The sequence below is a fragment of the Candoia aspera genome, chromosome 1, assembly GCF_035149785.1.
Source record: "Candoia aspera isolate rCanAsp1 chromosome 1, rCanAsp1.hap2, whole genome shotgun sequence".
Taxonomy (NCBI): domain Eukaryota; kingdom Metazoa; phylum Chordata; class Lepidosauria; order Squamata; family Boidae; genus Candoia; species Candoia aspera.
Window position 1 is genome coordinate 110,035,988 of NC_086153.1, and position 288,358 is coordinate 110,324,345.

The 288,358-nt window shown below is 39.8% G+C and overlaps 7 protein-coding genes and 2 long non-coding RNA genes across 14 annotated transcripts; 6 read left to right on the forward strand and 3 right to left on the reverse strand.

Annotated features, from left to right (window-relative positions):
• Nucleotides 1–19,579: 19,579 nt before the first annotated feature.
• PRDM13 (PR/SET domain 13) lies at nucleotides 19,580–33,160 on the reverse strand. Its single transcript, XM_063296951.1, has 4 exons — nucleotides 32,645–33,160; nucleotides 29,770–29,901; nucleotides 29,527–29,647; nucleotides 19,580–21,133 (listed from the first exon to the last, which is right to left on the reverse strand). Exons 1-4 carry the CDS (start codon nucleotides 33,158–33,160, stop codon nucleotides 19,590–19,592), a joined length of 2,313 nt encoding a protein of 770 aa, XP_063153021.1. The 3' UTR covers nucleotides 19,580–19,589.
• A 39,040-nt stretch (nucleotides 33,161–72,200) lies between these two features.
• On the forward strand, nucleotides 72,201–94,538 carry CCNC (cyclin C). The gene is made up of 12 exons (XM_063311736.1): nucleotides 72,201–72,415; nucleotides 74,459–74,565; nucleotides 80,726–80,810; nucleotides 80,946–81,015; nucleotides 82,331–82,382; nucleotides 82,926–82,981; nucleotides 83,635–83,670; nucleotides 85,698–85,789; nucleotides 86,331–86,398; nucleotides 86,792–86,871; nucleotides 90,517–90,635; nucleotides 92,779–94,538. The coding sequence occupies exons 1-12, from the start codon at nucleotides 72,384–72,386 to the stop codon at nucleotides 92,831–92,833; spliced, it is 852 nt and encodes a 283-aa protein (XP_063167806.1). The 5' UTR covers nucleotides 72,201–72,383; the 3' UTR covers nucleotides 92,834–94,538.
• TSTD3 (thiosulfate sulfurtransferase like domain containing 3) lies at nucleotides 94,445–100,702 on the reverse strand. The gene is made up of 4 exons (XM_063311748.1): nucleotides 100,469–100,702; nucleotides 96,978–97,151; nucleotides 96,385–96,544; nucleotides 94,445–95,476 (listed from the first exon to the last, which is right to left on the reverse strand). The coding sequence occupies exons 1-4, from the start codon at nucleotides 100,647–100,649 to the stop codon at nucleotides 95,413–95,415; spliced, it is 579 nt and encodes a 192-aa protein (XP_063167818.1). The 5' UTR covers nucleotides 100,650–100,702; the 3' UTR covers nucleotides 94,445–95,412.
• Nucleotides 100,703–104,572: 3,870 nt separating this feature from the next.
• Nucleotides 104,573–159,840, forward strand: USP45 (ubiquitin specific peptidase 45). Of its 4 annotated transcripts, none has more exons than XM_063311758.1 (18): nucleotides 104,585–104,886; nucleotides 113,764–113,873; nucleotides 114,572–114,741; nucleotides 115,908–116,011; nucleotides 116,952–117,052; nucleotides 127,757–127,908; nucleotides 128,476–128,571; nucleotides 129,633–129,763; nucleotides 139,439–139,526; nucleotides 144,706–144,787; nucleotides 145,494–145,585; nucleotides 151,880–151,936; nucleotides 152,252–152,398; nucleotides 154,029–154,698; nucleotides 155,543–155,640; nucleotides 156,528–156,614; nucleotides 156,975–157,128; nucleotides 157,896–159,840. In XM_063311758.1, exons 2-18 carry the CDS (start codon nucleotides 113,774–113,776, stop codon nucleotides 158,024–158,026), a joined length of 2,460 nt encoding a protein of 819 aa, XP_063167828.1. In that variant the 5' UTR covers nucleotides 104,585–104,886; nucleotides 113,764–113,773; the 3' UTR covers nucleotides 158,027–159,840. The 4 variants fall into 4 exon arrangements, with proteins under 4 accessions (XP_063167851.1, XP_063167828.1, XP_063167834.1 ...); XM_063311764.1 differs by lacking the exon at nucleotides 104,585–104,886 and adding an exon at nucleotides 106,094–106,676; XM_063311772.1 differs by lacking the exon at nucleotides 104,585–104,886 and adding an exon at nucleotides 114,254–114,449 and having other exon boundaries at nucleotides 113,796–113,873.
• An 8,962-nt stretch (nucleotides 159,841–168,802) lies between these two features.
• PNISR (PNN interacting serine and arginine rich protein) lies at nucleotides 168,803–187,858 on the forward strand. Of its 3 annotated transcripts, none has more exons than XM_063311820.1 (12): nucleotides 168,803–168,917; nucleotides 172,865–172,973; nucleotides 175,185–175,370; nucleotides 177,199–177,425; nucleotides 180,135–180,321; nucleotides 180,607–180,797; nucleotides 181,056–181,193; nucleotides 181,907–182,006; nucleotides 182,674–182,727; nucleotides 183,903–184,073; nucleotides 186,136–187,246; nucleotides 187,493–187,858. In XM_063311820.1, the coding sequence occupies exons 2-12, from the start codon at nucleotides 172,886–172,888 to the stop codon at nucleotides 187,518–187,520; spliced, it is 2,481 nt and encodes an 826-aa protein (XP_063167890.1). In that variant the 5' UTR covers nucleotides 168,803–168,917; nucleotides 172,865–172,885; the 3' UTR covers nucleotides 187,521–187,858. The 3 variants fall into 3 exon arrangements, with proteins under 3 accessions (XP_063167890.1, XP_063167907.1, XP_063167900.1); XM_063311830.1 differs by having other exon boundaries at nucleotides 168,833–168,913; XM_063311837.1 differs by having other exon boundaries at nucleotides 186,136–187,858.
• LOC134503184 (uncharacterized) lies at nucleotides 177,432–178,948 on the forward strand. The gene is made up of 2 exons (XR_010068511.1): nucleotides 177,432–177,969; nucleotides 178,906–178,948. It is a non-coding gene; the product is annotated as an uncharacterized LOC134503184 (long non-coding RNA).
• Nucleotides 187,859–192,679: 4,821 nt separating the features above from the next.
• Nucleotides 192,680–204,808, forward strand: COQ3 (coenzyme Q3, methyltransferase). Its single transcript, XM_063311847.1, has 7 exons — nucleotides 192,680–192,850; nucleotides 194,623–194,728; nucleotides 200,533–200,676; nucleotides 201,201–201,300; nucleotides 202,371–202,613; nucleotides 203,203–203,362; nucleotides 204,441–204,808. The coding sequence occupies exons 1-7, from the start codon at nucleotides 192,733–192,735 to the stop codon at nucleotides 204,629–204,631; spliced, it is 1,062 nt and encodes a 353-aa protein (XP_063167917.1). The 5' UTR covers nucleotides 192,680–192,732; the 3' UTR covers nucleotides 204,632–204,808.
• Nucleotides 204,809–208,547: 3,739 nt separating this feature from the next.
• On the reverse strand, nucleotides 208,548–209,053 carry LOC134488545 (uncharacterized). Its single transcript, XR_010066979.1, has 2 exons — nucleotides 208,794–209,053; nucleotides 208,548–208,645 (listed from the first exon to the last, which is right to left on the reverse strand). It is a non-coding gene; the product is annotated as an uncharacterized LOC134488545 (long non-coding RNA).
• Nucleotides 209,054–209,191: 138 nt separating this feature from the next.
• On the forward strand, nucleotides 209,192–238,441 carry FAXC (failed axon connections homolog, metaxin like GST domain containing). Its single transcript, XM_063291016.1, has 6 exons — nucleotides 209,192–209,445; nucleotides 220,469–220,604; nucleotides 222,929–223,125; nucleotides 226,328–226,545; nucleotides 228,515–228,631; nucleotides 237,749–238,441. Exons 1-6 carry the CDS (start codon nucleotides 209,192–209,194, stop codon nucleotides 238,033–238,035), a joined length of 1,209 nt encoding a protein of 402 aa, XP_063147086.1. The 3' UTR covers nucleotides 238,036–238,441.
• The last annotated feature ends 49,917 nt before the right edge of the window (nucleotides 238,442–288,358 follow it).

The window sequence follows — 288,358 nt, forward strand, 5'->3', positions numbered from 1 at the left end:
TCAATACAAGGATAATATGCTTCCAGTATCACATACTAGTTAGAACTTGCCTGCTGCATTTTGCACCTAACGGATAAAATATTAAACTATGTAGCTATACAGATCACATAATTATATAAATCATTACACTGGCATGTTATTCCATAATTGCTACACTTGTTGAAACGTCTCAGCTATAATTCTATAATTCTATGACAGCAATGCACAAACTTTGGAGAGCCACTTTTGATACGTAAATGTCACAGAAGCCAATAACATAGAAGAAAAGGGAGCAGCTGCTGTTCTAGTCTTCACTTCCTGGAGCAATGTGGAAAGTGGTGTGGAAGCTGCAGTAGAGCTGATATAATTGATCTAAACATAACAAAGAAACAAGCATCAACTGCAAAGGACTTTTTACAACACACACCTCAGATGAGAGCAGTGGAGTTCTGAGGGACAGCTCCCCCAGGTTATTACATCGAGAGCAAGGGAGGGTTTCTGAGAAGGTTTGAAGGAGACCATTTGTGCGATTGGGGTGAAGAGGAGGTAGGGTTAGAAACAAAGTAGATAGGTAGGATATTGAGCATTATAAGAGGGTTTTGTACCTGTTGTCAGTGTGGTTAGTTTTGTGTGTGGATGCCAGACTAAACCTGCAGGAGTTTCCTGCACATGGCTGCTGATGTTAGTGAGATGGCTGAATGACAGAAGCATGTAAGACAAAAGACGAATGAAGGCCACTGTGGTGGAATTCCAAGAAAGTTATTGTGGAAGTTCAAATGGAGACCATGATGGGCACATACAGCTATAGTTGGGGGTGCTGGTTACTGCAGGAGAAGGGGGACATGCACATTGGTGCAGGGCCCTTCTTCTAAGTCAGGTGCTCCAGATCTGGGCCAGGTGGCTGAACTGTTGGGCAAATCTGTATAAAATAAGACTATATCTGTCCATGACATAGTAATACATGAGAACACAGACCTGGCATGTATTATTGAAACCTGGTTTAGCAGCTACAAGGATGTAGCCTAGTTAAAACTATGTCCTCTGGATTCCAGATCTTTTCCAGCTGCAGCACCAATGCCTGGGAGGAAAGATTGCTGTGAATTTGCATGGGACTCTCATAGTGATTGGGAGCTTTGCCCTAATGATGATTGGTTGTAAGTGTCAGTGGGTGAAGGCGGGCTATAGAGGCAAGTTAGGGCTTCTCCCTAGCTGCCTGGCAGCAGCCCTCCATAAGCTTCTGGGTGTCATCTGTGGGTTGGTGTTGGGTGACTTCAACTTTCATGCCCTGATAGATTCATGAGTTCATGGCTTCCATGATGATTATAGATTTACAGGTAATTATGGCCCCAACACACCTGAGCAGGCATGGATCTGGTCTTCACTTCAGAACAGATAAGACATGACCAGAGGTCAGGGACACTGACATTTGCCAGATTATTTCCTGGTCAAACTGCAGATCTGAGCTCTGGACTTCTACAAGGGTGGAAGCTCCATTAAAGTGATCCATTCCAGGCACCTAATAGATCTGGTTTTCAGAGGGCACTTCAAGACTTTCCCAAAGATTTGGCAGGCAGTTCTTCCTTGTACCTGGTTGACACTGAAACTCAACTGTAGCCAGAGTACTGGATAAGATTGCTTCTGCAAAGCTTCTGCCTCATGGCCAATATCAAGCAATAGCTTGATTTACCAATTACCTCAGGGAAATGAAGTGATTGAAATGACAAGGACAGTGGTGCAAAACCAAGCAGCTGAGCAGTAGTATGATCTCATGTTCATGCCTACACAATGGCAATAAGAGTGATGAAGCATAAGTCTTCTTTGCAGTTATTGTTCCCATTGATTACCACACAACAGCTCTGTTAGAGTGACCTGGACACTTTCAGAGAAGGACAGACAGGACAATACACCTATAGGCCATCTGTCATGTTCCCGTTCCGATGTTTATGGTTCCTCGTAACGTTTCACATGTCATATCTGCAGTTGCGTGCCTGCCTGGCCACGCTGGTAAATTTCCTTTGTGCTGACTTGTGATCTTCTGGAATGTATGTTTGGGTTATCTCTGCTGTTCAAGGTTACTTTCTCAGGCCGATTCTAACGGTTGCTAGCATCTGGGGTGGGTGGTTGCTATGCTAGCCTGAGGGGAGGGTTCGCAACGGGAGCAAGGCTTTTTAAGTTTGTAATTGGCGCGCTTTTGCTCATTCTCAGCTTTCTTCGTACTTTGCATACTATTCATTCAATAAATTAGTTTTCTCTAGTAATTACTGATGAGACTCCTTTTATTGGAATAGACAATCATTACACCATCCAGATAAGTTTGCTGATTTGCTTGCAGATAAAATCACCTATTTTGCTCTGATCTTGATGCCAATTGGACAGAGCCTATCGATGCCAGAATCATCTTGTGAGATTACCTGGGATTCTTTTGAGTTTGTAGACTGTGAAAAAGTGGATAGGATTGTCTATAGCATGAGTCATATGTAGAAGTGTTTGTGTGTGAGTATGTGTAGACAGACATCTGGGTTCAAATGGTAAATGCTTAGGAAGGCATTATGCCACCTACCTTGATACAACCATATTTAGTGATAGTAACTAATACCCTGCCTGAGTGATCATTACTCATTTGGATTACTGTAACACAGTCTACATGGGGCTGTGTTCCAGACAACCTAGAAACCACAGCCTGCACAGAATGCAGCAGCCAGACTATTAGTAGAACCATCTCCCCTACAGTAGAGTAAAATCAGTGTTTAGGTTCCTGCATTCAATGCTACTAGACTTCTAGGCCTAGGTCAAAGTGCTGTTAACCACCTAAAGCCCTATCTAGCATAGCATCAATATATATGAGGAACTGTCTTGACCAATATGACTCTGCTGGTCTAATCTGAATGTCTAGGGAGGGCCTCCTGAGGGTCCCACACCCACAAGAGTTACATGAAGTACAGGTCAGGAGGCAGGCGTTCTCAGTCATAGACCCCTTGCTTTGGAACATAGTTCCTCTGGAGACAGCTTGGGCCTCAACCCTCCTTGCATTTCACAAAGGTCTAAAGAGTATCCTGTTCAAGCAAGTCTTTGATCTGGGATAACTGTAGGCAGACATTATTAATTTAATGTACTCTTATATAGATTTTGTGCTATTTACATTCTGTTGATAAACTTCCCAGAGCCTATACTGATGGGGCAGGTTACAATTACTGTAACATAAATAAATATTTAATCCTTAATTAAGCACTGCATTTATCCTCATGTGTGCTTTACTTTTACCATATACTGTTCTTATTGTTTTCAGCACCCTAACTCTTCATTTCTACAAATCAATTCATAATCCAAACCATTTCATTTTATTATACGCTTTCACTAAATCAACTAACTTTCTTTCTCACATTCATACCTTGCTAAATGACATTCTGAAGAGTAATGATCTAATGTGCCCACCCCAACCCAACATAAAGCTATACTACCCTTCCCATATTTTGTCCACATTCTACCCTTCAAGCAAAAATCTGCCAAATGCTTCCCCAAGCACTCTGAACAAATTAATCCCTCTGCAGTTTTTACATTTAGTGTTGTCGTCTTTCCTTTATACAGGGGAATGATAAGGACTTTCTAATTGCCAGGCATAAATATGGTCTTTGCACACAATAAAAAGTTGCACAGCCACTCCATATGCAGACCACATAAATATTTTGGCACTTCTTCAGCTGTTCAGTCTACACATGCAGCCTCACAATTTTTCAACATTCTCACAGTATTTATGACTTCCTTTTCATCAATGCTTGTCTTGTACAAACTTCAGAATGTGCCTACTGGCCCAAAAGACCTGGGAACCACTATTCTGATGATTTCATATGAATGTTAGAACATCTGAAAATAGCTATATGTCTCTCTCTATCTTTCAGAGATGGAGAGAGAGAGGGAGATGCAAAATGTTAGATATGAACCCATGAAGTATGTTGCTGCTGGCCTTAAATTGGAGAGATCCAGATTCAAATCTCCTTCCAGCAACAAAACGTCATTATCCAGATAATCTTGGACCAGACAGTCTGTTTCATCCTAATTTATCTAATAGAACTGGTATTAACTATAATAGAGCCAGTTTGGTCTAGTGGTTAAGGCAATGGGCTAGAAACCAGGAGAGTATGAGTTCTAGTCCTGCCTTAGGCATGAAAGCCGGCTGGGTGACCTTGGGCCAGTCACTCTCAGCCCAACTCACCTCACATGGTGGTGGTTGTGGGGAAAATAGGAGGAAGGAGTATGAGGTATGTTCGCCACCTTGGGTTATTTATGAAAATAATAAAGGTGGGATAGAAAAAAATAAAATAAAGTAAATAAAGTAAAATATGGATAGAAAGAACAACCCAAGCTTCCTTGAGCCTCTTGGAGGGAAAATATAGATGTTGTAAAATGAATGGATTTTCTGAAGGTACGTAACAGGGCAGAGGTCAAGGGGTATATTTCTCTCCTGTCATTGTAAACCAAGAAGTATCCCCATGCTTTTCAGAAGCACAACAGCAACCCCAATTTCATACCATACAAGTGAATCTCCTTTTTTACTTGTAGGAGTCAAGGATTTGACATCAGATATTATTTCTTTAGAAGAGAATCAGACTGAGATGACAAGCAATTGCTGATTTTAAAAAAAAAGGCAAAGAAGGCAGGGGACCCTTAGAAGAGAAAAGAAGCCAAGAACCGATTGATACAAGGCCTTGAGAAGCATGAGAACAAAGTGTTTGTGTATTCTTTCAAGAACAAAATGCCAGCAGCATTTAAGACAGACATTTACAATAAGCAAGCCATTGTGCAGATGCCTTGATATAAATGTTGATTAAATGCCCCATATCCTGCTGAGAGGTTTATTCCAGAATGTTAACCCCTCAATTCTTATTTTCAGTTTGTTTTCTTATCCTTGTACTTACTCAACAAAGCTATGACCTTGTTATGACAAACCCCTCCTTTGTTCATTCCAACACGAAACGCTTCAGAAAGTATGTGCTGACTGTCTGAGAGACAGATGCTGAATTCAGCAGGTCTGTCCTGGCTGATGCAGAAGTATCCCAGCTCAGGTGTACAAAGCAATCTAATAGCTGCTGGAGGCCAACTTAACATTTGGAAGAGAGGAGCTTGAGGACCTCAGTAGAGGGATGATGATGCCAATGAGCAGAACCAAGGTTTTTGTTTTCCTGGATTTGGGGAGGAGTTCTGAGATCCCTCTTTAGATCTTTGAAGCTACTTTAAGATTATGATGCAGAGAGCCAGTGTGGTGTAGTGGTTAAGGCACTGGGCTAGAAACTGGGAGACCGTGAGTTCTAATCCCACCTTGGTCACAAAGCCAGCTGGGTGACCTTGGGCTAGTCACTTTCTCTCAGCCCTAGGAAGGAGGCAATGGCAAACCACTTCTGAAAAACCTTGCCAAGAAAACTACAGGGACTTGCCCAGGCAGTCTCCAAGAATCAGACATGATTAAATGGATTTTTTTTAAAAAAAGCTTATGATTGAGTTTATTGCTACAGAGCTCATGTTTCTGCCTTAAAATGGCACAAAATCATTTCTCCAATTTTCAGCAATTACAATCCAAGGGGAGACTACAGATTCCAAGAAAGTAGCTCAGGGTCACCTGCAGCCTTGCAGGCTACACAGCCCAGCTCACATAGCATGTGATTTCAGTTTGCCATTTCCTTACTCATCTCCAATGGTTACACTGTGTCTCTTTGGACCATTCTGATACATAACGTTATGCCAAAATCCGACTAGCAATTTCTCAGAAGTTCTCTTCCCCTGTGAAAGAAGCTTCTCAATGTCTACTTCCTTCACCAGATGCTTTTAAATCATTTATGGTGCTGAGCTTCCTTTACTGTTGGGGGCAGAGGAGAGAGCTACTGCTTTCTATTACCCTGAATCCTCCCTGGATACCTATCTTTTCCAAGCTGCAAAGGCCCAGTGGGAAGACTTCCCTCATGCTATCTTCGCTTTGAATGTAATTGAAATGTAGGAAGACAGGGACTGCGCAAGAAAAGAGTAGATGCTCAGCCACATCCTGTAGTCATCCCATAAATACGTTCAAGAACACTGTATTTTACCCATGAGAATTTTATCAAAATGCTCTCCTCCTTTGAAAGAAATTTCAAAAGCACAAGCTCCTTCCCTTGCCACACTTAGCTAAGTATAACTTCTAGGCTAGAATACAGTTTGAAATTCAGAGCCCCATAGACTACACCTGCCATCCTCAGCTCCACTTCTTTCTTGGCTCCCTTCAGCCACCACATGTGTCTGTGAGAAGCCAGAGATGTACCAAAAAATAGCGTTCTCTCTTCACCACATGCACACTAGAATGGAAGGCATGCAGGCATTAAGAATTAGCTTGGCCAATGCATGATGATTTATGAAATTTGGTCCTGACTTCAAATTAATGTTAACTCTATTTCTCAGTTCTCCTTGAATCTTCACTTTTATCACTTGAGATACCTGAGGTTTTTTTTTTTTATCAACCTTACTATATTGTTTTACTGTAGGTGGCTACATCCATTGGAGCATGATTTTTGCTGCTATTATGTTATACTGAATTTGGAATCTGCCAGATGCCTACTAGAATGTAGGAAAAGTCATATTGCATACATCCCAAGCCATTCAAGACAAGTATAGTTAGGTTTGTGAGTCTGTTGCCACTAGAGACAGTCACATCAAATCAGGGCCTCAGCATCAGAGTTTCAGAGGGTTCATAATGCTAATGTCCCCATTGTACAGGAGAAGATGCTAACTCTCTATTTAAGAGCATTGGTTATCAGGGTTACCCTTCTGCTATTTCCCACATAATTTATAGGTAATGGGTTATATGGGCAAAAAAGGAGAATAACAGCTGTCATATATCCATAGCATTTTACATCTCTCAGATTTTCCAGAAAGGATAGGCTATTTTGCAGAAGATGTATTTATTTATTTATTTAGCACATTTTTCCACTGCACATCTCAAACACGATTCTGGGCAGCTCTGGGCAGTATATAAGCTGCTGAGGAGGAATAATCTGAAAATTTTAAAAAATGAAGTTCTAATGACAGCTATATTACAAAATATTTGCAAGGGCACATGCCGTGCTTCCCATCATATATCATATATCCTTCTGCACAGAGGTAAGTCAAATTGCATATTACACAATAAAGTACCAGTTGCTGCAGAAAACTGCAAGGTATTTTAAAATAACATATAAGTTCCATCTTTTCACTCTGTCACTACATTTTTATTCTGGAATGTTTATTTTCTCCATACCCATCATTTTTAATTTTTCAAACTTCTATAATTTGCTGTCTTGCTTAAAAAGTAAACATAACTACTTTGGAGCATCAACTGATACTGATTAACAATCCAGCCAACCTGAAGTGCTGTGATGTGGTCAGATTTTATTCAGTTGGTTCAGTTGGTTCAAAACTCAAATGCTTATAGGAAAAGGATGACCACCGGCCTTTAGTGGATTATAAAAGCTGTGAAATATGCTTAAAAATTACACTTTGATAACTGGAGTCTTTATCTTTTCTCTTTTATGATCCAGGCCACAATGTCATTCAAATGTTGGTATTTACCCTTTTATCTTTCTTCTAATACTGCAGTAAAGACTGTTAAAAGTACTGAAAGGAATAGATGAAAGTTATTGATAAGGTCTAGAAACCATTTCATTTAGCCATTGTCACACTTCCTTTTGCCTATCTCAGCCTTTTCTAACCTAGGTCATCTAGACTGCACAAGATTCTAGAAGCTAATGGCCATATCTCTGGAAGAAACTGGGTTGGAAAACAATGGGGTATGTAGGGTGAATTAAAGACCCCCTCAAATTGAGTTCAACCTCTGATACTATTGGATACATCCACATAGAGTTTTCGGCTACTGACTCATTTCTGAATGTTTGTTTGGTTTCCAAATGCAGCTTGTCCTAGGATTTCCTGGTATTTCTGCATCCAAGTATGGACTTTGGTTTAAGCACTATTACATATCCATACTCTCAGATACAGTGTAAGGCAACAATTAGCTATAATGTTAGGCAGGTGAGTAAAGTTGTGTGATATTCTTATGGGAAGCAAACTGCCAAGTATCAAACTTGTTATAATATTTCACTGCTATGGTTCCCTTCAACATATTTGATTTCCTGCTTCCAGCCCCAAAATATGCATGTGCGTGTGTGCGTGTGTGTGTGTGTGTGAGAGAGAGAGAGAATAGCAAATGCATCAAATCAGTTCTTTTTCCTGACAGATAATCTGTGACATATTGTATCAATTATAAAACATATTGAATAGCACTAATAATCCCCACCAAGAATGTAGGCCTATCTTGTTGGCAGAATGCTGGGAAAGCCTTTAGCCCAGGAGAGATCAGAAAAGTCACACACACCAGGCATATCTATAAAAATAATTTATTTACAAAAAGCAAAACATATTTAAAGGACTTAGCTCTCCTGGCTTGCTACATATCGGCAGAGAGAAAAAAAGAGGAAGTAAGAAACAAGTCCGGGCAGGATCCTCCCCCCAGGCGATTTGCATGAAGCACATGAAAGGAGACAATCAAACACAACCTCTTCACCCGGCCAAAATGATTAGGTACAATAGCAGTCTTAATCGTTAGTAGGAAAACATCAACATATCTATCAACCTCCCCCATGAAGTATACTCATTTCAAAATGTATAGTTATATATTTTCATAATGTTAATGCAACTCCTTTCTTATGTCACCCCATTGGCAAGACTCTCATTTCTGCAATTCTTGCGAAGAACAGATAAATACACAAAATCCAGGATGGTGCAGGGAACAGTATTTCATTGGATTGATTCTGAACATACCTGAAAGCATTTTGCTGCTGCTAAAATTTATTTGGTATGCTCCAGTGAACTCAAATGCGGTTCAACCTGATTTTGACATGTTACTGTTTACCTTCAGGTGATAGCACAGAAATTGTTCTGACTCATGTTTGACATCATCCTTAATGCTCTTTTTCTTTTTCTCTGGAAGCAGAAGGATTCAGAACTCTCTTTGATCATTGCTGTTTCTTGCCCTAAAACAGATGACTGTTGGATTTAATTCATATTCAGAGATTGTTTCATCAATTCCAGGTTTCTAATAGAGTTTTCAGATACTTTTTCTTCTCCCTATGCTTAACTCTTGTGCATCCCAGTTTCAACTTCAACCTTAGCCATGTTTACTTACAAACACCTCAGATTTCTTTCACAGGGGCCTGTTTCCCAATAAATTATTAGAAATGTCATGTTCATTTGTTTTTCATTCCAGGAAGCAGTAAATATTACTAGCATTAAAGTGTTGTGTGACTTCACACCCAAATGTGTAGAACGTTGAGTGCTTCAGCAGGGTTTCAGAAACTAGGTTATGTTAAGATAACAGTTTAGGAGGACCCTGTTTTTTTCCACATGAGTGTGGAAACTGACTCTCCCTTATCTAATAAAGTCAATGGATTGTCTTGGTTCTTCCATCTTACAAAACTGCATTTTACAAATATATAATATTAATAGGAAGAAAATGATCTTCCTTTCACATAGTATGGTTCTCTGTTTATAATCTTATTTTCACTTATTTTACAAACTGAAAAGAATTAATGCATTTTGTAATACAGTTGTTATGAAAAACAAATAAATAGGTTTTTCTCTCTGCCTGAAGTGTCCCAGCTCTGTCCAGCTGAACACCACAATTAGCCTCTTGCCCAAAGGCAGTATTTATTCTTCATTTAAATAAGCAGTTTGCAAACATTATTTAAGAATAACAGGCGCACTGCTAATGCTTGCTGCAGCACTTAATTCATCAGGGAGCTTCACAAAGCTGGAAGCTGTAGCTGCCTATCACTTGTGTAAAAGGTAATCTTTTGGATCCTGAACGAACTGGATTTAGGATCTGAATCTGAATTTAAGACCTGAATTTTATTAGTAAGGGGTTTTTTTTCCTTATTGAAATTCACAAAAGCTGTTTCTAAATGCATATGCTTAGATCTGCTGTACATATGAATTTTCCCCTGCATAATATACAAATATGAGAGTTGAGATCTTGATGTTCACTGAGCTTGTTTTTCTTTTTGTAAACATTTCATTACCAAAATAGGTAACATCATCAGGACAAACTGCCACAGCTAAAACCCAGCAAACCCTTCTCCCTTCCATCAAAGCACTGACAATGTTACCTAGTTTGGTAATGAAATGTTTGCAAGAAAAAAACCAAGCTAAGCAAATGCTAAGATTCTGACATTTCAGCCCTGAGCTACACATATTCTTCACTATCGCTAGTCCTGTGTGAAAATAGCATATGTATATAACTAGGTTAACTGGCTATAATTTCTCAGTCCATTTTGAGTGACTGTTATTCTTGCACTCTGCTCTTCCATGGAACTGTTCCAAGTGGCTCCCACACATCTACCATCTAGGTTATTTTTGGAAGACCAGGTCTGATTAGCTTCAGCAGAATTGGTCAGTGTACTATCAGAGATTATATAGCAAAACACTTGTCATTTTCTTCTTCTGTGCTCTTCTAAGCACATAAAATGGTGGTACCACCTGACTCCCATCTCCTCCTACCAGATTAGCATCAGCACTGTTGATGATCCTCAGGTGACATTCCAAAGTACAAATGGGGTGATTCTGAGTGTTTTCTATCCATGGAAACACTCTAGGGCAACAGGGAAAGCCTGCCTGTGCCCCCAAAAAGACTCCCACGCTGCCAGGTCTGCCTGCTGAGCTCGCGGGCAGTCTGTTCAGTCAGCCATCTTCCCAGCTCTCCCGTAGATTTTCCCATCTTAACAAATCTTTTTTCACATTATTCCAAATTTCAACATAATTATTCTGAAACAACATACTATTCCTGGTTGATAAAATCACCCCCAAATATCTAGCCTTTTTTTCAATCTTGAAACCAGTCTTACCCATCAACGATTCTTGATTGGACAAGGTCATATTTTTGGTTAACATTTTTGTTTTTTGTTTATTTACTTTAACACCTGCCAATGCCCCAAATTCTTTCGATTTCTTCATCAGATGTTCCGCAGTATCCAACGGATCCTGTAGTATCAAAACTAAATCATCAGCGAAAGCCCTCAGCTTAAAGAACTCTTTTTAAATCTTTGGGCCCTTTATTTGTTTGTCTCTTCTAATGTCTCTGTTAAAAGCTTCCAACACCAAGATAAAGAGCAAAGGCGACAAAGGGCATCCGTGTCTCGTTCCTTTTTGCATACGACGTGGGTCAGTCAACGCATCGTTCACAAAGATATTTGCCCTTTCAGGTGTACAGATTGGCTTGATTCCCTGAATAAAATACTCTCCAAAGTCCATGTTTTCCAAGACTTTACACACAAAGCTCCAGTTCAAATTATCGAGGGCTTTCTCTGCGTCAAGGAAAATAAGAGCCGCTTGACACTCATCATGATATTGTAAATATTCTATAATATCCAAGACAATTCTTACATTATCTTTTAACTGTCTTTTGGGTAAGAACCCACACTGATCGTGGTGAATACAGTCCTGTAAAATGTTCTTCATTCTTTCCACCAGTATTGAAGCAAATATTTTATAATCATTATTCAACAATGAAATTGGTCTGCAATTCTTAATTAAAGAAGGGTCTTGACCTTCCTTTGGTAGAAGTGCAGTGTTAGCTTCTTCCCATGAATCTGGCACTGAGGAGCCCAACCAGACAGAGTTCATCCATCTTTTAAAAGGCTGAAGAATCTGATCCTCAACACATCTATAACATAATGCAGACAAACCATCAGGGCCTGGTGCTTTTCCCACTTTAGTTCTTTTTATGGCTTTGACTATTTCAAGCTCCACTAAACTTCTGTAAAACAGATAAGTAGAGCAGCAAGGTGAAAAACATTAAGTAGGACTCAAAATTTAACTAGTATATCTTAGTCAGCAAAAGTAATAACTAGCATTTGGTTTTGAAGGATATTTGCACAGCAGAAAATAATCCAAATAAATTCTTGTTCATAGTATGCATTCATGTGTTTGTAACAAAATCAAGCACAACGTAGCATTGCTTAATGTTGTGATTTGACAGAAGTAAGTTAAGTTTGAAAAGTGTGGGTGCTTTATCATTTGTGTTTATAGAACAAGCCTATGCCAAAATCTACTGAGAGAAATAATAAGAGCACTTGTACAAGTTTCAGAATATTTATTTGTTTGTTTATTTATTTATCAAATTTAGCCATGGCCCATCTACCCCTGAAAGAGGGACTCTGGGCAGTTTAGAACATAGCTAAAAAAAATAAAATATAATAAAACCCCAATTAATACATAAAATATAAATACAAAATATAAATGCAAAATATAAATATAAAATCCAGATGGCAGTAAAAGTTCTAAGTCAATTCATGTGTATATGAGGACTGCTTTAAGGTGCCAGCCATCCCCAAGAACGACTACTCCCCTTTCTGCCCCAAGCAAGATGGCAGAGCCAGGTTTTTAACCTTTTCCGGAAGGTTAGGAGAGAGGGAGCTTGCCTCACCTCCGGGGGAAGAATGTTCCAAAGGGTGGGAGACACTGCAGAGAAAGCCCGCTTCCTGGGCCCTGCCAAACGGCATTCTCTTATAGACAGGGTCCGTAACATGCCCTCTCTGCATGACCGGGTGGGACGGGTTGATGTAATGGGGATGAGACGGTCCCTCAGGTAACCTGGACCCATGCCATGTATGCATTTTAACTATTTACTGCTGTGCAGATCTATAAGTTTGGGGTGAAAACTAATTTCAGGGAAAGGAAGAAAATTAATCATTTCTTCTTGCAAATTGCCTCCTCCAGTTCTGTTAGCTAAAAACATTGAAACTATGGAGGTCATAGTTAACTGATTTTTTTTCCTCCTTACTTTCTGGGGTTGAGAGAGAAAGAAAAGGAGAAACATTGCAAAATAGCTTCTACAGCTTTAAGCCTGAGAATCTTATACTCCTATTGCAATTACTAAAACAAACGTTCATAAAAGGAAAGCAAAAAATATCAGGGGAAGAAGAAGCAACAAGAATCCTTTGGAGATAACCAATAACTGTCTGAATCTACCTCAGCAGTGACTCCAGCAGGTCCAAGTCTCCATTTCTTGAGATCTCTTGTTCTCATTACAGTACAAGATGTTACACATCTCCTCCTAAGCAAGTATTACTGTGTTTAATGTGATCTACTTCTGGGTAAATGAGTGTAAAATGAGTTTGAAGTCCATGTTGTCTTGCTCTTCCCAGGTAGTGTTAGAAGTACAGAGGACAGCTATGCATATTGTCAAAACCGTTAGGACTAATTAAAAGGATAGTGGGTAACAGTCCACCAGTCCAAGCTACCAGGCAATCAGGAAGGAAGGAAGGAGCCCATCTTGCACCCTCCAAGTGTTATTGATTAATAAGATGCTGCAGACTAAAGATTGATAGACAGACAGACAGACAGACAGACATGCTGGATTAGAAGTGGAGAGACCCAGGTTCTAGTCCTCCTTTGGTACTGAAGCTGGCTGAATGACTTTGGGCCAGTCGCTCTCTCTCAGTTTTGTTAGGCAACAGCTGCAGACATCTCCATTTAGCACTGCTGGCTCAAACTGCATTGGCAGAAAGTGTAGAAAGTGGAAAATCCACATCTAAATCAAATCCTCATCAAACGTCTTAGGGCTGTTACAAATATTACTAATTTGTCATAGGATTGGCAAGTGAAATCAGAAGTGTATCCTGTGCAATTTAGGTTTCAAATTCATATTGCAAGTTGTTTAAATTGGGGATATGAGAAGGGGAAGATGCTCTGAGCCTTGCAGTTCTAAATTCGTCTGCCTCTATCCCATAGTTTCTGCCCATCTCACACAATCTGACAGAGTCAGCATGCCCAGGTCCCATTGATGAAACAATGTCACCTGGTGAGACCCAGGAAGTGGGTCTTCTCTGTCATGGCACCTGCCCTCTGGAACACCATTCCACCTAAGCTTATTACTTTCACCCACCTTGGCTCTACTTAAATGACCTTTTAAAAACTGACTCTATCACCAAGCCTAAATCACAGCTGATGGTGGACCCCTTGTAAGATATTTTGTTCTTTTAGATAATTGTTGATCCCCCCCCCCCGCCTTTGTTGTTATTGTTATATTCTGTAAGCCACCCAGACTCATAACAGACTGGGGCAGCCAAAAATCTCATAAATAAATAAATAAATCTGTAAATAGCATAAATCCACTTCTGGCCAGCAGAAATTTTTTCTGAATATAAGCAGATCACGAGTTGCAGCAGAAGAAGTCAGAGAGATGCAAGAAGATGTGTGACTCAGGTGTGAAAGCCAGTGCTCAAATCCAACTTAATGATTCACTATTATATGCATTTGGTTTGCATTCCTTCCTTTTTAATATAAAGCACTTTTTTTAGTGTAAAGGGCTATTCGGGGTTGTGACAGGCATGAAAGACTGGGGTAAGGTCAGTGTCACTCACTTTGGCTTGTTGTAATGCAAAGTTGACTTCGATGTCAAGTTGTCTAAGCCAGTGTTTCTCAACCTTAGCTGCTTTAAGATGTGTGGACTTCAACTCCCAGAATTCCCCTGCCAGCATTCTGGGAGTTGAAGTCCATACATCTTAAAGTTGCTACGATTGAGAAACATTGGGCTAAGCACTCATGGAAGGTAAAAGCCCAACACCAGGTGCGTGATACCTCCGGGTGTCAGGATCGCGCTAGCGAGGATGCCCCCACATATTAAAGATCCCGAGCGATTTAAACCTGCCCGCCGACTAGACCGATGGCTTGAATTGCGCGGGCGGAGAGCTCCATTCGTTGCAGCGTGGCGACCGGCGGAGGCGTGATTCCAGTCGCGACACTTGGCTTGGAAATTCGCCCTTCACTCGGAAGAAACTTGGCCGCTGGCCCGCGGAATGTCCTGGAGCGTCTCCAGCGGCCGTTACCCGAGTCGCCAGCTCTCAGTATCTTTCGAACTAGGGCTGCTCCTCGCCTCCTTGTTGGGGTAAACGCGACATTCTGCCCCTTGGAGTGGCCGGTCCCTTGGCAGGTGATCCTGCCTGAGGACCAGCTGCGTCGGATCCTGCTTCCCGCCTCTGTGGGCCCGCGCTTTCGTTGACGGCGGTTGACTTCCTCCGATGCAGCGGCTGTTCATTTCTTTCCTCCACATCTCTTAAGCCTTTTCTTGAGCATCACGGACAGCTGAGGAAGTCGTCTGAATGCTTAAGCCGTAATAATAAACGCGCTGCTCCAGGACCTTTCCTTGTTTTCGTGCAACGGATTAAGGAGGAGGAGGCGACTCCTCTGCAAACTGCCTGAATCCTACCTTCCGCCGTTCAAACCGAGCCCCAGATTTCTGACGGGCGTCGGGAGAAACGGCGAAGTCGAGGGAAAGGCGCAAGTGCTGAAGTTGCGGCGGCTTCTCTTTCAACGCCCCCTCCTGTCTCTGGGCTGGAACCGGGCGTGGATTCGCCTGGTCGGCTGGGAATCAGGAGAGAGAGCTGGAGCCGGGAACGGAGCTTTCCGACCACAAGCGTTTGCGTTTCGCTCCCCATAAAACAGTTCGAGGTTGACTTGACTAGCCGCGATTTGCCCGCTCCCGGCTCACGAGAAGAACCCTTTTCGAGGCCTCCAGACTCTCCAGAAGCATCGTGATTTCTGGTCAGGTCCTTAAAGGAGTTGGGCATGGTTTCTATAATTGCTCCTCGCCCACCGAAAGAGAGACCAAAAGGAAAGGAGAAATACCAAGTGATTGGAAACCCTGGGCACGGATAGGATTTCGCCTCGGATTGCCATGTTTAGATTGGACACCTGACTCCCTCCAGATGTGTTGGACTGGACTTGTCACAGGGTTAGCCAAGCTGGCTGGGGGTGATGGCAGCTGTGCCTTAAGGAATGTAATGGGCCTCAGGGTGCTGAAGGCCGGGTTACAGCCATGAAGTCAGGAGAAGTTAACTACGCTTCATGACTGCCCACCTCCAAACATTCAAAATATCTGCTGCAAATAGTGGCAATATTTCGGCTGTAATTTTTTTAAAAAAAGGATTCACCAGGCTGCAGCCTACAAAGAGTATAAATTATCATATTTTAATAACAATAATAATAGTAATAATAATAATAATATAGCATTAGTTGGCATTTGTGATTCTGAAGAGCCATGAATGAGGCTGAAAAAGAAAAGAGCACTTTCTCACTTTACCAGAAGCTTCAAAGCTCACTACTCATGCCCTGAACCACTTTCCTTTGATCAATGTGCTTTCAAACTGGAACATGAAATTTGACCCCCATTTAAGTGCAGATATTTTGCAGACTGGCAACTATAGTCCAAAATCAACTACTTTGTCCAGAAAATCCCTTCCCCCCCCCAATGGGTTGTTAAAACATTTTTGCCCTTCACGTGACTTTCCTACTTCTAAGGTTTGAATCTCTTATTTTCTGATGACTTTAATTCCAGGGAGAGTGACTGATCAGTCATTGTTTCAGGAGGGTAGCTAGAACTGTCCCATGTGCCCAACTCCAGTGTCATAATGGTGTTACCATTTAAACTAATTTAAAATGAAAAACTGGAAACTCACGAAGTCTGCTGACAACAGCTTTGTTTGCCTGCTTACTGTTAACTTGTCAAGAACTTAGGTCTGAGAGTGGAGAGAATCAGAGAGAAGACTTAAAAGTGGCTAAGCAATCACCACAGTTATCAAAAAGGCGGGAGGCTTATGTCATTAAGTCTGAGATCTAAATATATCCAAATGAATTTTGTCACTGTGGATATCATGAACTATTGCAGACTACAGTCCACTGTGCCAGGTGCATCTGAAAAAAAAATCTGATGAATATGATTTCTGAAATAGGATAACGGTACACATTTATTAGAAGAATCTGCCTAAAAAGAATGCAAGATCTGTACCAAAACTCTTTAATTCCTTGGCACTTGCTCAGAACTGGAAGCTGCAAGCAAAGGGTCTAAGGATTCAACCTTTGGTTCCAATTCAGTACTTTTAGCCTCCCCATACCTTCCATTGGCATCACTGACATTTCTTCAGTGTAATTTTGTTATGACACTACTCAGCTGGGATTTGAACTTTAGAAGCGTCAACCAAGCAGTCTTGATCAGCCTACAATATTTCCATTCCAATTCCTGAAACATTATTACTGACTTCCTCAAACAACTCACTTAACCTGTCTAATGAATTAATCCACTTTCTGAGCACAATATATTCAACCATAAACTAACCAGATTGGAGTGGTTGGCATAATAGATAAACCAGAAATAAACTAAGCAAGGTTAGTGTATTTTGCAAACAGAAGTTGCTAGATTGTTATTTGACCTGGTTAGGGTGTTATGTGAACACAGCCATTATGTTTCCTTCATTTGAAAGAAGTGAGCAGGATAAAAGTGCCAGGCAATATGAATCAAACGCATTTGTTTAATGAAACTTTTGTTGATGCTATATTGTACTGAAGAGTTTCAAAAGGCTTTTCTTTTTACAAAGAAGACTGAAAATCTTTTTAAAAAGTTAAACAAAGAATAGTTTGTCAATAACTTTATTGTCTTAAAAAATGACAACCTGTAACTGAGACCAAAATACTTTCCACTGTACACCATTCATTATAAAGCATGAACCACATATGTAATCTACGAAATTTAAAACGAAGTATATTCTTGAAAACGATATGCAGCGTGCTTCAAGAGCCATGCTTTCATGTATTTATTTTACAAGTGTTACCCAAATATTATTCTGTTATAAATAAGTTGTAATGGGAGAGCTGGTCAGGCTGCTGGCATCCTACCCCCTACCTCCACTGTGTGGTCTTAAAAAACGTTCCATCAATGTAAACCCACATGTTTCAGCCGAGACCGGAGCTGTACTTAAAAGGCAGCACTACTGAAATCGGAAGGCTTTTTAACGGCGCTGCTGAAGAAGCCATTCTGATGAAAACATAAAAGGACTTACTTTTAAGTAAACATGATTAAATAAGCAAACCAAAAGTGTGTTTTAGGTGGAAAAGGGCCACTGTGGTTAGCAATGCTTTTGATATTTAATGCAGATTATACATTTTAAAAATGCAGGTTTTCCACCAAGATACATACCTTGGTGCTGGCCAGAACAAATGAGGGTGAAGCGCCGCGTTTTTTTCTGCAGACAATCTCCCAAATACCCCACAAAAAAAGGCACATTTTAAAGATGCTGTAGCAAGAAACAGACGGGCTGTTCCAAGATTCCCAGTGCATTGTAGTAATACTCTGGTAACTAATGGCATTTGAAGCCGTTTCTTCCCTCAGGAAACGACTCGTCCTTCTGGACACACCCTAATGCCTATTTCCAAATAGCAGTTGGACTGCAGACATTTCCACCCTGAGTTCATTCACCCACTTTCACACAAACACCCCTTTCCTGAAGACTTTTATTCAAGGGCTGGCTCATTTCAGTGAAAGTGAGGCCATGATAGGATAAGATAAACCCGGGGCAGGAACCAGCAGCCCACAAGATATTGTTGAGTTGCTGGCGAGTGCAGCATACAGCAATCCCATGGGAGTCGTAATAGGCTTGGGTGTTTTACTACTGGAATGGGACTATTCCAGGTAACACTTTTAAGATTTGATAGAAATATGCTTAGAGCTCAGCCAAACATTTGTCCCAAAGCATTGTAAAAGTAACCCTCAATCCATAATTGTATGACGGTGATAATCCAAACAACCCTCTCTGTAGACAGGGGAGCGTGGACATTCCTGTAGCAAGGTAAACCCCCTTCAAACCAGTAAAACAGAACTGGCTAGATGACACAGCAATTGCTAGCGTGGAAACCACATTCCTTTCCTCACCAGTGATTTATAATGGCATCCAAACTCCTGCCAGTACAACACTAATCATCTCAGGCTTTATCCTGCTACAAAGATGATTTCAAGACGGCCTAAGAATCATCCAGTCCATTATGACCTGTCATAAACAGCTGAGGAGGAGAGAACGTATTTCACCAGAGAAACCTAGGGGATGAAAATAGCAACAGGTCAATCTTACACACATTTACTCAGAAGTCAGTCCACCGTGTTCAGTGGGATTTAGGTTAAAACCTAAGTGAAAGTTACTTGCAAAGGCAACCTGCATCTCTTGGCACGATCGTCAGGTGGTAAAGTACAGCTATTGGCACAACACACTGAATCACAAACTCACCAACCACATTTTAGCAGAGCTTGTTCTGCAAACCCAGCCTACTTACTGATCAATCCTGCAGGGAACCCAGAAAATTGGATGGAATCGCACCATGATTAGGTTCTCCGTGGTGCAATTCCATCCCGCAAACAAAACCTCTGTACTGGAGGGGCCAAAAGCCTCCTGTCCTTCAGAGGGTTTGGTCAACTCTGAAAACTTTTGCCATTGCCCCCTCGGCGGAGGCTGACTGAGACCACCCTGAGGGGAGGGACTGGGAAAAGCAGATGCCCAACCGACATTTCTTAAGGGGAGACCTTAAAATACCCCCGAACTCAACCAGCTGGGTGAACAGTTTCCCCTTTCCAGCTCTGGGGTATGTTGATTTTATTGGGTATTGTGCTCAGCAGCTCCTCCGAGCGAGTGAACGGAAGGAAAGAGTTCCTTTCGAGGAGACTAGCAGCTTCGGTCACCCCCGTGTCCGACCCGTCCCCCACCCTATGGCACCCCCCCCGCCGGCTCCGCTTCTTTTTATTGCTGCTCTTTGGACCGGCAGCCGTCGCCGCCCCCGCCGCCGCTACTGCCGGTGTCCTGATCGCTCTGATCGTCCGTGAAGCAGACGTCGACGTCGCTCTCGTTGTCAGTCTTTGGCTCCTGGAGCTCCTCGGCGCCGCCCTTGGGCAAGCTCTGGCCCGGATGCCGGGACTTGACGTGCCGTTCCAGGTCTCGGCGCCTGACTAGGACCTTTCCGCAGAACTCACACCGATAGGGGGTGTTGCCTTCGGCGTGGAGACGGATGTGCTTGTTCAAGTTGCTGGGGTCGCCAAAAGGCCGCAGGCAGACCTTGCACTTGAGCGGCTTGTAGCCGGTGTGAGTCCGCATGTGGATCTTCAGACCGTACTTGCGCGAGTAGAGCTTGCCGCAGTACAGGCACAGGTGGCCCGTCTTGGGCTTGCCGCCGGCCGGGCCCGCCGGCGTGGCCGGCAAGCTCTCCAGGCGGCCGCGGCTCTTCTCGGCCGCCGCGATCTCCGAGAGCTGATGCGTGTGCAGGGCCATCTCGCGGTCGACGCCGGCCAAAGAGCCCAGCTCGGCCGGATGGAGCCCTGCCGCGGCGGCCCCACTGAAATAGGACGCCGACTCCGGATACTTGAGGAAGTTGCCGAAGTGGAGGTTAAGTGGATAGTACGGGGCGCTGTAGAGCAGCTCGCCGTTATAGACGGCGAAAGAAGGCAGGAGAGGCGGAAGCGGGCAGTCCCCGGGGGACGAGTAGGGCGTGAGCCCTTCCAGGGGCGGCAGGGCGGCGAAGCGCTCCAAGTGGAGTCCGGCTCCGCCCGCGAGCCGCGGATAGCGGCTGGCGGGAGGAGAAAGGTTGGCCGAGAAGCCGCGCTCCACGTGCTTGAAGGCAGAGTTTTCTTCGAAGGGCGTCAGGAGTGGGAAGCCCCGGACGGCGCCGGAGTAGGCCAGCCCTGCGGCGGAGGCGGGCGGCGGAGCGGGCGGCGGGTGGCATTTGGCGTGGGGAGGCTGAGGGGGCTGGCGAGAGGCGCCGGCCTGGCTGCAGACACGGCTGGGCTTGAGGCTCCCCAAGGCCTTGCTGAAGCCGCCGCCTTTGCCCTCTTCCCGAAAAGCAGGGGAGTCCTCTTTAGCCAGGCCGGTGGGCTTGAAGGCCGACCTCACTCCGGGGTAGAAAGACAGGCCGTTGCTTCCCCCGGAGGTGCTGCCCAGCAGACCCCAAAACTGCCCTGGGCCCCGTCCCGAGCCAACGCTCATGTCCAGGGCGCACTCTTGCTCGGCCTTGGCGGTTTTGCGCCCGCTTCCGCTCACTTTGGGTAAGGACGCCGAGCCGGCGGATTCCCGCTTGACAGCGTCTCGGGACGCGGCCGGGCAAGGGAGCCTCAGAGGCGGTGCGGCTGCAAGCTTCAGAGCTGTACTGAAGAGCTCTCCAGGCCTGTGGTGCTCCGGCGCTCCCGCGAAGCCGCGGCCGTGGTTCAACACGCAATGGAAGTGGACGTGGGCCTTGAGGCTGTTGGGATACTTGTAGGTTCGCCAGCAGTACCAGCAAATGTAGCGCTCCTCGCCTAGCAAGGAAAAACAAACCGGGAGATCTGTTACGAGAACCCGAAATGCGTCAAGCGTGACTTGACAAATACTTCTGAAACGCGCCTTCGGTTTCGGATTTGAAGATAGGGGGATGCTGGGGGGGCGGTTATAGGGGGCGGCGGAGAATCTATCCTTTGTGCTCCCACTTTCATAGTCCCAGCAATTTTCCAACAATCTCTGGACTGCTACGTCTTGGTTCAAACCGTACTTATATATTAGAGTTTGGTCTCCATCGGGTCGATAGACAAGATTATGCAGGTGGATGAGTTTGGCCTAAAGCACGTTTGCGGATCGTAGTGAAAGAGAGCAAGCGTCAACCTGTATGAGTGCTGTATAAATATGGTTTCAAGGAAGCAACTAATTGCAGTTGATTCTTTCTCTTGTTACAAAATGAGAACAAACTCTATAAAGCCCATTCTGACATAGCTTCATGACTTCCCCATTTCTTATTTTTAAGCAGTTATAATCACATAGCTGCTGTGGGAATGGTAGAAGTAATGGAAATAAAACTTTAAAAATACTTTAAATATTATATCAGAATCAGAATCATTCTTTATTACAGTCATAGACCAGTACAAAATATTATATCTCTGCAGTCCCTAGAGAGACAAGTTTAATATATTATGGTTGGTCGCACAGTCAGTATTATTACCACATTATTATTATTATTATTATTATTATTATTATTATTATTATTATTATTTCTAAACTTCTTTAAGTTCATGGGGCTTGATTTTAATTTATTTACTTTAAGATTGTCCCTTTTTTAACATTGGAGATCAAGAGTCATTAAAAAGTTTTATGTTGGTTCTACAGTAAGACCTCTGCAATTATACTAGAAACTGAAAAGGCAACACAAAGGAGATTTGTCCAGTTTTATTACATTCAGAATAATTCATATGGAGGAGTCATTTAACAATTATAGCAAGCCTGACTCACCCCTAGAGTGACGAGAGCTAAACCACCATTTTTTGGCCAAGTTTGGTGTCCTCCAAATCCCATTTGTCAGTCTCAAAAGATGCCCTATCCATTGTGCACATCTATATTTTGGAAGACTCTGGGTGCTCACTGGAACTCCCTTTAATTATTTTACCAATATTGCTAGTCCTGCTCTGATCAGTTTATAGATGCCAGCATCTCAGGTCATTAATTTACTACTTTAACTGGGTTAGTATGAAGCAGACAGATCACACAATGTGCAGCTATGGGGGAAGCTCAGTTACTTTCCTCTTACCTGGAAGGCCATGATTACACTGCAGAATTGAGCTCTTGTGGTGAATGCTTTTGGCATCTGATTAACTGGGCAGGCAAGGCTGACATAATCAGCTAACTTGAATTTAAGTCAGGTCAGTAATAAAACACAAGGTCTTTAATAAAGTGAATCATCATGCTTCAGTGACATCTCTTTGCCTTCTGTCCAAATTAGTTTGTCCCACTGCATATGTTAATTAGCTCCTATGCATATTTTTATATGGTCAGGAATACTGCTTTGTTAATAACCACTGCAACTTTTGGATTTTATGGACTATTTTTGAATTTCATTTGATAGGTTAATCTTTGTGAATGCCATTTCCTTCTGATTTAATTCCTCTCCATTTCTTCTCCCTACTCTTTATCAGCAACAAAAAACCACTAGCAGGGCTACAGATAGACAAATCATATCTTGTTACAAAGTGAGATGCCTATATTATCCCTCTTTACCTATTCTGGAAAACCTCAGGGGTTTCCATAGCCACTCGTCTTCCAATGATGCCTATGTTATCTTTGGCAACAAGAGCGTTTTGTCTGCTATCCAGGATAAATAGCCAATATTTATATAAACAAATACATGGACACAAATCTAATATTTAAAATGTAAAGATTCATAAAACAGTAGCAAGACTCTTCAACCACCCAGGACACTCTGTCACTGCCTTATGGTAGCCATTCTTGAACAAAGAAACTTCATAGGCAGATTAAATTCAAGATTTGCCTCCTGGGAAAACAGTTGTATTTTTTAAAGAAAAATTCGTAATGTGTGTGTTAATCAATTCACCAGCGCAATAAATGTATATTTTATCTCCCGACACATATTTTTGGAATGCCCATGGTTAGTAAGGTTAGGGTTATCTCCCAGCACCTCTTTACAAATTGCCCTTATCCAAATCAAGGATGCATATATCCTTAGAACCTGTTTAATGATATATTTGTTACTCCTTAGGAGTGCCACAGAATGTTTTGATATTTTTCTGCAAGTTTAGATTTGCCCTTCAGGCATCACATTAAAAGGTATTTTGTATAAACCAACTTATGTCACAGAAAATCAGTTAATCTTTTAAGGTCCCATTCTTAATAAGAAAGCATGAGATTAACCAGAAAGAAGTTGCCTATTATTAATTTATCTGATGCCAAATATTACGCTTCTTTACTCAGGAATATGGCCCAGTAAATACAAGCAGAGCTGTCATGTTTAAGAGTGCAGTCTCAAAAGAACCTTGTAACTGGATCTTTGGAATTCAAACTTTAAAATGGCTTCATGATCCCTCAATTACTTATGTAATTTCTATCCTAATTTTCTATCCAGAAGACAGGTACACAAATGCAGTGGAATGACCAAAGCAGTTTACAAGTCTTTGGGGCAGTGTTTCTCAACTTTGGCAACTTTAAAGTTGGCCAGCATGGGGAATTCTGGGAGTTGAAGTCCACACAACTTAAAGTTGTCAAGATTGAGAAACACTGCTTTGGAAAATGTGAATCAGGCTGCAATTGCCAGTCCGCAGTTGACTTGATTGAGAAAAGTGGAAAAACTGGATAATACAGATGAAACTGAATTGCGGACACCTTTCTCCACTGAGGACTTTTCTCCCTTTTGGGGGTGGGGGGGTGGGGGGGGGAAGAGACTGGAGCAAAAGCAGTCGAGCTGGAGAGGGCCGCTAGCGCTGCAACGGGGCTGCTTGTGGACTCCAGGAGGCGGCCAGCGCCAGCAGCTGCCGCCTTCACGCTCGGGTCCGGCGGCCCATCTGTTGACGCTGACAGAATAGGTAGCGTATGTCAGGGAACGGACTCGGGGAACAAAGGGCAATCTAATGCTCATGAACCTTTCGTTACCAGGCAAGACAATGTCCTAGATGGATGGGCCATAAGGAATCGGCTGATTCAAAAGGCAATGCCCTTTGGGCTCCCCTCCTGAAACGTTTAGCGTGCCCCGAAGTGGGTCAAGGCGACTGGGCTCAGGGCGGACGGGGTTCTGGGCGTTGCTAAGCCGTCCACGTTGGCTTCTTTCTGTGGCTCGTGGGTGGAGAAGAGTGAAGATTGCGCCGGAGCGCTGGCCAGCGATATTAATCTTCTGTTAACGAGCAGCATCCAGAAGGACTGAAAATGTCGCAAAAGATATACCATTTTCCAGCCCGGTGGCAGCTGGTGTGGAGGAGGCCTCACTAAACTAAACTTCGGATTTGAAGAGAAAACCGTTAACCTCGACGCTTGACAGGGTTGTGAAATGGCAGATAATAAAAAGATCTGGAAGGGGTTGCAAAACCTCTGGAAGTCGAAATATAACGTGAATTAAAAAATAAGACCGAGTTACTGCGCTATATTGTTCACCCAAGAACGATCTCTGCCACCACCCTGAAGACACAACTTTTTTCGGATCACGAGCTTGTAGTGGGGGAAGGGAGGAACTGACAAGGAAGTGCTATGTCCGCTGTCCTGACCACCTAAAGGAAATGCTGGATGAAATATAAATCTCACAAATAAACAAACAGTTGTACTCCTATAATAATCGTGGACCCATGGGGTTTTCCGTTCTGAGAAAAATGGGGCAGACTTCGCCCTAAGTTATTCTTAAATTATTCAAGCTAAGACTTCAGTTATTCAAGCTTTGCAAATACACTCTGTGACTGCCTACATTAGTTGGCTGCTTCAGGAAAATACCTGGATCCATTTGAACGTGTTTAAAAGAAACGGAGATGGGCTTTCGTTTCAGTTTGCCGATGATTTAAAAAAAAAACTTGGAGAGATTAAGATTACCTCCCTTCCGCTGGAAAAAGAAACGTTTATTTATTTATTTATTTATTTGATCGATTTATATGGCTGCCCATCTCGCAAAAGGGACCCTGGGCAGAGAACAAAACTGAAAAACCTTAGAACCAGCAAAACAAAATTGCTTTTTGGAGGGCCAAGGGAAACGGTTTTAGTTTATTGATTGGGATGTATATTTCCGGAACAAGGGGATCTCCAAAGCCCAATTTGCAGGCTTGGAAGCTCCCTTTCACTCCACCTAAGCACAATCTGGTATAAACATAGTACACATTTTCTGCTGGGTTCCCTTCCCCGGCTTGCCTAAAGAGTTATTGGAAATTTGGAAGCTTGCAACTACTTTATAAAACTTCTGGAATCTAATGAAGTGTTGCCTCTATAAATTGGGATTTCTTTCTTTTGCTTGTTCTCTCGCCTGGCCAGCGAGGCTAAGAACGCGGCGGTTCTTGCCAGCTTCGAATTTTCTGTCGGTAAATGAGCGGAGTCCTAGTCCAACACGCTGTAAGGAGAGCAGGTTGGAAAAAGACGCTCAAGCACAGCCTTTGTCCCCAAATATAACGGGGCTGCAATTCCGCCATCCTTGATCATCAGCCACCCTTGCTGAGAACTCTAACAAACTCAGAAGCATTTGGATTCCCTATTTCTCTCTCCCTCCCACTGGCTCTCTCCAGACTCCGCTCACCGCCACCCCTTATCAGCTTCTTTATCAGCGTCTTCTACCTGGCTGTCCTTCGGAGCGATAAAGTGCAGGGGCGGGGGGGTGGGGGGATGTGGGAAAGAAAGGAAGAGTCATGATCTCGCTAGTCTTCAAGTGCGTTAGGAATTCTTTCTCAGCCCGACGCGATGATCCGTTTACTTTGCACGGGTGGAAAAAAATACACAGGCAAACCTCTTGTAGGAGTGAAAGAGTAGATACTAGAAAATGTGACCGACTTATAAGTTTCAAGTGACAGTGACACTTCTCTGGGCAAACGATCCTGGCAAGGCTGCTTCTTGGCTTGGAAACAGTAGCAAGCCTAATTAGAAAGTTTCTTGGCTTGCCCGGTTCCTGTCCTCATCTCCACACGCACGCGCACACGCACACGCACACACGCACAGACAGACGCACACCCGCTTTCGGTCTGCTCTAAGAGCCTCGTTTACTCGATCTGCGCCGGCTGAATGGAGCGGATCAAACGCTTCTACTCGGCAAGGCCACCCTTTCCGAGCCGCTGGCTTTGCCGTGTCTCCCTGTCGACATGTTCTATAGGACGGGGCACTTCCCCCAGGGCTATATAGTATGAGAACCTCTGCGAGTGAGAAAGGATCGCTCACCACCGCCTTTAAAGGTTTCCTAAGGTCATTTAAAGCGAGGTGCAGCCGGAGTTTATGCATCTGAGACCCGCCGCATACAGTAGAAAGAATGGAGGCCGAGGAATGGGGCTAAATAAATAAAGAATAACTGGGGGGAGAGTCTCACCGCTTGCCAAGGGTTTTGCACATTACAGCACATTCACCCGGGAACCAGTCCTACTTGGTTCTAGTTGGATTAGCTTTACATAAAAATCCTCGAGTCAGGCTCAGCTCCCGGGGACGGTACAGGCAGTCCGTGAGGTTTTCCTGGCAACAGCAGGGATCTCATTGCCAAGTGCGGGTGTTTAAAAGGACAGCTTTAAAAAGGCTCTTGTATTATTAGTGTTCATATTCGTTTCGTTGACCGCCCTCCCCCATTAACTATACTGGGGCTGACTTCCACCAAAGAGCTTTGGAACGGCTGAGGTCGGAATTCGCCTAATGAAGCGAAGATCCCATCGCCATCAGGGAAGGACTGCACCTCCGCGGGAACCGAGAGAGCACCTTGCTTGCTTGCTTGCTTACACAGCAGCTCAGTTACCATTACCTTCCTACCCAGCCGGCACTCTGACAGTGGGTGATGAGAGTTATAGTCCAAAGGACCACCATAGCACACAAGAGGAGGCTGCTGCCCATTCCCAGTGAGACAACAGTTGAAAGCAGGACAAAAGCCTTCCTCCTCCTCCTCCCCCCTCTTCAGAAGAGGAGAGCATCTTCTCACCTTGCTGAAACTGCAGAGTAACTGACAGTGCAACTATGTCGATGGGTGTAATTGGACTTTCTCCCAAGGAAGGGGAGAAGGAGAGCAACCTTAATGGAATCGTGCAGGATTGCGAGAGGGTTTGTTCGCAGCAAGGGGCAGCATCTTGGCTGACCTCAAAGAAAGCTTAGAGGGGAGACCACTAGGAAATTTCAGGACTGTAAACTAGACTAGGAAGTTAGAGAAAGCCTTACACTTCCTGCACAGTTGCCCAGAAAACCACCTGTTATTTGCTTGATTGCTTTCCAGCTCCTTATCCTATAAAGGGTTGAGGACTTTGTCATAAAATTGCTCTAACCAACAGGGAGGAATCACTCAAAGAAATGTGACCCCAGTGTTAGAAAAAATAATAAAGCAATAAATCCCTTAAGGGGATGTGGAAGGTTTTAAAACAATGACTGTATGACTGAAAATATCGAAGTATAATGTGCTAGAATAGGTGCTGTGCAAGAAAGTATGCACTATAGTCCTGTATATCTTTATTCAGAAATTTGGTCCCATCACAATCTAGAACTGTTCTCTATCTGAAGTTGATTTTGACTTCTTTAAACTCAGGATGGAAAGCATGTGCTTTTTGCATCCAAATTTTAAAATGCCGGGCTGAAATCTCTCTGCCTGAAACTTTGGAAAGCCATCACTGACATCAGGCGTAGACCTTCAGCAGAGGCTTTTGCAATTCTAACAGTTTGACTGGAAGCATTTGTGTTACAGCGCAGGACATCTAGACAGGCCGTCAGAGTCCTACCAGATTGGGGCAGCCTATAAATCAGATAAATAAATTCCAGAAGGATGGAATAGGCAGTTGTGGGCTAGGTAGGTAAAAAATTTGACCAACATGCTAGAAGGCTTCTTGATAGCAGCTATTGCTAAGAAACGCTTCTGAAATAAAGGACTTAGGCATTGCTGGTTCATGAGACACTTTTTTCACACCCCCAAGACTCTGCCCTGACCCCCGTTTCTCACCAATTTGAGGCAGGGAATATATTTTTACCGCAGAGCAAGCTCTACAATAGGCTTAACAAGAGTTTAGGAAACTAAAAACTCCAGCCCCTCCCCCCTGCAAAATTCCCCCAACCACAGGAAATTTGCCTCCACCCCTTTTGTGCCATTGCCCCGCCCACTCCAGCCCTCAGGTTCCCCCAAAAGTTGTGTCTGGCTTCTAACCATCAAAGGCGGCCCACTTCTTCCTTAGTTCTGTGCCATTTCTCTCTGCAGTAGAGGGTGACTCCGGAGGCAGTGCTTCCAACAGGCGAAGAAAAAGTCCCAGCATTTCGAATAAGAAATGGCATTGCTAGCGCCGAGTTTAATTAAGAACATGGAGGCACTCATGATGCTACCCAGTTGGGTAGTGAAACGTCTGCAAGCAAACAACCAGCTCAGAGAGCACCGAGGACTCCACAGTTCAACCCCGAGCTACAGATACTCTCTTCTATTGGGTCCATTTTATTCCATCATCCTTCTTTTACCCACTTACTTCCCCCTCCCTTCCTTCTTGCAGATCAACCTAAACCTGCCATCTTTTACACGAGTAATTTGAGGCCCAAGTCCGTTAACTCCCGGGGATCCTTTTTCGGAGTAAGACCCAGTGGGATTCGGCACTTTGCCTTTGCAAGTAAATACCTTGATGTCAAGAAATCACCCCACCGCCTCTGTGGCTCCGTAGGATTTACTGCCAAGCGGAGGGTTAAGAACCCGATGGTTAAAGGCTCTCTAGAAACCGTGTTTAAAATGGTTAGGGCTTGTTAACTGCTAACCCGTATTTCAAGAACCTTGGCTTGCCATCTAAGCCAGTGGGGACGGAGTTTGTGCTTCCCCTGGCTATACGAGGTAAGACGCGAGGGGCCGGTACGAAGACTGGTGTGGCTTCACAGCTTCCTATCGCCTCCTTTTGCGTCCTTATCAGTGGAGCTGAAAACGCGGCGCAATGAGAGGGAAGACGCCGTCTTTTGGTGAGGCTGCGCCCGAGTTGCGTGCCTGCCCGCCCTTGCAGGAAATCCAGATCCGCAATCGGGGCAAATCCCATTGGGCTCAACGGGGCCAAATTCCTCCGAACTGAAGCCATTTAGGACTGAGCTGGACGGGGGCGATTCTGCCTGGGTGAAAGTCAGCCGCAAGACGCCCCGGGATTGGAAGCGACCTGGGTCACGACTGCGACGCCCAGGGGCCGGAAGCGCCCTCCGGCAGTGCTTCCTGGCGGTGTCAGGCTCTCCCGGAGCCGAGACGCTCGCTCGCTCGCTCGCTCGCTCTCACGCAGGCGCCTACCTTTCTCGTCGTGCGTCGGAGTCGCCGTGGCCGGGATATCAAACCACTCAGCCAAAGCGTTGGAATACCACACGGTCAGCTCCTCTCCCGGCTGGACGTCTCGCAACGCCCTGTAGAAAATCTAAGGAGAAACGAGAGAGGAGACCCTCAGCGGCTCAGAGGGACAAGGCTTGCCGCCTCCAGACCCAGATGGCGCCCCTTTCCGCCTCTCCAGCTACCGGGAGCAAGCTCGGAGGCCAGTACCTGTCCCCCTGGCAGATCTGCCATCGCTTCCAGCGTCTGCTCTTGCGCATGTCGGGCAGCCCGGATTAGCCCGATCCATTCCACGGCCGAGGCTCCGGCTTCGTCCACCAGCTCCCCTCTCACCATCCTCACCTGGAAGACAAGAAGGCCGGTCAGTTCTAGGACCAGGTAGGACCATTCTTGGCAATTGGCTTGCGCTGCCTTGCAGGGCGCGCGTTTGAAGCCAACCTTCCGATCGGGATGGGGGCGAATGAGTTCCGTTTCCCTGGACCTTCCTGTCCGCTAGAAAGGGCTCCTGCCATCTGCAAAGAAATGGGACCCGTCGATGGGCTTAGCTTCCTTAGCCAACAGCTGCAGCCAGGAGGCATTACCGGCAACCCCGGGAGCATCCACTCCCCAGTAAGTTCCACCGAGGCTTACCTCAAGGTCAGTGCTCAGTGGGTGGCTTCCTTAGAGAAGCAACCACGGCCACTACAGCCACCGCTGCAGACCAGAATCTGGCAAGGCAATTGTTTTAGGCGGTTGAGTGCGATGAATGGTTTGCTTTGTTTTTTTTAACGGACTGTGGATTTAGAGCGCTGAATTGGAAAACGCCTGTTTACTCGGTAGTAAATTTGGATTGCCTGTAAGGAATGGTGTCTTTGGAGGAGACACTATTAAGCCTACTGCTTTCTTCAGTTTTCGTTCATTTCCTAAAAGGCTCTCCAAATGAGTTTGCCTAGGCACCCTGAGGGAAAAAAGTAAGGGCCCGATCCGCCTAAATCGAAGGGCTGGGATTTCAGGTGACATGGCTGATGCTGGTGCCTGTCTGGTTTCAGGAGCTCTAAATTTTGGCTCTGGCATCAGAGTGGCAATCAAGGTAACAATAGCCAGTTTCCTTGGGTATGACCGGAGCTGAGAATCATGCTTGACTGCTTAAGTTTGAATTCAAGTGTCTCCGCGCCCTCCATCTATGTACTGCGGCCACAGAGGGAGGGACACTCACTATGCCTCTTCCTCAAAGTAAGTCCTTCTGAGTTTAGTAAGCCCTACTTCCAAGGACTGAGACTTTAAACTGGGTTGTGCTGTCCTATTTTCCCACAACCAGCAGAAAGAACAGATCTCCTTCAGGTTGCTTCAAAACAATTCCTGGCAAGCGAGAAAGCAGGGTTTGGGGGTGGCGGGGGAAACACTTCCATTTCCTTTCACTGTCTCTGGCCTGTCTCTACTGCCGCATCTTGAAATGCTTACTTTCAGCCACTTTTCAGAATGCTCTATTAATATTTCTCAGCCAGCCTAGCAAATCCCTGCACCAATTCCCAATTGCAATCCCCTTCAGCGCAATGAATTAATGAATCACCTAATCAGGCTTGTTTCAGGAAGGGGGCAGGAGAAGGAAGGATGAGTGACTCGGCGCAAAATCGCTCTCATCTTTCATAATCTGCTTTCATAATCTGCTCGATCATAGATGGGGAGAGAAGGGGGGAGACAGAGAGAGAGAGAGAGAGTGCGTGACTGAGGAGCTACCTCGTTGAAAGACTGGGCAATAAAGATCATTTTAACAAAGGCAGGCTAAAGGGAGCAACCAAGGGAGCCAGATGAGAAATAAATTTGAAGGGCCTGGCAGAGCGTTTAAAAACAATTAAAGGCCATTCAGAATCCATCTGAAACTTGTGACAGATCTCTGCGCTCGGGGACCAAGTTGCCTCCTGCTAAATTCATGCAGAGAAGGTCTGTATCCCTGAAACCATTTCTACTTTGGAACCCATTTATAGATTTGGGGTGCATAAATACCACCAATGGCTGACAGAGTTGCTATTTGGGAAATCATCCCAATTCATTATTGCTAAAAAAATATTTCATCTGGATTGAAACGTTCCTATTATTATTATTATTATTATTATTATTATTATTATTACCCAGCATTAAAAGATGAGGATAGGATATTTCAGCAACGGCTTGGAGGCATCTCTTCAACATGGCCCAATGGCTTCATGACAAAACTCTCCCAGTTATTCCTTCCTTCATATTTGACCTTGGCAGAGACCCGTGAAAAATCTGCCTCTTACATTAGGCGGATCTATGAATCCACAGCTCACAAACTTTTTCGCTTCTGTAGTGCGTGCGTGTGCTACCTCTAGAATAAGACAACTGGTGCCATTTAAGTGTCTGTGGGGTGGCGGTCGCACAAGATGGTTGATTTTGCTCAAACAGGCTACCCCTCCACCTTTTTCCTGGAGGACCGATTCTGCAAGCTTTTGTTGCCGCCTCCCGAGCCCCACCCCGAGCCCCGAGCCCCGTGAAAAAGGCCAAGCTCACCTGGGCCTGGAGATGTCTACTTTTAGTCCTATTTTCGCTGAAAACTTTTTCTTCTGCCCTCTTCCCCTTGCCAAAAGTAAAACACAAAATCAGGAGGGGGGTCGCAAAAATTTATCATGGGGCACCTCTTGATCATTTAATGACTTCTTAATTATGAACCCTGCGTTTTGGTTGTTTGGGAAGAGAGATCAAGAGGGGGGAAACGTATTCTGAATGTCAAAGGACACTCGGGATGGAGAAAGAAAAACCACGCGCTGCCAGCAAATTGGTAGACTGCCCTCCCTTGGAACGTGTGCGTGTCGGGGGGCGGGGGGGGGGCATAACAAGCACCCAAAGCCAGCCTCCTCCTCAAATCTAAAAGTCTGAACGGCGTCAGAACGAAGGGTCGCCCATCGCAGAAACCTCAGAGACCCAAACCCTGCCCTGTCTTTCTGCTCCGCGCGGGTGGGGTGAGGGAGGAAAAGTAGGGCTTCCCTGTGCTCTGTTCCCTCGAAAGGACCCGCTCCCCTTCCGCCCCTTTCCCGCCTGGGCTTTCCGGTCTCCCCTTGTGCTTTCCGCCCAGGTACGGGAGCAATACCTTTTTCCTAGGTCCCGGCTCCCTGCGATCGGACAGGTACTTGCCCAGTTTGAAGGTGCCGGGCACAGGACCCAGGCGCAGGCCGGCCGGGATGCTGCTCTCTGCGGTGATGCCGAGGGCTGGCGGGGGCCGGCTGCTTAGCATCGCTGCCTCTGGGCAAAGACGCGGCGCTGAGAAGCTGGCCCGACTCTGGGCGGACTGGAGTGAGCGAGAGCAGAGGCGAGGGTTGAGCCACCCCGGCGTTCTCTCCGCCCGCATAGTGACGCGGCCGGGGGTGCGCGCCGCCTTTTCAATTGCTGCACGACGAGGGCTCTCCCCTTGGCACGGGGGTGCTCCGGGGCGCCCGGTTGGGGCGGCGAGAGAGTTGAGCTCTCGGAGCAGCTGCCGAGCTCCATCCGAGAGAGTCACATGGCGCTTTTCCCTATCCCTGCCCTCCTCCTCTCCCCCACTCCGCAGCGCATAATCAAGGGCTTTTTTGAATGGGGCTGCCAACAATGGCCCAGGCGACCTTCCCATTCCTAAAAATCCAATTTGTCAAGGGCAAAGAAAAGACGCTGGTGAATCAAAGGTCTGGAGGGACTATTAATCCTCAGCATGGGGGATTGTCCCCAAGACAGTTACGATATTTTAAGTGACAAATCCACTGTATAATTTCTCCATAAATTTTACTTCCTCCAATTGTTCCTCGACAAACCAGTTTTGGAAAAGAAGGGAGTGTTTTAAGTCTACTTGGCTGAGCCTTTTGTAAACCAGAGGACTTCAAAGATTTTTAATTCTCTTCCCTTTGGCTGGATTGTAAAGGCGATTAAACAAAGAGATGTTGGGGTGGAGGGAAAATGTTTGGAGGCCTTGTTAACTTCTATTGATTCCTGGCGTGTGCCATACAGAAATTGGGCAGGTACTTGATGGGAAAACACCAGAAAATACCTACACTTTTAAAAGGAAAAAGGAACATTGCTCTATCGCCAACTTCGTGGCTCAGTTTAAGCTCAGAGTTGGGCCAAGAGACGGACTTGGTTACTTAACTCCCCTTTTCTTCTGGACTCACCTGCACAAAAGCCAGGATTCTTCCCCGTTTCTTAGAAGCATTTAAAAACACTGCATAAATAGTTTTATTTGAGTTTCAGAGGGTCGCGCTGGAATTCAAATAAGGAAGAGAAAGATAACAAGACACAAGATTAGGAAACTTGTGTGTCTTCCTTCTCCTTTGGTCTGTATTGCCCATACCTTGATTCAGGCAGCACAAAATATATTTTCCTCCAAGTGTGTTATTCTATTTATTTAGAACAATAAATTGAAAACCTACAAGTCAAGTTCTCTTCGTAGCAGAACCAAAGGCTCTGCCAAATTATTCTTATTTAAGAAACTTGCACAAAAAGCAGCCGTATGCAAGACCTAGGGGGGAAAATGGTAAGGGGATGGGGAGAAATAATACGGGATATATATGCTGATCCATGTGTATTATTGAAAGCCATAAAATACTCCAGCAGAACTGTAGGGAGAGAGGGGGCCAACCCACATTTTAAACAAGCTTATTTGCAGGTCAGGCCTGTTGAATTAACTGCGTCTTTCTCTGTAGGAATAGTTTTATTATCTTAATCCTACACAACGTTTTTTTGAGAGGAAATGCCGATGAACTCTGAACTCCACTCTGGGGGAATTAGGAGTGCACCTCAGGGTTTCGGTATAGGGTGGGAAATAAGCATTAGATTCTAGCCCCATGGTTGGGAGCTAATACTCCTAGAAGTGGTTGGAAGAAAGCTCAGTTGGAATCTCTGGGTCTTATTTCCTAGGAAAGATGAGGCTATCTATCACAAAAGGATGCCTCTCTCCTTCACATGGCAGTGACAGATGCGTCCTGGTCGCTTTTCCTGGAGAATTTCAGGCAGCTCTTAACTGTCCAAAAGCTTCCTGTTTCACCCCGTACCTCCCCTTCCTTGCAGATGCCATTGTCTCAAAATACCAGGCCTGCCCTCCGATCAGGGGTGGAGATTTATATCCAAGACATCTTAGCACTGCGGAAGGAAAAGGGGACTTCTTACTCTACTTCTGTAAACATTTAAAGCGATTGATTGACCTAGGGCTACTTCTAGGATCAGGCACAAGAGTCACACCTGAGGAAGAGATCATTCTCGCTTCCTCAAGTCTTAGGGCCGAAGGTATTAACTGCCTTCTGCGTTAAGGAAAACTGTTCAACATCGGTCCTCAAAACTTTGAGTAGCTGCCCGGCCTTAGCGTGACCAGTAGCCACGTGACCTGGCTTAAATTTATGCTTCTCTACCAGGCTGTAGGAGCCCCTGTTCAGCCCAACGAAGGTTTACTCCCCAATTCATTTGCACCAGATCGAAGGCTAACCCTGGAAGGTTTTATTGGCAGTCTAGGCTCCACTACAGGATTGCAGGACTGACCACCTTTTTTCTGTTTACAAGACGAAAAACGGTTTCTTGCAAAAGCCAGAAGTTGGCTTGCTGTTTTTCCGTCGCACGGGTGAGATTGGCAGACTGTCAGCGAAGAAGACCTTCGCCGCCTCGTTTCTTGAGAGGTGCACTTTATGTTGAGAGAAGACGTCTCCGAGGGCGGCTGCATTGTGCGATCTCTCGCTGGCTCGCTGGCTCCCAGAGTTTCGACAAGCTGTGCTAGGAGGCAGCAGTTCCACAACCGGTGAACATACCGGAACGAATCATTTGGAGTCAAGCCAAGGAGAGCCCAAATAAAACCCATCTGCTTGAAAGGGATTTACTTCCCACTAGTTATGCAAAGGCTTCACGGCCTGGCAGGGCGGGATAAGCCCGTCCCTTGGAAGTTACATTCAAAGGAGTGGGGTAGGACTGACTTTCACATAACCTTTGGGACTGGGCCTCAGAAACTCTGAATTCAGAGTACACGATCCGGCTGAATCCGGTGATTTCAGTAAAAGCCTTGAGAGGGATTCATTTCTTTCTTTTCCTCTGTCCGGATTTTGGGGATCTAAAATTGTTGAACGTTTAGTCACCGGGAGCGAACTATCTCGTGCGCAATTAAAGCTTAGATCTGAGTAAGCTATCGTAGACTTAGTTATCAAACAGTAAGCCAAGACACTTTAACTTGGCAAGGAAGAGAAGAAGTCCCTGCGCTCTTTAAAAATTTTGCTGAAATGGTGGGGTTCGACTTTTCTATGTGGCTCTCCGATGTGGATCGGTCGCCTCTAACAGCATTATCCTGGACAGGTCTATTCCATAGCCTGCAGCTTATTCCAGTTGAATATGAACCCCTTCAGTTAATGAAAACACGAAGTAGTATTTGACTGAGCAAGTCTCAGACTGATTTCCTTCAGCTCTGATGCACAAAGTGTGGGAGAATGAGCTGATTTTCACACAAATAGGAGTGTTTTGACCTGCAAACTCACATCCACTTAATGTTTTGATCTTTGTCCTATAATCTGCTGAACTGTGGTTTACTTCACCATGGTTCACTGAATAAACAACAATTGGATGGGTTCACAAAACATGCTCAGCTATAACATAATTTCTTTGGTTCTGGTTTAGTTTGTTATTTGAGCCCAGTCACAGATCAAGATTAAAAAACAAAAAGGTCGATCTGTTAGAAACTTACCAGGACCTGAGATTCTTGCTTAATTAGGTCACAGAGTGGTGGTGTTGGCATCTATTAGCTGCAGGATCACCCACTCTGAAATTGGCAGGACTTATTTTGATGTTTTGAGGGTCCCAGCAAAAATACAGAAAAGATTTTTTACCCTATTTACATCCTGTACTTCTGGAAAAAAAAACATTTTGGTCATGAAGCAGTTTGGGACTGAACTTCAATGTAGGTGAAGCGGAATACATGGTTACTTGTACAGTTGGTGTGAGCACAACTGAACACAGTGGGACTTCTCTGTAAACAACCATCAACTTCTCAGACATTTAAATGCCTGGTGGCAGAGGCCTTTGTGAGTTAGAAATAGCATCTGTTGAACTCAAGGATTTACTCCAAGTAAGAGGGCATCTAGTTACAACTTTAAAAAAAAAAAAGCAAACAACCAAGAAAGGAAAGGGAGATAGCATCCGGAACCTGCATGAAAACACGTTCGACTCCCTCAGGCGTGTGTTTGGGCACTTAACTTAGAAGTGTGAAATTGCTGTGCTGCAGAAATCAACAAAGGTTTCTCATGTCTCTTTGCTGCCATCTAGTGGTGGTCCAGATTGTTGCAGCTCAGACATGTTAGCCCGAAGTAAGTTCTGATAGAGCCAGCCAGCTTCCTTCCAAATCACTATGCTTGAGTTTTAAACTGGGTGTCGAATCAGGACTCCTTCAGTGGCTTGTGGATTGAGGGTTTAAAAACACCTTTTCTTCTCCGAGGCTGCTCTCTAACACTGAGGTCCAAGCCTTTGGGAGCCTGGCAATTTTATTATCCTCCAGGCCATATTCTGGTGGGTTAGAGACCTTTCTAATCTTGGCTGCAGTTCCAAATTGCTTGTTGTGCAGGAGCTTTTGCAGCTAAGTGCTTCTGAAGACTGCAGTGTGCTAAGCTGGACTCTTGCAGCATGGTTAGGAAACACTGATTTATGTTATTTATGTACCACGCCAATTAATATACAGCCCAATTCCCAAGACTCTTGAAACAGAATTTGTTTTACATCTTTTAAATGGAAGTCAGTTGTCCACCAGACACACACGCGCACACACAGAGAGGCAGGGAGGTCACATTCCAAGTATTGTCCAGAATCTGAGCTGATGGGCTAGAGCAATGCTTTTCATTCAAACTGGTAGACCAAGTTTGTGTAGTTATGTAACTATTGGGGGTTTCTTCATTCATTTCCCTTTTTTAGGCCCTTAATTTCAATGGACAAAGAGTGAGTAAGAAAGCAAGAACTACACTAAGATGGGTGCGCTCGGAAGTGATGAAGGGTGGAGGTCACATGAATATTTGGACACAGGCATTGGTCACCGCCCCGACTTTTTTCTAGGGTAAATCCCGTTTCCTTTAGGACTTTTCCTACAGGCTAAATCCCTGCGTTCCCATCCGTGGAACCTGCTTCGTACCACCGGCTCGGAGCTGCCGCTTCCACTGGGAATCTCCGCCGGTTTCAGAGGGACCCGGACTCGAGGCAGGTTTGAGTTACCTTCCAATGGCTGGGGATGGGAGATAGCGGGGGCTTTGGGTTGGGGATCCAAGGCCGGAACCCTCTGTTTCAATTCTAGGTCAGGTGGACCCGGAAAGGCCGTTCCCCGGAAAGGGCTAATTTGAGTTGGTTTACCAAATGACCCGCTCCCCCTTCTTAAGGCCGATTGAAGATGACCTAGTGATCCACGCCCTGAATGGGGGGTTACAGGCTCAGCGAAAAGCGTGGGGGGGGGGGGATAAATTCTGGCCGAGGACAAGATGGGAAACCTCTGCCCTGCCGGCTTTCTGATGACACCCGGCAGAATATACCACCGCTCTCCGCAAGCGGACGGATCGCCGGGGGTGGGGAAGAATCTCCGGCATGGCTTAGAGTAGGATCCTCGCCATCCCGGTTCAAGTCAAAGAGCAAGAACGCCACGCGAACCGCCGGATCAAAACCGTCCTGAAAACAGCGGCTGGAAGGAAAAAGGGCTTGCGGGCCGAGCGTGTAAATGAAAGCTAGCCAATCGGGTCTGCATCCTATTCCTGTCAGGGGAGAAAAAAAAGGGGGGGGGCACGAAGAAATATATTTCATGAGCCCATTTTTATTTTATTTTCTTGCGTTCTTAGAGCTGCATTGCTTGGGAACTGCTTTCCGTAGTAGTAATTGTCTCCTCCACAAAAAAAAGAAAAGAAAAAGTAATTATATGTATTATATATATATGGTCGTTCCTTCCTTTAAAAAAGAGAGTCTAAAATCAACTTAATGTGTCCACTGGAGCAAGCCACACCATGAAAGCTTGGGTGTTTACCAAAAAAAAAAAGTGGGGGGAGGAGGGGAGGAGGAGGAGAAGGAGACTTGGGAGCAAATGGGATGGAAAATTAAATGAAATTAAATAGCTTGAACGGTTTTATTGTCCCTTATTAAAAGGACACATTAATTACATGCTTCTAGCTTTATTCTGAGACAATGTGGGACTCACAACATTCCACTAGTCCCTTTTGAGACACTTCAACTGGGCCGCTGGAAAGACCAGTTAAAAGGGGGAAATCACTTTTGCCCGGGGACCAAAAGATTTTCCCCCTCCTTAGTGAGCTTTCTCTCCCTTTCTCCCTCTCTGTCTCTCTAGCGTTGAACTGCCAACGCCCCCAAGGGAAAGCTTTGGCTCAGAGCTGGCTCTCTTTTGGCTTGAACAGGTTGCCCCATAATGAGGCATGAATGTTAAGGAACAACAGCCGTCCAAAGAAGCACAGTTGCGCCTAGCAATGTCCCACCAGGGAGCTCCATTCAGACCATCAAACTGCTTCAGCAGTGAGAAGATTCAACATTACATTCAAACCAGCATGAATGCCTGTATACAGGGCCAGCGCCATTATGTTGGGGGGAAAGAAACACAGTGGATGCTTAAACAAAAAAAGGGGGAGAAGAAAGAAAGAAAGAAAGAAAGAAAGAAAGAAAGAAAGAAAGAAAGAAAGAAAGAAAGAAAGAAAGAAAGAAAGAAAGAAAGTTTATTCAGTGGCTCAGATTGTTCCAGCATAAACAGAACGGAGCAAGCAATGTCAGTCCTGTTGGGCTTCAAAGAAAGGTGCATTTCAGCCACAATTTCTCCCTTCCCTTTCTCACGCACACACACCCAACTCTAATGCTCAGTTTCGAGTTTGTTCTATTCAACCCCACTTCACCCCCTCATCCCCATCACCAAAATCCAAGAAAGTCAATCAGATTATTGTGACTGGTGGTACGAACAAATTGTATAGCTCAATGGGCATTTGATGTAGCAGTTAATCCGAGTCGATAAACCGTGTGTAAGGATCTCAAACCATTTGTACCTGAAGACTTTTTTTCATCCCTACTATTTATTGTCCACTATGAGGATGAACTAGGAAGTATGGATTTATTTACTCCTAACTCATATTTTCCCCCACAAATGTAGGTTTACACAGCTAAAACTCTTTGGGGTTATATTTTTAAAGCGGTAGGGGACAAATAATGTTTTTCTTAATCCGAATGGGGGAGGAGAGTGGTGTAGTTTTAAACGAACCTTGCTCTCGAGAAAGCATAACTTATTTGATATATCTGTCCCCACGGAGTGCCAACTAGTGCTTGGTGTACAGTTTGCTGCGGCTTAGGACCATTGTGTTTATTCGCCTGTCCAGAGACAGAGAACTGACTCACGGAGGAGGACGAAGGGGTAGAGCCATTAGCCAACTTCAAGCTCTGATTGTGGGAACCATATTTCGGAGGTTCCTCCTCTACCTAACACAGAAAAAGAAGCCCACGCGTCCCTGAGGGTAGAAAATGAAGACAGACTTCTTTTTGCGGATCGGGGAAGGATTCATCAGCGACCAACAAACTGACAGTCTCAGGATTCTTCATTCCCGTTTTGCCACACGGGTAAAGCAGGCCTAAGCGTTGCCAATCCTCATTAGTACGTCTGGACTAGAACTCCCATCTTCTCGCTCTTGCATACCCATAGTCCATGCCTGGAAAACATTGGATTGGAAGAACATTTGTCTAAACTATCCCTTGATTTTTATCGGAGCCGGTGTCCACCCCTCGACTCCACCGTCCGCCCCAACGGATCTCTGTTCCGTTTACTTTCCTGGGCGAATCCGAGCGAGGTGCTCCCTGGCTCGTTTCCCACGCGAGAGGTGCGTAGAGCCAAAGAAAGGCGATCGGGCACTGGGCGGGTTTGGTGGCAGGTCTCCCCAAGCACCTGTGCGGGAGAGACAAGAGGCGAGTGGGATATTGGAGCACCTTTTGAACAGTAATTGGGCTTCTATGGCAGATGACACGACCACCTCGGCTTGGACAGCCTTGCCGACTTCCTTCGCGTCCGGGTTCCTCGAGGCGCCTGGCTCCCCCGGGCGCGGGGGGGGGGGGGAGTCGGCGGAGAGTCCACTTTTTTCCTCCGCTCCCTGCGCGCGCACGCTTCTTCGCGCGGCCCCGCTGCTCTGTCGAAGGGCCGCGGCTGTATCTAAAAGCGCTCACAATCGGGCGCTTTCAAGCAGGGGGCCGGGCGGGCGGGCACTTGCCGCATCACGTATTCAAAGTCTGTCGAGAGTCGCCTCCTTTCAGCGTCCCCCTCTCCCGGCTCCCGCCCCCGTTCCCTCGGCCCACTTATCTCCCGGTTGACAGGGTGCGAAGAAAAGTCGGCCGCCTTGGGGGTGAATGGCGATGTTTCGGTGTCGCCCTTATAAATTCATATCTTTTCTCCGACCCTCGCCTTCCGAGGCGGCCGGGCCTCAATTCGATTTTCCTTGCTGTTGGGCACATTTAGCGGCGCCTCTATGGGCGAAGTTCATTTCTAGGCAAATGTATTCAAGAGCGGAGGGCCGTGAATAGGACCGTGTGTCAGCCGCCCCTAATTGGGATTAAAGCACTTCGGACCAGATGCGGAGAGTGACAGAAATTCTCAGGTCGCTTTGTGTGCAGCCGTCCACCCGCCTGGGCGCGCCTCCGAGAGAGGAGGAGGTTCAACCAGCCGGGCCCGCCCCAGCGCCACACATAAAAGGGACGGGGCGGCCAAAGAAGAAGGTTCGCCTCGTCCTCCCTCTCTGTCGGCCTCTCCCGGGCCGTGCCAGAGCACCAACGGCCACCGTCAGCTTCTGGGAAGAACGGGGCCGGGAGGGCGGGCGGCGGGAGCCGAGGGAGCGTCTTTAAAAAGCGCGCCCCAAACGACGCGACCGCACTAGACGCGGGGCGGGTGGCGAGCGGCGGTTGACCTGAATCCATCCGGCCTGGAAAGCGCTGTTCCTGCCCTCCCCCTCGGGATTCTTCCGCGGGAAATTGGGCAAGGCCGGAGAGGCGGTGGACTAGGAACTCCCAGGCGATCCAGGGAGGAGAGAAGAGAGTGGCGGGTCGCAGCAGTTTGGCTCCCAATTACTGAAGAATTACAGCACCAAGGGAAGAACAAGACAGCTAAGCTTGGCTAGGAGCGGGAGCGGGCAGTCCTTGAAAATATTTGCCATCCCGAGTTTCTCTCCCAGCTTTCAGTCATATTGTATTATTTACGCCCCTCTTTATTGGTGAGATCTAAATCCTGAGTTTTCCGCAGGAAAGCTCCATGTAGCTACCCAGGCTGATCTCAGAAAGCCTACGCAGGGACGAACCTGGAAGACCACCAGGAACTGGAGAACTGCAACTTAGGCTGGGAAGTTTAAAAATAAACAAACAAAACGCACAATAAACAAAGTCAATGGCAAACCAATTTTGTATTGTGTCAAGAAAACAATACAATATGGACATTTCTATGCAGACATCAGAGGTCATCTGACTTCAGGAGAGACATACTTTTTTTTCTCTCCAAGAGCTCAAGGTTGTATATATATTTTTATTTTTTTATTTTCTATCCCACCTTTATTATTTTTATAAATAACTCAAGGCAGCGAACATACCTAACACTCCTTCCTCCTCCTATTTTCCCCACAACAGCAACCCTGTGAGGTGAGTTGGGCTGAGAGAGAGGGACTGACCCAAGGTCACCCAGCCGGCTTTCGTGCCTAAGGCGGGACTAGAACTCTCCTACCACACCTGACTGGCTCTTGGGCTGAGAGAGAGGGACTGGCCCAAGGTCACCCAGCCGGCTTTCATGCCATATACAGGACTCCTTCTTCCGATTTATGCAGGCCACAGATATTGCAGAAGCCTTGCTACCCTAATCATGGTCTAAAACAGTACTGTTTTTTCTATAGCTGCCTAGGATAACCAAGAAGTCTGTGACTATATGAGCCTTAAACAAATTTCTGAGCATCAGTCTTGGAGTAGATTTTGCTGCATACTTAAATTGTCTGATCTCATAAGCTAAGCAGGATCATAGTACATGGATGGGAGACCACCAGGAATATCAGACCTGTAGGCTGGACTTCTAGGTCAAAAGTCCTAGAAGAAAGCAATGACAAGTTACATCCTATCACTGCCATTTTTTTTTTTAAACCCTCTTCACAGATGTCCCTGATGTCACCAGGAATTGAGTTTGACTGGAAGGAGACTTTTGTGTGATAGCTAATGACCGAGTTTATGAAAAAGCCTACAATAGTTGGAAAGGCATCTCTGCCATAAACTCACTACCAGACCTAGTTGGGGGCAGGGAGAAGGGGGAAAAGCCTGATCCCCTAATTTTTCTGGTTAAATGATATATCCTGGGCTGGCTCAAATAAGTAGCTTCCCCAAGATTTGGGGGTTAGCTGTGGGTCTGCTCATTAGTTGGCCTAGGGGAACCATTCTTTCTCAGCTTCAAGATATTTACTTACTAGGAACTGATAGCATCTTGAGAAAGCTATCTATTGTCTAACCATTCCTGTGCTATTAATAATAAAGACTTGCTTAATACCCACACAGAAATAGCAGGGTGATACTCTGAGATGCTATGGGTTATTACTGGGGAAATGGTCAGTCTCCCTGTGTGCCATTCAGAGTATATCAAAACTGACATAATTTACCTTACCTGGAGTTATAAGATAGTCATTGGAAAATACATCTGAAAGCAGTATATAAATACGAGGACTATCGCTGTGCAAATGCTGTTGCTATTATTATTAATTTGTACATATAGAAAAGAAGGATTTATTCCTGTTTTCCAGTATCTGAAAGTAGGGATAAATATATTGGAGTCAGTCAGTGGAAGTGACCGTCAAGAGACTGAAAAGAAAGTGCTTCTTCACACAATGCGTAATTGATTTGTCAGAATAGCCGTCCCAGCAGGGCCTTAGAGACAGCCACCCAGGATAGGTCTGCCCACAAGTTCATTGCTGAGTGACCTAAATGAATCTTCTACACGAAGAACTACTGTAATGCACCTCAGATGACCAGTTGCTGGGAAGAAAACAATTGGGGAAGGACTGCTCAGTCTGTGGGCTGCTTTTACAATATGTCTAAGAGAATCACACTGGCAACTGCTGAAAAAAGGGTGCTGGACTTGAGCTGTTTGCCTGGTCAAGCAGGGTTCTTCGCCTTAAACGTTGTCATCTGTTTTGCTTCGTCTTTTTTTCAGTGGGAAAAGTATTTGAGGGTACTTTCCATTGTAGATAAGTCTGTGTGAGGGGGCACTGATTGCCATGAAAAGATATTTATAGGCTGGGCAGATTCAGTGGGACCTATAAGTATGCTTAGATGTATCACATTTATTCTCCCCCCGCCCCCAGCCATCACAATTTTGTTGTAAACTAAAAATATGAAGTATGCTAAAATCAACACAAAACAGCTAAGATATACATAAGTATCAATACTGTTTAATAACTTTCCCTATCATCTACATTGAAAATAAGATTCTGAAACACTATAAATAGCATATTAGCAATAGGATTTTTAAAAAGTGCCTGTAAAACTGCACAGACAAGATTATTCCAGAGTGAAATATTTCATTTGTTCCTACTTGGAAGTTAAGAAAGTATGGAAGCACACATACACACACAAATAGGGAATTACTGTTTTGGTTTTCCAGATTTGTATGAAAAGCTGTGCTGGATCATGTCCTTTAATGTCCTAGATGTCCTATAATACTAAATCTTGTTCTAAAAAATCAGGCATCTATGCTGAAATCCACAATGCATTCAATAATTTTTTCCATACTGTATCAGTCTCTTATATTCTTGCACTTTTGACAAACCCACAGCATTTTTTTTTCACCATTTAACTTTTTTTCACCAAATCTCTTTGTGTTTTTACAAGACATAGCCTTTGGTGAAATATGCATTTGAAAAGACTGTGAAATGTTTTAGACTACAAAGTGCACAATGCAGTGAGTTACTACAAAACAAACGGGGCATGAAATTAACTGCATATAAAAGGCTTAAGAGTACAATTTATGCATTGCATTCCTCACTCAAAACATACCAGCAAAAAATCCCAGGCCTTAACTGAAGAAAACAACTAACAAATACAAGTAGAAGCACAGAATGAACCAAATGAAATTTGAATAGTTCGATGTAATTTCTGTGGGAAACATTTATTTAGGATTCCATCTAATATCAGTTTCATGTTCAGACCCCAGTTCCACAGTTTCTGTGCTCTGCTGGTGCTTCTTTACTATTTGCAAAACTAAATAACTGTAATATACTGTACACCTGTGTTGTTTTATAGAGGTAACATTTAAAATACTTTCATGGACCTTTTCTAAGTCCTTTATTGGATATGTTTTCAAGGAGTAAAATAATATTTACAAAGTAGCTTTTCACAGCTTTCTGCTATTGGTTTGGAGTTGGGAAGTACCTAATCAAATAAATAAACTCCCAGAATTTCCAACATCACCAAAGGGAATTCTGATTGTGGAAGACCAGAAGAATACCATCTGGGGTAGATTCTTAACTTTGTGCATCATCAGTATCTTCTCCCTTATCACTGGCTATCATTCTTGTCCCTGACCACACATTTAATATACATTTTTAAAAAGTCTCAATTACCTTGCAATTAACTTTTTGCAACGGAACCTCTAAGCTCCCAAGATTTCATTTTCTGCATACTTGTGGGTAGAAGAAAAGAGGTCAGAGTATGGTGGCAGCCAGTCTTCATGACATGCCAGTAAATTCTGTTTCTAAATGTCTCTTCAGTGAACTCTACTTGCTTCAGCATTGGCTTCCAGGATTTGGATTTTATCCATCTTGAAGAAGGACCCAGTGCAGCTGTGGATGAAAGGATGCTAGCTGCATGGTCACTGAAGCAAACACATTGCCAGAAGGGGGCTAAAATGGCATATGTATGCATCTGGGGCCCAAAGCTGATCAACTTGTTTATGCAATAAAGGAAGCGGAATCAAATAAGTATCATGAAGCCTTAATCAAAGTTTATTCTCCATCTTTAGATTAAACAGATGACCTTTTGCCCTTCATCTATTTGTGTGTTCCAACACCTAAGAATTTCTAGCAAACTAGTTGTCAATATGGTCAAAATGCTACTGGGGAGGAACAGAGGATGAGTTCAACTAGCCCCAGACGTGATGACGCAGCTAGCTCAAAGCCGAAAGGACAGCTAGCGGCCAACGGTGCTGGTGGTGAATGGTGAATCCGATGTTTTAAGGATCAACGCACCATTGGAACCTGGAATGTAAGATCTATGAGCCAGGGCAAATTGGATGTGGTTATTGGTGAGATGTCAAGATTAAAGATAGACATTCTGGGCGTCAGTGAACTGAAATGGACTGGAATGGGCCACTTCACATCAAACGACCACCAGATCTACTACTGTGGACAAGAAGACCACAGAAGAAATGGAGTAGCCTTCATAATTAATAGTAAAGTGGCTAAAGCAGTGCTTGGATACAATCCAAAAAACGACAGAATGATCTCAATTCGAATTCAGGGCGAGCCATCTAACATCACAGTGATCCAAATATACGCCCCAACCACAGATGCTGAAGAAGCTGAAGTAGAGCAGTTCTATGAGGATCTGCAGCACCTACTGGACAACACGCCTAAAAGAGATGTTATTTTCATCACGGGAGACTGGAATGCTAAGGTGGGCAGTCAAATGACACCTGGAATTACAGGTAAGCATGGCCTGGGTGAACAAAACGAAGCAGGACATAGGCTGATAGAATTTAGCCAAGACAACTCACTCTGCATAACAAACACTCTCTTCCAACAACCTAAGAGACGGCTTTATACATGGACTTCACCAGATGGACAACACCGAAATCAGATTGACTACATCCTTTGCAGCCAAAGGTGGCGGACATCTGTACAGTCGGTAAAAACAAGACCTGGAGCTGACTGTAGTTCCAATCACGAACTTCTTCTTGCACAATTTAGGATCAGACTAAAGAGATTAGGGAAGACCCACAGATCAGCTAGATATGAGCTCACTAATATTCCTAAGGAATATGCAGTGGAGGTGAAGAATCGATTTAAGGGACTAGACTTAGTAGATAGGGTCCCAGAAGAACTATGGACAGAAGTTCTCAACATTGTTCAGCAGGTGGCAACAAAATACATCCCAAAGAAAGAGAAAACCAAGAAGGCAAAATGGCTGTCTGCTGAGACACTAGAAGTAGCCCAAGAAAGAAGGAAAGCAAAAGGCAACAGTGATAGGGGGAGATACACCCAATTAAATGCAAAATTCCAGAGGTTAGCCAGAAGAGATAAGGAATTATTTTTAAACAAGCAATCCGTGGAAGTGGAAGAAGATAATAGAATAGGAAGGACAAGAGACCTCTTCCAGAAAATTAGAAACATCGGAGGTAAATTCCAGGCAAAAATGGGTATGATCAAAAACAAAGATGGCAAGGACCTAACAGAAGAAGAAGAGATCAAGAAAAGGTGGCAAGAATATACAGAAGACCTGTATAGGAAGGATAACAATATCGGGGATAGATTTGACGGTGTGGTCAGTGAGCTAGAGCCAGACATCCTGAAGGGTGAGGTTGAATGGGCCTTAAGAAGCATTGCTAATAACAAGGCAGCAGGAGATGACGGCATCCCAGCTGAACTGTTCAAAATCTTGCAAGATGATGCTGTCAAGGTAATGCATGCTATATGCCAGCAAATTTGGAAAACACAAGAATGGCCATCAGACTGGAAAAAATCAACTTATATCCCCATACCGAAAAAGGGAAACACTAAAGAATGTTCAAACTATCGAACAGTGGCACTCATCTCACATGCCAGTAAGGTAATGCTCAAGATCCTGCAAGGTAGACTTCAGCAATTCATGGAGCGAGAATTGCCAGATGTACAAGCTGGGTTTAGAAAAGGCAGAGGAACTAGGGGCCAAATTGCCAATATCCAATGGATAATGGAAAAAGCCAGGGAGTTTCAGAAAAACATCTATTTCTGTTTGATTGACTATTCTAAAGCCTTTGACTGTGTGGACCATAACAAACTGTGGCAAGTTCTTAGTGGTATGGGGATACCAAGTCATCTTGTATGCCTCCTGAAGAATCTGTATAACGACCAAGTAGCAACAGTAAGAACAGACCACGGAACAATGGACTGGTTTAAGATTGGGAAAGGAGTACAGCAGGGCTGTATACCCTCACCCTACCTATTCAACTTGTACTCAGAACACATCATGCAACATGCTGGGCTTGAGGAATCCAAGGCTGGAGTTAAAATTGCTGGAAGAAACATTAACAATCTCAGATATGCAGATGATACCACTTGGATGGCTGAAAGCGAAGAGGAACTGAGGAGCCTTATGATGAAGGTGAAAGAAGAAAGTGCAAAAGCTGGCTTGCAGCTAAACCTCAAAAAAACCAAGATTATGGGAACCAGCTTGATTGATAACTGGCAAATAGAGGGAGAAAATGTAGAAGCAGTGAAAGACTTTGTATTTCTAGGTGTGAAGATTACTGCAGATGCTGACTGCAGTCAGGAAATCAGAAGACACTTAATCCTTGGGAGAAGAGCAATGACAAATCTCGATAAAATAGTTAAGAGCAGAGACATCACACTGACAACAAAGGTCCGCATAGTTAAAGCAATGGTGTTCCCCGTAGTAACATATGCCTGCGAGAGCTGGACCATAAGGAAGGCTGAGAGAAGGAAGATAGATGCATTGGGACTGTGGTGTTGGAGGAAAATTCTGAGAGTGCCTTGGACTGCAAGAAGATCAAACCAGTCCATCCTCCAGGAAATAAAGCCAGACTGCTCACTTGAGGGAATGGTATTAAAGGCAAAAATGAAATACTGTGGCCACATAATGAGAAGACAGGACACCCTGGAGAAGATGCTGATGCTAGGGAGAGTGGAAGGCAAAAGGAAGAGGGGCCGACCAAGGGCAAGGTGGATGGATGATATTCTAGAGGTGACGGACTCGTCCCTGGGGGAGCTGGGGGTGTTGACGACCGACAGGAAGCTCTGGCGTGGGCTGGTCCATGAAGTCACGAAGAGTCGGAAGCGACTAAACAAATAAACAACAAAGCTGTCCATATACTCATAAAAATGTAGAAGCAGAATACAGGTGTTTGAAGCCTATACAGTATATTGTGCAAATCCATGTCCTACTACTGAGGTCCACTACTAGATTCAGAATTTAGCAGCAAACCTAAACATTTTGTCATATACTCTGCAAAATGAACCATAAATGGCCAGACTCACAAAATGCATAGAAAGATGACAAAACTGGTACATTCACACACACTCTCACTGGGGTAGAGGGAATACTGTCAAGTATGACAATCCAGTGCTCCTTCTGGCTGCTCTGAGGGAGGGATGATTCTGGGCAGAGATCAACAAAGTAGCTGTTGAGTGGTTGGTTGTTGGAATGGAGGGTGACAGAAGAGATAGGAAGCCAGAGTATGTGTATGGGAGTTGTGGGGTTTTGCCTGAGCCAAGGTTTAGAGCACTTCTGTTTCTGTTTCTCTCTTTCTCTCTCCTGGGCCTTTCACATCCACCACTGCTTGCCTGACTAAAGGGGAAGGGGCTGGTAATGCTATGAAGCCTTACCAGTACTGTCCTGATGCAAAATCTCATACCCGCCACTTCCTGGAGAGTGTGTGGTGACCCTGCATTCTCAGAATGGTAACTTTTGACCCAGTTAATGTGATCATGTGCTGTTGGAACCTCAACCAAAAAGATTTGACTGAATTAGTGATTGATTGTGTCAGCTGGGACAATAGCCAATGTACCCAACTTCCTATCTCTTGAGCATTCACAAACTGCATCCAGTAGCTGCAGACAAGCTTCCTTACAGCCTTTGCTAAATATGTCCTTGCTCCCACTTAATCACAGCAAAATACCCCTAACCCTAGAGCCTTTTGACATGGATAGAAGAGGGCAAGAAGATTTGTAAGGTATGTGTATACTGTGTGTGTGTGTGTGTATTCTTATTCAACTACAATTAATCAAAAAAGCATGGATAGAAAAAATAGTGATACTGAATAAAAAGGACATGGAATAAATAGCATAGCAAGACTAAATAAAAGAACAGTATTTGTTTTGTAGTTTAGAGATAAGTTGTTACTTTCTTGGATATCATCAATGTTTGGATGATATCCCACTCTGTTTTATGTAATATTAAACTAAAGGGCCCATCAATCCATTTGGTAAAAGACAATTTCATACATTCCACCTTCTTCTTACACACCACTCAAAAGTTCAGGAGACCAGTTCTTGAACAGACTGTTCGGTTTAGCCCATGCTTTCCATTGCCATGACTAAATATGGTGCAGTTTTCAGCCCCAAGACAAGCAGAAAAGAGAATAAGACAATAAGTTGGCTTATTTCCTTAGTAATTAAAGTTTTAGAATGACAAAATATGTACATTAAAAATATCATGTCCAGGTATAGTTTATCCAGAGCTGAGAACAGATATGGAGAAAAGTGATATAGCTACCACAAAAACACACACTTGATGGGGAAAAAGAGCTTCTGGACCAATCATAGCAGCTGTATTATTATTTAATAAAACTGGTCATACACAAGACCTTGAGAAAGCATCTTTTGGTCTCCTCTATATACAGCATTTTCTGTCTGTCCTCCAACATGTCTATAATATGGTATATGGGCCAGAGGTTCCAGATGAACACTGTATATGCCATTTAAATCATTTATTTCTTCAAAATGCATTTCAGAGTATTGAAAAAAAAAACCTACAATCTAGTTTGTGCCTATATGTTCAGCAAGACCTCCAACTGATGACTCTATCATTGTGTGTGGTGGATCAGAGAGGAGTTGCCGTTCCTCCCCATGTAGTGATGCTGATGCTTTCCAAACTATTTCAATCCTTCTGAGAAGACACCCAGTCCACAACTGAGCTCAGCTTCTGAACCAGCTCTTAAACTGTGTCTTTCTTCCCCATCACTGAACATTCATTTCGGTGAGGGTAGGTACAATTAAAAGATCAATCATCATCTGTGACGTCTCAAATTCTTCTTTTGCATTTTACCTTAATCAAACTGACAATCTTTCTCTCTTTGCCTAAAATATCCTGTCCAGTTTGGCTTGTTTCTATGTCACTTTCTATTTACTTTCACACCCTCTTGCCCTATTAGCTTGGTTGAGGGTGCTGGTTTAATTGCTTTCTTTGTGACTTCTGTGAAGCTGCCATTATTTATAAACCCTTTCTTGACCTCGTTCTACGCCTCAAGCTCTCGTTTCAACATACACTTGCCCTGCATGTTCTTACTAAACTGACACAAATTCCCACAAGTGCACCAACACTCCTCCCTGCTCACTAAAGACTAGCATAAATGATAGAAAAGTACTTTGCTTAAAGGTTTTCTGAGAAGGAGAACCAGAACTGAGACTGATAGGAGGTGATATTCTACCAGCTTCATCTGAACCCAGGCGGAGTTGCCATAAAATATGGATATACTAGAGAAAACTGGTGAGACCCAGGATGGTACAGTAGTTAAAGCATTGGACTAGGAATGGCAAGACTCAAGTTTTCACAGACTGAGTTTAGCTCAGTCACTCTTTTTCAGTCCAACTTTCTTCACAGGCTTAGTGTGGTGGGGAAATTAAGTCTTGTACCGCACTTAGACATAGGTAGATGCTAAACAAAAATGCTAAATACTATTAAAACCTATAACTGGGGAGGGGAATCTGAGTTAAATGCAGCAACAATTGAACAGCTCCAGCAATTAGAATCTTTGGCAAACTTTCTATGAAGCCAAATTCAATTGCAAATAGGATGGCTTGAGGCCCTTCCCTATTGCTTACTTGAAATGCTAAACGTTCACCCTTCCGTTGGCAGAAAACTATACTGAAATGAAACTTGCTCTTCCATTACTAATCTCTATCCCTGTGCTGTTACTTCATGAAGGAACCTTCCTTCTAAAGCAGTGTTTCTCAACCTTGGCCACTTGAAGACTTCAACTCCAAGAATTCCCCAGCCAGCACGCAGTCTCTGGTGGAAGTGAAGTAGTTCTTCTGAAGCCCTGAGAATAACTGGCAATGCTAATGAAGCAGGAAAATCCGTGCTCAGGTATTGCCCATCAAGTTGAGCTCTTTCAGGGTTAAATTATCCAATCTCTTCCTTCGTCCTACCCAACGATTTCCTGGCAGTTTCAGCCTACCGGCAGATTCTCCAAAAGCCAATTTTTTTGTCGTCCATTGCTTCCTTGAAAAGGTCCGGAGGAGCAAAAATTGCGGGACGAAAAACGCGCGCAAAATGCCTTGCGCCATGGAGCAGCTTCTTCTAAACACCCCCCCCCCCAAAAAAAACATGGAAAAAACTGCCGAGGCAGGAAAGGTGCTCATAGCAGCTCCCTTCGATGCCCCATCGCAACGAAAACGTGGAAACTGGGACCGACTAAGCTGGGCCGCGAGACTCATCTCACTCCAGCCCCCAGAAGGGCGTCTCGAACGCAGCTTTTCCTCGTCCCGCAGCCGCGTCAGCAGCGCCAGTTAGCGGAGGCCTCCTTCTCTCCCCTGACCCTGCGCTCCTCCTTCCGGATAACTTTGGACATTTAAGCTTTGTCTGAAGGAGAAAGAAAAAGGGACCTCGTGTTAATGAGGGAGCGGCAGGAAGGGGCAGGCCAGTCGGGGGAGGTCGGTGATGGCCTGTATTGAGATGGCTCAGGACCTCCCACTCGGGTCTTGGGGCCTGCGGAAGGCAAAGAGCTTTTGGCATACCCGGAACAGCCATCTTAGGGCGCATTTTGATTCTTCCCACCCCTACAGAAGTTCGAAAATAAGTTTTGCAGAGGGACTGGGGGCCGCACCTGCCTATCAGCAGGATAACTGAAAATTGAACAGGAAGGTACGAAATTTGGCAAGGTGAATAAAACTGGCACAAGAAGGACTGGAGATGAAAATGGGCCATATCTGTCTGGGGACCGTGGAGAAAAAAACCCCAGAACAAATCTAATAGTAACCAGTTCGGTGTTGCCGACTGCTTCATTCTAAGTTCCTCTTCCTTCTACCTCAGAGCCATATACTGTTCTCTACTCTGCACTTCCCCAAGCACATTGTTCTGCTCCCAGTGTGTCTCAGCCTGCATGCTAGGAAGCCACTTTCTCTTCTCTTCTGGAACATATTTCCTTGTTCAGGAATTGGCAGTAGCAGCCTCAGTTTAGTGACTGCTGCTGACTTTGCATACCCACCAGGAGATTGTAACCATATTTATTCCAAAGCAGTTCTCTTGTTTTTATTTAGCCTTCTCATGCAACATCCAGAAGTGTTTTTTACTAGAACATGAGAGGAGACAGGAACAAACATTTACAAATAAAGGTACCGTGCAATGCAGTCTTTTGTGGAAAGGAATACCCTTAATCTGGCTAACCTATAGTACTGAAAGTTTGTTTAACCATCAGTAAACCACAATTAGCCAGGCTGATACAACAAGCTAAGCCAAGGACAGCAAGCCAACATTGACTTAACACAATGGCTGAATGCATTGCATTCAGTCTTTGTGGAATAAAGGTTCGTAACAGCAGGTCAGACATGTATAACTTAAAGGAAAAAGAAGGTAAAGAAAAGCAGAACTCAGAAAAACTCAGAACTCATTGGATGGTTTCTGGTGGAGGTGAGCAATGAGGAATAACGGGGTAAATTTCAATTGTTATTTGATTTTATTAATTACATTTATATCCAGCATTTCCTCTGGCATCTCAAGGCAGATTATATAGGGGACAAAATTAAGAACTGTATATAGTAAGTGAGAGCCAGTTTGGTGTAGTAGTAAAAGCATCAGGCTAGAAACTGGGAGACTGTGAGTTCTAGTCCTACACACACCCACACCCCTAAAGTCACCCAGTAAGCCTCTGAACTTGAACCTCAGTCTCCACAGCCTAGTTCAACAGCTCAATCTCTATACCACCCTAGCTTCATGTTCCCTAGAAATCATATTGCATAGCAACTATGGCATATTGTAACTGCATCTACTTCTACCATGCAGTCCTATACTATACATGTTTAGTCAGAAGTAAGCATTGAGTTAACATGCTGTCCCATATGTACGTAAACATAATATTTCCCAAGCTCTCCTCCAGCTGGAGTGCAGCTCCCATAATTCCCAATGAAGTCCAGTAGCGGAACGGGAACAACAGCAGCAGCAGCTTGATGGAGGACGTGTAGTGCAGGTTTATGGAACCTATGGCCATGGAGGCTTACAGACCCTGCTCCCTCTTTCCAGGGTCTGGGCCGGGCAACACTGATCAGAAATAAGATGTTCTGCCTAGTTGATCATAGAATTACTGTAGGTTTTAAGCAGCTTCCCTGGAGACCAATGGAGGGCTACTTAGCAACAATAACAACAATTAACTCTTGCTCATTTTAGGGGGATTTGTATCTTGCTCTGGGATCAGGCCTTCTGAACAGCTTCCTGGTTGGCTCCATTGGATTGTGGCTCGTCTTAAGCTTCAGCCCACGACTGGAGTCTCCTGCATCCGATGCATCTCAAGGGCTGCATCATATTTGGATTCTTTTTGAGAAGGAGGCACTGGAGGTTTTTCGTGGCCTTTGCCCAGATCTGAGGCAATGGGAGATGGAACATTGTTTTTCCTGCCTGGCTATTTCCACTGGCATTTCAGCAGCATTTGGACACTGTTGTCTCCTGAGCCTTGTCTCAAGCCAGCCTCACTTCTAGCCACATTTCTAGCCACAGACTGGCTGCAGGAATGGCCCATCAGTGGGGATCGACATGTGCACGTAAGTGAGGATGGGTGTGCAGACTACTGTCAAATCAAGGGAGGCATGCAGCCAGAAAAACCAACCCCAGTGTCAGACTGAGAACCTGGCAGCTGCTTGGAGGGATGGGCAGGCAATAAAACATAGAATCGCAGCCGAGAACCTGCAGGTAAAATTAGACTTCAGTGGAACCGTAACGTGAACCCAGCTGTCACTTTTGGCTTAGCCAAAAAAGGAGCCCTGATCTTGACAAGCATCTTGAGGAGGTACATATGCAGTGCATCTTCGGAAACTCCTGATTTAATGTCTGGATTTGTAGAAAACAAATGACGGACCAATGGATGAGCAAACTTTCTGATCTGAGAAGCAAAGCAGCTAGAAAAAATGGCCAGGAAATAAAGAGTGAAAGAGGCGATGTCTGCATTGGTTGATGGCTGAATGTCCCACCCAATTAAAATAGCCTGGTTGGTGACACCTCACTTTAACTTAGTTGGACCTCTTTTTTTCTCCTTATGACACACATGCAAATCTGCCAAGGGTAGATGATGTTTAGCCAGCGCATGTTTAGATAGCTTTCTCCTTCTCCTGCTTCCTAAATCTGACAATAAGATTGATATTGGCGGTATCCTGTCTAATCTTCCCCCTGCGGGAAACAAACACATTGTGGAAGATGAGTCTTTTGATGTCCTCCTCTCCCCCCTCTCCCCAGCCCCAAACATGAGACATGTAAAGGAGATCAGGGACTGTGAAAGAAGTGTAAGTGGATCTGAAAAGCCTTCCAGCTCCCAGTCTGTCATTCTCATGGAACCATTCACTGAGCTTTCACTAACTTAGGTAGTATGACAGATAGCTGAGATGTTTCTAGTAATGGTGGCCTTTTCTTCTGGGCTGTATACTGATGCTGGGGAGGGTGCGGAGGGCAATATGCATTGAAATAACAACTTTTGGTCATCATGTGTTTCAAACTAGGGGTCAGCTGGGTGGAATAGCAGTCTTGAGACAATTGAAAGAAAGAAAACTTTGGCTACTCATCAGTGGCTTAATCTAAAGGGGATGTTGATTTGTTCAAAAAACAAAATTCTCTGTATTTTACAGAGAAGTATCTTGATACATCTAAAGGAAGCTTCAGCTTGAGATTCACAGGAGGACTGCCTGTTTCAGCATTCTGTAAGCTTGAGCACATCAGATGGGATCTTATCTTCACGGTGACATGACATTGGCAGTGCTTGCTGCAGACTACAGAAAAGATAGCACAAACCACGGGAATGGGGGTGTATGCCAGGATGAGAAGGCTAGCGTTGCAACTTTGAACTGCAGCAAGAATTGAAATAACTCAGTGGGATTTAGTAAAAAAGCACTTGATTGTGCTTATCGCTCTAAGAATCTCAGAACTGTGCATCTCCTTGAAAACAATAGGATTTAAACATGCTTAATTATGGCTGGTTGGTGGCCAATATTTTTTATAACCAAGTCTCCAAATAAATAGCAGAGACTTTTCTGGCTAAAATAGCTGGTGATGGTGATGAACCACACTGAAATTTATTTTAAAGGGTGGCACAAGAAATGTTAAAACACATATATAAATACCCTGCAGAACAGTGGCTTTGAGAATCTCTTGAAGGTTAAAGCATAAAGTTGTTTAAACAAACTATCAGTTAAGATCATCCTCACTCAAAATGTGTTGAAACCAATTTTCTGCTTGTATACTTGAAAGTGTAACTTACGTGCAGTGAGAGTTCCTCTCATAAATGTGTGTGTGTGCGTGTGTGTGGATGTATGTGTGTGCGTGTATATATTATATATATGTGTGTGTGTGTGTATATATATATATTATATGTGTATATATTATATTTATATATTTATATATTTATATATTTATATATATAGTAACACTCCCCAGTCAGAAATTCTCCAGGTTAGTTGAACTGCAGCCCTCTTCATCCTCAACTGGCAAGGCTATTGAAATGATCCTGCTAGCTAGGAGTAACAGGAGTTGTAGTCCAAGACATCTGGAGAGCCTCTGCTTATAGAAATGATACAGACTGAGCTGCATATTCTTCTTCTTTTTGAATATGCTCAGCCAATATCTTTTACCCTCGAAAAATCCAGTCAGAGTTATGATCTTGTAATAAATCAAACAATCCAGGGACAAAGTCTCGTTGAACTCAGTGGGATTTTATTTTGTTTCTGAATAAATGTAGATAGAAAATTGAAGTCCATGACTAAAAACTCCCCAGGACAGGCTTCATTTGTTTTTGGCAAGAGCCATGGATTTTTTCTTTCACAGCTGATTAAGCATCAGTCTCATTCACAGGAATCTGACTGTTGCAGCCAGTCAGATGCAGTCCCAACCTCTTGCAAAAGTAATCCTTCAGATATATCCTAACTGTTATTCCTAGATTTCTTCTTCTAGAATAGATCTATCGATGATTTGGTGAGTGTTCTATGCTGCCTTAGCAATCCTGAACAGAAATGGCTTTTCTACCATAAAGGAAAAAAGTAGAGGCTTGCAACCAGGTAAACCCTTAGACATTGGCTCAAATCAAATCAAATCAAATCAAATCAAACCTTTATTACGGTCAAAGACCAGCATAAGGAGGGTGGGGTACAGTCAGTTAAAAGCATAGAAAATACATTAAAATCTAAAGAATAATATAAAATCTAGTATATGCATATGCATATGTATATAAAACACAAAAGTCAAAGAAGAGGAAAATCTAAAAGAGGTGGTAGGAGCATTAGATGGGTGTAGGAGAGCATAAAGGTTAGTATGTCTATCAGTATAGAACACTGTAGCGTGATGAATTAGATGCTCATTAAAACTAGTTTATGGCACAGGTCATCATCTGACGAATTTTAAGCGCTGCTACACAGAACCTGGCAACATTGTATGTTGCAGCAGGGTTGGAATCTGACAACAGCAGGGAGGTGTAAAATTGTCCTGAGCACTCTGGGTATTTATACAATAGCAGTGTCATGAGTAAGGATGGCGAGCAGCATTTCTTGGTTTTCTGAAGACATTTCCAAATGTCTCTCCTTAATTTCTTGTTCCTCCCTCTTTCAATGGGAGTAGGAGTTTGTTAGGATTGATGTCCTAACAGCCAGGAACCACGCTGAGACAAGGAACTGGTCTCTAATGTTTTATTGCTTGTACATAACAGGAATCCTAACAAACTGAAGAAGCGTGGGAAAAACCCAGCCATATAAACCCCAAAGGTTAAGGCGGTCCCGATCTGTGTCTCTTTGAATGGCTGCCCAATTCCTCAGTGCTACGCATGCGCTTGACAGTCTGGATGGGAGCCCCCTGCTCGCCATCCTTACTCATGACAAGCAGTAAGATAAGGCTACTATGAATGTCTCTATAATATAGGCACTGGAGAAGCACATGCTCTGTTGTTTCTATGTGACCAGAGTCACAGGGGCATTGTGTCCCCAGGTAAGGAATCTTCCTGTAGCAGCCTTCAAGGACAGCTGAGGGGAGGGCGTGACATCGTGCCAGAGTAAAGGCTCTCTGATGGTTAGCTACCTCGTGTTTAGTTAAGTATGTCATAGGGAATACCTGTGGGATTCACTGGCAATAAAGGTCGGGGACCTGGCTAAATCCAATTGGCACTCTATGTCTGCTACACACTGCTTAATGAGTGCTTTGACCTGGTCATATCCCATGCTGAGTAGAAGACCTGGGGAGAAGCCCAAGGATGAGATTTTAGTTGCCACTGCCTGTTTCCAGTGTGGACTGGAAATCACCCCTCATAGTTAATGAGGCAAGGCCAAGGGGAAAAAGGTATAATCTGAGCCAATAGTTGGGTATGATCACCCACACCCTAGCCTCCACTTTCACGAGCCCTGTCTCTAGTCTCAGGGTGGCATTAGAGACACATTTGGGGACTTGAAGGGCCGATCTTAGACATTTGGATTGCACAAGTTCTAATGGTGCAAAATTGGAGAAGGGGCCAAGCTGGGCACCATAAAGGAGTTGGCTTGGCTTTGAATAATTTGAGTGCTGCATGTATAGTATATAGTGGCCACCTCTTGACTGGAGAAATTTAAGAATAGCAGATGAGCTTCTCTGTGCAATTTCAGCAACATGGTCCCCATGGGCTTTCCTACTGCTGGCAGAATGGAGGACTATTCCCAGGTATTTGAAAGATGAGACCTGCTCAACCTTGTGGCCACCTATGCTCCAGGAGTTGCTCTTGGTCCTTTTGGCAAATGCCATGATTTTTGTTTTCTGATAACTGAGTTCTAGCTGGTCTTCCTTGCAGTACTGTGTTAGTGCTCTCTGTGCTAGACATTGGCTGTATCGCATGACACACTCATTAAATTCAAAGTTCTGTGTTAGCATGACCACTAAACTACATATTAACATACAATCTGGGTTCACATAACTAGCTGAACTAAACACTTGGCTAGTATATGGTTCAGTATATTGAAGGATCACAAAGTTCTTGTTCTCAGTTTACTAAGAGTACTTCCTCCCTTTTTAACAAGTAGATCAAATATTTAAGAATAAATTTAGAATTTGGAATAAATTGAAGAACAAAAACAGCTTTCTGTACTAGAGCTTTCAGACCTGAGCTGCAGAAATCCGGACAGCCACTAGCAAACTCTTTAATAAACTTTTAAAATCAACTCTCTGATTGAGTTATTAACTTGACTTTGGTTTGTAATAGCTTATTGAATAAACAGTTTGGATTTTGCTGCGTATGAAGGTGCTTAAAAAAAATTGATGTCACAATTTAATATATGGCAACTGAACCCAAGCATTATGTTCTGTGCAACCTGCACACCTTGAAATCATGACATCAATCATGACACATTTGAACATTTTCTTTGGCAAGATTTTTAATTGTTCCTTTTAAAACACACACATAGAAACACACATACTTTGCATATGCAATTATTTTGTTTGAGATAATAAACTTGAGTACTTTAAAAAGCAATTCCCTTTGAATGACTGCCATCCAGTCCAAAGGGGACAAAGGGACTCTCTTCCTCCTCCTCTTCCATACAGTGGTCTGGTAGTTGGGATGGTTTGCTGCTGCTTGGGGCCAGAGTTCCTATCCCAAGCGCCCTCCTAACTGCGAGGGCGATTTCACACAGGAAGCAGCCTTCTAGCACAACGATGGAAAGATCCACAAATATCTATGGTTGAAGACTGGATTGATAAATTAATGGATTTGGCTCAAATGCTAAATTAACAGCACTAATAAGAGAACATTCTGTTTCTGGATTTATATCTGCTTGGCAACCACTTTTAGAGTAATTGCTTGTGGTAGAAAAAATGAAGTTTTGATCTTGGGTTTTAGTGATTAAATGGTTTGTTTTAATAGAAATAATGTTACTATGGTTTAATGGTAAGAGACTATACACACACACACACAGTACAATACAATACAATACATACATACATACATACATACATACATATCTGTATTTGTATTGGAGGAAGTCAGAAGTCACTTTCTGGCTTTGCTTTCTATCTTCTTGCACTTTTATATATTTTTTCTTTAGTTCTATTTTCTATCTTTACTATATCTTCTATTTTGTATTTTAAATATACTTTGGAAAATAATAAAGTTCTTACCAAAAAAAAAAGAAGGAAGCAGCCTTCTACCCCTTCTGGAAAAGGGGCTTGGGGCAGTTTGAGCCCAGCACAGCAGAAGGTAATCCCTGAAGGTATTTCTGGGGCAATATAAATTGCAGGCGTATCTGAAACAAAGGCAAGAGGGACAACCCCACACACTTTCCCACCACTCCCACAGATCTTGAAGAATGGCCCTGAAGTGCTTCTATAAAACATCACTGAACTGCATCTGGACTAGCAGTTCAGTTTAGGTACAGGATGCTGCCAAGCAGGATGGCATACCTCTGAATCAGCCCAAATATGTCAGAAGGAATAAGGAGCCAAATGCAAGTGCTTTACAATAAGCCACCACAGATCATGCAAGCAGGCCTTCAAAAGGTTTGGGTGCAGAACTGGAGATGGCCCGAAGCTTATTGTGAGGCACACACTTTCATTCCCATCATTACATGTTAATAAGTGTTATGTACAATCAAGTGAGCCACATGAAGCCTCCCAAAACCTTGTGGATGAGCATCTAAGGAGGCCTTCGAAACCAGGCTTTGATCGTGGGCTGCAAGGTCCGGTTCCTCATTCTTTTCCACTAGTGTTGACCAAGGATGTTTGCCACACTGACAATGCTTTGCAGCTGTGGAAAACTTTTAACTGGACTTGATTCAATTCCATCACATCATCAAAGTAATAAGAGTCACTTTTTCTTTATAGAGAGCCAGTTTGGTGTAGTGGTTAAAGCCCATCTCAGCAAGTGACTCTGGGTGGCTTACAACAATAAAACTATAGAACAATTAAAACAATTACAATTAAACAATTAAAATATAAAATAAGTATAGATGGCTGCTAAGTAAGCAATGTATGGATGTTAATATAACCAAGAAACAGGACCATTCACACACTCGGGGCCCCAGGCCGGGGTACTTAGCCAGGTCTTCATGGCCTTACAAAAGGCCAACAGGGTCAGGGACATCCTAGTTTCTGGAGGGAGAATGCATAATGAATTATAGCTACTGTATATCTAATCTATCTAATCTAGTATCTAGTATCTAATCTATCTAATTATAGCTATATATAATCATAGCTATATCCAATTTACTATACCTCTCCATACCTTTCTGTCTTTGCAAATCATCCTCACTTCTACCATGTTCATATATTGCTTTATACATAACCATTTGTCCTTCAAATGAATCACCTATCCCTTTTTCAGAACCTCATGAACTCTATCCAACCATGATTTTCTCAGTCTTTCCCTATTCCTTTCCTTCTCTCTTTTTTAAGAAAATAGAACCTTTATTATAAACTGATGGTCACTTTACCTTCTTCAAGCTAATAGCAAAAAATAAAGAGTGTACTGTAGATACCAGAAACAAAGTAAAACATTAAAAAACCTTGAGGAACTTGCAGTAGCCCTTTTTCACCTTTCCTTTCATTGTTCCTAGCTAGTAATCACTACTTAAGTATTTATACTTTTCTTGAAATATTGGAGATTATTGCTTCTATTTATTTAAATTATTTCATCTGATATTTTCCTCTTCAATCCATCCATTCTTCATATCTTTGTCCTATGACTTGAACTTCATTTAATCTCTTTATGTGACCAAACCACCTCAATGTATTTCTTTTCATGCTGATCACTCACTTTTGTATTCAGTCCACATTGATTCAGCACCCAGTCATTCTTGACCCTACCTCATATTTCTTAACCCATTCCCACTGCATTCAGCTTCCTTTTCTGTTTCTCCTAATGTACTTCCATATAACAAAGCAGGCAGAAGAGTACCCTTATGCATAGGCAATTCCATTTTTTCCAGTAAACACTCATTCTTCACAACAAATCATATACTACTCTCTACCAGCATTTGCATATATTAGCATTTCTTCATCCATTTTCCCACCTTTAAGGTACACACATTAATCTATTTGTTCTGTGTTTTTAACCATTTATGTATAACTTGTAGTCACTCAGTCCATTTCCCTGTCACAACAACTCCTTGGTTTTTAATATATTAATTTTCAGCATTACACTCTTCGTTGCATCATACAACTCGCCTGACATTTACTGAAATAATTTGCACTCATAGCCAACAATGGAGCCCCTCACAGGGTTGCTGTTGTGGGGAAAGTAGGAGGAGGAAGGAGTATTAGGTATGTTCGCTGCCTTGAATTATTTATAAAAATAATAAAGGCGGGATAAAAATAAATAAATAAATAAATAAGTATATTTACATATATGTCCCCAACAAACACACTTCTAACATCCACAGCAAACATTCCTTATTCATTTATCCTTGAATAAGTTAAACAACCAAGGGAACATCACACATCATTGTCATACACTCTGATCAATGTTTAGCATTCCATTAAGCATTCCATTTATTCTCAGAATGAGTTATTTCCACATATATTGCTCTTATCCCATTCAGCAACAACCTTTCAACTCTACTGTATATTCATATAAAACTTTCCATAATTCAATTCAATTCATACTATATTATGTTTTTTCTATGTTGTTGTTGGCTATTGTTGTTGTTCATTGTCACATCTTGCAACCTTTCAATCAGAATTCTGCCAAATACCTTCCCAGGAACACTTAAGTTGTTATTGCCCCTGTAAATTTTACATCCACTTTTACTATCTTTCTTTTTATGTTACAGAGGAACAGTGATGGCATTCTTCCATTTGTCATGCAGAAATGCAAACTTCACACACATGCTGAAGATGTTGCATAAGCTTAATACATCTGTATTTTAACATTTCTCCAGTTACACCTTCTACACACTTGTAGTCCCACTATTTGTCAGTATTGTCACGGCACTTAGGACTTCCATTTCATCCATTTTTCTTGGACACTACTATTTTCATTTCCAGTCTTCAGCATAACACTCAACACTCCTATGTAAATCTCTAAAATACTTCTGTCTCCCCTCACTTCAGTTTCACCCTGAATTATGTAATCATTTTTTAAAATTCCAGTCACTCTGCTGGAGCCCCTTGTTTAGCCCATTTTAATCAGTTCCCACACAATTCTGTATTTCTTTCAAAATCATTGTGCATTTTCTTAACCATTCTGACTATTTTCCTTGCAACGTTTTCCTTTTATACACATTATACAATACATAGTTTCGTACCAATCACACTCTTAGATGATAACATCATACTTTATGACATACATTTTAGCTCTTTCTTTTATAATTATGCCTATACCTTCATTGAAGCCTTGTGTGGCGCAGAGTGGTAGGCAGCAGTATTGCAACCGAAACTCTCCCCTCAACCCAAGTTCGATGCCAGCGGAAGCTGGATTCTCGGGTAGCAGCTCAGGTCGACTCAGCCTTCCATCCTTCCTGTCATGAGTAAGGATGGCGAGCAGGGGGCTCCCTTCCAGACTGTTAAGCACATGCGTAGCACTGAGGAATTGGTGAGCCATTCCAAGAGGCACAGATTGGGACCGCCTTAACCTGCGGGGTTTATATGGCTGGGTTTTCCCACGTTTGTTCAGTTTGTTAGGATTACTGTTATGTATCAGCAATAAAACATTAGAGACCAGTTCCCTGTCTCAGAGTGTTTCCTGGGAGTCAGGACACTTCCAAGGTCAATAAAATGAGTACCCAGCTTGCTGGGGAAGGTGACGACTGGGGAAGGCAATGGCAAACCACCCTGCTCTATAGTCTGCCAAGAAAATGTTGCAAAAGCAGCATCCCCCCAAAGGATCAGACACGACTCGGTGCTTGCCCAGGGGACCTTTCACCTCATACCTTCATTTCCCTGCATGTATTCATTGGCTCTTCTGCACAAGGTCAAAGCACTTTTAGCCAAATCAGTTACACATCCTTCCCCTTTGTCTTAGTTTCACTGACATACAATGTACCTATTTTTCTCTCTTCCTTTCATATCTTTTGTTATTCATGCTCTTTGCCACTTACTTCTCTCACAGTGTTACAAAACAGGATGAGTGAGAGGGGTGTCAGCAAAAAACATCATAAGAGTAGAGGTGAAGCAGACCTCAAACCTTCTAGTGATTTAGACTGGCCAGGACTGAGTACACATAGTGAAAGGGCCCTTAGAAAGCCCATTTACACATACCATTTACACATTACTTCTTGAATAAAATCTCCATTCTAAAAGGAAATGGCAGTAACTACTATGATCTAATTTCAGATAGAAAAAAAATACATCCTTCTCATAATTACATAACACGTCTTCCCAGGATAACTCAAATATATCCCGTTTCATAACGGGCGGTCTAGAAAGCCCAGTATATTATTGTAAGACAATGGATAGATGGAGGAAAAGAGGATATAGGGGGAAAGATGCTAGGGAAAACATATAAAGGGAATGGATATAGGTGTATAGGCTGAAATACATATGGAATAGGATTTTTGTACTCATTCCTCTATAGATGTTTCTTGAACTGCTGAAGGGTTTGTAGAATACAGCTGTTTAATATCTTCTAGCTCTTACAGTAGAAAAATATACTATGTTTATATATAAAGAGAGTACATATTTGCAAGGTACATTATTTGGGATGCCATATAAGACATCAAGAAATATCATTGTATAATCACATGTAAATAAAGTGAAAGAGCCAGTGGGGTGTAGCAGTTAAGGCATCAGGCTAGAAACCAGGAGACTGTGAGTTCTATTCCCACCTTGGGCACAAAGCCAGCTGGGTGGCCTTGGGCCAGTCACTTTCTCTCAGCCTTAGGAAGGAGGCAATAGCAAACTGTTTATGAAATCTTGCCATGAAAACTGCAGGGACTAATCCAGGCAGTTGCCAGGAGTCAAAAACTGACTCCAAGGCACACACATACATACATACATAAATCTTATGATTTGATCCTAAACGCATGAATTATGTGTACATTAGAAATTAGTAAAAGTTAACTTTTAGAATTAAGACTGTCCACCCAGGCTTCTATTTATTCCTAAATATGTTCTGTTTGGCACTGGGTTCTTGTTTGGTTTTGTTATCATAGAAATGATAAAGACCCAATAAAACAGATAAAGTGGCGTTTTCTGTGCCAGTCAACTGCTTTAAAGTGGGGTATTCTAGAAGCAGGTGGTTTTAAGAATTCCAGCATACTGTAATTCTGTCTCTTAATTCAAACACAAATTGCGCGATATTCTGTGGAGTTCCATGCCCCTGTGAAGCCCACCCTATTTAGCACTAATTTATCTTGTAACATCGGAAATAAAAATTAAAAGAATGGCCTTCTGTGGTAACAAAGAAGGAAATGCAACGTTCCTCTTTGCTCTAACGCTTGTGATTGAAGGTTAATTTATTTTATTGTTTATTTTAGGAAAGGACTATTGCTTTCCGCTCAAAAGTGGTCCGGACAGTCGTAGTATCTTTTATCCGACGCACCCGTGGATCTTGTGCCTATTGAACTCTCCTGATTCCTTCTAAGCCAGCTCGGCCTGACCAGGTCTCTTTAACATCAGTCGACCGATTTCTCGGACGAAGGAAACCTTTTGAGATCGGAATACAAATGTAGCCGAGGACGCGGCAGAAATCTGCATTCCGTGCGTGGGCTTCGCCTGACCGTGGCCGCTTTCTTCCGGAGCCTTGCAATCGGCAGGCTCGTTCTGCTCTTCGCGGGTGCCCTTAGTTAAGGGGGCCGAGCGCTTTTCTCGTTACCGAAAGCTAGAAAGCTGCCAAGCAAGCAACAAACTGAACTAAGTCTTATGATTTGATCCTGAACACATGAATTATCTCTCTGAGCCTCCTCCCGTCTCATATTTACAGGTCAGCGCGAAGCTATCGGGTGGCTGAGTCGGTCCTGCTGCCCGCCAGTTGATGAAGTTGCCGCTGCTGCTCGCTCGCTCGATGCCGCCGAACGGATGAAGGGGACTGCACACCCGCCGCGTCACCTCTGACACCATCCTCCTCCTCCTCCTCCTCCTTTTCTCTACTGTTGCAGCCCGGGCTAAGGGGGCGGGGGCGGGGGCGGGGGCGGGGGCGGGGGGTGGGGAATGGAAAGTCCTGTTCCAGATGCGATTCCCACTGCCGGCTTTGTCTGGGATTGCAGCCGCCTGGAAAGGTTGACTCGGCGGCAATAGGGCAGGAAGTCCCAATGGAGACAGGCCAATACAGTACCAGCAGGATTTGGGGAAGGTGTGAATGAGAGCGGAACGATGCCAGGAGGGCTGCATTCCCATGCAGACCTGAGCACGTGGGTCTTATTTCCAAGCGGCGGTGGGTAGGATTGGCCCTGAGGCCGTAGGTCTAGGCTTCTTTAACTAGGAATGAGCCCCACAGAATTTAGTGTAACTTCTAAAACTATCCAGGTAGATGGCAGCAGTTAGCTACCCTTGGATGATTTGAACAAGTTGAGCAAGAAGAGTTTTTATTGACCCCCGAAGTTGATACTTATTAAGGACACAGTAAAAGTTAGATTTATAGAGAGCCAGTTGGGTGCAGTGGTTAAGGCACTAGACTAGAAACCAGAGACAGGGAGTTCTAGTCCTGCCTTAGGCACAAAGCCAGCTGGGTGACCTTGGGCCAGTCACTCTCTCTCAGCCCTAGGAAGCAAGCAATGGCAAACTGCTTCTGAAAAATCTGCCAAGAAAACTGCAGGGACTATTTCAGGCATTCTTTGGGAATTGGACATGATTGAAAAAAATGGATTTACAGTCCTAATGTGTATGCATTGGAATGTTAAATGGGGGGTTAGGATTCTTAGTGAACATATGAATAGAAGCCAACTTAAGGGGAAAAGGCTGCATGGAATACAGAAATGATGGATTTGCTTCAAAGGCTTATTGATGTTTGAAGAATAAGTAAACCTTTAGCTAGGGATTATACATATCAGCAAAATATAAAATGTATTAAAAATAGATAGAAATTTAATATATTTTCAGTTGAATTCATAAGTACACCATAGGTCAAGTATCTGAAGCAGGATGTGATATTGGTGTGTTGAAGCTTTGTAATCCAACATTATCATCTCACCATAAATGGAAATGGAAATTGTGTCCCATATAACAAAACACTTGGCTTAAAGAGATTTTTAAATAGATTCAAAAGTGCACTTACAATAAAACAGCAACTCATTTTGTGGCCAAATGCTTTGCAGTATAAAACATTGCTATTGGAAATAGAATTTAGCTACCAGTTTGTTTCTGTGACTGAGCTATATACAGTATGCCAGTACTGTACATACGAATGGATGACACATCCATTCTTTGTTAATGGGACAATTTTTTTCCATATTAACAGGCATAAAGCAAGGATGCCTCCCTACACCAACTGTATTTATTTTGATTATAGAGATTATAGTTTTTGCCCAAAGTGTTAGGAGCCACAAAAATATTCAGAGTCTTAAGATAACTACAGACTATAACGTAGTTAATTTGTTTGCAGATGGTATGTATATTTTTCTTAAGAAGCTGGATAGAAAGATACTTCAGTAGCAGTCAGTGGATAAATTTATGAAGTTATGGCACTTTCAGTAAGTACTGAAAAATCACTTGTCATATTAACTAACAGGAGCAACATCAAGAAAATAGTGCATTGCATATTAATCCTGTGGATTAATAGTGGATAGCATATTAAATATCTAGGAATAATATTACAAAGGGTTGAAAACAATTACAGAAATGCAGTTATGTACTTTTATATGGATTTATTGATTCCATTTTACTATTCAAATGGAATTAAACACATGGCAACATCATTCAATATCATCATTAGGAATGATAGCAATGATTAAGTGACAGTCCTTCCAGAATGTTTATTTCCTTTTCAAACACTGCTAGAATTAATGCCCATTTACTGGTTTAACAGAGTACAAGAAATTATTGTCTTTCATATCTAAGTCAGACTAGAATCAGACAAGTTGTCCAATATAAACACAAGTAAAAGGGAGGTCTATGAATGTGAACTCTGAACTATTATTTGGATGCAATTCCACTGAGAGAATCCAGATTATAAAATCTTAAAATGGTAAGAACTAATGCAAGCCAATCCTAACCCATATTTAAAATTGTCCTTAGAAGTTTGGATAACATAGAAACATATTTTGGCCTCCAATCTGATTCCTTTTATCCCATTTCTTGACTATGTACTATTTAAGTATGAAGATACATTTGCTCAGTTCAAGGAATGGGAAGACAGAGGATTTTATTGAGTTAGTGACCTAATTAAAAAGAATCAACCTGTCACCACTGAATATATATTGCAGGGGGAATGAAAACAAGCCCCAAGCTGATTCCAAATAAAGCCAGTATTATTCTTTCTTCACAGAACATACAGGTCATACCAGTTAAGTTCACTGAAGTATTGGAGAAGTGGTGCTTCTTGGATTTTTTAAATAGTAAAGGAATCTTGCTTTTTATATCATTTTTTAATGTCAGTACAAATTCTTTAACTTTGGGAAGAGTATTTAGATTTTGAACTTGATGAAACTCAGTGAAACTTTGTGATGTAGAACTTCTTTTAAATCCATTTGAGCACATCATCAAGAAACTGCAAGCTAATTCATCAGTGGCATTATATACCATTAAAATTACATGAAATTAATCACAACATTAGGGACGCGGTGGCGCTGCGGGTTAAACCGCTGAGCTGCCGATCGGAAGGTCGGCGGTTCGAAACCGCGCGGCGGGGTGAGCTCCCATTGCTCGTCCCAGCTCCTGCACACCAAGCAGTTCGAAAACATGCAAATGTGAGTAGATTAATTGGTACCGCTTCGGCGGGAAGGTAACTGCGTTCCGTGAGTCATGCTGGCCACATGACCCGGAAGTGTCCTATGGACAACGCCGGCTCCAAGGCTTTGAAACGGAGATGAGCACCGCCCCCTAGAGTCGGGCACGACTGGACTTTACGTCAAGGGAAACCTTTACCTTTACCTAATCACAACATTACTAGATTGTGTTGACAAGGCTGTGAACAAATTGGCATGTATTTCAACTTCGGTGGCAATGACCAATTAGCTAAAGTTTTTGGTCAAAAGGTTTTCACATAACTGAGAAAATCATACACCCACCTTTTAAAAGGAATTGTGCAGTAAGATTGTTGTCTATATTTTGTACAATAGGAAAGATGTTGCAAAAATAATTAATTCAATATGTTGTTAGCAACTAGGTATGTAAATGTACAAGACTGGAAGTTGAAAACATGATTGTCATTAGATACATGGTATTGTAAAGTGTGGGAAGTTGCATTGGCAGAAAAACTATCACAGCAAACTTTTTTTTCAAAATCTCAGAATGAACAATAGATTAGTAATATTTGGACACCATTTATTAATTGTACTGCATTGATAAAGTGTTTCTTGTCAGAGTGTACCTGTTAGTACAGAAACATGCTATTTTAGACAAATGTATTAAATATTGATAATTAATCTTATTTATTTTTTTAGTTATTCTTATTTATTTTCATTAGTTATATCCCCCCAAAGTATAAGCATTAGCTAACTTTTTTCTTCTCTGTTTTGAAATTTTGTTTATTTTCAGTTCAGCTGCTGGATTTTTTTTTCTAGAAAATGTTTTGTAATTCATGATTAGCTATTGCATTTGCTCCATAAAAATGAATCTATCAATCGCCTGTCTGTCATAAAGAAAATGTTAATCAAGATCAAACTTGTTTTAGTATTTGGATGGAAGACTACCAGAAAATTCCAGGGTTGCAAACTAGGCTGAGAAATCAGAAAACACCATGGAAGAAAACAGAAGCAAAATACCATTTATTTATTTATTTATTTATCATATTTCTTCACCGCCCATCTGGTATTGCGCTGACTCTGGGCAGTTTACAAATGAATAAAAGAATAAAAGGTTCATTGTAAAATATAAATATATATAAATATACAAATATAAAATATAAAATATAAAATCCAAGACAGTCTTATTAAAATTTTCCAGGGCCACTTCAAGGAACCAACCACCCCCCTTTTGTATTGTTGTCAAGAAAATAACACAGACATCCTGAGGTAGTAATGACCTCAGCTAGAAGACTTCACTTGTTATGAGTGGGTTGGTATAAGAATGGGGAACTGGGAAAGGATGGATACGATGTTGGAGAGAAAGGGAAAAGACATAGCTGGTAGCATCTGGATGAAGGGCGGGATACTAAACTTTCATAGACTGCACTGCCCTTTGCCTGGTACGTCAAGAGACTCACTCCAAAAGAGGGTGCAGCTAGTACCTATTTTGTGTATGGGATTCAGGAATTTTAGGAGGTGAAATGGGTACCTTAAGCACCTGAAAGCTTAAAGTACCCATTTGCCCCCTAAAACGCCCATCCAAATGCAAACAACATTTTTGTCCCCATCCACTTGGAGGGCTATAAAACAGATGTGATATTTTTGCACCCCTGAAATAAAACATACTGCCATTCCCTCCCTCTAGTGCCACCCCACAAAGACCAGGATAAGGAGTATATGCCATGATTAGAAACCACAGAGGGGAATTATGATTTCTTCCTCTCAGCACTTCCAAAAATGTGAAGTACTGCAACAACAGTAGCTTTACAGAATAGTGAAGCTGAACTAATGTTGGACTGGGATGTTGAACACATAAAGACTAAATATGCTTTCAGATGCATAGGAAGAAATAACAGTCAGCAAGACATAATGCAAGTCTATACTCCATTAGTTTCAGGTGTGGCATTTGCTATGTGGCCATGGAAGGTGGTGATTGTCATGAAGGAAGCTCTGCATGCAACCAGAGACAGTGTTCTGCAGATAATCAGGCCTTCTTTCTGAGATTGTGTTCTAAGGATAATTGGGATGGGTGCTATTGTATTATCCTCTATGCTGCAGAGCTCCATCCTTGCCTGAGCTGCTAAATTTCCCTTCCAGGTTGGTGTTAGTTTCCCAGGGTTTATGGTAGAGAGGAGGGGTCAGAGGCAGTTCTTGAGTACATGGCCACCATGACAAGCACAGGCTTATCCCAGGTCATAATGCACCCAACTCACATGGAAGGCCATCATGTTAGTTTGATCTAGTGTTTTGTCTTGGAAGAGATGAAATGTCATCTGAGAATGAAGGACATTAACATCAGTGTCTTGTCATGATCAAACCACTCCCTGGTTTCCACGGACCTGACTGGTGACATTCAGTTGGTCTACCTCAGACATCTGATGGATCTGCTTGATTTCCAAAAGGCACTTGGGGCATTTCCAAAGGCTTTGGTATGCAGCTCTGTCAAGGCTCTAGCGGACTTCTGGAATATGGAAGTAGCTGCAGATCTTGACATGATTGCACCCGAGACCCTCTCCCTGAACATTGATCTGGGAGGCTCCTTGGTATACTGAAGAATTCTGGGAGATGAAGAGATGCCTGGAATGACACTGGCAAACAGCAAAGAGCAAATATGATCAAACCTGGTTACAAACTTGGGGTCAAGCTTCTATTGTGGCAGTAAGAGCAGTGAGGTGTCAATACTTCTCTGGGCTTATCACATCCACAGCCTGTTATCTAGCAGCCCTATTTAAGCCAACCCAAACCTTTCTTGAGAAAGTTGGGGTAGAAGATCAGTCGTGCGTCCACGGCTATGTGTTTGCAAGGCATCTGGAAGGTAAAATCATTTACAGTTGCTTACAGTTGGCTGGTGGTTCAGTAAACCCATGTGAGATTATCTGGGAGCAGTTTGAGTCTGTTAATTCTGAGGGAATAGACAGGGTTCTCTGTGACTTCAGTTGTGTCACCTATGGATTGCATCTCTGTTTTTCTATGTATAGATCTTTAAGAAAGTTCCAAAACAGAGGCAAGGATTAGTGCCACAAATAAACATTTGTAAGAGGATAATAAAGAAAAGGTATGAATGAAATAAAGGTAGTGCAAAATGTTGTCTGGATTCTTGAGAATAATGAAAATCTCAGCAGACAGCAGTACCTGGGTGCCCTTGGCTGATATCAAAAATACTTAACAGGTCAGATGGGGTTAGTACTTGGATGGGAGACTTAGGAAATCCCAGGGCTGAAGTCTAGAGAAGTTTTAAAAAATGGCCTAGAAGGCAGCAATGGCAATACAATGCTATACAACTATCAAGAAAACAACACAGATATATTTATATAGTCATCAGTTCGACCTGAGGGAGACTTCGATCTTTTTTTATGGAGAAAAGAGCTAGACAACAGTTTCCATTTTAGGATTAAGTTTAGTATAGCAAACACAAGGGGTTTTTTATTTATTTTTTATTGAGAGAAAGATAAATGAATTATCCTGTTCAGTGAGTAGGTGTTTATAGGGCAGCATGCCCTCATTTAGAATAAAAAATTATAAAGCAAGAGCGCACGTAACACCCAACCCCAGTTCATAAGCAAAAAGACAGTGGTGGGCTACTTTTTCTTTTCCCCGCAGGCGGAACTTGTCTGCCGCGGAACTGAACGGCTAGCAAGAGGCGAGCCGCCGGACGATGCGAGAACGCACAGAAGAGGGAGTGAGGTCGCCGCTCGAATGGGTGCTGCTGTTTTTGCAGACTCCTTCCTGCTGCTAAAGTTGTTCCTGTTCCTGTTCCTGGAAGGTGGGGGTGGGGGGAAGAAGAAGAAAAAGAAGGAGGAGGAGGAGGGTTTGCCCTGGCTACCGGCAAGCAGGAAAGAAAAAGCGTTCCCACCTTGACCCCTCTACATGGCAGGGAATTTCTGGCAGAGTTCGCATTAGTGAGTTGACCTGGCAGTCTGAATGTTCTGGGGAGGGAAGAAGGAAAAGGTGGTGCGGAACACAGGCGCGCGGGGCCGGGCAGTTGCGGGGGTATGAGAGGCTTCCTCTGTAGCAGGGGTTTTTCTTAGTGCAGAGGGTGGGACGGGTTTCGGTGTAGAGAGATATTGCTGTATGCCTGGGAGAGAGGTGTCTCTGCAGGTTGGGGCTTTCAAAATATTATTTATAGCTGCAATATTTTAGAACATGGTTTATTTCCAACAAGATGACTTTCTCTTTTTATCGATTCTGAGAAATAACTGGACAACGTGTGTGATTGTGCATGTATAAAGAAAAGAGGGTGGATTTTTTTCCAGCTGAACCTGCTTTATTCATGCTAAACGTCCTGTGATGCTTGTAAAGGGACACCTTCTTAAGAGCAAGTACTTTCGACAGAGTAAAAGTACATACTATATGCTGTATTAGTAAAAGTTTGCTGCAGAATCTCTACTCACCACTTCAAGGGTTTTGGGTTACCAGAAAAAGTGGTGTCTCCCTGATTGTAGCAGTCTAGTTCAAATAACCACACCTTGCCTATTTTTACATACTACCTTTAACATTTTCGTTTCTATTTTAACTTTTGTACAAAACTGAGGGCAGTGTTCCTTGTTAAACTCATATGGAAGCAGATGAGGTGAAAAATAAATATTCTGATAATAACACTGGGTTTATCATGAGGAAATAACCTACTTGAATGTGTATGCTTCTTTCTAAAATAGTTTATGCTTATTTACATATTTTTGCACAAATGAATATTTTTCTAATTTCTAGGAATCAGATTGTATTTTCCATCCATTTACATACATACTGAAACATTTTAAGGTGACTAAATTATATTAGTGTGAAATTAAAGAATGTCATGATTGGCATAGATGTAACCACATTAAATAACATGATTCAAGTTCAAATATTTTTGATATTATGTTATTTCAGAGTAACATAACTTAGAGCCTTATCGTAGGGGGAAGAATCTCTAGTGATATTTGCTATAACTTCAGGATTCTGTTTAATTTCTTTTGCTACTTCTTGAGTGTAATTTACAACCACTATTTATTTCTAAAGAAATCAAGATTCCAAGGAGAACTTCTTAATGTGTTATATCTAAATGTAACTCAAATATGTGGTTTGAGTAATAGCTTTTTAATTAGCACCCCAGATTTTCTGTACTAGGAAGACAAATGCCTAAGATGAATAATATCTAAAAAGTATGCAGCCATATAACTGGAAATCATGTTATTACAGAAATGCTATTTGTAGAAGAGTTAGAAGCAGAAAGTGGGGTTAAATGTTTAGAAGTAATAGAACATTTAGAACTATCTGAAATTCCTGAGGCAACTTAAAATAATTATTGTTATATATCACTCTTATATGCTGCCTTTACTTCAGGAGGTCAAGACAATTTACACAGGGTTCTCCTTTCATTTTATCCCCACAACTATCCTGAACTGTCTGTATGTGTGAGAGTGTGCGTGCATGCATGCAAATGGTTCAGTCTTCCAGTGCATATCCTTGATTGAGGGCGGACTTGAATTCTACTTGGCCACCTATTATATTACCTTAGTTTTCACATAATATATTTAAATACAATTACATCAATACAAGTTATTAGAAAAGGGCAAAAATTACTAGAACAAATTTTCCTCCAAGTTTTCAGATGCTTCACTACTGACATCTTGCATATGAATCTTTGGATTATAGAAGGTCTCATCTGAAATATTTCTAGTTTGAAATGATTGCCAAAGTCAGATGGTAGTTTCTTACTGGCCAGGATTTTGTTGCTGGCCTGTAATTGGAGCTCTCAAATTCTGGTGGCAGTGAACATTGGAAAAATACAAGAGGCATTGGAAGAATAAATTAGTTCTGAATACTCTTGACTGAATTTTCAGGAGACTATGTACCTTTGGGACCAGGCCATATAACACAGGATAAAAGGTGATTTGTTTCTTCTTTTAGTTGATATAAGTACTGAAGTTCTAAAAGCGGTTTCTTCTCCTTTTTCTCTGTAGCTTACAATGGATTTTGGATAAACAAGATCTGTTGAAGGAACGCCAAAAAGACTTAAAATTTTTAACAGAAGAAGAATATTGGAAACTACAGATATTTTTTACAAATGGTAAAAATAGTATCAATTTTAAATCACTTCATTGATACACTCTGCATGAGAGAGGGGGAGAGAGAGATGGATGAGTGAGATTTGTGTTTATTTCTTAGAATGCAGTGATTTATCTTTAACTGATTTTTAGAAGAAGCACACTTTGCCAGGCCCTTGAGCATACTCCCATTAGAACCTTACTTAGTTTAAATATAACATTGGTCAACATAGATTTTTTTTCTAAAGTTACACATCTTTTCTTTTCTTTTTTTTAATCCTGCCTTTATTATTTTTATAAATAACTCAAGGCAGCGAACATAGCTAGCACTCCTTCCTCCTCCTATTTTCCCCACAACCACCCTGTGAGGTGAGTTGGGCTGAGAGAGAGTGACTGGCCCAAGGTCACCCAGCCGGTTTTCATACCTAAGGCGGGACTAGAACTCTCAGTCTCCTGGTTTCTAGCCCAGCACCTTAACCACTAGACCCGACTGGCTCTACATTGTGTTTCTAAAACATGTGTGATACCATTGATATGTGGACCTATACTGTGGTACTGCAAGTCCTGACTTGGTCTGTATCTAATGCGTATCCAGGATGAAAAAGTGGGGTTTCAAGTAAGCAGGAGTGGAAGATGAGCACTTTCATGAGGAATGCTGAAACCCTTTCATTAATAATTATATAATAAAATTATCAGATAAATTATGTGAGGTCAATTCTGCAGGATAGTGGTGATTGGGGCCCAGAGACAGTAAATATTTGGTCAATGGAGGCTTATAAAAATTTGGGCAGAGCAGCAAAAGAAGCAATGGATGGGATGATGATTCAAATTGAGGTGGGCTTTGTTACACCATGGATAGGGCAAGGATTCCCCCCCCCTTTTCGTTTTGGAGAGGGTTCTAAGTTGCTTATAATGGTGTTAGGCCTAGCATTTATACTAAGCTTTTGGTATCCTTTCTCAAAATGGTGGGAAACCAAAATGGCAGTTGAGGTTTTGGAATGGCAAAATAACTGTCTAAAATGACTAATTTTGGTAGTTTTTTTGTATTGAAAGTCAAGCATGTTGTTACTTTTCAGTCAGAGCCAATAGTAGCAGGGATTGATAAATAAAATTTAAGCCTGCTTCTTAATACATTTCTTGGGTATAATTGAAACTATTCTAGGTGAATCTTATGTATAAGATTCATGTGCAGAGAGGCTTTGGTTTTAATTTTGGTAAGGGATGAAAGCATGTTTAAATATTTAAAGCTGAGGACATAGGAATATAATTTGGCTCAATTTAATAGCTGAAGCACAGCTTTCATATCTATAAATCCCGGTACTAAGATTCTATAAAACTTGATAATAAAGGATTTGCTAAGATTAAGTGTGCATAAATTACAACTCAAGCTGTAAATCTGTCTTAATATAGAGCTACTGAACAATCTTGCATTCATCAAGTAATGCATGTACAAACTATGTGTATACCTTATTTCCTTACAGGGATTATGGCAGTAATATTTTAGAATGTGCATATATATTCACAATTGGACTTTTCATAATGTGTCTGAAAAGTCAAAGTAACTTGTTACAGTCAGAATCAGTATCCTCTGTGTTGGAGCTGACAAGGTGAGGTAGAGGGAAATGTCATTAATAGTTGCTTTCTTAAAATTATTTAAATTAAATAATACAGTTGCTTTGTAATTAACACATTAGACATTTTGAAAATTATTATTATTATAAAAGTAAGCAAGGAAAGAGGTACTGATATATGGACAATGCTGTTAGAATGCTATTGATAGTTGCATCAGCATTATACTTGGTGTTCTAAATGTTCCATACTTTAAATCAATATCCTGCCTTCACTGATAATTTCAGATTTATCACAAATTGTTTAGCTAGTCACCTACAAAGGACTTGCTTGGCTGTCGGCCTTTAAAATGAGCATTGATGTGTGAATTATTTTGGAAATGGCAGGAATATGACAAAACACTGCCATGTTCAAATTATGAATGGATGGAGGGGATTTTGGAAAAATATCAAGTAACCATCTTATGTTTTGTTTTATCATTTTGTCCCTCTACCTCTGCTTGGTATTTTGGATGGATGCTTCCAACATGCTTGGAACATATCCTTTGCTTGGAAAGCCAAATGAGCTACCTGTACAGCTGACACCATGGTGGCTTTTTAGCCAACTGGCAGATAGAGCTTGTGATGGAGCAGCTGACAAATTTTTTCTGCTCTAGCTTCCCCTGGCACCCTATTCCCTTTCACAGATTAAATATGTTATACTTCAAGCACCTGCTGCCTTTGCCAACTCCATAACTATGCTGATATTGGCAGCCTAATTCATTGGACAAATTAAATTCCTCTTTTGCAATGTGTTTAAATGCTGTATATGAATGATAATATAACTGAAGGCTTTGGGTTTCACACAGAATAAAGTTTTTAAACCTCTGGATGAGAGTGAGTTGAAAATTGCATGAAGTTGCAGATAGTAGAATAAATGGTTTTCTTTAGGTGTAGTTTACACCTCAATATGCCTTGCATCTGTTTTGTCATTTTTGGAGAAAAACATTTCCAACAAACATTCATTACACCATTATACATTTTGACAACTTATCGGGTTAAATACCAGCGATACATCATTATGTAAAAATTCTCTTTTAAGTTGTAATTCAAAGTAAATTTCAAACCTTTGTTCCACATATTTTCCCATTGCTCCAGCATAATATTATATCCAAAGTTCTTAGCCCATTTAATCATACATTCTTTAAGATGTTCATCTTCTAAATTCATCTGTAACAACAGTTTATACATCTTTGTAATAACATGTTCATCATTTGTACAGAGTTCCATTTCAAATTGAGTTGTTTCATTAGCAAATTTAAAGTTCTTTTTATGCACTTCAATACGTTCTAACAGTTGCATATATGTAAACCAGTGGCATGTAAAACCTTCCAATTCTAACTTTTCCCTTGTTTTAAGTTTCGGTTCATCCTCTTCAAAGTTTAACAAATCTTTGTAATTGAGTCAACTTGTTTCTTCCACATTTTCTCGCCTAACAAATGCTTCTTGAGGTGATAGCCATAATGGTACATTGGGAGATAATCTTACCTTGTATTTGTTCCAAACCTTCAGTATGGCACTCCTGACAAAATGATTTTTAAATTTTATTTATTTATTAGTTAAATTTATATTACCGCCCATCTCCCCCAATGGGGGACTCTGAGCAGTTTACAATAAAAGCTATTTACCTAACAATAAAGTTAAAATCCTTATTAACTTTAACATACCAGAAGTAGGCGTGCCACCCAAACCTCAATTCATGTCCTTTGAATTGTAATTTCCTGTTCTTCAAAATTATGCATTCCTTCATCCAAAACAAACAACAGGCATCAAAATACAATTTTAGATCAGGCAAACCCCAACCCCCTCGTTCTTTGACATCTTGTAACAATTTATATTTAATTCTTGGTTTCTTGCCTTGCCAAATGAACTTCGAAATATCTCTCTGCCATTGTTTAAATGGTAAATCTGTCATCAAAATCGTTATAGTCTGAAAAAGAAACACCATCCTAGGCAAAACATTCATCTTAATCACAGATATTCTCCCCATGAGAGACAATTGTAATTTTTCCCATCTTAACAAATCCTTTTTTATATCATTCCAAATTTTAACATAATTATTCTGAAACAACATACTATTCTTAGTTGATAAAATCACCCCCAAATATCTAGCCTTTTTTTCAATCTTGAAACCAGTCTTACCCATCAACGATTCTTGATTGGACAAGGTCATATTTTTGGTTAACATTTTTGTTTTTTGTTTATTTACTTTTACACCTGCCAATATCCCAAATTTTTTCAGTTTCTTCATCAGCTGTTCCACAGTATCCAAAAGGTCCTGTAATATCAGAATTAAATCATCAGCAAAAGCCCTCAGTTTAAACATTTCTTTTTTTATATTTAAGCCCTTTATTTGTTTGTCTCTTCTAATGTCTCTCTTAAAAACTTCCAGCACCAAAGTAAAGAGCAAAAGTGACAGAAGGCATCCGTGTCTTGTTCCTTTTTTGTATACGACATGGTTCAGTCAACTCATCATTCACAATGATATTTGCCTTTTGCAGTATATAAATTGACTTAATTCCCTGAATGAGATGTTCTCCAAAGTCCATAATTTCCAAGACTTTAAACATAAAACTCCAGTTCAAATTATCAAAGGCTTTCTCTGCATCTAAGAAGATAAGAGCCGCCTGGCACTCATTATGGTATTGTAGATATTCTATAATGTCCAAAACAACTCTTACATTATCTTTTAACTGTCTTTGGGTAAGAACCCAAACTGGTCATGGTGAATAAAGTCCTGTAAAATTTTCTTCATTATTTCAGCCAATATGAAAGTGAATATTTTATAGTCACTGTTCAGCAATGAAATTGGTCTACGGTTCTTAATTAAAGAAGGGTCTTGTCCTTCTTTTGGTAGAAGTGCAGTGTTAGCTTCTTTCTATGAGTCTGGCATTGCAGAACCTAACAAAGTAGAATTCATCAGTCTTTTAAAAAGTTGAAGAACCTGGTCCTCAAAACATTTATAATTTGATGCCAATAGACCATCAGGTCCTGGTGCTTTTCCCAATTTAGATGGATCGATCTATCATATTTTTATTACTGCCCATCTCCCCCACAAGGACCCCTTTTTATGGCTTCAACAATTTCAAAAGTTATAGGATTATTCAATATTAGTTTCTGTGACTGATAATTTTGGTAAATTTTGTTTATTCAAATATTCATCTATCTTATCCAAGGAGACTTCTTGTTTTTTAATATAAATTAGAGAAAAATCTGTGAAATGCTTTCTTAATCTTCTCATTATCCAGTAATTCCACATTTCCTTCTTGAATCTTTAAAATCATTTTCTTCTCTCTTTCCTACCTTAATTTATATGCTAACCATCGTCTTGGTTTATTGGCAAATTCAAAATGTCTCTGTTTAGCATATTTTTATTTCTATTTTTTTCACAGTCAACACTGACACTTGCTGATGTAATAACTTAAGTCGATACACAATATTGTTATCTGATGTTTTTTTCTGTAACTCAATTTCTTTCAACCTAATCTGGTCCAAAACCGTTTGTAGCTTTTGTTGAGATTTTTTCTCAAGACTACAGTTATGATAAATAAAATGTCCCCTCAGAACCGCTTTACTAGTATCCCACACATTTTTAAGTCTATTTCATTATCCAAGTTAATATAAAAAAAATCATTTAATTTCCTCTTACAATCTTCCACAACCTTTTCTTTCTGTAGAACGGATTCATTCAATCTCCATCTATATGACCTAAACGTTTTCTTTATTGTCATACTTACAGGATTATGATCAGAAAAGGTCTTTGGTAAAATATCCACTTTAAAAATTTTATTCACCAAATCTCTTGAAATCCAAATCATATCAATTCTTGAAAAAGATTTATGTCTTTCTGAATAAAAAGTATAGTCCTTTGCCAGTCCATTTTTATATCTCCAAGAGTCCACTAATGTCAAATTATCCATCAGATCAAAAAAATATTTTGGTAATTTCCCTTGTTTAATTTTAATTTGTTTCTCAGATGTTCTGTCAATCAATGTGGAAATAACTCCATTCCAATACCCCATTAGACACCAGCTTTAATATGAAAAAGATGACAATTCATTCAAAAGTTGCATAAAAATTTTACTTTTATCTTCATTTGGTATATATACTCCCACAATTATAGATTTAAGTCCATGAAATTCCATTTCAACTGCTACATATCTACCACGAAAAATTACTGGACTGTTCAGAAATATATTTCATAGCTTACTGCACAATATTTTAGGGATCAAGTTCAATAATCCCAACTATGCATTCTACTTTGAATTGTTCTTTGTATCAGGAATATCAAGCAGTGATTTAATGTCAGTTTTTCTAACTACAGTTTCAATGCTTTATGATATAGTCTACTGTGTCATAGTCTCAGTTTAAATCTTCACCTATAAAAAAAGTAAAGTAACATTGTTTCATCTTGTGGGAATCCTATGAATGGGCTTTTAGTACAAAAAGAAGTATAGGATCATATTGTAATAATACTACAGAAATGATTTGCAACTCTGTGGGGTTCAGTATTCATTGCAGAATACAAAATTGTACTTTGAAGATTTAACTCATTTTTTAAAAATTTTATTTTAAGTTATCCAAGCATTAGGTGAACATTTGAAGTTAAGACAACAAGTTATTGCCACTGCTACTGTCTATTTCAAGAGGTTCTATGCCAGGTAAGACCATGAGCTCTATTATTGTTTCATTTTTCCTATGTGAATCTTTGTGATTATAGGTTCTTTTTTAAAAGTGGTGTGACTGGTAAATCCCCCTTTTCTGCCTGTTTAAAATTATATATTATAACTTTTCAGGTATTCCCTAAAAAGTATTGATCCAGTGCTAATGGCTCCCACGTGTGTATTTTTGGCCTCCAAAGTAGAGGTAAGTAGGCAGCTTGCTACATAGTGAACTTTGGACAGGCTGGAGAGAGAGTATTTTAACTTTTAGCATATGATTTGCTCACTTTAATTTTTCCATGTTCTTTTGGAATAAATAGAAAGCCAATGCAGCCAATTAGTAGTAATTCATTAACAGTATAATGAGTTGACATGCTGATTGAGTGATTAGCTTTTCTTCTGTCGGCCCAGTAAGTACACCCTCTCATTTAGCAACTACAGTTCGTTCAACGATTTTGTCATTAAGTGAAATGGTCACTAAGTGAACACACGACTGAGAGAGAGAGAGAAAGACTGCGAAGATCACTGGTTGCTGCTGCCTCATTCAGATAAAGTTCTCTTTTACAGTGTCCTCTGCCTGATCTGCTTTTTCCCCCTTCTTTTGTCCCCTCTCAGGGTGGAGAGATTGCTTAAATAAGCCATCTGTTCCTGAGTTGCTTTTCTCTTCAGTGCAGTGGGTCCCTAAAAAGTGCTAAGGGCAAGTTAACAAGTTCAGTTCTGTGACATTACTTAGTTGATTAGAACCCTCAGGCCCCCTTGCACTGCTGCCTGAAACTGACAAGACCTTAATCAGTTTCACACTGAAGGCTTTTGTAGCCAGGTTCAGGAAACTTGGTTGCACATCCATGCATAGGTTGGAAAATGAATTTTTTATTACCGTTTATTATGGTCATATTTGCGAATGGTCACTAACTGAGGTAGTTGCTAAATGAGTGGCTGTGTAGGTAATTAGCAGATTAACTAGTGCTGCTAGGGTTTTCTGCTATGCCTTCCCCTGCCACAGTGGTGGGCATTTTGCTGGTCATACATATCAGCCAGTTGGCGTTTTCTGTCTCTTGATCAGTTGGGCTTTCAGTGCTTGCTTTGCAGGTTGTTTTTCCTGCCTTGTGGCTATAAGGGATTAGCATCAAAGTGGCTTCTTGTCAACAGTATAGCAGCCAGTGGAAATTGATGAAAGGAAAGAACATAGCTATCTTCTCAGACACGAAGAAATTTGTTTATTGCAATGTAATTCTCAAATCTGCAAGATACTGTGATTTTGACAAAACAAGAAGGATTGGCAGAAAGACAGAGAAGCTTTTTACATCAGCTCACATGGGGTGTTGTGAAATTGGGCATAGTGGTGTTTGGATGGTTCTACAATGCTGCCAACCGAGAACAAAAAGTGCCCTTGCTTTCTTTTTTCCCACACATCAAGAGCACCCCTGTAATCCCACATAATAGCCAAAGTTTGACCTTTTGTTAGTGAGTGCTTCTGAAATTGTGTACTTTCCTCTGTTGTTTTATTTTTGATGTTCTAGGAATTTGGTGTGGTTTCAAATACAAGGTTGATATCTGCTGCTACTTCTGTATGTAAGTTGAACTATCCTCTTGTAGATAAATAGCTGTCATCTTTCAGAGGGATTTTTAAATCAGATATCACTTATAGTATGCAGACATATGGAATACGAAATACATGTTTGTGTACATGACAGACTCAAAAATTGTTCTGTCTTATTCTGATATTTGATTGGGTAGTATTGTATTGGTATGGTATTTAATTTTTCTAACCTAATGAGTACTTCTTCCCCATTTGATAATGTTTGAAACTTGCAGAAGCTGATAAACATTTTTAAAACTAATTCTAATATATATTCCAAGATATTGTAACAGAAATATTTGTTTTGTCACTATTTTTTATTACTCATTTCTGTAAAATGTTGCTATCCAGTATAAAAAAATACATATGCTTCAATAGATATTAACTCCTGTTCTGTTGTGCTTTCAAATGTAAATCCCTGCATTCAGCATCTAGTTTTCTAAATAAATTAAGGTGTTGAGAGAGAACCAAGTATGTTAAATGAATTTTTATTGCTTTTATTTTAAAAAGCATTCTTGGCTTTTTCTTCATTGCAGTGAAAACTAGGTTTTCGTATGCCTTTCCAAAAGAATTTCCTTATAGGATGAACCATGTAAGTATACTGTAAGAAAACACTGCTTGCTTTAATACTCCCTTACCTCCACAAATGATTTTAAAAAGCATTTTACATTTTTATGTGGAAGAGTGGGAATGCTGAGAGTACTGCAAAGCATTGATTTCCATTATCATCTTCATTTCCCTAGGACTGAGGAAATGAAGCTGACAGTGACAGGAAGATTGAGTTTTGCTATATCCCCAGCTGTTTTAGATTTTTTTAAAAAGCAGAAAACTGAAGTAAAAAGAAAAGGGTCTTGCCATTGTGTCATCAGCTGTGGCTGAGCAACTCCAGGAGTGGGGCTTGAGGAAGAGAAAAACTTAAGGTAGTGAACTGGTTTGCAGAGAGAAAGAAATATGAGATAAATCAGTTGACCTCTGTAAAAAGGCTACTTGTTGGAATAAAAAACGTATTTTCAAAGGAGTTGCCTTATGTTTTTTGTTATTGAAATAGCAATAGCAAATGTTATTGCTGCTGACAAAGCAGCCTGTATGTTTCCATTCCCATGGTTTTTCAAGTTTGGAATCTTTGTAGTTTTAGAATCGGCTGATCATAGAACAGGATAAACTATGGCCATCAACCTGCGGCTTCAGTCAAATGGTGCTCATGTTATTTGAGTTATGTATTAATGCATTTTTATGTCTATGCAGATACTAGAATGTGAATTTTATCTGTTAGAGTTAATGGTAAGTTCATCATTTACTTTGTACATTCTCTTTAATTTCTTATATGTATTTAATACTTAGTAAAAATATAATTCCTCTGCATAGTTATATGCTGATCATGACTGGATTATTCCAATGTCTCCTAAAATGTTCCCACTTTCCACATGTCTGAACTGCTCCAGAATGTTTGGATAAGTCAATACTGGGAGAAAAGAAAACCCAATACATTCCAGGGTTGAGCTGCTCCTACATTGGATGTCATGACAAGATGTAATGGGCTGTGAGAATAACCCTGAAAGGCAGGAGGAAGAGCTGCTGCCTAGACAACAGTCTGATAAGAGAAATTTGAGTCCAAAGCAGGAATGGGGATGGAGAAGGCATCTTAGAAGGGACCCTCTTACGTTCTCTGGAACATAAAGGCAGGGTGGGGGGGAGTGCTTTCAGACTTGCAAGGTTCTGTTACTGTAACCTTACAATAAAGGTAGTATTAATATGCTTGGTTTTGGTTTCCTGGTCTGGACTACCTTGAAGGGCTGACACGAGCTCCCTTCCAGGGAGTAGCCTTTCACACTCAAATTTTGTAGGAGCCCATGTGCACTCACCACAATTTTAGTGGCTGCACAGGGACATAATAAGTTCATGGTCACTCTCTGCCAGTACTGGAGGGTTTTCAGCTACAGCCCTGTTTCTTCTCAAGCATTCACTGAATGTGTGGGTCCTGGGAGGGAGGATCTAAAGAACTCTAGACTGTATTTTAAATTGTGAATGGATTGTAAACAAACAATCAAAAGCAAACAAAAAAACATTCCTATTTTTTACATAAATCCCACACATGAAGTTAGAGTTAAAAAGAACTGATGCTAGTTTTTTGGCATGAGAAGTAACCTTTAGATCTTACACAGATTGCATGAGAGAAAAATGTGTAGCGTATCAACTGAATTAGCTGGCTTGAGAGCCTACCAGTAAACAGATTTGTTTATGAGGAAGTGCCCTGCCTTTTATTTTAAATAGGAAAGCTCTTAGGAATGATACTTCACTGTCTTTTCAGACTGTGTGGAAAACATTGTAAGGAAGTGACTGCCTCTGTTAAGATGAACTTAGCTGCAAAAATACTCAGAAGGAAGCTATTATCTGGATTAGATCTAGCTTCTGCATGCACTTTATTTCATTCTCATAGTTTTTATTCACGATACTTGTTTAATTTGTTAGGAGAACTATAAATATTATATTTCATAATCTATAAAGATTATGTTAAACACTTAAAGGTGTTATGTTTATTGGAAGGCATTCAAATGAACAGAAACACCTCTTCTAGTTTGGTATCTGCTGTCCCACATTTCATGGGCTACTTATCTATTTCAAACATGGTATGGGTAGACACTATAGCCCTGGTTGTAGGTGATATCTATGCAAGGTGTAAGATATAATCTCTGTACAATAGGTATTTGGAATTAAAGAGTTTCCAGTGGGATTCTACTGTGGGACTCTCTTCTGTACAAGCTACAACCACATGCACATGTTAATTCAGATTTAACCAGAGCTATGCAACTTTCCATTTGAAAACCTTAGGGCTAGCAATACAGTTTGTATGAAAAAGTATTCACTCCCTTTCAAATATTCTGAATTTCTGCGTGTCTTTGCTGCTGAATGTTATCTGAGCTAGACCTCTTATCTACAAAATAAATGAAACCACCAAAAGTTATTTTTTCACTCAGATTCTCTTTATATATCAATAGGATCCCCACAAAGCTTCTTGTATATCATTCTTCTGTAACGGAATATACTCTGCCAGTGTTTATTTCCAGTGCGGGTTTTGTAGGCAAATAAGGTTTCTGTGTGCTGCAAATGTGTCAGCATTTGTATCTCGGGGGAAGATAGATGTTAATAAGCTGCCAGTCAGTCTAGGAGGAATTATTTCTATGAAGACAACTACTGTCTTTGTAATAAATGGCAATAAAAACATCAAAGAAGCACTTACCATGATGTTGAGTATTGTGAATGGACGATGATAATGCTTTTAACATTTTTTTTAAATGCAATCTTTCTAGGACTGCTGTTTGATAGTATATCATCCCTATAGACCTCTGCTTCAATATGTACAAGATATGGGCCAAGAAGACATGCTGCTGCCCCTTGCTTGGTAATGAAGATAGACTATTTAAAAAGTCCTTTAACCTAAGTAGAAAAACTAGGAAAACTATTGACCTGAGTAAGATTGTTGCCTAGGGGTTTGTTTAATCCACTTTGGAAAATGCATGAAGCCTAAGGTTGGTTTATTTATTTATTTATTTGGAAAGGGAGGGTTGACCATAATACGATTTTTTATGAATGAGGTAATCTAACAAATGTCCTACTATCTCTTATAAATAGTCTGACTCTGTTATAACTGAAAACCTCATGATTGAGCTTGCCTTGCTGCACGGAAGATGAGTTCACCTAATATCTCCGTGCAGAGTTCTGTTATTTGGGGAAAAATATACCAATGCTCCAAACAGAAAAAGATGTAGAAACAATATGTATTAAAATATGTCCTCCTGCTCAGATTATACCCAATATATCATACACTGTGTAAATGTTTAAAGGAAAAGTAAACTCGTATTACTGTGTCATATTATTTTGACTCCATCATGTGGAGTCATGAATGACGATTTGCTGATCTGTTGCTTGCTGATCTGTTGCAGGAGGATAGTGAATGACACATATAGAACTGATCTTTGTCTGCTGTACCCTCCTTTCATGATAGCTCTAGGTAGGTAACATGTTGTGTGCTGTATCACTATTTGAATGGAATGGTTCAAGATAAAGTTCCATCCATGGCCATTTTCATAGAAATTCTGGTGTTATTATGAAAGCCTCAACCATTTCATTTCTCAGTTAATAACTGAATTGCTCTTCATAGTCCATACATAAAAATAAAAGAAAATAATGATAAACTGGGAAACTATTCTTCAACTGTACATTTTAAGTGAGCATTAATAATTAAATTTGTAGAATGGCATAATGGAAAATCCACCTTTGAGAGGGAGACAGTAGCACAGAGAACATGTTCTGACAATGTGCTTTACGTTTAATAATGTAATAGCTCTTGTACCACAAATTTTGTATCTTAATTCTACCTATCAACCATATGCTTGCTTTACAGCTTGCCTACATGTAGCTTGTGTTGTCCAGCAAAAGGATGCTAGACAGTGGTTTGCTGAACTCTCTGTTGATATGGAGAAGGTAGTTACAATTTATTTAATAATTACAGATTTATTAAGCCACAGGATATGGAAAAAATAAACTTGTGTAGATTGGTACAATGTCAGCCAAAGTACTGAATAAAATTGGTAAGGTGAAAACTACTTATTGGCCCAGCATCCCTTGCTGATGGCTTCAAATTGAAAAACGTATAGAGATCTCATAAGATGGAATTTAAAAAGATAAATTGTTTAATTTGTTAATATCTCTATATCAATATCAACAGGATATCACATAGTAATTTTTTAAAAAGAATGTTATTTTATTGAATGCATACTCTATGTTTCTGCTAAAAAGAGAACCAGAACCTGAAAATCAATAAGAACTAACCTAAAGTCATTATAAAAACATGTACAAAACAAAGGTTAATTCAGAGCTTAGAAGCAAAATCAGTTAGTGTCTCTATATGTCTGCCTAATTTGTACATTAGTTTTTTTTAAAGACTTTTATTAAGTTTCAAGACAAGGATTAAATCTATGAAAAAACAAAAAACTACAAAAAAAGAACTAAAAACATGTGAAAACACAAGAGAACTTTTTTTTTTTTCAGAATTACAGAAAGATGTGACTTTTGACTTTTAGCAGCAAGGATATACAAAAATTTCCATAATCAATCTCTTATTCAATGTTAAACCAAAACCACATTATTTCTATAAATCATTCCACTTTAGCACATTATAAAAATCACTAAGTACAGTTACTCCCCCCCTTATATTAAAATAAAGAAAAAAATTCATATAGACCTCCTAAACAACTTCCCCCGAAAATAACACTTGTTTAATTATTCCCTTCCTACTACTATTCTATACATTTATGTCTATTGTAAGAATCAAGCTAAAAAGCACATAAATTGTCTGCCATTATACTTAATAGCACAACAGTTTAAATAATCTTAATAAACCCAAAAAACAAAAACAGTTCAAAACAGTGGCCTTAAATCCTTAAAACCATCCAAATAAACATTTTTCATACCTAATAATCTTAATCCAAATCCTCAAGCAAATAACATCAGTTGAACCCTTAAAGCAATCCAGATAAACATTCTTTAACCCTTACCTCACTTCAAAATAAACCATAGCATTTACATATCCCCACAATGTGCACAGAGCTTTTCTTTTCTCTTGAAAAAATCAAACAGCCCAACTGCCCCCTCAAAAATTCCAGCTTCTCTTCAGAAAACCTCCCATACATAATGACCCCTTCTTTTTTGTGGCATTCCACCAGAAAGTCAACTTTACTTACTGCTTGCAGATCTCTCTCCATTAAATTTCTCCAACTCCACTATCCAATCTTCATCCAGCATCTCAATAGAAATCCCAATTTCACTGTTAGAAGAAACATTTCTATCACCATTGAATGCCTCAATTTCATCCACCACATCCCCAACCAGATGGCACATTTTAGACCTCATATTTTCCACAATGTCCTGAATATCTTGCATAAAAGCTTTATAGAAGTCAGAAGAAATCTGTTTAAAATCTTGGTGGAAGTCAGAAAAAATCTGTTTAAAATCTTCCATATCTCATGCAGTAGATTATAATGCCCCCTAAGAGCTTAACCAGCAAAAGTTGAAGATATGGAAAAGTTCCGAAATGTATTTACACAAATGAGAATAAGATAGGCAGACAGTTTTCATGGGAAAATAGAAACAGAAAGCTGAAGGTTCAAATCAGCGATTCAGCGTGTAGGAAAATACTAATATCTTCAAATTTAATACAAAAATAATAACAGGAACACAATTGTTTACTCTCAATCCTCCTTTATATTTAGAAGGAAAACAAAGTCCAAAACTTAAAAAAAATTTTTTTTAAAGTAATCCCAAAAATAAAGATAAGCACCAAGAGAGCCAGCTTCTCCTCGCTGTAGAAAGCCTCTCTTAGGTTACGCATACTTTAAAAAGTCCCATAAATTTAGTGATTTAGAAATGGGGTGGCCAGTCTTAGTGTCCCTTTAAGGCTACAGCGCGGCTTGGAAAATGATGACAGCCCCGCCTCCCAGCTAGCTCTTAGCAGTCGAACACAAAATGCTGTTTGTGATCTTCTGGCTGCAAGCAGCCATCCAGAGGGCAGATGGAATGGTTCCAGGTATTCTCCTTTATATGGAGAATGTTTCTGGGCTTCAGGAAAACCTGCCTCAGCCTGAAAAAAATTGCTGCGTTGTCAGCTCCACCCACTAAACCCAAGGGCCCAGCTGCTCAGTCCACCATTTCCCCATCGGAAGTCCCTAATTAGTATATTAGTTTTGTTAATTGTTACAAAGTATATGTAGTTGTGAGAAACTGTCAGGAAAAAAGTGCTAGAGCAAACCTCTTCAGCACTTCAAAAAATTTTAAGTTCATATTGAAGAAAAAGATGACTGTGTGTGTACTACTGTAACGGTTGCCTATTCTAAAACACTATCAGACTCATGAGCAGGAATTCAAAGATATCTGATTTATTAAAGAATAGTATTCAGGATCACAGAGAAAGCTGAGAATGATAAAAGCGTGCCAAATGCAAACTAAAAACCCTCGGTGTAAATGAGATCCCTCCCCCCATAGAATCTTCTCAAGTCCACAATCCCAGGTGCTCCTAACGGCTTCTGATGGTCTGCGGGAAAAGTCCTTGAACAGAGAACATACCCCAAACACATTCCATTGTAATGAACACAGATACAGAGCTTGGTACAAGGTTTCACAGCAGCTCCCTCCCAAATAGAAACGCACATCAGCGCCATGGCATGTGAAACGTTACGATGTATACTGTACATTGAAACAGTGGACATGACAACTACTCAGTTTTCTGCCTCAAGCTGGATGATCAGTTTTATCTGGCTAAGATCAAGTACAGTGTATGCTGTAGGATGAGAAAACAGTAGTATAAGTGTCATAGCCACTAATGCATTTGTGTGGGCACTAGGAGATGGAGGCACAGATATGCTGTAATCCTAAAGGGATAGTATATAAATATTCTAAATGGATGATCATGTGATCTTTCCATTAAAGTATTTAAGACTTCTTGACATTGTAATAAGTATGTTAAGAGTTTCCAAATTATTTTATTTGGTAAAGGTTTACAAATATGAGAAAATGTGGGTGTCTACATTATTTAAGCCTAACAATTAAATCCAGGCAATTAAAGTAATCCTGAAATTATCAAGTAATAACTTTTTTTGATTGTTACCTCTGCACACACATAAGCCTGCAAGAAACACACACAAGATCTACATAAAAAATGAGATCCTTTTATCTTTTATCTTACAACTCTTCAATTCTAGGATATATCCTCCAAAAGAGCAACTGAGTCCTTCAGAAACAAAAAGAGCAAGATTAGCTAGTAGAATATTTTGACATATATGCCTTGCTGTTCCATTCATTTAAATGTCTTGATATGTCTCAGTTTCTCAGCAATATTGTGTATACTAATTAATCATTTAGACCATGTTAGTCCAGATGTAGACTTCCCAGCAGCAGCTGTTTGTATCTGTGGTGCTTTATATAAGAGTGTTCTGATCAAATCAAATCTAATGTTACTTCCAGGATAAACTCCCTGAGCCCAGAATATTTTCAAATCATTCTTTCCTATATGAAGTGTTATGCAATTACCCATAAATCTACGTGCAACTTTTTTTCATCTATATTTCTTTTTAGATCTTAGAAATAATCAGGGTCATTTTGAAACTGTATGAACAATGGAAAAACTTTGATGAAAGGAAAGAAATGGCTACAATTCTAAGTAAGATGCCTAAACCAAAACCACCTCCAAATAGGTAAGTTTTCAAAAGATGTTCATTTGAACAGATGATCAACTGTAAAACATTTTAAGAAAATTCCATTTGTAGAGAAAATAATTTTAGACTTGGACGTATCCTTGGTTTTTAATACTGAAAATGTGTCTCAGTGTGTAATTGACCCATTTATTCATTCCATACTTACCTCTTTATTTAGTGATCTAATATGAATTAGTTAATTCTAAAATGATGTTTCAGCCAGAAGGTACAGCTATAAAGATGATTTAAGTTGTGGTTAAGTGAAATGATTACACTCCTGATTTTCTGACAAGAAGTTTGAAACAGAAGCAAGTTGGATGCTTGCCATGCTTCATTCTTATAAAAATAAATAATACTTCACTGTCCAACCTCCAAAGAGGGCTGTTGGTAGATTTGATAGTCACATGCAATTTGATTGCTTCCCATTGTATGCTTGAGTTCTTTGGGTTTACGCAGATAAAGCAGAAGGCAGCTGCATTTTTACTGGTCTCATAGTCCCCAAGGTTTGTTTCACTGAAATTTGGTAGAAAATACTATTTTTCAACAATGTGATTTGGTTTTGCATTTTCTTGAAGAGGGGAGTATAAATAACAATAAATGGGCTAATTGTTGGTTAGGCTGATTGCACCTATTCTGTGTTTACACACACACACACACACACACACACACACACTGTTCGCATTGTGTAATTCTCTGGTTGCAGGCTGGACTTGCATGGGCTTGCTTTTAAGAGGCTAGCCATTAGATTGCTGTGATGTTGGTTAAGTTCTACATAATATTTGTGGGTGTTGTGTGTGTGTGTATAATACACACATATTTTATATGTAAATGTGTTTTTCATTTTAGTAACTGCAGGAGCAAATTTATGGGCAGACAGTTGCATTTGTTTGTACGTAGGCAATGAGCGAAAGCAAGATCAGAGAGATGAGAGCCCAAAGATGAGCTTTTCCATTCTTAGAGTTATGATTTAAGCAGGTTTCACAGTATGAAGAATTTGTAGACTTTGAGTGAAATTTTCCATATACTGTGTATGCCAACCACTATTTATTAATTTACTATCCCACCTTTATTATTGTTATAAATATCCAATTATTCTTCCACATAAGTAACAATAGGGCAGCCAACATCAGAACAGTGTTTAAATGGGCTATGCTTGCTTTAGAAATGATGTGGAATAAGTACTTTGGAACTCACGTGAGCACAGCACCTCTCCACAGTTAATTTAAGCAGCCAGTGTTTTTCCAGGGGTTCATGGGAGTCAGATAAAAATGAGGCTGCTTTAAGAGTTAAATTAATTTTAATTAGTCACCTCTATAAAGCAATGGCATATTTATTTATGTGGAAACTTTTTTAAAAATAGGCCACTTTAGTAAATACACAGAAGCTCTATAGCATACTTCCAAATCATTTTTGAAGCATACATAGCCTGTTAGAGAATAAGTTACTAATATTGCAGTTAAAAGTAGCACCCAGGCCAAACGGGGATAGATGTCACCCCAAAGATTATCTTGAAGGCCATTTTCAGCTTTCTCTAGATCACATTGCAACTAAACTATCAAAGTAAAAATCTGTGCTACCCTCTTTTAAGGGATCTGAAAGCAAATTTGATGAACATATATTGGCTAATATTTAAGCAAGTAATGCCCTAAGGTAAGAGAGAGATCTCCTGTGCAACTGTTAACTTGGGAAACATTAAAGGTAAAGGTAAAGGTTTCCCTTGACGTAAAGTCCAGTCGTGTCCGACTCTAGGGGGCGGTGCTCATCTCCGTTTCAAAGCCTTGGAGCCGGCGTTGTCATAGACACTTCCGGGTCATGTGGCCAGCACGACTCACGGAACGCCGTTACCTTCCCGCCGAAGCGGTACCAATTAATCTACTCACATTTGCATGTTTTCGAACTGCTTGGTGTGCAGGAGCTGGGACGAGCAACGAGCGCTCACCCCGCCGCGCGGTTTCGAACCGCCGACCTTCCGATCGACAGCTCAGCGGTTTAACCCGCAGCGCCACCGCGTCCCTATGGGAAACATTAGGATGGAGTTTAATCGGCAAGGTTGAAATCTGCTTGCACATTAACCATCAAATGTGTTCATAGTCATTTTAATAATAAATGTATAATTTGTTATTTCCTGCTTTATTTCAAACAGTGAAAGTGACCAGGGTCCAAATGGAAGTCAGAATTCTAGCTACAGCCAGTCTTAAGACATTCCAAAGAAATGAATTGCGGACCACTTGGGATTAAGACACATTGGGATCTTTTCATATGTGGAAGTATGGACAGAAGGTTTCAATAATGTCTTTTCAGATAGAACACAAAGAATGTTTCTATCAAGTGTACAAAAGCTTTTCCTTAAATACACACCCATTTGAATTGTGATACAACAAAAATCAAAAACGTTGGATAAAGTAAAAAATAATGATGTAATTCAGGATGGACAGAGTATAGTACATTTTGTTAACTGAAAGAAATGGTGAGTTAAACAAACCAAGTTAACGTGAAGATGGATAACTGTGACTGGATCTTTCTTGCAACTATACTTGTTTAACTACAGAATACAGGAGGTAACTTGAGAAGTTGGTTTTGAAATCCTAACTTTCTAGGTATATACTTGCCAATGGATGTTTTAAGAGAAGAATGCACTGCTGTAGCAAATGCCTTAGGGAAAAGAAAAGCTTCCTTAAAAAGTATAAAATGTTGCATTCCTCACCAGAAGTTTAAGGAGATGCTCTACAATACCTGTAGTTTGCTAGAGGAACTTAAAAACCAGGATACCCCCAAAGTGCAATATATATATAATGCAAACTGTGGTTGTTATAGGGAAGAATGTGCTAACTATTAAGTCCTTGACATATTTTGCAATCCAATCAAGTAAAGAATCTAACCTATTTGAGGTTGTAATGGTGGATGTGTTGTGTGCTAGAAGTTAGTCTTCTGCTTTCATTGTTATTAGGAATGGTTTATCTCTTGAGAAAGCAGAAACATTTGAGACTATGATTCCATAATAAAATATTACAATTACTGTACAAATTTACACAATAATCAAACATTCAAAGACAGGCTCAGTTCCCCTTTTTAACTCAAGGGCCATATGCTGTGTTCTTAGACTTCCCTACTTAAAAAGGGATTTGGTCCAAAGCCCTGAAACCTTTGCGGACAGACTACTTGTTTTGGATCCTAAAACAGGTTAAAAGTAGCCTTTCTTTCAATCTAAAGTAGCTTTCCCAACATAATGCCCTCTAGTTGTATGAGATTACCGTTGCCTTCAGGCCAGCCAGCATGGCCATGGTAGTGGAGGATTATGGAGATTAAAGTAAAACACATAGGGAAGGTACCAGGTTGGGAAAGGCTGCTTTAAGATGCTTTTCACCCAAGGGAACATTATTCTGCCATGATATAAACAAAGGAACATTGGTTGAAAGAGTATTGTCAAATGGTGCTTGTTCTAAAACTTGATCTAAAAGCAGCTGTGCCTGCCTCTACTTGACATGTCACTGAATTAAGGGTAACCAAAGTGTTTTTGTATGCAAATGCTTGGGCTGTCTGCACTTAAGTGTTGGAAGTTATTTTTTTACAGAGTGTTTGGATACTGACTTACAAAAACATTTCTGTGAGGTTCTTTCCTTTTAGCTTTTTCATGTTCCCCTTTTGGTTTTGCCAATTTTGTTGATGCTTGTCATGTTGTTCCACACCCTTGCTAACAGAATTGGTTGAGGCACCACATCTGTCGTGTTTTGGAAATTACTTTGTTATCTTGAGGATTTCAACTTTATTTGTAATATGAACTAGCTGGATAGGAATAAAAACAACGTAAATTAACAATGTTGACTATTTTATTTCAGAACTATAAGCAATAATTCTTATAAGTGCTGCATCAGACCCCATGGATACATTATGCATTTTTAAAAAGTTTTCTCTGGAGTGCCTTATCACAGTGTTGCAAGTAATGCGTTTGCGTCTTTCCTCTGTGGGTATGAAAAGAGAAACACCCACCAGAGGTTGGAGAGCTATTTCTATATTCAAATGAATTACAAAATTTACCAGTTTTGTTATCTTAAAGTGGGACATAATGGTCCTGATACCATAGGCACTGCACTGAAAATTCAGTGTTTTCATGTAACACAATCTCTCAGTGAGGAATGGAATTTTATAGAAGTTGTTTATGTAAAAATAGATTGTGTCCCTAACCTTAAATGTAGCAAAACCTTATCACAGATAACAATACATATCTGATCTAATCAGTTTCCTCTGTGTGGACAGAAGTGTGTTTCTCAATACTATTTCTGCAAATATTTAATGTCTAGAGATACTTGAAGGTCAAGAGCAACAAGCAGGATTATAGCTTAATTTCTGAATCTAAAGTTGAAGAAAATAAGGGCAGGTCACACCTATAAAATGTGGCTAAATATTTTAGTGCCATTTTTTCTCCCAGCTTTGAGTTTAACATTTTAATAGTACATTTGTCTTTGATTCGTGCCCAGAGATATACATAACTTAATTCTAACTAATTTTAGTTACGTTTATATCATTATTTATTGCTAAATTTATCACAATGATTAGTTGTACATTTCTTAAATCTGTTTAAATTAATTTTTAAAATTTAAACAGAAAGATTTCCATTATGTTAACCAGACTAAACATTTGAAGCATATCTCAAATCTTTTTTTTTTTTGCTGGCAAAATAACCATGTCTTAATATGCCTAGATTCTTAACTTTTATTAAATAGCATTAGCTATAGCCCTCTGCACTTTCAGGGTATGTAGAATTTCTGTATTCTAGACATCATTTCTTCCTTGAAGATTCATACTCCAGCCATTCACTGAAGCCGCCAGGGTACTGCTGAACTCTGAAAGCACACAAAAAGCTTCTGTAACACTTCTTATTGCACCAACCACTTTCAGAAACAGTATCCTCTTAAGAGCATGGTGATCAGATGCAGGAGAAATACTCTTGGTACAGCAGTTTTCTTTTATACCAGATAAAGGAACAAAAAAACCATGCATGATATCTTCCTCAAAGAGTAAACAATTTTCAGTAGAGATAAAGTGTTATTGACTAATTTTGAATCGCACTAGTTAAACACTTTTGGACATCAGCCAAATAGTAAAATAAAAAGTAATTTTGAGTAATGGCAAATGTAAGGATGTTGAATAAAATATTTCTTTAGTTTTTCTCAAATGAGACATGCTCAGTGCTTGGTCATTCTACTGGATTTTGGTTTGTATGTTGTTGTTTTTTTAAGAGACTGGCTTAGAATACTTGAACCCAAAAACTGAATTTCACAGGGTTACAAACAACATTTTCTCACAGTACTTCCAAATTCGTTCTTTTTCCAATCAGCTGAGTAAAAGGCTGAATAATTACAGTCTTTGAACTGTAGGAGTTGTCTAGAAGCAGTGTATTTCTGCTCAAAAATGGACTGATATTCCTTAAAAAATACATTCAACCCAACTGGGAAAGGGGATGACTATATTAGGAAATAAAATAGTGATGTAAATGAGACTCTTGCTACAAGGTTTTAAACACTAAATTACCTTTGTCCTGAACCAACTATACAACAGCATTGTCTTCCTCCTAAAAGCATCATGTTTTCTGGGCGATTCAGGAAAATTTCTGTTTGAATCAAATGACTTAAATGCAGTTTTATTTTTGTTGGGGCAATTTTTAGCTCTGTCCATTTTTCTTAGGCCTAGGTCTTCAGGTGTGTTATTCAGAAACTGACAGACTATATTTGTTGGATCATTTTATACTTACCTGCTGAAACCCAGTGATTTTGAAGCAGCTAGAGCCTGGCGGCTTCTCACCCCAGCCAGACAGGAAAACACTACATGATCTGAGTTAGAAGGCTTATCTTGATTGTATTTCTCTTTAAAATCTACTGGGTCCATCTGTAAAGCTTCCACAACTTCTCCGACTGTAAAAAAATAAACATTCTCCATGGATTTAATTGGTCTCTTTTGTGATGAACCATTGGCTGGGTTCCCACTTTCACCCTAAGCCATAAAGTGATTTACTGCATAAGCATCCAGTTTGCCACAATGGCAAAAAAACAAAACAAAACAAAAAGCATAGTGACATCAGAGTACAAACTCTGCCCTTCTGTACTTGCATCCCAATGCTGCACATAAGTACATACATGATGGGGCCTGTGCAGTGATGTATGTTTTGCTGCTTATACCCCCTTGTCTGACCTCTCTGGATGACTATGATAAGGGTTAGCATGTTGTGCAAATCCAGGCATGAAGTACAGAAAGTACCACACATAAGAGAATTATATGCCTTTCCCTTTGTCTACAATGAACTGGACTTTTGTTTTTTTTCTTTCTCTACATCAAGCAGCAACTTACCTGGAATATTGATTGATCCAGGAATTTTTCCATGCTCTGCAATTTCCCATTTTTCTCTGACATCAATAAGCCAGATGGCCTTTGATTCCAACAAATCTTTGAGTTGTTGGTAGGAGACATCATGATCCTCAGCTGTGCAAAAGTGGCAAACTATCTGTCTCCTGTTTTTTAGAACTGTACAGTAAAGAAAAAAGTTATCAACAGCAATAGTAGTACAGATTCTGACATGATCATCAAAGCACTAATTTACTTCTAAGTGCTGCTGGGTAACACCACCATGCATTGGTGGGGAATCAGTGCATTGACCATTTAAGCAGAATCCAGAATCGCTGTCTGTATATTTATTCACAGCAGTGCTCCACACGAATTTCATGTTCTCTGCTCAAAGGAGGCAGCTTAGGCTGTGTTTTACAATACAAAAGCTGTGTTAAAGGTAAAGGTAAAGGTTTCCCTTGACGTAAAGTCCAGTCGTGTCCGACTCTAGGGGGCGGTGCTCATCTCCGTTTCAAAGCCTTGGAGCCGGCGTTGTCCATAGGACACTTCCGGGTCATGTGGCCAGCATGACTCACGGAACGCCGTTACCTTCCCGCCGAAGCGGTACCAATTAATCTACTCACATTTGCATGTTTTCGAACTGCTTGGTGATTTGTAAACCATGGTTTGTGCTTTAGCATATTAGGTGAATATAGTGGAGCCATAAGCCAAAGGAAATCATTCTAATTCTCTAGGAAGAGTCCTTGCCATGACTCTTTATGAAAGGAAGAATGCCAACTTTTACGCTTTCTTGCACTATTTGGGGAGCTAAATACATTGATCTGTGGCTTATTCAGCATTCCATGGCTTAGCAATGTGAAAACCAGGTTACACTTACTTCTGTGAAACACTACCGTTTTGATGTAATACTCAAAACACCTCCTACCATAAGACTGCTAGTCAGAAAAAGATACGAGGAAAAGTAAATAAGGTTAGGAAAGACCATCGTTTCCTAAATGTTTTACTACCTATTTACCTAATCAGTGGCCACAAAAGGTGTATTTTCTTCCGCATATTAAAATAACATACTGGGTTGTGTGTGTATGCACTATTTCCCCAGGACTAAGATGTGTGCATATATCTACATATTGCCTCTGTGGGTATGCATATGTCTTGCCTCTGTTTTCTGCTCTCCCCTTGTGTTGATGTGTGCTTTTATTATTTATTTATTATTTTTTCAGTGCATAGGGCCACCTACTACTCATGTAACTTTGGATGGCTAACAACCAGTTAAAAAACAAGAAAATGTTGTCTACTGATTGATTTGATTTGTATGGCTGCTCATCTTTCCTAAGTGACTCTGGGCAGCTCAAAACAACAATAAAATAATTTTATAATAAAAAAGCATGAAAATGACACATTGTGCTTGAGGTGGCTCATAATCCACACAATTGTTTACTTGAATATGGGCTCACCCAGCATCCTGGCTCACTGCCTGAGGAAATAACCAGGTCTTCAACACTTTAAGGAAGGCTGGTGGCGTCTTCTGTATGCACATGTATGTTCTGAGAAGCAGAGAGCAGGCTTCAGACATTCTGGGTCACAGAGGAGAAAGTGGAGGCTTAGAAATGAAGGAGCTGCCAACATTCTGAGCCAGCGAATGTTTTCCTCTGCAGTTCCTACTCTGATCTGGCCCATTTTCAAACTCAATCTTTCTTTTGCTGGCCTTTTGCCTCCTACCAAATCTGTTCATTTTAATAAGAATTCTCCTGTTGGCAAACACATGGACTCCTGAACCTGTTTACATAATCTGTTTAAAACTTCCCATTGGTTTGGAAAGAACAGTTAGTACCCAGCAGGACTTCAGGAATTCTTTCGAACCCCTTAAAAACAACTTTGCTCTGTGTCACATGACTGGGGAGGAAAATGGGGGGTGGGGCTTCAAATGAAGGTGTCCAGAACATTATAAGCCTCTCCCATAGGAATGCATTATGGAAATTATTTCTGGAATGTCTTTCTCTGCTGCCCGATTGGATCCAGCCCATTTTCAAACTCAGCATTTCTTTCGTTGGCTTCTCCCACACATCACATTTGGTCTCATTCTGTTCAGTTTTCAGAGAGTTATTTTGTTAATGGACAGATTACTCCCAAGCTAATTTATAGGATTTCTTTCCAACATTTCACTGAGCTGGAAAGAATAAAAAGCATGCAACAAGTATCAAAGCACACTACAGAAGGAATATGCATTGTCATGGGCAACCAGTACAAGCCACAATGGTGTCACATGTGGTATCATCACACATGATGCAACATACATAATTCACCCTTCATGATGACATCTTGGTGCACATGACGTCAACTGCTCCCTCTTACTCCCCCTGCAGAAGCCCACATACACTATGTACCGCTATAATTTCCATACTTTTACATACAGCATTGGCCACTATGGGTACAGAGGAAATGAGATGCAATAAATACTTCCTTGCAAATGAATTCTGGCTGACACAAACCTGTGAGAGTATTAGGAGTGCCTCCACATGAAGCTTTCCATGTGCAATTGGTTTGCCTCACCATTGGAAGTTTACAGAGGGTCCAGATCAGTGTTTCTCAACCTTGGCCATTTTAAGATGTGTGGACTTCAACTCCCAAAATTTCCCAGCCAACAGTGTTGAAAAACACTGGTTCAGATGAACCATCTTCCTCCTGTATTTTTCCACTGCATCTTGTCTCTTTTTTTTCTTACCATACAAAGATCAGAATAATTGCAGACTGTCTTTGTAGAAAACTCTCTACCTAAAACTCCTCCATGACCTGAGAGCAGTTCAACAGAAACCAGATATACCCTATCTGGGCTGGAAATATCCTGACAACCACTGAGGATGACAACTAGGTGCCACCTAATGGTTGTGGACAACCGTTAGGTGACACCAAAGAGCTCAAATATTTTTTATTTTTTATTCAGATATGGTCATACTGTCATTTTATGTAAATACAGTCACACACAGAGAGAGAGATTGAGAGAGCTCTCAAGAGCTGTTCTAATTCTCCTTTCACAGAAAGCTCAATTATTATTTAATTCAGGGAATGAGACAACCTTTTTCCATTTTCTCTTGCAAGCGCCTTTCTACATTTTTTATCCAGCCGGTTTCTGTTCTTGTAACTGGATTGGTTATACAGTTGATTCCTCTTTTACAAATGAGGAAGCCAGGCTGAAAAACAGCAGAGAATGTCTGCCAAACCCACTAACAGAAATTGGGATTTGAATCGGAATGCAGGGGACACTTCCCAAGAAGCTGCACGGGACTTCACTCCCAATCCTCATTCTGTTTACTTTCCACCGATGAAGTTGCTATTAAAGTAATCGAATTCTTTAAAAGCTCAGTATTTGTTCAGGATCAGGGTACAACGAAGCCAAAGCGTTTCCCATCACTTCGCATTGCACTTAGCCACCAGGAAATAAGGGAACGCCCTTAACCTTCGCGTCTCTCCGATTTTCCCAACCCAGCCGTAGCACTTACAACCTGAATGGCAGAAAGGACCAATGCCCGCCACCGATTCAGATCGCTGCAGGACACTCTCACGGTGGCTCCATGCCAGCTGCCTTATCCTTCGCCCACCGCAGTCGCTTAGTCTTCTTGCAGCCGGCTGCGTAATTAAACCAAAAGTTAATCGACCCAACCGCCTGCAGCACCCCCACATGTTTCCTACCGATGCGGAAAGCTCTGCCTAGCTTAGCAGGCCGCCGCCCAATTTGGCCGGGCTTCCAGCACATAGTAGGCCGCGCGGTTCGCCTGTTTCCTTGGCTGCGCTTTCGCAGGGAACAGCATCTCAGCTGGAACAAGAAATACCGTACCAATTTAAAAATCAGCTGTACTTTTACTTTCATAGGTAAATCATGCCTCTGACTGGAATCCGATTGCTCATCCAAGAAGCTATTGGTTGTTGCAGTGGGAATAAGAGTAATCCTGTTTCAGAAAGTTGAAGATTCTCTGGCTAGATTCATAAAAGAAGCTAAGCCAAATGTGATTTGCAGTGTGGTTTGTTAAACATGATATGTAATGGAGTTTAGTTGGTGTGATGGCTACTAAATCTGGGTTGCAAAAATCTGGGTGACCAGGGGATGGCAGCAAGGAGACAGAATACTCTAGCTCTGTGCCCAGATCTGATAATCCCTACTTTAACAGAAAAATAAATATGACTTGGGAAACAATAAAGTACAAGAACTAATGGCTGAGTTCACATGAGGCCATAAAGTGGCTTGTTTAGATTTGTGTGATTCCAGCCATCTTGCAATGCAACATTCCCCGCCCCCCCCGCCAGTTCTTACAAATTCGTAAAGATGCTTGTTTTTTACTAAGTATATTTAAGAAAGCATCCCATGTAATTTGACATACTATTCTCTGTGCAGATTAAATGCTAGGTGACCTAAATAAAGTTCCTAAGATATCAATAGTATTATCTGAGTTATTTTCTTTTATAAACAGAACTGTGACCATATGCTTTTATGGAAGGATTTTGGTACTAGGGACAGAATGACTATCCCTAATGTGCCTTGGGAAAATATCACCCACATGCATACAATTTGTATCTAGAACTGCATTGTTCTAGCAGAAAGATACATTTTCATAATGAGGAGGGGATTAATTCATATTGACCATCAGGTTCTTTACTAAGAAATCATGACCACAATTTTTTAAACAGTATTGTTCCTCTCTCTCTCTCTGTATGTTGTTTATCCGTTTAGTCGCTTCCGACCCTTCGTGACTTCATGGACCAGCCCACGCCAGAGCTTCCTGTCGGTCATCAACACCCCCAGCTCCCCCAGGGACGAGTCCGTCACCTCTAGAATATCATCCATCCATCTTGCCCTTGGTCGGCCCCTCTTCCTTTTGCCTTCCAATCTCCCTAGCATCAGCATCTTCTCCAGGGTGTCCTGTCTTCTCATTATGTGGCCAAAGTATTTCAGTGTTGCCTTTAATATCATTCCCTCAAGTGAGCAGTCTGGCTTTATTTCCTGGAGGATGGACTGGTTTGATCTTCTTGCAGTCCAAGGCACTCTCAGAATTTTCCTCCAACACCACAGTTCAAAAGCATTGATCTTCCTTCTCTCAGCCTTCCTTATGATCCAGCTCTCGCAGCCATATGTTACTACAGGGAACACCATTGCTTTAACTATGCGGGCCTTTGTTTTCGATCCATTTAGTTTTCACGGCAAGAATACTGGGGTGGGTTGCCATTACCTTCCCCAGGGATCGCATTTAGTCTGACCTCTCTGTCATGACCTTCCCATCTTCGGTGGCCCTTCACGGTTTAGCTCATGGCATCACTGAGGTGCTCAAGCTTCAGCACCACAACAAGGTAACGATCCTTTGCTGAAGTCTCTCTGTATACATATAAATATATATTCATATATATATAGAGAGAGAGAGCCAGTTTGGTGTAGTGGTGAAGGCATCAGGCTAGAAACAGGATACTGTGAGTTCTAGTCCTACCTTGGTCACAAAGCCAGTTGGGGGACCTTGGGCCAGTCACTTCTCTCAGCCCTAGGAAGAAGGCAATGGCAAACCACTTCCAAAAAACCTTGCAGAGAAAGGGGACTTGTCCAAGTAGTCTCCAAGAATTGGACATAATTGAATGGATTAAAATATATCTATATATATCTATATATATTCACAATACTATGAAAGGCTTTTAACAGCTATCTTGGTGCATATGTTGACTTTAGATTTCTACATGCAAGACCTATCACTGTTTCAAACCAGTCATGTCATACGATAGCTAACCAGTACAATAAGCATTTCATAAGCTGCTGAGCACTAGTGGATGAAACAGAAGGTATCATATTTAAAGCAAACATAGATAATTAAGAATCTTATGCTGGAATTTCCAGTATTCTTGCTCCAAAATGTTCCATATGTTTTCACTGGGAACCAAATATAGCACCAAGCTATGAAGATGATGTCATTCACCAATTTTGCAAGTGAATATATTATTATTCTAGGACATTTTGTCTGACTTAGAAATTGTTTTTGTGGCTGAGTCATCACAGTTAGCTTTTGAGTGGAATAAGGTAAGTAGCTACTAGAATGGGTCATTGTGTCCATTGAAATCAAAGACAATTGGCCTGATCCATCAAGGGACTTGTTGTACGGCACTCTATTGTGTCCATATTGCTTTCACAGGTGCACAATTTTCCCATGGACATTACAATTATCTGTTTCAGGCACTTACTCCTTTGCATCAGAAAAGTCCATTTTGGGCTTGGATTCCATAACATTTTGCACACCCTTTTATTTATTCATTTATTTGATTTTTAAACCACTGCGATACTGTGACTCACAGTGGTTTACAGATACAAAAACGTCAACAATATAATCTGAATCAGTGAACCTGTACAACCATTATTAATTTAAATTAAAACAATATCCCAGTAACAGTTAACACTTCAGTGGCTCTTACTGTATATCTGAGCATACCTCCAGATCTGTATATAAGGATTGGTGCCAAGCATTTCCTCTTTTTAATATAGACTGACGTATTTCAACAGTGGCTTTTTTCATTCCAAAAAGTGCATTAAACCCCCCCCCCCCAATAAGGCTGATTTTTACCATTGCTTTAAGGCAACAGGCTAGAAAGTGGAAGACTAGAGTTCTAGTCCAGCCTTCGGCATGAAAGCCGGCTGGGTGACCTTGGGCCAGTCCCTCTCTCTCAGCCCAACTCACCTCACAGGGTTGCTGTTGTGGGGAAAAGAGGAGGAGGAAGGAGTATTAGGTATGTTCCCCACCTTGAGTTATTTATGAAAATAATAAAGGCGGGATAGAAAATAAATATTTATAAATGGAAAAGTATGATAAATTTAAGCTGGCATACAAACTGGTTCTCTAGTTGCTGGCTGTCAGCCTGGCCATATGGCATCCTTTTTCTATACAGCAGTTTCAGAATGGTAATATATTCATAGAAGATATGGTTATCCTGTAAATGTCACTTAGTCATGATGATGGTTCTTCCAGGGTCAGAGGCAGGATCCACCTGAATGCCAATCACAAGTGATGGGCTTTGGACTTAGGGGCATCCGACTGGTCACTGTATCAAATGGCACAATAAATTAAGACAGGTGTGCGATTTAACCTAGGATAGCCCTTAAGTTCTCATAGACGGCGATTCTCTGTTCAATGCATTCCTCCGGTCCTCAGTTTTGTTACTCTGGAAGAGGGATCTTGAGGAGGTATCATGACTTCTTTCCCCCTTTACAAGCCGAACGGAGAGGAAAAAGAAGGGGAAACAGAAAGAGAAGAAAGGTTGGCTTCCCCCATTTTCACCTGTAAGCCCCCCTCCCACACTGCCTGCTGTATGAAAAAAAAAGGGGGATTTGCCCTCCCTGAGCCAGATAAGCAACCTGACCTCGCACAGAGCAGCTTCCTACATTTCTCTTGGTAGTTCTCGCGGGGTGGGCGGGTGGGGAGGGTGAGGTTGAAAGCCATGCCTTTGAACCAAAATCAAACTTGTGGGAGCGTGGAGGGGGCTGGGATCCCCAACACAGATTAATGGGACGTCTCTCTTCTCCTCTGGAAGCCCACTTCGGCATGAAAGTTGGGGCGACGCACTGCGTCGCCTGCGCCCGAAGGTCGGACTCCTGCTAGAGCCGACGGAGGCCTCGCTTGGAAACACCCGTCCGTGGGAGCTTGAATTGCAGATAGCTAGTCCCCTAATCGTTACGCGCCTAATAGCTGCAGCCACTGTTTAGCCAAGCCCCGAGCCCCCGGCGGACCGCAGCTCTCAGTGTACGAAACGGGGGCGGGACGAGACAGGACGGGACAGCACCCTGCAGGGCGGCAAGGGAAAGTGTCCTGCTGGCAGAAGGTCCGCTTCCTGCTCCTCCTCTTTCGGCTGTCGCTTTAGCCGGCTGCCTCTCCGGGCGAAGCAGAAGCCCAGCGCGGTGAGTTAGGGAAAACGGGCTGAGAGGCAGGGGGCCGGCGGGGCTCGACTGAGCCCGGGAATCCCCCGGAATCCCGCCTGCCTGCGGGTGCTGCTGCTGCGGACGGGGGAGTCGGAGGGCAGGTCGCGCTTGCTCGAGGAAGAGCGCCAGACTTTTCCGGAAAGAGGGGGGTGGCTTCTTGCGGGCCTTCCTAGCAGCTTTTTCTGACCTCGAGCAGCACATCTTCTGCTCCGCCGTCTTCGGAGCTGGGCAGAGATGGATTGCAGAATGACCGAGTCGCCCCCGAGACTTCTTCCTTTACGTTTAGATGTGCTAATGGTTTGGAGTTCTGTGCGTCCCCTCCCCCCCTCCCCCCGTCCCTTCGTGACGCTTTCTGGAGCTTCTGCCGGGCTCTCTATTGTTAGCTTCGAGGTGCTGCGGAGGAAGCCCAGATAGTTTGCTCAGCCCTTTCGGTCCGCCGTAGCCCCTCCCCCTTTAGGTCGAGGTTTGTAAGCGCTTCTGAGACTTGTTTTGAAGGCTGGGTGTAGAAGTGCTTCTGGAAAGCTGGAAGACTCGGAGCTACAGTGTTTCCTACCAAAAAATATGCCTTATGGAGCGTCATTGGGTTGACTTCTCAGTGATCATGTGCAGATCTGTGCAGCTTAAGGAATTGTGTTCTGGCCTCTGAGAGTGTGGAAACGTGAAAACCAAGAGGTGTCTCCCCGCACTGTTTACCCAGGCACTACAAGGCCCTGACAATCCGGTGCCCTGGCTCTTATTCCCAGCTGCTATATTAAACAGCGTCGGTGGTCCTTTGAGTTCAGCAAATAGCTTTTCTTAGGCGTTTTGAGACAGAGACAAAGTGTGCAAACTTTATTCTGTTTTCCCTTTTCTTTAGGGAATATACAATTATGTGAACAATCTGCTGGGAAGGGAGGGAGGCAGGGAATGCATGCTGTTCCATTGGCTGTTCATCAGCCAATCAGGGTCTTCAGAATATTTTCTCATTCTTACTATTAAACACTCACCTGGTGCGTGAGTGCAATATTATTTTGATAGGACAGGCTTATTTCATCCTAGCGATGGCTGCTACTGCTAGAAGATGCTGTAAGTCAGTGGTGGAGAAATGGCCTTCCAGAGAAAGGGTGATTCACCAATAAGAGTAACTTTGATTTAGAAAGCTTTTATTATGGTATATTGGTAAGCTGAGTTCTCTGATGATGTGGCCTGCTGCTGCTGCTATAGGTGAATTCTTGTTATAGAAGTTATAGAGAGCTCTTATTTATTTGACAGGCTGCCAACCGATAAAAGGTTAAAGAGGGTGTATATAAAAAAGAACTTAAAACTTATCAGGTCAAGTAGCTCCAGAATGTGCCTATCAGCATTTTCCATTTCTTTTTGAGTCATTGGTTTTAAGAGTATCTGTCCATCCAGCATTTCAGCTGTGATTCTTGTAGTTAATTATTAAATGAGAGGTTTGTCCCTGTAATTCATGGAAGGCATTGCGTTCCATTAAAAACTGCAGTGTATATAGCTAAACATTCATTTTGGGGACATTTCTCTTCTGTGTGATAAAACTGTCCTGTCATTTCATATTTTTCTTTGTAAACCACTGAGAGTTGTGTGATTGTAGCAGTGGTTTAAAAATCAAATAAATATTTTATAAATGTAATTTGTGCTAGTGTTTTTGCTAGGCCAGCTAGGTGACAGTACTTACAGTAGCTGACCTTGGCTGAGCTCAGAAAGCTAAGCAGAATTAGATTTTATGAGCATTTGGATGGGAGACCACCAGGAAACATTGGCTAGACCAGGTAGGAAAAAACATCCTGTAAACATTTGTGGAAACTCACTTCTTTACTGTTGCCATGAAAACTGCATGGAGGTGTCCATGATGCAATTTAGGAGTTGAGCTCAACCTGAAGGAAGCTTTATCTTATCTTTTGTTCTAATGGTATACCCTCAGGAAAATTTGTCCCTGTGATTTTAGATTCCATAATTCACAATAACTGTAATTCTATTATTCTTGCTATGGCCATTTATAATTGGAAGCCCATATATGATATGTGCCAGAATAGTGGAAGAGGGGGAAATCTTAGTTTTTCTACTATATACGTACTTTAATGATTTCATTTCTTAATATATGGCTAGAATGTCTTATATAATACACTTAAAATAAAAACGGTTCTTAAAATGTGGATCATTCGTTGTGATCTGTGTTAAGTAATGCTGAATATGTATCTAACAATTGGGCACTAGGCATTGAATCATCTTCTCATTGTAGATACCCAAGGGAAGATTCATCCAGCAGAGATTCCCATTTCTATATAGATTTGGATGTGAAGATCATCAGCACTGGTTTATATTTTGAGCTAGCTAAGAAATGAAGGAGGAGAGCTGTGTTAGTCTATGGTAGCAAAAAATCAGAAGGGGTGTGACAGCACCTTTTCCTACTAGTACCTTTTATTAAAAGGCATAAACTTTTGTGCATCTGATGAAGTGAGCTGCAGCTCACAAAAGCTTATGCCTTTTAGTAAAAATTGTTAGTTGGAAAAGGTGCTACCAGACTCCTCTTGATTTATTTTATAAACATGAATACATTTATGAAAGTGGAATTATTCTTTTGAACCCTCCTTTTAGATTCCCTATGTACAATTTCATAGAAAGCAAATTGATGAGGTTCAGAGACAAATAACTTGGCCCAGAATCTGAGTCCTAAATTTTCCAAAGGAAAAATTTGATCCTCTAAAGAACAACAAAATATCAATTTCCTAGAAGATAAACTGATTATGTTTAGAGATTCACATGTAGAGTAAAGCATGTTTTATCCTCACACACACCCCCCGCCCCCAATATCCAAGCAGATCTCCATAAAAACCATTTCCATTTGGAATAAAAAGCAGCAAAAATATTTACAGGACACTCCATACCAAACTAGGTAAGACACTATACATGGGCCTAAGAAGCAAAGGAACACACAGATGATATATATAACATGGGCAAAATATATGCCTCCTTCCCCATCATTGCTTGTGCTACAGGCTGGTGCATCAGTTTATAGCATATTTTTTCAATTATTTTAAAGTTAAAAAATAAGATGGGGGTAGGAGCAGAGAGCCTGGTAAATCGCAAAAGAGCTCTCTCTGGTCCTCAGGGAACATATTGGATATTCCAGAGATAAACTGATATGCTACCACTTGGCGTCCACTTCCCTTGAAATAAAGTGACACTTCATTACAAGTTAATTATGTACAATGTGACTGATCTGCAGTGATTGAAATACTTTGAAACCTTGGTGCCAGATACTGTAATCTCCTAAAGATCTCTCTGGTGGCAAAATAGAGGCAATATTGCAACACAATAGCTTGTATGTTAATAGACTTGAGACATTTCTCTCTAATGTGATTGATTTGTAAACATTTTGTCACATTTCTTCAGGAAATATTGCAAAACTGGTATTCTGTGGTTTTGTTTCCCCTTAAGGTCTGTAGTAGCATACCCTCTGCCTCTTGGGTTTAGCTGGTAGTGTCCAAAGAAGAGCAATATATTACTGAGTTGAGAGTGACATGTGTCACAAAGAACAAATTAGGACAGCTTGTTGTATAGAGAAAAATCCCCTGAACCCTGATACAATATTATACTCTTGGCAATCACTAGCTGCCTGGGAAGTAGTACATTCATTATGCTGACATCCTACTTTCTTGCCAACCACTGTATGTTCCCTGCCAACTGTACCAACACCACATATCTGAACTGATTATCTATAGACATTGTGGCTCTTCTTACATTGGTAGTCAGCATGCAAGGTTTTGTCCCTCCTTAATTCTAAAATTTAATGTAGTTGTGATTATATTAATTAAGTGGTAGAGAATCTGTTAATGTTTATCCTAGTTCTGAATTAGGTGGTTTCAACATCATGATGGCATCTAGTTAACATGACACAAATGAGATTTTGTGAATGTGGAATCCATATGTATAGGGAAGTAGGTGTGCATGTAACTGCAGCATGCATCCATGCCAAAGTGCCAAAAGAAACTTGAGTTTTTATAGGCATGTGAGGAGACCCTGGACTTTCCTCCTTCTTCCAAACTTATTGAGACTAAATTTAAAGTCCAGCAAATGTCTCACTGAGGGATATCGTGCATAGGCCAAATGATGTGAATGGTTTGTGGAGGGGTGGGATTAAGGGGTAAGGGGTAAAGTAGGTGCTTAAGCCACCCTGGCCCTTAAAACTCCTCAAAACCTGGAGGAAATCAGCATTTGCATTTTAACTCACTGTAGAAGGGGATGTAAGTTGCTAGTAATTAAGTAAGAAACGGGTGTTTCATGATATACTGAGAAGTTCTAGGGGATGACTGGGTAACTGTTACACAGAAAAAGACTTGTAATCTGACTGAATGTTGCTTTGAGGCAATGAAGAGATTATAGCTTGCCACTCTTACGATAAGAGAAATCTGTCTAGCTGAGCTTTTTAATTAATTAAGGGCCTGTTATAAAGTGCCTCTTTACTTTTGAATAAAGGCTCGCCCACAGCACAGAAGTGACTTTTAAACAACATGTTCTCATGACATTGCCTCCATTTCATCCCCATTATGCAGTGGAGACTGATAAATGTTGTCTTTAGTTGTTGTGCTGCCAATATTTTCCATCTTCTCCCAGTACAAGTCTTGCAGGACAGGCAGTTTGTTGCCTGGGTGGGATTGCTGATGATGGCAGGGTCAGGGAATGGGAGTGATCCAGTTCCTTTTGACTGTTGAAGTCAGCCGTGGGTGTGCCCCCTCCCATCTGGTCACTGCTCTCTATGGCCATTTTAGCTTAAGTTGCAGGAGGGACCAGATATTTGGCTTATGCAGACATATCTGCTCCCATAATGCCTAACTGGTGCTTTGGAAATCACAGGTCAGGCTTTATGGGGGCTTCTTATGTACACAGGTCTCTCAGTTTTCTGGAAGAGTAATAGAGTTGTTTTTAAACATGTGGAAAGTGGCCTTTCAAAAGATCAATAGACCTATTAAAAAAGGACCACTAGTCAGTTTAAACTAAGGTAGAGATGTGTGGCTGGTTATGTCCCAAATGAGTTTGTCACTGGTCCTGATGAGATTTTGTATGGATTTTCTCCTGTTGGCTTTACTATTAATTGAGGGCCTGTGGCCTTTTTGGCTATTCCAGTATCTGTTTGCATTCTCCGTGGCTACTTCTAAGTGCAACTGTTTTCGGTTCCACCTTTAAATACATCTCAAAGAGTAAAGTTTATAGGATTTTTTTCTGGATCAGATAAACCCACTTGGGCTTGTATTCAGAATCTGTAACAGACTTGGAATCTACCCTGAGGGAACTTGGAAACTGAAGATGAAAAGGCCATCAGTGGGTCCTGGAACACAGCAAAGCTAAAAAAAAAAATCTATATTATCCAGGCAAGATTTAATTGGTTCAGGAAACTATTCTATACTTCTTCCAGTCCTGGTTAGTTTTTTTAAAATTCTGTATTATAAACCACCATGAATCCTTGGAGGTAGGAGGGTATATAAACTTTTGTATAGATGAATGAATGCATGTACCATTTTGGGTACCTGAAGTGAGTCTAGCACCTGAGGGCAGACAGATCTAAATGCTATTCATTTGCTCTACACCAGCTGTTGCCCATTGAATCCTAATTCTTCATGGTTAATGATAGAGAGTAGTATTCAGTTAAATGATTGGTGGTGGAACTGTTTTCATTTTGGTTTTTGATATGTTAAGACTAAAAAGAACTTAGATTTCTTGTTAATGTTTTTGTTTGCCAAAGTGATTGAAAATTGTGCCTTCATTTCTTGGTGGTTTGTCATGAATTTAGCAGTGCAATTTTGGAGGCTGTAGAAGAGGGTTCGGGGGTTTAATACTGCCTGTCCTGAATCTCATTTCTCTGACTTCAATATCTTCTGGGTGTCTGAATGGATTAGGAAAGTGTGTGGTATTGCTGATCTCTGCAGGAATTCTCCTTCGCTGTTGCTGTTTCTACTGTGCCTATCTTTTTGACATCTACATGAACTTGAAAAGGTTAGTTGCATATCTAGCATCTGAGTGAAGATGAGTGACAAATCTCTGCAGAACTTTACAAGATAGTTGCAGTGGTGGAAGACGCCACCTTCTTAAAACGTCCCCCAAAGTGCCATATATAAATGGAACATGCCTCTAGTTTAGGCTATCATGGTTATGGTATGTGAAGAATCTTGCATGACAGTTAAAAATGAAAGGAGTGCTGCTGTCATTACTGATTTGTAGTTCTGGTTCTTTTACTGCTCCAGGAAGCATTAAGTGCTTGCATACTTGAAAGGATTTCAGAGCTGTCATTGTGATGAAATTTCTGATCTGCCGATTGATGACATTGTCTACTTGCTAGTTATGATAGCAACAATCCTCTCTGTAATTGGATCAGCATTGATCTAGCTCTGGACATATCTAATGCCATATATATGAAACGTATCTGCATGGAACTCAGAAAACAAAGGACTTTACGAACACTTAATTCTTAGCCAAGGGAGAAAACAACTTTGCTTTTCAAGCTTTTATTACCTGCAATCTAGCTTTGTTCTACCATTACTGTAAATTGCATTTGACACTATAGATGACATGACAGTTTTGTTACAATTATTTTTAATATAAATAGTTAGAGTCAGCATGGCAATGAACTTGGATAGGGATCCTAGGATCATCTGTTTACTCCACCAAGATGCATACTGAATAATTTTGATATTGGCTTTGTTACCATCTTTTTGTATACTGTAGATTTATACAGGAAACAGTTCTTGGACACCAGACTGAGTTTAAGTCACTATTATGTAATATTTCTATATGTCAGTTAATAGCACAAAGAAGAGAAAGCCAAGGAGTAAATGTGCTTAGCTATTAAAATCTCTTTCAAGTCAAGCTTGATTTCCGATGACTTTATGCACACACTTGTGCAATGTTCTTGGCAATATCACAGAAGTGGTTTTCTGCTGCCTTCTTACAGAGTATTTCTTTGACTTGACAAAGAAGCTGACAGCCCTAGTATTTCCTGGTGGTCTCTCATCCAAGTTCTAACCAGATCCAACCCTGCTTAGCATTCTGAGAGCAGTCAAAGTCAGTTGTGTTGCTACTACTCACTGAGATATCAGCAATACTTTTCCTATCATATACATAACCTACTACCTCTTTCTCCTCCTCCTCCCTGCTCACTTACACAATCCACTTGTTTGCACTGTGCTTGCCTGATTCATACGGTGAAGCCATCAATGTGTGATGTTGAGATTAGGACTGAGAGGGAGTGACTGGTCCAAGATCACCCAGTTGGCCTGAGAGAGTTTTCCCACATCCAGTCCAGCACCTTAACCACTACACCACTTTGGTGTGCGTGCTCTCTCTCTCTCTCTTGCTCTCATATACATAAACTTATAAGAACTAAATCTTATGGATAAATTGGAACCTGTAAAAGCATACTAGTGTTGGAACTGGAGAAGTGCAGGCTGGTAGCCTAGCCCACGTAGTTATAATAATGATAGGAGCCTCTTTCTTTTCCTTCATAAGGGAAAGGCATTTTATAGACTTCATACTTGCTTTCCTGTGGAAATTTCAGGAAGTAACATCCCTTTTAGGCACATAATGTTCACTTTGTGTGCATGCAGACCTTCTGATTGGTTTCTTTTTTGATTTATATGTTGGTTCAGTTCTTGAAATCAAATTTGTTCAAGAACCCAGTATTTTTTTTCCAACTTCTCCTTGGGACTAGGTTTCCTCACTGCGTATTGATGTTGCTCCTCTGTATAAGAGGAGCTCTTCTTCTATAGACGTTCCATGCATCAGATTTCTTATCTCAGTCTTAGCAAAAGTTAACATCTACAATCTCTTTTCTTAATGATTACAAATGGAAAAAAGTCATTCTCAGACCTGTCTACTTTGGGGGGTTGTTGCTAGGATAAAATAAAAGGCAGAAACAATATATCACCTTGAGCTCATTGTAAGAAATATGCAATAAAATGGAAGATGTATATCTATTACACAAATGTTGAAGTGGAAGTATTGTTACATGCCTACTAGTTCAGCCGTTGCAAGATCGAGGGGGGCAACCTTTGGGCACCTAAAAGCTGCATCAGGTACTCAATAAGTTTTTGTCAGTCCCATTCTCCAGCATGCTCACATACATCTGAATATTAGGACAGTCTTCAGTTCCTTCTCAGATGCAGTTCATTCCTCTCATTAACCTTGTCCATGGTTGGGCCCACTGTTGAGTTTCCGGAGTTGTCACTCTGTTGTACGTTCTGCCTGCCTGTATTTGCCCTTCAATAGTGGGTATTAAGAGAGCCAGTTTGGTGAGGTGGTTAAGGCATCAGGCTAGAAACCAGGAGACCATGAGTTCTAGTCCTGCCTTAGGCACAAAGCCAGCTGGGCGGCCTTGGGCCAGTCAGTCTCTCTCTGCCCTAGGAAGCAGGCAATGGTAAACCACTTCCAAAAAATCTTGCCAAGAAAACTGCAGGGACTTGTCCAGGCAGTCACTAGGAGTCAACACCAAAAAAAAGGCACCCCTCCCAAAAAAAGTGGGTATTAAACCAGAGTCTCTGCATTAAAAGCATGTGAGCCTGGGTTAAAATGGTTATATTTTGATGCATTCTTTTCATTCCAACTATTTCTGGTTGGTATCACTGTCATCATATTGCATGGTCTGTTCTCGGTGTAGCTTATAAGAAGTAATTGTAATCAGTATGGCAAGGCAGAGAGAAGAATTCTCTAAATAATTGTTCGGGGTTGGTATTTGTGTTGAAGTTGGGTTCTTTAAGTTGCTCTTTAAGTGTATACTGTTACTTATGGTAAGCAAAGCTTTTGCCTGTTACCAATGCATATCTCACTTATTTTTGTTCTATTTTTCTCCCTCTCTCTTTTTCATAGCAAATAACTAATGAGGGTAAAAGATCCATCAAAGGTTGCCCATGATAAAAATAAGAGACAAAAAAAGTCAAATCAGCATCAGGATGAAGATTCTTCAGATGATATTACAGGTGAGAAAGCTGTATTTCGGGCGGTATAGCTATGCCTATTTGCTCCATCTGTTGAATTCTGATTCTGGTGCATGGGTGAAATGCATATTTTCCCTTCAGAGATATAGGCTATACAAAGTTATCTCATCAGAGTGGTGTCCCATGGAAGTTTCTTGTCATAGGCAGGAAAATAATGTCTCTTGTGGTTATGAATACATTTTGAGCTACTACTATATACATAGGGGTGGAGTGAATCAGATCATACTCATCAAGGAAAGGAAAGTATTTCCCATGTGGTTTCAATTAACCAGTAAGTAATGGAATTGTCTGTTTCTACTGTATTTTGATTAGAGGACATTGGGACAATATTCTATATGTAAAACTGGATCTTTTTATTTTAGAAAAAGGAAGAAGAGGCCAGAATAACAATGAGAACACTAAAAAGAAATTTTTAAAAAAACAGAAGAAAAGATTACACATTGAGAGAATGGCATGCAGAAAATTTATTAGCCTATACAAGAGCTACAAACTATATTACTTATTACCAATGATGCTTTATGTGGGATAGATGTTGAATACCGTGAGGAATCTTAAGTAGTAGTTTCATAATTATGTGGTTTCTTATGTTCAAATTATATCTTCTTTTAAAATATTTCCTCCAACAATAATGTATGTCTTAATCATTTGAATCCTTTCTTTTTTAAAAATCTTCGATGTAGGACTGACATGCCAGCATGTGAGCCAGGCAGTTGATGTCCATCATGTGAAGCGGGCAGTAGCTCAAAATGTCTGGTCAATATGTTCAGAGTGCTTAAAGGAAAGAAGAATATACAATGGTGAGCCAGTAATGCCTTCTGATATATGGCTCTGTCTCAGATGTGGCATTCAGGTAAATAAAATTGTAAATTAATAGCTTATATATCAACCCTACAGAACAGTGTTTCTCAACCTCAGCAGCTTTAAGATGCGTGGACTTAAACTGCCAGAATTCCCCAGCCAGAATGACGTCACCTATGGAATGGAAGCCTAATAACAAGAAGTTTCTGAACCAGTAAAAAGAAGCATTTTTTTACACAATACATTGTTAAACAATGGAATTCACTGCCACCAGATATGGCACTTGTACTACCTGTTGAAGCAAGAGCATAGAGTTCCTTGTGGGAATTTTAATAGGCTTTAAAGGCACATTTTTGAGCAGGATTTTAAGTGTTGGTAATTTGATTAAATATTGTTATTTTTAATTTTTACTATCAATTCTGATTTTATGTTGACTTTATTTTATGGTAATTGGCCATAAAATAAATAAATATTACTGTACACGGTAGTAATTGTGATTCACTTAGGTGGGTTTAAAAGGGGACTAGACAGAACCATGGCAGATAATCTTAATAGTCATGCATTTCCTCCAGAATCAAAGGCAACACACCTTAAATATACTGTTTCCTTAAATATAGGATGCTGGACTAGATAGGTCTTTGGCCTAATCCTGCAGTCCTCATCTTACATGTTTGTTATCTAGGTCATAGAACATCTCATTGACTTTGTGAAGCTCTGCTTAAATGTTAAAAGGCAGGAGTCTAGGAGTAAACTTTTGGAATTTTATCTATTATGGGAGCTGAATGTAACATTTTAGTTCTTGTTTAGAATGTGCAGCAGCTTGTTCTTTCATGGATCTTCTGATCTCACTGTTTTGAGAAAATGCTAATATACAGCTTTATATCATAACTTGGAGGAAATGTAGCTGCTATTATATTCCTTGGGTGATTTCAAAGAGTCATTTTATCATAGACAATTATATGTCTATGATGCTGGTCACTTGTTGTGGAAGTGGCTCAGGATGAAGAAGACAATATAATGGTTTACACATTGCTTTGTTTGTGGCAAGTTAGCAGGATTTCCACATTCAGACAAGCTGTGCTTGTTGAAGTATGTGGATATGCTTTTTTTTTTTTAATAAACAGATGTGTCTTTTGCTTCATGTTGTAGAATAAAACATACTTGTTGCTTTCACTATAGAATATAACTATATCTTAAGATTTTATCAATGGTCTTTAGGGCTGTGGTCAAAATTCAGAAGGCCAGCATTCTCTAAAGCATTTCCAAACTGCCCGGGCAGAATCTCATTGCATTGTAATCAATCTTAGCACATGGATCATATGGTAAGTTAATTTGCATTTTGAGAGAGAAAGCTTTGTGCATTTAAGAGTAAAGATATGCAGGTGTCCATTTAGTTGTATATAGGTGAGTGTATACGTGAAATGAAATACCTTTATTTCAGTTGTTAACTAGCCTTAAGTGTGTATACATAATACCTCATAGTTTATACAAGTTATTATAACAAGCATTTTAGTTATGACTGATTAAAGATACAAATTACCTCATGTGGGTAATTCTTTATGAAACTGTACTAGAATTCATATTCTTTTATTTAGTCATTCTTGAAGCCGGTTAGATAAAATTCTTGTATTTTATTCATGTTTTTTTTTCCCAGTAAGTCAGACTAATAACTTGCTAAAGTGTATTTAGTTATTTGTATGATAAAAAAAGTAATTTTTGAAATCTATTACAGTGCCTTTAATAGTAGCAAACATACGGTAGGCAATCCATTTTTCATTATTATATTATTATAACATATCTTATTGATATACTTGTGCCCCCCACCCCCCATTCCCCTCTTCTGTTGGTTTGTACTATGAGACTGCTACAGCATACAAAGCCAGTTGCTTATAGTAGCTGTAGTGGGAAGGAACAGAATTTCCTCCATCTTCTCTCTGGTCACTTTGGTTTCTTGTGAACTTGTCAGGTCCACTGGAACAATATGTTCTTATCAGTGAATGGCATGAGCAATGCATTTAAGATGAGGCTGTTACTTTTTTAGTTTTAAAGAAAGTGAGCAAAAGGGGAACTAAGGTATTTGTTTAGTTCTAAGTTCCAGATTCCTCTAAGGCAACATCTGAATTATGTTGGTGGAGTTGTGGCTTACCCAGTGCTCGCAGTGAGCACTCTAAATTTTAGAATGTCTGATATGGCTAGTGTCGTAAGACTGTATTCACTGTCTTTTTGAGAGTTACTGTTACTGCATTTAAATGCTTATTTTAGGTGTTATGAATGTAATGAGGAGCTCTCAACACACTGTAACAAAAAGGCTTTGACACGGATTGTTGACTTCCTCCAAAGGCACGTTACTAGAAATGAATCAAGTAAGTTACCTTAAGACATTTTATGTTAGTATGATGTTACGTGCTTCGTTAGATACATTGGAAGGATAAAGTGAAAAAAAAAAACCCGTGTGATGTTATAGCACTGTAAGCAAACTTCAAACAAATGACTGAACTATCTTTTGGCTAATAAGCAAATGCCTTCCGTTAAAAAAAAAGTTTGATCCACTCACCACTTGCTAATGAATACTGCAGCGTGTGTTATCAGAAGTTTTTACAATTTTTAAAAATTGTTGAACTATTTTTTTAAAAGTGCCCAATTGATCCTTTTTAAAAATGCCATTAAAATACATATAAAAATGCAATTGAGTATTTGTCTAAGCACTGCATCTCTCTATTAGCCTTAGTTTTGTTAAACATACATCTAAGTGGATCCTTTCTTTTTTATGTTGAAATTATTCATTACAGCTGACTTTTTTTTTTTTTTTAATGAAGCTGGTTTGCATACAATACAGAAGCTAAACATAGGACGTATTGGGCATAATCCCAAGAGAGAACAGCAAGAGCACTGAGCATGACCAGTAATGCAAACAGAGCTTTTATGAGGATTTTTAATTGCATATGAATTGTTCTCTTCTTTTATATCCAATAGAACATGCAAACTGCAAGTAGCTTTTTTCCTTTAGATGAAAAATGTATTTTAGTGCACAGTGTATGGGCGGTTCCTTAAAATAAGTGAAGAAACAAACAGTGCGTAGTTTATAACAGTATGAATTTGCTGGAAAAGGGTTCTCATAAAATTATGAGTCCTCCTCAAATACCATATGCCTGTCTATAATGAGACAAACTGGACAAGCAGAGCGTAGCTGCCTGTCCAGTTTCAGACTGATCAAGAACATATTGGAAGAGGCTTCCAGTGGGAAAGGCAGACTGAACGGCTGTGCCTGCTGGATCGGCAGGCGGAGCAGGCAATGCAGTGGCTTTTTTCGGGCTCAGGAAGGCTTTCCTGAAGCCCAAAAATGTTCTCTGGATTAAGGAGAATACTTGGAATCATCCCATTTGCCCTCAGGATGGTTGTTTGCAGCCAGAAGATCCCAATGTTTCACTGTCCACGGATGAGAGCAGCCCAGAGGCAGGGATTTTATCACTTTCCAAGCCATGCTGTAGCCATAAAGGGACACTAAGACTGGCCACCCCATTTCTAAATCACCAATTTGCATTTTTTTTAAGTACATGTACCCCAGGAGAGGCTTTTCACAGCAAAGAGAAGCTGGTTCTCTTGGTGCTTAACTTTATTTTGGGGACTAAAACTCTTTTAAGTTTTGGATTTTTGTTTTCCTTCCAAAGGAAATTCTAAAGAGTGAGAGTAATTTGAGATCAGTCTGCTATTCACTCTCACTTTTAGTAAACAACTTTAGAATATCTTTGACTTTTGCTGATTAAGCTCTTAGGGGCACCATAATCTACTGTGCGAGACATGGAGGAATTAAAACAGATACTTTCTGACCTTCACCAGGATCTTAAACAGATTTCTTCTGACTTCTGTAAAACTTTTATGCAAGACATCTAGGACATTGTGGAAAATATGAGATCTAAAATGTGCCATCAGGCTGAGGATGTGGAGGATGAAATTGAGGAATTTGGGAATGATAGAAAGGTTTTTTTTAAGACTGAGATTGGGATTTTTATTGAAATGTGGTTGTTGATAGGATAATGGAGTTGGAGAAATCCAAGGGAGAGAGTGATCTGCAAGATATAAGTATTGATTGCCTGGTGGAATGCCATGAAAAGAACCTGGAATTTTTGAGGGGGGGCAGTTGGGCTGTTTTACTTTCTTAAGAGGAAAACTCTGTATACATTGTGGGGATATGTAACTGCTCTGGTTTATTTTGGATAAGGGTTGAAGAATGTTCATTTGGTTTGCTTTAAGGATTTGACTGATACTATTTGCCTTTAAAGATTTGGATTCACTGTTTCGAATATTGAGATTATTATAACTGTTGCATTATTAAGTATAATAACAGATAATTTATGTGCTTTTTAATCTGATTCTTATTATAGTAGACAGAAATGTGTAGAATAGTGGTAGGAAGGGAATAATTAAATATGTTTTATCTTTTGGAGGGGAATAAGATATTCAAGAGGTTTATATGAATCTTCTTTTTTCTTCATTTTAATATAAGGGGGAGGAGCAACTGTACTTAGTGATTTTTATTATGTGTTAAAGTGGAATGACCTATAGAAATAATGTGGTGCTTTGGTTTAATATAGAGTAAGAGATTGATTATGGAAATTTTGTATATCCTTGCTGTTAAAAGTCAGAAGCCACACCTTTCTGTAAATTTAAAATTTCTTTTTCTCTTGTGTTTCTGCACTTTTTTAGTTTTTTTTTTCTGTCTTTGTAGTTTTTTGTTTTTTGTAGTTTTTTATTCTTTTCTTCAAATTTAATAAAATTTATTGAAAAAAGAACATATTTGAAGAAAAGGCAACAGCATTGAGGTAAAAGTAGCACAGATTTTCTAACAAATATATTTTGAGAAATAAACAGAAGCAAAATATTTGCGATGGCAAAGAACAAGTGTGCTAGCCATATCTCTGCTTTTTCACTCATAAAGACTCAACTTGCCTGTGAAAATGGGCAAATGACATTCCTGTTCCATGACTGACCAGGGAATTACATTACATGATTGAGACCAGCCCAGGTGTGGGGTTCCCTAAAAAATGCTGGCAGCTGTGTGGACTTCCCATCAGATCTTGTGATGTACCCTGCCCAGCAAGTCTGTGTCGCCTCCTTCCTCCCTTTTCTTTTTCTTTCTGAAAGTCATCCGTTTGGTTAACAGGTCAGGTTTGCCACAGGGTGGAAGAATAAAGCAAGTGTTTTGTAAAGAGTAACCACCCAGCAGAGGCTAGTTTTGTGGAAAAAGGGGAGCTGGCCCATTATACAGCATTTGCCAGGAAAGCAGGTGCAATATTGTCATGACGGCACACTTGTGAGGTTCACATGAACCTAGTGCACATGTAGTACACAGAAACCATGCTGAGCTGTTACAGTTTTGACTGTCTGTTGCCTAGGAAAGAAGAAGATTAGAAATGAAGGTTTGTTTGATTCCTTGAAACAACCTCCCACCCCCACATTCTTCTGCCCCCAGTGCATCTCTCAGTTAACAGGAACAGGGAAAAAAGTTAATTACCATTCAAAAATAATTTCTAGTTTACAGAAACCTTTTATTCTAACTTTCAACACCAATGGCTTGCTACAACAGCATTTTATTTTACTTTATTTTGCTGCTAAATAATTCAATAATTGCTTCTTTGCCAGGCTCTGTGTTTGCTTTCTTAAAAAAAAATAAGAAAAAAAGATGCTGCACTATATCTCTGACACCTATAACTACTGAGGTCTTTGTCTAAATACTAATTAGTCTGTGAATTAAAAGAAATGCTGGTTTGTTTTAATATTTTTGCAAAATATTTTTATCAGGCTCTGAAGAACTATAGAACTGCTTTGTATATAGGGTGGTCTAATTTCTGTATATTTTAAATTAAAATAATTTTTAAAATCAAAAATCAAAATAAAAAGTAAACCATTGCATCCCAGGAATTATTGTAATTTGTTTGGAATCATGAAGCAAATTTGGCAGGGGCTGTTTTGTTTTTTGTTTTTGGTAATTAAATGTTCAAAGGAAAACAATATGCCTGCTGATATGTTACTTTTTTCTTATGAGGAGATTACAATTAGAGATTAATAATTCCAGGGAGGGTTCTTAAATTTGAAGTACCTGAATAGGCCTTCTGAAAATTTTACAGACGGTAGTTTTAGAATGGATTAAAACATACTGCTAATTTGTTGGATTCATTGCTCCATGACATCTTTTCCAAGTTCTGCCAGCAGGTGATCCTTTCTCTCCCCCTCCCCGCCCACACTTTCTATTCACCCCACAGATCTACCCCAGAGTGTTGAGGGATTATCTGAAGCAGCTTTCTGGCTACATTAGACTTTCTTAGTCTATAAGAAGAAAAACTCAAGGAAAACTCCCATTGTACAAGCTGGTCTTACGACCATAATAAAACTATCTATCTAGTGAAGTTGCATGTACTGCCCAGAAAAATTGAAGGGTAAAACTGATTTATTATTATTTTTTTATAAGGGGCAATATGTGATGAACTCTGCAAGAGGTTATGTTCTTGAAGCTGTCTCTAAGAAACAGCATTGTGTTAAAATATGCTTGGTGTTGCTAAACGAGTCCAGCTATCACCACTGAAATCTTCCCCAGACCTCCAAGTTAGTGGGCTATTTTAAGCGTGCCCCTTTTGAATTTGTCTATAACAGCCACTGGTTCAATTTTGGACCCCCAACATTCTATTTGCTGAATGTGGGGAGAGCATTGGTTCACACTGGCATCCAAACAAAAATGTAACTATTTAAATTTAGAGGAAGTTGTATTACATGAAGATGTTCACAATGGTTTTCATTTTTGTCCTAAAAAACAAATCCTGCTTGGGGAGGGAATTATTTCACTAAGTGCCACCGCTGGACTTGATCCTGCAGCTCTTTGCTGAGATTCAGAAATGGAAAGCCTCTTAGGTTGACGTAAAAAGAAACATTTGCTTCAGATAGGTTGATCTCCCCTAGGAACTACGTATTTCAGTATTATATTTCCCTCTATGCACATTGGTTAGTTAAAGAAATACATGATAGCACATTATGGCCATCTAAATATGAAAGTGAAAACAAGGTTACTATAGTGAAAAACTCGGGAAAATATCTTCATCAATTCTCACTTTGTAATATCTGGACTCTTACGGCATTTATGAATGTTTGTGTATTTCAGCAGTGCTGAAGTCTTTCACACACTACAATGATTTTGCATCTTTTGATGTACATTGTGTTGTGGTAGAAAACTTGAAATATAAAACTTAAAGCAGACTGTTAAGAATCAAACGTTTCATTGACTTTTCTCTTTAAAATTCAGTTTTTCACGGTTTCTACAATACAAATAATGCCAATTCAATTTTCTCCATGTTTGATTCATTTGATTTATATCTTGCTTTTCCATTAATGAATAGTGCTGAAGGAGATTCAAATGGGATTCATGAATGCTTCAATAGAAAACATGTCATTTTTAGCAATATATTTTTGGAGTTGCTCCATAACTTAAATTTTCCAGGCCCTTTTTTCCTTCCCTCCTCCTTTTTATTATTTTATGATGATTTCAAGTTAATATTGTTTCATTAATACTGTTCATTAATACTTTTGTTAATTAGTTTAGCACATAAATTATTTTTAAAAAATCTTAGCAATGTAAATCTAATGCTACAAGATGTAAATTTTGGAACAGAAAAGATAGGTATAGTTTTGCGACTGGAATACCTGGAGAATAAAAATACTGACCTTTTAACGTTTAAAAAGGGAAAACTAACTACAATTAAATAAACATAGTGAACAATTGCTTTTTTTTTTACTTTTGTGCCATCTGTTTGTCCACTTTAAATGTCTGTTTCAATAAGATGAAAAAGAAATAAGAGTATATTCAGAGATACTGCTCTTATTAGTATGATGGGTAAAATGGATTAATGCAGGATTTCTTTCATTCTTACATTTCTGAAGTCAACACAGAATGCTTTAAAGATAAATGGTTAAATACATGCTGAACTCACACAATAAAACAAGTATAGAAGACAGAGACTTAAGAAGTTAAACGAATGCTGTAGTTTTGTGTAATTGTATTTCAGGCTGAGGTAACTCTAATTAATGCTGTCAGACTTGTTTTGAAGTAGCTTGCCATTATGCTATTTTTCAGCGCAAGTGAATGAGCCATTTGATTTTTATGAACACTTATTCAAAAGTAACATTTATTCAAAAGTAATTTTGGCTTTTGCATTGTTTTAAACCATAAATATAATTTATTTGGTTTTAGATCAGCATGTTGTGGTTTGTAAACAATGGTTTATGGCTTAGCATGTATGAATCCAGCTAACCGAGGTTTATTCAATAGCCCATGACCAAACAAGCCACAGATTAGCACAACGTGTGAAGCAAGTCACAGAGTTAAGTAGGACTTTCTCTTAAATGCTTAGCTGATTTCCATGCACTTCAGCTAATTTCATTAAGAAATAAGGCACACTATTTTCAATGTACCTTCTTCCTGGAAAGTGTGTTTAGGGTTGGGCTTGGGTTACAGACTGAATGTTAAGATCTAGAAAGACAGGATTTTATTAATGTCGGTCTCTTGGTTACTGTTAAAATAATGTACTCTTTAGATGTGTAATTATGGTTTCCTACATTTATAATTATATGAGCACTCGGGTCTCGCAACATAGACCCTATTTTGGGGGAGATGGGAGGTGGCTAAATTTGATTAATAAATAAATAAATAAATAGTTATCTTGTTTGTTCTTTGTGGTTTTGGGGGGGGGGGTTTCGGGGGTTGGTGTGTTTTATTTCCCCCCTGAATGATTCACATTGGAGATTCAGTAGACAGAACCTTGCTACTTGTGTGAAGCTGTCATTTAACCATGAAATGAAATGCTTTTATTAAGTTTGCCCTGCAGATATGGTCCGCTGTGGCAGGGCTGCCCATATTTGGTGGCTGCGCAAGGAGAGCCAGGTGGTGCTGCAAAGCATCGCACAGTGAAGCGTGGACAGATCTAGATCTGACATTTGTCATCCTGCAGTGCTGAAGGGGAGTTAAAATCTGTTTTTCCATATGCTTCTCTTCTAATTTTTGCCCGCAGTTTAGTCCAGATGGCCTTCTGAGCATTGTTTACTTTAAGATGTTTTCCCAGATGTTGTTGAATGCCGATGGATAAATGCAACAACTGTGGTATACCAATATACAAATTAAGTGTACAATTTAGGCTTCTCTCAAAAATCCAAACACATTTATTTTTACTTAAATGAAAACTTCTACTTCTTTTTTTTTTAAAGATGTGAGTCATGTTGGCATAATAGATGGATGTTAAACTTGGACCAGCAAAACAAAAGTTTAAATTAGCCACAAAAGTCTTAAGCTGGTATTATCTTCCATCTCATCTACTATCTCATATGGGATTGTTAAAGAGCATAAAATGAGGAAGGAAAGGAAAGAAATCCAAATCAAGGGTACTTGCTTGAGTTCTCATAAAAATGAGAGAGAATTATAATTAATCAGTAATTTTGAAAGCATCAATTCTATCTGTAATGCTTTGAGAATCCTAAAAGGCTAAATCCAAAATTATGCAAGTGGATTTAAAGTTGTGCAATAGTAATTATCCTTCAAGTCTTGAATGATCCCAAATATGCTCTTTTTAGTCTGTCATCCCTCTAAAGCAGATTTGCAGGAGGCATCTGGGAACTTTCAGGGGGAAGGGACATTTTTTAGCTTTGCCTGATGTCCGGAGCCATGTTGCAGACTTGCATTCTGAACAGGATTTTGGGTGGGCACTCTGAAGAATACATATTTTAGGTTACTGATCTTGTTGCTGACTGTTCTAATGGAAAGAAAATTTTAGGGAGCGGTCCACCAGGAATGCACTGCTATTGTATAAAGACAATTCTGACATTAGGTAGAATGTAGCACCTGCCTATGGGTGGCAGGAATTGGTAGCAATGTACTGTAGGTTAGACCTGTATGTGACATGTGATCTGTTTTGCAATTACTGAACTAGCTTCCTTTCAACTATCTTGTGAACCCCACCAAAACCAATAATAGTTACGTAGCAGCAGTGCTTCATAGATTTCACTGTTTGGGATACTCTGGCAGAGATTACCTCTAGTTAGAAAATAGCAGAAACATTATCAAACATATGTAGATCATGTGCAATCAATGCATGTCACATTTGTGGGATATGTATATACATAGAAACAAGGTCAGTTTTATGAGAAATGCAACATGAAGCAGTTGATGATCTTCTAGCATGTTGTATTGGTTTTTATTGGCTCATATAAGGGGATTAGGGAATATAAATCATGTTTCCTCAGCAGCATAAAGAAATCAGATAGATTCCTATACTGGGCAGAAAATTAGACTAGATGTTTTCCAAGGTGCTTTGCAACCCTTACATTCTATGCTTCTATGATTCTATGAAAATGGAATTCACCAGGCAGCAGGAAAATTATGCAATTTAATATCGGCTGTAATGCATATTTTAAAATTTATTTATTTTTCTTTTAGAATTTAATTATGATTCTGTATTCTGTTCTCATGTACCCATTTCTGAGAGAAGAAATACGTATTTAAATATAATACACTCATGTTACAGTCATTCACACCCTAGTTACCTCATGGCTCAACTGTTGCAATGCACCCCATATGGGACAGCCCTTGAAGATCACTCTGAAGCTTCAGCTGGTCCAGAATGCAGCAGTGAGGGCATGCCTTGGTATGCCCATGTGACACTGCTGCTTTGCAAGCTACCCTGCTTTTCAGTATGCTTCCAGGTTTGATTCAAAGTGCTGGTTATCACCTATAAGCCCTACACAGCATAGGGCCTGGTTGTTTTAGGGACCACCTGTCTCCCATGGTTTCTTCCCCAGGCTGTATGAGCCAACAGATTTGGCACAATCTGGGCCACTTTGATTACAGAGTGTCATCCAGCAGGACTCAGGAAGTATGCCTTGTTGGTCATGGCACCTACCCTCTTGAATGAGGTATCCCTTAGATCAATATGTCTCCCACCCTGATAGCTTTTAGGAAGGCCTTAAAGACCTGTCTGTTCTTCCAGGCCTTGGGTTAAGGTGGATGGAACCACTTGTCTTATATATTTGTGTGGACAGATCCCCCACCTTGTTCATCTGTTTTGTTTTGTATTTTTATCTTGTTTATCTTGTTTTGTTAAACTGTGTGCCAGTCAGAGTTGGCCTGGAGTTGGATGGCACCTAAAACAAACAAACAAACAAACATAGAAAAATATTTCAGCATGAGAGTTCTATTTATGTAGATAGGATCTATTTACTTATTTTTCAAGAACACTCAATGAGTTCCCAATATGTAATTCATTAGGAAAAATACACAAATTCATATCAAAGAGAAGATTTCAGCATTGTACCTCTTGGCATCCATTAAGCCCATTACTAGTTCCCATTGGCATGAATTGTTGATCAGTACTTGAAATATTACAAATGTAAATAATGTTCATATTTAGTTCAGGAGCCATGACAATACGAAAGTTGCCAGTAGAAATCTAGGCTGAATAGCATATTTCAAGACTTCTCATTACCTCTAGGTTACTAATTAAGAGCTTTCTAATTTCACTGCAGATAGCAAGCATCTAGATTAAGGATCCACAGTACTATGTCATGGGGGCAACATGATATCTAGCCAATTATTGAAAGTAATTAACTGTTGTTTACTTAGTAGGCAAAAATGTAAGGCTGCAGTGTAATTTATTTACTTACCTTGGAGTAAGTTTGACTAAACAATTTCAAGTAGTGTGCTTAAGATTCTATTTCATGATTCTTATTTCCTGTTAATGCTGAAATGCTGTTTTCATAAAATGATTGTTTAGAATCTGGAATATACTTTGAATTGGTACAAATTTCATGCAAAGCTGTTTGGGTTACTGTATGTATCTCCTATTACACTGTGTAATAGTTCAAAAGCAGGAAGGTGAATATCATGACTCTCTTGGGTATGTTAAGGAATTTAGAAGTTGGTTCCTAACTAATGTAGTTCCATTGAAAGCAATAGTGTTTCAGGTATTTGTTAACTCTCCCCATTGATTCCAGTGGGAATTAAGAACAACTATTTTGGTCTGAAACCAACGCCAGAATATTTCAGAATATCTTGGAAAGTAAAACTATTTTCTGAAGCAGTCTTCAGGAAACAAAAAGACTAGAACACATCCTCTCCAGCAGCCTACACCCAAGCTACACACACACCATAAACAATCAAGCAGAGAACAATACCCTAATCAAGGACTTACCAAGGAGAAAACCACACCCCCACCAACTCTGGCAGGGCAAGCTGCTGTATATAAACAGGGAGCAAACCCCACCCTCACCGGCACTGACGATGTTACCTAGTTGGGTAGTGAAACATCTGCAAGCAAACAGCCAAGCTCAGAGAGCACCAAGGACTACACAGTTCAACCCTGAGCTACAGATATTCTCTTCTGTTGAAAGAACATGATGTCATGGACTTCAGATAAAAAAGCAAGAACATAGCAAGCTACAAAAATTACTCTGTGCCTCAGTGTGTGGCAGTTTTTCATCTTTTCTAGAGCTGCAGGCTCAAAACCTGCTTACACTGAGGAATTCTGTAATCTAGGATAGCACTGGGAAATTGAAAATATATGGCTCTGATCCACTTTACACACTCCATTACTTTATATATCTTAGACCAGGAACCAAAGGGCCAAAGAATGTTCAAGATGCTAGTACTAGCCCAAGAAATGTTGTGTCCTCTATACCATTTTACAATTGTTTTTGAAAGTGGGTCTTATATTTGCTGTTAAACAATTCTCTTGATCTTGGAGTTGATTTGATCATGAATATAATTTCTATGTAAAATGTGAGCATAAACATAATCTACACAGCATAAGAAGTAGCAAATGCGGTGTCCTCCCAATATAGGAAGAGTTGCCAGGCAGAGCTCGAGAACTGATTGTCCTTTTTTAGTAGCTGTTTGCAAACTCATTGAATGAATGTCCCAAGAATGTAGTATCATTCCAAATTGGGCCTTTTCATTGTCTTTGTTATTTTGTCTTTTTAAAGGTCAGCATGCAGTACCTTGTTTAGCAAGACTTGATGCTTATCTTTTCTCATTAAAGGTTCATCATCAAAAATTATATGGCTACATGAAGAAAACAATGAAGCAAATGACATATTAAGGGGGAAAGGCCTCAGTTCCAGCTGGGCATCTGTTCCTGTTAAAGGCATTAATAACTTAGGGAACACATGCTTCTTTAATGCTGTTATGCAGGTAAAGCTAAATATGACTCTCCCTGCTCCGAAATCTATAACAATCACACAACAAAGAAGTAAGGGTGATTGTGGCACTGATAAGCATCCCAGGTTCAGAAATAAGCAGGTCAAACTATGATACATATTGTATGGGTAGTTCCTTCCTTTTTCAACACTGGTTTCCCAAAGTTGTATAACCTGGATGTCTAGTTTATATCTGATACTGAGCTCACATTTTCAATAAATGTCTAGTATCTAAATGCCTAGCATTTAAAAAAATGCTTAGTATATATCAGCTTATCCAAGAAGAAAATCTTCAAGCAGAGATTTTCAATTATTTATCATTTCCTTGGTCTTGAGATTTCCTTTTAAAAGATATGTAGGATGAGATGTAGGCAGTTGCACATTAATTAAAATGTCAAAAGTCTTGCTCAATAGATATACATTTTTTGCCATAATCTGGTCAAGCAACTGCCATGGAAGACCATTTATGCATTCTGTAACATAAATCAACTCAATAAAAATTAATTGTATTAGTCCAGTTGCTTATTATCTATAGTTTTTTTGTTTGTTTGTTTTGTCTTAGAACTTGGCACAGACACACATGTTAAATGAACTAATGTGCGAAATGAAAGAAAAGGGGACAAAGCTAAAAATAGCTCAAAGCCCAGCATCTCAACTGGTAAGCATTCTCTTAACCCATCTTTGAGCATTATATTAAGAATCCTAATGATGAGCACTCTTGATTTAATCATTTTTCTAGTGCACAGTGAGTCTTATCATTTTGTAGATAATAGAGTTGGCTTCAGAGTTTGAATCAACAGAATTCTCCTCAAGGAGTATTCTAGCTGGAAGAAGGGAGAGAGACTGTTTTTCCCATTTCCCCTTTTGCTTTGTGGATTTGGGGGACCTTCTGGAAAGGTGTGGCATCAGAGGATTCAGGGGGAATGTGGATGACAAAAATAATTTCCTTCCCTCACTCCCTCCAGATAGCGGTATAGTGCACCACAATCTGTTCCACAGATAGAAAGTCTTCTCTAAACAGAGGAAGGCACAGAAGAGACCCTTACTCTAATTTACCTGGTTGTGCTCAAACCCTGTGGTTACTGTTTGACACTTTGCTGAATGAAAACTGAAGCATGGCTTACTTCTTACTTTTTTTCTAATTAAAATTTCAACCTTTCAATCCCTCTAATGCCACTAGTTTCTGAGTCCATCCAGCTGGAGTCAATACCAGATGTTCTTAGAACATAAAGGCTTTAAAAATTAAATTGAAAAACCCCGATGGCCCTTGTGTGTGCCTGAATAATTATCCTAGATCAATCTTGATTTAAAAAAAAAACTATAATTATTTCTTCATTAGATTTGTATTTTGTTTTATAATCCTGTACATTATGAGTTACTCTGCATTGGTAAATGATGCTTTGCCCTCAAGTTTTCTCTACCAAAATTATTGCCCATTACAGACAAAATAACCCAGCCTCTGTTAAAGGTCGAAATAATGGGTTTATCAAATGATGCTGTGGAATGGTTCCTTCTTCCTCTTCAAATTTGCAGGACCCTTTAGAATAGATCTGAAAAACACCCTGGAGGATGCAGGGTAGAGGAGAGCTAGGAGAACTTCTACTGTCTGAATAGAAGTCTTTTCATATAATATTGAATTGCATGAAATGTGCAGTTTAAACATATATGCTGAGAGTTAATATTGTGCATTAACATATGTTATTTATTTTGAACCTAAAGGATCCATTGGTAGTGAATCTTTCCAGCCCTGGATCTCTGACTTCAGCTATGCTCCTGTTCCTTCATAGCATGAAAGATGCTGGGAAAGGTCCTCTTTCTCCTAAAATTTTGTTCAACCAGCTCTGTCAGAAGTAAGGATAAACTTAATGTCAGTAGTAACTGTCATGTGGAAAATATTTACATATATAAATTTAAAGTGGTTGGTTTAATATGTTTTATGGTATCTCAGTCAACAGAAATGCATTGTGCTGTTTAAAATTAAAACAATGAGCATTAGCATTTTGGTATGAGTACCCCTTCCTGGATATTAATAACCTAAGTATTGAAAAAGAAAGAAATTGATGTTTTTTCCATAGCAACTGTTTAGCGTCTGGTACTAATTCATCCACTGTTAATTTTGTTAGTGTTGCAGCTGTCGGACATTTTGTTAAGACAGATTGTGTGCATAACTACAGGCTCCCTTCTGTTTGTTTCCACTATTCTGAATATTAGGGATGCAGACTTTTGACTTATCTAGAGACTTAGTGGCTCACAAAACATTTATATACTCTTAAGTAAAGGATTCTTTTATTTGTTGTGGCTGAATAACATTATCAGTGACAGAAATCATGAAGTTGGGTATTATGGTGGTAATACTTCTGATTGAGTAGATTCCTAAATTATGTGAAATGTTCACAGAAATAGAATTGATTATTTTTCATCATTATTATAATTCTGTTGCTTTAATATTGCTGATTAAGAGTTTTCTTAGTAAATGAATGATAATTAGGTAGTGTCTTTTTCTCTTTGAACCTGGAGCTTAGAATTGGCAGTATAGTCATTCCAAAAAGAGAATAGACCAAGAAGAACTTTTTCAATTTTGTTCTTTCTAGATCATTACAGAGGGATGATAAACAACATTATGACAGGACTACACTAATTCTCAATATAGGTTCATCAGTCTTGGCACTATCCAGATGTGTGGATTTCAACTCCCAAATTTCCCCAACCACCATGACCATTGCTATGAATTCTGGGAGTTGAAGTCCACATATTTAGATAGCAATCAGTTAGGAAAGACTGCACCAAATGATTTGGGACCAGAATATTTGAAGGCCCATATTTCTGTCCAGGAGAGAGGATTCTCTCAGTTCCATCTTATTTATTTTTATTTTTATTTTTATTTTTATTTTTATTTTTATTTTTATTTTTATTTTTATTTTTATATATATATTTCAAATTTTGTCACTGCCCATCACGCATAAAGCGATTCATTATCAGAAGGATGTTTAGCAACCTTGATAATTACTCTTAGGGTCTGGAATTCCCTGCCAGTTAGGACCTCCTTTGATATCTTTCCACTGGCAAACACAAAGTGTTCTTATTAAGTTAGACTTATAGCTCTTAAGATGACAAATCAAGTATTGAAAAAGAATCGCTAAGCTAAGGTTCCACTTACGTGATAAACTCCAATGCAATTATTTTCAAATTATATTTTCTGGATTGTGCAAAGTTGGATAAATGTCCCCTAAAGGCAGCTTTTTGGAAAGTATCAAATTTATTCTTCAGACAGGTATGTTCTAAAGCACATAGGCCGGGCCTTTTCAGTATTCCACTGGAACTGTGTATATACCGTTGAACACAAGACTGTCTGTTAATGGGTAGATTAATCAGTTCAGCCTTTGAGTAATTAGCAGGATCCATTTTTTTTTTACCAGTGAGCAAATTACAATTGACTAGGGCCTGAGTTATGGCTGTACATTTTAGGCTAGTTTAGATAATGTTGTGTTACCATAAATCAGAAGATTAAACATGATTTTTTTTCCTAGTGAGTGGTAATCTATGGTTTACTATAGAAATATCTCATCATTCTTTTCAGTTTCCTACAACGTCACTTTATATTGAGTTCTGCTAGGCTTTGTAATTCATTTATCTCTTAGCCATATTAGATAACGTACAACTTAATCTTTGTGGGGGAACAAGTAGAAATAATTTATTTTGCATTTAATTTTATTTATAAATTATTTTTACAGAGCATATATATTTAAGGAAAATGAGAATCGAAGCATGACAGTAGTAGCAGTATTATACAACAAACAGGTTATCTAAAACCCTACTTGATTTAAAATGAGTAGACAGTTCTATATCAATATACAATTAGATAGTAATAGATAATTACATTTTTCATGAAGTTGAGCATTAAGATGATAGACATGAATAACCGTGGCATAGCTGTCCTAGTCATCCTTCACTACTTATGGCCATTAATAGTAATTCAACCTGTTCAGTCATTTATTCTGCTGACACCATACAACAGGTTGTAGCACGTTGGCACTGGCTTCCATATGTCAGTGGCCAGTTCAACCAACCATCCCAGAGTCCTCCATTTTTGCCAGGGATCTTGCTGGAAGCATATTTTCAAGGACAGCGGAATGTACATCTTTTAGTTGTCAAATCCAAGCATATCAATGTGGACTACAGCTTCTGTTCCCCTGCTCTGCATGTTTCCCATCTTATTTTAGTTTTTTTAATCCTTTTCATTTGCCTTGAAACTTATTTAAATTATATATTATTTAATACATAATAATATACATATTATTATGTATTAAAGTTGTATGCTTTACAGATGAAGTATAGGTTTTATGTTAGCAGTGTTCTTAATATGTATTGTTCAAAACCTTTTTTTAAAAAAACTGCAGTTTTGCTATTTTAGATTTTAAAGGGTTAATATAGCATTACTAATGCCTTTATTTCTAGGCTAGCACATCATAATTATGCCTTAATAAATGGCCAATGAGAATATTCCAACGTTGGAATAAAAGCCAACATTACCTTGGTTTAGCTTAGAGAGCAAATTTTCTATTTATTTACATAAACACATTTATATAAATAAATATATTATTTATATGAATCTGTGTCCTATCTGGAAAGCTCAATCATCACAAAGGAAGTTAAACTGAGAACTCTTTCTGAGCTTTTAACATCTATGGCAATATTTATATTTTTGTGTGTAAGAGAGAAAATGTGCATGCCTGTTTTCATAAAAAAGAATTTCCTTTGTAAATTCCGAAATTCTGGAACTGAGTGGCTATTTGAGAGGTCTGATTAAAGAGGAGATGTCAGCCAAATGTAGGGCTCATTTCAAAGTGCTATAGAACTGTGACCCGATTTTTTTTTTTACTGAAAAATAAAAATAAAAATCTTAAATATAAAAGGCAGTCTGCACTGACATCCCTGGGCTTGAGCATTGTGCATGAAAACAGGACACTATTTATTGAGTAGATGTATGTGGCACCTTCCTTTTAGGAGTTTGAGGCAGCATACAGTGCCCTCTGTCCTTCCGTTTTTCCCCTCAAAGCAACCCTGTGAGGTAGGTTAGGGCAGAGAGAGAGTGACTGGCACATAGTCGTCTAGTAATCCTCTGTGACTGAGTGTGGACTTGAACCTGATCTCAGTCCTAGTCCAACACCATAATTACTACATCACACTGTCTTGAAAAAGCCCTGTGCTCTGTTCCTCATTTCTTGTATGCTGTTTCTTTGGAGTATAAGCTGGTTGGCAACCACACCTAGATTGCCTGCACACAGGGAAAACTTTCTTTCTCTGTTTGAGTCCCCTAAAGCGTAGTATGTCTCTACTCTTCCAGAGGTGCCCATGGCAGATGGGAGTTTTCTCCAACATATCACTGGGGAAGGTTGGCCTGGATTATCTTTTTATTAACAGCACTGCCAAAGGGAACAAAATAGACTGTACATTTACTGCTTAAACTTTTACAACACACACACAGACTAATTACAAATTTAAAATACTTTAATTCGTTAAAAGTTGTATTTAAAGTTTCTTTGAGAATTGAATAAATGGTGCAACCTTGACAAGTACATTTCAGTTAGTCTCTTAAGAATTCAGCAATTATAGCTTCAGTTGACTTATCATGATGATGATGATGATGCTTAAAATAAAATCTTTCTCTAAATAAGAAAAAATGTATTTCACACAGTGAAATATGCAAAAGTGTTTATCCAAAGGAATGGTAGAATACCATTCTGTTCTTAGGAGGTAATTGTTTGAAATCTGGATTCAATATAATTTGAAGAACTTAAGGATAAAATAGATGCTGGAAATAGCTATATTAGTAATACTGCAAGATATATGTTACCTTAGAATAAGCAGGCTTAGAATTTCCAATTGAGATATCAAAGTGGTGGATAGCTTCTGCCTTTAAGCTCAACCATCAACAGTAAAGGAACAAGCAGTCAAGAAATACACTGCAGACTAGCACTTGATAGGACAGCCGTGAAGGCCCTGGAAAAAATATTCAAATGTTGTGATGTGACTATACCTACAAATATCAGCACAGTGCAAGCTATGGTATTCCCCGTGACACACTATGGAAGTGGACGGTGGACTTTGAAGAAGCAGGAAAGGAAGAATATTGACACTTTTGAACTTTGATGTTGGAGAAGACTCCTGAGAATACCATGGACAGCCAAGAACACAATGTAATGGATCATCAAACAACTGCAGTTTCCAATCAACTTAAAGGCCCAAATGACCAGGCTCAAATTATCCTACTTTGGATACATTACTGGAAGACCTAGCTCCCTAGAGAAGGCTCTAATGCTGGGAAAGGTGGAAGAAAAGAGAAGAAATAGGATGACCAGCAGCAGGGTGGATGGCCTCAGAGTGGTGATGAGTAGAGTGTGGGAAGACCTGAAAGACCAGGTTAGGGGAAGATTGTCATGAAGAAAATCTATCTATGTGATTGCTAGGAGTTGAAAATGACTTGATGGCACATAATCAAATCTACTGGGGCAGAATACAGATAATTGGCAAAACTGAAACCAGTGAGGTGAGAGAGCCAGACACCTTCCTCTCTTCCTCTCTCTTCTCCTTCTTTCTCTTGTCTCCTTCTTTCCTTTTTGCCCAGTTGTTTTTAGAATTGCTTTTCATAGGAGAAAAATTGCTGAACAAATAGCTTGCAAAATATTTTTTGAAAATCAGGCCAAAGGCTGCATGAAATTTACACTGAGACTGCAGGTTCCTGGCTTCATCAGTTCCTAAAAGCAATGCCTCTGGTGATTATCAAGGATGCACTAGAATTTTCACAAAGCTTGAGGAAAGGTGAGAGTTATTTCTTCCGTAGCATGGGACCTCCTTTGATTTCTGAAGTTTTCAAGCCATGCTGTGATATTGCTCCATTTCCTTCTCCTAATTCTTTTGTATATATTATTTTCTTTCCTATAGCTATTAATATGTGAAGATACCTAAGGTCTTTATTGAAAGGGTCCTCTCAGGGCAAATGACAAATGCAATTATTGTATATGGGACAAGTTGCTGACATACATTAAAACTACTGTTCAGACCATCTTTCCTTAGGCAGAAGATAAAAACTGGACCTCTTGAAGTTTTATTAAAACTAGCAGTAAGCTAGCAGTACATTCTTTCTTCTCATATTCTGTTTTTTTAGAAAGCACCGTAAGCTCTGTTCTGTCAATTATAGCCTATGCCAAATATAGAAAAGGACAGACAACAGTTATACATATGCCATGCTCTGCTAGTCAGTAAAAAGAAAGGGCAACTTGGAAATTTGCTGGTGATGGGCAAGGGAGAAATGGTGGGAGGCAGGGATGGGTCGCTCATGGGAAAAGTTTTGGTGTGTAATATTGGCCCCGTGTTCCAGGCCCCTGGACTCGACCCCAAGATCCAGGCATCAGTTCCTCAGCAGTCTGAGCTTTTAGCTGTTGCTGAATTCCAGGCCAGCCTGTAATAAGGTCTCTCTCACCCATGATTTAATAGTGAATGAGAGGGCTGACCTGGCATGCCTTGCCAAGACCTGGCTGACTATGGAGAGGAAAGTCCTCTTGGAAATGTGCCCAGCTGAGTGCGTAACCCAAGGCAGGGGTGGTGGAATGGCTATTGTCATCCAAGGGTCTCTGGTGACTTTTGCATTGTTCCCCCACATAAGCAGATGTGAGACCCTGCTGATTAGGTTGGGTACCAGGGATCAGATGGGACTGCTGCTACTGTACCAGTCTCCATGCTGTGTGACAGTTGCCTACCTGAGTTGCTTGAGGCTATGGCTGGGATGGTGGTAGAGTGCTTCAGGCTTGTGGTTTTGAGTGGCTCCAACCTGCTTTCTTTGGGTGTGGAGCAGAGGGCAGCTTGGGAATTAATAGCCACCATAGACCTGACCCAGATAATTAGATCAGTGGGCTATGCCACGTTTTATCTGACTGTTCCCTAAGCAGCATCTCTTCGCCACATCTCTCAAGATCTTTCTCACATACCATTACAGTTTCACAGGGAATTTGGGGTTGTTCTTGAGGGTCTGGTGCACAGAAATCCTTAGTCACTGCCTGGAATGAGGGGGTGATGACAACCTTAGATTAATTGCACCTGTGCAAACTCTGTGTGTGGATCCCAGAGAGCTCCTTAATTTACTGTGGAACTCTGAGAGCTGAAGTGGCAGAAGAAACATCTAGAACACAGCTGGAAGAGGACAAACTTGAGTCCAAATGAACAAAGATAAAATATTTTATTAAGATTTACCTTGGAGTGATAACAGCAACAAAACATGGTTATTTTTCTGCTCTTATTGTGCCCACAGATAGCTGGCTGGCAGCCCCATTTAGGGTGATTTGGTCTGTCCTGAGAAGGGAAGAGCTGGGGGAACACCTTCCTGGCCACTGTAAAGAGTGCTCTAGGCATCTTTTGGACAAAATATCCTTTCTGGTTGGTCAGAGCCTCCTGGGAGATAACATGTGGTTCAATGCAAGCAGTGATTAATGCATCCTTGAGGCCTGTTCTCGCCTCAAGAAACAATTGCTGGATCCAAAGGTCCTGGACAGTTTTAATCTGTCTCACTTAGGGAAGGTTAAGAAAGTGGGTGGGTTGGCAGCTTCAGCAGGCCCTGGAAAAAACAGATTATCTGGACCCTTTGCATTCAGGTTTCAGACCAAGATACAGGATTGAGACTTCATTGATCACACTTGTAGATGACCTTTGGCAGGATTGGGATGGAGGTGGTGCATCCAACCTGGTCCTCCTTGATCTCTCAGTGACCTTCAATGCCATTGATCAAGATTCTCCTCCTTTGCTTTGTGGCCAGTCCCATTTAGTGTTGGTAGGAAGGTTGAGGTCTAGCCTTAGACCCTAGCCTCTATTCTGTGAGGGCCCTCAGGGCCTTACACTTTCTCCACTCCTATTTAACATCTACATGAAGCTGCTGGGTGAGGTCATCCATCAGCATGGGGTCAAGCATCATCAGTATGTAGATGTTATTCAGTTATATGCTTCAACCCCAGTGGTGCCATCAAGGTTCTTTCCTAGTCTCTGGAGGCTGTGGGTATCTGGATGGGGAAGAACAGGCTTCAGCTCAACCTTAGCAAGTCCAAGTGGCTATGGATGTTGAGATCCTGTCCCCTCCAGCCATGGCAAGGAGGACCTTTGAACAGATCCACCTTGTGCACCTATTGTACCTATTCCTGGATTGGGAGGCCCTCAGTAACTCATGTTGTAGTCACCTCCCAGCTGGACTGCTACAATGCACTCTACATGGGGCTGTCCTTCAAGACCATCTGGAAGTTGCAACTGGTCCAGAATGCAAAAATGCAAGTAGTTATGGGCATGTTGTGGTCTCTCCATGCAATATTACTGTTCCACAAGTTGCACTGGGCTCCCAGTAGGCTTCCAGGTGCAATTCAAGGTTCTGGTTACCACCTATAAGTCATTCATGGTACAGGGCTGGGTTATTTGCAGACTAGCCTATCTACAGGGTGGATATGCTGTGAGTTTCCTCCATAAAACAGGGTCACCCAGGAAGTATGCCTCCTCTGTTGCAGTGCTTGACTTATAGAACAGCTTACTCCCTCTTTCCCCACAAGATTAGAATGGCCTTCCATAAGCCTTTAAAGACCTGGCTTTTTCCCTAGGTGGGTGGTGGATGAACCTGTCTGAAATTATTTGCTGTGAAATGATTACAGAATGGCCTTAATTGTATCATATCTTTGTTTTGTATATTGGTTTTGAATTGGTTTTGATCCTGTGTTAGCCTCCCAGAGCCACAATTTGTGAGTTGGATGGCCATAAAAATCGATTAATTAATTAATTAATTAAATAGCGACTCCCATTCTTCCTATAAGAAAGCAGTCCAGTTTCCCAGAGACAGATTAAAGAAACTGAGTTGCATTTAGAATGGTATTACTGCCATATTAAATGTGGCTGATCTATGATTTTCCAGTTTTGCAGATATGCTCAAAAGCTTTACTAGCACCTCCCCACACATACCTATATCAGACTAAAAGTTTCTCTAAAATTTCCTATCTGGGCATCTTGAAACGTTCTTTACCACCAGTGACCAGGTGAAATGATATGTTTATTGTATTTGCATCTTGCCGTCTTGTTTATACAAATGCAATGACTAGGCTAGTAATACATTTTTTAAAATGCAGTCTCTGAATTAAACAGTTGGGCTCCTTGATGGACTGCTTCCAAGCCATCAGAGCAATTGATGATAACTTGAGCCATTGCCTGACTTTAAAAATCAAGATGGTTCTATTGATTCATGAGAAGAAAATAAAAATAAAAATTAGACATCCATTGCATGGTAGTAACTTTATTAGACCCAACCAGAATGGTACAAAAGAGTGTGCTTTAAAGTACTCTGGAACTCTTCATTTGGCAAGATGTTTGGGCAGTGTGAGAAATTGTGAGAAGGCTGAGAAACAAATGGGGGAAACCTTAGATCAAAATAAATAGGTAGGAGAGAAGTTCATTAGTAGAACTCATAAACAGCAGCTCAGGCTGGGTTGCAGAAAGCCCGGAAGATGAGATTCAGAATGTTCAAAGAGACTCTGCCTTGATGTACTCCTTAGTAAAATAAGGCTGGAAGTTGCTATTGCAGCTTCCAAGGTTCTGTACCTGTAACAGTATGTGGGAAGGACCTTGGGAGACTGGGCAAAGAGATGCTGCCTAGGGAACAGTCAGATAAGAGACAGCATAGCCCGCAACTGGATAGTGGGTGGGGCAAGGGGCTCAGAAGGGACCCTCTCTAGTTTCTCAGGTTGTAAAGGAGATGGAGGGGATAATTGTACTTTCAGATTTGCAAGATTCTATTAATGTAGCTTTACAATAAAGTAGAATTAGCTTATCTGGTCATGTTTCCTGTCTGGTCCACCTGATAAGGCTGACAGTACCTTACCCCTACTTCTTGCATTAAAGCTCCTCAGTTGGGTGGTTCTTGCTTGTGGATTGTGCCTTGCAGTATGGGTGCCAGTGGGCCACCCACGTAATCCTTCTGGGAGGAAATTCTCCAAAAATTACCACAATCACACAGCAGGTGCTAATGGTTTGCAACCTGATGTGTGATTATGGTACAACAACACTGTGAGGTCAGTTGGGCTAAAAGGGAGGGACTGGCCCAAAGTAACTTTCCATGGCTGAGAATGGACTAGAATCTGGTCTGGTCTTCCCTCTGCCAGTCAAACACCTTAAGTGCTACTCTATGCTGGTTACATCCATGGTAGTCCAACTGGGAAGACACTAAACTGTCCTTCCTGTCACACTCTTCAAGATACTGTAGCTAAGGCTTGCAATCTTTCAACAGAATTCCACATTATAGTCTTTTGGAAACTAAGGCTACTTTCTATGTTTTGTCCCCCTCTCTCACACTTTGACCTGTGTGTCTCACCCTCTTTCTGAATGTTGCTTCCCTCTCTGTCCATCCCAGCATCACTATTCTTGAATATATGTTTGCATGTACATGTTAAACCCCTATTTTTAAGCCTTACAACTCCTGCTCCAGAGACTGTCCATTTTTCCCCCTGCAGGGCCCCTCGGTTTAAGGGATTTCAACAACAGGACAGCCAGGAGGTCCTCCACTACTTGTTGGATGCAATGAGAATAGAAGAAACAAAGGTGAAGTGGTTATTTTTACAAGAAGACCAGTTTGACTCAAATTACTTCTTTTTAAAAAAATACTCTGCACTATTTTATGCTGCCTATCAAGAAAATGATTTGCTTTTTTCTACATCCTCAAGGTGGAGACTTTGTATTGTGGGTCTTGTCAGTGAAACACTGATGTTATTGTAGCTTTTGGTGCAATAGTCAATTCTTCCATTTGAAGCAGGTGTTTATTAATTGGGTACTATCTGATCGTTGTATGAATTGGTTTTGCAAATCAAACCTAAGATTTGCTCTCATATTCTACTGTGTTCAGGGATTCACTCAAGGAAGTTCTTTTATTTTATACTGCTGTCTTTATTATATTGTAATGGGCTATTTCCTTATGGTAGGTTATTTTCAAATTATTCTGTGGCCAACCTCAGTTTCCTGACAAAAGTATACTTGTGAGAGAATTATAAGGAGCCTGACTGAGTTCCTGAATGACTGTCCCTGTGCAATGTAATTCTTTTTCAATCCCATGTTAAAATATTATTTAAAATATCATGGAAATGCATAAACAAAACAGGACTACAGCAGCTGTACCTCTGACTCCTCTAAGTCCGTGGCAAAACTTCAGAGTACCTATCTGCATTATGGTATTTTTCAGAGTCCTCCTCCCCCACTCCTCTGCCTTTTAAAGTTGAGGCTGTAAAGTAGCAGCTTGTAGAACAGAAACAGTAATAATTTCAACCAGAAAAAAAAAGCTTTTCTCCAATACTGCAATCTAGGTGTGAAGTTGCGTTGCTTTTTATTTGAAAGAATATACTGGATCTGAGCTGTCTGAATAATACAGTGTATGATCTATGATACTCTCTTTCCTTACAAACTGCTAAACAATGTTACTTTGGTTACTACCCTCTAGAGAATTTAATTTTATTCCCCTGGATATGGATAGAGGTATGCATTATTCAGTTGGTGGCTATTGAACCGTTGGAGCTTTTCTACGAGTTAAATCGGGAAAGGTTGCTGTTCACCCTGCCCCATATGTCCCCTCTTCCATAGATTTGCGGGGGTGGGGGGCTTACCAGAACAGGGCTGGAGTCTGGAAAGAAAGAGAGGAATAGACCAAAATGCCTCCTTCCATCCATCGGAGGTGGGAATTTCACTCAGTGGTAGAATAAAACTCTGAATCCCGTCCATTGAATATAATTGAACTCCTTAATTTAGGGTAGTTATTTTACACTACAGAGGATCGTTTATTTCATACTGGCAGTATGATTATGATAACACATTACATTGGGCTGCTTCTGACTGTAGCGCCCAAACTCCACAATCGGTAACAAAAATGTGGCCAGGAATGCTGATGGGTGCCTGAAAATCTGAGCGGGTGATACCATTTTTCTGCCAGTTATGTTGGATGCTCACCAACTTGTAGGGTACTTTTCAGAATGCAGCCCTTGTACCACTCAGAGACCACTGGCAGTCCTTAACTCTGCTTTGAATGATCCAGATTAGGTGATCTAAAGGGTTGCCCCCTATCAGTTCAATTCTGAATATCCCATTCAGTCATCGTGTCATACTATATTCCTCAGAGTAGCTGGATTTGCAAATATGAGGCGGTCCTTATTTATCACTGTTTTGTGCCATATATTTTAATTGTAAGCTTTCGGGAAAGCTTTACAAATTATATGTTTAATTTGAGCAGAAAGTTAATGCCCACATTCCGCTTTCCACAGCCTCAAATTCTGCACACTTGCCTCATTACAATGAACACCGTTTTACATATTTATATGTGCTTAGGGCTGATAATTTCATTTGCAAGATCAAGTATGAAGGCGAGTTTCTGGAAACTGGGAGGTAATGGTCTTGATTTCAGCCTTTTGTGTACTTTTGTAGCAGGAAAGATACTAATTTCCAAAAAAGCATTATCTGACACTGTGTTTGCAGGAGTAAATCAAAACGATCATGTCACCCTTTTCTTCATTGCCCACAACCCCACATTCTCTTCTTACTTTCCTTTTAAGGAAGGCAGATCCTGACTCCACATCAATGATTAAACCCATATTTTGCCATCATGGAGCAATATTGCAAATGGGGATTTTATTACCTCAGGCTTCACAGCAAGGGGTATTACTAGTAAAAGCTGTTGGGTGCCCCCCCTACCCCCCGCTTCCACTTTTCAGGTTTCTGTTATGATCATGGCAAACTGAGAATGTCAGATCTGAGAATCTGGACAATCCTGTGAGCAGTGACAGTTGTGCCAGCCTGAACTAACCTGAGCAACATTGTCTGTCATGGGAATACCACAGCTGTTAATCGTGCTATTGTTAGAGAGTGTCACTATGGTGTCTTTTTTTTAATTGAAGAAGGCCTCCAGCAGTCTGTCTGCCACCAGAATCCTTTAGAACTGATCAGCGCTACTATGTGCCTCTCTTAAATGTGTTTCCTGTAAGGATTCGGTTGGGGCCAGCCTTTGTTTACTTTGCCGCCCTATATTATCCCATCTGTCTGAACTATCTACGTTTCTGTGCAAGTAATTAAAAGAGGTATCTAATTTTTTTAAAAGCTTCTGGTATTTTTTAGAAGGACTGTTTTCAATAATAAACAACATCCATTAGAAATAATAAGCTATTTGGTAAAATAAAATTTCTTAATGTAGAACTATTTTAGAGCCACAGAAGGATCTGTGGTTTCTTAATTCTGTGCACTGAAGCTGAGAGTTCTCTTGGTGATAGGTCCCATGGATGGACTTGTATTTGTGATTGCTTTCTCCTAAATTATATTAATCCGTATCAGTGGACCAGTTTTTAAAAAGTCAGTAATCCAGGCAAAGTTGCATGCTGTCCCCTTGTTCCAGCATTGCACACTGGGAGTGCTTCATACCAAGGCTTGAAGAACTTGAACCTTGCCGTTAATTGATTAATGCCTGATGGGGTTTGCTAACTGCACTCAAACCCTTAAAAGACTGCGGGTCTTTTTTTCATCTAAATAAATGATCCAGTGCAGTCACCTCAACAAAAACAGAGTTGCTTTTGGCTGCAAACCAACTTATGGTATCAACTTGATGAGTTATTTATTTAGTTATCATGGATGGGTCCTCTTTAATATATTGTTGGATTTAAGATGAACATGAGTCTTTGAGGCACTGGGAATTAATAGCTAGGTCAGGTACTTATAAAGTAGAAGCTATCACTTGATAGAGTAGTTCTAATATATGTCACTATATATTCATTATTATATCATATGGATGATAGGTTAGATCATGCCCGGCTGCTATGTGCTTTTATTTTTGTTTTATATTATGTATTTTGTGTTTTTATTTGTTTTATTGTGAGCCACCTGTTGTTGTTGCTGTAGTTGCCATTGAGTCATTTACGACTCATGGCAAACCTAGAGTCACATAAAAGTGAGACGGGCGGCTACATAAATCAAATGAATAAATAAATAAGCGGGTACATTCAACTATTTCTAGATTATAAATGCAATTGTATTTTTTCTATCTTTTCTGATGGTAATTGTGATAGATTTTATTCACATACATGACAAATGACTTTATAAAGACCTATTTTTAGAATGCAGTCATATGTGATTTGAATACAAGCACAGAGTGCTATGCAGGAAGCACAGCACATTTGTAACACACATTTTTAATGTTAAAACTCTTTGTATGGATTGTTTCATGATCTTTGCCCTGAAGGTGGCATTAATATACGTTAAGACCGAAAATATCCAGATGTAATTTTAGTTCTTGCTCACATTTTCCCTGCCCAATCATTATATTAGGACTTATTTTTAGCTCCAAATATCACATTAAAACTCATGTATGCTACACATCCAGCAGACCTCTTAACATTATTTTTGAAAAACGAATGCTCTAATAAGGCAGCACAAGATAACATTTTTATTATAATTTCATTTCTTTCAAATTGGAATGAGAGAGCTCCAGTGCAAGTATACTCAGTTTCAATTGATCTTTTGTGATTTATTGTGTGCTTTTGTCTTTGTAGTATTAACCCCATCTGTTAGCCAATGTAAAAGGATATATATTATTCTGCAGAGAAAGGATCCTCTTCCTCCTTTTTCTCACTAGAACAGAATTTGGTTTCCTCTTCCATGAGGAGATCTTTTCTCTTTCTGCTGATGATTTTCATATTTTCTTGTTTTTCTCTGTGTATGCTTAATGCGAGCAGTAATCCTTCTCTGTTAAATCATTCCAGAAGTGATGCAATTTACCAAAATACACAAACTGCAACATTATTGTAATGGATGTTCAGACAAGGGTAGGCCTTATAATAATATAGGGCAGCTTATCCCAGTTTAGGTCTTTCTAGATGTTTTCCAATGGCCATAGGCTGATGGCAGTTGTAATCTAATATTTGTGGGGGGGCTGGGTTGGCGTGAATGGAAACTTGAGTTGAGTGGTTTGGAATTTTTCATGAAGACTGTGGGGCATGAAGAATCAAATTTGTTCCCCATGGATTGCAGTCCAGATTGCCTTGTTCCTTCCACAGCGGCTGCTTTAAAGTGAATGACGGACCTGGAGAAACCTGGATTTCTTAAGAATATTTAAGTATTTTAATATATCAAGGCTGAATGAGTTTTGAAGTGGATGCTTTCTGGTTCACATGTTAGCTGCTACCACCCCAGCAAATCCTATATTATAAAATACCACAAGGAAATGACCATCGGAAAAATAGTTAATTTTAATTATGCAAGTCGCTATTCTTTATGTTAGAAAAGTGGCAACAATGTATTTAAAGACTTGGTAAAGTCCATTGTATAGTTTCTTGTGACACACACGTATTCTTTGAATAGGAAGGGAATGGATCATTATTCTGTAGTTTTCTGATTGAATTACTGCTGATAATTTATATTTGATTTGTTTCAGAATGGTATTTTATTACAACTGCTCTAGATAACTGTGTTATATATTTTGCAGTTTTGTGCTTCATTTTGCAACTCCTTTGACTAGGCTTTTAAAAGCAAGGAAGTATAAAAATATCTAAAATTAATTAAATAAAAGAATACGGGAACAAGAGTTTTATTATGAAAGACTGAGATTATATTTCAAGCACTGTCATTAATATGAGCCTATGTGTATGAAACAAGACTAATTCTCCTAGTCTGTGAAAGTATGCTGTTTGATTTTTTAAAAAAGATACTTAAAACTGTAAACTTTAATCAAAATGTGTGCTAAATGTCTGTGTTACAGCGCATACAAGCTGCAATCTTAAAAGCATTTAATAATCCAACAACTAAAACAGCAGATGAAGAAACCAAACGAAAAGTCAAAGGTATGGTGTCCTTTGGCAGAACCTCCCTGTATTAGTTGCATAGAGTTTAATTTTTTTATTGTGCAAATAAGTTATTTTTATAATTTTGTTTATTAATGAATTTGTCTTTTAGATGACCTTGAATTCCAAAGTCATGTCTGTGTATGTGTGTCTATCTCTCTGTGTGTACATATATACACACATTATCTGGACTTGGAAGCTAAACAGGATCTATTTGGATCTATTTTTTTTTTCTTGGATGGGAAACTACAAGGAAATTTTAGAGGGTGTAGGCTAGACTGAGAAGCTGGGTAAGCATCCCAGAAGATGTTTCATGTAACATAATGAAATGTCTGCTGCATACCTTGTGAAATACCTTCATATGATGCAGTGTAATGCATGATACAAAGGATATATCTTTATCTAATTAGCAGAAATAAAAATCAAAACTGAATATAGTCATAGATAGGTAACTCATTTTTATAGTCAAATATGTATCTGGATGCAAATATCCAGTGACCTCTATCCTTTTGTTGCCATCTGGTGGCCACCCAAATATTTGCAGCTTGAGTATGGTAAGCTTTTTTTTTTTTTACCTGCTTACGGTTGCAAACTATAACTTATTTTGGATAGAATTTCTAAAACATTTTCTAAAATAAATCCTAAAATTAATTTTGCTAAATTTTGAATAGACCTGCAAAATTTTTAAAGAAGTTCTTTTTTCCAGCATATGGAAGAGAGGGTGTGAAGATGAACTTCATAGATAGGATTTTTGTGGGTGAATTGACCAGCACTATCATGTGTGAGGAATGTGAAAATGTGAGTATTCTGGAATTCGATATGATTTCAGAAATGTAATTATTTCAATATATTGTGTACCGAATTAAAAGTAGGGCTATTTCTTTTATTAATGAATTAATGTATTAATGAATTTATTAAATTTTGCCACCGCCCATCCCCCCCTAAAAGGGGGGACTCTGGGCGGTTTACAACAAGGATAAAAACATTAAAGTACCATAAATAAATATAAATACAAATATAATATTGAAGATAAATACAATATAAAATTCAGATGACGATACTAGTTGGAATATCACTCATGGGAATCTAAGAGGCCATTTTAGGGCGCTAACCATCCCTAGAGGTGATTACTTCCCCTTCTACCCCAAGCGAGGTGGCAGAACCAGGTTTTTAATTGTTTTTGGAAGGCCTCAAGAGATGGAATCTGTCTTATCTCTGGGGGAAGGATGTTCCAGAGGGCAGGAGCCACTTCAAAGAAGGTGTGCCTCCTGGACCCTGCCAGATGGAATTCTCTTACAAACAGGGTCCATAGCATGCCCTCTCTGCATGATTGGGTGGGATGGGTAGAGGTAATGGTGATGAGATGGTCCCTCAGGTACCCTAGCCCCATGCCATGAAGAGCTTTAAAGGTAATAAAACACCTTGAATTGTACCCGGAAGCAGACCAGTACCCAGTGCAGCTCGCGGAGCAATGGTATAATATGTGCTGATCTAGGGGCACCAAAAATTGCTTGCACAGCTGTATTTTGGACCAGCTGTAGCCTTTGGATACTCTTCAAGGATAGTCCCATGTAGAGTGCATTGCAGTAGTCTATATGGGAGATGACCAGGGCATGAGTGACCATGCAAAGGGCCTTCCGGTCCAGGAAAGGGCATAACTGGTGCACAACATGAAATTGTGCAAAGGCCCTCCTGGCCACGACTGCCACCTGCTCTTCAAGCAGGAGTCGTGAGTCCAGTAGGACCCCCAAGTTCTGCACCGGCTCTGTCTGGGGCAGTGCAACCCCATCCAGAACCAAAGATGTTAAATTCCCGGATACCAAGGAGCCCCCCACCCACAGCCATTCTGTCTTACCAGGGTTCAGCTGAAGCCTGTTGTTCCCCATCCAGACCCCCACAGCCTCCAGGCACTGAGAGGGCAGTCACAGCATCACTTACCTCACCCGGGATGGCAATGTATACTTGAGTATCATCAGCATATTGATGATACCTTGTCTCCTGATGATAGATGATTTTACCCAGCAGTTTCATGTAGTTGTTAAAAAGGAGCGGAGAGAGTATCGAGCCCTGTGGCACACCACAAAGGAGGGGCCGCAGGCTAGATCTCTTGCTCCCTATCAACACCGACTGGGACCAACCCTGGAGGAAGGAGGTGAATCAGCACAGAACTACGCCACCCACCCCCAACTCCCTGAGCCAGCCCAAAAGCACACCATGGTTGATGGTATCAAAAGGTGCTGAGAGGTCAAGAAGAGCAAGGATGGATGAACTGCCTCCATCCCGGTCCCGCCAGAGATCATCCATAAGAGTGACCAGTGCTGTTTCCATTCTGTATCTGGGCCTGAAACCTGACTGAAAGGGGTCTAAATAATTCATTTCATCTAGAAGCCTCTGGAGCTGCAGCACCACCACTTTCTCAACCACCTTTCCCAAAAAGGGGAGATGGGAGACTGGACAAAAGTTGTCCAAAACAGTAGGGTCCAGCAATGACTTTTTGAGGAGGGGGTGCACCAGTACCTCCTTAAAGGCTGCCAGAAACACCCCCTCTCTCAAGGATGCATTAACCATCACTTGGATCCAACCACATATTACATCCCTAGCTGCTTTCACTAGCCAGGGGGGACATGGATCTAGTTGACAGGTGGTGGCATTTACAGTCTAGAGGGTCCTGTCCACTTCCTCAGGCCCAACAGGATCAAATTGCTCCCAGATAACAGAGTAAGTCCGTTCCCTCAGCATCTCCATGGACTCTGCCTCATGCTTGGAATCCAACTTAAAGTGGATCTGAGCAATTTTATCCTGCAGATGCTCAGCAAACTCCTCAGCACAGCCCTGAAGATAGGTCACTGGACCCCCCTTCCCCAGGAGGAATCATTTGACCTTAAACAGGGTCGCTAGGCGCATTCTGCGGATGCAATAAGAGCGGAGAAATACTGACGTTTCGCTGCTCTTAGCACCACAAGGTAGGCCTTAATAGTGGCTCTAGCTTGTGTTTGGTCGAGTTTGGTCTCTGTCTTCCTCCAGCAGCACTCTAGACATCTCTTAATCTTCTTCAGATCCCTCAATTCCTCCATGAACCACAGGGAATGCCAGGTTCGATGGGACAAGAGAGGTTACACAGGCATGATCCTGTCCAAGGCCCTGACCGCCTCCCTATTCCAGGCAGCAGCCAGGGCCTCTGCTGGACCGTGCAGCAGGCCCTCAGGTATAACCCCCAGCAATCTCTGAAACCCTGTCAGGTCCATCAGTTCCTGGGTGTGGACCAATCGAATGGGTCTGGAGGCATAAGAGAATCTCAGGGCCACCAGGGCGTGATCTGACCATGACAATGGGAACAGCTGTAACTCTCCCCTTAGATCACGTTGCCACTGCTCCAACAAGAAAACCAAGTCCGGTGTGAGGCCACTGTCTCAAGCCGGGTCCTGAATAATCTGGGACAGGCACATGGCCACCATGGTGGCCATGAACTCCGGAGCCGCCTCCGAGGCACACCCCAAGGGTGGCAGGTTGAAGTCCCCCAGAACCATAAGTCTGGGGAGCTCCACTGCCAACCCCAAGATGGCCTGTAGCAGCTCAGGCAGGGAGGTTGCTACGCAGCAGGGAGGTTGGTACAGCAGCAACACCCCCAACTGTTCTCAGGAACCCAACTTGAAGAACAGGGTCTCACAACCGGCCACTTGTGGAGCAGCACCCCTGAAGGCCACCAGAGACTCTCGGATGACAACAGCCACCCCTCCTCCCCTGCCCTGGTATCTTGGCTGGTGCCACACCCGAAACACAGCTGGGCACATCTCTGACAGAGCCAGATCACATATGAGGGGGGCCTTGTTATTAACTGACCTTGCATTAAGAAGCAACAGCTGGAGACCAGGGCCCCCATGAGTCTGCTCTCCAGGCCCTGGGTTTGAGTGCAGAGGGCTGGAACACGCCACTGGTAACAAACACTGGGGGTGTTTTCCCCATTGGTGTCCCTGTTGGCAGAGTGCTAAGAAAGCATTTGGCCCAGGAGAGATCAGAAAAGTCACACACCATGGCATTTCTATAAAAATAATTTTATTTACAGAAAGTAAACATATTTAAAGGCTGTTTGCTGAGAGGAGAAATTTCTCTCAGCTGCATATTCTCTGCAAGCCTACACAGAAGGGAAACTGAAACTAAAACAAGTTCAGGCAAGTTCCTCCCTTAGGCAATGCAACCATTAACACGTGAAAAGGGAACAATTAAATTCAACCTCTTCACCCGCCAAAATGATTAGTTACCATAGTAACCTTAATCTGTAGTAGAAAACATATTAACAGTCCCACCCTCTGGCTGCAGCCATAATGTCCCCGGCTCATCACCACCTCAACTGCATGGCCCGCCCCACATGGCCTGCCCTGCTGCCCCCAGGACCGACAGATCCAGTTCCCACCCCTGGGCCCTTAAAATCGCTTGCTATTAATGCCTTTATAATAGAATATCAGAACACTGATTGTTTCAAAGTACATGTTTCTTTAAATCTTTTTTTTTTTAACATACAAAGAAGGGTGTTGAATAATCATTTGGATACTGGAAGGCTAATTTCTGATATTGTAATGATAGTGTGGATTGAAAACTTCTTAAATATTATGGAAATCCGTTCACTAAGTTCAACTTACTCTTCCAGCTACTCCAGTTTGTCAAGTATTTGCTTTACTTGGAGAAGAAAGAAATGTTTTTCTTATAATCAGCATAGATCTAAGAATACCAGCTATGGAAAACACTAAAGAAAAAGAATGGAAAGAATGTTTTCTCCTGAAAGATTCATAAGTGCATGCAGGCTAACACTTGAGTTTGTACTCTGCAGTTTGAGCAAGGGATAGAGATACACTACAGAAGCCCATAAGCTAGTCCTAGGTACTGGTTTGAGTCTTGCGAGGTCTTTGAGATGGTCCTGGTTGGTCCTTCTCCCCACCATTGTTGCTGCTATCCATTCGCTTGCTTCTCTATCCTGTCCTCTTTGCATGAGGAGAGGATGAAAAAGCAAACAATGCAGAAATTACATCTCTTTCTCTTCATTCTTTGCCTTTTTCTATTGCTTGAAAAGAGCAGGCGAACAAATCACAGTAATGAGGAAGAAAAGCAACTCTTGGCAATGGAGTTGGCAGTGGGCCTCCTACCAGGGTATGGACTTTTGCTATTCTGGCTTCTAATTATGAAACTCAATTGCTTGGTGCTGATTCTATCAGCCAGTACACTTGGCCTTGTTCTGTAGTTTGGTTGTATCTAATTGGTGTCTCTGCTGAAGGAAGATTCCATGATCCAGCTGAAGTTTATGCTTCCAGGAAGGAAATGACAATTTTGATAATTGCACTTTGTCCTTGCTGCCTTCCACAGTTCTTTTAAAGGGTTGCCAATCCATCCAGTAGGAAGATGGGGAAATAACTGAAAATCATCTCTCCCCCTGTCCTTCTGACAGATAGCAAAAACTTTCTGTTAGTCCAGGGACATCGGTTGAATACATAGCTATGTGACTGGAGGATGATTAAGTATTAATTTGAATAAGTATTTTGTTCTTTATGGATAACACTGATTTAAATATATTTGTTGATGCCTGTGAGGAATCATCTTTTAATACTTTCCATAGCTTTCACTGGTGACAATGAACAGTTCGTAATTATGTGATGTTTTCTAATGTTTCTGTATTTCTGAATTCACTAATAAATGAGGGTTGCTTATTTTCTTTCCAAGATCCTGTATCCTAACCACTTTTTCCTGGCATTAAAGCAGTTTAATGGAACTCCATATGAATCTTGCTTCATTGGTTGTGCATTGTTGTCAGAGGTTTGCCACTGCTATTAGACAGGTAGAAGTTTGTTATTTTTATCTCCTTTTAATGGACAACATCTTGAAACCACCTGTGAAGTATTCAAATTATGTGTTCATGCTTGTAGAATTCAACAGGATATTCTAAAGAAATCTCTGTCTCCGTTGTAACAGGATACAGTATTTTATGATACTTCTACTGCATTTTAATGTGTGTAATAGTATGTGGGAATGACCTTGGGAGATGGCAGGAGAAAAGTTGCTGCCTAGGGAACAATCAGATAAAAGCGGGGGAGAGCCTGCAGCTGCGTAACAGGCAGAGAAAGGAATTCAGACAGGAACCTCCCTAACTTATCAGGCTGTAAAAAGACACAGCGGAAGATTTGTACTTACAGACTTACAAGATTCTGATAATGTAGCCTTACAATAAAGTAGAAGTAGCTCATCTGGTCATGTTTCCTGTCTGGTCTACCTGGGAAGGCTGACATATGTCTCATGGGTGTAAAGACATATGAAAGCTGTTCTTGCACATATAAAGAGTTACTCTTTTATAAGCTATTAAACAGCAAAGCACACAGAGTAGGATAAAGGTAAAAGTGCTGAACAGTAGATCCCCAGCACATATTGAATATTCTAGATACAATCCAATAAAGGCAAAATGAAGCCAGGATAAAATGTTTTTTCCAAAACCCAATCTTGCCATGTAGTCTGGAAGGATATTATAGCTAATTGTGTTGAAAGACTCCAAGATAACTTGCAAGGGCATATTAACCCCATCCGTTTCCAAATGCCTGCCAGTCTGTTCTCAAAATAAGATAATCCATGTCTATACCACTGAATTTTGGCAATTTATTACAGATAGACCTTGCTTAATGACTGCCCTGTTTAGCGACCTTTCAAAGTTACTATGTCACTGAAAAGGTAACTTTACAACTGGTCTTTGCACTTACAACCATTGCAGCATCCCAGGGTCATGTGCTTGCCATTTGTGCGTCTCACAGCCAGCTTCCAACAAGCAGAGTCAATGGAGAAGCCAGCAGTAAAATCACAAGTTGTGGTCACATGATGTCTCACTTAATGACCACATTGCTTAGCGATGGAGTTGCCATCCCAACTGTGGTTGTTAAGCGAGGACTACCTGTACAGTAGGCTGTTTTTTCCAGTTCCAGAATCCCAGTTCTTCCATTTTTGTGAAATACTCCAATACCTAATTAAAAAATGTATTTATAACTTTGTATGTATGTATGTATGATGGAATCCAGAAGATCTCTGTATTCACTTGTCATATTCATTTTTTTCTATTCTAAGATTTCCACAGTAAAGGAACCCTTCATTGATCTTTCACTTCCAATAATAGAAGAGAGGGTAAGAAAGCATTCAACAAAGCCTTTATTTTAATTGTCAGAAGTCTTCTTTGTGTCAGTTGATATAAAAAACTCAGCCAGTTTAGGATGGAAAAGAAGAAAAGAAGAAAACCTTATATGGGTATTTATAGAGATTGTAACTGTGATTGCATCACATTAAATCATATATTTGGTTTGGTTTTGATTTAGACTAGAGTGCTGTGTGAACACAGCCATTGTGATTTTTAAATCATATATATATGAAAGCTAATTCTAGTTAAATAAATAATGTCTTAGACGACATGCTACACCCTAATAATCCATGTTGATTTTCTAGATTTCAAAACCTGTTTCTTTTGGAAGGACAAGCAAAGGTAAACAAATACAAGAAGCAGATATTGATCGATTCAGCTGTTCTTCTATTACTGCTCTGACTAATCAGCAATCAAAGCTGTCTAGAAAATGTTCATTAACAAAGGACAAGGTAAGTATGTGGTAGTATGGTCAATTATACATGAATTCAGATATTCTTCACACAAATTCCAGTATTCTTTTTAGGAACCTAGAGTAGCACATTTTAATTCACAACTTTATGTCACAATTGTTTGGATTTACTTTAATCACTTTTTTCAGAAATCTTAATACTGCATCGATACATTGAAAGATTTTAATAAAAGAAATGATTGTAACATACATACCTACGTATATACATACATATGATTGCATGTATTTTTTATTTATTTATATTTCAAATTTAGTCACTGCCCATCTCACTCAGAGAGTGACTCTGGGCGGTTTACAATAAAACAAGAATAAAATATGAGTTAAAATACAATAAAACAAGACAGTGCAATAAAAACAACAATCTTAAATAAATAATATATTCCAAGGGAATAGATGGTAAAAAGTTCTTAAATTAATGTATGGGAGCATCATCAGGGTGCCAACCACTGCCAGGGTTGGTTACCCCTCCTCACGTCCCACACAAGATGGTGTATGGTATGTATATAAGGACTAGAGATATTTTAAAATGATGGATTTAAATTTAGATACTTTAAGACAAACGTTCATCTTTGATAGGGAACATTGCCGAAAAATGATTTCCTAACTAATGTCATTTAAAATCTTTCAAAGAGAACTTCCACAAATTCAGAAGCAGTTTGTCTATGCAGGGTCTAACTAATTTTTTATTTTTCCAAGTTCAGCACATATTAAAGTTATAAACTGCAGCATCAAAATAAAAGGTTTTTGTCTAATAGATAAACAGATGAAGTTGACAAGATTCTAATAAGATCAAGAGGCTTTATCAATTTAAAATAATTTATGTATTAATTTAAAATAAATATTCAAAGACGAAACTAAGTGGTTGTCTATATGTCTGTAAATGGCCTGTGTAAATTTCTGCCACATAATTATGTAGATTTCCTTTTATTTGGATAGTTCTTTATTCAGGTTTCTTGATCCCTTCAAACATAAACATTTTATATTTTTACAAATCACAGTAAGCCATAATATAGTTGGTATTTGGTAAAATAAAACTTCAACTGGACGTCACTGAATAAAAACTACCTTGAATAAGAAAAGGGTTTAAAAGTGACCTACTTTTATTATGGTCAGTGACCAGAATTCCACTTAACATAAAGTAGAAATTAAAACCTACAAAATTAAAATAAAAGCAGACAACAATAACTAAATAATCAGTATGATTGGTTACAACAGGTTTTACAAATAAGAGAACAAAAATTGGCTGAAGAGATTGAATCATATTGGTTTGCTGACAACTATACTTAAAATAAAGCTGAATGAGCCAGAAATTTAGTTAATGTGGGATATAAAATAGAGCTATGCATTTTTATGAAATGGGCAGGGTTTCACATTTACCAGGCACAGAGAGCAAATGCCCAAGCTCTTCTTCCCAACCACTTGGCAGCATCCTTGGGTAGACCTCCAGGCTGAGCTCCAAAGTCTAACCATAAAGAAAGGCCACTTTATACATATAGCTACATATATAAAGAAAGTAAGATTGTTGTTGCAATGCTCCTCTGGGATTTGAACAATGTGTTTTTTTCTTTTTTCTCCTCTAACATTTTGGTGATGGCAATGGCAACTGGCAGAACCAAGTAAACCATGAAAGAAGACTTGCCAATAAATCTTCTGGTGAAGAAGAATCAAGCCCGTTCATTCTGCCCGGAAAAATCAGGAACTCTAAAATGGAGGACAGATCCATTGCTTCATGCGCAAGAGACAGCAGTGCCATTTCGGAGTCTCCGGCAAATGGAAGTCAGACTGAAGGCAGTGAGAAAGAAGCCAGCCGTTCTGAAAGCAGCATCGATGCCGATAGCGAGGCCTCTGAAAGTGAAAGTGCTTCTAGGCAAATTACGGCCAGCAAAGCCTGCACCACACCGGGTTTGTGCACCCGTGGACACAAACACTTCCCTGCAAGTGCTAAATTGCAGTACAGCAAATCAAGCAATAGCAGTACAGACACACTTACTAGTGCCTTGTCAAAATTTCACTTTGGAAGCACAGCTGTTGAGAGCGAGGGGCCTCTCCAGACCCTTTCAAGTCTGTCGAAGAACACTGCCTTTTCAACAGAGATGCAAAACCCTCAAAATGCTTTCCTGACCCTTTCTCAGAGCTACGTAACTAGTTCTAAGGAATGTTCAGTTCAGTCATGCCTCTATCAGTTTACCTCGGTGGAGCTGCTAATGGGAAACAACAAGCTCCTTTGTGAAAACTGTACTGATCAGAAGCACAAACACCAGAAAAAAGCGAATTCCACAGGTAACGGATAATAAAAATCTTCCTGATACAAGGATAAGCTCATTCAGCGGTTGAATCTGTGTGTCTTAGAAAGAAGTGCCTTTCCCATGTTCTATACTGTCTGCTTTAACACTGAACTGAGGGGTGCATTTCAAAGCCCTTTTGTAAATTGACCGGGATTGAGCTGTTCATAGATTCTTTGCGGATAAGGTTGTTCAGATTCGTGCTGGCTTGGATGTCACTTTGAACCAAGGGTGTCCACTAAACCATCCAGTAGCACCTGTCTGAGGCAGTTTTATAGTTATCTCCTGAGGAATAGGGGAGTGTTCCTGTATCTCTTTGAGCCAGCTGGATCTCTCCTCAAGGTGGCTTTGAAGGGCCTGCAAAAACTCTATTCTGTCAACGATCAGATTGCGGTTTCCTTCCTGCAGGTAGAAGGTAGAAGTGAAGTTGTTGCTTAAGGAGCCATATTTTGGTCAGTTTTAATAACTATTGGGTGGTATCCAGTATTCCATATTCAGCTTAGCTGATAGAGGAGGTAGTGGCACTGCCCCTTCAAAGATTTTTTAGACAGAATGGATATCTTGATCATTCTGGGTTTAGCCATGGAGTTGGCCTTGGTTGACCTGTACGCTGTACATAGAGAATGACAAGGAAAGCTAGACCTTATTAGTGCTACTGGATCTTTCAGTGGCTTGTGACCAGGGTATATTGCTGGAACACTATATATCATTTTATATATGTGTGTGTTTGTGTGTGTGTATACATACACGCACTGTATACACACACACACTGCCTTATAAATTATGTATTTTTAATGTATTTTTAGATCATCTGCCTTATAAATTATGCATTTTTTTTATAGATAAGAAGACAGAAGGTGTGTATACAAATGCTAGGAAGCAGCTGCTGATTTCTTTGGTTCCTGCTGTTCTCATCCTCCATCTGAAAAGATTTCATCAGGTGATGCCCTAAAACAGGGTGCTTTTTCTAAAAGTTAGTAGACAGGAATTTTTTTTAGAGCTACAATAAATATTTGTAGGGTTCATTTTCACAAATTGTCTAAAAGCAGTGGAAGGTTTGCAAAAGCTAAGTTGTCTTTGTTGCATATTAGCATTTTGCTGTTTTCACTGAGCAGTTTTTTATCTGTAAAAGCCCCTTTTTTTATTCTGAGCATCTGTTGCTTATCTCAGCTCATTCTGAACGTTCCCTGGCCTGACACTAGATCTAAAGTTTCAGGTCATCGGCCTGTATTTGTCCTTTGTGACCTCACTTTCTTTCCATTTTCTGTATGTGCCCTTTTTGGTTTTCAGATATCCCCATAAAGCTTTTGCTTAGCCACATTTGCATCTTTTTTCCTTACTGGAATTCTTCACTTTTTAGTACTGCCATCTATGACCCATCTAGTGAACCATACTGGAGTCTATCTATGCAAAGACATTTTGCCAGTGGGGGTTATATTGCCTATATCACCACAGCATTTGTCTCCTTTCAAATCATTTTGCAAAGGAATATATTTGTTAAAAGAAAAAGGTTGTGACTGGGGCCTGTTTTGTTTCAGCACTACTTGACTCCTGGCTTAATAAAATATTTCAGATATAGCATGACATTCAGGTTCAGGTTTTGCTTTTTATTCCTGAATATTCTAGGTTTAATTTTTGCAGGGCTGGAGTGGTATAAAGCAAGTTGATATTTTAGGATTGATATTGTAGCTCTATAAGATAATTTGTTTTGTAGATGTATTCTATCATTTGTAATAAGTACTGATTTATTTTATTTCAGATGTTTAAAACTGTTTCTGTAGTATCATTAAATTCAAATTCTATGAATATTTTTGATTTCTTTTTAAGGCTGGCATGAGTCTAAGGAAAGTAAACCGACATGTAGATTTCCCACTCATTTTGGACTTGGCTCCATTTTGTTCTGCCTTTTGCAAGGTATGACATAATAAAAGCATAATGCCAGATTGTGTTTTAAGCAAACTTCTAACCAGATTGTTATTGCTTCAGTTGAAAATTGAAAAGAATTTCCACTTACAGATGTCAACATTTTTAGTCATGCATTTAAGCCAGATTCTTGTACAGCACAAGATCATTCTGTTAAACCAAGATTTAGTAATAGCTGAAAATATCTTTTGCTACCTGAAATTAGAATAAACTGGCTGTTTTCTTTTAATAAAATTGCATTTATTTTACAAAGTCTTGCTAATTGTTTTAGTAGGAGCAATTGTATTTAAGCCTGAATATTTATTGTGAGTAAATCTCCCTCCTTCCTTCCTTCCTCCCTCCCTCCCCTAGAATGTGACAGATGGTGGGAAGGTTCTCTATGCGCTTTATGGAATAGTGGAACACAATGGTTCAATGCGAGGAGGTCATTATGCAGCATATGTAAAAATCCGAACATCATCCAAAAAACATTTAGAGCACAATTCTAGTAATAAAAATGTTCAAGGTATGTATCTAAGCAAAATTGTGTGATTAGATAAAAATATCTTATATGCTGTATAAATGTTTCTTTTTTCTTTTTGAAATATCACTCCATTTTAAAAGTTCAATCCATGAACAACTATAGCTGAGCATTCTTTTTATGACAACAAGCCCAGTTTTTTCCAATGAAAGGAGGATCAAGACAATCTTTCTTATATTTTCAATAATTTACATAGTTCCTTTTTTGCAAAATGTTCCAAATGATAATCATTGCAAAAACATATATTTTTTATATTGCATGGGGTATACCAGTTAACAGGACTCCGTTTCATGAGCTTCTTAAGCAATCAAGAGAGGCTGGTGACTCTCAGAGGCCATAAATGAGAAGAATGTACTTTTTATGTGGTCTGGATTTGGCATCCTATATCAGTTTTTCTTCATCCTTGCAGCTGTTGCCTCTTTGCTCAAGCACAGAATAGTGGAGTAGCCTCATTATTAAAAGAACCACTTTAGTCTCTTTCAAAGACTCTTGTTTGCTCTAGGCCACAATTTGGGCATCACTACTGGGGGTGGTTTCCTTGGTTCACAGGGTCTTTCTCAAGCAACTTTCACAGCTGTCAGGTAAAGTCTCCAAGAGAACAAAGCCAAGAACCTGAAAACCAAGTTGCAAATGTCATATAGTGGGATACTTGTTTCTGAGTCCTGATCGTTTGCGTAGTTTGAATGTACCTTCCTTTGCTTGTTGATTACAGTTAATGAACACTGATATATATGTGTGTGCTTGCATTTCAGGTTTAAAAGAATCTCCAGGATCACCTGCAGGACAGTGGGTATATGTCAGTGACACCTATGTACAAGCAGTCCCAGAATCAAGAGTATTAAATTCACAAGCCTATTTGCTTTTCTATGAAAGAATTCTGTAGCCCCGCTCAGTGTGGAAAACAGGGAAGCAATGGGTGTTATTTACATTTATTTAAGTGCAGCAGAAAATTACAGTATATGTAAATGTTGCGCCTTTATCTGTTCTTGTTCTCCAGTAGAAAATATACCCTGGTTTTGGACTCCACAAACCATGGCTTGGATGCTGAAAAGCCCATGCATGTATTGTTTTCTCTCTTTCTTTCATATATAAAAAATATAGCAGGGTGGCTAGCATTTCTGTTCAGTTGCTGTTTCAGAAGAATCCATAGCTTCATATGCTTTTATGAAGAGGTGAGGACATAGACTCCACTGAAATGGAAATCAAAAAAAATTGCATGTGTGAATGGAAGGAGGGGTGTGTGTATGTGTGTGTGCATGCGCGAGCATGTATTTCTGAATCCAAGCAGACATTGGTTCTGAACTCCTAAACTGTAGTGTGAAATAATGAATTCTGAAACAGAATAGTGATGTTTCAAAATGGGTTAGCTAAAATCTGTGCTTTTTAAAAAGTTAATTGCAGAAACAATTTTGATAAGACCAAACACCTGATTTTTCCTTAGTGAAGAAAGACTGCTTATGGGCACCAAAGCATGCTTTTGTAAAATATTTGGCACTTGAATATTCTTGAAAGCAGTAATTCTTATAAATGTAACATGTTCCATAAATGGGAAGTAGTGATTTCAGGAAACAAAAAGGTCATTCTACAAAACTAGGAAACTATATTGTATGTCCTAAAAGGAATGTGTGAGTGCACCCAGACCTGATTTCACTCCGGTGTGCTTCTCTCTATTTGAATATGCCTTGAAATCTGATGAGGTTACATGTGGAAACTTTATCAGAAAGCAGACATTCTTCTTATAATGTGCTGGCTTTCAAATTTAGTGAACCCCAAATCACCTCTGAGTCCTCCATACTTGCACTGTGAAGCTGGAGCAAGCCATACTTTTTCAGAACAGTTGAATATTCTCCATATAAATATATTGGCAAATAAATTCATGCTTTCTAGTGAAGAGGTTACTTTCTCTGACATTGAAAGACAATATCATGCAGAACAAGTCTCAGAGGTACAAGTATGTGTATGTGTGTGTGTATGTGTGTGTGTGTGTATATATATATATATATATACACACATACTTACATACACACTTTTATTTAATGCACGCTATAGTGGCCCTGTTTCTGCAGTAGTCTTAAATAGGTTCAAGGAGGGAGTTAATAAACTATGGAACTACAGCGAGGAAAAGTTAAATTAACACACCCAATCATATTGTGGGAATATCTAGAGACAGTTGGTTGACCTGTCTACTTAATCCTTCAAGAAAAAGTGCAGAAGACAAAGAGTAAATAAAATCGCAACCGTCTCAATGACAGAACTGCAGTGTTCAAACCAGCCTAACCAATGGGGAAGGGGCTAGTGATACAATGACAGTTTTCTAGTACTCCTGTAGTTCTTGGAGAAAGTATATGAGACTGTATTCTGCAAATGGTTTTTTGTGACCTGGTTAAGGTGATTGGGTTTTGCCAGAACTACCATTTGACTGGGTTAGAGAATGACTGGGTAAAGTACATGGAAACAGGACAGTTGAATTAAATACCACATAACTTCAAAGAAAGCTACATCTTCCTAAAAGATTTTTGTCTTTTACCTTACGTACATTGATGTATTTGAGTGGTTTTCTATTAAAAATAGCTATTGGAGTATCCAGCTGTATGTGATTAAGGTGACTTAAATAGAATCAGCTCTCAGGTCTTCGTTGTGATTATCAATACATTGTTTTATTTTTATATATTAAAGAACTGTACAATTAGCTTCCCATTAAGTGTGGCTTTTGATATGTAAAATATGCCTGGATGGTTTAAACTTTGGTTATTTATGAATCTTGTAACTGATGTCACTTGGTTGGGTCCAGAAAGAAGAAGGATTGCATCTATATTGAAGAGAGTTGATGAAAGTCACCTTTCCTTCCCACTTATCCCATCATCCTCTGAAACCTATTTTGAGAGTACAGAACTCTATTGAACAGGAAGGATTATTGTAGAAGGGGATGAGAAGGATGGGTAAAAGCTGAGTGGAGGCAACTTCTGCTAGTGGGAGCATGGAATATGTCTCTACCTATTTTGGAGAAGGAGGTGCTTTCAGACTCCTGTACATTTAAAGCAGTAGGCTTGTTGAACCCTGGGAAAAGTCAAGGCTGCTAGAATAGGAAAGTCTGCATTTATCAACTCCAGATCCAGTGTTATGAATCAGAAGTAACTATTATAGACCTGGTTTTTTTCTGTTTAAGTAGTATGAGGGGGAGAAATGAACGAGTGTGGTCCTGCTGAACTTCTCAGTACTCTTCAGTACCATTGACCATGGTATACTTCTAGATCTGCTGTGAGGATTGGGAATAGAGGACACTATTCTTCAGTGATTCTCCCTCCTGATGGGTGGCTGCAGTCAGTGATAGTGGGTGGGAAGAGGTTGAGCCCTTGGCCATTTCATTATGGAATGCCCCTGAGCTTGGTCTCTCCCCTTTACTGTTTAACAGCTATATGAAGGCACTGGGAGAGATCATCACCAGCATGGGATGAGAGAACATCAATAAGCTATGTATTAGATACATGCTCCTCTTAACTGGTTAGGGCAGCCTTTCTCAACTTTTTGATCTTGGAGGAACCCTTGAAATATTTTTCAAGCCTCAGGGAACCCCTGCACATTCAGGCTCAAATATAGGCCAGAAGTTACAAAATTATTATATCTGTTATATGGGTAGGCCTGTATATATGCATTAACAGTGTTCTTAAACTAAAAATAAAGAATGAAACTCACCTCTTTAATGTGAAGTTGCCTGAATTTAAAATAATGTTTTAAATAAATTGTGATCTCCCAGGGATCCCCTAGTGACCTCTTGCAGAACCCTAGGGTTCCATGGAACCCTGGTTGAGAGACCCTGGGTTAAGGCCTCCCAGTATGTGATATGTAGCTGCATTCAAGCGGTGGTAAATGCCTCCCTATAGGAGGTGGTGGTTCTACCTGCCTTGAAGAAGTCATTGCTGGACCCAGCTATACAGGACAATTTTAATCCAGTATCCAATCTTCCCTTTTTAGGGAAAGTTGTTGGAAAAAGTGGTAGGCCTGCAGCTTCAAAAGGTTCTGGAGGAAGCAGATTATCTGGACCTGTTGCAGTTAAGAGTTCAGGCCAGGATATTGCACCAAGATGGCATTGATTTCACTTGTGGATGACCTCTGGTGGGTTTGGGATGGGGGTAGGGTATCCATACGGGCCCTTTTTGATCTCTTAGTGGCTTTCAATACCATCTTTATGGGCTAGCTGAGGGGGCTGGGAGTTGGAGGCACTGTCTTCAGTGGTTCTCTTTCTTCCATGGCCAGTTGGTGTTGGTGGGGGGTGGGGGGTGGGGGGAGTCCAGCCCTCGGTCTCTGCTATATGGGATGCCGCAGACTCTCTTGCTCTCCTATATAATGTCTACATTTAATTGCTGAGTGAGGTTATACATTGGCATGGGGTTAAGTTTCATCAATATGCTGATGACACTTAGTTGTACATCTCTGCCCCAGGCCATCCAAGTGATGCTACTGAACTGCTTCCCACCGCATGGAGCCTTTGTGGGTCTGAATCAGGAGGAACCAGTTTCAGCTTAATCCTGACAAGAGTGGCATGGGTTTTATGGCCCATCTCTCTGTTGATTTTCTGTTGTTAACTCTGAATGGGCTAACACGCCCCCAGACAGAGTTGATCACTCATGCCTTGGTCACCATCTGATTAGACTACTACAAGGTGCTCTACACATGGCTGCTGTTGAAAAGCATTCAAAAGTTTCAGCTGGTCCAGAATGCAGTGGCACATGCATTATTGGGCACACTATGGTATGCCCATGTAACACCACTGCTATGTTTGCTGCACTGCCTTTGGGGTGCTATTCACACCAAAATGGGAACAGATTGTGGAACTTCCTCTCCCCAATGGGTTCTGCCTGTCCCCCCAGAACTGATAGAATGGGCATGCTCCAGGTCCTTTTTGTGAGGCAGCATTGCCTGGTGGGTCCTAGGATGTGTGCCTTCTCTGTCATGGTGCTTGCCCTATATAATAGCCTTCCTGCCAGAAATATGGACAGTCCCAACCTTACCAGCCTTTTTGAAGGCTATGAAGACCCAGCTCTTCTCCCTGTTAGTTCAGGAGCTCTCGCATGGCTGTGTGGTGTACGTATCCTTTGAGATTGTTAATGAGGGAGCCTTGACTTGGGGTTTGTCTGTGTGTGTGTTTTACGACTGATTCATTGGATAGATGGGTGGCCTTACAAATTTGATAAATATGTTGATGATACCCAAATATGTATCTTCACCCTGGGCTGGACAGGAGATAGTAGTGACCCTGACCTGGTGCCTGGAGGCTGTTAGGGTCTCAGATAAAGAGAAATGGACTTATGCTGAATCCTGCAAAGAAAGAGTGGCTGTGGATTTGAAAGTAGACTAGATGTAGAAATAATTCATATTTGATTCTGGATGGAGTTGGCCTGCAACTTGAGTGTCTTTCTGAATTATGGGGCTGCTTGAACAGCAGGTAGATGCTGTGGTTACAAGGGCTTTTGTACAATTGCATCTTCTCTGGCAGTTGCAGCCTTTTCTGGATCAAGTGATTTATAGTCATTCATGCCTTGTCACCTTGTAGTTAGATCATTGCAGTGCACCCCACATGGAACTATCCTTAAAGACACCCTAGAAGCTTCAACTGGTGCAGCACACAGCAACCCACATAGCTTGGACATACAGGGGTTTGTCCAGGTAACACTACCACCATGGAAGCAGCAATGGCTGCCAAGTAGCTTCCAGGTACAATTCAAGCTTCCCAAGGGACCCATCACTGAAGGAATCCCTTCTAATGTAGTGGTCACACATTGGACCTGTTTTGGGGCAATGGTGGCATGATCTGGAATTGGGAGATATAATTATCAATCTGTTGTGGTCAGATCACTCACCTTAGGGTTCTCTTCAAACACACCTTGGCACAGGGAGGAAGGCCCAAATGATTAGTCTGCCCGAGAGACCTGATAGACTCTGTAGGTTTAAAAGTAGCTTGGGTTGGGTTCATCTGAGGCCTTTGTTGCTACCTGGAATGAAAGGGCAGCCACAGCCTTGGATTGAATTGTACCTGTGTGGCCTCTATTCATAGATTCCACAGAGCTACTGGGGGAAAATGAGTGAATCAGACTGAACACAGGTATGATCTTTTCTTAAGACTACCTCATGGTGAAAGGGCAGCAAAAAGTAATTTTTCTACTCTTACTGCATCTGCAGATACATGTAGGTTAGAGTAACTCAATCCCTCTTAGGGAAGGAGGGACTGTAGGAACATCTACAAGGTTGCCATAATAACTACTCTAGGCATCTGTTGGAAAAAATTGCTTAGATTCACTCTGAATTATAAACCAGCTGTGCAGGTCTCTTGGAATTGATTGGTACGGCAATTTGGGATGAGTCTGAACCTGTTAGTCCCAAGGAAGTGGAATTTTGGAGGAAAGTGATTTGCTTGTAGTTACAGAGGGCTCTGGATGAAATGGATTATCTGGACAGTATTGATTGCACTTGTAGATGATGCAATCTGGTGGGACTGGGATGGGGTGATGCAACCATCCTGGCCTTCCCTGATTTCTTATCATCCTTTGATACAATCAATCATTAAATCCAAAGCTTAAAAAAAATTTTTTTAATTAATAACAAAAATAAGCACCAAGAGAGATCATTTCTCCTTAATGTAGAAAGCCACTCTTCAGATAGAAATACTTTTTAAAAAATTGAGTGCTTTAGAAATGGGGTGGCTGGACTTAATGTCCCTTTAAGGCTGCAGTGCAGCTTGGAAATGGTGATATCCCACCCTCCTGGCGAAGTTTTACCCATCGATTGCAGATGCGATCCCCTGGCTGCAACTCGCCGTCCGGAGGACAGATGGGTCAATTCCGAGTGTTTTCCTTGGTCTGGAAAAATGTTCCTGGGCTTCAGGAGAAACCAGCCTGAGCCTGAAAAAAACTGCCATGATGCCAGTTCTGCCTGCTGAGCTCACGGGCACAGCTGTGCAGTCCACCATGTTCCCACCGGAAGTCAGGGCTCTACATTTTCTCAGCTATTTAATATCTACATGAGGCCTCCAGGTGAAGTCATCTGTCAGCGTGAGGTCAAGTATCAGTATGTAGATGCTACTCATTTATACAACTCAACCCTGGCTGACCAAGTGATGCCACAAAAATTATTTCTGAGTGGCTATGGGGACCTGGATGAGGAAGAACCAGCTTTGGCTCTATCCTTTTGAATCTCCTGACTCTGGTGACTCTCTAGTTTTGGTCCTAGATAGGGTTGCACTCCCCCAGATTTGTGCACAATGGGGGGGGGGAGGTTTCTCTTGGATTCTCAGCTTGTTGGAAGATGGCAGCTATTGCCAGAAAGTCCTTTGCACAAATCTGTCTTGTATGCCAATTACAGGTAGTCCTCAACTTATGACCATAATTGGGACTGAAATTTCCATCATTAAGCATGGCGTATGATACTAAAAGAAACATTTGTCATTTTTCTCTATTTGTGTTGTAAAAGTCAATGAGTTTACTGCTACTTCTGGCTGGAGCTATCCTGTGACTTTAATTTTAAAGAATCGTATTTCTTTCCTCCATCTCATTATTCTACCCCTACCACTTGTTATGTTCATTCTATATATGTCTATGTGCATTGAATGAATGAATGAATAAATAAATATAAATTAATTGTTGCATGTGGATCTGTTGCAGTTATATTACACAGCCACTCTTCATAAAATGTGTATCATTATCGTTCTTATTTTTGCTTTCTCTGGAGTCTCTAAACATTGGCACAAATGAGGAGTGGGTTTACCTTAAGTATCTGTTACCATATCTGTTAACAGTAACTCCTGTCATTCCTAGCCAGTGTACCCGTTGGTGATTCTGTCTTTGTGTCTGTAAAACCTCTCAGCTTAGGATCAGAAAAGAAAATTGATAAAAGCATTGTCAACTGAGGCAGCACCATCTTCTGGTTTGATCTTGGAAATGCGTATCTTATCTCATTTTACTGGAACATGTTCTACACATTAATTGAGCTTTCAAAACAAGAATATTGACAGCTTGTCTACTACTTAATAGTAGCCTAGAAATTATTAAATTAAATTATTCCCTTTTTAATATTTTTTTCTTTCAAAGAAGTATTAGTTGATTTTGGTTTTGACTTTTAAAGACATTGGTTGTCAGTTTCTAAAACAGTATAATAGGAACACATTCATACTGAAGTGTTTTAGTGCTTATATATACACACACACACACACACACACACACACACACACACACATACACACATATATATTGACAGTAAAATCCCATAGATAACTGGGTTATGTGAGGCAGGATAAGACCTTTTAAATGCATTAACAAAAATGATTGCATTTCAATGCTAGTGCTCTTGGATTATATTTGAAATGATGGTACATATGCAGACAATAAAGGTTACCTAACAGCAAAAACGAAGGGACGCGGTGGCGCTGCGGGTTAAACCGCTGAGCTGCCGATCGGAAGGTCGGCGGTTCGAAACCGCGCGGCGGGGTGAGCTCCCATTGCTAGTCCCAGCTCCTGCTCACCTAGCAGTTCGAAAACATGCAAATGTGAGTAGATCAATAGGTACCGCTTCGGTAGGAAGGTAACGGCGTTCCGTGTCGTCATGCTGGCCACATGACCCGGAAGTGTCCTACGGACGCCGGCTCCAAGGCTTAGAAACGGAGATGAGCACCACCCCCTAGAGTCGGACTCGACTGGACTTTACGTCAAGGGAAACCTTTACCTTTACCTTTAATAGCAAAAACAAATACAAGCAGAATTTACTTTGTACACGCATTAAAGCTATTACTGTATTTTTACATAGAATGCATAGAATGTTTAATATGTATTTAACAGAACCAAGGTAAAATAGGAAAATGCCTTCTAAATATATTCCATTTGGGATGTAAATAGAAAATAAACTGTTTATTTTTCAAAATAAAATATTAAGTATTTAGGTAAGCATATGTTTACATTTATGTGATTGGGTAAAATAAAACACATACTTTGTTGAAATTTACTGTTATGTTTTGGTTTTTTGTTCAGATCAACTTCTCCATATAAATGGAGTTGCTGAAAGTATTGTAGTTTAGAATGGAACTGCATTCTGATTATATGTTTAATATGAGATAGTACATTTATTTTCTCTAGTGTATACTCTATATTTAGTATGCTGCAAAATAGTTCAAAATCCTCAAAAGGAAGATTAATAAGATATTAAATAGTGAAATGTCTGTTTTCTTTTATTAATAGGAAAGAAAAAAGTACTATCTTGCCTTATTTACCAGAATATTTTAAAATAATGAAACCATAGGAACCTAGTTTCCCATAACCTTTCCTAGGTTTATTTATACATTTTGAAATCCCCTCTAAGATAAAAGAAAAATCTAAACAATGTAACCTGATCCAAAGTGGACCCAGAGTGCTTTGCATGGTCCAGACATCTTGGGTTCTTTCATTATTGACATGTAATCATGAGGAACTGTCAGCTGCCTGCACGGCTTCTTTTTATCATATTATTTCTTGCCATTTTAACCATCTCTTGATTATTGCTTCATCTGAAGCAACTTGCAGCTGTTGCAGACTGATGAAATTCGCATTTCTATTGTATCCTGAGTCGAAGTCCCTCCTGTTTGTCTTTTGCATATCATAATGAAGCTGACCCTGGAGATTAAGAAAACCTTGGAATGATATGGGTTTAAATGCTATCTGATAGATGGGCATTCATATCCATATTTCATGAGATCAGACCTTTTGTGGCATTTTATTTGCCACTGTGCCTTCTCTAACCTACTGACACCAATACTAATAATTGAGGATGTAGCACAAAATCCATGAAAAATGCAGTGAATTAAATAAAATTTAAGAAAATACCAAAACTCTCCCTATATACCCTGTAGAAATTCCTAGTTCCACCCATTGTTGTACCGTACCCCACACTCGCTTTTCATAATTGCCCAACCCACAAGCATCCTTGTCCTCCACCAACATGCTAAATGTGTCTCCTGGCCACAAAAAGTTGCCCACATAGAAGTTGCCATTGTTAGTATTCCTCTTCAGCAAAGTTACTGTGTTTTGCTGCATGTATGTGATGCTAACCCAATGTGCCCATTTGGGCAATCAGAAGCATTCTTGATAGCCTGTCAAGATGATTCAATCCAACCAGAACATCATCATATCCAGAAATATTTTCCCCAGGATTCAGTCATAGAATAAAACTGAAAAGGCATTTTTGGCACAGAGCGCAACCACCTGTTCAGTGCAGGAATTCAGAGTAAGCCACTCCCAAGAATCAGTATCTGCCCTCTGGATAGTTATAGCACAGGTTTTCTTGGACTTCGTTGTCGTTGTTCAGTTATTAAGTCGTGTCCGACTCTTCGTGACCCCATGGCCCATAGCACGCTAGGCCTTCCTATCTTCCACTGTCTCCCGGAGTTCACTCAGATTCATGTTCATTGCATCGGTGATGCTATCTAACCATCTCATCCTCTGCCGTCCCCTTCTCCTTTTGCCTTCAGTCTTTCCCAGCATCAGGATCTTTTCCAGTGAGTCCTCTCTTCACATTAGGTGGCCAAAGTATTTGAGCTTCAGCTTCAGTATCTGTCCTTCCAATGAACAGTCAGGGTTGATTTCCTGTAGGATTGAGTGATTTGACCTTGCAGTCCAAGGGACTCTCAAGAGTCTTCTCCTTTCTTGGACTACTGTAGTTTATTTCCTTAAATACAACATATTGGGCACTGTCTACTCTCCTTGCATTAAAATGGATGGGAGTCGCCTGAAACATACGCTTTGGTAATTTCCACTCACATGAAGCATTTGAGTTCATTGTTCTGCTTTTCAGAGTTATTCCATTGTCTTTACTTTTTAAATGCTAAAGCATTCTAAAAAGTTACTGCCAGCAGACCAAACACAGTTATGTCAGACAGAGAAGATTATTTGAATAATGTTAAAGGCAAATAGCTTCTGTTCTCAAGGAGAGAAAGCATATTAAAGGAAAACTAAAATAGGATTCAGTTTTCACGCTATGCATGTTTTCTTGGAAGTTAAGCTTCACTGTGTCTTAAAAAAAAATCCAGTCTCTAGGTAACATTATACAACTATAGTTTTAAGTGTTTAGGGCTACAAAAATCCGGTCGACCAGGACAAGGCAACAAAAACTCGTCTCTTTGGGCTACGTAGCGGACGCGCAAACTTTTGCAGCCCCTACCTATTTTACCCATTTGAAAAAGCGGACGACTATAGCATAAAGCTGAATGAAACATACAGCAGCAATCCCGACAACGCGAACAGAAACACCGAAGGAGGCGGCGCATGCGTCAATAAGCAGCTCCGTAAGTCGACCACGCCCTTAGTAAAAATGGCGCGTACAGAAGACAGAGCTTATAAGATGGACTCGCCTGTTGGCAAACAAAAAAATTAGGTACCATAAAGCTGACAGCTGCAAATGGCTGGCTCTATTCTCGGAGATTCTAATGCAGTGGTTGAGTAAGTTTCCAGATGTTTGTACCACCACTCCCATCAGCCGCTGCCAACGTAGAGGAGTAATTTGAATTGGTGTCCAAAGAATCTGGTGACCAGTACCTTCGCCTCTAGTTTGTCTGTCTACGCCTCCGCCCTGGCTAAAGATGGCTGATAGACTCAAAGGGCAGGCTTTTCTCCACCGGGTTGCGGTGACGTAACTTGCTGTTCCGGGTGAGTGCCAGCGGGCGCCATTTTGTGTGGTTCGCGCAAAGCTAACCGTGGAGACGGAGGCAGCCGAAGAGCTGTAAGTGTTACCGGTCGGCGCGGAAGGCGCGGGCGGGGTGAGTAACTGCCTGCGTAGCGGCTGCGGTCGAGAAGAGGCGGAAGCCGGTCGATGAGCAGATCCCTTCCGCCATATGTGCTTGGTGCTGAATTCTGAGCAGGCGGAGCTCGCTGCGCCGAGGCAAGGGGAGGAGAAGAAGATGTAGGGCCGGTGCTCTAGGCTCGGATTAAGAACACAGAGGAGCCCGCTAGTTCCCTTTGCCTCTCCGGGATGCCTGATCGAGGCGCATTCGCGGTACTCGTAACAGAGGGGGGGCGGGGAAGAACCGACCCCGTCGTGCGCATGCGCTGTGATCCTGGCTGGACTATCGAAGCGGCGGGCTGAGATTGGGTTTATTACGAGCCCAGTGTGCGCCTGCGTTGAGGTCCCCTAATCTGAACGGGATAAAGCCTGGATTGACACTTGGGGCGACGGCTTAGTTCTGTTGCCATGGTTGCCAAGTGAGAAGGCCAGGAACCAGGCGCGCACGTTGCATTGTAAACATGCTGGACCACCCGTGTACAGGATTGCTGATAGCTAGAAGATAGGTGAAGGATGTCGGGTGTATGGCTTGTATTATTCTCCCATGGGAAAAGAACCTGTACTTAATATAAATTCTTATATTTTTAGTATTATCCCATGCATGTTGATTCAGAAGCAGATTTTTTCCAGTTTTAATACGATGTCCATGCCCAGAAACAATCATAATAGTACCCTAAATTCTAGATGGAAGGCGAGTGATGTACAAAAAAGAGCTTTTGTCTTCATGTTACATTTCTGAGCTGCCAAGAGAGATCAGGTTAACAACTATTGGAAATAGTTTGCTGAACTTAATGGAACATTGATATGAAACAATAGAACTGCTCTGGGTATAGTTTTTAGTTTCAAAATGTAGAATGGGATTCTGTCTGCCACAGTACAGTGAATTATGTTGTTTTAACACAGTTCCAGCCCATAGCTACTGAATAAAGTAGTAACCTTACTTCTGTTGTATGGAAGATAACAAAAGCAGCTCTGGTGAGTTACATGGGCTAGCAACTATTCATTTGGTTGTTTCTGGTTTAGATCCCCCTGCTTTTCCTTGTGGGCTGTAGATGACTAACAGATTTGTAATTTTAGAGGAATAATAACCTTTGTCAATTTATTTTCAGAAATGTTGGTGTTGTAAACAAAAGTGGCGTAATTAGATCTACTTTTATTGCAGACACTTAAGTCATATTCATAACTTTGCAATGTAATTGTGATTTTCATACCATATTTCAGATTATATATTTCTCAGATATGTTCTTAAAATAATGCTTCATAGGGATGCAGTGATGCTCATCTCTTTGGAGAAGGGGACTATTTTTTAACTTTAAATTTCTAAACGGATTCAGATATATTTGTGTTAGATTCATTGATATGTTTGTATGAATCTGTCACTATTTTCCAAGTGTCCTGATCATTTTAGGTTAGAAAATGTGTGGTGCTTAAGAAGTTTATGCATTAAAAAAAATATTTACCATGCTTCTACTATATACATCTTTCAGTGAACTGAAGGTTTTATATATTGAATTTATTTTTATTTATTTGTATACAAATTTGTGGCATGTTGTACTAGTGGTTAAGAGAAATATCATGGATGGATGATAGTATGAATCAAGGGATTCTTTCTTCCATGCTATTATATACACAATATTATCCTTCCAATTATAGATATAGATTATTTGGTAGTAGGCAGTGGAGAACAGGGGTAGATCAGATTATCTCTTCAAAATTAAAAAAGTAGATTTCAGTGATCTTGTGTGAACAAGCTGAAAGCTTTCCTGATTTAATCAGTTGAAATTATATCCCTAAAATTTAGAGGGGAGGTGCAAGTGCCATTTAAAGATACAACTGATAGATAGGTGGTTGCAGATGTCATGTCAGTTCCTGATATAAAATATTTGATAGGACAGTAAGTATACAAAAATGTGTAATATCAGTGCCATTCTCACAGAATGTTGTTTCCTAAAAGCATTTTTTTGGTTTGGATTGATAAAAATAATTTCTTTTTAGACAGAAGACTGCTAGAAGTGGCTGTATTTCTAGGAATGTGTGTTCTTTCTTAAATGTTGAAGGACTTCACTTGTCTGAAGAATTTTGTACTTCTATTACTTCCATGAAAGGAGTCCATACTTCTCTGTTTTCCCAGCACCTCTCCACTTTTGCTATCTTCCCACTATCCTGCCCACTCCTGACTTTCCCTGTGCTTCCCTGAAACATAAAACCTTGATTTAACAGACTTTGTCCGTAATTTCAGGGAGGTGTGCAGACTCAGATTTTGTCTACTGCATCCAAAGTTCATTAAATGCAGATTTGTTAAACCAAGTTTGTTCTGTCTAGCAGCATATCTGAGATTTTATTTTTTCACTTTATAAAAGTACTGTTGAGAATTTAGAAATAAATACACAGTAAGAAACAGATTTAATTAGAAGGAATAAAGAAGAAATGCAAAAATAGTTATGTAAGTAATCCGTAAGCATCTACAGATGCTAGAAACTAAATTATATGTAAGAAGTCAAACAGCCTTCTTTTTTCTGTAGAAATAAAGAGGTTTGTACCATTTCAATGAATTTGATTTTTATCTACCATAAAAATGAAAAGGGAAACAGCAAGTTAAGGAATTTGTTATATACACACACGGAAATCATTTATACCTGGCATCTAGTAATGTGCATTATGGCTATTCACACACACACACACACACGGCATATTTTAGGTGAGTCCTAAGATTTGCTGCAAAAATACATAGGGACAGCATATGCCACCAATTGGGAGAGGACAAAAACATAAATATTGGCATCCTGACATTGCAATTAGTATGTTTTGTCTTTTAGGAACTGTTAGAATTGTTCAGGATTCTTCTTGCTGTTGAAACACCTAATACACCCACTAAAGCTTTATTCATAGATATAGGCAAATTCTGGGGAAAATAGTGTTTTGATAATCAGAGGTGCTTAACAAATGTGCCTTACAACCAAATAGAGTCTGAATTCCATGATAAAATTACTATGCTAAAACAAATAAAACTAGGCCATTTCAGTCTGATATGGAAACAAGATGGGGAATATATATGAAATTATAAAACAAATATGCAAGATTATAATCAGGATAACTTCGCAGATTTATGCCTCTTTACTAGAAAAACCTGTGTACCAAATAAAACATTCTACTTCATGTAGTCTGAAAGCAATATTTAACGGGGCAAAAAGATTGTTAATTTAATTTTTATATTCGTTACTACCCATTTTCAAATGTATATTATGTGATGTAGTGTTGTTTAGAGTCATGTAAACTGCACAGGAGCTATGTGAAGGAGAGGAGAAAATAATGATTTTCTTACAGTGCTCATCTAGTTTATGGTTATCAGATTGATTGATTGATTATTTATTTATTTTAAAGATTTATAAGGCCACCCAGCTCAGTGTGACTCAAGGGAATGCATAGTTGACATTCTTAGCCCTAGTATATAAGTTTTTATATTTATTTCATTTTATTCCCACTCTTTTCCAAATATTTTTGTATAAATAATAGTTGTTTAAAAATAGAGCAGAAAATCAAATTAAAATAATTGGAAGCTGAAATAAACTCATGGCTTTTAAATTCTGCTTGCCAAGGTCAGCTCAGGAAGGCAGATCTTATAGCTGTTCTGGAAATTATTCAGCTTTAGATTTGATAGACAATTTTGCAATCATGGTAGCAGAATGTCTACATCCAAATATTTTTATCAGTTGCAGCTTACTAAGTCTCAAGCAATTGCAGATTTCAGGGAAATCCTGTATAGTTTCTGTGGAATATTTTGATTACAAGAATGTCATAATTGTTTTGGAAAAGGTTTGGATAGCCTTGTATGGATAGTTTGGAAAGGGTTGGATGTCACTGTATACAGTTGAATGACTTGAAACTGAAGCTTGAACTCAAATTTGAAATGTTATTTTTGATCAAATAGAGAATATATAAACAACTAAAGATGTGGGATCAAGGTGGGCAGCCTTGGCAACAGTGGCCTTTGAATCAGCAGCAATGGATGCAGTCATTTCAGCATCAGCAAGATCCAAGTAAGTAAATAGCTGTAATTTGCTTTCAGCATGGAAGTTAAGATAGTAACCCCCATTTTAGGAATTGGGTTAGAATATTACGTTTTCATTTGACAGAAAAATTGCTAGTGATGAGTTCACAAAAACTGTTAGATCAAAACCTCAAGCAAATCTGTTCTTTAGTGTTTACAATCTTTTGAAAGTTGTTACAGGTTGTTTTTATGTTGCTTATAAGTAGTCCTTCAGGTTGTAATGTGAATAGGAGACAACGCTGGTACTTTATAAGCAGCAATATATGCTAAGTTGATAATTTATTCTCTATTCTAGTGTACATTTATTGAAATTCTTAAAGAAATGTATTCTCCCAATAAGCTGGGTTTGCTATCCTAGAGATTTCCCAACTCACTAATATACTACAAGTGCTTTGGGCTATTATTATGTCAGCTATATATGTGTAACAGTACTGACAAATACAGAGGTACTATTTGAGACTAGAAGTCTTTTGAGTTTTATGCAGAGTGGTCTGTTGGTTCTCAAAAACCATATTAACAAAATGCATTGTAGATGCAAAATGCACTTTCTAAACCCTTTTCTCTTTTAAATTTGAGTTATTCTTAATTTCATACTGCCAAGCCTTATACAAATTTTAAATTGTTCAGTATTTTGCCCAACTGCATGCCTCCCCTTGGACAGTAACATGCAAAATAATAACAAGGAGAAACTTGCTAAAAGAGTTTCTTGCTCTTTAATCTTTAGCCCTTTAAGACAGGGTTTCTGTGAGGTGTACCTCCCTTGAGGAGGTGAGGACAGAGTCCAGGGGAGGTGTGAAGAACCTTTTAGTTGCATTGTTACAATAAACCCACCTTTCCCAAAGTTTCATTGTATTGTTTTCATTGTTCATTTGTGTTCATTTTGGTGTTTGGATTTTTAGGGGAGGTGTGTACATTAAGATTACACTAAAGGGAACTGTGATGGCAAAAAGTTAAGGAACCCCTCCTTTAAGATGAGATGGGCAACTTTGTGATGGGAGCTTTACTTGTTTGTTTTTTTAAACCTTTGGCTTTTGAGGACTGGAAGGAATATATTCAATAATGTTATGACATCACTGGAATTGGGGTCCCTACTTTTTTGCCCTTTTCTTTTTGGTGGTGGGGTTAAAGGGCAAAAAGGACAAACCTTATGCCTTGCAGAAGCTTAAGGCACCCATTTTGCTGTATAAAACCCCCATACTCCAAGAAATGGGCTGGAAATGTTGGCCCAACCCACTACGTGGGTTCTCAACCTTTCCTTTAAAATGTTTTATTTTAATCGAAGCCACCTGTATGTGTGTCCTTTCCTTATATGCATATGCTATCTTTCTCTTATGTTAATGGCTTTTTATTCTTTTATAAAAAAGAAAGAAGTTTATATATTCATCTTCTCAGTCAGATCTGGATGTGCTAACTGAAGGCCAGTGTTCCAATTCTGTTGTTACATTGTTTCAACAAACCAATATTCTGTTAATACAAGGAGGAACACAGAAACAGAATGTAGTAATCCTAGGATGCTTGAGTATTACAATTATTTCTTTCAAAAGTAGTGTTCTACAGAAGAGTAGAAGCAAAAGAGGCTACAGATTGAATGAAATCTAGGTGCATCTAAATCAGTGGTCTCCCTCCCTCTCTCTCTCTGTTTTTTTTGGTGAGATGCCAGTTTATACCTAAGTGTTCATAGAGGCTGCTTAAATATTTAAAACACATTGAAACTGGCCCATGTTCAGGATTGAGTTATATAGTCTAAATCTTTGCATATTTTTTCAGTAATAAGTTCTTAATTCAGGAAAGCTCAAGATTGTCAGTAAATCAGCATAGAATTGCAGTCTGGGATGTGGTATCAGTGTCTGCTAGATTCCTCCAAAGTTTGGCTGATAGATGATGTAGATTTTTTTTTTTAATGGAGAATTGGAGTGTGATAAAACAATGCATTCTTTGTTAATGTTATGGTACAGTCATACAATACAATACAATACAATACAATATTCATTCAGTGGGTCTTAGTCCTATGAAAGTTGCATTGAAATGCAGTCCATGTCTAGTAATTATTTTCTTTAACAGTACTCTCTAGGTAAGTGATCCTAAGAATACTTTCCTCCCCAGGCCTTATAAAATAAAGCTGGCATATGAATAAGATGCAATTTTTGGTTATGTTATGGAAATCTATATATTGAAAATCTAATTCTAATTCTGTTTGTAGGCCAAATTGACTGGGCGGCATTAGCTCAAGCATGGATTGCTCAGCGGGAAGCATCGGGTCAGCAGGGTGTGGTAGAACAGCAAGGGATGATGCCAAATGGCCAGGAGATGACAGGAATGGAACCTGGTCCAAACAACCATGGTAATTTTCAGAATGATCCAAACTTCAATAGAATGTGGCAGCCAGGTATGTTGTTGATCCTTTTTTACTACATTTGGAATCTTCCTAGTTGTGGATGCAGTTCTTAAAAGAAGGCTACTACGAACTTAAAATCTATTTTGGTTTGCAAAATTTTCAGTAATACCGGGCAGAATTACATTAGGGCAACATTTCTTTTATGGGAACGACAAGAAGCACTGATTCTCCCATGTAACTGTGCTGCTTGTAGAGGTATATGATATATTTTGGATTTCTCTACCTTAATCAGACATAATACATAAATTCAGATTGTGGTCAAAGAATAGTCTGTAGATGCTTTGGGGATCAAGCTTTGTAGCATGATTATACTACAAATTATTAGAAAGGTTACATAAATCCAGAGTTGTATAGACAGGCCTAAAAGATTGAAAGGGATTGGTATTAAACAAACAGGACAGAATAGTTCTTATAATTCCACAACCATTTTATTCAGTTCTATGCTTATTGCTAAAAGCATTTCAGAATAGTCTTCATTGATACAGTTTCTTCTACTTGGGTAAAAATAAAACAAAAAAACCAAATTACCTTTCTGAGTAAAAGAAAAGAATATTGTTTTCTGAAGTGAAGTAGCAGAAATTACCCCTGATAAATATATATACTGTAAAAAGGTTGGGCAATAAACAGTTAAAATGAATCAATTTTTAAAAATACATTTTTAGAGAATAGCATTTCAAGAGCAGTTCACAATCGCATAATGGCAATTTACATTGGACACAGATGTGAGCAGATCTTTCACTGGGTCAGCCATTGTTCTTGTCCCTTCTCCTCATTCCAGACAAGCTGCACATTGTCATGTTTATGATTTATCTTATACAAACAACCTGCAAGCCTTTTAAAGACAGTTGCAGAAACTGAGCTTGCTCCTATGGGCTGTGTGTGTGTGTGTGTGTGTTGACATCTTAGCACTGAGCATCATTCCTCATGACTTGCCCATTTCAGAATTAATTGCACTGCAAACTTGTAAAACAGGATTTTCAAAGTGTTCACTGGAAGAAGACAGAAACTTTATTTTAAATATTGTGGTGGTGTTCCAGCTGGTCTCACTACTTTTAAATTTTAAATCTGTCCATATTCTGTAACATAGATGGGGAAGTTGTGGCTTTCCAAACATCATTGAAATTCAATTTCCAACATCCCTCATTGTTTTCCCATACTAGCTACGACATTCCTGAGTTGTACTTCAGAAACATGGAGCACCTCCATCTCTGCTGTTTAAGATAACCAATTTCTACAGAAATGACATTCTTTTTTGGCCTCTTTCTCCAACTAGAGTTGATCTTAGCAAGTGCTCTCCAGAAACATTGAACTACTTCTATATCATTCAGAACTGCAATTGGTTATATGCACTGAGCATGCTGGAAGTGATAGTCCAACACAGCTAGAGAAGCTGATACAATTTTCTCCAGAGGGATACTGTGTCAGTTTAAACAGGAAAAACAAGAGTTCTGTGGCAACTTAAACACTAATAAATATATTATTACATAGCTTTTGTAGGTCACATCCATTTTATCACATATCAGTATTTTCTTTGATGATGGAAATTATTCTTATCATTTGAAACTGCATTTCCATTGGATCTGAAAGAGCCAGATTGGAAACTATTTTAGATGATGTAACACAGTCTCTCTGATTGTGGTAGATGTTGTGATCTGCTTAAGTATTATATAAACAAAGGACTACTAAGCATAGTTTGGATTCATACAGAAATGGAAACCAGCAATGTTCAATGATATATCCTTTATTATAAAAATCAATATATCCTAATTAAACACTGATTAAAGTGATTATTAACATTTTTGTTATTACATCAAAACAGAATGGAGCGTGCCCCACCAGCCACCTCATCCGCCTCCAGATCAGCCATGGATTCCTCCAGCCCCTGGATCAATGGATATTGTTCCTCCATCTGAAGACAGTAACAGTCAGGATAGTGGGGAATTTGCCCCTGACAACAGGCACATATTTAACCAGAATAATCACAACTTTGGGGGACCACCACCTGATAACTTTGCAATGGGGCCAGTGAACCAGTTTGACTATCAGGTGAAACATTTGTTATTTTAATATAAGCATGTGGAGTTCCAGCAGCATTGCCCTAAAGCAGATTTCAACAGAGTCTACTTGTTTGTTAAAATAGATCTGTTTTCAAACATTTACCCAGCTCAATTAATTGTGTCAACTGTATTCATAGTCAAATTGGCTATGTTGATGATGCAGGTGTTGATTCTAGACTGGATTAGCGTGATGCGTTCTGTTTAGGACCACTTATGAAAGGTCTGAGGAAATTCAGCTGGTCCAGAATGCACCAGCAAGAATGTTGGTGGGTGCTTTCAGGGAGGACCATATTCTAGCAGTGCTGCAAGGGCCACAGTGGCTGCAAGTTTGTTTCCAAGCACACCTCAGTGTCGTTGATGATCTTTAAAACCCTAAAGGCTTAAATCTAGGATGCTTTAGGAATCACCGTCTCCCACCTAAGCCTTCCCATGTCCTCAGATATGATGGAGAAGCCTTTCTCTGTATCGCAGCTGTGGTAGAAGCAAGTTTGGTTGGAACATGAAAAAGGATCTTCTCAGTGACCGCATCAGTAGTATCCTCTTTGGTGATCTTTTAGTGACTGGTCAAGACCTTCCTTTTTAGAAAGGCATTCACGATTCGCACCACAGGCAATGTACATTTTATTTACATGTTACCTCCCTCCTCTATCTGCTTTTATAAATTTTACTAGGTTTTGCGGGGGGGAGGGTGGTTTATTTTTTTGTCTTTTGTTCTGGTTTTAATTGCTTTTAGACTCCCCTTGTGATATTTATATATTAGAAGTGTATAAGAATTAGAAGGGATAGATGTATTTGTATAAATAGATTCATGTTTTGTAAAGGAGAAAAATATTAATATAATGAGCACGAGATATTATTATTATTATTATTATTACTATTATAATCCAGGAAATATTTTGGGATGCTCCATAGTAATTACCTGAATAAATAATGCTTTTGTAAACAAATTATGCAGAGAATATAAAGATTAACATAAAGGTAAATATTGTGTACAATCATGATGCATGCATTTTTAGCTACTCTGAAATTGGAGTAATTCAGAACTGTAGAATACAATTGTATTCATTGACCCAAGTTCAGCTGTTTGTTTTGGGCTAGTTAGTTAAAGCACATACTGGAGCACTTCCATCTGCCTAGGCATTCCCATTCACTTCAGTGAAAGGGGAGAATTAGTCTCTAGATTGAAGGGGGCCATGAGAATTTTTGCACATCTGATGTCTGTGCGTGTTTCTGAATGTTTACATCGGTGAATGGAATCCTTGTTATGACCTAGACAGCATTAGGTGTACTGTTTCAGGAGCACAAGGTATGCCTACATTGTTTTCAATTATGTGTTAGTGCTATACTAAGATTTGGTATTACGTTTAGTAGATATGTACAAAGTAAGCGAAGAGGCTGTACATAGTAAGTTACCTTTTTATATCCTTGTGTAGTTTGTTAAAAGTTGCAAACCTTAATTTGCTTGGTAGATTGGTCATCTGAAGTTTCGAATAAAGTACATCCCATCCCATAGAGCCACACTGATGTATTAATGGAACTGAGATTGAAGACACAATTGCTTGAAGACTACACACTGTCTAAGAATCAGATGTGATTTGGGGGAGGGGGGACACCCTAAAACACTATTGACTAGCTTTCTGTAGCAGCTTTGCTTCTAACAGTAACATAGCTGAAGTTGACAATTTGCAGCTGAAATTAATTCATTTCTTAAATCCACATTTTCCAACAGTGCTGATGGCACTTAAACATGTAAGAGAAAATCCTAAATTGTTAGGAAAAGATGAGATGGTTTTATTTCTGATAATGAATAGATTTTATTTTCTGAAATCATGATTCATGTTTAATAGAACCCATGCTTCCTCCTCACACATACTCTGAAAAATGGTTATATTGAGATTTCAGTAATATTTAAAACCAAGGCAAAAATTGCTTGACTGCACAAATCCTTTGAAAACAGTATGGGCAGCTTTCTTATTAAATTATCATTTTGCTAAAGGAAAAAACCCAATGTGTTTCATTCATGTACATCATGCTGTTAATGATCAGCGTCATAAATTGGGTACTTGGCAACTGATGTTAAACACACACTATGATCAACTTATTCAAATAAAATATGTCAAATAATTTTTGCTTAAAAAATGAGAATTGATCATGAGAATTTGGCCACATATATTTAGACTTGTTCAGTTGCAAGAGAATAATTCATTTATATTGTAGAAAAACTATATGATACGCTCATTAGAAGAGCACATGATTGGACTCCCTTTGCCTGTCCAGATTACTGCAGAAAAAGAGATCAGAATATTAGGAACATCCTGATAACCTACAAAAAAAGTGGTAAACCCCCAATACAATAACTAATTCCTGTTCCCATGGGTCCTGTGGATCTGTATTTCCTCAATGGAAGATTCCAATGCTGTATTATATGCATCATAGGCCTCTCTTTTTCAAGATTACCTTTTAAATGGTAAAAATCCTATTTTGTTTAGTTAATCTTTAGGGAATGCCTAAAGTACTCTGGACTCCCTAGTAGAAACACAAAACACTCCATAGAGATCAAGTCTAGTCTTGTCGTTTCCTTTCCTTTTTCTTTTCCTTGGATTCCCATTTTCTTTCTGCTTGCCTTTTTGCTGAGAGACAGTGTTAAGGGAATCTGTAGCACTGAGTTAAAGAAAAATGAACTTCATTACTCTTTCAGCATGGGGCTACTTTTGGTCCACCTCAAGGTGGATTTCATCCACCTTACTGGCAGCCTGGACCACCGGGGCCCCCAGGGCCTCCAGCACCTCCTGCACCTCCTCAGAATCGAAGGGAAAGGCCAGCATTTAGAGATCGCCAGCGATCACCGATCACATTGCCAGTGAAACAGGAACCCCCTCAAATTGGTATGTCTTCAGCATATTCAGTTTAATGTCTATGATACACGAATTTTGAGAATACAAGTTGCTGGTTGCTGAGTTTCACCAGCAGGAGCTGAATTATGCATACTCTACTTAATCTCACCTATCCATGCTTCCTCTTAAATCTCTGCTACAGCCTAGCAAATGTTCTCTGCTAGATGGCCCATGGAAAGAATTATAAATCTTACTAGACACTTGTTAACTTTTTAAAAATCTGATAAGGCTCAGAAAGTATGCATTTGTTAAATAACCTATTTTATGATGCTTTAGATGCTGTTAAACGTAGAACTCTACCTGCTTGGATTCGTGAGGGCTTAGAGAAGATGGAAAGGGAAAAACAGAAGAAGCTAGAAAAAGAGAGAATGGAACAGCAGCGTTCTCAACTGTCTAAAAAGGAAAAGAAGGAAAATACAGAACCAGGAGAAGAAGATGGACCTCGGTTACCACAGAAAAGTAAATTTGTAAGTCCATACTTTTCATAATTTGTCAGGCTTCTAAAGCAGATGTTGCAAGGTCCTTCTCAAAACATTGGCTTTGTTCTGGCAAGATGATGGAACATATCAGGCAGAATAGACTTCAACTTTGCCCCATTTCCTTTTGCATCAATACCTTGTTTTGGTTTCGTCAGTGTGAATAGTTAACATGTGAAATATGAAAGTTCCTTAAGTATTGAAAATGTAAATACGTGTTGAACAGCTATATTTCTTCTTGTTTTATAGGATAGTGATGAAGAAGAAGAGGATTTTGATAATGTAGAGGCTACAAGTAGTGGAAAAGTCAGCAGAAGCCCATCTCCAACTGCTCATGAGGAGCAGAGTGAACCAGAAATGACAGAGGAAGAAAAGGAGTATCAGATGGTACAGTTGATTTTTGAACCAATGTATTGGCCATGACTGTATGCATTTGATTGTTAATTCAGTGGGAGCTATAGTTAAAGAAAAAGTAATTGCTTGATTAAATTTTGACTTTCTTTAACTTAATTGATACAATTTAATTATAAATTTGTAATTTGAAAGAGAAATAAATTTAAAATTAACTTCTTTTGATTGTTAAAGTTATTGAAATAAATCAGTTAAATATTTCATCTTTAGACATTAAGAAAAGCTGCTTTTCTTTAGTAAAATTATTCTAGTGCAGTCATCAAGTAACTTGCTAAATTGAGATTTCATCTGCATGCAGATATATCTGTTGCATTAAAGTATGTTAAACTGAGGTCTGTTACAGTGAGGGTTTCCTGTAGAACAATTTTTTTACTTGATATTTTGCATGGGACTCCATATAACTTATTGCAGGCATAAAGATGCTGGCGAACAAAGAGACAGTAGCTACAGCTGCAACAGCTATATTAGGCAAGTCAAAGGCTTGCGTGTGACTGAGAAATCTCCAATTATTGATTCCTAGCAACAAAAAATGTAATTCCTCTTGATAGAAAAAAAAGGTGTGAGATAAACTTGTTTCTCTGACTGTTGTCAAATTCTTTCCTATTTGCTTTTCATAAAGTGAGATACCTTGAATTGGGATAGTTGATAATAGCATCTGAATGAGCATATTTATATTTAAATTTGTTCAGATGTTGCTGACAAAAATGTTGCTGACAGAAATTCTCCTAGATGTCACCAATGAAGAAATTTATTATGTGGCTAAAGATGTCCATCGTAAAGCAATAAAAGGTATGTTTAGGGTACTAATAACTTCATTAACTGTCCTTTCGCATGTCTTGTAATAGTTTATATATATATAATATCTGCACCTAAAATAATTTAAACGTAAGAGAAAGTTGCAAAAATACATTTGTAATCATGTATTGTTCTGTGCAGTTTATAGTGCTAAATTATTTCATTTTTTCCATTTAACTTTTTAAAAATTGTGTTTAGTTTTTAAATAGAATTATCTACTTGAAATTTAGATGGGCAAAAAAAAGGCAAACTTGAATAATAAAATGCTTGTGCTATCCTGCTAGTCAGCTCTTTTCTTTTCTTTTCTTTTCTTTTTTCTTTTTTTTCTTTTCTTTTTAAAAACCAGTAACCTTATTTCATGTAGCTGTGTGTAAATTATTTCATACTGTACTGATTCCAGGTGAAATGTATTAATCTGTTATTGCCTTACTCTAAAGAATTGCCTTTTTAATTGTATCTATTATTAATTTACAGTTTAAATTTCTAAACATTCATGGCCAGAAATTAATGGGCTTTCAATGGATGATACGTTTTTAATGTTTTTTCTCTCCTCCACAAAACAGCAATAGTAGTAGATTTAACAATACCATAGACTCTCATGACTATGAAAACGTGGCTATTTGTGTTAACATGTTGTTCCTGTTGTTGATGTGATACAAAGCTCCTGCAAAACAGCTGGCACAGTCCAGTGCATTGGCTTCCCTCACTGGACTTGGTAAGTATGTTCCTGATTTTTGAGAGGGACTTAATGGGGAGAGCTGTGGCTTGCATTCCTAAATATGTATTGAAACAAGAGAAACTATCCAATGTGCATTAGGTGAGCATCCAGTAACTTAGGACCGTATCTCACAAAAAGCTATACTGAAATCTGTGAAATTGTATGGTGGTATTTTTTCTGTGCAAGCCTGCCTTTAGATTTGGAGGTTGGGTGTTTTTGGCCAGATATCTAATATGGTATCTAAATGGACTTGAATGTTTTGTATTATTATTTTTTTAATTTAGCTGTGTTGGTGTATGTTTAAATAAAAAACACAATAATATCTACTACTTTGTCTTGCCAAAAATCCCACACAACAAATGCATATTTTGAATTCTCATAGCTGGCGCTTGATATTAGAACATGCTGGATATGAAATTCAGAATTGCATCCCATGTTGTAAGATTGTGCAAAAACTTTGCATGTCAGTGTAACATTGATAATGCCGTCGTATTATTGTGACATTAAATAAATATATTATTTTGACCACTATGATGAATTCTTTTGTTAGTTTAAATGTATTTGGTAAACTAATTTAAAGATTAAGAACCTGGGAAAGAAAGTAAAAATGCTTCTGAATCAGATGCTCAAGATTACTTTCTACCAGTTTTTCAGATCTATCTTTTGGGGGAAGAGAAGTCCATTCCTATTGCATATCTGTACCTTTTTAATGTACAGTCTTTTCTGAACACTAGAAAATTGATTGGCTTTGGGACTTTTTAAAGCCCTGGATATTGAAGCTGGCTGAAATCACTGTAAAGATATCTTGAAGGACAGATCTTAGGCATTGTACTTCAGAGTATATTTTCGTGCTGATGTATTCTAAGCATTTGGTACTGGCTCTGTAAAGAGCTTTTTTACTCATATTGAGCAGAAAGTATGTAATCATAGCGATTGCTTGCTGGAAAACATGGCAAGCTATTCCGGACGAAGTAAAACCAGATACTGAACAGCAGGTCAAATGTGTGGGCCTTGAACACTCCAGTCAACCAGCATTGGCACTTCCTCCAGAATAAGTGGCTTCTTCAGTGAAGAAGTGAAAGATGGGCAATATGCACTCTTCTTTGCCCTGCAGAAATATTAAGAACCAGGATTAATCTTTCCTCGTGATAGACTAGGCTTTATGCACGCAGGTGGACTGGGTGGTTATGGATCAGGAGACAGTGACGATGAGAGGAGTGACAGAGGCTCTGAGTCATCTGATACTGATGATGAGGAACTACGACACAGAATCAGGCAAAAACAAGAAGCATTTTGGAGGAAGGAGAGAGAACAGCAACTACTGCTAGAGAAACAGCTGGAAGGTATGTGTGTAGGGGGAGGGAGAGGGGCTCTTATGGCTATAGCAGAATATTTTAGCCTTTTAATAGGTTAAAAGCCTGTGCGCATCATTTGATGAGGCAGTTAGGGCAGAAGCCTCTCTTGTGCATGTACACACACGCACAGATAAAACCTCAGAGTGCCTTGAAGAAGCCATGCCAAGTGGTTGCTTTGTACCTTAGGGGTGCAGATTCATAGCAGCCTTTCACACACGAGCAAAGCCCCTAATCAGGTGATCTACATAGGCCTAAAACCTATTACCTATTGTTGTTGTTTATTTGTTCAGTCGCTTCCGACTCTTCGTGACTTCATGGACCAGCCGACGCCAGAGCTTCCTGTCGGTCATCGCCACCCCCAGCTCCCCCAGGGACGGGTCCGTCACCTCTAGAATACCATCCATCCATTTTGCCCTTGGTCGGCCCCTCTTCCTTTTGCCTTCCACTCTCCCTAGCATCAGCATCTTCTCCAGGGTGTCCTGTCTTCTCATTATGTGGCCAAAGTATTTCATTTTTGCCTTTAATATCATTCCCTCAACTGAGCAGTCTGGCTTTATTTCCTGGAGGATGGACTGGTTTGATCTTCTGGCAGTCCAAGGCACTCTCAGAATTTTCCTCCAGCACCACAGTTCCAAAGCATCGATCTTCCTTCTCTCAGCCTTCCTTATGGTCCAGCTCTCGCAGCCATATGTTACTACGGGGAACACCATTGCTTTAACTATGTGGACCTTTGTTGTCAGTGTGATGTCTCTGCTCTTAACTGTTTTATTGAGATTGGTCATTGCTCTTCTCCCAAGGATTGAGCATCTTCTGATTTCCTGGCTGCAGTCAGCATCTGCAGTAATCTTCGCACCTAGAAATACAAAGTCTTTCACTGCCTCTACGTTTTCTCCCTCTATTTGCCAGTTATCAATCAAGCTGGTTGCCATAATCTTGGTTTTTTTGAGGTTTAGCTGCAGGCCAGCATTTGCACTTTCTTCTTCCACCTTCATCATAAGGCTCCTCAGTTCCTCCTTGCTTTCAGCCATAAAAGTGGTGTCGTCTGCATATCTGAGATTGTTAATGTTTCTTCCAGCAATTTTAACTCCAGCCTTGGATTCCTCAAGCCCAGCACATCGCATGATGTGTTCTGCGTACAAGTTGAATAGGTAGGGTGAGAGGATACAGCCCTGCCATACTCCTTTCCCAATCTTAAACCAGTCCGTTGTTCCGTGGTCTGTTCTTACTGTTGCTACTTGGTCGTTATACAGATTCTTCAGGAGGCATACAAGATGACTTGGTATCCCCATACCACTAAGAACTTGCCACAATTTGTTATGGTCCACACAGTCAAAGGCTTTAGAATAGTCAATCAAACAGAAGTAGATGTTTTTCTGAAACTCCCTGGCTTTTTCCATTATCCAGCGGATATTGGCAATTTGGTCCCTAGTTCCTCTGCCTTTTCTAAACCCAGCTTGTACATCTGGCAATTCTTGCTCCATGAACTGCTGAAGTCTACCTTGCAGGATCTTGAGCATTACCTTACCAGCATGTGAAATGAGTGTCACTGTTCAATAGTTTGAACATTCTTTAGTGCTTCCCTTTTTTGGTATGGGGATATAAGTTGATTTTTTCCAGTCTGATGGCCATTACCTTCCCCAGGGATCGCATTTAGTCTGACCTCTCTGTCATGACCTTCCCGTCTTGGGTGGCCCTTCACGGTTTAGCTCATGGCATCATTGAGGTGCTCAAGCTCCAGCACCACGACAAGGTAACAATCCTTTGCTGAAGCTATTACCTATTATGTGATACTATATACCGAAACAAAACTATTGAACGTATGGTAAAATAATTATAGGAAATCAGGTTATGGTTTCTCTTGCCTCTGCTGTATGTTCTGAAAGTCACCCAGTGATTTTTACTGACCTGGAACAATTGTGAAAGAATTACTATTCTTACGCATTGTGAGCTTGTAACTATTCTTGGCCAGAAGAATAAGAGTATTTATGCATTGGTACCACTTTATTTGTATGATTTTGGGATCTGTTTCTCTTTGGCACTTCTTTTGCAGAAGAAAAGCTCCAAAATGAGAGAATTGCAAAAGAGATGAGTGAACTTGCCAGTAAAGAGCAAGGCAGCCATTCACCACTAGAAGATGTGAAGGAAGCTGAGGAGGAGGATGCCTTTAGTGAAAAGAAAAAGTCTCCAAAAGAAATAACACCAGACACCGAACCCAAAAAAGAGATGAAAGACAAAGAGAGAGCAGGAAGGAGTAGGTCAAAAAGCTCAAGCAGTGCTAGTTCAAGTGCTAATAGCAGAAGCAGCAGCAGCAGCAGCAGCAGCAGCACAGCTACTAGTTCGTCCTATAGTAGTAGTTCTGGCAGCAGCCGCAGCTCTACACATTCCTCCTCACCCAAAAGGAAAAAGAGGCGTAGTCATAGCAGGTCACCGAAAGTTAGGCGTAGCAGAAGTAGGAGCTACTCGCATAGGAACCGGAGAGAGAGGAGCAGGAGCAGGGGCAAGGTAAGAGAAAGACAGAGATCTAGCAGACACAGGAGTATAGAAAGGCGGGAGAGGAGAAGGAACCATAGTCCTTCCCATGACCGAAACTGGGAGAGACGTAGAAGCGATAGTCACTCAAGAGATAGACCTGCCAGCCATTCCACCCGCAGTGGGAGTCGAGATAGGCATAAAAGCGAAGACCAGCACAGGGGCGTAAGCGGGAACAGGCACAAACATAGTCACGATAGCAAAGTTCAAGAAAGGAAAAAGGAGCGCAGCAGGAGCGTAGAGAAGGATAAAAAGAAGAACAGGGAGAGGGACCGAGATCAGGAGAAGCGCAGAGAGAAGCAGAGAAAAGAAGACAAAGACAGCAAAGCTGGCAATCATGAGGAGAGATTGAAAAGGAAAAGAGATAGTGAAAGAACGCTCTCTCGCAGCGATTCCCTGTCTTCAAAAATGTCAAAGCATGATTCTAGGCAGGAGAGCAAGAGAAGTTCTGCCAAAGAGAGCAAAAAGCACTCGGGTTCGGAGTCTAGCACGAGAAGCAGTTCCGAGTCCCGAGGCAGCAGCAAAGAAAAGAAGCCGAAGAAATCAAAGCATAGTCGGTCACGGTCCATGGAGAAATCTCAAAGGTCTGGTAAGAAGGCAAGCCGCAAACACAAGTCTAAATCACGATCAAGGTAGTATTCTTTTAAGTATTTTGCTTGATTTATATATTTCTTTATATTTCAATTCTTCATCATGCCTGCCTGCAACATATGTATTTTACAAATTAAACTAATTTCCGTAGATGATTCTTCTGGTGGGATGGGGAGATACCTTTTGATTGCTTTTTTAAAAAAAGAAATGCAGTTATTAAGCCTAACATGTATGCTTTTCATGATTCTTTTCCCTTTAATTTTCCCCACTTTTTCTTTATTTTTCAGATCAATGACTCCTCGTCGTAAACGCTGAGGAATGATATGACACTAGTCATAATGATTTAAAAATTCCATGAGTTTTTAAGGGCTTGTCTCATTATAGAGGCTCATTATAAAGGCTACAATTGTGGCTATGTAGATGGAAGCTGACCCCTTTTTTTAAAAAAAAAAAATCTGTAAATAGCTGTATTTTTTGGAAACACTGCTCGGAGTTAAGTACTTGCTAGGATTTCTTTGTATTTACATTTTTCAGAACAGTAGTGCTTACCTAAGGCTATGAAATACGCCATTCTCTTTCAGCTGTAATGTTCTTAAATTGCCATTGAATGTACTGTGATGTCAATAAAGTTCTTTAGTTCATTTTTGTTTTAATTCTTGTATTTTAATTTATTTTAAACATTTCATTTGCAAAGCATTTTTCTTTTGTAAAATGCTTAATAGTAGTTTAAATACTGGGTTTCTTCTTTGGATAAGTTAGAGTCAATCCTCAGATAAAAGAATTGTTGGGAAAAAGCCCCAAAGGTTTTTGTTTTTGGTTTTGTTTTAGTGGTATGCTTCATCATACTGTGTACGAATGAAGTGTGGATAATTATTGTAAGACATATCAAGACTAGCTAAACAGAAATAGTAAGTCCAAGTAACCTAACTTACATTTAATAAGTTTATAGCTTTGGAACTCTCTGTTCCTCATATGATTAGAGAAGTTAATACTGCTTTTGGCTCAGTTTCTTTCTGTAACTATAACATTAAAAGCCACTAAAATAACCTTGTGTTAGTAAGTTTAACTAGGTCTCATCTTACAACTATTACTAAGATGATTGTGAAATAAAAATTATGCTGTTTATAACATTTTAGCAAATATTAATAATTCAAGTAATTGTTTTTTTGCTTGGTAAACATGAACTTGTTATGAAAGTAGGTTTAAGCATCTTGTATCTTCCTATCAGAGATGTCAACTTTCATTTTGATCTCTCATTTACTTCAAAAAGTTAATGACATCTCTTAGTATTTAGCTTTTAAAATATAATTGTGCAGACTAAATTTATGGGGGGGAGTAGAGTTGATTCTATCTTGATGGCACATAATCATCCCTTTTTTGAAGAATATGGGATAAGATTGCAATGTACTTGGAGTAGCCCTCTTCATTGATTGTACCTTCCAGTGCATAATATAGAATTTTCCCAAAGGATATTGCCTCAAATGGAGTCAGATCTTTGGTCTGTTTAGAACTTAGATCCATTTAGATTCTGACAAAGGTTCTCCAGGAGCTCAGGGCAGAAATTTTCTAGTTCTGTCTGGAAATGTAGGAGTTGAACTGAATTCATTCTCTGTAAAACCAGTCTAGATTTGAGATAGCAGCAAGATCTGAAGAACATAGAGGTTTGTTTGTTTGAATCTTGGAAAATTTCTTCAGAAATTAAAACACGACCTTTTTCATAGCTTCTCCACCTTAAAAAAAAAACTGAGGAATGCAGCTTTCCATAATATACAATTTAGCTTTATGTGTCTAATATCTGTTAAATAAGGTAATGCTTCATACATAACACCTGTTGGATTTGTCATTTTTGCAATGAGTGCACCGGGTATTTGGATATGTGAATAAAAAGAGCATGCTCTTATTTAACAGATTTGTAGATTGTGTTTTGTGGTATATATGGCATTCCGCACAAAGATTATAGTCAAATTGCATACATTAACATTTCATTTTATATTAACTGTATTTCAGTTACAGTACTCTGACAAAAAAGAGTAGTCTGTGCTGTGCCATCTTTGCCAGTATAACAAACTTTTCAGTTATTTCACTGATTTATTAAAATAGGTATTTATATTTCGACTTTCATGATCCCTGTTAAAGGTGCAGTGCATCTATAAAATTGTACTGCTTTTGGGGGGCTTTAAAAGCTGCATTGAGTTTGTTTTTTCTCCAGAGTAAGTCAAAATTATTAAGGGTTGAACTCAAGTGTAAATAAAACTTAACTTGCAGATTTCGTCTTTCCTGTTTTCCCTCATAATTGCAAACACTTTTTTTTTTCATGTAAAGCTGCCCCCCCCCCCAAAAGGTGCAGGTACCCTATATAAGTGGAAAAACATTTATGTTCACCTATACCATTATTTGGGCTTTTAGAAGGCACTAGATCTGAAAGTTTTTTATATGTTAAAGATACATGTCTGCTTTCTTAACTATGTTGCTACTACAAAAATGTGATCAAATGACTGTAGAAACAATTAGCTTGCATTTCAGTGAAATCATTCCTACTATATATTACAGAGCAAAGAGCTACAAGAAAACATCAGTATCTTTGACATCATTTGGGAACACAATTACCTGTAATTTTAACATTTGGAAAGAGTTGGGGAATTAGTAATATAGGTAATCCTTGCTTAACAACTGCCCTGTTTAGTGAGTGTTTGAAGTTATGTTGATGCTGTAAAAGTAACTACGACCGGTCCTTGTACTTACGGCTGTCACTGTGTCCCCATGGTCACGTGATCACCATTTGCATGCTTCACAGCCAGCTTCCGACACAGTCAGTGGAGAAGCCAGCAGCAAATAGCAAGTTGTGGTCACGTGATGTCTTGCTTAACAACCACAGGTTATTTGCTTAACAACCAGGGTGAAAGTGAGGTCATAAGTCTCTCGTGGTCATGTGACGTCTTGCTTAATGACCATGTTGCTTTAGTTGCCAGTCCCAATTGTAGTCGTTAAGCTAGGACTACCTATGCACAATTTTCAAGAAAGTGCCTCTTGTGCAGTAGCCTACAAGGGACTTGAGAGGGTTTCCTGTTCTTACTGTCAGCTTTATATAAAACATGAAGTCTGGCAAGAGGAAGGCTTGATGCTTTGCTGCTGAGCTGCATTTGAGTAAATTTTATGAGCTTGGTGTAGTATATAATTATTACGTCCAGCAACAGGAGGAATACTTTTATTTGGATTACCTGAACATTACAGGTTAGGCTAACTTGCTGTAAAAATTTAGGAATTCCAATTTAATAGAAAAAAGCCGTCTTTGTCCTGGCATCCTGGAAGATGGCATTCCAGTTTTAATAAACACAAAAATACAAGCAAAACTATTTTCAACATTACTGTGAACCTCCAGGACAAGAAAAGTGAGGAAAATATTTTTTTTAAACAAAATACAAACTTGAAGCGCCCAGCATAAATTAATGGATTTTATCTTCATGTATATGTACATTTAACTCTAAAATGTATATTCTCATAATTGTAGGTGAGTGTAATACACATTTTTATGGCAATCACATTTACATATAGAATTTCCTCTATTTTACTTTCCTCTCCCATTTTCCAACTTCGAAAAAATAAGCCCAAAAGAAAGTTCTGTAATAATGGAAAATGAAGTATTTATGTTTGTGTACTTTAACTTGCTCGAATAAAAGTACTATGATACTGTTTGTTTGTTCTTTTTAACAGACCAGCATATGCTTAACATTTTATTTCTATAAATGAGACTAATGAGATTATTGGGTTATAAGAGAATATAAGAGAAACCAGGTCTAAGTAAGTCTCATGGTTATGTTGACTCATAAAAGTATTTTAGGAAGCTTTGAACTTCAACTCTTAACACTGTCCCTTATGTAACTGCCATATTGTTAAGATAGAGGAGGAATGACCTTTGGAATGTCCTACATTTGCTTTGTGACAGAGAAGGCATTTATTTATTTACATATAAATCTGTATGCACTTTATTTACATATATTTCTATACAGTATATTCAGCTTCCAAGACTCCAGGCAATTTATTAAAAAAACAAATCAATAGACTCCGTATCTTAAAACCAGCCCACATAAGAGTTAATTTATATAGTGGTATAAAAACCAGAGAAAGACCATAGATAACCATTTCTCGCATTCCTAAATGCACCCTTGCCTACCTCATCCACGTACAATCTTTGTTCCAGGACTGAAATGGCTTACTAATTTTTTATTTGGTATGCGCTTATATCTATTCCCCCACGCACCCCACTCCACGAGGTAGGTTAAGCTGGGAGTGACCGGCCCAAAGTCACTAAGGAAGCTTCTGTGAGATGGACCCAGAAGATGGGTCTCTCTACTCAAAGTTTTAACCTTAACCACTACACAACGCTGGCTTTCCCAAGTTCTCACGACAGAGCCTCCAATCTTCGTGCTTGCTTACATTTCAGCCGGTCTGAAGCTGAAGTGATGTTACCTACTGCGCAACGCAATCTCCTCTGCGAACACTGATTTGCCCTAGAGTTGGTCGGGAAGCTCAGCCACCTCCAGGATTCCCCTCGACCCTCTGCAGGACTGCCCCCTCCCATCTGGCCAAGGGGCTCTGCTTTAACTGCTGGAGAGAAGAGAGCCTCACTAAGCGACCTTGAGATTCTACATAGTTGTTCTTACTGGTAACCTGTGCAGCTGCATCCCACCGGGTGATCCCTGTCGCCCTTGGCCGTTCTTTTCTCCACAAAGCACGGGTCGTTAGCCCTCCGTGCGTCGATTTAGAAGCCGGCAAGAACGACGTGGGGGCAGCGATGCTCCAAGCTAGTGCTTTCCTCCCGTCTGGAGGTGTGGGGGAAAACCCCTGAGGGTTTATTGTACTATAAAGGATCTATTGGTATCTTCGCACGGTTACTTCATTTTTATTTATTCATTACTGCATTTATAAGCCGCTTTTTCTCTCGAAAGGTCGAGTCGGACTACGTGGGTGCATCCTCCCTTCATTTTAAGCTTGTAACAATCACTTTGGGAGTCGTTTGGTCTGAAAGGCCGTGAGCCACCCGAGGAGATCCGTGGTCTCCAGGTCCAATCCCCTTACTCCTGTAACTACATTGTACCGCTCCCACTTTTTGCTCTCCAGTGTCCAGAGCAGCTGCAGGCAGGCTCTAGTTATTCGCTAAAACTGAGCACGTTTGCTCCGGTTGGAGGGAAGCTCTGCTACGCTTGGGGTTCTGGCGTCCAGCTCGCCTCCCAAACTGCAGTCTGGTAGATGACCTGGAGGTCAGAAAAAAAGCTTGTATGGCATCCGCCCGTCCCTCCTCCTTCAACGACCAGCGGGGCTTTCCCACTCTCCCTCCAAAGTTATTTAGAGGAAAGCCAAGAACGGCGGAATTTCTCCTCCCCGGAACAGGCGGCTAGCCTCGGACTGAGACGAGAAACAGCGAGGCCTATTGGCAAGCGGGAGCCCGGAGGCGGAACTGCGCTCGGCCAAGCCAGCCTCCCCGCTCGCCCGCCTTCCACTCCGGGTACCCAGGAGGCCTTCGTAGCGTATGGAGAGCTGGGCTAGGAGCTCGCTGCGGGGAGCGAGGCGGCTGTGGGTTCCTCGCCCCCATGTGGCGGGAAGCCGGACGGCCTGTTGGCGCCCCCTGAATCTGTGGGCATTATCGGGTGAGTCCGAAACCTTTCCTCGCTCCCCATCGTGAGTGGCCCGACCTCGGCCGCCTGCAGCCGAGCTAACTGCCCGGAGATTTGGGTTGCTGGCCTTTGGGTCTTGCATATTCTCCGAGGAGGAGGAAAACCGCAGACTTTCCCGAGAGCCAGCCCTGTGGGATTATGGGTGCTGATGTTTGGCCTGCCTGAAAGCATCAGGTAGCAAGGCTAGCCGAAGTATGGAGTCAGGGGTTGGTCACAGTGCCTGCTATGGGGCGTTGTGCTTTGTGTTGTATCTAACAGTGGCCTGAGAGAAACTTTCCTCCCCCCCCCCGCCCTTCACACTTTAAAATCGATTATCTGTTGCCTTTCTGCCTAATGGACATTTTTGTCTGCTTTTTAACCGTTACATTCCTAGGGGAAAGTTTGTAGATCCATTGGCATTTGCAAACCCTCTTCTTATGTGACATCCCTGTATTGGTTAAAATGTGTATTTCACTACTTTTCACTTTGCAATATGAGAATGATACACAAAATGTAATATTTTTGAATGTGTTGACAGACTGGAATAAAATTTCCAAAAATTTGAAGTGAACAACTTTTTTAGTTGCAGTCATAGATAGGAAAAAATAGTGGAGCAGTCATATTTTAAAAATTTTAAAAATTAAATTAAATTCTTACCTGCATGTTATAACACGAAAAAATCCAGATCATCATTCCCTTTTCAAAGGAAGAAAAACGTTCTTGCTTGTAAACATGGTCAGTCAGTCCAAATACTCTTCTGATTCATCCAAGTGCTGGCTATCTTTCAGACCTCATACAATCCTGTGATTAACTTCTGCCAATACTTTCCTTCCTAAAGCTGCAGAGCAGAGACCTGTTTATGTTGCTGAGCCACTGGTACAAATGCATACTAATGGAATAGATTAAGAGAGATAAGTTTGTCTTTTGCCTTTGGATAATGTCTTTTCACATTGTTAACCTGTATGTCACTAGTTTATTGATTTTAATACTGGAAGTGAGAGAGTGAGTGAAGCAGGACCTGTATGGCCAAGAATCTTAACCACTGTAGGAATGGAAACATGCTTTTGTGACATTAGGTGCAGTGTTGGGTTTCTTGATAATTTTTGTTCAAAAATACAGTTAAAGTGTTTAAATGTAGTTTCTTTAAAGCTAGTTTGGTCTAGTGGTTAAGGTGCTGGACTAGAAACCAGGAGACTGTGAGTTCTAGTCCCGCCTTAGGCATGAAAGCCAGCTGGGTGACCTTGGGCCAGTCACTCTCTCTCTCAGCCCAACTCACCTCACAGGGTTGCTGTTGTGGGGAAAAGAGGAGGAGGAAGGAGTATTAGGTATGTTCGCCGCCTTGAGTTACTTATAAAAATAATAAAGGCGGGATAGAAAATAAATAAAAAACCTGGAATGTATACAGAGCTGTGCCCTATGTATTATTAAGACAATCACTCCACAGTACACTTCTAGCATATTAGAAGAAGATTTACTGCATCCAGTGCTCCATAAATGGAATTCCATTCAGTCTCCTGTCCCTTCTACATACATCCTGTAAGCATCTAGAGCAGATTTCAGGGATGAATGGGAAATTGGGGGAATGAGGAATCTGGTTTGCTAATGGATTTTAGTCAGCCGATATATATTATTGGAATTAATATGTGGTCACAAGCTAATTTATTATGGCTTCAACAAATGTGTATTTTTAGATGACTTTAAAAATACACATTTCATACAATCATTCTTTAGAAAACCTGTGAGCTAAAAGTATTGCTTTTTACCAGGTAATCACAATAGTCAACTTCATCAGATATTTCAAGAATCCTTCCATGTGAAAGTTCAGTTAAACTATGGCGTACTTGTTAATTTGCCTAAAGTGAGAAACAAAATGTAAGTACAATAATTTGATTTACTGGTGATTGTTGATAATTATTTTTGATGGGAAAATGTACTTCATAATAAATTACCATTTGTATTAACATTCTGATAAGAATGGCAATTCAAGTTGTTCTTTTTTTATGTAGTTTTCATATGTAGGAAATTATAGTGCACTAAACTAATGCCCTCTAGACGTATTGGGACTTGAAGTCCCAGAATTTCCAACAAACCAGGCATCACAATAAGGCATATGGACTGCGAGCTATTGTATTATATCTATATGTATCTATAAGAGCATTTCTATACTGCCCTACTTCAAACAACTCAGTCATTTACTTATAAGAAAAAAAAAGCCATCACAACATAGGAACATAATAACTGTTACAAATGCAGCCAGGTGCAGCATTATATATTAGTTTTAATGTGTTGTACCAAGTATGCTTTACTGTATATTTTTGTGGTTGTGTCTGTAGCTTGTACAAGCTGCAGATTCAGACACACAATGCACATCTTGTCTCTGAAAGACTGCAAACATTCTCAATACACAAACTCACAAGGGAAAGATGCATGTTCTAGATCACTTACCCTATCTCCTCCCTCTGCTGGGTATAGAAAAAATCCTTTTAAAACTGAGGCAAAGTCGCTGGACTGGAGGTAGAAAACGTGAGGGCGGGGAGGGAGTGTTCCATATTCCCAAACTTCCTGTTACATGGCTTGAATATCCAGGAATCCCTGGAGAAGTCAACATAAATTGACTCTGCTTAAAGACTCTTTCATTTACATAGTGATAGGCTAAGGTTGTGTAAGTCTGTTATTTTTTATTTCTGTGTCCAAACTCTACAGGGTATGTATTTCACCCATGTATATATAAGTGTGCATGTGGGTGTACATATACTGTGTGTATGTATGTATATACATATATATATAGAGAGAGAGTTGTGAGGATGAGATATTTTCTTTCTCTTGTGGCCTATCATAGTCAATTGGAACTTGCCATCCAATTTCTTTCTATGGCGACATTAGGGCAATGAACAAGCTAACATAACTTGTGGACTAAGAAGAACATTGCATCTTATTTTCATTTCTTTTTTCCTTTATAATGCATTTGGAAACAGCTGTTTTATTGAGTCAGCTCTTTATTTCACTGCTTCAAAAAGGAATGGTTCCATGTTAAAGTTAAAAAGAGGGATATAATAAATCTTTTTTATTTCTAAGAAAGTTTTGTTTATCTCTTGTGAAATGAGTTTCTCTTTCCAAGAAAGGGCCAAATTTTCTAGCCATATGCTTTTATACTAAGGCCTGGAAGTTTTGCTGTTTATTCGTTTAGTCGCTTCCGACTCTTCGTGACTTCATGGACCAGCCCACGCCAGAGCTTCCTGTCGGTCGTCAACATCCCCAGCTCCCCCAGGGATGAGTCCGTCACCTCTAGAATATCATCCATCCACCTTGCCCTTGGTTCGCCCCTCTTCCTTTTGCCCTCCACTCTCCCTAGCATCAGCAACTTCTCCAGGGTGTCCTGTCTTCTCATTATGTGGCCAAAGTATTTCATTTTTGCCTTTAATATCATTCCCTCAACTGAGCAGTCTGGCTTTATTTCCTGGAGGATGGACTGGTTTGATCTTCTTGCAGTCCAAGGCACTCAGAATTTTCCTCCAACACCACAGTTCAAAAGCATCGATCTTCCTTCTCTCAGCCTTCCTTATGGTCCAGCTCTCGCAGCCATATGTTACTACGGGGAACACCATTGCTTTAACTATGAGGGCCTTTGTTGTCAGTGTGATGTCTCTGCTCTTAACTATTTTATCGAGATTTGTCATTGCTCTTCTCCCAAGGATTAAGCGTCTTCTGATTTCCTGACTGCAGTCAGCATCTGCAGTAATCTTTGCACCTAGGAATACAAAGTCTTTCACTGCTTCTACATTTTCCCCCTCTATTTGCCAGTTATCAATCAAGCTGGTTGCCATAATCTTGGTTTTTTTGAGGTTTAGCTGCAAGCCAGCTTTTGCGCTTTCTTCTTTCACCTTCATCATAAGGCTCCTCAGTTCCTCTTCACTTTCAGCCATCAAAGTGGTATCATCTGCATATCTGAGATTGTTAATGTTTCTTCCAGAGATTTTAACTCCAGCCTTGGATTCCTCAAGCCCAGCTTGTCGCATGATGTGTTCTGCATACAAGTTGAATAGGTAGGGTGAGAGGATACAGCCCTGCCGTACTCCTTTCCCAATCTTAAACCAGTCCGTTGTTCCGTGGTCTGTTCTTACTGTTGCTACTTGGTCGTTATACAGATTCTTCAGGAGGCATACAAGATGACTTGGTATCCCCATACCACTAAGAACTTGCCACAATTTCTTATGGTCCACACAGTCAAAGGCTTTAGAATAGTCAATAAAACAGAAAGAGATGTTTTTCTGAAACTCCCTGGCTTTTTCCATTATCCAGCGGATATTGGCAATTTGGTCCCTAATTCCTCTGCCTTTTCTAAACCCAGCTTGTACATCTGGCAATTCTCGCTCCATGAACTGCTGAAGTCTACCTTGCAGGATCTTGAGCATTACCTTACTGGCATGTGAAATGAGTGCCACTGTTCGATAGTTTGAACATTCTTTAGTGTTTCCCTTTTTTGGTATGGGGATATAAGTTGATTTTTTCCAATCTGATCGCCATTCTTGTGTTTTCCAAATTTGCTGACATATAGCATGCATTACCTTGACAGCATCATCTTGCAAGATTTTGAACAGTTCAGCTGGGATGCCGTCGTCTCCTGCTGCCTTGTTATTAGCAATGCTTCTTAAGGCCCACTCAACCTCACTCTTCAGGATGTTTGGCTCTAGCTCACTGACCACACCGTCAAAGCTATCCCCGATATTGTTATCCTTCCTATACAGGTCTTCTGTATATTCTTGCCACCCCTTCTTGATCTCTTCTTCTTCTGTTAGGTCCTTGCCATCTTTGTTTTTGATCAAACCCATTTTTGCCTGGAATTTACCTCTGATGTTTCTAATTTTCTGGAAGAGGTCTCTTGTCCTTCCTATTCTATTGTCTTCTTCCACTTCCATGCATTGTTTGTTTAAAAATAATTCCTTATCTCTTCTGGCTAACCTCTGGAATTTTGCATTTAATTGGGTGTATCTCCCCCTATCACTGTTGCCTTTTGCTTTCCTTCTTTCTTGGGCTACTTCTAGTGTCTCAGCAGACAGCCATTTTGCCTTCTTGGTTTTCTCTTTCTTTGGGATGTATTTTGTTGCCGCCTCCTGGACAACGTTGCGAACTTCTGTCCCTAGTTCTTCCAGGACCCTATCTACTAACTCCAGTCCCTTAAATCGATTCTTCACCTCCACTGCATATTCCTTAGGAATATTAGTGAGCTCCTATCTAGCTGATCTGTGGGTCTTCCCTAATCTCTTGAGTCTGATCCTAAATTGTGCAATAAGAAGTTCGTGATCTGAACTACAGTCAGCTCCAGGTCTTGTTTTTACCGACTGTATAGATGTCTGCCACCTTTGGCTGCAAAGGATGTAGTCAATCTGATTTCGGCGTTGTCCATCTGGTGAAGTCCATGTATAAAGCCGTCTCTTAGGTTGTTGGAAGAGAGTGTTTGTTATGCAGAGTGAATTGTCTTGGCAAAATTCTATTAGCCTATGTCCTGCTTTGTTTTGTTCTCTCAGGCCATGCTTACCTGTAATTCCAGGTGTCATTTGACTGCCCACCTTAGCATTCCAGTCTTCCGTGATGAAAATAACATCTCTTTTAGGCGTGTTGTCCAGTAGGTGCTGCAGATCCTCATAGAACTGCTCTACTTCAGCTTCTTCAGCATTTGTGATTGGGGCGTATATTTGGATCACTGTGATGTTAGATGGCTTGCCCTGAATTCGAATTGAGATCATTCTATCGTTTTTTGGATTGTATCCAAGCACTGCTTTAGCCACTTTACTATTAATTATGAAGGCTACTCCATTTCTTCTGTGGTCCTCTTGTCCACAGTAGTAGATCTGGTGGTCATTTGATGTGAAGTGGCCCATTCCAGTCCATTTCAGTTCACTGACGCCCAAAATGTCTATCTTTAATCTTGACATCTCACCAATAACCACATCCAATTTGCCCTGGCTCATAGATCTTACATTCCAGGTTCCAATGGTGTGTTGATCCTTAGAACATCGGATTCGCCGTTCAGCACCAGCACCGTCGGCCGCTAGCCGTCCTTTTGGCTTTGAGCTAGCTGCATCATCACGTCTGGGGCTAGTTGAACTCATCCTCTGTTCCTCCCCAGTAGCATTTTGACCATCTTCCGACCTGGGGGTCTCATCTTCCGATGGTATACTGACATATCTCTGGTTGTACTGATCCATTTAGTTTTCACGGCAAGAATACTGGGGTGGGTTGCCATTACCTTCCCCAGGGATCGCATTTAGTCTGACCTCTCTGTCATGACTTTCCCGTCTTGGGTGGCCCTTCACGGTTTAGCTCATGGCATCATTGAGGTGCTCAAGCTCCAGCACCACGACAAGGTAACGATCCTTTGCTGAAGAAGGCCTGGAAGTAGCTCTATTTTATTTATTTTATTTTATTTATTTCCCACCTTTATTATTTTTATAACTAACTCAAGGCAGTGAATGTACCTAATGCTCTTTTCTCCTCCTATTTTCCCCACGACAACAACCCTGTGAGGTGAGTTGGGCTGAGAGAGAGGGACTGACCCAAGGTCACCCAGCCGGCTTTCATGCCTAAGGTGGGACTAGAACTCACAGCCTCCTGGTTTCTAGCCCGTTGCCTTAACCACTATACCGTACTGGTCATTTTGTAACATGAAATAAAATAAATAAAATAAATAATAAATAAAATAAGTAGCCCTATTCAAATTATTCACTTTTTCTTTTAATTTTTTAAACACCAGAAACATGGCCTAGGATAGTTAGAGCCATATGCCTCTCACACATTGTGGTTAGGAGAAAGACAGTAGGTGAGGCATTCCCAGAAAGTAGCTGGGGGTGGGGATGGCATGAACTATGAAGCCATTAACCCAAAACAGAAATGAGGGCCAGTGTCTGAAGACCCACTGATTATTATATATACAGTATTGCATTTTAATTATTATTATTCTAAACAACTTTGAGTTGTTTAGCAAATAAAAATAACTTTCAATCTCCAATACATGGTATAGATATTACAAGACTTTAAGAAGTATTTTGCTGAGCCTAACCAAATGTCCATCTAACCTGAGGTTGGCAAGATGTTTTTTTGACGTTCAAAAACAGGACCTGAAGGTCACCTACTGTGCCCACTGGTATTCAAACTCACAGTAGTTTTTCCTTGAATATGGAGATTCCATTACCTAATTGTAAGATTTAATTCTAGTTTGTTTGCATCCTTTAAATTATTTAAGACAATGTCTGTCATCACGTTATAACACTAAATGTATTAATTAATTATGGATTGCCTGAAATACTGTCTTCTGTCAGACAGTGGAACTGTGGAATCCAAAATATTGATAGTTTGAAAGAGAAGCTTGTCTTTTGCTGTTTCCATTCTCTCATTCATATATATATATATTTATATTGCTGTTGTGTTGCCATAAAACAAAAGCCCTAAATACCTCAGCATCTTCTTGGATATCACTTTCATGAGTAGAACAACTCGAAGTTGGATCTTTCTGCAGTCTGAATATATCTGCATCCACTTTTTGAAGAAATGAAACTAGGTATTGAGAGTTGTATACTGTATGGGTTTGACAAATTGACGTTTTCCACAAAGCTACTTGTTGCACTTTTCAATCATTTTTGCTAAATACTATCTGACATGATGAAGCTTTTGATGTTTAGGTCACTCACAAGTCAACCATACAGCACAACAGTAGATGCAGAAGAAATGAAAAAATTCCAACCGTTGGCACACAAGTGGTGGGATGAAGATGGAGAATATGCAGCCCTTCATTCTATGAATGATATTAGAGTGCCTTTCATTAGGTAAAGTTTAAAAATATGTTGATGTTTTCATGCTTTTGCCAGAAGTTTGAAATTAGTGAGTATTATCATCTTTTGAAATTGAAGCATAGCCTTAGTTACTATTGCTTAATTAAAAATTGTATTGATCCCAAAACTGTAAAGTATAATTATTGGCAAATTAAACAAGTAGTACAGTTCTGTTTATATGTTAACTCAGAAGTCAATCACTGAGTTTTACCACCAAAATTTGCAAGGCAGTAATAATTTTATTTAGGGAATATTTTAATCAGTTACAGCTATTTTTCTGAGCAACTGTTGCTTCTGGAGGTGTGTGGTGGTAAATATTGTAATAGGGAATGTTGAAAACGAAGTGTAGTTGATATTAAATTGATTTTTTCCCTTTATGACAATTTTAAAAGTAAAATATAGAGGTTCTGGTAATATGGAAATGTATTACTGGTTTTAATTAAATCATACTTGTTTTAAAATATGCAAATGTATTATTGGCTTTAATTAAATCATATTTGTTTTATATTTTGTGTAAGAGATACTGTATTGAATATGAAAAATGACCATCAGCTAGGAAGCCCTCTCTTTAGCATGAAGATCCTAGATGTTGGCTGTGGCGGTGGATTGCTTTCTGAGGTAGCAATTACACATTTGATGATGTTTAATGTTCTTGTCTTCTGTCTTTAATTAATAGGAGGAAGCACTGAGCTTTTAAATACTGTTTTTTATTTATTTTAAAACCCTGTTTAGCTAAGGTTAATTCTCTCTTGCATCTGCAAGAACATTTGCTTTCAGCATGATGGGAATCTCTCTCGTGTTTTACCCAGTTCAGATAGCTAACAAAAAACAGGCCATGAGTTTTACGCTGCCATTTAGGGCAGGAAACCAGGCAGCCTGATCCTTACCAGCCAGCAAATAACTTCGTCAGGAGGCTGGCTGGGGTTCGATAGCTGGTTCCCCTACTGCTGATTACAGAGGGAGGGAGCTCTGCCATCTGCAGTAGGTTACTGAGATCGAAGGGGACTAAGGAAGGAAAGCATGTGGGCAAATGTAAGGGAACACCATGTGTCTGTGTTTGTGAAGGTGTGTGGGCATTAGAATGGCTCTATGCACATGTGTGATTCCTAACACAGAAATTGTGCATCTCTTGGCAATAAAATGTTTCCCAAATGCTACAGTATGGATTGTTGGCTCTAAATCCTTCTGCTTTATTGGACTTTCCACCACATTTACCATCACTTTATCTTCTGTTGGGTTCAGTGGGCCTTACTCTTCATTTGAGTGATGTTAAATTGCAACTTAGGGCAGATAGCACTTTTTTTCTAAATTCTTTAAAAGTGTTATTGGTATACTTAAATACTATAATTTCCATTTAAACTGAATTATAATTATATTTAATTGTTTCATTTAATCAAATATGAAATAAGAGGCAGAATTGGTCTAAGAAAAAGGAAAAGGTAATTGTCAACATGGCTACCCAAAAAATGTTCCTTAGACAACTTTTTAGGCATGCTGAGGATAACCAACTAAAAAGTTCCATAATGAAATATTAGGATTCATATTTTATTATTGCAGTATTTCTTTTTAGAAGGCAAGGAAGCATTAGCATTTATCTTAAGCTTAAGTAACTTTAGCCATATTTGTAGCTGATATGGAGGCTTTTTCATGTTTTAATGCAGGAGAAAATGACATATTTATCATATTAGCCCCTAGGTAGACTGGGAGCTTCAGTTACTGGAATTGATCCTTTGGAAGACAACATTCGGACAGCGGAACTGCATAAATCATTTGATCCAGTCCTTACTAAGAGGATTCAGTACAGAACCTGTACACTAGAGGATATTGTGGAAGAGGAATCAGAAAAATTTGACATCATTGTTGCTTCTGAAGTAGTAGAACATGTGGCTGATGTTGAAAAGCTAATCAGATGCTTTGGTGAAGTGTTGAAAGTAAGTTAAAAAAATGTTAAAGTAGATTTCAATGATATATTTTTTTATTGTAAATACCTTTTTGCATTTATCTGTATGTTTCCTTTTATTTTAGTGGCTCATTGCTCCAAGGTAGAATTTGGTTGATAATGTATTTCAGATTCTGATTATCTAGGCTGAACAAAGTCAGAATCTTCATAGTTTGCCCTTTGCTGTTCAGAAAATATTGATCCAGGCAACAGAACTACTAAATGCTTAACTAAGAATAAATAAATAAATACTAATAATAAGGACTAAATCTAAATGATGAATAAATATGAATTTCATTTATTTTATTTTGTACAGCATTCTATGTTTCCCAAGGGATCAGGGCAAATAGCATTTTTTTTCCAACTACATAACTTTTTTTTTCATTAGAGTACTTTTTTCAGACTTTGTTTTAGCAGAGTTCTTTTATCCATATGCAGATCTAATTGATTTAAACTTTTTGTATTAACTTTTTCTTTTTTTAAAAAAATCTGGTAACTACATTCTTTGTATGCTTTTTTATTGGTGATGTGGGTAGTTGTATAAATAACCAACTTGCAAGTGACCCTTTGTATTATATTAGCCTGAAGGTTCCCTCTTTATTACTACAATCAACAAAACACAGCTTTCCTATATTTTTGGCATTATTTTTGCTGAGAGATTACTGGGCATTGTTCCGGCAGGCACTCATGACTGGGAGAAGTTCATAGCACCTGAAGAGTTAGAGCGTCTCCTAGAATCGAGTACGTATTAAGTCCCAAGGAGGCAAGCGGTAATAGCATCCTTTAAATATGACTGCTAGTTGACTTTGAGTTGTCTATAGCAAAGATGCATAAAGCATAAAGAAAACACACTTCAGTCAGATGATTTTGTAAAATGAAAAGTTAGTAGTCTGTGTAGTAGTGCATCTTCATTCAACCCGGTGCCTTCTAGCTCAGCCAACTCACTCTTGGTACTACTGGTTGAGAATTCAGGGAGTTGAAGTCACGGTACATCTGGAAATTTGCAAGTTGAAGGAGGGTGTAACCACAGTTTGGTGCCTTCCAGATAAGTTAAATTGCTACTTTTGTCATTGCTGATCCATAGGTGATCTGTATAAAGTTGATTATTCTGGGGAGGAGAGACAGAAATGTTTGTTGGGAAGATCTTGCTTTTCTAAGGCATGGTTTATTCCATGTTAAAGTTGTCTGATTAAATATTCTGCGATTTTAAAATCAGCCCCCCTACTTTTTTTTTTTTTTGGCTTGTATTGCTTTTCTCATCTTACATCAGGGGTCACAGCATCTATAAAATGTTGATCACATGTTGTACCATCTGGACTTTTTTGTCAATGCAATTTAAATACAATCGTCAAAATTATTATGAATAAGCAGTACAGTGCAATCTTGATTTGGATTAAGGTCAATACAAGCCAAAAAAAAAAAAGTAGGGGGGCTGATGTTAAATTTGCAGAACATTTAATCAGACAACTTTAACATGGAAATTATCTCTGATCCATAGTAATGTGGATAATCTCTAATCTCTGATTAGTCTTGTCAGTTTTGAGCTGGTTATCCCAGCAGGGCCAGGGTGAGCTTTCCAAAGGGTCGGGAATTAGGGAAGAGAAAAGCACAGTTGTGGGCATGTGATTTCCCACTTAGTGACTGCTTCACTTAACAACAGCTGCGGGTCCCAATTGTGGTCACTAAATGAGGACTGCCTGTAGTAATCTCACCATTGTGCCAGAATTATATTGCAAGAGCTTGGGAGCATTTAGTATAAATGATAGCTTCTTTTTAAAAATTGTCCTCAGTCTCTCCCCTTTCTTTTCCTCCCCTGCAGATGGTTTTTTAGTTAAGGTAGTCAAAGGCATGTTATACAACCCCCTTTTTGGATCCTGGAGCTGGATTGGAAGCACTAGCATTAACTATGCACTCCATGCGATTAAAGCAAGTATGCAAGAACAACTGGATCTGAAGGAAGCCTCCACAGAGCATCAACAAGCAGAAGCTAACATCAGAACTGCTAGCTAAGACATAATGTCTGTAGTTATTACAGAAGCACGGAAGAAGATGTGATAAATAGCTGTAATCAGAAAGGGGCAAGCAACCTCAAGTGTTGGAGAAAGTGTTTGCTGCCACATGGTAGATTTATTATTTGTTTGTAATATCAGATATATGTGAATAAATATTCTGTGTAATTTGCTGGAAGTCAGATTCTGCATGAAATAATTCTCAGAATGATTGCTTTTAAGATTTTAGAATTACTGGTTTTCATTGCCATTTGTGAAATCATTACCCAAATTCAACAGGGGGCTTATTTTTAAATGTAAAATCATACACATCACTAATTTTGCCTCTTTATTTATTCAGGGTTAACTTTGAGTATATTACAGCTATAAAAGATAGTCTCAATTCCATGTAGAGACCAATTTTTGAGGCTAGAATTTGCAACTTGTTGCTCCAAGTTACCCACATACTCAGAGATGCTATAGTACCTGCCAGTAGAGAAATAAAGAGGCTACCAGACCTGGGCTTCAAAAATTGCGATGACCACTAGAGGGCAGAAAAGTGATGCAGAAAACTCTTTGTTGTCCTCTAGTGGCCATCTGGATTCTTGAAGCCCAGATCTGGTAAATCAATCTGCCAAGCCTCACCTGCCTTTTGTAGCTAAAAAAAATAAATCTTTTAACTCAAAAAGGCAGACATTGGAATGGTGTAAAAAGCATCTGCCCCTAGCATCATCTTTATTTCTAAAACTGCTGCCAGATCAAACAGGCTTCATACACTTTCTTAGGAATAAAAATAATGGGCAGCTTCAGCCCATGTACTCAGAAAAAAAAAAACAAATAAGCAACAGTAATGTCCTTTGTGTGGGGGGAGATAAATGGGATGGCCTGTTAATTTGGTGCTTTGCAACTGAATACATGTGTATTTATGTATTTATTGATAAAGCTCAGAGCAATTAGTTGCAGAAGTGCCCATGACATGTCATTGAGATTTAAAATGTATGTGCCACCCAGACAAGTTGGAGACACCTATCCTATAACGTGGCTAGCTGGTACATTGTATGATACCAATGTTTTTAAACAAGTTTTATTAAACCACATTTGAGTTCACATACCACGCTAAGACAAAAAACAAAGATAACATGGCTTAGTGTGATCTTTGAACCCGAATCTGTAACAGCTTTGGTTCATGACATTGATGCACATAAAGATGCTAAACACATTCTTTGATGTAGAAAAGCAGAACAAGGAAATAGGATGCATCATGTGAATTATCTATTGGGAATATAAATCTTTGATCTTCTGTCTGACAAAAGGTACCTTCCTTCCCTTCACAGAGTTTTTCTCTGTGTTAGAAAAGTAATGTTTACTTTTTCTGTACCTGTTTCAGTAGCTATCTTTGCTTTATGGTGGGAGGTAGTGATGGAGTGTTAAATGGAAGCATTCTGGAAGCCCTAGCTGGTAGGAGATGATCATAGCTTGCTTCTTTGAATGTATAGTTACTTTACTTCATGGGCAGAAGGAAACCATGATACCAGCAAATAGATCATTAATGATCAAGTCAGACTTACATCACTGAGAAATACATTTTAAGCGTTCAGTGTTTGTGTTTTGCATCTTCAGATTGTATCCTGGCTGCAAAAGTGCTGGGAATTATTTTGTTGGATATTGATGTCACCTGCTTTAAGAACCTTGGGTTGCAAAACATGGATTGAAAACATGCTTCACAAAGGATGCAGTATATTGCCTTGAAAAGACAATAATTACAGACCATTTTAAAAATGTTTTTAAAATAGCAATAGCTAAGGCATAGTCTTAGAAGACCTAAGATCTGCATTGCACCTCTCAAGTTTTAAGAGCAAGCCACAAACTTTTTAAGCATTAGCAATTATAAATATTTTATATGAGGTTATGATAATGCCACTGATGCCTAATAATTAGAGTAATGGAACCCATATATAGCAAGAAAAAGACAAGTGACTGTATACTTAGTAGTTGCTTGCAAGGGGAAACGGTTTGCCAGGTTTAAACTGATAAATTTATTCAGTAAACTTCCAAGTTACTACAATGAGTTTCTTGAATGGAGATTTTTATAGTATTCTCTGCTCTGGTCTGCTGAAACAGCTCAGCTCATGCATTGAATGGACTGTGTTCCTTGCCAAAGGCTGTCTTCAGCAAGGGTAACCAGAAACTAATTAAGCCTATATTAATTTCATAGTGCTTTAGTTACAATTGCTATTTATATTTAAACTACAGCAGTCAAGGGAAGAGCAGATATAGCCCTTTTTGCTTCTTTCCTAAATAGATTAGCTTTTAGGATTTAAGTATTGTGAGGAAGAACTACTTCTGCATACTGGCACAGCTCTGCTATAAATCTTCCCTAGTTCTCAAGAGCAGGGAGAAATGGGGCATCACAGTAATGCTGTCTTGTTCTTAGCTTGAATTTTGGCTTAGAAGCAGTCCCTTCAATCTGAGTCTTAGAAACTGTTTCAACTACGTAATCTCTTCCTGTCTGGAATAAACAGTAAAGTGTCCCAAAGGTGCTTGGAAGCAGGTGATTATTTCACTGGATTATTTTGGAAGCCAAAATAAAATCCATCTCAGTAACCCAAAGAACAAAACCAAGCTATTTACCTTGGGAGTAAAAGGTTGAGAGGAGATTGAAATTTCCCTATTAAAATACTACGTCACTAGAGAATATTAAATACTCTGTTTCTCAACCTCAGCAACTTTAAGATGTGTGGGCTTCAACTCCCAGAATTCCTCAGCCAGCCATGTTGGCTAGGGAATTCTGGGAGTTGAAGTCCACACATCTTAAAGTTGCTAAGGTTGAGAAACACTGCTCCATGTGTTTGCTAGGTAAAGAATGATACTCCTCCACTCCTATTATTTTGTTTAGGGCACTGTTAAGCTGACACAGATGCGCTAGCAGGGGCAGGACGCTCATTAATGATATATAGCCTCTTGTAGCATCTTTCTATGGTTGTGCTGAAATAAGGAGGATAGGACAGGCTTTCTTTCACCTCACTGACGGCTGGATGATGTTAGATATTCTAAGTCACAGGCAGGGATCTTGCTATAAAGAAGTCAACAGAGGCAAGAGAAGCAGACCAAGTGTTCTTGGGCTTGCCTCGGGAAGTCTTGAGTTTCGGATACTCAATTTTTTATCTCGTCCAAATTTGGCTAAATGTTGCAAGAAATATCCCAATCTGTTCATACAGATGAATGTGAATGATGGTTTTTCTATGTGCAAGGACTCTGCCAAGAATTACAGAAGTGGGTGGAGGCTTTTTGGATCTGATTCTTTTGTGTATAAGCATCTTTTAAAGAATATTTCTTAAATAAAAAGAGGGAGAGGTGGAAATTAGCTTATAGACAAACCTAGGTAAAGGTAAAGGTTTCCCTTGACGTAAAGTCCAGTCGTGTCCGACTCTAGGGGGCGGTGCTCATCTCCGTTTCAAAGCCTTGGAGCCGGCGTTGTCCATAGGACACTTCCGGGTCATGTGGCCAGCATGACTCACGGAACGCCGTTACCTTCCCGCCGAAGCGGTACCAATTAATCTACTCACATTTGCATGTTTTCGAACTGCTTGGTGTGCAGGAATAGACAAACCTAGTTGCCTTCATATGGCTGCAATGAGTCTTGATACTAAGCTTTTGGAGGAACTGGAACTGGAGAATGGCTTATATCCTCCTCCTCACAACATTTCCTCACTGTAAGGGATCTCTTTTCAAAATTACTTGCTTGCTAACTTGCAGGCCGCGTGATCTTGTTTCCCCAATCCACCATGACATTTTATTTGGCCAAACATAAATCCTGCAGAGTGGAAACTCAATCTCTTAAGATGAAGGCCGTGATTAAAACTCAAAAGGGAGAGAAATAGAGGGATATAGGTTGCATAAAATATGGAAATGCGTACATACTCAAACACAAGGGTTGGTGTACCAAACAGAAGCGATTTTATTTTTCGCTTCGAGGATGCAGCTCACCGCTTGGAGTGGAAGCCACGTGACACAATCCCGGCTGATGCCGCCAAAGCTGCAGGAAACAACAACAACAACAAAATGAACCAATAGAACAGAACCTCACTTCCCCGGAACGGCATATATGCTGATCTCCCAACCAGGCCTTCCTTCCCGGTGCCCAATAGCCCAGTACCAATCCCTAAATCGTGCCCTTCGCTTACGAGTGACCTCTGTCTTCCTCTCTGTTAAAGCTTCCGTATTTAATTTGTCACGGAGGGGACTTGACTTGCTCTTCGGTTTTTAGGCAGACTGAAAGCCATGACATCACCTCCCACCCTCCTCCATGCGAAGACATAAAGACGAGAGATTGCTGCAGGGAAAAAGTGCCGCCGCTGCTGGTGATGGTGGAGCTGATGTTGCAGAGATCGCCAAGGACACTCGGCAGAGCCACCGCTGCTGCCGCTCTCTCCTTTCTCTCTTTCTCCTCCTCCTCCACTGTTAAACTCCCAGCTTGCCCCTGCCATCAGCATCTTGACGCCGCCCGGTTTCTCCCTCATGCAGACGGCCCTGGCGTCGATCCGTGGGCAAACGGGAGCCAGCAACGCCCGCGTCGCGCAGCATGCACTGGGGGGTTGGCTTCGCCTCATCCAGGTCGTGCGTGGTGGATCTAAGCAGGAATCAGAGCCTTTGGTGTGCGGGGCCCGACGATCACTTTTCCTTTTATGGGGAAATCATTGCTTTCCCACTGCAGGATTACGGCGGGATCATGGCAGGGCTGGGATCTGATTCGTGGTGGAAGAAAACCCTTTATTTGACTGGGGGGGCCCTGCTCGCCGCTGCTGCCTATCTGTTCCACGAACTCCTGGCGATTAGGTGAGCGAGAGACCCGGGTTTTTGGAAGGAAGTCATAGATGCAGATAACACAGCAGGAGCAACGGTCGTGAGGATTATGTTTTCATTTAGAGCAAGATTTCTCTGACGGGGGCCGGGAAGGGGAGGGTGGAGACGTGCAGGGTTATTGGTTGACACGGATAGGATACAGATGATCGCGCTTTAAGAATGCAGGCCTTAATTTAAGAGGGGGCTCTGTAATCCTAAACTTGGTTTCGATGCCAGCAGTAAGCCCCTGTGCAGGGCCTCTGTGCATAAGCAGGGCACCTTTCTAGTAGTGGGAAAATGCACTCTGGAATTAAAGGGTAAAGTGTAATATGCAGACTGCCATGATCTCTTGTGAACTATTACCCTCATAAAACCGGGATTACTAATTTACTTAATTTAGATTAGAAGGGATATTTCTTTATTTGTGGCCTGTATGTTTTTAAATTGAAGATCAATTATAAAAGAAATAATATCCCCATAAAACATTTAGAATCAGCGTTCAATATGACCTAGTTTAGAGGACCATTTTTGGTGATGTAGTTATGAATACTTTTACACAAACTGAAGTCTTCCAGTCAATCTTCACTTCTGATGGACACATCCTTGCAGTTTTCTCTGGCAATAATGGACATGTTTTTAATTTCCCAGGCTAGGCAACAGCTGTTGTATTCCTTAAGGTCTCCCATGCAAACAGTTGTTGTTTATTCATTTAGTCACTTCCGACTCTTCGTGGCTTCATGGACCAGCCCACGCCAGAGCTTCCTGTCAGTCGTCAACACCCCCAGCTCCCCCAGGGATGAGTCCGTTACCTCTAGAATATCATCCATCCACCTTGCCCTTGGTCGGCCCCTCTTCCTTTTGCCCTCCACTCTCCCTAGCATCAGCATCTTCTCCAGGGTGTCCTGTCTTCTCATTGTGTGGCCAAAGTATTTCAGTTTTGCCTTGAATATCATTCCCTCAAGTGAGCAGTCTGGCTTTATTTCCTGGAGGATGGACTGGTTTGATCTTCTTGCAGGCCAAGGAACTCTCAGAATTTTCCTCCAACACCACAGTTCAAAAGCATCGATCTTCCTTCTCTCAGCCTTCCTTATGGTCCAGCTCTTGCAGCCATATGTTACTATGGGGAACACCATTGCTTTAACTATGTGGACCTTTGTCGTCAGTGTGATGTCTCTGCTCTTAACTATTTTATCGAGATTGGTCATTGCTCCTCTTCCAAGGATTAAGCGTCTTCTGATTTCCTGGCTGCAGTCAGCATCTGCAGTAATCTTTGCACCTAGAAATACAAAGTCTTTCACTGCTTCTACATTTTCTCCCTCTATTTGCCAGTTATCAATCAAGCTGGTTGCCATAATCTTGGTTTTTTTGAGGTTTAGCTGCAAGCCAGCTTTTGCACTTTCTTCTTTCACCTTCATCATAAGGCTCCTCAGTTCCTCTTCGCTTTCAGCCATCCAAGTGGTATCATCTGCATATCTGAGATGGTTAATGTTTCTTCCAGAGATTTTAACTCCAGCCTTGGATTCCTCAAGCCCAGCACATCGCATGATGTGTTCTGCGTAGAAGTTGAATAGGTAGGGTGAGAGGATACAGCCCTGCCGTACTCCTTTCCCAATCTTAAACCAGTCCGTTGTTCCGTGGTCTGTTCTTACTGTTGCTACTTGGTCATTATACAGATTCTTCAGGAGGCATACAAGATGACTTGGTATCCCCATACCACTAAGAACTTGCCACAATTTGTTATGGTCCACACAGTCAAAGGTTTTAGAATAGTCAATAAAACAGAAATAGATGTTTGTCTGAAACTCCCTGGCTTTTTCCATTATCCATCGGATATTGGCAATTTGGTCCCTAATTCCTCTGCCTTTTCTAAACCCAGCTTGTACATCTGGCAATTCTCGCTCCATGAATTGCTGAAGTCTACCTTGCAGGATCTTGAGCATTACCTTAATGGCATGAGAGATGAGTGCCACTGTTCAATAGTTTGAACATACTTTAGCGTTTCCCTTTTTTGGTATGGGGATATAAGTTGATTTTTTCCAATCTGATGGCCATTCTTGTGTTTTCCAAATTTGCTGACATATAGCATGCATTACCTTGACAGCATCATCTTGCAAGATTTTGAACAGTTCAGCTGGGATGCCGTCGTCTCCTGCTGCCTTGTTATTAGCAATGCTTCTTAAGGCCCATTCAACCTCACCCTTCAGGATGTCTGGCTCTAGCTCACTGACCACACCATCAAAGCTATCCCCGATATTGTTATCCTTCCTATACAGGTCTTCTGTATATTTTTGCCACCTTTTCTTGATCTCTTCTTCTTCTGTTAGGTCCTTGCCATCTTTGTTTTTGATCATACCCATTTTTGCCTGGAATTTACCTCCGATGTTTCTAATTTTCTGGAAGAGGTCTCTTGTCCTTCCTATTCTATTGTCTTCTTCCACTTCCACGCATTGTTTGTTTAAAAATAATTCCTTATCTCTTCTGGCTAACCTCTGGAATTTTGCATTTAATTGGGTGTATCTCCCCCTATCACTGTTGCCTTTTGCTTTCCTTCTTTCTTGGGCTACTTCTAGTGTCTCAGCAGACAGCCATTTTGCCTTCTTGGTTTTCTCTTTCTTTGGGATGTATTTTGTTGCCGCCTCCTGAACAATGTTGCGAACTTCTGTCCCTAGTTCTTCCAGGACCCTATCTACTAACTCCAGTCCCTTAAATCGATTCTTCACCTCCACTGCATATTCCTTAGGAATATTAGTGAGCTCCTATCTAGCTGATCTGTGGGTCTTCCCTAATCTCTTGAGTCTGATCCTAAATTGTGCAATAAGAAGTTTGTGATCTGAACTACAGTCAGCTCCAGGTCTTGTTTTTACTGACTGTATAGATGTCCGCCATCTTTGGCTGCAAAGGATGTAGTCAATCTGATTTCGGTGTTGTCCATCTGGTGAAGTCCATGTATAAAGCCGTCTCTTAGGTTGTTGGAAGAGAGTGTTTTATGCAGAGTGAGTTGTCTTGGCAAAATTCTATCAGCCTATGTCCTGCTTCGTTTTGTTCTCCCAGGCCATGCTTACCTGTAATTCCAGGTGTCATTTGACTGCCCACCTTAGCATTCCAGTCTCCCGTGATGAAAATAACATCTCTTTTAGGCGTGTTGTCCAGTAGGTGCTGCAGATCCTCATAGAACTGCTCTACTTCAGCTTCTTCAGCATCTGTGGTTGGGGCGTATATTTGGATCACTGTGATGTTAGATGGCTTGCCCTGAATTTGAATTGAGATCATTCTGTCGTTTTTTGGATTGTATCCAAGCACTGCTTTAGCCACTTTACTATTAATTATGAAGGCTACTCCATTTCTTCTGTGGTCCTCTTGTCCACAGTAGTAGATCTGGTGGTCATTTGATGTGAAGTGGCCCATTCCAGTCCATTTCAGTTCACTGACGCCCAAAATGTCTATCTTTAATCTTGACATCTCACCAATAACCACATCCAATTTGCCCTGGCTCATAGATCTTACATTCCAGGTTCCAATGGTGTGTTAATCCTTAGAACATGGGATTTGCCGTTCAGCACCAGCACCATCGGCCGCTAGCCATTCTTTCGGCTTTGAGCTAGCTGCATCATCATGTCTGGGGCTAGTTGAACTCATCCTCTGTTCCTCCCCAGTAGCATTTTGACCATCTTCCGACCTGGGGGTCTCATCTTCCGATGGTATACCGACATATCTCTGGTTGTACTGATCCATTTAGTTTTCACGGCAAGAATACTGGGGTGGTTGCCATTACCTTCCCCAGGGATCGCATTTAGTCTGACCTCTCTGTCATGACCTTCCCGTCTTGGGTGGCCCTTCACGGTTTAGCTCATGGCATCATTGAGGTGCTCAAGCTCCAGCACCACGACAAGGTAACGATCCTTTGCTGAAGATGCAAACAGTAATTAGGCCTAAACCTGCTTAGCTGCCCTATTGGTTAGGCATAGAGGAATAGAGGCCCACTACAAGATTTCCCATGATCTCCACTGAATTAATGGAAGCAGCACAAGATCCTCTACAGAACTGTGGCAATGTGATTTCTATACACTTGCATACTAACCAAGTTACAATATATGCAGTAAATATGAGATACATGTGATGTTTAACAACAGATTTTTCCATTTCCTTTAAAATGGGGAGAAAAGGTGGGGGGGGGGTGAAAACAGAACAAGACAAAAGGCTTTTCCTTCACAGTTTTTCAGCTGTGAATGGCTGTGCAAGTTTGGAATAATCAGCCTTTCCTCATTTTAAAGACCACCAGATATGCTGTACTACATACCCCATCATCAAAAGTCAGTACTGTACTGGGGAAATCTGTTTTCTCTTTGTTTGTATGATAATTGTCCATCAATAGGAAACTGTTTGAACTCCATTAGCAGCCTCCATTGTGTCCAGCCTCTTTCTCTTTGGGTTTAGCACCACCCTTGAAAAAAGGAAGAAATTCTGGAAGACATTGAGAGCTTTCTTCCTAGGTTGGGATAGTGTTATGGGCACTGATAAAAGTCTGTTGTTGTTGTTTTTCCTACTCTCATCTTTCTGTGTCAACCAGTATGACTAATTGCAATTTTTTAAATACGTAGCAAAAGCTGGGAACAGGAGCCAAGCCATATAATTACTTTATATCCAGTATCAGTTCAGTTACTGTTCACAAATCACAATGTTTTAAAGTTCAGACTTCTCTTCAGAACAGTTTTCATTGTGTATTAACTGAGGTAGTTTTGTCCAATAAGCTGCAAATATTGGAGACAATGCTAGATAGAAGAAACACTCAACTTTTTTCAGACCAAGAACTATAGCTGGGCTTGGAGTGACTGCCAGGAGCCACATTCCAAAAGTAGGCAGGACCAGGGCAAATAAGTGGGTGCAGCTATGCAAAAACTAAATTTTGTCTAATTGGAATTTGCATTTACTTGAGTAGAATTAATTATTATTTCCCATATATTTAATGATTTTATCTTTCAATCACATTAAAAGTGAGTTTTATGGAAACTCTTGGAGAGGCACTGAAAGACTCTCTGTCAAAGTCTGCAGGGGTAAGCAAAGGGGAATGGGACTGACAAAAGCAAACCCCGCCCCTTTTCTATGACGGTTCAGACTATACTGTGACCATGGACCAGAGTTCTACTAAAAACAATACAAAAATTTAAAGCATACAACATAAAGTGAAGAAATAAAACAGAAATAGCTATATGGTCAATGTGATGAGGTCATGGAAATATTACAAACAGTAAAATAGAATTTGGCCACATTCAGTGAAACTGAGTCATGCAGATCAGTGAATAGCAGCTATATGTAGTATAGATCTGAATGCCCTGAAAATGTAAAAAAGGGAGTTTTAAAGTATAGCTGTGCATTTTTGTGAAGTTGACAGCGCAGCAAAATATGAGCCACATTTTCAATTCCCTTTTCTCTACCAGGACACAGTCTTAATAGAAAAGATTTTTTTCCCCCTAAATTTCCCTTCAAGAACAAATTTCCGTGGAAGTACATTAAAACCTGCTGGGATTAATGCCCTTCTGAATTTGGAGATAGTTACTTAATTTAAACATCTCGTGAGACCAGCTACTCAAAAACACTTGTAGCCCATCATCAATTGTATACCTTTACTTTGGGTACCATAACATCTCATGCATGCACAAAAGGGGTGGAGCTTGTGGCACAATGCTGCTTTTGTCATTCTGATGACAGCAGCACTAATTCATGTGTCTTCGGAAGAAAGCACCTCTAAATTCAAGGCAATATCTTACCAAAAAGGTAGGTATATGTCTTGGGATTTGTAGGTGTTTTTAGAGAAAGGATTCCTAGAATTACCAAAGTCCAGCTCTTCCATCTTTTGATCTTCCAATGTTTAAGTAGTTTTAAAATGATAGTTTTAAAATCATGGCAGATCTGAGGATCAGTTTACTTGGAAGTGATTCAGATAAGTTTGTTTTATTTGTTTAATTTATAGTCTACCTGTCCTGCATTGTTCCCTCTTCAAATTTATCACCACAGTTACTCTGTGAGGTAGGGTAGGCTGATATATAACAATTGCCCTAAAAGTAATTAAAGAGGATTATATAGCTGGGTGGGGATTCAAAACTGGGTCTATCCAGATGTAGCCTAATACTATATTAGCATTGTTTCACATAGTACATTCTGAATAATTTATTTGTGGTTGTTTTGATATTAAAAGTTGGCTGATCAGTTCTTGAACTCGCTACAAGAATACATTGAAGAGTAAGACCAGTGACTATTGTAACTGGTAACTACCAAATAACTCCCCAGTTTAATAGAATGTATTGTATTGGGCAGTTCTATGCATACCTGCTTAGAAGGAAGTTGTGCTTAATTTAATCAAGTTTATGCCTAAGTGTGAATTGCTTTATATTCTCTTGACCCAGTTATAAAACTCTCTTGATGCAGTCTCAAAACTTTCAGATTACTAGTGGAGATATGGAAGCATAGATTTTTACATACGTGTTTAATTGTTCTTACTATGACTAAATTACAAACCTAATAGCCTATATTATTACATTATTTTAAAGGAGATCATTGCCTGCCTGCCTGCCTTTCATTGTATAAATCTTCCATAATGGCTCATAGGATTTAGATTTTGTTATACGAATCTCTTATATTTGTTTCTTTAAGGCCTGTTAGATGTGTTTGATCATAATTCCAGAATTCTTAAATATCTGGAAGGAAATGTGTTGGGAAAAATTTGTATAGGTGATTATCCTACTTTTAACTGATGTGATTTATTACTGGTAATATTTAAATCCTAAGCAAATTGATAGGTGATTATGACATTATATACTTGAGATTAAGTCCCAATAAACTCAAGGGGGACGAGCAGATATGTCTAGCATTACCTTGTAACAGCACAGTCCTAATCATGAGTAAATCCCATTAAACAGGGCTCTTTTCTAAGGAGGTGTGCATGTACTCCTAACTTAAACAGTATTACTTCTAGAGAATATTTTATTGAACTCAGAGAAATTTCTAAGGCAGCTTGTTGTGCTTGCTGTAAATCCTGCAAGCAACTTAAACTGAGCGTAAGAGAGTAAGGAGTGCCCTGGTTAGGTGAGCCCTTAGAGGTAGGCCAGGTGAGGAAACAGACTTAACAAGAATGAGTGGAACTCTACTCTTTTGAGGTAGATTATAGTAACAGAATCTTGAAAGCTTGACTGCGTTTTCCCTTCCTTCCCTCTTATACCCCAGGGAGCTGAGGAGCCATTTTGAATTTCTTTCTAATGTTTTCTTCGCTTCCTGAGCTTAAAACATGTTTTTGTAACTATCACCATATAAGGACATCTCTGTAGCTCTCCACAGGTTAGTTATGTGGCTCTGACTGCTGTACACCAGGACCTGAGCCAATCTGGTATAGCAGTCAAGGTCTTAGACTAGCACCAGGGAGATTTAAGCTCAAATCCACCTTCAGCCATGGACGCTTGCTGCGGGATTGGGGGCCGATCACTCTTTCTCAGCCCAACCAGCCTCTCTCACAGGGTTGTTGTGGGAAGAAAGGGGAGGAAGGAGCATTATGCATGACAATTTGAATTTTGGAAGGAAAGTCAGTTTATAAATCTAATTAATAGATCTCAGTAAGTCATAGTAGTTTTATTATTGCTGCTAACCAGCATTCACCAACTCAGAGTCCTCCAAATAAGTTGAGAATGTTACAGATAGAATTTCCAGGCTCCATGACCATTAGTTGTGTTGGGTGGGAATTCTGGGAGTTGTAATCCCACTATATCAGGGGCTGCTGAAAAGGCTGCTAAGATCAAGCTTTGAGAACCATAACTTCAAATCTTAATTGTTTTGGACTGGCACCTCGTGCAGCAATTCATAGATAGATTTATTGATTAATGGGAGGGGGGAAACATTCTAGAGATCGTTCTGATAAATTATGCTAAGTAAAATACCCATCATTCTGATAAGTGGGAGAAAGCAAGTATCTCTTATATCTAAAAACTTTGTGTATCTATGCATAATAAAGACAAATCAGGGTAGGATTGTCGATAATATAAAATGAGTTATCAGCTATTACAGATTATTGATGGACATCCCATACCCTGGGTTGTGCTTGGATGTTATTATTTCCTGTAGCCTTAGTCTTCTTTGTAATTTTCTGTTATTGTTTCTGCTATGGTGGTTCTGTTATTTTGTTATACAGGTTTATGATTCTAATTGATGTGAGCCTCTCAGAGTCCTGTTAGGTTGGAGTGGCATGTAAACCCCAGTAAATAAATAAAAATAGATAAATAATTAGGAGAGAAGGAGCTAACCAAAAGTAGGGAAAAATGCCTTTATGCTATATTTTCAGCAAGCTTGTAGAATGAGTTAGATGGATTGATCCTGAAATATGATTTGTGTTGGCCTGAGTCATAACAGCATATTCTTGTAACAACAATCAGTCAGTGTTTCAAAATATCATTAGCTACAGAGTGCGGCTGAGAGCAAGAAATACAGCAATAAAGCCACTGATGTATTCACTTTACAATTTAGATACCAGTAAGGCACATATCATCTACCCATCATGAACAGCAGAGATAAAAGCACAAAAGCCTTCTTTGCTTCTTGTCAGAGTATACCAACCAGAGGAAGAACTGAGGGTTGTGTTCCCTGGATCACAGTTCCTAAACAAAGAGAGATTGTGTACTCAGCCTTGATTAATATTCTGTTATATAGCAGGGCTCAGAAGTTTGCGGATCACAAGTTGTCCCACGAACCTCTCAAGGCTGCACTGCCAACATTTGATGCCATATTTTCTCCTCTCTTTATTGTTGTTAACAAATTAAGCTGTAGGATAGATTCATTAAACCTCTATAACACTGCTCTATAGGGTTGAGACATGTTCACTGAGCAAGCGCCTTCCCCCACATCCCTCCCAAAAGTGCCAAAAATAAAAATCTGGCCCTCTGAGGTCTTTGAGCCAGTAAATAAAAGGATTTGGCCATGTTGTAGGAGCTAGAGACTCCAAAGCACCAAGATTGCCCCAAAGAATCATGGGTGTTATGAGAATTTCTCCCAATGGCCTGCATGAGGGAAATAGTCCCTCACGAGAATCTAGAAGAGGCCGTTTTTGTTTTTGCTGCCTCAGAGAAAGTTGAAGAAATTACAGGTTGGAGTGATGAAGCAGGCAAGATGAGAGAAGAGTGAATAGGAAAGGAAAAGGAGCTCCATGGTGTTCCTGCTTCACTTTCACTAATCTTATCCTCTTTGTGGCTCTTTTTATAATTAATACTCCAGCCTGAAGTCTGCTCTCAGTCTCTTGGCATTGACGTAATGTTTACTTTCTGGAACTGAAGCTAAATTTTGGTCTGGTGTCCTGGAAGTAGGCTGGAACATATCCATGGCAAATTTTGAAATTGGGATAAGCATTATTAGTTTATTCTGATGGAAGAATAATCTCTAAGTGCTCAGCGGAGAGAGGCAAAGGGACTCAGGAATGACAAGGATATCTGTGGCCGAAATGCAGAATCACACATAGGATATTTGTAAATAATACCACTGATTGTAGTGATGAGTTGTTCATATATTATGTCAAGTCATGATAAATTTTGCTCTTTTTCTGGTTGGGGAGGGATTTAAGGTGAAGAGTAAGATTATTAAGCAAGGCTTCATATGGTTATTTTGCATTCTTTGGGCAAAAAAAAAAAGTAGCACCAAATGTTGGTGCTTGGCTATCAAATTTCAGTATGTTAATCTAATGGAGGCCTGGAAGCGATACATAGCCCTTAGGCCATAGATTGCTCATCCTTGCACTAAGCCAAAACCAAAGCAAACCATGTTATTTCATAGCACAGTGTGTGAATCCAACAACAGAATCAAAGTTAGTGCCTGGCAGTATGGGGGCAAAGGTCTATAAGTCTCTTTGAAATGCTCTTCCATGATACCAGACATATGTTTTGGTATCACACCAAGTGAAACAATTGGATGAACAATGCACAGTATTCTAATGATTTGTGCAGGGTGATGTCCCTATTTATCCATAGTTCAACTAAATTCTGCATCTTTTATCTTTGGAAATTTGAGAGAGATGCAGTACAATGACTGCACTGTGCTTTTTGTGTGTTATGAGTGCATGCTTTAGGTGTTTTAAATAAATATTTCTGTAATCCAGAAATCTTTATTATCTAGTGCCATGGGCTTCTTAGGGGAAGGACAGAATAGAAATAAAATGAATAGTAAATAAAAATGAATAATTATTTTGTAACTGACTGACTAAACCATTTACATCAGTAAAATTAAATAATTAATGATACTAAATTTAGATACCAGTCTGCTGATTCCTTTGTGAAGTTTCAAATATCATGTTTGCCCACAGCAAGATTGCAGCCCTAGTTAAAATTGATTTTGAAACTATTTTCAAACTTGAGAGAATTGGATTAGTTATTGTACAATCCTAATTCAATTGTCTAAAATCATGAAAGTGGGTGTAAAATGAATGCATGTAGTACCATGAAGATGAGAGGCTTGTTTGCAAGAAATAAAATTGAAATAAAACCCTAAGCCTAAAGTTAGGCTTTTCTGTGAATACTTTAGGATCAGAGCTGCAAATTGTTTTGCCCACTACAAGTATGTATTGTTTTCAGTTAAGTTTAATATTCATATGCTTTTAAATTACTACAGCCTGGTGTTTGCTATATGATACCAACTAAATGGAATCAAGGCTTGAACCTACAATGCAGGCAATACTTACAGAACATGACATTATTATTATATGTGATGTCATTATAATCATAATACACATGGCCCTATATATCAGTGAAACTTGGAAAGGCTTGTAGCTATTTCTAATACAAATTCAACTTTGCTTGTTGGCTTACTTTGCTATTGCTAAGTGCCTTTTAGAAACTTCAGAAATGATGAATAAAAATGGCCGTAATCTAAGAAAAGATGGATAGAGTTTCTGTTTCAGCAACTGCATTGTACTTTGGGTGCTTTACATACTTTGATGCTCTCCAAGATGTGACATCTTTTGCTTTGTAAACCTTCTTGCTTGTTTTGCTTCTAGGAAAGAACAAGAAGTCGATTCAAAAGATGCCATCATACTACATCAGTTCTCAAGGCCAAACAATAGTGTTCCCAGTTTATCTCCTTTTTGTTTGAAAATGGAGACTTACTTGAGGATGGCTGATTTGCCCTACCAGGTAAATTTGTGCATCTTGGACTTCAGACTAGAATAATTTAGCTTCACTAAATAGCAATATTTTATTAAAAATTATTTGAAATGTAAAACTGCTCAAATACTACAATCTTTATGCAACTGAAGCATTTCACAGCGCTGCATTCCTGTGTCTTATTCTTTATGGAAAGCTTAGACATGAAAACATAAAGAATGATTCCAGAAGGCTGATGTTGAGATACACACACACACACACACACACACTATCAAATTCCAAACCATTAGAAGGGAAAAATGAATGTAAAGGAATGCTAACAATTAAAAGATAAAAAATAGAGAATATAACAATACCAAATAAAATAAAATAATAGTATATATTCCAGGTTAACAACTTCAGCATTAGTTCTAAATATTCCTTAGAACAATTGCTACTGAACAGAATTTAGCACCCTTCCTGGTTATTTCAAAAGAGAGGTCCTGCAGCAGAAAGCATGTCCTTTCCCATCTAGCTCATCAAAGTAACTACACAGGGCATTCTTAGAACAGAATGCCAAAATTAATATGTGGGACAATGGAGCAAAACATGAGAAACTGACCCAGCTGATCTCTTTGAACAGAGCAGAGGCAGTCTTGTAGGGGAATGAACAGATAGATCAGAGAGAGAGGGTGTGTGTATTAATGAACATGCTAATAAAGTAAGGTAGATTGTGGGGTAAAGAAGAGTTGAAATTATTTTGGGAACAGTGGGAAAAATTGAAATAAATGTTCATATATATTGTAATTAGAGACGTTTTCTTAAGCTGGTTAACTTAGCCCTCAGGGACCTTTGGAAAGAGTTTTTTGTAAAATCACTTGTAACAATAGCAATTGTTTACAACCATTCCTTTTCAACAAAGAGAAAGAAACAATGTTCTTTTTGGTTCTTAATATAGTATAAATGGAAGCAGCAGCGTCTGCAGGGTGAAGGTATCAAAATTAGCTAAGATTGCAGACAGAGTATTGTTATGCAATCTCCGCCCCTTTTGAATGTCCATGTGACATTTACACGTGGATAAAAAAGGTGGGGACTTGCATCACAACTCTTCATTTGCCAGCTTTGACACTCTCACCCTAAGGATGCTGAATAAAAAATTACATTGGTTGTATCCTAAAATTATGTAAATGACATTAAGTTAGGCAAAAAATATCATCTGGAAATGCTCCATATGTTATGTATACTTTTCAGAGTTCCTACATTATTATTACTACTTATTGTAATAGTAATAGCAGTAGTAATAATAATGGCAATGATACTATTACCAATCCTCCGGTGAGATCTTGTTTCTTGAACAGTCCTTGATGGCCCATTTCTTCTGTCTTCATAGCAACCACATGAGGAATATATTTATTTAAAATATTTATAGAATAGTTTTCGTAATATAAAATCCAAATAAGAGCACATGGGTTGGCAGCTTAAGAGGAATGTTAAGACACTGTTACTAAAACAATTTTTAAAAGGCTAGGGAATGAAAAGGGATTTTTGTTTGTTTTGAACTTTCGTTACAACGTTTTTGTTAAGCATTGCCATCCCAAGATGTTAAAGAGACTGAAGTAGAGGCCAAATACTGTATCCTTCATTTTATCTAGGGCTAGTAAGTCTTACTTAACTAGTCAGAGAAACATTCTTCCTTTCTGGCCTGGCCTACCTTCCAGATGTCATTTGAAATTGGTTGCTTTGCTGTAAATTGCTTCCCTGTGCTTCATGATAGAACCTATCTCAATCCTTAGGGGAGAGGATGGCTACTATGTCTGGGCTGCAAAGATCCAGATGACTACTTCTTTTTTTAATCCGTTCAATCGTGTCCGATTTTTGGAGACTGCCTGGACAAGTCCCTGCAGTTTTCTTGGCAAGGCTTTTCATAAGTGATTTGCCATTGCCTCCTTCCTAGGGCTGAGGGAGAGGGACTGGCCCACGGTCACCCAGCTGGCTTCATGTCCAAGGCAGGACTAGAACTCATGGTCTCCCAGTTTCTAGCCTGGTGCCTTCGCCACTACACCAAACTGGCTCTCTAGATGACCACTAGATGACACCAAAAATCAGGCTTTTCTGTTTTCTGTATGTTTTCTGGACTTTGTAGCCCCGATATCAAAGCTGTAAGAGATAGAGAGCAACAGATTCAGAGGCCCTTCTTTTGACATTTGTGCCAGAGAAAACCTGATTTAGAATGCAAACAAGTTTGAGATGACATTAGGTAATCATTCCAGCTTTATGGAGGAGCAGAACTGAATTCATTGCAAGAGCTGAACCTGACTTAGCTGTTTGCGTTCCATGTGATTGCTTTATTTTTGTTCTGTTGTTTTGCTTCTTAGAACTACTTTGATGGAAAGCTTTCTCCCCAAGGGAAAATGCCATGGATCGAATACAATCGCAAAAAGGTATCCGGCACAGAGTTCATTATTGATTTTTTGGAAGAGAAGCTTGGAGTGAATTTAAACAAACACCTTGGCCCACATGAGAGAGCTGTTTCTAGAGCAGTAACAAAAATGGTGGAGGAGCACTTCTACTGGTAAGTTGCTGTAGGAATAGGAGTGCTCTTGAAAGAATTAAAGACTGTAGCTGCACTTATTTGCCCTGTGAGACATTTACAATGGTCAACATAGTTTTTGTAAGGAGCACAGGACTGCATGCAGTGCATGCCGTGGGCCTGCTTCCAGTGTGTTTCTCCTTTTAGCTACCTGTATGCAAGACCTAAAGGGAAACTGTGCTCATAGTACTTGAATATACTTAGACTTAATGCACGTTTGGGAGTTCTCTGTTGTAAGTCTCCAACCCTGTGGAAAGTTTTACCAACCCGTGGAAAGTTTTAGGAGAAGACCAAGACATACCACTCCCCAATTTAACCCTTGTAACATTAGCAATCTTTTTATAGCCACAGTGGGCAGGACCATAATACCAAGTGGGTTAAATGCACTAAATGCAGAATAAAACCAAAGTGAACAGATTAAAATAATTGCTCACCCCTGTCTTAAAAGAGATGTGTGCACAGGTGTGCATACATACATGCACATAGACCTACCACTTTTTAGATTTTGCAATAACTTTCCAAACATTATGCCCTTTCCTCATTGCAATAATAGATTAAATAGTCCTTTAATCTGTTTGATGGACTAGGAGGGGATGCAATCTTATGGACAGATTAGGTGGAAGGTTAATGAAATATATAGTCCCATTTCCTCTCATTAGTTTGCACCCAGCTTATTTTTTATTAATCCTCATTGAGCCAATAGAACGGTTCCTCCTTCTTGACCTGGAGGATTGATGATAACAAAATAAGCAGAGCACCATAGAAAGATTTTGTGTTCCTAAAAATACCTTGTCTTTATGTGGATTTAACTTTTTCCTTATCAAAGCGTTTCCCAAAATAGGCTAATGCATCAATTAGTTGATGGTTGTGGGAAGAGGAGATGAACACAAATCCTGCTGCTAATGGGAAGCTTGTTTCAAGAATGTGCAGTTCAGGCCGTGAGACAACAGATGCACGTTGCTTTTAACAAAACCAGCGGATGCAAGTTGAAGGACATAGCTCAACCTGTACCTCTTGCAGTACATCTGCAGGCAAACCGCAAACCCAGAGGACTGTCTTTTTTGTGGTTTGTTTCAAAGGATGGCCTTTTGCCGAACAATGCAGCTGGAGCAGCTTTAGAATGTTTTACTAGGATCCTGAGGACCCTTATGCCACATGTGTATAAAGTGAAAAAGGGGGGAAAAGGTGAACAAATCAAGTATAGGGAGGAAAACAAGAAGGAACCAAAAGACATATTTACAAATGCAGGTTGTAAGTTTCTTGTAACATTAAGGAAAGCACATTAGTATGGCTCAAATAAAACATTTTAACATGTTCAGTGCCTTTCTCAAGCCTTCCTGCTCAGCAGTATAGGCTCAGGACCCAGGAGAAAAGGACAAACCACTTCCTTGTTATTCCCTTTATACCTGACTCTGTTGATGCATGTTTTCTTCCATTTGAATGAGATGCTTCTCATCATAAATAATTAAGAGGCTGATCCACGGAAGACCAAGGCATCTGATCTTTCTCCTGGTGTTTTCTCTCCTTCCTCCAAGCTCTCAGCAGCTCTAATTTGCATGGGTCAGTGCTGTATCCTGGATGAACCCCATCCCCAAAAGTATTTGCTCATTTAAAAAAAGAGGGAAATCACTGAATTTGTGTCCTGTTGTAGCCACTCCCGAATGTTTTCTGCCAGCACCAACTAAGCTGCTGAGCCCCCAATATCAAGCTTTTCAAGAGTTCTCAAAATCACCTGGTGGAAGTGCCTGCTGTGTGTATTTGGCATTATTTAAGAGGCACAAAGCATATGTTCAGAGAAAGGCCTATCATCAGCCATGATGGTAACCTGACAGTCTGCATTCCCTTCTCCTCACTCCCAGGAAAGTTCCCTAATGTCAGCTAACATGGTTTAACTTGATTAAAAAGTCGTGAGGAAAGGGAGAGTTAGTAGATCACCTCTGTCAGTCTATGATCTGACCTGACCCCACTTAGAAAATACTCTGGGCTTTATAAATAGTTCTCTCCCTCTCCTTTTAAAGCTAAGGGGTTATTCTGCTTTCCAAATAGTCCTGTGAAATACTCAGGAGAAGGCTGTGTGAGGTCACTGCTGTGAGGGAGAAGTAACAATCCCATGCAACATAATTTTCACACTCAAATATTGCTGCCATATGTTGTTATCAATCTACAAGACAATCCTTTGCTTCACAACTTCTTCCTAGTCATTTGTTTGCAGTTACCGACATCATACAATTGGAAGAGCGAAGAGGGATCAACTCACTTTTTTAGTCCAGGACTCTACTTTCATCAGTCCTTCAAAGCTAGAATATTTATTTTACACCAAGCAGCTTCATCCTGCTTTTCCACCAAAAAGCACCTAGAGGCTCACCTACAGTTAACAGACACAAGATTCTTGATGTCTACAAGCCAGCAATCTAAACAATATGATACAAAACGAAAAAAGGGATTGGGAAGAAAGGGAAGAGGAATACATGAAGCAAGAGCATCAATCCTTAAAGCTGAAACGTACTGTTGGAAAGAGAATGTGAGATGTCCACATGGCAAATAGCACTAGGTGGCTCCAAAAAGTGATCCAGGGCAAACACTGTAATATGGGCATCTGAAACCTTTTCATGAGGGACACAGCCTTAGCTTCTCCAACCTGCTGTCTTCCAGATTTTTTGGATTCCACCTCTGCAAATGTTCACCATTTTGACTATGGATTATAGAAAAGTCCAAAGTATCAAGAGGATGCTAGTTTGGAGGAAGCTGCACTAGCCAGTTGAACCATTTCTACCTCTGCATGAAAATCCCCCTTATTTGAGGTTTAGACAAACCTCAGTCTTTCAAGAAAATGTTGCACATTTTATAGAAAGATGGCCTATAACATATATTATTAATATGAAACATTCACCCAGTTGCCCCACTCCTTTTTTGAAAGTACAACCAACTGTAAGACATTGTAATCCATTAATCTCCAACCTGGCATCCTCCATATGAGCTTGACTACCATTCCCATAATGTTTGTTTGTTTGACACGAAGATAGGTTAGTGTTGCCTATCAGTGCTTCTTCTTTGAAGTACCCTTTCCCTCTAGTACAACAGAGACAACAGAGTGGGGAAACTGCTGTCTTGTCATGTTCTGTATTTATTTACTGTAGTTATAGCACTGCTGGAAATCAATGTTGTGGTTGTCTTCAATATTTAGGACCTTAGCATATTGCCAATGGGTGGACAATCTCCAAGAGACCCAGAAGATGCTCTCTCTTGGTGGGCCCTTTAGTGACCTACTGAAGTGGATTCTGTGCCACATAACAAAAGGAATTGTGAAGCGGGAAATGTATGGACATGGCATTGGCCGCTTCTCTGAGGAAGAAATATACATGCTGATGGAGAAAGATATGCGCTCTTTGGCCAGTCTTCTGGGTAATGTGTAGTACATTTCATTAAGTTCTGTATGCATAATCTTTCTTCCTTTCTAATTTCTGGTATTAGGTTAAACTTCAGATTATTTATTTTTAGCTACTCACATGACTGTCTTGAGGTTATCAAATTTACATGGGCCTGCATGACTAATGACCCATTGAGTTAAACTGTTATGAAGTATTACAGTACAATGCAAATTATCCTGTTCCAGCCCTAATTGAAGCCCCTATTAAGTCAGTATTTCTCTCTTATACCTGGCTTGTCCATCATGTTTGGGTTAATGGGCCACAAACTGTGCAGGCTAGATTTTAGCATGCTGTTCTTCAGCTTGGTGCTGGAATTGACAAGTGCCCTCAACAGTAATTACTACTTATGATTTATCTAATAATTCTATGCAAGAAGCAGTTTGACTCACCTATCCAAATAATTTGGAAGTATTACAGTACTGTAATGCATTGAAGCTATTGTGTAGCTTACAGTACTGTAATGCATTGAAATGGAATGAGTTGCAATGTGCACTTGGATTAGAGAGGTGGCTTGAAACTTCTGCCTTAGAACAAAGACTTGATAGTCAGGAGCTGTCAAACTCCATTCCAGAACCCTCTTCATTTGTTGAAAAGGTGTTGAAGGCTCCTGTCTTATCAGTTATGGCATACAGTATGTTCTCCAATACAATAATGCACAGTTACCAATATACCCCAGTAACATATTGGGATATATTGGTATTCATTTTGAGACATTATAAGAAGCATTCATAGGGCAAATAACATTTTTATTCAATTGTACAATGTTCGAAAATATACATTTTCATTATATCTGCAATACAGTATTGCCTGTTAAATCTGGATCATATCTGGATAAAGAAACTTTCTGATGACAGAGACAGAAGATTTGGGGTTACTGGAGACCTGAATCTGAATTACAGGATTCAGACGTGTTTTCCAGAAAGTATAATGCATTATTTTAAGTCTCTCCTGTCATTAAATATAAAAGCTCCTCTGAGTCACCTAAATGTTCTGTGCATATTGAACTGCTACTGCAGAAGCTTCACAGCTGAGCTGAATCTCGTGTGTTCCTTGAAGATGTGTTTCTCCATTGACATCAGTGAGGTCACTGATTTCAGTTCCATTCCAAAAGTGGCCCTGAGTGTTTGCTATTCCCATTTATAGGCAAAGACTGTTTGGAGTGATATCAGGGGCCTAGGACTCCACTGCAAAAACTTCACAAGGAATTTCTCTGTGCAGAAAGTACATAATGAGATACTTAATTGCCCAAGAATCTTATACTACACAGTCCCTTGTTGGGACTGTGAGGAAATGGTATGTCCCTGGGATTGGGCATCAACACCTGCGTTTTGCCTAGTCACCTGGAAACAGTGTTGCTCTGTACAGGGGACTAGACTTGGCTAAATAAAACATTGACTAAAATATTGATATGGCAAAAAATTATGATTTTGCCATAACTAAGAGTCATCTGCATTTGGGAAAAAAAACCCTTATCAAATTCAACAAATCATTCTCAACTCTGTGTGTGTGTGTATACTGTGTGTGAGTGTATGTATGTATGTATGTATATACTGTATATACTGTATATATGAGAGCCAATTTGCCTATGAAAAAAACTACATCATCACAAATAGGTAAAATTCATCAGAGCAAAAGGCTTCAGGTACAACCAAACATATACTGAATGTTCCATACTCTTTTTTAATGGGTTAATTAATGTAAAATTCATTGAGTGACTAGAGATCACAGTAACCAGTTCCATTTTACAGAATTATAATGTATTTATTGGTACAAACCATCATGTGTGTCTAATAGGTTGACTGCTAAGTTTACTTTTTTGAAAGAAATAGCAACCATTATGCAATATGAGACTGAAACAGTGTGTGTGCATTAAGAAGGACAAATGAGATAAAATATTACAACTTGCTTAAATGTTTTTTGGCATCTATTTATTTTTTATCTAGGTGATAAAAAATACATAATGGGACCTAGACTTTCTACTGTAGATGCTACGGTGTTTGGTCATCTGGCTCAGGCAATGTGGACATTGCCAGGAACTAGGCCTGAGCGCCTCATTAAAGGTATGAACACTAATCCAGCAAGAATATTATACACACACACACACACACACACACACTGTATCATTTATACTGTGTATGGTACAGTAGCAATATGAAAAAAGCACAGCGCCTGTTCTGAGTCAGCTTCACGCCTTGTTCATCACTAGCCAATAATGGGTGAATCAAGAATCCTTTCCTTCCAGCATCTGCTTGTTAGGAAAGGTCCAAAAGGGAGCCTGTTAGGTAGGATTTGCCAGCTGGTTGGAAGTCCTGGGCAATAGACCATGTGGTGGAACTGATACAATTCACAGGTTAAATCTGATCATGGAACTGGGGAAGCAGATCAGATCTGATGAGCACTATGAAGGATGGTAGGGGGGCATGGTCATAATTGTTCAGCTTTTGAAGTTTTCCATATTTCACTCTGCCTAATTTGTCATGGGAGAAACAAAGAAGTACTAGGTGCTGCTCTTGAATCTAACAACTTATATTGGTCTTTGAAAACCCCACCAGACATCCACTGCACACTTTCAAACATATAATGGAAGTGTAAGAATGTTCTTTTAAAAATGAAAGATAGTAAGGTAAATAAAAGCTCTACTCTGCTCTGTTCAGCTCAAAACCTACCAGTTCTTTGGCAAAATGCCTTGAGTTCTTACCAGTGAGCAATGAACAATGCTAACAGTTTCTAACTGTTTTCCCACATCCTTTCACTCTGAGACACCAATCTGCCTATAACTTTCAAAGGGACAAGCTGCACTTGTTCCAAACACTGTGACAGTGTATGTGGAATAGAAGCCTGCCTAAGCACACCAAGTTCCATTTCTGTTAAAATGGAAGTTGCCTTTGTGCATAGGGCCAAAGCTCTGTTCTGATAGATGAGAAGAAATAAGAGAACAGGGAGGGTGAATGCTCTAGGCCTGGAAAGGGAGGGCAGCACTTAAGGAAGGGAAAGGGTCAAGAGTGTTGCAGTGGAACAGGTAGTGAACTGTCACCATGACAGAATATTTGTAAATGCTGGGTCCTGCAGTGACGTTGAGGATCTGGACTTAGAGCAACTAAAGTTTACCAGCCAAGGACCCAAAGGATGTTGTGGGAGTATAGGGAAGATGTTGTGAGCCTAGTGGGTTAGCTGCTTAGGTACAGTAAACTAGCTCTTGGTGATAATGCTATAACTTAAATTATTGTCAGTGATACCCGATGGCTTCTCCAGAGATTAAAGCTGCTTCAAGATGAAAGACACTTCCACCATAATTTTAACTAGATCATTTTAGATAATATTTGGATGCTTTAGCTAGCATAGTGCTTTGGTGGTTAGGAAAATATATATCTAGAGTTCCTATGATTAGCCTCATATGAGAGTAACTTCTGTTAATACAGTAAGAAGATGCATAGGTTATGAACTCTGATTATAGTGGATGGTACAGTATTAGTTTGCACATTACCACCTGGAATTTCCTGCTGTCTCCAAGCTTTTTGCTTTAACAGCCTTCCAGAGCACCATAGATAATTTAGACCACCTTCTCCAGATTGATGCCATCTGAATGTGTTGGAGTACAAATTCAATAAGTCCCAGTTTATCCAGTCACTGCTAATGGAGTTTCCTGGGACTTATAGTTCAACAACTCTAAAGGTGACAATGTTGGGGAAAGCTAATTTAGAAAAAATGCTAGGATGATCCTCACAAATAATGTATGGAAGCCAACATGACAGGACTTCTCATTAACCTGTCCCATGGGCCATGAATTCACTGGTTAATAGGATGGAGTGTTGTAAGTATTTGTTCAAGGAAGTGTGACATAATACGGAGGAGAAGCATCAGCACTACTTTTGATATACGTAGTTCTGATGTTGCAGTTCATTGTGTGCTCAGTTCATTTATTTGTTCTGAAAAGTTATACTCCATTTTTTCCATAAAAAATTGACAGCTGCCTTTGCCAATCATAGCAACAAATGTTTGCAATAGATCTGAAGCCTTTTGCATAGGCTGCACATTAAATGCACTTTACTATTGCTCTAAAGTTAAACTGAGTCACACCGATTTGGTATGGGACAAACATAACTCAACTCTTGAAGACTATGCATTATGGGCATCCGCCCTTTACCTCGTTCCCAAAAAAGTTGAATACGTTTGCAATGTCTGTCCATTTTTCTTATATGTGCGCTATTGGATATTTTTAGCAACAGGACCAACATCACTTTTTTCATAATTACCACAGTTCCATTTAATTGATGATTAAAAGGCCTATAATCTAGAATAGGAACACGGAGGTGATAAATAACTTGCCCAATACTGCGTAAACTAACCGGCAGGGTGTCAGTTCTCCGAGAAGCATTGGATAAGGCCTAGGACTTTATGCCCAACAGAGATCTGCTACTGAGCTACAGCTGTTTGCTTCATCTTGGAAACCTGGAGGAATATTTTATGGAGAGTAGAAAAAGAAATCTGATACAGTTAAAGAATTGCTACTATTTATAGCAGGTCTTATGATCCAGGAGGCTGAGTGACAAGTCTACCAAGATAAATAAGTCTGATCTTGGGACGTTGGTGTATTAGGTCCATCCCTTCTTTTTCACTGGCAAATCTGGCATCTAGTCAATATCCAGCTAAAATCTATAAGGATTGAAATCTGAGAAAGCTATCCAGGTCCTAACACAATACATAATACCAGTCACAGACTGGATAAAGTAAAACAAATTAATACCTATTACAGGTGAGGCAGAGGTTCAGCATCACTTTATGCTGTTTTGGAGAGAAAGAGAAAACTAATACATAAAATACTTTCTCCAGTTTCTTTCAACTGATAGCGCTTGATCTGGCTTGCTACCCATCAGTAGGCTCTGTTCTCTTGTGAAGATTAGATGTCTCCACAAAAAGCCTTTTCCTATATAGAGTAACACAGAAAAGTCTCCCTCAGGCCGAGCATTAATCCTGGTGATCCCGGAGGCAACAATATGGAAGGGCTTTACTCTTGCTTTGGCCTGGGATTTTGTCATCGCTTTCCAATGTAGCCCTTACTGTGGAATTTTCTGCTGGTCTCCCATCCAAATGCTTAGCAAAAAAAATCTTCAAATTACCCAAGGACAGCTGGGCAGGTGCTGGAGAAGATACTAATTTATGAGCTAAACTCATCAAGTTGCCTTAGCACCAAAGAGGAGGAAAGGCCTCGCTCAGGAGAAGGGAGGAAAGAAAATTTGCAGCCTTGTTTAATTCTGCACATAACAAACCAAACCAGAACCCCCTCATTGCTCCTATAGTCAACTTCACTGTATTTCCCCACCAAAGTCCCAATGTACCAAGAGACTAAATCACAAACCAAGAGACTAAATCACTGAATCACTGGAGGATTGTGCAGAATCGTCCTACTCCACTCCCCACCCTCCACTTCTGAGGATGTGCTTTGCTATATTGGATTAGCTTGCAGGATTATCATAACTCACAATCTCTCACTCACCATCCTGCTCTTTGAACAAGAATATTACAGTGATGGATTTTCTCAGCATGCTTTGGCAGGATAACTGTTTGCATGTTTAGACATTCAGAAGAAGAATTGACTTTTTTTTTAAAGGTCCAAGCTAAAAAGATGAATTCCTGTCTTTGACTTGGCTAGACACATTACTGAGTTATCACAATGCCAAACCCTGGATCTCTGAGTTGTTTTGCAGGAAGAATCAATTTCTTTCCACTAGGAAGATAAAAACCCTTCTTTAGACCAGCTCTGTGTGAATCATTGCTAGGACTGTGCATTCAGTAGCTAAAGACACTGAAAAGCAGGGACAGGCTTACAAAACAACCAGAAGGTTCTCTACATGTTTTATTTTATATTTCTGCAGGATAGCTCTTTTTAAAGATGAAAGCTGGAAATCAGGTATTTACAGCTTATTGGGGGTGGGAGGGAAGTGCCCATTGCTCCCCCCCCCCTCCCCAAGCAGATGCCCACGCTACATTTTTTTCCTGGACAAACAAAACATGCATAAAACTAGAGCTGTAATTTTGGACTCATAGCAATGAGACAGTTCATACTGTGACAAACAATGCATAAACAATGCTCACATGCAAAGCATCTTGCTGTTTTGAGAGAAATCTCTGTAGTCGTTCCTCTCTTCCTCTTTCCTTTCCTTTCTACACCCTTCTCATGCACTTGGAGATTCTGGACATGAATGGATGATGAAGGATTCCCTCCCTCCCTCCCTCTCTCCCTCTCTGAATTTTCAAAAAATGCTGCCATCTGGTGGTTCAAACTTGTTATGAACTTATATTCTATTACACATTTGTACTCTGTTTCTAAATGGGGAAAAATTCTAAATGTAAAAATTGCATCAGAGAGACCATTGTATTGTGGTTTGTTAGATTTTGGTTTGCATCAGGCTACCCCTTGTGCTGCTTCTTGCAAAACTCTTGTTTATTTAGATTAATCTAAATGAAGGTGGGTATTGTGAGGAATAGTATAGAGATGGGATTTTTAAAAAAAGCTACAGTACAATCTTATCCTAATATGGACTTAACAGAGTTTTGAGCTTTATGCAAGGCAATGAAATGACTATAATAGGTTAACAAAAACAGAGTTGAAACTTGGAGAAAGAACATTTTTCAGGCTAGTATATAAAATTGCCAGTCTTCCTCTCAGAAATAATCACAGTCTGTTGGTAAATAGAAATGAAAAAAACTTTTTGGGTGGCCTTGAAACAGTGAAATAATAGCTAGTAAGATTCAACTGCATTTCCTTGCTATAGGAACCATTTTAAAATTAATTTAGCCACAGAGGATAGGAGGTTTATTGAGGTTTAATTCCTCCTGAAATTCCAGTAGGTTGTGTTTATGCACCTATTCTGTTCGACACACATAAGCTGCATTTCAGGAACAAGCACTCAAGAGTGGAAACTAGACTATGGACAGGACTGAGCACGCTGGGAAATATTCAGGTATGGCACTAAGCTTCCGGGGGAGAAATGGCAGACTGAAGACTGTGGCAGAATGAAGAACCAGCAAGTAGACCAGCTCTTCGATAATTCCTCTCTGGACTGGAAGAGGACTTGTGATCACCCACAAGTGGTCCAGACAGCTGCTTCTTGCAAGGAGACTGCAAGACAGTGGTCTCTGGCAGATTTAGAGCTCTGGGAGACAAGGGAATAGCCATCTTGCTCAAGCCATGATTGGCGCCTTCAAAAGGACACTGGGCTTGCATACTTCCTTTTCTAATCACTTTTGGAAATTGCTTGTTAACTGCTTTTCAGCTATGAGGAACCTTTGGATCAACATGTTTTACAGGACTGGGTGAGTTTCCTTCAATCCTTAGCATAAGAAGTTTTAAATACAAGTTTAAGAACTTAAAAAAAAATAGTTTGGAATAAACAGCAAAAGGGTGATTAAAACTTTGATTTTAGAAAGTTACAAATGGACAAAAAGTCCAGATAAATTTGAAATGAGATTTTGGAATTAATTATAAGAATCCTTCCCATGGGAAAATGCTTTTGTTTCGAATTCTTTAAAAAAACATAATAAGATAAGACTTTAAAAATTGGACCCTAAAGGGAACCAGAAGGAACTAAATATTACAATTAAAGGAGAAGAACACTCAAACTTGACTTACTAATACAGATTGAAAGAAAATATTTTAACATTGGACATATTAAAGGATATTTTTGAACAAAGGACCCAGAAGTTAATTTTAATAATGTCTCCCTCTATAGATGGACTGTGTTTAAAAGATGTTATGGAAGAGGAACAAGTTTTACCTGACAAGATTGAGACTGATCTGAAAGTGGATTTAAAAATGACAGGCTACAAGAATGATATGAACAAAGATGCTACACTGGACATACAAAAGAAACCAGCTGATGTCTTAATAATTAAAAGGGATACACAAATAACAAACCAAGAGAATGACATAGTTAATTTTTCTATATTGGATTTACAAAAGAGGCTTGTTAAAGTTTTGAAGAATTTTGTAAGAAGGGATAAATAAAAAATGAATAAAGTTCTAGGACATTATTTGAAGGGACTAAAGATCAAGATTGCTAAAAGTGAAAGGAAGGAATATAAAGTTCATTTATTTGATCAAGATTAAAATTGATATGTTGTTGTCTCTGGTAACCCTTAATGGACTTTTGCTGATTAGGACTGAAGTGATGAGGCTTTAAGGATTTGTTTATCTTTAAAGAGATGGGAAGAAGAGATTTTTTGTTGTATTTTAAGAAGGTATTAAGTTACTAAGATTGTTTATACTTGTTGTAATGAATGGTGAAGTCATTTCTTTATATATTTCTTTTCTTTTTCATTACTACATTCTTATTTTCTAATTTATTTTTTCTATTCTTTTTTCTGCACTTTCTATTCTTTTTCTTTTTTAAAAAAATTTGTATTAGTTTTTATTTTTGTAATTGTTATTTTAATTAAATTACTATTTTAAAAAAAGGAAATATTCAGATATAAAGTGCAGCAGGCTGGGATGCTGCTCCAACCAGGGAAGCATGTCAGCATTTCTAACTCTACTAAGAATTTGTAGCAGGAGGGGAGAGCGACTGCCTCAGGTTACACACTTGATGGGTGCAAAATCAGGGCCTACTTGCAGCCCCTGCTTTTATATTGAGGTCTCCTTGATCAGCCCCAGATCATGCCATTAGAATTCCAAGGCATAAAACTCTGACTTGATTTTTGCTATATGGGGCTCTTTAAGAGTGCTATGCAGGGCCTTGGATTCCGAGGTAAAAAGTGTTTTGAAACACATGGGTAGTGTGAAAGGAGCACCTGACTGCTCTCCTTAAAACTACTATGTTTTTTCCAGGGATCATGCTGGTGCCCTCCACCATTGGTGCTTGATCCGGGGGAAAGAACATTTGTTTGAGGAATTGTAGAAAGTACTACGTTCAAATCTCTGTGTGCTTCAGAACATCTTTTGCCTTGAAGCAAAGCACTCCAGAGTCCTACCAGTTAAAGCATATTAGGTGCCTTAAGTTAACCTCTCTATTTTCAGATTTGACAGTCCCCCAAATAAAAAAGGAAATTCAGAAAATAAAAAAAGGAAAAAGGAAAAGTGAAATTTCCATCTCGCCTTCTGGTGTTCTAACCCTGTCGTCAGATCTCTTCCGCATGGCGAACTAAATGTGTCTCCAACAGAGCGGAGATGACTGTGGCAAAAATGAAGAACCGGTGGGTAGACCGGTTCTTTGGAACTTCCCTGGACAAGGAGAGGACGGGAGGTTGCCTACACATGCTCTGGATGCTGCTCCCGTGGGTTTGAGCGCCAGGAGACAAAGGGATCAATCATCAAGCTCACAACTGCGGCAGAGCCTTTTAAAGGACACAAAGCTAACCTCGCTTCTAATCATTTTTGGAAATTGCTTATCCAACTATCTTAAAGCTATTAGAGATCTTCAGAATGACACGTTTGAAAAGCCCCCTGTTGAGTCTATCTTAATTTCTGAACAAAAGAAAAATTAACTGTAAGTTTAAGAACTTAAAAAATTTGAAATAAATGGCAAAAAGCTAAATAAGATTTTGAACTAAGCAAGTTGTAAACTAATTAAGGGTCCAGACAAATTTGGAATATTGAAACTTTTACTATAAGATTTTGGAACTAACTATATAAAATAAATAGCTTTTTGTGAGAACTAAAATTATTTTGTCTACTGTAAGTCATAATAAATTAGAGAATTTATTATTTAAGTTAGACATTAGAGAGGGCTAAAGATTCCAGGCAAGAGGGGAGGAAAAGGTGTAAACTTGCTTTTGATTTGGATCAGTATTGGGATTTACAAAATGACACAAAATGCTATAATATTGAAATATTAAAGGAGATCTTCAAGGACTGGGGCCAAGAAATTAGTAGCCACAATATCTACAATATCAGTAATGATGTCTGCTTCAATGGATAGACTATGTTTAAAAGGTGTTAATGAAGGAATGACAGATGTGAAACAAATTTTGCTTGATGCAGAAATAATGGAATCAGAAATATTGGATTAAAAAAATGTGGATCACAGGACAGAGAAGGCATTTAAAGTGGAAATACAAGTGACAGGCCAAGAGAATGACCAGGATAAGGACTCTTTACTGGAGGTACAAAAGAAGCTGGCTGAAGTTTTAAAAATTAAAGGGGAAATACAAATGACAAACCAAGAAAATGACCTGGATAATATATTTTTATTGGATTTACAAAAGAGACTTGCTAAAGCCTCAAAGAAGCCTTTGCAAGGGGGAAAGAAAAGTTGAAGAGAGATCAAATCCTATAACAGTGCAGCATTTGAATGAATTAAAGATTAAGATTTTCAGAGGTAAAAGGAGAGAATATAAAGTTGTTTTATTTGATCAAGGTTAAAATAAGACATATTTTTATGAGAACCTGGCAACCCTTTATGGACTTTTTGCTGACACCAGAATTGAAAAGTTGATGTCTTATGGATTTCCTTATAGATAAGGGATGGGATATGGCAAGAAGAGATATCTGTTTGTAACCTTGTAAGGGGTGAAGAGCTTCCAAATTCGTTTATACTTGTGATGAAGATTGGAAGTCACTTCTTTATATTTTCTTTTCTTTTTCTTTATCTCTTTCCTTTTTCTTTCTTTGCACTGTTTACTCTCTTTTTACTTTCTTTTTCTGAGTTTAGTTTGTATTAGTTTTTATTACTGTAGTTAAAATCTTGAATTAGAATTATATATTAAAAAAAACCCTCTTCCTTGGAACCTCAAAGCAAAATCATCATTATCAAAAGTGCACTTCCCAAGCCAAAAAAAAGATGACCCCACCCTGATACTATTAAAAATGATGCTGACTACTGGGGAAATGGATATTCTCTTTTCAAAATGTTTTCTGAAATTTTGGGTCCTGCTCCTGTTTTGGTACCCTTAGACTTTAAAGTAGAACAGAACAGAGAGTTGTGTCTAACCTGTATGGACTATCTGTTGTTATTCTACTGAGGTAAATTTTACCATAGTTCTGAAGGATGGATGGATGGATGGATTGTGGGATGATGTGGAAATAGCTGTGGCCATATATTTGTCATGTTGTCTCCAAACATGAAAGCTGCCTCTTGCTAATTTAAGAATTTCCTTATCCTTTGCCTGATATTGTAGTTTGAAGATTCATAGCTTGGTAACCCTCTAATGCTATTCTCCATCCCCTCTTCATGTTTTTCCAGGAGAACTGATTAACCTTGCTATGTACTGTGAGAGAATAAGGAGGAAATTCTGGCCAGAGTGGCATCATGACGAAGACAACACTCTGTATGAATCAGAAGAAAGCAGTGAAGCAAGTAAAAGTCAACCTCTGCAGGACTTCAGTTTTTATTCAAGGACAGAAACATTTGATGATGAAGGACCTGATAACAGTTTTTCCCGAACGCCTGATACCGATTACACAGGGCATTCCCTTTTTGATTCTGACGTGGATATGGATGACTGCACAGATCATGAACCATGCAAGTGATGTGTCTAAAATATGCGATCCCATTTTCTGTCAGAAGCACTAATACTTCTTGGGACTCATGCAGACTGACTCAGGTTTCAAAGAGCCCCTTGTTGGTTGGGAAAAGACCATTATGCTCGATGCTATTTTCATATACTCTTTGGACCATTTCATCTTTTTTTCATCTTGGGAAACAGTTCCAATGGATCCTAGGCAAACAGTTTTTAATACTGCTTACTATGAAATTAAAAAGATGACAAGGAAGGTAATGGGGGATGGGGATTCATGTTAAAAAAAAATAAACAGAATTTTCCAGAATGATATAGAGAAGCAAAGTGTCAAGAAAATCTCATTTTGATGTTCTAACCTTCTCCTCAATGGACTTCCTGCCCCCAGGGTACATTGCAGTGAAATCAGCACAATGAGGAATGATAACGTCTTTCTACTACTTTGGGTGTGCCAGGTGACCCCTTGCATTTTGTCGTGCACAGGTGGTAAAACAGGTTCTTCAAATACATGGTCTCTAAGAAACGTTTGCAAAAGAAAAAAGTAACTATTTTGTTTTTACATTCAAACCAATCATCTATTGCTCCTTTCTGATAAAAGTTATTTTTATTTATTTTTAATTTGTTTTGATAGCCTTACTTTTTTAAAAGAGAAAATGCATCATCCTTTGTTTTTATCGTTTGGATAAATTCTCCTGCTGTTATTATTCAGACTAGAATATAATATTAAAATCAAAAGATTGTAGGATCAAGTTATGAGGGCAAAGAATTGGATTGTGCATTCTGAAGCAAGCTTGATTCTCACTGGCTTGTTTGGTTGGGGCCACCAGGGTGCAGAAATGGACTTAGTCTTCACCCAAGACCAGTTACCAACTTTTACTTTCTCTCATAGAAGTGTATGATTGCATTCATTTATTTATGCATTGGAGATATGCCCTACCTTTCCACTTACATAGGTAGCCTCTTACTAAGTAAGGTCTTACAATAGACTGCATATTCCCACTGATTTAGCATTCCAGTCTACATATCTCTTTTCATTCAACACCTGTTGGTTATAATCATGGCAAGACTTTGGCCAAGCAAATCAGGTTTGGCTATGTGCATATTGCAAACATCTGCTGTATATCAGGATGTAGTATAACAATTGTATATGTAAAGTATTTTGTTTTTAGCTCTTTTGTCTACCATGTAGCCAAGTTTCTCAAACACTTGCAAAGTCCACCAATGTTGTTATATAATTGTACAGGGTTTAATTTTGGGAAGAAGAAATGCTGCTGGGAGCTGTAATTTCTGCCCTGGTAGGTCTTTACCTGGTAGGTCTGTTTATAGTTATTTAAGGGAAATGATAGATGGTTGTTTAACCGCAGGATCCTACTTATTACATCTCAAACTGCAAAGCACAGTTTGATTTTTGAAGACTGATTCTGGGGTTTTATTTAATTATATTTGTATTGATACTCATATCCTGCTTTCTGAACCCAAAACAGTTTTCTAGAGCTGTTAAGCTCTCCTGTAGGATTTTTTTTTTCCTGGCCGGTTCCTCAAGTGGGCTACTGCCTTTCTTCAGAAATAGCTGCTGTAGTTTTCTTTCCCTTCCATGTAGTGGATCTTGTTTGTCACATCATCTATGTAGCTATTGCAAGCAGTCCTGAGATCAGTGCTTATTTATTTCTTTATTTGTCAATATTTATAACCCATCCTAATCCTAACAGATCCTGGGTGGGGTACAACAAAATCAAGTGCAAAAGAGAAAAGCAAAAATAAAAGCTCAGTGTAAGCTGTTAAAATAATATTATTTTGATTGGGGTGAGATGGGCAGTGATAGAAATTTGAATAATAAATAAATAAAATAAAAGCCAGTGATAACCATCATAGCTGCCCTTAAACTAACCTAATCAAAGGGCTCAGTGCATGCTGGAGTTAAACTATTTTAGGCTGTTTACTAAATGCCAGCAGGTTTGGGACCATCCATTCCTTGGGTGGAAGGGTGCCCATGTACCTCTTGAGGAGGGGGCACCTACATCAGGCCCAGGCTTGATGGTTGGACTGCATGGGCAGGTTCAATTCTGGTAAAGCATTGCCTGATATAGCCCAGAGCTATGCTGTGAAGAACTTTGAAGGTAACAATCAGCATTTTGAAGTGAGCTTGAAACCCTACTGGCAATCCATGCAGTGACCTCCCATCAGGAGTCTAGCTGCTGTATTTTATACCAGCTGTAACTTCTGTAATGTAGAGCATGTCTCTAATGTAGGGACCATTATAATCCTCCTACCACCGTGTGGTGATCAGGCTATGGGTTATCATTACCAGGGCATCTTGGCTCAAGTAGAGTCACAACAGGCTCACCTGAGCAAAGACCGCTCTGTCCACAGTTTCCATTTGCTGTTTAAGCAGAAGCAAATTGTCTTGGTGAAACCCCCATTCAGATCCTCACAATCTCCAGGATCTGGTTCAGGACCTTTAAGACTTGGGCTAGGGTGGCAATATATATTGATGGCACCTCATATCAAAGTGCTGATTGACCTCCCCTTTCATTTCCACCCCATCAGGAGATGTTAAATAAAATTGGGGAGGTCACAGAGTCTTGAAGAACCTTGGCTGGAATTCCTGGAGCTTGAGTGCAGGCCCTGACTGCTGGAACTGCCCATTGAGACGGGAGCAGAACCACCATAAAACAGTGCCCCAACTCCTGCAAGTGGTCCAGAAGGATAGTATGGTTGATAGTACTGAATACCACTGAAGGGTCTAATAGGACCAAGAGGGGCCCACTTTCCCCATTTAGTCATTGACAAAGCAAGCAATGCCCTTTCTGTTGCATTAAATCTATTAAACTGTCAGTTCATTTTTAATAACTGAATAATCCATACCTTCTTTAAAGTATAGGATGTGAATAATAGCTGATCTTAGAGATCCATAGAAATTTTGCTGATTTCAATAATAATAATAATAATAATAATGATGCAGCATTCTGGAATTTTCAGTGAAATTAACAAGGCCTGTTTCTCTCTCTCCTTCCCTCTCTTGTTCTCCTTTTGCTGGTTTCAGATATACCTGAAAGGACTGAAAGGTTGACAGTTGCAGTAAAATCCCTTGTGCCTTGTCTATGATCTTACTGTTTGAAGATGGATCCAACTGAAGCCTTAAGTCTTGTGAATGGGGGAATCTTGTTTCCTTCCTCTGAAATACTGTTGCATTCCAAGGGCCTGGTAGCCTTTGATATGCAGAATGTCTTTATTTTACAAAAATATTTCTCTTTAATAAAATGACACTATTTCCAGAAAGGCTTACAATTCATATAAATATAATCTGAATGAATATACACGTGAATAAATATAATTCATGACACCAACCTAATCCAAGGAAAATTCTATACCAAATGAAATCTGAGAGGCCCATGAGAAGAAAAAGTTTCAACTCATTGTAAAGATAGCAGATATTAAATCAAACAGCACATTGAGACATAATGTTTGTTTGGTTTTGGCTTAGCATAGTGGGTGAATTCAGTGCATTGTAAACCATGATATCTGACTGAGATGTGTGCTTGTAGGCCTATAACGCTCAGATTTTTAAAAAGCATGATTAAATCAAGACAGGGCTTAGCACAGTATATGAACCCAGTTTTCCAGACTATCTGGTCTGTGAATTACTCCACTCTTGTCAGATCAGGCGAAGGACTTTTAAAGCAGGTCTGAATATTTGAGGTAGGTTTAGCTTAGAGGTGAAAGAGCTTGAATTAATCAATTGCTAAGCTCTTTATTGCTTTATACAACACTATTAGTACTTGGAATTGTGTCTGGATGTGGACTAGGAACCAATGTAGCTATTTCAAATCTGACTTCCTTTGCTTGTCAGCCAGTGAGCAGCCTGATCATCAAGTTGATCACAGAACAGAATATTGTCTTCTATTTCCACTAGTTAATTGATCACCTTGTTCAACTGCCTTGTGGGATATGGAGCTCAGAATTGCTGAAAAAGAGCATAAACTACCCTTTCTTCTACTTTCCTGCCATCCTGTTCTGGTAAATTTGCTGTTATGAATCAAGGTTAGCACACTTCGGATTTCTTCAATTGGACAATGCCATCTGTTGGGACCCTGGAAGTGTGCTTTCTCTATTGCAGTGTCTGCCCTATGGAATGAGGTTCCCCCCCAGATCTGGGTAGCTCCCACCCTGCTTTGGAAGGCCTCGGAGGCTTGGCTGTTTGTCCAGGCCTTTGGGGAGGGTGGTTGAAGCCCCTTCTGAGTCATGTGGGTAAGTCTCTTGTTGCCTGGTTTGCTATCATTTGTTTCTTTTGTCTTTACTGTTGTATTGTTTTGTTATATTTGTGTGTTTTTACTTGGTGAACTGCTCAGAGTTAATGGAAGCCAGACAGTGAACGAATGCAATAAGCAAGCAAACAAGCTAGCAAGCAAGCAGACTAGAGCATGCTAGAGAAGACATTTGGGCCTAAAAAGTCCAAATCTACTAGCACTACCAGTCTATCTTTAGGGAAAGGGATCTAGAAGAAGCTGAATATCACAGAACAGAACAATTAAAAACCTGATGAAAGAGATGCTGGTTTCACATTTTCTCAATGCTGAGAGAATGGGAGGCAAACAACATAGCAAAGCAGGAGTAGGCATGTTCTTGTACATGTCAGAAAGATGACCTGCTGACAGTTGTGGGGGGGCATCTTCAAAACATGGGTGACCATGGTGGGGGGCAGATGAAATGTGATGTTGCAATATACAATATGTTTCCTTTTTTTTGCATTATGATGTCTTGTGCAAGTATACAGTATAAGGGGAAAAGCTTTTGTTGTTTTGGTGAAACTTCGTTTGCCACAGATGTCCATGTTTCGGAAGGGCCTCTCGTCCTGATCTTAACAATTGGAAGATTTGTAACAGGAGATGTGGTCCCTTATAATCAGACCCTAAGCCAGTTTAGGACTTTAAAGGTCAATCCCACAATTTAAAATTGTGCCTTGTAAGTAGTTGGCAACCACTTCAGTCCTTTCAGTACAGGGATTATTCATTCATTTCACATTTCATTTTTATAGATGCTCCCCACCTGCTACCCCTGCAGTCTTCAGACACTGGGCAGCAATATGTCATATTGTCCCCATATCTTAAATCAATTAGCTGCATTTTTCAGATACTTTTCAAGGGTAGCCTCATATAGAGGATATTGCAGTAGTCAAGAGGAGGTGTAGCTAAGACGTGGTGAATAACCATTGCTGGATCTCACCAACTCAGGAAGGGACATAGCTGGCATACTAGACATCATTTTGCAAAGCGTTCCTTGTAACAGCAGCCTACCTGCAAATCTCGCCACAGCTGAGGATCAAGGGACATGCCCCCACAGCAAACCTCTTTCAAGAAAGCTTCAACCCCATTCCAAACAGGCAGAATCTCAATTTCTGAGTCTAATTTCCTCATTGATACCCATTTAGATACTTGCTGTAGACAAATAGTTGGGCTGATGGCTCTTTAGATTTTTTGTGTGCTAAGCCTCACTTCCTTTATTGGGTTCTTTTCTGTGTTGAAAGACAGCTCCTGAAGAACTGAAAATCCAGGCTAGCTGTATCAAAATGTGTTTTAAAATGTACAATTATAAGAGATTAAATTTTGGGGGAAAAATATTTAGATGTAAACGTGCAGAATTTTTCAAAGGTTAGATTAATGCAGAAACATACATGAATATACACATGTTTATACTGTATATGTATAAATATATACATGTATTTATGCAGGGACTGCAGAAAGACTGTATAACACCATGCAGTCACTGCAGATTATTCAAGTTCAATGCATTGCCTTCTTTGCACACATCTTTATTAGTAAACAGATAGCATCATTTTCCTTCAGGTAACTTCAAATCTCTCCATATAAATAATGTCCAGTTGTGCTAGTCTAAATTAGAGAATACTAGTCCATATATATTACTTACCGCGTTCTGTCTCACCTGCTAAAGAGCACTCCAGCCCTTACATCCAGCAGTGCTAGGCTTTATATCTTCTTTTAAAGAAGTGTGATCTAATCTAGAGCAGGTGGTCCCAAACCCCTTGATGTTTGGCCCATCCTGTTTTGTCTGAATTCAACAGTTATTTCTTTCTAGCAACAGAGGCTGAAAAATTGGGATCTGAGTGCCTTTAGGCTTCTTTGTGGGGTGATCGTCTTCCTTCTCTTCTTCCTCCTCCAAATGCAATGCAGTGCTACAGGTCTTTCTAGCCTATCACATTTTCTAGCTGCCTGCTTTTCTATTTTTTTTCCACTTCTTTGGAAAACTCAAATTATAATGAAGGAATTAAAAAATAATAATGTTACTTTTTCCCCATTATCCAATTTAATGACTCAAATCTAAATAGAATTACAACATGGACCATAAAAGTACTTAAACATGTGTATAAATCTGTCAAATATCTAAATATCTTTATTCTAAAATGTAGTTGGAAAACTTCTGTCGCAGAAATATAGTTCTTAAAGAATGCTTCATATTTGATTATAAATTCTTTAAGAATCAGAACCTACAATAAATTGTGGTAGAAGTGAATTGAGCTGGTTAATAATTATCATTTGGATAAATTGGATAAATTCAGCCAGGCAAAAATGTTATAACCTCTTCCCCCCAGGTAATAAAGCAAAATAGTTTAGTTTTTTTAATATCTGAAAATATTTTAAATATATTTAAGAGAAATTTAATCCAAGTTAATCCATTGAGGGACTGGGAACAGCCCTCTCATTTGGCAATCCAATACTTATTTATTTAAGTTATACTCCACCTTTCTGCCAGAAGTGGTCCTCAAGGACTAGGAAGTCAAATCTGAGGAAATAACCAATATAACATTTGTCCAAGTACATAATGCACATTTTTTTCAGAAGGAAATCAAATGGATAAGGAAGTTTGACTAAGATAATTTGTCAATCAATCCTATTATGCCTGTTGTCTTCCCCTTTTCAATTTTCTCCTTCTCATCCATAATTAATGATGGGGAAGTTGAATAGTTCCTTGCCTTCCTCAGTACAAACCACTCACCATAATGATTTAGTTTTGCACTGGAAACCCAAGAATGGGTTCAGATGGTTGTATGACTATGCCAACAGTACTTTTCCTTCACCAAAATAATGCTAAAGAAGCAGTTTTGGGTTTGCAGACCTAAGAGAGCATATTTCATCTTCACTAATATGTGTTAACCTAAAGTTAATACATAAAGTTAACCGCCCAGAGTCCCTCCGTGTGGGGGAGATGGGCAGTGATAAACCTGATAAATAAAGAAATAAAAATAAATAAAAGTTAACAGTAGCTTGACAGGTTTTTAAGAATATGTCCAGGGTTTCTGTTTGTTCTTTTGTTCTTGTTGCTGTCTAAGATTAAACCTCTTGATTTTCCATTTGACATCTGGAATATGAATGGAATTTTGTATGGAGCAGGAGCTATGATATACTTTATGTTGATATCATACCTGCTCAATATACATCACACTAGCTGGTGGCCCTTTTATGTCAGGCTTTTATGACATTACCAACTACAGATCTCCTACCACTCAACCAGCACGTAATGATTTGCAACAGGAAAACATCACCATAAAGTGGTATTTTCTTTATACTGCGTGTGTTAACAGAAGCTGCCTGGAAAATCTTTCTCACTTGCTATATGTATTTATATTCATTCTAATGAAACTATGCTCATAATGTCCTTCGATATATGGTTAAATATAAATTTAGCAAATGGAGATACTGTATATACAGAAGAAAGTTTAGTTATATGTTTTGATTGAGATATGTTAACTTGAAGTGTCTTTGCTTGGTATAAGTGATCATATCAACTCCCTGGGAAGCTGATGTTACCATCTGTGCTCCATAATATATATAATTAAAGAAAGTTCACTGCAGGTTATGTAAGGGATCACGTAAAGGTCATAAAATGAAACCAGCTATGTATGTGTAAATTCAGTTAAGTGTATCCTATTCAAATACCATGATTGCTGTTGTTTGTTTGCTAAATTTATATCTTGCCTTTCCTTCAAGACCTCAAGGCAGCTTAAATACAACTCCCTCTTCCTATCTTTCCCCACAATACAGTAATTGTTGGGCTAAAAAAGAAAGATGAGCTCAAAGTTATCCAGTGAACTCCTGTGCCAGAGGATAGTCTTGAACCTGTGTGTCCTCACTCTTAGTCAAACATCTTAACCACTACACCACATTGGCTCTCATATAAAATGCATCTTATATCCAGTTCAATAATGTTTTGATGAATTAGTTATAGAACACCCTCCATTTCAAAACTCTATCATGTTCCCTGGTCAAACTACTGAATGCGATGCCAGATTACAATATAACCAGGATTTTGACTGCTGTCATTTTGGTGCTATTGCTTAAACCTCACTAAAGAATGCAGGAATTTATGCCGTCGTACCACTTTCTTCTCTGAGTGCTTTCTCTCACAACTCTTCTAAATTTATTGTCCCAGTATCTTTATGATTTCAGTTTTAAGAACACTGAAAACGACAGGGTCATTGTGACTGTGGAGAGAATGCAATGTACATCGCTGGTATGAAAATAGAAGCCAACATTGTTTTACTGACACTGTCAGCACTATGTGTGAAACTACCAATCACACATTGGTATGTGACAAACCAATGCTATTGATTGCTACATGAGGCGTTCATTATTCTAGCACTGTTACGACTACTAGTTATTAAAGCCATGTTTAAACTTGTGCACTTGAGTGTAACATACTTCTAAATTGTGCACTCTGTTGATTAATGTGTGTGTGTATATATACATATACATATATGTGGAATTCTGTACATTTGGCTTCAATGCATATGTAGTTGAAGTGTAAATTATAATGAATAGGTATCCAATATGTTGTTTGTCATTTTTTTCCTTCTTGTCTCAGGTGTTAAGAAATAGAAGGTTTCATAACTTACAAAGTCTTAGTTCTATCTATCATCTATGTCTGTCTGTCTGTCTGTCTGTCATGTTATGTCATAATAAACTTCCTCAGCCTTTTTGGTGACAGCCATGACTTCAAAGGAAGCACTGATATGTTATACTTGAGAATAAAAGTAATGCTGCAATCTGATGCTTTCCTTTGCAGCATCCCAGCTTCTAATTTTAAAATCATCTTTTTTTCTTTTTTAGTCAATTGGGACAGCCTGGCAGGTGCCAAGTGAGGTGCCTGTAGCATGTAAATGCCTGTAGGTGCCATGCTGAGAATCCCAGAGATACTGGACGGGTCTGATCTTTCTTGCTAGAGATCTGTATTATTTTCATATAGATAATATTTGAGTGCACTGCTGTATTAGGATACAAGGGCAAAAATGCATCTCAGAGCATTCAAGGTGTGTCCATAGCACTTGTTTGCAACTCCTTAAAGCAATTTGTTTCTTTTCCTAGAATTTCATGGGTGCCTTCCACAGTTGCTGCAAGATCTTAGGGAAAATGTGTTCTGTTTAAGGATCTGCAGGCTTAAGGACCTGCTAGGTATTCCCATCCCTACCCCATGGACTTCAAAGCACCTTTTTGCTTTCAGACTCAAAAGTACTGCAGAGCCCTACTCTCAGGATCATGTTTCTTTGGGGTGGTTATTTAGCCCAAGATGCCCTTAATGTCATATCCCAATGTTGCCATGTCCCTGCCAATAAACTGGAGGTCTCAGCTGTGTTTGCCACAGAACATTTTCAGGAATTAAAAGGAAAAGTAAGTATGTATCCCAGATATATTTAAGGCATAGGAAATCTAAATTACTTCTAGTGAAAAAAGGACATTGGTACAAAATAGCATGACTTGTCTGTGGTGGCATGGTCATTTGTATCAACTTGTTTCCCATCTTCCACCCAGACCAGCAAGGATCTGTATAAATCTAAATTGTGGATACTGGATGCAGATCATTTTGAGAACAATCTCTCTGCGTGAATGTACACGCACATCTGTTTCTCTTGTGTTCTCTCTCCCCCCCCACCCCCCACATACTATAGTACTATAGACCAGTGTTTCTCAACCTAGACAACTTTAAGATGTGTGAACTTCAACTCCCAGAATTCCTTAGCCAGCAGTGCTGGCTGAGAAATTCTGGGAGTTGTAGTCCATACATCTTAAAGTTACTGAGGTTGAGAAACACTGCTATAGACTGACCTTCCAAATGGCTAGAGACTCAGAACACACTGTGCTTCAGCAGGCAACCCAAAAACTCCACACTAGTGCTGGGGCAGCCTCCATTCTTTTCAGCTGTAAACTGTACAATCCCATTTTGAGTTTAGAAAAATCTGTATGTACAGTACGACGACATGGTTACAGCTATTGCTGAATTCAAATTTGGATAATTAAAAAAAAAGGTGGTTCAAGTATGTAGTCTTCAGAGTTATACAGTTCCTTTGTTCTTCATGCTAAATTTGACCCAAATATGCAGAAAAAACTACTATGGGTCTTTTTAATTCTTTCCAACTCAGTAAAATATTGGAAAGAAATTATATGAAGTGGCTTGGGACTCCATTGTTTGTCTGCCTGTCTGTCAGTCACCAGGATAACTTTCTGAAAAGTGAACTGAATAGGACCAACTTTGATAAGGGGAAGAAGCCAGCAAAAGAAACATTAAAAAATGGATACAGTTCAAAAATGGTCTGGATCTAACTGGGGTTGTGCAGAAAAACATTCCAGAAAAAAAAAATCCCAGTGCACCTCTAGGACAGTTGGCCAAAGCCTTGGAATGCTGTCATCTTCTCTATTCTGTGCCTCCTTTCCTTCTCCATCCTGGTCATGTGATTGAGAGCAGGGGGTCTGCAGCCTGCCCTGTGCTTCCCAGTGTGTACATAGACACAAGAATTCGGAGATACAGTATAAGGGGAGAGCAGAAACAGACATAACAGGTCACTTTGTTGCACAGAAGAAAACAGCCATCTCTTAGGGCCACTGCTGGTCATGGTGTTGGAAGCAATTTCAGGAGCCATACTCTGCATGTTTTCCCTGTTATTTTTTCCAATCCAACAGAATTTTGGAAGGCGATTACATTAGGGGCTCTCTGTCTATCCATTGGTTAGCAGGATAACTCTCCAAAATCAGAAGAGAGTAGGACCAAATTTGCTATAGCGGAAGAAGCTGGCAAAAGAAAGGTCAGGTTGGACAAACAGGCCACATCTGGTCAAGGCCTATGGAGCAAACACTTCACCAAGGCTTCCCTGCGGAGGAGACACAATAATTGGGAAGAAGCTTGGAATGCTACCAACTCCTCTTTTTTAAGTCCCCCCACTTCCTTCCTTGTGATATGGCCCAGAATAGAGCAGATGCTGCCTACTGTGTGCTTCCCAGTGGACAGAGACACACACACTCAAACGTATAGATGGGACACCCAGGCAACCAACCTGCTCATGCACATAGAGGCAACACATCCGTGCACCCTGACTTGTCCCTGAGGAACACGTGCACATGTGCATATACGTGCATAACTATTACACAGAATAAAATTAATACACATTTGATGGCTTTTGCTGGTAAGCAGCTGGAAAGAATTCCAGAAGCCGTGCTTTGTATGCCTTCTCTAACTTGCTTTTTCATGTAATGAAATTCTTTGAATTAGTAAACAGTTTAAAAGTTTAGCTCCCTTATTTTGCTCGCGCTATTTGAAGAAGAGATCAACAAATGATCGCTAAAAGAAGAGATCATTTGTTGTATTTTAAGAGAAGTTACTAAAATTGTTTATACTTTTGATGAAGGGGGAAGTCACTTCTTTATATATATATATATATATATATATATATATATATATATATATTCTTTACTATATTATTTTTTCTTTTCTGTTTTTCTTTCTATTTTTCCCTTTGTTTCTATTCTGCATCTTCTTTTTATGCTTTTTTTAGTTTGTATTAGTTTGTATTGTTGTCAATTGTAATCTTTAATAAAATTGTAATTTAAAAAAAGGATCATGTTTTAAGGGCCTTCTGGAAGGCCAACAGGGTTGCGGCCAACCTCACCTTGGGGTGAATGATGTTCCACAGGGCAGGGGCCACAGCAGAAAAGGCTTTCCTTCTAGGTCCTGCCCAATGAAATTCCCTGGCTGATGGGACCTGCAACATGCCTCTCCTGCCAGATCTGATGGGATGGGTGGATGTAACCAGAGAGAGGTGGTCCCTTCGGTAACCTGACCCATGCCATGTAGGGCTTTAAAGGTCAAAACCAGCACCTTGAATTGGATCTGGAAGCAGACTGGCACCCAATGCAGGTCGCGAAGCAGAGGTGTAACATGTGCAGTTCTTGGAGCACACCTAACTGCCCATGCCACTGCAGTTTTCACCAGCTGAAGCTTCCAGATGGTCTTCAAGGGCAGCCCCATGTAAAGTGCATTACAGTAGTCCATTTGGGAGGTGACCTGGGCATGAGTGTCTGAAAGTATAGATAATGTTCTTATACCAAAAAATTACATGTGATTTGGGAAGGGGTGTTACCTTACTTTCGCTGATGGAAGTAAAAGTCTTTGGAAAGAAAGGAATGACCCAGAGGGGCAAAGCCCCACAGACTTCCCTGCTGCAAAGCCTGGATGATCCTGCGGATTAGCCTAAAGGTCAGCTGCTACCTGAGAAGGGAGCTACCTGCTGTCTTCTAACCCTTTTTAATGCCCCAGCTGACCTTTTTTTTACTCTCATTCTCATTCATACCTTTTGCTGTGTTTCCCACAGACGATACTCAACAATTTGCTGCTAAGTACTACACTGTAGCGACTAGTGTTTTACTGGTGCTGAGAGAAATTCATGAAAACATCCTTTATATTGTGGTTATTAATTCAGAGCGTTGCTTGAATGCCATGCATTCTTATATAAATTGCTTTTTAATTTTTTTAAATTGATTTTTGTTTTGCTTTTCTTACAGAGAAATTGTCCTATGCTATTCTGACAGGGACCACTGGAGGGTAGTCAAACACTTGAATTAAGTGTTGGACTACCCTCCAGTATATTTATTTGTATATTGTAATCAGTTGGCCTCTCTCCCACTGAACTTTTAATGTTAGAAGGACTGATGCAAAAAGGGGATGTGATTTTCAGGTCTGTACTGTGCTTTATGCATTTTCTTCATACTTCGATTGGTTTTACTTCTCACCAATACATGACAAATGAAGGTTAGCAGCACCATCTCTGGTCCTGTTCACTGGCTAAAGCCAAAAGCTGTACAGAGAAACATGCTGCAGACTGTTCAAGGTCAGGACTTGCTCCTCAAAAAGAAAGCAAACAGTTAAGAAAAAATTAAACTATACAGAAACAATATTTTCTTTCTTTGTTGGCTTTTCCTTATGAAGCCCTCATGCCCTGTGGCTTTCATTTCTTTAACATCACAAGCCAAGTGGTACCTTGGTGCAGGAGAAGCTCAGTTCAAAGTCCTCTAAGGTCACAGAATATCAAAAAGAGCTAAGAAGGGCCTTCAGCTGTAAAACATGTATCAATACAGATACACTGATCACACACACCTTTCATAAATCTCCCTAAGATATATTTGCCCACCTTAAAGTATATCTTCTATCTGCTTGATGTCAAACCTATTCCTTAGTACAAAAAATAAAAATAAAATAAAAATCCTTCGGCTTGACATACAGTTCTTTAACCTGACCTTTTCAGCTCCAATGATTTTCTTCCCTTACTGTGTATATCTCCATCGCTGAATCTACATTTAGTAAGATGTCATTAAGCATCACCTGCTTCTCTAGCTACTGAGTTTATTCTTCTTTTAGCTAATGATACAGAATTTCTATTACAGAGGTTGTTACCTTTTCTTTTCAATGCATATCACTTAGTGCTAACAAAACAATTCAGGTCCTCTTGATTCTGAGGTCAGAGCTTTTACAAAATGACCAACTCTTTGAGCCTCAGGGTCAGTTAACCAATCTCAGGTTTCTCTGTCCTTTTTTTTTCAACCAGGAAGGTAAGACAATATGCCTAGTTCTTTTTCCTACCCAGCACCGCTGTTGTCCTCTGTCAACAAAGTTTTTGTGTTTTGTGAAAGTCCTACAAAACCCTTCAGAACATTTCCAACATAGAAACTAGAGTAGGTTTCCCACAGCTCAATGCTTCCAGATGTGGTGGACAATTCCTAGAATTCTAGCCAAGGCTAGAAATTGTTGAACTACAAGGAATTCCAGTGAAACTGTAAACAGCTCTGTTGGTGTTGGGCTCTCTCATACTTTCTTGAACTGAACAAGAACTCTTGTCCCTGAATAGACAGTTTTTACCTAGCTCCATCACCGGCTGATTTTCCTCTTTTTCTTCTAAAAATGCTCCTGCTCTCTTTCAAATGCTTTCGCATTGTGTCCGAAACTGAATTCTTTCTTGCTCCATCTCCCTATCACCCATTTCTGAGAAAAGTCAATTTTCCTGGAATCTACTAGTACCAAATAGATTCTTTCTTCATCTAATTTTGTGTTGTGTGTCTGGTTGGCAGAAACCTGCTCCACATGTGTTACTTGTATTTGTTGAAACTGAATGTACACTCTTCCAATGTGGTACAAACTTCTCCCTAAACCTGCTCTAACTCCTTTAGCTGAGAGGCTGGCAACCTGCAGCCTGCGTGCAAGCTCCAACACCTCCTATCGGACTTCCAGCAATAAAATGGCCAGACTCTGGCAGTTAATTCATTTCTCTCTCCAGGGGCTTCTGGCAGGCCAACAACTTCTATTCCCACCTGTAAAACACCCAGAATCAAACAAAAAGATTGCTAAATTTAAAAGACTGCTAAATTTTGATCTTGTCAAAAACTGTGTGCACAGGTTTTTTGGTGGTGGTGGTGTGTGTGTGTGTCTTTGAGTCAGTGTTAACTCCTGGCCACTGCCTGGACAAGTCCCTGCAGTATTCTTGGCAAGATTTCAGAAGTGGTTTGCCATTGCCTCCTTCCTAGGGCTGGGAGACCGTGACTGGCCCAAGGTAACCCCACCCCCAATAAAAAAGGATTAAATCTATCCCTTCCAATGACATCATTACAGCATCCTGGATAACCATCAACATTATCCACCCCTGCTTTAGCTCATCCTGCCTTTTACAGGCAGGATGGGAAATCTAATTCTGCAGACATGTGCTGGTCATCACACCCAAGGATTCATAGCATTACCGTGCAGGGGTATCGACACACAGTTTAGAGCAGTGGTTCTTAAACTGGGGGTAATTCCCCCCAAGAGGATAATTTGGGCATATCCTGGGGTAATGGAGCAATTTGTAATTGTTTGTTTGTGAGTTGACAATCCAGTTTGGGCCTGCTGTTGCCAAGATGCTTGTGTCAAATAAGAAAGTCTGATTTTTGTGTGTGTGTGGAGGGTGGGGTAATGACATTATTCGAGACTGGGAAAAGAGGTAATTGGATCAAACAGTTTAAGAACCACTGGCTTAGTGGCATTTAAAAACATGCTTTTCTGTATCAGTCCAAATTGCTCTAGCCTAATATTCTGTCCATCATTATTGCCACTAGACAGGTTGTCTTCAGAAGCTTCCAAGTTGTTCATGATGAAAGAGTGTTGTTTCTGTACTGCTCAAAGTGTATTGCCTTCAAGTACAATGGTTTTATTTGAAGTTAGCTTCAAGCAATTGTTAGACTTATTTTCTGCATACTGTACCACTGCTGCTTTGCAGCAAGAAAAGGTAAGCTAGCGCAAAGTCTTGTCTCCAAATACGATTGTGCTGCATTGATTCTGGGCACATGGAACTTGTATCTTGCAGTTTGTGACCTCACAGACCAAACTCATGTGAGTCACACAGGTGAAGTGTGTGAGTGCAATGCCAATGGTATAAAAGTCAGGTAATCCTGTAGTATGTGCAACTGTTTTCCTACAGGCAGAGGAAAGTGAACATAATGGATTCGGCTAGAAAAAGGTGCTCCGGGCTACTTTCTAAGATTAACAATGCACTGCTCATGTTAGCTGTAACACAGAGGACAGACATCAAGAAGAAATGTTCATTGTTTTTCATAAATCATTTGCTTTGAAATACCTTGAAGGGATGCATTTTATATGAGGTTCCCAAAGCTGTTTCTTCAGCAATCCTGATCCACCTTCATTGTACCTGTTCTGTGTTGTGGGCTGCTGAAAATGACACAATCTACCCCAAATGCTAGAGTACTGCTGATGTTTTTGGAAGTGACCTCCTTATTAAACATTGTATATTCTGGGATCTACTGGTCCTAAGCTGGTCCTTCTATGAGGTAGACCTAGCCTGAGGCAGTAGATACTGAATGGCACTAAATGGTTTGTACTTACTTTGTTTTCACCGCATTTTTCATTGCCATCAATGGGAAGATCTCATGGGCCAAACATTATTTGACAAGCTTTAGACACTTTGCATCCTGACTTGAGTGGACAGCAGGGAGATGCCACTTGTTGCCCTGCCTCAGCAGCAACATTTGTAAGAATGGCAGATACAATGGCCCGCCTGTTCTGCCTACAAAATGGGTCTATCAAATGGCCATGTCCTTGGTGGCTTTGTGTAGCTTACAAGAGGAGAGATCAGAGCTTAGTAGGAAAACTCATACTGCATGCCAGCATTTCAGGTTTAGTTTCTGTCCTCTCCAGTGAAAAGGATCAGGGACTTAGGCATCTGCTTGTACCTACAGTGATGCCAACATGATCAGCAGAATCATGTGACACCACAGCAGAAATTCTAACACTGCTTTGTGCTGTTGCACGTAAGTATGTAAGGCATGCTGTTTGTATTGTGATGTTGCAATGTATGTTTTGTCACTTACCCTGCCTGGCCCCCTTCCTGGGAATGCCTATGCCAGACAGAGGGTTGTCAAAATGAGCAGTGCATTTGTTGCAGTGCAAGCCCCACAGGTACCAAACAGGCAAGTCTTGCATCACACCATTGTGCTGCTCATTTCTTCATCTGACAAAACTGTTAGATTCTATAGACCTTTGGGTTTATCACTTGCTTACACGTCTCACATAAGTTATCTGAAGTATTGCGTCCAATGAGTTAATACTGAGATAGCATTAATTTAGCCAGTGGCTGATTTTGTAGCTTCTGGTCTGAAATAAAACTTCAAATCTGCAATGGAGTAGCTATACAACTGAGCTAGGAATCAGGAAATGGTTTGAATCTTTATCACAAACGCCATAGATGTCCCAGAACAACCCACATTCACTCTGTGTGCAGAGTTGTTACTAGGAATACAGCTTCTATCATTGCATATTTCTTAATCAACAAAATGCCATACCAAGAAAGATGGTATCATATTTATCTATTGTTAGATTTAAAGGCCACCCTTTTCTGCAAGAGCTCAAGGCAAGTTACATGAGAAGCTTCTTTCAGTTTATTCTCCACAAGAGCAAGCCGGTGAGGTAGGCTGGGCTGAAAGAGAGCAACTGACCCAAGGACAACCATGCACTTCTGTGATTTAGGAATGGATTTGAAAAGGGGTCTTAACCAGCACCTTAACCACTACACCACACTGGCTCTCTCATTTATTTTCACATATTAAGAAGGTTCTAGAGTGAAATGCTGAACCTTTCTACTTCCTTCCTCACTTTCACTAGGAACAAACAAAAGTTCTCCCTATATGACCAAATGTTTCTGTACAATCAAACCAGCTCAATATCCTTCTTTCGCATTGGTCCCTCACTTTTGTATCTGTTGCTCAGTTGCAAAAACAACAACATCACTTTAACAATCCTACCATGTCTAGTGAAGGCATCATTTGGTCTGGCTTTCAGGAGATAGCTCGGCAGGTTTGCTTCTGAAGTCAAAGACCTCAAACTGCTTATTAGTCCTCTTCTGGACAGGGGAGCGGGGTTTCTCAGAGTGATAATAGGAAATTCATTTTGAAGCATTGCTTATGATGCAGGGCAGGGCTTTTCTGATTTAGATGGAAATTTTATTTTGAACTGCTGCCTATTATTGCAGGGAAAGGGCTGTCTTATTTAGAAGAGAGATTTTATTTTCAAGCACTGCTCATTAGGGCTGTGCAATGTTTTGGATTTATCTCCAAAAGGTGCCTCGGAGTCTGAATATAGCACTCATGGGCAACATCATAAAGCATCTTCCCCCAGGTTTACACAGCAATTTTCTGGGAGAAGGTGCAGCTGTTTTGGGGTGTTATAGTCAGGTGTTGCGTTCATGCTCCTGCACACTCTAAAGCACATTTTGAAGATCAGCTCCAAAGCATTGCACAGCCCCAATGCTTCTTGCTCCCTCTGATTTAGGAGGCAAATATTATTCTGTAACATCTGAGTTCTATTTTTTTGTACTTCATATTTATAAATACTGTAAATAATGCATAGAACACAGTGTGTGTGTGTGTGTGTTGCTTATGTCATATCCTCCCTGTTACTCATTCACTATGCTTAAACTTTATTACTATGTCAGATACATTATATATACCAATGGTTGTATGAGATAGACCAGTGTTTCTCTAAGTGTGGTCTGAGGACTCCTGGGAGTCCCCCAAGGCCGTCTCAGGGGTCCGCAAAATCAAAATTATTTGCCAGCCTATGTTGAAAATAATACAATATGAAAACCCCATCAAACAATTGTGAGAAGTGGTAGTGGCAACAAATGTGTCAATTTTAATTTTTAATATGGTAAATATAAATAAATATAACCCAATAAAAGAAAAGCTTTTTTGGGGTCCTCCATAATTAAAATTAACCATATAGACTGATATGGCTCCAGACCATGTATTTAATACATTTCCCTTCTCTCATAGGTAGAAGAGGGAAACAGCCATGCTCAAAAGCTTGTGGCCTAGAAGCACAGCCCCACCAGCTCCCCACCCCCATATATAAATACAAACATAGAGTGGGTTCTAGTGAATGCCTTCCCTTATTATGCTGCTTGAAAAGATAAACACTGCATTTGCGTCCAGTTTGGACGGAACTATGCATTTTCTCAGTCATGGTACGGAAGTGATTTGCCATTTCTTCTTTCTATAGATGACAGTGTACATAAGAGGCAGAGAATTTATAGCACATTTCTCATCACTTGCCCCTTGCTTGCCTTCTCTCCTTCTGGATGCCAATGTATCTTCCAGGATATTTTTTCACCTTCTCAGTCTAACTTACAGCCATGATATTTCCTTATGGTTTCCTGTCTCTGTACTAACCCAGGCTATGCTTCTGAACCCAGCTGGGGGCTTTAGCCGAGAGCTGTCACGTAGCCACCTGGGAACCATCTAATTTTATATTGTCACTGCCTCTGGCCCCTTGAACATGGCCATATTGGAGGATGGGACAATGAGCCATTTGGCCCAAGCCTCTCATTCAAGGGAGGCTCAGCTTTATACATTTGTCTTTTTAATTAAAAATATAAACGTACTTCATATATTAAACTTCTATCTCACTAATGGGTTAGATACTTTTATTTTCTTCCATTTTCAATACTTTTTTTTAATTACGGCTAAGGACATCAGAAGTTGGAAGTAGCATGGGTTCCTCAGAATTTCTTGAAAGGGTCTGCCTCCCCTCCAAAAAATGAAGTGTCATTTTTTAAAAATGTTCTTTGGAAGTACTAATAATGTGTTGCCAGATTTACTTCCTAATTTTTGCATAATGTTGTAAATAGGTTGGTCTGTGTAGGAAGGAGGTATTCCTAACCAACTTTAACTTTTACTCATATGGTAAATGCTCTGGTCTTCTTTCAGCCCTTATTGCTTGATGCTCAAGCACAGTTTCTTCACCCCAGATGGGTCTGATCTTTTGAATGCTGATGGTGTCATCTCAAATGACCCCTCTGGATTCCCATTTCAAGTGATGCTGCACTTGAACAGGGGCACCCAGGAGGGGAGAACTGATTTTCGTTTGAGCTTTCTCTTTCTTTCTGAAGGTCCATGACAATACTTCCAGGCACTGACTCGTGAAAATGCAGGTGTACATTTTTTAATGTCTTCATTCACTGCTAGGAAACTATGTGGACCCATCAGTACATATGTTCTTTATTTCTTATGGTTGTGTCTGTAGAATTGTTCCATGCAGGGCGTTTTACCAGTGATGCAATATTAATATTTTCCGCTCTCTTAATTTTAATTGTATTTTACTATCTGCTTGCAACTTCCAGAATAGCACTTGAACTACAAGAAGGCTTGAGCTTATTCTTTTCTGAAGGCTAAATAAGAACAGTTTATTTAATATGCTCCTAAAATAGGAGCATATTAGTGAACAGGTCTTGTGGATGTTATTAAAGTTGCTTAATCTTGTCTTCCATGATTTGCACAGAGCTTGACTTAGACAAGATGTATAGAAAATTTAAAAAAAACAGAAGAAAAAGTAGAATGAAGTTTTTGAGATTCTATGTTTGGATAATGTATTCTTTGTGCAGAAAAGAAAGGGAGGCACTCATGACAAAAATGTGAAAGCAATTTATTTTAAACTACAGAGAAGAGGTTGAAGCAAGAAAAAAGGGGAGAAAATGTCTAATCAAATAATTGGTAAATGGAGAAATAGCTTTTTAATAAATGTCAGGGAAAAATTGTAAGCAAAAATATTTTGCCATTTCTAGTTAGTGGCTGGTCCCTGAGGTATCTCTAAAGGCACTGTAAAAAGACAGTGAAACAGAAAAATCTCAATTTTTCTCCATTTTCAGGAGAAAGATGAGACAGAAATCTAGGTGGAAACAGAATAAGACAGTTTAAGAATTTGGGAGGTAATAGAAAGTGGGTGAAAATGCTTCCTAGACAACTGTGTAAAATTATTGTTTATGACCACATTGCTTAGCGATGGCAGTCCCAGTCCCAATTGCTGTCCTAACCCAAAGACTATGTATGGTCAATCCACTACCAAAGCAGGGCAGAGAGAATCAGGTGGATACAGGAAACCTGGAATACTACCTCAGCAATGAACTGAGGAGACATTAGACATTTTCTGTGGGTGTGTGTGGTATTTTAAGCTCTATCTCCTCTGAGAAATCTGCTTTGGCTTAAAGGGGATAGACCTTTTCTCTCAGATATTGGCCCTAGTAGAACTAGGGAGTTTCCTGTTGGTATTGTGACCAGACAGATACCTTCATGAATTGCTTAGGAATCTGCTTTGACTGAGTTTATGTGAGTGATGGCATTATCATTTGTATTTCTATTACAGTTTCTGTTGAGTTCAATGACTTCTAAAGAGTAATGGTGACTTCTAAAGAATAGTGTTGCAGTGGTTAAGGCTACGGCCAAGGAAATCCAGCTTCAAGTTCCCCCTCAGCCACGTAAACACTGCTACCAGATTGGGGAAAGCTATTACAGAAGAATGATTTCGATAAAGTAGAAAGGAAGATATACTTCTGGAAATAATGGTTGAAATTATCCAAAGCATCTTCAATTGCCTGAAGGTGACAACACAACCAATTCAATACGATGGCAGTTTCTTCTTACAATAGGAGAGCTCTTTCAGACTTATTTGCAGATGTTAAATCCAAAATCCAGAGCATGCCAGCAAAGGAGAAAAGTGTGAGGAAAACATTGGTATTCCCTTGAACACATATCACTGTACAGACATATTCTCAATAAGACTGTGGAGTGGAAGACGTGCATTACCTGTTGCTACTATATCTTGAAAACTTCTTGGGGAAAAAAAGAGTTGGAGAAACAAGACTAAAAGATTTGGTGGAGACATATTCTAAAGGGCTAAAAGCAATTTCAGAGCTCTTTTGGGAGAGACACATTATCCTTACTTAAAAAAAGAGCTGAATGGGAATGGAAGATCCAGGCATTCTATGGCCAGTTATGCTAAGTACTGTACTATACAATTCCTACAGAATAGTATGATAGGAATAGACTAGGCAGTCCTAGATGGCAACAAAAGGAACTTAGGTGAACATTAAATATTACTCAAAATTAGGTTCCGAGAAAGGGCTTTCGGGAGGAAAAACGTCCTTCTAAACAGACTGATAGTGTTTCATTACCTGATGGCAACAAAGTATTAGAGTTTTCTGTGCCTCTCTTTCCTGCAATCTAGCGGTGGTCTGAGTTCTTACAACCCAAATTGTTATGATTATGATCATTATTTAAAACTGTATGCCACCCAACTCCCAATGATTCTGGGAGGTATGATAGTCCTAGATACTGTGTATATATCCCTTAACAGGCAACATGATTTGCCAAATGGTTGTAATGAAAAATGTCTGTAGGTCAACTGTGCATTACTTTAATTGTGTAATTAGCAAGCAAGTTAGCATTTGTTCAGAAATAGTACTAGGTGCAGGATCTGTGTCATGTTCACTGGAACCACAGCCCATCTAGGGGAGATTTAACCCTTCCCTCACAGTCATGTTCCTGCAATTAGCACTATGAAACAAAAATAAATAAAATAAAAATAAAAGTTCCCTTTGGTTTCAGTGACCTGGGGCTAAGGTAGGATTTTTAAGGTTCCATGGAGTCCTCTCTGTGACACTAAAATTGGGCTACCAGATCTGGGTTGCAAAAATCTGCAAAAATTATCCTTAGAGGGCAGAGAACAGATATGGACAACTCTAACTGTATTAATTTATTTAGAAAACTTATATGGGCACCCATCTTAGATACCGCATAAGTTATACCATATGGACTGCTCACAGCAATAACAATAAAAAGATATAAGAAATAATTGCCTCCCCCACAACATCCCCAAAACAGCACCTGATGCCCTAAAGCAACTCTTCCTAACAACAACAGCAGCAACAACACCAACAAGCACTGAGCTCCAGCCTCATCTCATCCCAATGCTTAGGAGAAGAGTGAGCTTCTAAAGGTTTCTGGAGGGCTAGAAGGGTGGAAACCTGCCCAGTCTCAGAGAGAGGGTGTTCCATGGGGCAGGGGCTACTACTGAGAAGGCTATTTTGCAAGTAAAAGGATGAGGTAACTCTATGCTGCCACCTAGTGGTCATCTGCAAGCCCTGCTGTCAAACAGAGGCTTCCGGCAGAATTTCTCACTCAATCTGTTGCCCTTTAGAACAGTTGGATGGACTATAATTTGCATCATTCCTTATCATCCCAGAGAGCTGTAACCCAATATAACTCAGATTCCTCAGGTTTAAAACTACCAGACTGGGCTGCAAAAATCCAGTACAGAGCATTAGAGTGCTCTGTATCTAGTGATCTGGGAGACCCAGTTTGGGCTAGTAGTTAAGGCATTGGCTAGAAAGCAGATGACTATGAGTTCTAGTCCCGCCTTAGGTGGAAAGCCAGCTAGGTGACCAGCCAGTCACTCTGTCAGCCCCAGGAAGACGGCAGTGGCAAACCACTTCTGAAATCTTGCCAAGAAAACTGCAGGGATTTGTCCAGGCAGGTGTCAGGAGTCAAAAACTGACTTAAAGGCACACGTACAAAAGGGATCTTCCGGAGTTTTGCAGACCACATCCTCTAGTCCTAATCAAGTTGGTGATGATGGCTGAATTAAGAGAGGAGGAGAGAAGGATAGAGGTTGGGCTGTTCTTAAAGGGATAGAGCACATTTAATTCACTAGGTTTGACTATCATACAAGAACTGATTCCATTTAATGCTATTTTGATCACTGAGAAAACAGGGCTTGGATATCTTTAATTCTGAGACAGGCAACATCCCAAACTGGTCTCCAGCTGAATGTTTGTTTAGAGTAAGACCTTGATTTCCGTGGCAAGTATCTATATTTATGCAAGATTCTTGTTATACTCCTTAGCCTAAATCTTTTCCTTAGTTTAAAATGTCAATGTCTTAATGTTCACAAAGTTTGGAAATCATGTCCTTATTGTTCAAATGTGAATCTGAATGTTTTTGGCATGGGTTTTTCTGGAACTCCAGCTAACAACAAGATAACATTTCTTCCCTCTTCTTTTTAAAAGCACGACAGCTATTATTGCTTTTTGAGATAATATAGCAGAATAGTGTGTGATTTGAAAAGGCTGGTGATAAAAATCTAAACGCAAGGGCAGGATGAAATCATGCCCTTTCTTCCAGCTCCCTCTCTTCTGTTGAGTGTGTTGTCTAGATCTGTAATTAGGATGGCATTCAGAAAATGTGAACAAAGTTGGTATTCTTTTCATACCGCCCCCCCCCCCCAATCTTTGCATTGCTGCATGAAACTTTTGGCTCTGACTTTTCCCTGTTCATTAACCATGCCAAAATTTTTAATCTAACACCACTGTTAAAGAGTGGCAGGCTTCCAGGGAAATATATCAGCCAGGCTTATTAATTTCATGCCAAGTGCTGGAGGCGTGAATGTAGAAAACGCTGTTTGACTTTGGATAATAGGAATCAGGCAGCTTCAAGGCAAGGGATAAAGATCAGGAGCCCTCCGTCTCTGGGGAAGGAGCAGGTGCAGGCTTTAAGCAAGGCCTGCAGGCCCAAAGGGGCAGCCTAGGCTTAAAACAATCTGCAGTGCCTCTTTCTTATATTTATTTTTTTTAATTTGGCATGTACCTCTCACAGCTTAACAGACCGCTGCTCCACAAAGAGGGGTAAACAGAGAAAGGAAAATTAAAAAGGGAAGTCCCTTGACAGACAAAAACAAATTAGGGCAAACAAATTACACAGAGTCAACAAATAAACAAGGGAACATCTGTGAATATATTTCTTGGATTTTTGGATTCTGAAAGCAACCTGAGCTATCGTGTCAGACATGTAGGAAGAATCCACCCTCTCTCTGCTTTAGAAAGTGGGGTAAATCTAACAAAAGAGAAAGGACAGTGCAATCCAGAAGAAAACATATCTATATCTATATCTATATATCTATATCATTTATCTACATACATAAACACACATACACACCCATCCATCCATCCACACTCTCTCATCACAATTTCACTCCATGGAAGGCAATGAAAAGGGAATTCATTTAAGGCTTAGTTGAGACTTATTGCAATGTAACCTCTTTATTGGTTGTGCTAGATAGTCTCAGTTTATATTAGCAGGTGAAGCACTAGGCTGCTAGGCTATGTATATCCTGATATTACAGTTTTCATATTTCTTTTTCTAATGTGAAGTTTCTTTTCCCAGATTCATGACAGGACCTGGTCGGGCATCATCCAGGCCTTTCCATACTACTGCAAAGGACATGTCTATGAAGTCACCAAGGGTTGAGCATAACATGAAGGATGCTTCATTTTTATTAATTTGGGCCTTATGTTTCAAGAAAAATCTCATACCTTAGCAGCTTCATTAATATCAGTATGGGGTTATCAGCTTAATATATCATAAAAATTTCATGCCCTGCTGTGGCTGGGTTCTAAATAGGAGAGGTCTGAGCCCATCCTAGGTTGACAAGCAGCTCTAAAGTTAAGGTACTATATGCCATGGTACTACAGCCATCATACTGCTCCATTGTCCTTTTACAACAGCTTGCACCCAGGAGTATTAACAGATGTCAGCCTTCATCGATATAAGCATGAGTTAAAGATTTAATTGCTGGGGTCACTCAAGATGCACTACTAAGTAACAATTCTATATGCATGTTGCCTAGATACCAAGTAGGTCCAAAGAAAGGTGCTTCTTAGCCCAGATTTCTAGCATGTCCTGAATAGTGTTTTCATTCCATGAGAGAGTTGCTCTGTTCTGCTCTGTTGCTTAGCCAGGCTCTCTTTATGAGCTGTCTGGCTGGCTGGTGGCTTTGTTGTTGATTATCCTGTTTACTATGATTTTAGTAAAATTTTGTGAAACTCTTCAACATGTTGGAATCTTCTTTTTGTTTCTGCTTAAGTTTTTGCCTAGGTTATACAACTAATTAAAGAAAATCACCAAACTTGTGCAGGGTTCATAACTGCACAAAAAGTCATTCTTTCTATCCCATGCTCCTTCTCTACCAATTTAACAGACTTCACTAGCAAGCTGAGTTGCTGAACCTAGGTGGTGGAATAGATCCATTCTTTGCCTGTGGTTGCAATCATAAAATCAGATCTCACCTTTGTAATTTCTTCTTTGGCTTGTGCTTCAACTTCTGAGGGACATAGATGGAGCAATGGCTGTGGAATTGTCCTTCATCAAAGGATTTCTGGCTCATTAAAAGGATTTCCTATACAAAAATAATAATAGCCCCAAATCCTTCTTCCAGGTACCCTCTGTTCATAGATACAGTTTATCTATAGTCAGACAGCTACTGATGGGAAGAATATGTTCTTTTGAAACTGCATTCTTTTGAAAGGAAGACAGCCTTTTATTTTGTAAACACATTATCTTTAAAAAGAGAGAGTCATCTTACATCAGATGAAAATATCAAAATTTTTCTGTCTAACCTTCCATTTTGAGTATGTTGTCATAAATTCAGATTCATCTTCCTTTAAAAATACTGTATATGCCACACACAATCTGATCGTTCTTAATCACATAAAAAGAAAAAGTTAAGGATTAGGCTGGGTTAAACCTTTGTTTCTGAGATGCAAAGAAAAAAAAAAGCTTTGCATCTCAGAGACAAAGGTTTAACCCAGCCTAATCCTTTTTTAATGGCAAGGTTAGTTTTCTGTTTGTTTGCTTTTAAAAAATGTTCACAAATGCGATTCTGTCCTTGAAATCTGAAGTGATAGAACAGAGAAGCACTTTAGTCCAGATAGAGAATTAAGATGGAGCCAATACTACAGTTACGAGCTTAAAAATGTGTTTCTAAGTTTAAAAGAAAGCATGGCAATAGTAGTGACCTGACTGCTATCAGTTGGAATCATGTCTGCAAGAAGCTAGTTCAGTTTTTCAGCATCTGACCCCTTAAGTTTGATTATTATCAATGTTTTCCCCCAGTGTCAACATAGATAGGACAGTAGAGTACGTAATGGATAATATTCTCCAACTGGTTGGCATCACAGGGGCAGAGCCACTATTCCACTGGACATTTACAAAATCTTCCTTTGAGGTACATAGAAGGCTGAAGACAGAGAGATGTAAGAACCTTCCTCAATGAAGCCTTACTGAGGTTGACAGATACTGGAAGAAGCTTCTATGTTTCTTATCATGGTGGTACCAAGATGAAAACTTTGGAGTGTCTCTATAGGCTTCATTTGAAAAGCCTGAGTACATTGTATTGAGTGCAGTACAATGAACAAATGACAAAATTGGACTGGTTCAAATTTAGTATGCAATTTTAGGGTGGTGGTATGAAGATATGTATGCAATAACTTTGTGGGGTAGGTTGACTGAAATTGACCCAAAGTCACCCAGCAACTTCTATGGTTAAGCAGGAGCTAGAACCTGGGTCTCCCCACTTCTAGTCCAACACCTTAGCCATTCCATCACACTGGTTCTTTTGCTCTTCTGTCCTCTGTCTAGGGATGATCTTATGGCGTCTCCTTGGAAAGTCACAATGCTTTGGGTCTCTTCTTGTTCTGTTGTTAAAGGCACAAAGTAGGACAGCCCATTTATCCAATCTGAGCTCCTTAGAATAATGAAAGTCAGTTTTTTTGAGCATGCACAGAATGCAGTTCCTTTTGTATTAAGTAAATATAATCACTTTTAGATAAGGGTTCTTCAAAGGTAGGATTTTAAGGCTTGTTTGAGTTCAAAAACGGTTCAATTTATTTTTAAAAAAGTTGATACTGCTTTACTTTAGTTTTACAGTGGTTTTGAGCATAAAATATTGACAATCTCTTTCACACTGATTGTTAAAATTATTGACTATGACAGTTTGCATATTAAAAAGTGCCATACCACTACAGTAAGCTGCAGTATAACCCTTTTTGCATCCATTTTCCTGGAACATTGACTTGTTATTGCACATAGAGAGCTGACATAGCACTGATCTTTACTGCTCTTATCTCTTGAGTAGAAGTGAATAATTTTGCCCACACACACAGACATGTCTCTTTCAGAGCAGACATTATGGGGGGCTAAAGGGTACCTAAAATGAAAAATGGGACCATGTTTGAAGACCTTTCAAGTGCCTCATCAGTGTGACTCATTATTATTATATCTTGGATACATCACTGCTCAAGAGTTTGAGGCTGAGAGCAGAATCTTTCACTGTGCTGGATACTGTCTTGTTACCAATCGCTTGAGGAGCAAGTAACATCAAAATACTCAATGGCTTCTGTATGGACTGGTCTACCAGTGCCTACCTTCTCCTTTTATGGATTATTCCTTCCTCACTAGTCCCCATGCCTTGACTTCGCTTTTCCAGATGTTCGTCTTCACCTCCACCCCCACAGTGATGCAGACCCTTCCTATTTTTTATTTTTTACCTTATGGTATTGCCATGACTCCAATACTATGATAATCAAAGGAATAGGGAACAGGTCCTTCCTTCCTTCCTTCCTTCCTTCCTTCCTTCCTTCCTTCCATCCATCCATCCATCCATCTATGGAAACTCTATAGCAAGGAAATACTGATACTTCAGCTTCATAGAAACCAGGTAGCAACATTCCTACAATGCAGCTTCAAGCTTTATTTTAAAGAAAGGGAAGGGAAGTTATGCAGAGTAGAGGGAAGGGTGGGAAAGCTAAGGGAGCAGGGTTCACCAGCCTAGGCAGAATCCGAAAGGCTGCCCAGGGGGGATGGAAAGATGGAAAGGAGCATGAGAGTCTAGAGTTGAGGATAGTTCGCTGACTCAATGGGCTCACGTTGGATCAACTGCAAGATTATAAACATAACAGTAACCACTGACCAGCAGCAGTCCACAGCCCAGGACATAATGACCTGGTGCTGGAGGGGAGGGTTGCCACGCATTGCAGCCATTCAAGTTGGAAACAGCAGTTTTGAATCCAAGCTGGAGAGCATGGGCATGGGGCGCATTTGGAGAAGATGATGTCATCTGTTCCTGGAAGCAGTGAGCAGCTCATATGGGTGATGGTCAAGCAGAAAGTGTACAGTAGGAAATGTAATCAAACTCCCTGGTGATATAAGTAGAAACATTACTAGTCACAAGTTGGCATATTTCATTTTTTAAAAGTCTTCAGAAATATAACCTTGCAGTTGTAAACATATGTCTGAATAATTATCTTGGTGCTATATAAAAAAAGTCCACCTCTGCCAGTGCAGCCAGATTTTTAATTTAGCAGTCTCTCCACGGCTACAAAGGGCAAGGTGGATGATTACAAGGGCAGTGCTTGAAGGGCTATCTTTATTTGCATGAATGAGTAACTGGAAAGCACACAAATATCTTTAAGTAAGTTCTGCCTGTCACTGACAGCAATCTAAATAGAATTATGGTTGTGTGAAATTCTCTCTCTCTCTGTATTGGAACTCCTTGTTCCAATTCCTTCATTTTTAAACATATAACCCCCAAATTTAGCACCTTTATTTTAGAGCAGGGGTGAATAATGTTTTAATAGACATGGCCCAAACTGAATCTAGGGTTGCTGGTGATGTGGTGATGATATAAAGTAGACGGGGGCCCAGCACACATACGGGCTGAGCAACGGTTTTCTACTCTTTCCTGTGTTACATGGGATGTTGGAAGTTTTTTTCTTTTGTTTTAAGCCCTTATTTTAGGGTTTACATTACAGTTGTTTTGTGTGTCTGGAAATAGATCCATCAATTTTTGGCCTTCATGAGTGGAGCTCCAAGTTGCTAAAAAGGACACTCGGCCCACAGGTTGCCCATTCCATTTTTAGAGCTTAGGATTGTTATTCAGTTGTTCAGTCCCTTGCAGATCTTTGTAAACTGGTTGACATAATTTCACAAGGATTGTCTCCTAGTAACTGCTTCTTTGAAATCCTAAATTCATGCTTGTGTCATCAATGATACTATCTAGCCATCTTGCCCTCAGTCAGCCTCTTTTTCCATTTTCTCCAACATCTTCTCCATCACTTCTTGCTACCTCATTACATGTCCAAAATATCTAAGTTCCAATTTCATGATTAATGTTTCTGGTGAGCAGGTTGGTTTTACTTCCTGTAATACATGTAGACCTCACTTAATGACCATTCATTCAGTGACTCTTCGAAGATACACAGCACTGAACGAGGAGATGCACAACTGGTCCTTGTAGTTGTGGCCGTTGCAACATCTCTACAGTCATGTGATCATGATTCAAGTGCTTAGCAACTGGCTCACAATTATGACAGTCACAGCATCCCAAGGTCACGTGATTGCCATTTGTGACCTTCATTGCCGGCTTTTGATAAGCAAAATCAATGGGGAAGCTTGCAGGAGGTTGTAAATGGTGATCACGTGACGTTGCGCCTAAGAACTGTGTGGGATTTGCTTAAAGATGGCAACAGGAACTGATGCAACTGCCGTTGTCAGTTGGTGTGGTCATATGACATTATGCTTTATGACCTCATCACTTAGCAACGGAGTTACTGGTCTCAATTACTGTCATTAAGTGAGGACTACCTGTACTGAATGATTTGTTTTTTGCATTCTAATACCTTTTTAACTATATTCTCCAGCACCACAATTCAAAGGCATTATTTTACTTCATTCATCCTTTTTGATGGTCTAGGATTCATAGCTGTATGTTACAGTTAGCTTTGACCATACAGTATGAACCTCTGTTGTCACTGCAACTTTTCTGCACCTTATTATTTTATTTAGACTTGTCACTGTGTTTCTTCCAAATCAGAGGTGTTTTTTTATTTCATGGCTACAGCACCACCTCTGTGGATATTTGAGCTTAGGAAGATAAAATCAGTTAGTACTTCAACATTTTCTCCACTGGTTTACAGTGGTCTGGCATTGCCTTTTGACATAATCTTAAGGTTTTATTTAGTTTTTATTTTTAATGCTGAGGAACAGACTGACTCTTGCCTTCTCTTTTTTTCACCTTCAGAAAAAAGATTTCTTAAGTTCTCTTTCCTACAAGGCATCAAAGTGGTATCAGCATAACTGAGATTGTTGATGTTTCTCCTGGCAATTTTAATTCCGGTATCTGTTTCTTCTAGTCCAACTTGTGAGGTAACTGCAGCTGTTCAGTGATTTGAGTCTTCTCTTTTGAACACTGAAAGGCAGGTTGGTAAAAAAAAGTTTGATTTCTATACTGTAAGCATATGAAATAGAACATCAGGCTTTAGTATGTGCATGTAGAGAGATGATGATGATGATGATATGCCATTAAGTCGTTGTTGACTCTCAACAACCACATAGATTTTTTCCATGATGATCAGCCCCTAACTTAGTTCTTCAGGTCTTCCAACGGCACACCCATTGCTACTGGAACCGAGTCTCTTCTCTTTCTCTCCACCCTTCCCAGCATTAGAGCCTTCTTGAGAGAGCTAGGTGATTGTCAGTCATGTTATGTTTTCTATCTATGTGGTTTTCTTCATAAAAATATAGGAGTGGTTTACCACTACCTACTCCTGCACAGTATTATTTGATACCTTTGCCACTGTCACTAAAGTGATTATCTGCCTCCAGCATCTTCCTATATTGCTGCTGCCCAGTATAGGTGCGTGCTTGATTTAGCTGGGCAGTTGGGATGACTTTCACCCTTTGGGTGACCCTGCTGGGAATATTTACTCTTGGCATACACTTCTGACATTCTTCTCTCATTCCTCCCAGAACACACACACACACACACACACTGCCAGAGTGAAGCAGCACAGCAGGACTTGTGGGAGATGTAGAGAGAACTATTTATTTATTATATTTATATCTTGCCACAATCATACACAGATTCTTGGCAGCTCACATCATGAAAGACAATAATAACAATAGAAACTAAAAATAGAAGAACCAACTCTCAAAAATGGACAAACATACATTTGAGATAGCATATGGAGTCAGCTCTCACATGCTCTCCAGAAAAGCTATATTTTCAAAAGCTCTTGGAAGACAACTAGAGTTGGGGCCAAACACACTTTGCCAGGAGGCCAGAAAAACAACACCTCCAGACCTTGGCCACCTTCTCCTAGCATATCAAAGTAGTCAGACTGATTACAGTGGAGAGATGTGATCCTGAAAGTAACCCAGTGCCAAGCCATAAATGGCTGTATAGGTTAAAATCAGTTAAATTGCACTCTGTGATAGTATGTGGGAATGACCTTGGGAGACAGGGCAAAGAGACGCAGCCAAGGGAACAGTCAGATAAAAGGCAACTTAGTCCACAGCAGGAATGCGGGTGGGGCAAGCAGCTCAGAAGGGACCCTCCCTAGTTTCTTGGACTGTAAAGGGGATGGGGGGAGAAATGTACTTTAAGACTTGAAAGATTCTGTTAATATAACCTAATAGAAACCAGGAGACTATGAATTCTAGTCCTGCCTTAGGCATGAAAGCCAGCTGGGTGACCTTGGGCCAGTCACTCTCTCTCAGCCCAACTCACCTCACCTCAGGGTTGTTGTTGTGGGGAAAATAGGAGGAGGAAGGAGTATTAGGTATGTTAGCTGCCTTGAGGTATTTATAAAAATAATAAAGGCGGGATAGAAAATAATAAAATAAAATAAAATAAAATAAAATAAAATAAAATAAAATAAAATAAAATAAAATAAAATAAAATAAAATAAAATAAAATAAAATAAGCTAATCTGGCCATGTTTCCTATCTGGTCTACCTTGCTAGGCTGACACATTTGGAAGCTGTTAGGAAGGCCACTGCAGGGCCCACAAAATAGATTTTGCACCAGTTGAAGTTTTTGGGTGGTCTTTAAAGGCAGCTCCATCGTACATTGCAATAGTCTATGCATGTGGTGATGAGGGCGTGAGCTGCTATAGTCAGGTCCTCCTACCTGAAGTAAGGCCACAACTGGTTCACCACTCCTGTCCATGGCTTCTACCTGCTGATCCAGCAGGAACTGAAAGTCCAGGAAGGACACTCAAGTCATGGACCTGCTCCTTCACAACACAGGGAACCTTTAGGAACCATAGGATTTAATTTAAGCCTGTTTTCTCCCATCCAGATCCTAATGGACTCTAGGTTCCTGGGACAAGTTGTCAACAGCATCTCCAGTGGGGCTGGGGGGTTAAGATGTACAACTATTTGTGTCTTCTAACACAATGTTGTTTGAAATGTGTATTGGTCCTTCTAATATATGTGAAGCTCTGCTACTGCATTGACTAGCAAGAAACATTTTCCTTGATTCTGCCTGCAGCTGCACTGCTTAAATAGGAATAGGCAAGGGTCATGTAGCTGGCACTATTATGGTGGTGTTTAAATCACACAGAAACAGACAACAATTTTATCTCCTCTGGCTGAGTGAATTTTTGAAGTGCATAAAATTATTAAAGCATAGTGTTTTGCTGGTGACATATGCATGCAGGAAATTTTGTGTATCTCTCATTCATACTGTATCATTGTGTGATATAGTAGCAGCTGGATGTTGTGGGCGGTTTTGTCTTTTGTATTAAGCATCAAAGTCTTACTTGAATCTCTGTAACTCTGAAGCGCCTTTGTTCTGGGCATGCTGTATATTCTTCCACTACTCTGTGTCTAGAGATGCTGGTTGCCTCCTGTTTCTCTTAACACATACTTTTAGTTGGGGTAACTCTTATATTAATATTATGCACCTGTGATGTTCACATATGTGTGGGAGTGCACGCAATTTTGAGAAATCAATGGCCTTGAGCTATTCTGTTATTAAATACTTCAACGGGTTTGCTTCAGAAAGTGTAATAGATCTTATGCCAAGTTAAGTGAGGGCAAATAGGATTTCAGCCAATTTCCACATATTTCTGGCTCTACATAAGAGGTGGGAGGTGGCAGCAGCTATTTACTCTTGGATTTAAGGTTGCAAAATTAAATCTAGTGACCTGAGCTATAGCAATGTGGCTCTGAGTAGGTGTCGGCCAGCTGGCCAGTCAGGACAAGTTACGTTCGGTGACCCTGGTAACTCCGTTCCTTAGAAGAACAGGTGCCTTTCAATATGTCATTCTGTCCTAGATCTCTAGCTTTTCATAGTGATTCTGCATATTTTACATTCCAACCACTATACATAAAAAAGGGGCATAAGGATTCTCAATCAAGTTTGCCAGGTAATAAACATGGACAGAGTTCCAACAGAACATCATTGACGTGGCTTTTGTTTTCACTATGGGGAAGCTTCAATCAATGATCTGAGAGACAAAGCTTCAAAAGAGAGTGCATAGAGAGTTGGCTCCATAGCTGAAAACTGCCACTTGCTAGATAAGCCAGAAGCTTGCTTAAAGGGAAGGGGAGAATTGTTCATAGGGTTTACACATCATGCTAAGCCATAATATGATTTGGTTGGTTTTGGTTTGACATGTTTGATGAACCCCATCCTAGTGGTTTGTAAAGTATGATGTATAGCCATGTGAGAACCCGACCCACTGTGGTTTATTCAACCACCTTTGGTGACAAAATTGTGGCTTAGTGCAGTGCGCAAACCCAGACACTAAGTGAATTTTACAGATGCATCCTTCACCTTGAAATCCTTCAGTTCAAGACAGGAAAATTTGGTCCAGAAATTGTACTTAATGAGAGCTACTGAAGATGATGAATCTGAGGTGCAGGGACAAACTATAAGATAATCTGCTCTCTGGAATGCCATCCCCCCCTCCCCTGATTCATACAGTCTCCATCTTGGCCCTATTTAAATAAGCCTGACTCTATCCCCAGGCCCTGGGTTAGAGTGGGTGATGGACCCCTTGTGTCATGTTCTGTTTTTTCTAAACAATTGACAGTGTTTTTCTGGACTGTCATGATTTTTTTTGTGTTTTCTTTTTAATTGTATTTTTACTGTGTATTTTGTAAGCTGTCCAGAGTTGCAAGAGATTGGGATGGCCTAAAAATTCCATGAATGAATACATAAAAAAATCAAGCAAATTTTCTTAGCTAATATGGGCCAAAACTGTCCTAACTAGCAGGAACCATGCGAGACAAGGAATAGGTCTGTAGTGTTTTATTACTGCTACAGTAGACAGAAAATCCTAACAAACTGAAGAAGCATGAGAAAACCCATACAGATAAACCCCAAAAGTCAAGGCGGGTCTGTTCTGTGTCTCTTTGAATGACAGCTCAAATTCTTGCTACTATGCATGAGTTTTCCCCCCTGGATAGGGGCCCCCTCCTGCTCACCATCAGTGCTCATGACAAAAACATTTCATAGCAGCTGGTAGCAAAAGAACAACCTAAGTATTAACCTTTTATTTTAGCTTCTTTCTGTTCAGTTTATTATAGTAAGCTAAGTTGAAATGCTATCCTACTAGCATTCAAGTCAGATTGCAAATACTGTATCCCAAACCATTTTGGCATGTGAAACAAGGTCTACAAGGACCTCTCCCTACTGCAATGAAATGGGAATGATAACAAATGACATTGTAAACAATTTGATTTGTTTTTGAAATCTGTTGTCTGAGACAGCTTCATAACTTTGCCTCGGTTGGACTTACCCTGGAATAATACTGTTGCTGCTGCTTTAGATTTTGTTTTTTCTTTTTCCAAGAAGAATTTCCTGTCATGATAATCAGTGAAATTTGGTGAAAACACTAAATATCACAAATATTCTGGGTCCCCACTAGAAATCTTATATGATTTTTAGCAAAAAGGCCAAAATTTAATAAGATCTAGTGATCTTATGAGACTTTAACCATTAAAAAAAATACATTTAAAAATGCTTTGGTTTTGGCCACACTAGGGATCACTTGATTCCATTAAAATAGATACAATGAGCATAAAGTAATAAAACAACAAGTACTTAGTGATGATTTCAAACATTATTGTTTTAAAAATATTGCTTCACTTTTATCAAGAAATATTGTTTTAAAGTTTTAGTAAAGACCCTCCATTTTTACTCATGCTATATAAAATATAGGCTCTTCCTGGCTATCCTGAATGTTTGACAAAGCATATTTTTTAAAAAATTGTGTTTTTATTGTCCAATGTTTTGTCACAATTTTGCCTTTTACATGGGAATATTATAACCATTTTAACAGATTTACTGATTTGCATTTCATTTCCATAAAATATTGCTCAATAAGCCTCAATGACAACTTTATTCCAAGTTCATTATCCTATTATTGACCCAACTAGTCCAAGTACTTCTTATCCTGATGATGAAAAACCCTTAGTGAATGTCATTAGATTATTCTGTTTTTTGGGGGAGGGATATTCTTTGAAGACAGTATGACTGGTTCTTGCATCTTGTAGCCAAGGCTGAGAACCTGAAAGATAATGGTACTTATTGGGCTGATAATAGTGCTTTAGGCATGATCCTTTCTGAAATCTGCCTAGGTATGTTACTGTCCTCATGTACTCCCATTCTCTTTCTCAATTGCATAAAACAAATAATAAATAATAAAACAATTTAAAACAAATAATAATAATAATAAAAACAATAATAAAACAATTATTAATAAAACAATTTAATAATAATTTAATAATTTAATTTAATTTAATAATAAAACAAATAATACATAATACAACAATTTGTTTTATGCAATTATGGGTTTACTACCCCATTTCCCAACCAAGACACCATCCAGATGGGTGGAGTTGAGCTCCTAGAATTATCCAGCCATTACAGCTTTGTTGAGAATTGCAGGAACTAATCCTAACCTGATTCTGAACTCACATGGAATCCTAAGCTTCTATCTGAACTTTAGTATATAAACCCAATCTCTTACTGGGTAAAGATCCAACTTGATGAAGATAGGAAAAGCAGGAAGCATTTTCAAGGGTTATTCTCAGAAAGTCAACTTTAGATCAGAAATGCTCATTTAACATTGAAGCCAGAAAGATGAGAGCAAAATAAAGAATAAGAAAAACAAGAAAGGGGAAAGGGAAAGCCAAAAGGAAAAGAAATGCATGGATAAAAAATACAGTAAAATCTTAAGGAGAGACACAAATTTTTACATATTCATATTTGGTATTTCTGCTCAGCAAGGTATTAGCATAGGCTAAAGTAATTTACTTCAGCAAAGGATCGTTACCTTGTCGTGGTGCTGGAGCTTGAGCACCTCAATGATGCCATGAGCTAAAGCGTGAAGGGCCACCCAAGATGGGAAGGTCATGACAGAGAGGTCAGACTAAATGCGATCCCTGGGGAAGGTAATGGCAACCCACCCCAGTATTCTTGCCATGAAAACTAAATGGATCAGTACAACCAGAGATATGTTGGTATACCATCGGAAGATGAGACCCCCAGGTCGGAAGATGGTCAAAATGCTACTGGGGAGGAACAGAGGATGAGTTCAACTAGCCCCAGACGTGATGACGCAGCTAGCTCAAAGCCGAAAGGACGGCTAGCAGCTGACGGTGCTGGTGCTGAACGGCAAATCCGATGTTCTAAGGATCAACACACCATTGGAACCTGGAATGTAAGATCTATGAGCCAGGGCAAATTGGATGTGGTTATTGGTGAGATGTCAAGATTAAAGATAGACATTTTGGGCATCAGTGAACTGAAATGGACTGGAATGGGCCACTTCACATCAAATGACCACCAGATCTACTACTGTGGACAAGAGGACCACAGAAGAAATGGAGTAGCCTTCATAATTAATAGTAAAGTGGCTAAAGCAGTGCTTGGATACAACCCAAAAAACGATAGAATGATCTCAATTCAAATTTAGGGCAAGCCATCTAACATCACAGTGATCCAGATATACGCCCCAACCACAGATGCTGAAGAAGCTGAAGTAGAGCAGTTCTATGACGATCTGCAGCACCTACTGGACAACACGCCTAAAAGAGATGTTATTTTCATCACGGGAGACTGGAATGCTAAGGTGGGCAGTCAAATGACACCTGGAATTACAGGTAAGTATGGCCTGGGAGAACAAAATGAAGCAGGACATAAGCTGATAGAATTTTGCCAAGACAACTCACTCTGCATAACAAACACTCTCTTCCAACAACCTAAGAGATGGCTTTATACATGAACTTCACCAGATGGACAACACCGAAATCAGATTGACTACATCCTTTGCAGCCAATGGCGGACATCTATACAGTCAGTAAAAACAAGACCTGGAGCTGACTGTAGTTCCGAAAGAACTAAAAGAAAGAAGAAGAAAGTGCAAAAGCTGGCTTGCAGCTCAACCTCAAAAAAACCAAGATTATGGCAACCAGCTTGATTGATAACTGGCAAATAGAGGGAGAAAATGTAGAAGCAGTGAAAGACTTTGTATTTCTAGGTGCGAAGATTACTGCAGATGCTGACTGCAGTCAGGAAATCAGAAGGCGCTTAATCCTTGGGAGAAGAGCAATGACAAATCTCGATAAAATAGTTAAGAGCAGAGACATCACACTGACAACAAAGGCCCGCATAGTTAAAGCAATGGTGTTCCCTGTAGTAACATATGGCTGCGAGAGCTGGACCATAAGGAAGGCTGAGAGAAGGAAGATCGATGCTTTGGAACTGTGGTGTTGGAGGAAAATTCTGAGAGTGCCTTGGACTGCAAGAAGATCAAACCAGTCCATCCTCCAGGAAATCAAGCCAGACTGCTCACTTGAGGGAATGATATTAAAGGCAAAACTGAAATACTTTGGCCACATAATGAGAAGACAGGACCCCCTGGAGAAGGTGCTGATGCTAGGGAGAGTGGAAGGCAAAAGGAAGAGGGGCCGACCAAGGGCAAGGTGGATGGATGATATTCTAGAGGTGACGGACTCGTCCCTGGGGGAGCTGGGGGTGTTGACGACCGACAGGAAGCTCTGGCATGGGCTGGTTCATGAAGTCACGAAGAGTCGGAAGCGACTAAACGAATAAACAACGAAGTAATTTATTAAGAATCCTGAGGGATTCTTTAACTTTGGATAGTTTTATTCAAATGTGGTCTTCATTTTTAGTCTCTTTAACAATGTATTTCTTAATTGTTTAGTGGGTTGTTGCGCTTATAGCAACTATGACTATTTCATTCATCCTGTTCTTAGCTACCATGAACTTTATTTTTGATATCTTTATATACAGCAATATGAATATCATCCTTGGTTTTCTTGAATCACCTAGATGACATAACGTTTAGGTTAATATACAGTACCTTTATCTCAGTATGAATCTCTCTGGGCACTAAGTGTCTTCTTAGTGCCACTAAGATCTTCTTCAAGATAACTCTGACTTCAAAGACCAATTTGTAGGACTAAAAAGTTTCCCCTGCATCATCATGCCAAACAAGTGAACACATGCCCTGAGGACCTGTGGTTCGACTACACAGTCTGTGCATTTAGAAAAGGAGTTCTTTTTCATCCAGGCCTTCTGAATTGGTTGGTGATTTTGGCTCTGATTTTTAACTGGGTTTTTATTGTTTTATGTTATTTTGGGGTATGACTGTGTGCCAATGTGTGTGTGTTGTCTGTTTGCTGCCCTGAACATCCAAGGAATGGGAAACAATGATATGATGACTAGTACTAACAATTCCTAAATAGAAAGAGGATGGCAGTGGCAGATTTAGAGATGGGTTATGATCTACTCTATGTGGAAGGAAAGGGAAGAAGAGGATGACCAACTGCAAGGTGGATGGACTCAGTTACAGTGGTGATGGGTGCACCTTTGGAAGACCCGAAGAACCAGATAGTCATGGAGAAAATCTACCTTTGTGCTCGCTAAGAGTTGACAATGGCTTGATGGTACATAATCAATATGACATATGGTCTGAAGGGAGCTTATTTCTGTTATTCTGACTAACAGTATTTGCCAATTCAATTTCTTTTAATTGAAGATGCCATGGGCTGAATCTGGGATCTTTTGCATATACCATATCATTGGTCTGTGATCTTCCTGAATATAAGCAAAACTGTTTATATTAAGCAGAATAATAAAATAAACCTCAGCAAATGTGGATGAATTAGATTAAAGTTGCCCTCCCTCCCTCCCTCCCTTCCTTGCTTGCTTCCTTCGTCAGCTGCTAGCCTTTCCTGGACTTCCAAAATAAAAAGTGAGCAGCAGAGAAATCCCCATGCTTTCACAGGAACAAAAATGGAACTGTTAATGCCTGTATATGGAGTATTTAGCCTAGGATTTATTGCAACTGATATCCTACCAACAGAATAATCAGGGCTTATTATTTTATTTATTTATTTATTAATCAAATTTATATAGCTGCCCATCTCATGAGCGTGACTCTGGGCGGTGTATAGCAATGCATAAAACAATAAATATATATACCTGAAATCATTATATAATAATAATAATAATAATAAAAACATTAAAAACCATGAAAACAGAACTAACATAGAAAAGAAAATTATAGACCAAGGGATGTTAATAATGGAGCCATCTCACTAGATTACCTGTCCCTTGGGGTCCCCAGGCCTGCTGGCATAACCAGGTCTTAAGGAACCTTCAAAAGCTCAGGGGGAGCTCATCTCTGGGGGGGAGAAGGTTCCACAATGTGGGCGCCACAGCAGAAAAGGCCCACCGCCTGCAGTGTGTCAGAGTCTGGTGGCTACCAAAAATGCCATCATTGCTATGTTGTTCACAGTAGACATGCTGTCAAGAAAGTAAATCGGATCATTCTTGTCCACACAGTGGGGTGTACAAACAAGTGTGCCTGTAGGAGGGATGAGGCAGTGCTAACTGAAGTTCTGAGCTTTCAGGAATTGTTAACATAAAATTTAAATTCTGAAGGAAGGAGAATATATGTATGTATGTATGTATATATATATATATATATATATATATATATAGAGAGAGAGAGAGAGAGAGAGAGAGAATATATATATATATATATATTGAATATATATATATATATATATATATATATACACACACACAGACATACATACACACACACACACACATACACAGTTCCTTTCTGCTTATCTCTAAACACATAAAAAAAAGCACAAGTTCCTATTGGACCTTTGGATGAACCAGAGCAAGCATATTTTCCCTGTCTCCTGTTCCCCTCCGTGCTCCACTTTGGGGATCTTCATTTATATGCACATCATACACAATCTGACTGACTCTGACTGTACCTTTGAACAGATCCAATCAGGCACCCATATGCATGCAAATGAGGCTCCTGCAGGCCTGTTCTCTGGGCGGGAGAGGAGTTAAAGAGCAGCTGGGGGGGAGGGGGAGGGACTTGCTAACACGACAGTCTCCACAAAAAGCAGACCGCAACTCTCTGCCAGGCCTTTTGCATTTAATTCTTCCTATTCTTTTTCAACTTCCCATTGTACTGGCCCACAGAATGCCCTGTAACTCACTTTTCTAGACAGACGCAATTTATTTGGACAAGGATTATTTATAAAATGGGAAGGAATACAAGACTTGGTTGTTAATCCTCTTTCACACAAGGAAGCGACATTCTCTTCCTGCCTTAAAAAAAGGGGGAAAAGGACAAAACCACCCCAGACAAACAAAAACAGAATGCTCGTGTCACAAGTCAGTGAGTGTAAAAAAGCTGCAACTATTGTTTGAAAACAGGCAAAATAATTAAAATGATTATGGAATAATCACATATCCCAGAATAACCTCCCTGTCTTAGGAGCAACAATCCAAAACAGCTCCTCCAAGCAGGCCCAAGGGCAGAGGTTCTGTATATCATTCAAAGACCATCTGTCATTCAATGGCTGGGCTCCCTTTCCAGCATTCAGAGGGCAAGCTTGAAGTGGGAGGCCTGGCACTTCCTTTTCCATTTGCTCACAAACAGCAGTGATGGCAGATAAACACAGCAAACAATAGGCGCTCCTAATGAACTGGAAACGGATACGGCTGTTTGGATCGGGCACCAAGATGACTCTGGTTCCATGTTGGGCCCAGGGGATCCTGGGAGGCTGGTTCTGCCATGTGATTCAACAGGCAGACATCTGTAGTGCTCAAAAACCTAAGCTCTCCAGCACTCAGCCAGCCTGCTAAGGCCTTCATTGAAAGAAGATCAGATTTAAGCCCACATGTGGAGGCATTTACACATGCACACACACAGACACAAAGTAAAAGCTGATTTTGTAATGAGAGAGAATAAGAGCCACATGAATTGGCACAATGGCTATTAGAGTTTAAAATATCTCTTTCTCTCTCTCACACACTCATTGTATTTTCATACATTTATGTAGGTTCTTTGCAGTCGATATCTGCATTCTCCCCCATGAAACCTTGTTTAAGCCACTACCTTTATTTTATGGTCTTTGAACATAAAAATCTGGATGTAATTTCAGAGGTTGAAAAGTACACCTTGTATCTCAAGCCAGAATAAATATAGCACCAGTTAACACACTGGGAAAAAGAATCTCCAACATATTTAAACAGCTATTCAAACTTGTTGGTGACCTAAAATCTTGTGACATGTGGGTAAAAACAGAGATACAAACAATACAAAAATAAATGCGTAGTCTTTCCCCAGCTCTTGCATTTGAAGAGTTATCTCTCTGCTCCCTTCAGATTTGCACAGAACTGTCAAGAACAAAAGCGATAGAACAGGAGAGAAACAAGACGTTGATTTAAAAAAATTAAAAAATCATTTCTGAAATTTATCTTAGCACCTTACTTCAAATTACAGCTTTCTATGGGGCAGCTTTCAGCCATGATCCCAGCAACAAAGAAGAGGAGTTAAAGAGCAGCTATGCTGAGATCTTAGTTGATCCCAAATAACTTCCACTCAGGCCAAGGGGTGAGATAAAGAAACATGCAATGACAAAAGTAAATTATACCTAGGATCTTGAATAAGGCACCTGTGGATACCAGTTTTCCAACAGATATTTCTCTTGGTGCATTCCAGCCTTCTTCCCTGAGATAGGAAGGTGTATAGTTAGACAGACAGACACAGAATGTGAATGAATGAAGCTTGCATCCAGAAAAACAAACATCTGCCTCTAACATCATTGTTATTTCCAAATATGCTTTTGGCTGTTTTAGTTTTTTAAAAAAGAGGAGGGTGTTTACAACCCAGTGCTTTAGTTGAAAATATGCCTTTCTGTCCAGAGAAAGGGAAAAGGTAAGCTAGGAGACCCTGAACAAGAATGTCCTGATCTGGCAGCCATTTTGTGAATGAGCAAGCTCTTCAAATTCACATTGCAAGAACACCCATGAGATCCTATCAAAATTACAAATGTGTGCACCAAGCTGCCCGAATGCAATACAGCTGCCATGATTGAGGAGTCTTGAACAAGATAGCCTCTGGGCCTCTCTTGCTGCACGTACCAACTCCAGTTTGTCTTCCTCCCTTGTTACCCCCTCTTGATCCTCTTCCTTTTCTGCCCAGCCAAGCAGCAGCACTGGGAGATTTGCTTTCTCTTTTCTTTAACATTTAAAAGAGTTTGGGGCCAGACAAGACAGGACCTCTGCTGATATTTTAAAGAGAAGATGTATAGCCTTGAATCTGGGGGCCCTCCAGACTAAGTAAACTTTCCTAGCAGATGTAGCAGATGGAAGGAATGGCCTTGAAGGATAGGAGGAAGAGCCGCTACCAAGGCAATGGTCAGATAAAAGGGGCCTGAGCACGGGCCAAGAAAGTAATGTGAGTAAATGTCTCAGACAAACCCCTCCCTAGTTCATATAAAGATAAAGAGAGGGAGGGAGGGAGAAGCACATTCAGACTTGCAAGATTCTGTTACTATAGCTTTACAATAAAAATAGTGCTGACCTACATGGCATTGGTTTCCTAGTCTGGTCTACCTTGAAGAATTAGTGATGCCATTAATTGCATGGAATGTACCTGTCCCTTTGCACTGCAGCAATTACTCCAGTGTTGAAGAGAGGAGGGCTGTTAACATACTGAGGAATGTGGTTTACTTTCTTGGCTACAATAACAAATTGCTACTTGGTTTTCCTGATTTTGGAACAACATTGTTAGTTAGCAATATTTGCACAGCGAGAAAAAATGTATGTAGAGAGAGTGAGTAAACATAGTACGAAAGAATTCTTCAGGCTGTGCTTGCATGAAAGAAATAAAAAAATATGCTTTATTTAGGAAATAAAATAGTGATAGGAAAGCCTGACTTATGTAAGGCTATCTACAGCTGTAATGTTCTCTCTTCCATTATGGAAAGACAGCAAATCAGGTGAAATCTGCACTGTGAGTCAGAGATAGACCCCAAAGAGGACTGGGCTGAAGAAGAACAGAAGCAATGACAGCTGGAGAGTAGCAGACTAACCAATAAGATGCATGTTATGGAGAGACATGCAAAGTATTTTAAACAAGGAAAAGAGATACAGTTATAGAATCCTTTACCCTCCCCCCTCCTAACTATCCCTTCATCTATTGCCCCTAGAGACAGAAAACTGATACATGCAAAGTTGAATTCTAACAAATGTAACTGGAAGAGCCACAGACAAAGGTAGATTTAATATTGGATACTGGGACCAATAAGAAAGAAGAGGCATCACCTTAATCCTGTGTCTATGGAAAATCATTTTCCCGTATTAGTTTTCATAAATGTAATGAAGGAATATTTGCTTTAGAAAGTATTTGGAAGGAGAAGAGAATTTCAGTTTGTGTGAGTGTGATCATACAATTCTCTCTCCAACGGTTTGCAAATGCCTGGCTTCCTGTGCATCCATTAAATCCCAAATGAAGACATCATGATGGAATTCCTCCACTGAAATTTTTCATACTGGGAAGTAAGCAGCCAGGAAGGTTTTAAAGTAATAGCAAGAAAAAAACACCAGCAGTAACTTACTCCTCTGGAACAGCATCCCCCCAGCGATAAGCACAGAGCCCTCTCTCCTAGGGTTCCAGAACCCCTTGAAAACCTGGCTTTGGGGTTGATGTTTATGATTTGTCTAAGGCCCCTGTTTTGTTTTGCTTTGCTTTGCTTTGCAATAAATTTTATTAGATTTAAAGAAAAAGAAAACAACTACAAAACCCCCCAAAAAACTATAAAGAAAAAAAAAAACTAAAAAAGTGCAAAAACACAAAAGAGAATTTTTTTTTTCAATTTTACAAAGAATTGCAGCTTCCAACTTTAAACAGCAAGGATATTCAAAAATTTCAGCTCTTAATCTCTTACTCCATATTAAACCAAAACACCACATTATTTCTATAAATCAATCCACTTTAACACATAATAAAAATCACTAAATACAGTTACTCCTCCCTCTTATATTAAAATAAAGAAAAGAAAAATTCATATAAACCTTAACCCTCTTTCTCCTCTCCAAAAAATAAAACATATTTAACTAATCCCTTCTTACCACTTTTCTATACATTTCTGTCTACTATAATAAAAATCAGTTGAAAAAGCTTAAGTTGTCTATTATTTTAGTTAATACTACAACTTTCAATAATAATAACCAGATAGACATTCTTTAACTCTAATACAATAGTTTTAGTAATTTTAATCTTAATAAACTCATAAAAAACCCATTCAAAACAGTAAATCCAAATCTTTAAATAGCATCAATCAGATCCTTAAAGCAAATCAAATAAAGGTTTTTCAACCCTTATCCCACTTTGTAATAGACAAGGCAGTTATATATCCCCACAGTATGCACAAAACTTTCCTTTTACAAAATCAAACAGCCAACTGCCCCCCGCATAGAGTCCAGGTTCTTTTTGTGACGTTCCACCAGGAAATCAATTTTACATATGGCTTGCAGATCACCTTCACCCTTAGTTTTCTCCAAGTCCTTTATCCAATCTTCATCCAGCATCTCAATAGTGATTCTAATCTCAGTCTTAAGAGAAACTTTTCTATCACTCTTAAATTCTTCAGTTTAATCCACCACATCCCCAACCTGGAGGCACGTTTGGAATCTCATATTTTCCACAATATCCTGGATGTCTTGCATAAAAGCACAATAAAAATCAGAAGAAATCTGCTTAATATCTTGGTGAAAATCAGAAAAGATCTGTTTGAAATCTTCCATGTCTCACTCAGTAACTTACGGCGCCACTAGGGGCTTAGCCAGCGAAGGTCTGAGATATCAAAGAATGTATTTAGTCTAGTGAAAGTAAAATAAACAAAGAATTTCCAGGGAAAGTAGCTGCAGGAAACTGAAAGTTCAGAACAGCAGATTCAGTGTGTAAAAAAAAATGCTAATATCTTCAAATTTAGCATAGTAATACTAACAGGAAGAGAGTTATTTAGTCTCAACCTTTGTTTCCTTGGGAGGAAAACGAAATCCAGAACTAAAAAGAATTTTTTTAAAATTAAGAAGTAAAGCCAGAAATAACGTTAGGCACCAAGAAAGCCAACTTCTCCTCATTGTAGAAAGCCTCTCTTAGGGTACTTATGGTTAAAATATATATATATACAAATTGGTGGTTAAGAAATGGGGTGGCTGGATTTAGTGTCCCTTTAAGGCTACAGCACGGCTTGGAAGTGATGGAATCCCACGCCTCCCAGCTGATCTTAGCCGGCGAATGCGAAACTCTTTTTGCAATCTTTGGCTATAATCAGCTGTTCGGAGGCCAGATGGGACAATTCCAAGAGTTCTCCCTGATCTGGAGAATGTTTTTGGGCTTAAGAAGAACCTGCCTGAGCTTGAAGAAAAACACCGCGCTATCAGATCCGCTCGCTGAATTAGTGAGCGCAGCTGTTCAGTCCACCATTCCCACTGGAAGTCGGCCCCTGTTTTGTTTTGTTGATTTTGTTGCTTATTAGATCATTTTTGTATAACGACAAAATGTTTTTAGCTGTTTTTATTTTTATTTTTCTAGTTTTGTTCACCACTCAGGCCCCATTGAAGTTGAGTGGCCAATAAATTTAAATAAATAAATAAATAAATAAATACAATAATTTCATCATCCCCAACAATAAGGGATGCTCAAAATTATCACCAAGAGGACTTGTTCTTAGGGCATAACACAATAAAAGACCATACACACAATTATCAATTATTTATATATATATATATATTAGTTAAGTGGTAACTATACCACCAATCTGGAACAGGATCCTAAACCAGAATAGGAGAGATTTAACTGTCTCTCTTTGCTGTGTTCCTGAGCCATTTCCTAATGACACAACTAGGGATGGTCAAATCTATCATTTTGTTTTTACTGGATTTCTCATCTTTTCTGATCTTAACATATGTTGTTCCTTCTATTTCTACAGGTGTCATTCTACATTTTTGTTTTTTTAAAAAAAGCATTGAAATCTCTAGGGGAGATATAATGTGTGTGCATACACACACACACACTCAGTATGTATATATACATACACACTGTATACACTGTGTGTGTGTGTGTTTGTGTGTATTCTTGTACACTTTTTCCTAATGTACACTTGATAGAAAATATACTTAACAAAACTGAAAGGTGGGCAGATTTTAACAAATGTTAGCATGTGAACTAAAGAAATTTGGACTTAGGACTGCAATAAAAAGATTGGGAAAATTAAAGCCCTAATACTCACCCTCACAGTTCATTTTTAGATGAGGTACTCATGCCTGATACTTACTTTTTAAAAGCCACCTATAAGAGACAGAGATGAGAAATCTGAAGTGCAAAAAGAAATGTATAAAATGGTATATGGGCATGGAGGAAGTAAGGATAATTTGCAAGGATGGAAAGATACACAGAGAGATAGTGAATGGGTGTTGGTGCAAACTATATTTAGCTATTTACTTTATCTCATATCTAAATTCTTTTACTTAATATTTCTTTTTACTTTTGTGTGACTTGCTTAAAATGAAAGGGAATAACTTAATGGCTATGTATGTATATATATTTAACTAGAACTTAAATTATGTGCATCACTGCATATCATTTGGACTTATATACAGTATCATGTTAACCCCTAATGTTAATTAGGATGATATCAACATCATGCAGAGAAACATTTAGTAGCATGATGTTTATAAGAATAATTTCCTTCTTTGTGACTGGTCCATCACAATGAATCCTTTTGTGGTATAAGAAATAAAAGTAATATTATGGTTTGGAAAACTCTTCTTCATTTATTTTAGTTTGCTAAATATATTGTATTACTGCAAATTATGCTATGAATATATTTTGATAGTGAACCAAAGTAGAAAATGTTAGCATTCCCGAAACAGTTTAGAGAGGATTAAAGATCAAGGGAAGGCAGCTGGTCAGTTTACTATACTCCGTGTTGACATGGAAGTGTTCCATAAGGGGAGAGGATAATGGAAGAAATGCTGTAATTATTTTAAATATATAATCATTTCAATTTAAAAGGACCATATAAAGAATTATTAGAGCAGAGATAATATAAAGGATTCTCTACCTAATTAATGCAAAATAAATCCAGCCAAATGATGGGATGATACCAGAGTGGCTAATGATCAAGAATCCAATGTAGTGCAGAAGCAATATACCAGAACCAAGCAACCAAGTCTCCTATAATCTGCTTGGAAGGCTTAGAGTTGAATCAGCTCTGGTAAGAGTTATAGTTAGATGCACCCAAGAACACAGAAAAGAAACCATCTTCCACATCTTATCCAGGCTGTCTTCAAGCATGATAAACAGTGAATTATCATGTGATATGTCAATTCCTTCCCTTCTGAATTTAATGAAAAAACCCTAATTGGTAATAACCTCCCCCCAGTAACTACTGGAATTAAGGGTTAAAGCAATACTGCAAAAGTTGCATAAATTCATTAGTTACTTAACAACTCTACCAGACACTCTTCTGTTCAGTTCATGTGAGCAGGAAGCATAGAAGATGAAAATAATTCAGATTTTGGTTATAATTATAATAGCAAATTATTTACTGCTTAACACAAGGGTAGTCTTTTTTTTCAAGTTGAGAGCCACATTTGAGAAAAAATCAACTTACATCCCCATACCAAAAAAGGGAAACACTAAAGAATGTTCAAACTATCGAACAGTGGCACTCATTTCACATGCCAGTAAGGTAATGCTCAAGATCCTGCAAGGTAGACTTCAGCAATTCATGGAGCGAGAATTGCCAGATGTACAACCTGGGTTTAGAAAAGGCAGAGGAACTAGGGACCAAATCGCCAATATCCGATGGATAACGGAAAAAGCCAGGGAGTTTCAGAAAAACGTCTATTTCTGGTTTATTGACTATTCTAAAGCCTTTGACTGTGTGGACCATAACAAATTGTGGCAAGTTCTTAGTGGTATGGGGATACCAAGTCATCTTGTCTGCCTCCTGAAGAATCTGTATAACGACCAAGTAGCAACAGTAAGAACAGACCACGGAACAACGGACTGGTTTAAGATTGGGAAAGGAGTACGGCAGGGCTGTATACTCTCACCCTACCTATTCAACTTGTACGCAGAACACATCATGCAACATGCTGGGCTTGAGGAATCCAAGGCTGGAGTTAAAATCGCTGGAAGAAACATTAACAATCTCAGATATGCAGATGATACCACTTTGATGGCTGAAAGTGAAGAGGAACTGAGGAGCCTTATGATGAAGGTGAAAGAAGAAAGTGCAAAAGCTGGCTTGCAACTAAACCTCAAAAAAACCAAGATTATGGCAACCAGCTTGATCGATAACTGGCAAATAGAGGGAGAAAATGTAGAAGCAGTGAAAGACTTTGTATTTCTAGGTGCGAAGATTACTGCAGATGCTGACTGCAGTCAGGAAATCAGAAGATGCTTAATCCTTGGGAGAAGAGCAATGACAAATCTCGATAAAATAGTTAAGAGCAGAGACATCACACTGACAACAAAGGTCCGCATAGTTAAAGCAATGGTGTTCCCCGTAGTAACATATGGCTGCGAGAGCTGGACCATAAGGAAGGCTGAGAGAAGGAAGATCGATGCTTTTGAACTGTGGTGTTGGAGGAAAATTCTGAGAGTGCCTTGGACTGCCAGAAGATCAAACCAGTCCATCCTCCAGGAAATAAAGCCAGACTGCTCACTTGAGGGAATGATATTCAAGGCAAAACTGAAATACTTTGGCCACACAATGAGAAGACAGGACACCCTGGAGAAGATGCTGATGCTAGGAAGAGTGGAGGGCAAAAGGAAGAGGGGCCGACCAAGGGCAAGGTGGATGGATGATATTCTAGAGGTGACGGACTCGTCCCTGGGGGAGCTGGGGGTGTTGACGACCGACAGGAAGCTCTGGCGTGGGCTGGTCCATGAAGTCACGAAGAGTCGGAAGTGACTGAATGAATAACATACAACAAATAGTATGCTGAATGTCACACTCCAAAAAGTAGTAGGCAAAGCCAGGATGAAAACAAAAATTAAGTTCATTTCCATTATGTTTGAACTAAATTGAAATAAAGTGTGGCTTGCCTTATTAGTCCTCCATCATGTATTTAATTATTTTTGCTTTGGGTCATATTAAAAATGAAAATTAGATAAACAAAATTTAGGGGCCATATATTAGGCTTTTCAGGCCTGCGCTTTAAACTATGCATTATTGGCTACCACAACCAGTACCAAACATCAATATTATCCCACAGGCTATAAAATATCCTTTAGAAACATTTATTTTCTTTTTCTTTTTTGAAACATATGCCTATCTTTCTTACTAACTATCTCCAAGTAGATAGAATCTTCCTTGTTGGCCAGAAGAACTACGCTATTTCTTGTCTAATGCATAAATACATAGTAATCTTGGAAAAGAAATCCAGTGGGACTCAAGGTGAAGCACACAACTGGGAAGTCTTAACTTCATTTCCATGTTTGTTTGTTTATATTTGAATACCATCCAATAATGGTGAGGTTTATGAGTGGTTTTCAATAACTATAAATGGATGGAGCCCCAATACAGGCTTTTCTTCAGAAAAGGAATAGGCATTATCAGTTTAAATACCTATATTGCTTGGAAGCTGAAGAACTTGTGATGATTGTTCACTGTATGAACATCACTACATATTTT

Coding starts and splice junctions, on each gene's coding strand:
- TSTD3 (XM_063311748.1), bottom strand. CDS start 100,649: ATGTGGGGGTGCTGCAGGCGGTTGGGTCGATTAACTTTTGGTTTAATT. Junction 96,545..96,977: donor TGGATCAATCAATATTCCAG/GTAAGTTGCTGC, acceptor ATTTTTTTACAG/TCGGAGAAGTTGTGGAAGCT. Junction 95,477..96,384: donor AAATCACTGGGTTTCAGCAG/GTAAGTATAAAA, acceptor GTGTGCTTTCAG/AGTTCAGCAGTACCCTGGCG.
- COQ3 (XM_063311847.1), top strand. CDS start 192,733: ATGGAGAGCTGGGCTAGGAGCTCGCTGCGGGGAGCGAGGCGGCTGTGG. Junction 200,677..201,200: donor ATTAGAGTGCCTTTCATTAG/GTAAAGTTTAAA, acceptor ATTTTGTGTAAG/AGATACTGTATTGAATATGA. Junction 203,363..204,440: donor AGAGCGTCTCCTAGAATCGA/GTACGTATTAAG, acceptor CCTCCCCTGCAG/ATGGTTTTTTAGTTAAGGTA.
- CCNC (XM_063311736.1), top strand. CDS start 72,384: ATGGCAGGGAATTTCTGGCAGAGTTCGCATTA. Junction 82,982..83,634: donor TTCCTTATAGGATGAACCAT/GTAAGTATACTG, acceptor ATGTCTATGCAG/ATACTAGAATGTGAATTTTA. Junction 83,671..85,697: donor TTTATCTGTTAGAGTTAATG/GTAAGTTCATCA, acceptor CAATCTTTCTAG/GACTGCTGTTTGATAGTATA.
- FAXC (XM_063291016.1), top strand. CDS start 209,192: ATGCACTGGGGGGTTGGCTTCGCCTCATCCAGGTCGTGCGTGGTGGAT. Junction 209,446..220,468: donor CACGAACTCCTGGCGATTAG/GTGAGCGAGAGA, acceptor TTTTGCTTCTAG/GAAAGAACAAGAAGTCGATT. Junction 223,126..226,327: donor GTGGAGGAGCACTTCTACTG/GTAAGTTGCTGT, acceptor TTCAATATTTAG/GACCTTAGCATATTGCCAAT.
- USP45 (XM_063311758.1), top strand. CDS start 113,774: ATGAGGGTAAAAGATCCATCAAAGGTTGCCCATGATAAAAATAAGAGA. Junction 128,572..129,632: donor AAAGCCCAGCATCTCAACTG/GTAAGCATTCTC, acceptor TTGAACCTAAAG/GATCCATTGGTAGTGAATCT. Junction 155,641..156,527: donor ATCTGAAAAGATTTCATCAG/GTGATGCCCTAA, acceptor TTTCTTTTTAAG/GCTGGCATGAGTCTAAGGAA.
- PRDM13 (XM_063296951.1), bottom strand. CDS start 33,160: ATGGGAAGGTCGCCTGGGCCATTGTTGGCAGCCCCATTCAAAAAAGCC. Junction 29,902..32,644: donor AGCCGGGACCTAGGAAAAAG/GTATTGCTCCCG, acceptor CTTGTCTTCCAG/GTGAGGATGGTGAGAGGGGA. Junction 21,134..29,526: donor TCCGACGCACGACGAGAAAG/GTAGGCGCCTGC, acceptor TTTCCTTGCTAG/GCGAGGAGCGCTACATTTGC.
- PNISR (XM_063311820.1), top strand. CDS start 172,886: ATGTGGGATCAAGGTGGGCAGCCTTGGCAACAGTGGCCTTTGAATCAG. Junction 181,194..181,906: donor AAGAAAAGGAGTATCAGATG/GTACAGTTGATT, acceptor AAATTTGTTCAG/ATGTTGCTGACAAAAATGTT. Junction 184,074..186,135: donor GCTAGAGAAACAGCTGGAAG/GTATGTGTGTAG, acceptor CTTCTTTTGCAG/AAGAAAAGCTCCAAAATGAG.